The following is a 253075-nucleotide window of genomic DNA, read 5'->3' as shown; positions in this document are numbered from 1 at the left end:
TTGAAGAACAAGGCAGAATGAGCCTGCTCAACAGCCCAGTCCACTGGAGGAGAGAAGGAAGCCACAAGTCAGGAGATCTGGAAAGCAATTATCTTCACCACCAACAGCATTAAGAATTACCAACACATCACCCCAGCTAAGATATGTTGCATGAATCCACCGTGGTGTGGCCCTGTTCTGTGGTGCATGTGTAATAATAGGTCAGAATATTTCAGGAGACTGCAGCCATTGTTAACCAGGTTATTTTTCTTGTCCCTTCTCTCGTTATCTCCTGAAAACAATAATGGCTTCATTTACAAAGACTCTTGTAACTGATACACACTACTTGGCTAAAAAAAGGGACGCGGGTGGCGCAGTGGGTTAAACCACAGAGCCTAGGGCTTGCCGATCAGAAGGTCGGTGGTTCGAATCCCTGCGACGGGGTGAGCTCCCATTGCTCAGTTCCTGCTCCTGCCAACCTAGCAGTTCGAAAGCACGTCAAAGTGCAAGAAGATAAATAGGTACCGCTCCGGTGGGAAGGTAAACGGCATTTCCGTGCGCTGCTCTGGTTTGCCAGAAGCGGCTTAGTCATGCTGGCCACATGACCCAAAAGCTGTCTGCAGACAAACACCGGCTCCCTCGGCCTATAGAGCGAGATGAGCGCGCAACCCCAGAGTCGTCCACAACTGGACCTAATGGTCAGAGGTCCCTTTACCTTTACCTTACTTGGCTAAAGCTAACCCCATCAGTGGAAGTCCTCTATGAAGTTCTCATTGCAGGGATGGTGGTTCAAAATCTGGCCTCTTGCGCTAGCTGAAAATATGCGTAACGAGGCGTGGAAGTAGGTGGCCATTTAGAGATGAGAAGTACAATCACCACTTCTCCAGAAAACTTTCTGATTAGAGTCATTATTGAGATACTTCCCAGGCTAAGCATTTCCTGGTGCCTAGCGGACACATTTTGTGTCTTTCGGAAATTTAGCTTTTAGTTTGTTCTAAATCGTTGCGTGCTGTATTGTCACGTTAAAGTTCTTTTGTGAGCTATGTAATGTATTATGTTGTGATGTCATGGATTTATAAATAAATGGGGGATGCGGGTGGCACTGCGCCTGCCAACCTAGCAGTTTGAAAGCACCCCCGGGTGCAAGTAGATAAATAGGGACCGCTTACTAGCGGGAAGGTAAACGGCGTTCCGTGTGCGGCTCTGGCTCGCCAGAGCAGCGATGTCACGCTGGCCACGTGACCCGGAAGTGTCTTCGGACAGCGCTGTCCCCTGGCCTCTTTGAGTGAGATGGGCGCACAACCCTAGAGTCTGTCAAGACTGGCCCGTACGGGCAGGGGTACCTTTACCTTTTTATATCTTAAACACTAAAGAATTACTAAGAGTTGCACTTCTGGTGAAGGCAGGCCCAGGGTATCACCAGTCAATCCCACCCTCCGCAGGGGCAAACCAACTCCTGTCAAGAGGGAAATGTCTCTTACTCTCAGCATCGGACATGATGATGTTTGGGCTCTTTCCACCAAGCTCAAGGGTCACCCTCTTCAGATTACTCTCTGCTGCAGCCTTCTGGATCAGGTGCCCAACCTAGAAATTGAAAGATGGGCAAGCTTGTTGTTTGGTATAAAAATAGGCTTGGCTTAAGGAACCACCAGTGTGACAGGCTTAGCTCTAGATTGGAGGGCCGGGGAATGGGTGGGGTGTCTCCTCCGGTGGACCTCCTCCATCGGTGTCAGAGACCAGGCTGGGGAGTACAACTCTGATGAGGAATGGCGGGAGCCTGCCCCTCCCCCTGCTCATGGCCAGGATCCTGAAACTCCACAGGAGCAGTGGAGTAGTGTTGATTTGGAACAATGGTTTGCCGAGGGGCACAGTTTGGAAGACAATAGCTGGGCAAAACTGGGAGGTGAACAGCAAGAATAAGAAGAATGGGAAGAGAGTGAGCTAGCAGATGTGAAGCCTCTCAGTCCCAAGGCTAAAAGATCAGTTAAGGTGGCTTCACAAAAGGCTCAATAATAATAATAATAATTTATTATTTATACCCTGCCCATATGGCTGGGTTTCCCTAGCCACTCTGGGCGGCATCCAGCAAAATATTAAAATACAATAGTCCTTCAGATATTAAAAGCTTCCCTAAACAGGGCTGCCTTCAGGTGTCTTCCAAAAGTCTGGTAGTTGTTTTTCCCTTTGACATCTGGTGGGAGGGCATTCCACAGGGCGGGCCCCACTACCAAGAAGGCCCTCTGCCTGGTTCCCTGTAACCTCGCTTCTCACAGTGAGGGAATCACCAGAAGGCCCTTGGTGCTGGACCTCAGTGTCCGGGTAGAACAATGGGGATGGAGACGCTCCTTCAGGTATACTGGGCCGAGGCCATTTAGGGCTCTAAATGTCAGCACCAACACTTTTTTGAATTGTGTTCAGAAACGTACTGGGAGCCAATGTAGGTCTTTCAAGAACAGTGTTATGTGGTCTTGGCAGCGCCCCCCCCCCCAAAAAAAAAGCTCAACAACTTTGGCTCATCTTCCCCAATGGGTAGATCACTGCCAGTTTATTTATAGTGGGAGTAGGTTGCAATCTCTTGGAAGTTGGACGTGACTGTATTATTGCAACATAGCCTCCAACGTAGCCTCCAAGTGGTGTTAAGATCGCAAAAATACAAGGGAGATAAAATCAGTTTAAATGCACCATAAAAATAAGAAAATGTAATAAAAGCACAGAAACAAAAATATATTCACCATTTATGGATCCTTTCTGGGCCCGCCTTCCTCTGGTTTCTCCCCCCCTTGAGGAGAGTTCAATCCAAACTCCTTAGAGGCCTCCTACAAGTCCCCAGATGCGTTTCAAACGCATGGGTTGGACTGGAAACGGGGATGATGAGAGTGGAGGCTTACATCCACCTAACAGCAATCTATAAATGGCTGACACTGAATCTGCTCCCCCAAGGAATAGCCCCACTGATCCTCTGCGACCAGTTCCAGTCAGGCTGGCAGACTGCAGTTCTGAACACCCTCCAGAAACTGGGTTTTGCCCCTCAAGCCCTTCTAAGTCTGGGCTTGGGCCAGACAAAAGCTGCGGTCAGGCAAAGAATCATAGACACCGACAGACAACAGGACTGCTCAAGGTGCCCTGACTATAAAGTTGGAGAAATCGAGAGAGAGATAGCCGCACCGGCAGCATATCTCTTCTTTCTCGTATCCAAAAATGCAAGAAGGGCTTTTACACTCGCCAGAAGCTCGGCTCTGCCCTCGCCGGTCCTGGAAGGATCCTTTAAAAAAATCCCATATGCTCAGAGACTCTGCGCCTGTTCATTGGGGGAGATAGGAAGCCCAGAGCACTTGTTCTTTAGATGTCCCTTTTATGAAGAGGCACATAGTGAGACCATTGATCCCCTGTTGGTGAGGCTCGCTGACCTCCCGGAAAAGCAAAAAAATTACCTTTTCCTGTTAGGAAAAGATCATAAGACGACCCGGATGGTCGCCAGATTCTGTGTACAGATCTGTAGGCACAGACCACCCCTCGACCAAAACTAGTTTGTTAAGAAAATCCCCAAATTTGGTTCCATGGGTGACTCTAGGTCATCTCTCTGCGGGAGCTTATCTTAAAGTTTTAAGTGTCTATATGCTTATCGCATTTATAAATTTTAAATTTATTGTTGTACATTGTTTTAAATGTTTGTTTTCCTTCTGGGAGTGTGTTTTATAAGCTGGTCTCCAACCGTAATAAATTATTTATCTATCACCATAATTTTCAGGGTATGCGTTTTTTATTTGCAATTCTTTTTCTTATCAGCAGCTTGGTTATTAAATGCAATCTGCTACTATGCCTACGTAAACCAACTGATCTGTGAAATTCTAAAATCATAGGAACACAGGATTGTTCTTGGCTACACTGCACTACAAAAGAGGCTGTGGCAGCTTGTAGCAGCCTTTCTGTGTTATGATTATGTATTGTACCAATGGTTTAATTGTATGTTGCTAGGTTAATATTAAGGGATGCAGGTGGCTCTGTGGGTTAAACCACAGAGCCTAGGGCTTGCCGATCAGAAGGTCGGCGGTTTGAATCCCCTTGATGGGCTGAGCTCCCATTGCTCGGTCCCTGCTCCTGCCAACCTAGCAGTTCGAAAGCACATCAAAGTGCAAGTAGATCAATAGGTACCACTCCAGCGGGAAGGTAAATGGTGTTTCTGTGCACTGCTCTGGTTCGCCAGAAGCGGCTTAGTCATGCTGGCCACATGACCCAGAAGCTGTACGCCGGCTCCCTCGGCCAATAAAGCGAGATGAGCGCCGCAACCCCAGAGTCAGCCACGACTGGACCTAATGGTCAGGGGTCCCTTTACCTTTACCTTAGGTTAATATTGCACTGGATATAACTGTATCTCATGGTTTCATTTGCACAAACTGTTCTGTGATTTTCAACAAAATAACAGTTTAGAAGAAGATCAGAACAGCCTGCTGGATGGCCCATCTAGTCCAACATCCTTTTGTCAAGGTGGCCACGCAGATGCCCCACTGGGAATGGCAGATGCCCATAAGCAGGAGCTGAGCACAAGAGCACCCTCCTTCTCCTGTGGTTTCTTACAATGCAAATTTCGGAACTATCAGACTTGAAGGTGATTTTACCTACATCAAGTATGATTTGGGCATATTTCAAAGTACAGTGGTGCCTCGCAAGACGAAAAGAATCCGTTCCGCGAGTCTCTTCGTCTTGCGGTTTTTTTCGTCTTGCGAAGCAAGCCCATTAGCGGATTAGCGCTATTAGCGGTTTAGCGGCTATTAAAGGCTTAAGGGATTAGCGGATTAGCTGCTAAAAGGCTATTAGCGGTTTAGCGGCTTAGAAAAAGGGGGTGGGGAGCGGAAAAAAATCTCAAAACTCGCAAGACATTTTCGTCTTGCGAAGCAAGCCCATAGGGAAATTCGTCCTGCGAAGCGCATTGAAAAACGGAAAACCCTCTGTCTAGCGGGTTTTCCGTCTTGCGAGGCATTCGTCTTGCGGGGCACCACTGTATAATACAGTTATACCTTGATTCTTAAACAGAATGCGTTCTGGGAGTCCGTTTGACTCCCAGAACCGTTTGAAAACCAAGGTGCGGCTTCCAATTGGATGTAGGAGCGTCCTGCAGCCAATCAGAAGCCGCGCCGGACATCCGGCTTCCGAAAATCATTCAAAAACTGGAACATTCACTTCCAGGCTTCGATAGGGAGCCGATCTGTTCGGGAGGCCAAGGCGTTTGAGATCCAAGGTACGATTGTAATTTTTTTTTTAAATAAAGAAAGAAATCAGTAAAAGTCAGAAGTCCAAAACAAGTTGAAAATATGCACTTCAAAATGAAACTGCACATTAAAATAATTGTCTACTTTACAGATCTGGCACAGGGTGTGACCTATCCTACACCTTTCAGAAGGGAGGGAGAAAAGGGGAAGATTCATACGTGCAGATAGTCCTCACCTCCGTGGAGCCAGTGAAGGCGACTTTATCCACTTCCATGTGGGAAGAAATGGCTGCCCCTGCAGTGTGCCCGTAGCCAGTTATCACATTCACAACGCCTGGCGGGAATCCAGCCTGCAGGTTTATAAAGACAAGTGAAAATCATCACAATAGTCTTGTCCGTTCCAAAAATCAAGAGTTTGCCAGGGTGCTCAGAACTCAGCACCTCCATGTCTTAGAATCATAGAGTTGGAAGAGACCACAAGGGCCATCGAGTCCAACCCCCTGCCAAGCAGGAAACACCATCAGAGCACTCCTGACATATGGTTGTCAAGCCTCTGCTTAAAGACCTCCAAAGAAGGAGACTCCACCACACTCCTTGGCAGCAAATTCCACTGTCGAACAGCTCTTACTGTCAGGAAGTTCTTCCTAATGTTTAGGTGGAATCTTCTTTCTTGTAGTTTGGATCCATTGCTCCGTGTCCGCTTCTCTGGAGCAGCAGAAAACAACCTTTCTCCCTCCTCTAGGTGACATCCTTTTATATATTTGAACATGGCTATCATATCACCCCTTAACCTCCTCTTCTCCAGGCTAAACATGCCCAGCTCCCTTAGCGTTCCTCATAAGGCATCGTTTCCAGGCCTCTGACCATTTGGGTTGCCCTCCTCTGGACACGTTCCAGTTTGTCAGTGTCCTTCTTGAACTGTGGTGCCCAGAACTGGACACAGTACTCCAGGTAAGGTCTGACCAGTACTCTTCTGAGCACCCAGGCAAGGAGAAGAAGAGGAAAGGGTTTGTTTGGAGCTCAGGCGTCGTCCGAGTCAGCGAGCAGGACAAGGAAGGCTGAAGAAAGAAGCAGCGAGTGGCAGCCCCAGAAACCTCTCCCTTAACATTTAAATTTTTATTTATTAAATTTTCATACTACATGAAAGGGTGAGATACCATTCCAATACAAAAGAAAAAACACACTGTCATAAACATATATAAACCTATATCCTTCCCCCCCTCGTGAATTCCCATCACCCCACCCTATCACTCCCCTCCACCACACCTCGACCTCCTTAACTTTTAAATTTTTTAAAATGATATTTATTAAAAGTTTTATAATTACAGGAAAAAAAGGGAAAAAAGAAGAAACACAGTATATATAGAGAGAGAAACTAAGAAAAAAATTAGAAATACAACAAAAATAAAAGCAAAAAAGAAAACAATACCTCCACCCAACTAGAGAAAAAACAAAAACATTTTAAAACACATCCATTTTTCATATCCCTATCCTTCAGTGACTTATTTCCTCGACCTCCTCCCACCTCCCCTTTTTATATTCCAGTTAATAATTATGTCAGCAAATCCTTTCCATCTTTCACTGCTTACGATCGTTTAATTATCTTAATCTATTTTAACCTTATCTTCCCATCAAAATCTTAAAATTTATCTATTCTTCAATCTAAAAAAAACCTTAAATCTTAAATCCTAAAATCTTAAAACCTTATCATATTTCTACTAAAGTCATATAAGTTCATTCCACCATCTCCCAACATTCCTTAATTATGCTATATTACTCTAAATAATATTTTAACTTTTAATTTCAGTACTCTCATTGCGTTATTGAATTTTAATCTCCTTACCGCATCCTAATTGGTTTGATCCTTTCCACTTCACTCCTTTAGTCTAAGCATATCCACATGTTCTGTTTTGAGCAGTGTTTATTCCTATAGTCACCCCAGAGACCTCTCTCACCTCTTTGACCAGGCTGGCCATGTAGAGGCCAGTCAGAGGAGTTTGCTCAGCCAATTTCATCACCACCACGTTCCCTGTGGCCAAGGCAGGCCCCAGCTTCCAAGCCTGCATCAGCAGCGGGAAGTTCCACTGCAATAAAGAGAAAGGGACCCGATCAACATCGAGGAAACACAGGAAGAGGAGGGAATCTGGGAGGGGACGGACGGACACACGTTTTATTTATGTACAGTGAGAAAGAGTGAGTAGGTGGCGCAAGGGATCTGAGGGTGCCGCCCGAGAAACACAGAGCTAAGTGGGTAAAGTCCCTGAGAGTACAGTCATACCTCGCGTTACAGCTGCTTCAGGCTGCGTTTTTTCGGGTTGTGGACCACTGAAACCCGGAAGCAGTGGCGTAGCGTGGGGGGTGCAGGGGGGGCCAGCCGCACCTGGCGCAACATCTGGGGGTTAGGGTTAGGGGGCGCAAATCCACGGGTTAGGGGGCGCAAATTACTTGCCTTGCCCCGGGTGCTGACAACCCACGCTACGCCACTGCCCAGAAGTACAGGAACGGGTTACTTCCGGGTTTCAGCGCATGCATAGGAGCGCTAAATCACGCTTTGTGTATGCACACCGAATCACAACTCGCGCGTGCGAGGTTGAGATCGCTGCGGGTTGTGAACGTGCATCCCGCATGGATCACATTCGCAGCCCGAGTGTCCCACTGTACATGCCTGCAGACATCGTTTTATTTATTATGCCTCCTTTCCATGGTTAAAACCATGCTCAAGGTGGCTTACAGCATGGAAAAAATACAGCATAAAATAATAATGACAAACCTAACAAAGAACAGTGGTACCCCAGTTTTCAAGCGTCTCGGAAGCCAAACGTTTCAGTTTTCGAATGCCGAGAACCCAGAAGTAATTGCTTCTGTTTTCGAATGTGCCTCGCTTCCGCTGCGTGTTTATCTGTTTTTACAATCGAACTTGCAGCCAGCCCTCTGCGCCTCGGTTTTCGAACGTTTCGGAAGTCAAACGGTCTCCCGGAACGGATTACGTTCGAGAACCGAGGTACCCCTGTAGTTACATCTGGGGCAAACACTGAAGGAGAAAAGTGTTTTTTTTTTAAGTCTTCTAAAAACTCCTCCTTCCTCTTTTCCCACTGACAGGAGCTTGTGTGTGGGAGGAGAGTGGCATGACAGGCAGTGGTGTAGCGTGGGGGGTGCACGGGGGGCCGTCCGCACCGGGCGCAACATCTTGGGGGGGGCGCACTCGCACTCGCAGCTCTCTGCCCCTACCTGGCTCACTCACTCTCTCTCACTGCAGTGCTGGCTGTGCGAATCCGATCCGAGCCGCCGGGTCGCCGCCCACTGTGGAGGGGAGGGTGCCAGGCGTGCGGTGCAGTGCGGAGAGAGAGCGAGGGACTATCTGGGGGAGGGACAGTGCAGCGGGGGGGGCGCAAATTACTTGCCTTGCCCCGGGTTAGGGGGCGCAAATTACTTGCCTTGCCCCGGGTGCTGACAACCCACGCTACGCCACTGATGACAGGGTGGGCATGCTGGGCATGGTGCCCAAACCTAGAGGCGGCAGCGAGCAGAACATAAAAAGCTTCTGGCTTCCCTGGCTCTGGGGACAGACCTGCTTCCATCTTCCAGCAGCGCCCTTACTTACCGGAATGATCTGTCCGCAGATCCCCACTGGCTCATGACGGGTATAGGTGAAGAAGTCCCCATCGAGAGGAATGGTCTTCCCTTGGATTTTGTCAGCCCAGCCGGCATAGTACCTGACAATTAATAATAATAATAAATTTTATTTATACCCCACCCTCCCCAGCCAAGACCGGGCTCAGAGCGGCTAACACCCGATATAAAAACAAATTGATTGAAATGCAGCTTAAAAACAAGATTAAAAGACAACATTAAAACATCAAAATATAAAAATACAGCCTCATTTCAATGGAAACTCAAATCCAAAACTTTTTATGGGGGGATGAAAACGTCAAGTCTTCACCAAGGCTAACCTTCCAGACTGGTCCTACATGGGCCAGAAAAAAGCCAGGGAAGTCCCCAAACAGGAGTTCCATCACAGGAGGAGAAAGGAAAAAGGAAAGAGGGGGAGGGAATCAAGTTGATTCCAAGCCAAAGGCCTGGCGGAACAACTCTGTCTTACAGGCCCTGCGGAAAGAAATCAGATCCTGCAGCGCCCTGGTCTCATGAGACAGAGCATTCCACCAGGCTGGAGCCAGTGTTGAAAAGGCCCTGGCTCTAGCTGAGGCTAATCTAACTTCCTTTGGGCCCGGGACCACTAGGGTGTTGCTATTTATGGACCTTAAGGTCCTCCGTGGGGTATCACATCAGTTTGACACACACACATTCCATAGACATCAGTGCAGGACATAGTTAAACAATGGAACGCCCTTCTTCTGCAGGAGGAAGTGATGGCGACCAACTTGGAGGGCTTTGAAAGAGGATTGGGTCAACCCATGAAGGAAAAGAAAGCTATCGATGGCTACTAGCCCAGTTGGCTAAGCTCTGCCTCCACAGTCAGAGGCAGCAAGGGTTGCTAGAAATTGCAAGAGGGAGAGCACTCTTGTGTTCGGGTCCTGCTTGCCCACAGCTGTCAACTTTTCCCTTTTCTTGCAAGGAATCCTATTCGGAATAAGGGAATTTCCCTTAAAAAAGGGGAAAGTTGACAGCTATGTGCTTGCAAGTTTCCCACTGGGGCATCTGGTTGGACACAGCTCTTCACAAGTTCTTATGAAACTGACAGGCCTATATTTTAATTCTTCATGTAATGTTCTTATACCCCACCCAGGTAACCATACTAAAGCACAGTAAAATTGCATGAAGCAATGTATAATTCAAAAACAGGGACGCGGGTAGCGCTGTGGGTTAAACCACAGAGCCTAGGACCTGCCGATCAGAAGGTCGGCGGTTCGAATTGCCGGTGAGCTCCCGTTGCTCAGTCCCTGCTCCTGCCAACCCAGCAGTTCGAAAGCACGTCAAAGTGCAAGTAGATAAATAGGTACCACTCTGGCGGGAAGGTAAAAGGTGTTTCCATGCGCTGCTCTGGTTCGCCAGAAGCGGCTTAGTCATGTGGCCACATGACCCGGAAGCTGTACGCCGGCTCCCTCGGCCAATAAAGCGAGATGAGCGCCGCAACCCCAGAGTCGTCTGCGACTGGACCTAATGGTCAGGGGTCCCTTGACCTTTACCTTTATAATTCAATAACAATTCCCAAAGACAATGCCATTCCTGTAAAAGTGTTCAGATAACTACCAAAGGCTTGGCAAAATAAATAACCTTTAACATCAACCTTTAACATCAAACATCAACCGCATGGAAGACCATCGAATCTCGGTCAGGAGAAGTTCCTATGTGGAGAGGCACCACGGAGAAGACCCTGCATGTGCCCCAGTGCCCCCTCCCCGTTCCTCGCTCATTTATGGCACCGCTAGCAGAGCCTCCCTGACGATCTTAAAACTCATTGGGGGAGCACTGACAATTCCCGAAGAATAGCTGAACGAAAAAGAGCAACAGCAAATAAATTAAGACTGAAGTGAGTGAAATCATTGGGCTTTAAAAAAAAAAAAAATAAAGTGCACGTGTGTGCGTGCGCGCGCGCGCGCGCACACACACACACACACACACACACAGTTTCAGATGATTTTGGTAAAGCCTGGAGATTATTCATTGGATTTTATAATACAGAACAAAATAAATACAGCTGTTTGGTTCCATATTGCCTTATTAATTTTCTTTTCTTCTGATCTGTGAATAGGCATCTGCGCTTACACTGTTTTTTCCCATAGCACAGTTATTGACTTTTATTGCTCTTATCTGTCAACTTTGTTTTCAATGAGCCGGTATAAATGCATAAAGATCAGACTCATCCCATGTGAGTGACTGTTTGCAACCAAGAGTCTGCTGAAATTAAGGGTTGAGCTGGTCTATAGCACCGGTTCTTAGGGAAAGCACTAAGGAATAACAGCTATTCACAGCTACACCAGGCGTCTATCTCTTCGCTAACCTCCAGACTATCTCCAGAACCTATATAAAACTGTGAGCAATGCAGCTGAGCGCACACACCACACCAGGAACGGCTCCTGTGAGATTCCTCTTTACTTCCATGAGGTTTGTGCAGGACAGACACGCCAAACTCCAATGCTCTCATGTTCCTCCCATGCCTGTTTAACGGTCAGGGCTACATAGAATCACATAATGGTATAGCTCAGGGGTCTGCAACCTTTAAGACAAAAAGAGCCACTTGGACCCGTTTCCGAAGAAAAAAAAACTGGGAGCTGCAAAAACTCGTCATTATAAAAATAACTTTTTTGTCACTTTTTAATTATTTCTTTGTTTGACCCCTCAGAATTACTCCTCCTCATAGAAATAAACGTTAAATTAACAAGTTACCTTTTTGTGTGTGTGTGTTCTTCACTCCCCTTCAAAACAGTGACCAGCGTACATGCCCCCTTTCAATGCAGTGACCAGCGTACATGCCCCTTACAATGTAATGGGCGGGCGGGAAGGTGACGTCGGGACGGTGCGTGACTAACGCCCCCATGCGACGTCACAGCCAGTACAGCGCCCGCCACAGTGGGGAGTGTCGGGGCGCACAATGCGCCTCCTCCCCTCGCTAGTATCCGCCCCGGAGCCGCGGCAAAGGTGTAAAAGAGCCACATGCGGCTCCGGAGCCGCGGGTTGCAGACCCCTGGTATAGCTGAAAGAGGCCCCAAAGTGCCATATAATACCAGCCCCTGCATGATTACGCCTCCTTACCGCAGGTGTTTGACAACCATATCTAAATCCACCAGATAGGCGATCGAGTAGGGCTTGCCGTTGTCCAAAGTTTCCAGGGCCTGCGAACAAACGAAAATCAGCGTTACAACTTTGATAGCTTTCAAGGAGGGTACAGATAATGTTGGGGAGGGTAAGGCTATCGACGGCGACTAGTCATGATGGTGTCAGTTTGCATTTCTTAGTACAGACAGTATTGGTCGGATGTCTAGAGATCTTTCATATTCTACTTAATTCCAGAGGGTTCTGGAAGCTTCTCTGTGTGAAAGAAACAAGCAGAAACTTCATGATGTTTGGGTTATTCTTTCAGAGAAGCTGAGTACAGCTGGTTTAAATTGGTTCTGTTATCCCTTCCTGTCAATGTCATGCTGACTATAATAGTAGGGCCAAAAGGAGCCTGGGTTTTACACTTTCTCGTTCTATCTCTTTTCTGTCTGGTGCGGTGTTCTGAACATAGCGTTAAGGTTTAGTCTTATTATAAATTATTGTGAGCTTTAAGTTAAGTCTGCTGCAACTGGATTTCTTATTGGACAGTGCCAATCCTGAATGTACTGTATTTTTCGCCCTACAGGACGCACTTTTCCCCCTCCAAAAATGAAGGGGAAATGTGTGTGCGTCCTATGGGGCGAATGCAGGCTTTCGCTGAAGCCTGGAGAGCGAGAGGCGTCGGTGCGCACCGACCCCTCTCGCTCTCCAGGCTTCAGGCAGCTATCCGCAAGCCTCGCATGCCCGGCGGGAGGTCCCGCTAGACGCGCGAGGCTTGGGGCGGCAGCCTGCAGCCCGAAGCAGGGGGCGAGCTGCGGAGCCCGCCCCCTGCTTCAGGCAGATATCGGCAAGCCTCGTGCGCCCTGCAGGAGGTCCCGCCGGGCGTGCAAGGCTTGGGGCGGCAGCCTGTTCTGGGGGCTGGGGTCGGGGGAAGCTCAGGCTTCCCCCGCACCAGCCCCTGCGCCTGGGGGGGGGGGGAAATAATTTTTCTCCCTTTATTCCCCCCCCCAAAAAAAACCTAGGTGCGTCCTATGGGGCGGTGCGTCCTATGGGGCGAAAAATACGGTATTGGATTTGTGACCATTATGCTCATTTGCCTTCAGTAGCAGTAAAGCTCTGCTGGATGAAATATAATTGCCTCTGGTCTGTTTTATGGGAATCCTGCAACGCGTTTAAGTTGTTACTCTGCTAAATATACATTGGAATCTACTCTGGATCAATATTGAGTAGAATTTCAGTGTCAGATGGCTACAACCTACTTTGAGGATTGGAAGCAACAGACCTCTAAATACCAATTTCTGGGGCACGCGGATGAGGGGAGAGTGTTCTTGCACTCAGGCACCTCGTGGGTCATTGTGAGAGTTGCTGAAATAGATTGACCTCTTGTCTGATTCTTCCCACCCCACTGCCTGTTCCTCTGTTGAGGAACCAGGTGCTGCTAGACACTTCCAAAAGTGAGACCTGCGGGTATAGGTCAGTATATAAACTCAATGAAGAAGAAGAAGAAGGAGGAGGAGGAGGAGGAGGAAGGAAGGATCCAAAAGAGGAAAAGAGGAGAATGTGTCTGGAAAAAATAGTTCAAAACATACCGCCAGGTATGCACGGTCCCTCTCAACCAGATCAGCAAGGCGGTGCAAGAGTTTGCCCCGGTGGGCGGCGTCCATCCGCCTCCATGGAGATCCAAACTTGAATGCCTCTTTGGCTGCCTGAACAGCTTTGTCTACGTCGGCCTGGAAGAGAATCAAGGTGGGACACAATGAGCAGGCAAATCCGCAAGCAGATCCGAGACTCTGGAGAACAGCTCATTCAGACACCAAGCTAGTCTACAGCATCTTCCCATTCTTCCATGGTGAGGGCATCAAGTCTAGGTCTCAGGAAAGCAAGAGATCCGCCGAGGCAGTGTCTCTGTGAGAGGAACAGGGAACCCGTGGTTCTCCAGATGTTGCCGGACTACAACTCCCATCACCCCTGACTCCTGCACACCATAGCTGTCAACTTACAGATTTGAAAATAAGGGATCAGCAGCCAAAATAATAATAATAATAATAATAAATTTTATTTATACCCCGCCCTCCCCAGCCAAAGCTGGGCTCAGGGCGGCTAACAACAGTCAACACAATCCAACATTCTAAAAACCTTTCATTATAAAAATTAATTAAAATCAATTTGATGGCAACCATTAAGCAAGATTCTGTGCAGATTGCCAAAGGAGGGGGTCAGGCTGCGCCCTGACCAAAGGCCTGGTGGAACAGCTGTCTTACAGGCCCTGCGGAAAGATGTCAGGTCCCGCAGGGCCCTAGTCTCTTGTGACAGAGCCTTCCACCAGATTGGAGCCACAGCCGAGAAAGCCCTGGCTCTAGTTGAGGCCAGTCTAACCTCTCTGAGGCCTGGGACCTTCAGGATGTTTTTATTTGCAGACCGTAGGTTTCTCTGTGGGGCATACCAGGAGAGGCGGTCCCATAGGTACGAGGGCCCTAGGCCGTATAGGGCTTTAAAGGTTAAAACCAGCACCTTAAACCTGATCCTGTACTCCACCGGGAGCCCAAAATAAGGGATTTTAGTCAACCAGCTGAAATACGAGGTTAAAAGGGACCAGATAATTTGGGAGAGCCGCGCCGGTTTTTAGCCCTTTGTTTCCAGAGGTTGCTGCTCAAGACACCAGCTGATGAAACACTGCAATTAAATAACTACAAGCAGCAACCACTTTTCGCACAAAACGAAGTCCAAGCTACGAAGATGCTGCTGCAGTTCTGTATCTTTTCCTCTCTCTGATTGCCCTTGCTCTCCTCTCAAGGCTCCTCAGCAATTCATAGGCTGTCCATCTCATCTGGGTCCTTCGGTGGTACAGCCGCAGTATGGCCTAGTGGGAGTGGCGGCGACGGGCAGAGGGGAGGCCCCAGGCAGAGACACTTAGTTCAGCGGCCGCTAGGAGGATGGTGGCGGAAGGGCCAGAGGCTCCCGGCGGGGAGGGGCTCCTGGGGGCCGAGGCTGGTGAGAGGAGGCTGGAGGGGGGCGGACCGGGCAGCCAAGCAACACAGTTGGAGCCTGCCTCCTCCCTGGCCGGCAGGGAGGGAGCGAGAGGAGCTGCTTCCTTTGAAACTCGGGAAATTTAAGGGACATCATCAATAAGGGGCAGCAGCGGGACACGGTGCTGGGATAAGGGAGTTTCCCACCAAATAAGGGACGGTTGACAGCTATGGTGCACACACTGCCTAGCGGTAATGGGAGGTGGAGTCCAACAGCCTCTCAGGTTCCCCATCCCTGCTCTTTGGTATCGAACAACAGAACCATTACGCCTCTCATCAGAATGTTTCCTACCACCTTATCTTCAAGATCCAACAACTCTAAAATGCAAGAGAGCTTTTTTTTAATACATTGGTACCTCTGGTTACGAACTTAATTTGTCCCAGAGGTCCGTTCTTAATCTGAAACCGTTCTTAACCTGAGGTACCACTTTAGCTAATGGGGCCTCCCACTGCCACCGCTACACGATTTCTGTTCTCATCCTGAAGCAAAGTTCTTAACCCGAGGTACTATTTCTGGGTTAGCGGAGTCTGTAACCTGAAGCGTATGTAACCCGAGGTACCACTGTACATACATAATTTTTTTTTTGCATGCCCCCTTTCCTTAGTTCAAACCATGCTCAAGGCAGCTTGCAGCATGAAAAAAAAACATAACTACAACGTGACAAAAGTAGTCATAAACAATAAACAGAGCATTAAAAACACAAAAACAAACTGAGCTATTTCCACATAAATCACAAAAAGTAGAGATGCAAAAAAAGTAGATGGGTGGTGTGCGATTTTTGTTCTCATCCTGAGGTAAAGTCTTTAACCCGAGGGATTACTTCCGGGTTGGCGGAGTCTGTAACCCAAAGTGTTTGTAACCTGAGGTGTTTGTAACCCGAGGTACCATTGTAACAATTTTTCACCCAGTGAGCTTCACAGCCCAACAGCGACTTGAACCCTGGTCTCCCAGGTCCTAGTCCAACACCAACCAGTACTATATGGACTTGTCAGGACTGACATAGTGGTTCTTGCATTGGTCTTCTACAGTGGTGCCTCGCAAGACGAAAAGAATCCGTTCCGCGAGTCTCTTCGTCATGCGGTTTTTTTCGTCTTGCGAAGCAAGCCCATTAGCGGATTAGCGCTATTAGCGGTTTAGCGGCTATTAGCGGCTATTAAAGGCTTAAGGGATTAGCGGATTAGCTGCTAAAAGGCTATTAGCGGCTATTAAAGGCTTAAGGGATTAGCGGATTAGCTGCTAAAAGGCTATTAGCGGCTTAGATCAGCTGATAAGCGGCTTAGATCAGCTGTTAAGCGGCTTAGCGAACAGCTGTTAAGCGGCTTAGGGGCTTGGGGAAAAGGGGGGAGGGGGAAAAAACCCCAGGAATCGCAAGGCATTTTCGTCTTGCGAAGCAAGCCCATAGCAAATTTGTTTTGCGAAGTACCTCCAAAACGGAAAACCCTTTCGTCTAGCGGGTTTTCCGTCTTGCGAGGCATTCGTCTTGCGGGGCACCACTGTACTTTGTTATCATCTCAGCAAATTTTCCTCCCAGTGGACTGAAACAACCTGATGACAGAAAAGTCCACCGAACCTGTAGCAGCTGCCATTAAACTGAGGACCTCTGAGCCTTGTTTTAAGTGGATTTGTTGCTTTTGTGTTTTAAACCGTTTTTAATCATTTCATGTGCAAATTTCCTAGAAATGGTAGTTTAGAAGGTGAGATAATAAATAATAATAATAATAATAATAATAATAATAATAATAATAATAATAGAATTGCCTGCAAATAAGATGTGTGGGCAAGATTGCAGACAAAAATGTGTGTGTTAGGAGAAATGCAAACTAAAACACTGACAAACTTTCACAAGACCTTTTCCTTTTTTAACTGAGGCTGGTGCAGATATGTGGTTCATGGCACCTAAGTTTAGGAAAACGAGAATCTGAGAGAAACCCAGACTGACAGATCTCCCCACTCTTCCTGGCCAGATACTACGCAGTTAATTATTCCTCCTTGGGTGCTGCCTGCAGGGAACAAGCTCCTGGGTGCTGTACAGTTTTTGCTGTGTCATTCCTGTTTGCTAACCCAGCTTCTGCCCAGATATAATATTACCATGTGAAAAGGAACAGCCACATATTTGCTGCCAAAACGCAGCCGTATAAAGGCCGGTGCTCTGGTAAAACAAGGAAATGTTTACTCTGTGTGTGGCCGTCTGCCAGGAGCAGCCTGTTTGTTTCGCAATCTCTGATTAAGGCCAGACAATCAGACGATTTCTATGTTGCTGGAAAGTTATGTTGGGTGTAATCAAGAGGCAGAGATGCAGAACCTGTAGAAAGTGGCAAGCCCTAAGGTGGTAAATTACTGCTCTACCTGTTCCTATAGGCTCACGGAAGCTTAAAATACAGGAATAGACATACTGATACGAAGCCAAATGCCACTGTAGGCTCGTATCTTTATTAAGGACACACACCCCTTCCAAAAAGAAGGGCCACCAAGTTGCAACAAGCTCCTGAATCTGCCAGAACTTGCCAAGGCTCCATTAAAGCAAAAGCAAGCAGAGGACTACATCAAAGCCCCTAAAAGTACCAAGAACCATAAAACTTAAAGGTGCCATGTGACTCTTTGAGTCTAAGCTACCTGGGAGATTGTATCTCCTCATAAAAACCTGCCTGAGGGCTAAGATCTTCTAGTGAGCGTCAACATCAGAGGAACGGTTGGTGGTGGCAGGAGAGACTTTCCTGTGGCTGCTCCCAGATTGTGGGATTTCTTCCCAAGAGGCGTCAGCCTGGCAGGCTGAGACATTCCTGCCCAGACAGGTCCTTGGAAACCGAGGCACAGGTGCTGCTAACCACTGCTGTCAGGGAAAATTGGGTTTTAATTGCTGGTCCTAAATGTGTTTTGATTTATTTTAACTACTGTTTTTAACTACTTGGTATTTTACAATGATGTTCTTAACTGTGGGAAGCCGCTTTGAATCCCAGCTTGGGAGAAAGGCAGGATCTAAATAATAAAGGTAAAGGTACCCCTGCTCGTACGGGCCAGTCGTGTCCGACTCTAGGGTTGTGCACCCATCTCACTTAAGAGGCCGGGGGCCAGCGCTGTCCGGAGACACTGGCCAGCGTGACGAAGCTGCTCTGGAACCAGCGCAGCACACGGAAACGCCGTTTACCTTCCCGCTATAAAGCGGTACCTATTTATCTACTTGCAGTTAGGGGTGCTTTCGAACTGCTAGGTGGGCAGGAGCTGGGACCGAACGATGGGAGCTCACCCCGCCGCGGGGATTCGAACTGCCAACCATGCGATCGGCAAGTCCTAGGCACTGAGGTTTTACCCACAGCGCCACCCGCGTTAGTAAATACCTTAACAGTCAGTTTTGCAACAAAACTTGTGATATTATTCTTACCACGTGCCAGGGGCGAGGCTGAAATGCAGAGTTACAATCCAGTACTACAGGGATGTCCAACAGATCGATCACGATCTACTGATAGATCCCCATGAGGTTTTGGTAGATCCCTGGCTCCCTTTCCATAGCATCGCTAAAACTGACTCCTGCCCTGCCCCCCATGGTTGTATCATCTCTGGAAGATTGAGCTTTCTCTGTGCGATCTTTTTGTGAGTGACTTTACCCCTTTCCCCCACGCCTTTAACCCGCCCCCAAATGGAAATCCTCCCAAAAGCTTATTTTTTAACCTCCCCAAAAACGGGGCTCTTCTTCTCCCCTAAAAAAGCTCAGCAACTTTGAGCTGAACCCCCCAAATGGGTCTTTCATTCCCAAAAAAAGCTCAAGAACTTTGAGCTGAACCCCCCCAAAATGGGGGTAGATCACTGCCAGTTTATAATTCTGAAAGTAGATCGCAGTCTCTTGAGAGTTGGCCACCCCTGAGTGTACTAGATGGTCTTATTCCATTTAAAAGCAGCTGCTATTGTTCCAACTTGCTAATCTTTGCTTTTCAAAATATCTGGAGGAGACTGGGTTGGCAAAGGCTGCACGAAGCAATGCCAGGCATTAACAAACTGGGACAGGCGTTTCCCCTGAGCCCACTGATATGGTACCTTGTCTCCTTCTGCAACCTGGCAGATAACCTCCCCTGTGGACGGGTTGACGGTCGGGAAGGTCTTCTTGCTGGCTGCATCATGCCATTCATTGTTGATGAAGATCTGCAATTGAAAACATGGACTATAAGCTTTTAGGATGCAAACGCTTCACAGCGACGGCTGATGGCGAAGAGATTGATGCTTCAGGAGCCAACACACAGCTAGGCGGAACCTTAGTGTTGAGAGGCAGATTTGGGAGTGCCATTCCCTTCCAGAAGTAATCCCATAAAAGGTAAAGGGACCCCTGACCATTAGGTCCAGGACTCTGGGGTTGCGGCGCTCATCTCACTTTATTGGCCGAGGGAGCTGGCGTTTGCCTGCAGACAGCTTCCGTGTCATGTGGCCAGCATGACTAAGCCACTTCTGGCGAACCAGAGCAGCGCACGGAAACGCCGTTTACCTTCCTGCTGGAGCAGTACCTATTTCTCTACTTGCACTTTGACGTGCTTTCGAACTGCTAGGTTGGCAGGAGCTGGGACCGAACAACAGGAGCTCACCCGGTCACAGGGATTCGAACCACCGACCTTCTGATCGGCAAGCCCTAGGCTCTGTGGTTTAACCCACAGCACCACCCGCATCCCCATTGTAAATGAAGACCCATAGATGCTCAAGTACCGAACTGGACCCTCAAGCACTATCCTAAATGAAATAAATTTCAAGAAGTGGCCTGAACAGCATCTTAAGCATTACAATAAAGCAAGAGAGCAAGAAATATTGGCCTATTCAAAACAGCTACTGCCCTAGGTGTTCATATTCTTTAGCCATTTATGAAAAACCTTTGATACATATAGCAACCGTTGATTCAGAAACTGCCGCCCAGCTCATTTACCCAGCACAAATAGAGATAAGCACTTATCGGAGTGTAGCAAAAGGGACAATGCCCTCTTCCAAAACAAGTAACTGATTCTAGAAGAAATAAGAAGTGGCCCAAGCCTGCCGGACAGCTTGCAACACAAAAAATGCCTAAGATGTTTGCCAATAAAAATATGTAAATACAACCCACCATTTACAGCAAGGATAATTGCTGCCCCGATCTTCCCGCTTGCTTGGGGGAGAGAATGCACCCACAGGCAGTTTTTGTGGCCGCTTTTCAAATGCCAGCACCTGTCCCATAGTGCTAGTTATAATACAATTTGGCCCAGATATTGTAGTAGTAATAATTATTTTATTCATTTGTTTATTTGTTTGTTTGTTTGTTTGTTTATACATAACCCGTCCTCCCTGGCCAGAGCCGGGCTCAGGGTGGCTAACATAATAAGGGGGGGACAAACAAACAAACACCCAGTTTATTAAAATATGGTTAAAATAAAATTTAAAATGCAGCCTCATTTTAACAGTAGCCCATAAATCAAAACCATATGGGGAGGGAAACATAAGGGTCAGACTGAGTCCAAACCAAAGGCCAGGAGGAACAGCTCTGTCTTGCAGGCCCTGTGGAAAGATGTCAAGTCCCGCAGGGCCCTTGTCTCTTGTGACAGAGAGTTCCGCCAAGTCGGGGCCAGTACTGAAAAGGCCCTGGCACTAGTTGAGACCAATCTAACCCCCTTGTGGCTCCGAAGTGTTGTTATTTGTGGACCTTAAGGTCCTCCGCGGGGCATACCAGGAGAGGCGGTCCCGTATTGTGTGTCCTCGGTTCATTTTGACAGCAGCTCCGAACAGCTGACAAAATTATACACATACAGGAAGCATCTGTTTGCAATAATAAGAGACATCTGTTTGGTCTGCATTCTTAACTAAACCAACTCGATTTGCACTTCGTGTATTAATACACGGACCTCATAAGCTTTTATACTTTGCATTTCTCTGAATTGGGCAATAAATTCCAGTTTCAAAATGCATTCAAAATGTGCATTTCATGATAAAATACAATCAGAACTGCATGCTTTGAATAATATGCATATTAAATATGGATTATGTGATGAAATACATATTTAAGGACACATCTGAAGAAAACTGTGCGTATGAATTTTCATACAGATTTAAAAAGAAATCTCAGATGAATGCAGAAACTAGACCAAATGTCCTAGTGAACAAACACAGAGCTACAATTTCCAGAGTGGTTTAACAAGCAATCCTTCCTCCCAGGGAACTCTGGGAATTGAAACACTGGAAGAGGAATCAGGGCCTCCTGATAACTCTCAGCACCCTTTACAACCAAAGAAAGGTTGTTTTCTGCTGCTCCAGAGAAGCGGACACGGAGCAATGGATCCAAACTACAAGAAAGAAGATTCCACCTAAACATTAGGAAGAACTTCCTGACAGTCAGAGCTGTTCGACGGTGGAATTTGCTGCCAAGGAGTGTGGTGGAGTCTCCTTCTTTGGAGGTCTTTAAGCAGAGGCTTGACAACCATATGTCAGGAGTGCTCTGATGGTGTTTCCTGCTTGGCAGGGGGTTGGACTCGATGGCCCTTGTGGTCTCTTCCAACTCTATGATTCCATGATTCTAACTACCTGACATTTAGAAAACATCTGAAGGCAGCCCTGTTTAGGGAAGTTTTAAATGTGTGACATTTTAATGTATTTTTAATCTTTGTTGGAAGCCGCCCAGAGTGGCTGGGGAAATCCAGCTGGATGGGCGGGGTACAAATAAATTATTATTATTATTATTATTAGGCTATGCCCTTTGAGGCTCAGGTTCAAATCCCTGCTCAGCTACGACGCTTGAACTTCAGTCAGTCTCTGCCTCCCTCTCCCTGTCTAGCCTACAGATTGTTATGAGGTTCAAGGTGTGGAAGGGACAACAAACGCTGCTTTGAGCATCTTGAAGGAAAAGTGAAATACAGTGGTACCTCGGGTTACATACGCTTCAGGTTACAGACTCCGCTAACCCAGAAATAATGCTTCAGGTTAAGAACTTTGCTTCAGGATAAGAACAGAAATCTGTTAGCATATGTCAGGAGTGCTCTGATCCATATGTCAGGAGTGCTCTGATGGTGTTTCCTGCTTGGCAGGGGGTTGGACTCGGTGGCCCTTGTGGTCTCTTCCAACTCTATGATTCTATGAAACTACAGCTACCAGGATTGGGGGGAAACTGTGACTGTTTAAAGTGGCATCACAGTGCTTTAAAGGTACCGTGCAGATAGGGCCTGAGTTAATGCAGCCCAAATGCAGAAGTGGGGAGATGGCAACCAGCGTTTTCCAAAACGGTTTGTCAGCTGCTTGGTTTCAAAAGTGAGACGAAAAGGAAGGTGGAAGTTTCGGGGAGAAGCTAGCTCCTGCTCCCAGCCGCAGAAGAGTTCAAAAGCCAAACTTTTACAATCTGGGGCTGTAAACTGAGAGGTCAGGGTATCTTGCCAAGTGCTGCGTAACTCACACAAACAAAATCCAGATCAACATTTTCTCTACAATGAACAAGGACGAAGTCTGATTGTTTGTTTCGTAGAAGGCAGATTACGGAGGAGGCATGATAAGAGTGCATATCAATTTACCCAACCTTCCCAATCTGGGTACTGAAGAACTGAACCTATGCTGCCAATTCTTGTAGTAAACCAGTATAAAGCAAGCAGTACATAACAAAACGCTACCAAATCATTCTATGTTCTAAATCTTATATTAATAATCCAAAAATTGAGAGAACTACGTACAAGATCTACTCTTGACTTGAGCATTTATTCATTTACTTAGCATATGAAGTTGAATGTATGTAAATACACCAAAATCTTGAGAGAGAATTTCCTGAAGAAATAAATTACCGTATTTTTTGCTCTATAAGACTCACTTTTTCCCTCCTAAAAAGTAAGGGGAAATGTGTGTGCGTCTTATGGAGCGAATGCAGGCTGCGCAGCTATCCCAGAAGCCATAACAGCAAGAGGGATTACTGCTTTCACTGTGCAGCGATCCCTCTTGTTGTTCTGGCTTCTGAGATTCAGAATATTTTTTTTTTCTTGTTTTCCTCCTCCAAAAACTAGGTGCGTCTTGTGGTCTGGTGCGTCTTATAGAGCAAAAAATACGGTAAATATTGTAGCTCAATCTAAGAGGAAATGTAACATTTGGACTTGAATGTTTATTAATATATCAGAACCGTGAGAGAGAACTTACTAAAGAAGCCCAATACTCTTCATGGGCGAAACAGGTGACAAATGCCAGCACCCTGTCTAACTCTTGCGCGTAACATCACCGACACTTCATTTGATCAAACTTATCCTTGTTGATATCTAACCCTTAAGTGCAACATCCCTGACACTTCGTTTGATCAAACTTACTTTTGTTGATATCTACAGAAGCCTGGCTAAAGGAACTTTAAAGAATGAATCTTCCTTTTGGACACAATTTGTGGTTTTTTTTATTATTAATATTTATTAGAGGTTTAATAATTACAGGGGGGGAAAGGAAAAAAAGAACAATAAAAAAATTAACAAACAATACATCAAAAATAGAAAGAAAAAACAGTACAACAAAACAACAAGAAAAAACAAAAACATTTAAAAACACATCCAAATTTCATATCTTTATCTTTCATTTGCTTGTTTCCTCGACTTCCTCACACCTCCCTTTTTTGTATTCTAGTTCAAATTAGCTAATTCAGCAAATCCTTTCCCTCTTTCTCAATTTTTGTTCTATAATTTATCTTAACATGATCTAATTTTAAATTTTCCACTTTAGCCCATTAGCAATCAGTTTTTGCATAATTCTTAATAACATTTCTGCTAAAACCATATAGCTTCATTCCAATATTCTTCTAACATCCTTTTGGACACAATTTGAAGGAGTTTTCTGCTTGTGGCTTCAGTAGTAGATCTTGCACATATCTCTCTCAATTTTTGGATTATTAATATAAGACTTAGAACGTAGAATGGTTTGGTAGCGTTTCGTGTGCCGCTCATGTGCTGCTTACTTTATACTAGACCCAGAAGGAAGGCACATGCGCCAGTCTACTGGGCCCACACTACTTTGAATATTATATGTCTCCACCATGTTTTCCCCAAAGTCTTTTTGGGCTGATGGCCTTGGGCACCATGGAGACCAGATAAATTAATTTAGAGTAAGAGGGTGAGAGGATAGAAGTTTATAAAAACATGCATGCAGAAAGCAGAGAAAAGTTTTCTTATACAGTATTCCCATCTCAGATCTCAGCCCTCAAGCATTTCTCTTCTATTTCTAACTTATTCATAGCAATCTTCTGAGTCTGTTACTGGAAACCATAGGACAGGCATCCCCAACCTGCGGCCCTCCAGATGTTTTGGGACTACAACTCCCATCATCCCTAGCTAGCAGGACCAGTGGTCAGGGATGATGGGAATTGTAGTCCCAAAACATCTGGAGGGCCGAGTTTGGGGGTGCCTGACATAGGAGAACGGAGTGTTCTGGTGCTCAGGTCCTGCTTGTGGGTTTCCTGCTGGTCTCAGTGGCCTGATCCAGCAGGTAATAATAATAATAATAAATTTATTATTTATACCCAGCCCATCTGGCTGGGCTTCCCCAGCCACTCTGGGCAGCTTCCAACAAAATATTAAAACACAGTAATGCATCAAACATTAAAAGCTTCCCTAAACAGGGCTGCCTTCAGATGTCTTCTAAAAGTCTGATAGTTGTTGTTCTCTTTGACATCTGGTGGGAGGGCATTTCACAGGGAGGGCGCCACCACCGAGAAGGCCCTCTGCTTGGTTCCCTGTAGCCTCACTTCTCGCAGTGAGGGAACTGCCAGAAGGCCCTCGGAGCTGGACCTCAGTGTCCGGGCAGAATGATGGGGGTGGAGATGCTCCTTCAGGTATACAGGACCGAGACCATTTAGGGCTTTAAAGGTCAGCACCAACACTTTGAATTGTGCTTGGAATTGAATTATGTTCTTACAGCCTCCCATCAACCTCTAGAACAGAGGTGAGAACCTCAGGTCTGGGAGACAAATGCGATGTCCTCTATCACAACACTCAGAAAGAGTAAAATATACACTGGTTGATATTCAGAACTGCCCACTGAGAGCTGATTTCTTTCCCTTTTTCTGCCCCCACAGTCACCAGTCTGCCAGGCACACTCCGTTCCTGAACAGATGCAAGAATTACAACGACCAGCCCTCCGCCAGCAAAAGTAACAAGCTTGCACTGCTGTGGGTTTTTTCCCCTTTATCAGGGAAGAGTTGGTCAAGGATCAGAGTGGACACAACTTTCTCTAAAGCACCCCGTCAGCAATCCCTAAGGCAACACACGAAAGTCACCGCGCAGGAAAATCTGGCTGCCTTTCTCGTTCTCCCTGGCTAACGGCATGGCACGCCACCAAGAACTGTTAACAAAAATCCGATTAGAATAAAATGGTCAAAGAAGTTGAGACCACACCCTCAACAGTCCACCAGCAGCTCAAAAAAGAAAGGGGCGGGGAGAAAGGGAAGAAAAGGAGGATTATTTGTAGATAATAAATCATGTTATATAAGTAGTACACACATTCAAAGTCTTAACTAGCTTGTCTTACATCTCCTCTGAGATGCTCTAAGCTAAAAACTACACCATCCAGATAGAGGAGAGGAGGACCGGCAGGCTTGCAGAAGTGCAGACCTTTTGGGGAGGACAAGCGATGTTAATGGGACACCGGTGGCGCTGTGGGTTAAACCACAGAGCCTAGGACCTGCCGATCAGAAGGTCGGCAGTTCGAATCCCCGCGACGGGGTGAGCTCCCTGCTCCTGCCAACCTAGCAGTTTGAAAGCCCGTCAAAGTGCAAGTAGATAAATAGGTACCACTCTGGCGGGAAGGTAAACGGCGTTTCCGTGCGCTGCTCTGGTTCACCAGAAGCGGCTTAGTCATGCTGGCCACATGACCCGGAAGCTGTATGCCGGCTCCCTCGGCCAATGAAGCGAGATGAGCGCCGCAACTCCAGAGTCGGTCACGACTGGACCTAATGGTCAGGGGTCCCTTTACCTTTACTAAGTGATATTAAAGGGGGGGTGGAACCGGAAGCAGCCAAACGAGGAGTGAGCATGGACCTCAAGGCTGGCTGACTGTTGTGGGGGCAATGCAAAAATCAGAAAAGGGGATGTCAGGGTGTGTCGCTTGGAAAGGGGTGTGGCTGCCGCACTCCATACTGCAACGTGTTGTTGCAGGCAGTGGCGTAGCGTGGGATGGCAGCACCCGGGGCAAGGCAAGTAATTTGCGCCCCCCCTCCCGCTGCACTGTCCCTCCCCCAGATAGTTCCTCGCTCTCTCTCCGCACCGCACCGCACGCCTGGCACCCTCCCCTCCACAGTGGGCGGCGACCCGGCGGCTCACATCGGATTCGCACAGCCAGCACTGCAGTGAGAGAGAGTGAGTGAGCCAGGTAGGGGCAGAGAGCTGTGAGTACGAGCGCCCCCCCCCCCCGATGTTGCGCCCGGTGCGGCCGGCCCCCCCTGCACCCCCCACGCTACGCCACTTTAAAAATGGGTGTGTTTCCAGAGCCACTCAGGACAAGAGGCTGGCGTTGCATGTGCAAAATTGCAGTTCAGGGAGTTCTGTGCATGCTCCTTTTTCATGATTTCAGCATTCCTGAGGAGGGAGTGCGGGTGTGTGGTCAGTAGAAATCAGGAACCTCCACCGTTATTTCCACCTGCAGCCAACCTTAAAAAAAAGTGGCAAGAGTTTCCAGGAGACAAACTATGGATTGCCAAACCATAATTTTCCTCTTTTTAAATTACTGCCTAATTTTTAAATTACTACCTAATTAAGAGGGAATGAGAGACAGGGGCGTTCCTTCCTTTTTTTTCTTTCTTCCCTGCAAATGCTACATTTTATGTTTCTTAATACAGTATCTAGCAAAAGAGGAAAAGGCCAGGGCAAAAAGAGAGAAACTTCTCAACTGGCTAGAAATCAGGGCTTTTCACACTAAGGAGATCTCGGAGGGGGAGGCCAGAATTTGATCCGAAATCCAAACCTCCGGGGCCATTTCCTTTGCAACTTGAACACTTTCTCCTCCCAGATATATCCCGGAGTCATGGAGGCTGCAGAGTTCAGTGGTTAAGCCCTCTCTCTCCAATAGAAGAATGGCAGATGAAGATGATGGATTTTTCGGAGCTAGCCATTAAATTTAATGATTACTTAGTTAAATATGTTAAGTTAAATTAATTGAAAACAGCTTGCAGATACTTAATTGGCTTAGGATTTTATTTATGTTAAGTGACGAATTAATATGTTTAATTTCATAATGCGAAGATCTAAGGATGTTCAGGTTTAAGTTAAATGCAATTTGGAAAACCGTTAAAAGGACATGCAATGAAATTCAACCAAGGGGAAGCGAGGAAGTCACTTAACAATGTTAATAAGTGTAATTTTCAATAAGGCTATGATTTATGTTGGTTTGTCTTATGTGTTTGTTTGTTTGTTTATAATGTGAACACCAATAAAGAAAATTTTTTTTTGGGGGGGGGGAAGATAAGCCCTCTCTGCAAGTGCGGAAGATCCGGATGAAGACCCCCTCCTCCTTTTCCCCCCCAGTTGGGGGAGGGTCCGGGGGGTCCGGGTCGGAGAAACGGGTTGCTTGCGGGTAGCGAGGGAGAGCCTGCCCTCTGCACGCGCTCCAGAAACCTCTTGCCCGGCCGAGGAAGCAAGGCTGGGGGGCGGGCAGGAGGCGCGGCTGCTTCCCCCGCGAAGAAGCAGAGGCAGCTCCGGCCTGCTCCTTACCTGCGTGTAGGCGATCTCCGGGCGCGGGTTGGGCGCGGGGACGGCGGCGGCGGCGGACCAGGCTCTGGCGGCGAGGCGCAAGGGGGCCGCCCGAAGGCGCAGCGGGCCGGAGCGGAGCGCCAGCGTTTGCAACATGCTCGCCTCTTCCTCCTCCTGCCAAACGGAGCGCGCGCTCCCGCCGCCTGGGCTGCTGCACCCCGATGCTCCGCCTGGCCGGGGGAGGGACGGCCAGTCGGCCAACGGCCCCTCTCCCGCCTCCAGGCAGCCAATGGCAAGCGGTTTGGCCAGGGCCCGCCCCCGCGGCGCTCAGCTGCGCCCTGCGTGTCGGAGTCGGGAGGATTCACACGTTACGCGTGTCACGAACGGAAACGGCGTCCGCGGGCGCCTGGCCGGGAGAGGGACGGCGAGTCGGCCAACGGCCCCTCTCCCGCCTCCAGGCAGCCAATGGCAAGCGGTTGGGCCAGGGCCCGCCCCCGCGGCGCTCAGCTGCGCCCTGCGTGTCGGAGTCGGGAGGATTCACACGTTACGCGTGCCACGAACGGAAACGGCGTCCGCGGGCGCCTGGCCGGAGGTGGGACGGCGAGTCGGCCCACGGCCCCTCTCCCTCCTCCAGGCAGCCAATGGCAAGCGGTTTGGCCAGGGCCCGCCCCCGCGGCGCTCAGCTGCGCCCTGCGTGTCGGAGTCGGGAGGATTCACACGTTACGCGTGCCACGAACGGAAACGGCGTCCGCGGGTGACACGCGCGCGGCCTTGCTTTCTCCACGGGACAGATGAGGGCAGGGCCGCCCTCGTGGCTCGTTCGCACGCGCGAAAAATAACAACCAAACCCTGTAGACTGCGGGCTTCAAAGCACGTGTGAAGGAGCCTGGGTTGCGGGCAGGGCAGGAGCTCGGCTAGGTCATTGCTTGCTAAAGTTGCCAAAGTGACTACACGCCCGGGTGAAGCCGCCCCAGGCCCCACACGTTCTTCCTCGAGGCACATTTCTTCAGGTTTTCGTTTTGTCTGCAGCCTAAAGCAGCTGCAAAAGCAAGTCCTGTAAAAAAAAATGCTTTGTGGGCATGTCCAACTCCTGTGCCAAGCATGGGAGCCTGGGGCCTTCCAGACACTGCTGTACTCCAATCAGTGGCGTAGCGTGGGTTGTCAGCACCCGGGGCAAGGCAAGTAATTTGTGCCCCCCCCCCCCCGCTGCACTGTCCCTCCCCCAGATAGTCCCTCGCTCTCTCTCCGCACTGCACCGCACGCCTGGCACCCTCCCCTCCACAGTGGGCGGCGACCCGGCGGCTCGGATGAGATTCGCACAGCCAGCACTGCAGTGAGAGTGAGTGAGCCAGGTAGGGGCAGAGAGCTGCGAGTGCGAGCGCCCCCCCCAGATGTTGCGCCCGGTGCGGCCGGCCCCCCTGCACCCCCCACGCTACGCCACTGACTCCAATTAATCTCAGCCCCCTCTGACTGGCCCAAGGTCAACCAAATGAGCGCCATTGCTATAGCTGACTTTCCTGGAATGCAGGGGGTTGGACTAGATGATCCCTGGGGGTTCCTTCCAACTCTACAATTCTATGGCCAAATGGGGATTTGAACCCTGGTGTCTCCCAGGTTCTATTCCAGCACTCTACACCAATCTGAAATACTGCTCAAAGTATTTATACACTGTCAAGGAAAAGATAGAGTAGGTCTGGGGAACCTTCTATTGTTGTTTAGGCCTGCTAGACCTTCGGATTTCCCCAGACATTACTGGGATTTCAAAGGCGGAAGTGACGTCTGGGAGGAATTTCTGGAAGACAGTGGTTTGTCCTAGATCTTTGGCAAGTAAACAGAAAAATCACATTTTTCTGGTGTGTTTTTTTTTGGGGGGGGGGGAGCTCAAGAACGTTGGAGTTTGTCTAAGCTCAACAATTTTGGGGTCTTCCTAAAAAAATGCTCCTGGTTTTTACTTTTTGAAATATGGCAATACTCATTTGGGACTCCAGATCCCATCAGCCCAGACCCAATGGCGGAAGAGGTGCTGCATAGTACAGTGGTGCCTCGCAAGACGAAAAGAATCCGTTCCAGGAGTCTTTTCGTCTTGCGGTTTTTTCGTCTTGCGAAGCAAGCCCATTGACGGAGTAGCGCTATTAGCGCTATTGGCTAAAAAAGGGCTAAAAACGGCTTTTTAAGGGGGGGGGATTAGCGGTTTTGCTGCTAAAATGCTTTTAGCAGCTTAGCGATTCAGAATAAGGGGTTTTGGAGCAAAAAAAAAATTCAAATTTTTTCGTCAATTTTCGTCTTGCGAAGCAAGCCCATAGGGAAATTCGTCTTGTGAAGCCCCTCTGCAGACGGAAAACCCTTTCGTCTTGCGGGTTTTCCGTCTTGCGAGGCATTCGTCTTGCGGGGCACCACTGTACTTGTCCCACCCTTTTAAAGGTAAAGGTAAAGGGACCCCTGACCATTAGGTCCAGTCATGACCAACTCTGGGGTTGTGACGCTCATCTCGCTTTATTGGCCGAGGGAGCCGGCGTACAGCTTCTGGGTGTGGCCAGCATGACTAAGCCGCTTCTGGCAAACCAGAGCAATGCACAGAAATCCCATTTACCTTTCTGCCAGAGTGGTACCTATTTATCTACTTGCACTTTGATGTGCTTTCGAGCTGCTAGGTGGGCAGGAGCAGGGACCGAACAAGAGGAGCTCACCCTGTCACGGGGATTCAAACCACCAACCTTCTGATCGGCCAGTCCTAGTCTCTGTGGTTTAACCCACAGCGCCACCCGCGTCCCTAATCCCACCCTTTTATGTTATCCATATTTCAGTGTGGCAGCACCTACACTTTGGAATTCCCTGCCTATTGACCTTGTGTTCCTCATCCGAGACCCTTTTTCATGTGCCTTTTCGACATGAGGTCTGGAGGACGGCAACAACCAGCTTCTGCCTAGAAGCACCCCATAAGCACCTCGTTTGCACCCGTTCCCACCCAAGTACGTCTTTCGTTTACCGAGTTTCAGCTTTAGTTCCATTTCGTTTGAAATTTCGTTTCATTCCCATGCTTACCAGCCAAGGAGAATACAGTGGTGCCTCGCAAGACGAAATTAATTCGTTCCGCGAGTTTTTTCGTTATGCGAGTTTTTTCGTCTTGCGAAGCACCACTGCATTTAAACAATGACAACGGCGGGGAGAAGCAGGACAGCTGCCGCAGCCGGTACCTCGGACTCACCCGCGCCTTGTGGCCACCGTGCGACACGGCTGCTGGAGGGCGGCGGGGCTCAGGAGCGCGACTCCAGGGAGAGAGAGGCGCTGGCGGCAACGGCTCTCTGAGGGGAGCGCGCAAGGGGGGTGGGCAGCGGCGTGAGGCACTAACCGTCAGCCGGAAGGTGGGAGGGAGCCGGAGGAACGGGGAAGCGAGCGTGCGTGCGTGCAGTGACCGTCGCCATGACACGAGAGGCAGGGCCGTTTCGTCTAGCGAAGCAAGCCCTTAGGGAAATCCGTCTTGCGAAGCACCTCAGAAAACGAAAAACCCTTTTGTCTTGCGAGTTTTTCGTCTTCCGAGGCATTCGTCTTGCGGGGTACCGCTGTACAGGCAAGCAGTACGAAAAGGCAAGGCCAGCCCCTCCCAGCCGTAAGAATCCTGGCGCAAAACTTAGGTTTCGTAACTGCATTCTGGAAAAGAAAACGGCAGAGTCGGTGTGTTCATTCTGCTTTTAATGCAACCGTTCCCTGGGACACTTGCAGAATCCCTATTTCTCCTGTGATTTCAATCTTCCCCACGATTCCCTCACTGAATTACAGTAAGTATATAATCAAAGTGCATATCCTCACCGCCTGCCAAGGCACAGAAAACTCTGAAAGGCAGCTGGTTAGGGGCTCCTCTGCTAGAATCCACAAAGGGACGCCCATATTTTTTCCACCATACTACTAAATATCCTGCGGTGGATCCGAGGCAGCGTTTTCCTATACACGAGCGAGCTGAGATTCTTCAGAAGGGACGGGTAGCTTTCCAATATCCATTGCCTATCACATTTCGCCCACCATATGAAGGAAGTTCATCGCTGTTGTGGATCGCTGAAAGAACCCATGTAGATTCTTCAAGCAAAGACCCCAAGAGGTCACAGCTAGGAATCTGCGTCGCCTTCTCAGCCCATAGCTGAGTCCTTCGCTAGCTGCCAGCCGGCCCCTGTGATTCTTTGTGCGTTCTGTAATCAGCTCAATAATTATTGCAGTGGCCCAAGGAAGCCAGCACAGACACGGGATTTCCAATAAACAAGCCACATCCATACAGCCTCCCCATCACCACACCAGAGCTGCAGACCGAGTGCCCTTTTCCCAACTCTGGCTTGCTGGGGGTTCGTGCGGCCGCCTGGACGGGGCTCTGTTAGCGCTTGAGCTCCATTTTAGCGATGGCTGCCCGGTGGACTTCGTCGGGTCCATCGGCGAGGCGGAGAGCCCGTGCCCAGGCAAAGAACTGCGCCAGTGGTTGGTCGTTGCTAAGTCCAGCTGCCCCAAAAGCCTGTGAGTAAGCCAGGTGAGGGGAAGGAGAAAGAAGCAAGACAGGAGAGGAAACACAGTGTAATTATTATTTTTTAATGTGCAGGATGCACCATATTGCAAGTATCTGCACAATGCATTAGATTTCAAAGAGGCTTGGCCAAGTAACAAGGGACGAAGGAGTATATTCACTGAACCCCTTTTTTTACTGAGAACAACCTGCTGGTCATTGCCTGAGTGGGTGAGGCTCATTTGACCACGAGAAACTGAGCCTTTACTGTCATTGGCCCAATCCTGTGGAACTCTCTGCCACTGGAGATTCAGTGGGTGCCTTCTATGCGCCTGCACTTTTCTAGTCCGCCAGGCCTATGCAGGCAATCAAGAAGACATCCTTTCGCAATGGTTTACTGATGCTTGGGTTTTTTTACTGAGTTTTTAACTTTTTAACATTGGGGGAAAAAATGCTTCTGCTGTATGATTTTATTGGTTTAAGCTACTTTGATATATTTTTAATGAAACAGTGGTATCCAAATATTTTTTAAAAAAATAATTAAATAATCCAGACAGAAATGGTGATGGAGGTAGCAGCCTAGCCTGAACCTCCCGCCCTCAATTCAACTTTTAATTAGGTTTTAGCCATTTTCTGGCCCTATGTTTATATTTTTAGTTGTCATTTTGTTTTCTTTGCTTTTAGCCTACTGGTTTATTTTATTGTTTTATTACCTATTGTTTTATGGGTGCTTATTTATTGCATTTCCACCCCACCCTTTCCTCCAAGTTGCTCAAGGTGGGGTACACAATTCTCCCTCTCCACATTCTCCCCTTCCACATTTGATCCCAACAACCCTGGGTGGTAGCTTAGGCTGACAGTGAGCCCAAGGTGAGCTTCACGACTGAAGGCCGATTCTTGAACCTTGGTCTCCCAGCTCCTAGTCTGATACTCTAACCACTACACCACGCTGCCTCTCAACAGAGTTGGAGCCTTGCAACATCTGGAGGATGCCTGTTAGCTAGGCCTGGCTCAATACAGTGCAAATTATCTTGCCTTTGAATTGTGATGAGACCCTTGTACCCATCAATATACTGTTTGAGTTCAACTCCCATCAGCCCCAGACAATGGTCAAGGCATCCGAAAATGCCTGAAGTCCCACAGCTTCCCTGCCCCTCCCCTAGCGTGAGAAACACTCGCCTGGATCGCTCGGTCGACAACGCGCAGAGCCATCCTTGGGGCCACCACCTTGATCATGGCGATCTCAAGAGCCGCTTCCTAGGAGGTGAGACAAAATGTCGGTAAGCTCTTCCTCAGGACTGCCCCCACATACATAACCTGCCTTCACCTCTTGTAAACTGACCAGAAGCAGAGCACAGGATGGGGAGAGCCTCTACTCCTACCTTCACAGGGCCCAATCCGGCCACTGGGCAGAGCCATGAACACAGTGCCAAAGGGAGAAATGAGTGGCAGGTGAAGGGGAGAAAAAGCGAGCCCAGAACTTTCTCAAATTCAGCAACAGTGTAGATCAGGGGTCTGCAACCTTTAAGACAAAAAGAGCCACTTGGACCCGTTTCCGAAGAAAAAAACACCTGGGAGCCGCAAAACCATTGCGACATTTAAAGCACGCGCGCCGCTGCCCTCCTATCTGACAGCGGGCGGGAAGGTGACATCGGGACGGTGCGTGACTAACGCACGCACTGCCCCCATGCAACGTCACAGCCAGTACAGCGCCCGCCACAGTGGGGAGTGTCGGGGCACACAATGCGCCTCCTCCCCTCGCTAGTATCCGCCCCGGAGCCGCGGCAAAGGTGTAAAAGAGCCACATGCGGCTCCGGAGCCGCGGGTTGCAGACCCCTGGTGTAGATCAAGGGAGAGGAACGTGGGGCCTTCTAGATGTTGCTGGACTTCAATTCCCATCATCCCTGACCATTGGCCGTGCTGGCCAGGGCTGATTTAAGGGGGGGGGGGAAATGGGGGTGGGGCGGAAACAAGGATGATATGTTTTTGGATAATATGTCTTGTTATAATTTTGAATAAAAAGCAAAAAGAAAACTTCCCTTCCCCCACAGCCACAGTTCTCCCTGGTTCGCAGACCCCTGAAAGTCTTTGAGTACGTACCTTATTCCCAACAGTGTCCATCAAGTGCGCTGCCTTGAGGACTAGGAGACGGGCCTGCTCAATCTCAACACGGGACTCGGCGATTTCTGCCCTGATGGTGCCCTGCTCTGCCAAGGGCTTCCCAAAGGCCACACGAGATGCCACCTGCAGAGGAAGGTACACCTGGCTGAGGGTTTCGCTCTGACCTAGCCAAAGACTGTTTGGCTGCTGTAGCAACGTCAGTTGGTTCACAGGACTTCAGGCAGACTACTGACCAGGGCCAGTTCTAGGGGGTATCCTTACTCCCAATTTAAAGACAGCTTCACGGAAGAAAACCATCCATGAAGATGGATTAAAAATAGATAAATGTCCAGTTGCGAACGACTCTGGGGTTGCGGCGCTCATCTTGCTTTACTGGCCGAGGGAGCCGGCATTTGTCTGCAGACAGCTTCTGGGTCATGTGGTCAGCATGACTAAGCCGCTTCTGGCAAACCAGAGCAGTGCACGGAAACGCCGTTTACCTTTCCGCTGGAGTGGTACCTATTTATCTACTTGCACTTTGTGCTTTCGAACTGCTAGGTTGGCAGGAGCAGGGACCAAGCAACGGGAGCTCACCCCGTCGCGGGGATTTGAACCGCCGACCTTCCGATCTGCAAGCCCAGAGGCTCAGTGGTTTACACCACAGCGCCACTCATGTCCCTATGCACCTGCTGCAATGCAAAGGTCTCCCCAAACCGCCTAGTGCTTGGGGAAGATGGAGCGAATGAATGAGATTGTGCTGGATAAAGGAGCCCAGTGACAGGCGGACGTGACCCAAAGTGCGGAGGAGAGCTGCTCCACGAGAACCCTCAAGCCCAGGCGCCATGCTGTGTCGCTTACCCTCTCCTTCATGAGGGCCAGCGCCCTTTCCGCAAAGCCGATCAGCCTCATGCAGTGGTGTATCCTTCCTGGGCCCAGCCTCCCCTGGGCTATCTCAAAGCCTCGGCCAGGGCCCAGCAAGAGATTCTCTTGGGGCACACGCACGTTGTCAAAGACCATCTCTCCATGGCCAGCTGGAAAGAGAAGGAAGTGAGAATTTCTTGGCAGAGGGAACCCCCTGCCACTCCCCGGCTGCTGTTACACAACACCCCCATCACAACTTGGGGGGTAACTCTGCCTAAGTAACTTGGGTTAATATTGAAGCCTTATTAACACTAACTCCTAAGTGCAGACGCGGATCACAAATGTTCGAGCGCTGATTCCTCCCTTGCAGGGGGACAGTGGCGTAGCGTGGGTTGTCAGCACCCGGGGCAAGGCAAGTACTTTGCGCCCCCTAACCCGGGGCAAGGCAAGTAATTTGCGCCCCCCCCCCCCGCTGCACTGTCCCTCCCCCAGATAGTCCCTCGCTCTCTCTCCGCACCGCACCGCACCGCACCGCACCGCACGCCTGGCACCCTCCCCTCCACAGTGGGCGGCGACCCGGCGGCTCGGATCGGATTCGCACAGCCAGCACTGCAGTGAGAGAGAGTGAGTGAGCCAGGTAGGGGCAGAGAGCTGCGAGTGCGAGCGCCCCCCCCCAGATGTTGCGGCCGGTGCGGCCGGCCCCCCCTGCACCCCCAACGCTACGCCACTGCAGGGGGATGACCCTTTGGTTCCCTCCCAGCTCTACAATTTCTGTGAGTCTATGATAATTGAAATTAGCAAGAGCGCAACACTTGATCTGTGGAGGTTCTTCCCCAGGTACCGCCAGAAGCAGTTGGTAAGCCAGGAGAAAGCCAGTGTGGTGTAGTGGTTAAGAGCGGTGGACTCGTAATCTGGTGAACCGGGTTCGCTTCCCCGCTCCTCCACATGCAGCTGCTGGGTGACCTTGGGCCAGTCACACTTCTTTGAAGTCTCTCAGCCCCACTCACCTCACAGAGCGTTTGTTGTGGGGGAGGAAGGGAAAGGAGAATGTTAGCCGCTTTGAGACTCCTTCGGGTAGTGAGAAAGCGGAACATCAAATCCAAACTACTACTACTACTACTACAACAACTGGGAACAGGGCCTTTCCAGTGGTGGTGCCCTATCTGCGGAAGACCCTAAAGGCAAGAGAGGCCCAGCGGATGCCAGCCCTCCTTCCCTGGAAGCCCTTCAGGGAAAACCCTGAATAAAAATGCTTTGCCTGACCTGGAGCGTCGTCCAGGCCGTAAACACTGAGTGGCCTCAGGATGGTGATTCCAGGCGTGTCCATAGGGACCAGCAACATGGACTGTTGCTTGTGCCTTTGGGTGGTGGGGTCCGTCTTGCCCATAAAGATGCAGAGCTGGCAACGAGGGTCCAAGGAACCTGCCGGGAAGAGAGGTTTGGGTGAGGGGTGCCTGTGTTGGAAATCGGTACTACCCACCATGCTGGCTGGCTGTTTGCCAACCCCGCTGCCCCAAATGCCCTTCCTTTTCGACTTGCACCAATGCATTGGAAACAGAAGAAGCCGCCACCCCAGGAAGTTTCCACTCCTCGTCTCTGTCTTGGAGCTGATTTCACCCAGTCACAGAAACCAGAGGCCTTTCTCCTGGGCATGGTCGGCCATTTGGTGTTAAAAAAGAACAGAATTTTCTTTATGTATGCTACAACAGCAGCAAGAATACTTAGCAAAGTATTGGAAGACACAAGATCTACCCACCCTGGAAGAATGGTGATGGACTATATGGAATTGGCGGAAATGACCGGCAGAATCCGAGACCAGGGAGAAGAGTTGGTGGAAGAAGATTGGAAGAAATTTAAAGACTATCTACAGAAATATTGCAAAATTAATGAATATTAGAATGATGTTGGATTGAGGTTAAGGGGTTTTTAGTAATAATGTCATGAAGGAATATGCAAAAACGGATTGTTAACAGGTGAAAATTTAAAGGTATTATATATTAAGATCAAAGAAAAGGATAAAGGTAAAGAGGGAAAGGATTTGCTGAATAAATAAATTGAACTGGAATACAAAGAGGGGAGGTGTGGGGAGGTCCGGGAAACAAGCAAATGCAAGATAAGTTATGAAAGATGGAACTGTTTTTAATTGTTTTTTATTTTTGTATTTTTCTTTTTTCTCTTTTTCTCTTTGTAATGTTTTGAAAAATCTTAATAAAATATTATATGATTGCACCCAGTCACAGCGCCTTCTGTCATCTGGAAAATGCCCACAAGGCAATTCTTTGAAGAGCAGAGCATAGTTCCCAAGCTCACAGCACCCTTCGAGTTGCTTTGCTCCATACTTCCTGTTGAGAAGTGCTTCCAGGGTGTCTTACAGGCAAGTAATGAAATCTGAAACAAGGAAATTTCCCAGAAGCCCTCTAGGAAGACGCCCACCATCACTCTCTGGAAGCCGCAATAAAACCTTAAATTGTAGGGCAAGGAAAAGGCTGAGCCCCACTCCACACCTCAGCATCTCAGCTGCAGAATGATGAGACCTGATACCAAAAACTGGGCAGACGGTGCAATGTACCTGATATCCACCATTTGCGCCCGTTCAGGACATAGGTGTCCTTTTCCTTGACAATGGAAGCTTCAATGTTGGTGGCATCGGAGGAAGCAACCTAAGAAAAAAAGATGCTTTGTTTTAGAGGGAATGTAGAAGCAAGGCTCATTTATTCATCTGCTGTTTTTATGTTCCACTGCTTCCTCAAACTGAAGCTAACAACATGGCTTGAATAAAACAGCGCAGACCCCAGGACCTTACCCAAGACTTTCTGTTTCAGCTGCCGTCTTAAGGAAGTCGTGCTGTGCCTATTTATGAGGACGATGATTTTACCTGGGGTTTTTTTTAACACTTTGATTGCTGTGGCTGCTTCGATTTATATCAGTGTGTCACCATTCCTTTCTCTTATTATTTATTGTTTGTTTGCTTTGTATACGGCATGATGTAAATACTCTACTACAGGGGTAAGCAAAGTTTTTCAGCAGGGTCCCTCATACCTCGTGGCACGCCAGACTATATTTTGAAAAAATAAATAAAAATGAATGAATTCCTATGCCCCACAAATAACCCAGAGATGCATTTTCAATAAAAGCACACATTCTACTCATGTAAAAACACCAGGCAGGCCCCACAAATAACCCAGAGATGCATTTTAAATAAAAGGACACATTCTACTCATGTCAAAACACGCTGATTTCCGGACCGTCCACGGGCCGGATTTAGAAGGCGATTGGGCCAGATCCGGCCCCCGGGCCTTAGTTTGGCTACTCATGCTCTACTACCAAAATAAAGATTTTAATTAGTAAGAATAATTAAGAATCCCAATACTTCCTTCCCTAGTGTTCAAGAACCAAGAGGAAGGGCAGCCCTGACCTGTGGCTCTGTCATAGCAAAGCAAGACCGGATTTTCCCATCCAGCAACGGCTGCAGCCAGCGCTCCTTCTGTGCTTCTGTCCCATAGCGCAGAAGCACCTCCATATTGCCTGTGTCTGGGGCAGAGCAGTTGAATACCTGGATAAGAGAGACAGGAGGTCAAACAGCATGTTGCCATCATTCAGCCATGAGATGGAAGATGAACACAGGCCCATCTGTCATAGCAAAGCCGATCTATAAAGCCGACCCAACTAATTTGTCCAACGCAGCTCCCTGGGGTTTTGGGGTGGTCAGACGTAGCAATGCAAGCTGCTGGAAACCACTGGAGGGGGCTCTAGTGTTCAGATCCTGCTTTCCCACAGACATCTGAGTGGCCACAGTGATGCTCTTAACGTTTCTGCATCCAACAACAGGCACCAAGAACAAGCCTCTGTCCCCTCCTCCTCCTCAGCTGCCTGTCCTCCGTCTGCAGTGCTTTCTGCCTTTGGTTCCTCTCTCTTACTCCAGCCTGTTGCTTGTTCAGCATCGAGCCATTCTGTCCCCTCCCCTTCATCCTCTGGCCTGTTTTCCACCACCACTCCCCTGGCTCTGAGCCTTCCTCCTCTGGCTGGAGCCCCGCACCGCTCTCCTTCAGGGCTGGAATATGTCCTTGGATAGTGATAAGGGCTAACATGTGCCTGGATGAAGGGTGGAAGACCCCCATTGTTCTGCCTGGATGCTGAGGTCCAGAGCTGACGGTCTTCTGGTGGTTCCCTCACTGTAAGAAGCAAAGCTACAGGGAACCAGGCAGAGGGCCTTCTCAGTGGTGGCACCCGCCCTGTGGAACGTCCTCCCATCAGATGTCAAAGAGATAAACAACTACCTGACATTTAGAAGACATCTGAAGGCAGCCCTGTTCAGGGAAGTTTTTAACGTGTGACATTTTAATGTATTTTTAATCTTTGTTGGAAGCCGCCCAGAGTGGCTGGGGAAACCCAGCCAGATGGGCGGGGTACAAATAATAAATTATTATTATGACTTTGCATGTGTGTGTGCGCAAAAATCTCCAATGTGAGCGGCTTGATTGCTCTCCCCACTCTTCCCTCAGGCTCCAACCATGCCTGGTGTGTGGCCCCTGGAAGGTTCTCCAGGAAGGAAGGTGGCCCTTGGGCTGAAAAGGGCTCCCTGCCTGTTTTAGGCCAACCTCACTGAGTTAGGCGGGTACCTCAGGCGCATGAAGCGAAGTCCCCATCAGCTCGCACAAGTGGCTGTACTCCACGTTGGTCAGGCCTGCTCCGTACTTCATGTCTGGGTCACTCTCCAGCGGCAGGAAAAGGTTCCAGAGCCCCTCAGACTTGGCCTTCTCCTGAAGGAGGAGAGAACAGCTGCAGACTGAGACAGAGGCACCTGCCTCCAGGGAACATCCGTGGATCCAAGAAGCAAGCTCGGACCGGGCTGGGCAAACTGGATTTGTGGTGTTTACAGTGGCGTAGCGTGGGGGGTGCAGGGGGGGGCGGCCGCACCGGGCGCAACATCTGGGGGGGGGCGCGCTCGCACTCGCAGCTCTCTGCCCCTACCTGGCTCACTCACTCTCTCTCACTGCAGTGCTGGCTGTGCGAATCCGATCCGAGGCGCCGGGTCGCCGCCCACTGTGGAGGGGAGGGTGCCAGGCCTGCGGTGCGGTGCGGAAAAAGAGCGAGGGACTATCTGGGGGAGGGACAATGCAGTGGGGGGGGCACAAATTACTTGCCTTGCCCCAGATTAGGGGGCGCAAATTACTTGCCTTGCCCCGGGTGCTGACAACCCACGCTACGCCACTGGGTGTTTATTTGCTTTTCAAAGGAGGACTACCAGAAACAGAAACCCTGAAGAATTTGCACTTGGGAATGATGCAGGGAAAAACCCCTCTCTCAGAATCAGATCAAGGCTTTTGGGGACACAGAAGGGTGTATAACGAGCCTGCACGTATTCTTCTTTTTAAAAATCAGGTTCCTAGTCGTTATTATGACTACGGAGAGAAATCCAAAATCATTTGGCTTGTGATTGATGAAACATATTTCAGCAGAAGCTGGGAAATGATATCTCCAGTGCAGTGGGGCAGTGGAAAAAATTGGGGCGGGGGCCAAAGGGCAAAGTATATTTCTAGGTGAGCAAGTTGTGTCCCACATGTAAAGATCTCTGAAAGAAAAATAACACTGTATGTTAATCATGGCGTGTGTGTGTGTGTCTGTCTCGGGGCTTATCTCTTATCTCTTCCCATAACTATTGGGAACAGAACAGGTTACACCAAATGGCCAGTTAAGATGTGAAGATATAATAACCAGACTGTGGAATCTGAGGTTGTTTGACAGTGTCCTATAGAAAGACTCCTTCTCTTGGAGATATTTTAGGCAACGAAGACCGGAGCAGGGCCTTTTTGCTCATGGCACCCAGCGTGGGGGATGCTCTCTCCCAGGAGCCACCTGCCTGGCCCCAACTAGGGTGCTGCCCCGTGCGACGCCAGGAGGAAGGGGACTTGCCTTGAGTTCTTCCATCAAGGGATGAGGAGTCCATCGGCTCGAGGAAGCCTGGTGGTCTCGCAGAAGCTGTTCGGCCGGATAAATGTGGGCCTCCATGAACTTCTTGACTTTGTGGTGCAGCTGCTGGACGCGGCTGGGCAGGCCGTCCGGAGAGATGATGAGGTGGAACCTGGAAGCAGGAGCCAGCGTGGAGTAGCTGCTCCGTGGGAATGGCCTTGGGCCAGCCCAGGTACTGAACGCCCTGGTGGGGGCCATGGGAGTTGGAAGTCCCTTGAAGACCCGGAAGCCTTCTTTTGTAGCAAAATCCCAGGCGAGGTCTGCGATGAACTCGGCCTGCTTCCCGCTGCTCCCTGCAGTTGCTGAGCTGGCCTGGCCTGTGCGGAATGAGCAGAGGCAACATCTTTAGGGAAATTCCTCGCCCTTGAGTTCAAATGCCACTCTTTCTGCCTGGAAATAAATATCTAATGTTTATTGGATGGATTTCCCCCCTAAATTGATTTTTTATTTTATTGTTTTTCACGTTTTATACCATATTTTATGCTGTTTTTTGTAGCATCAATTAAGTGCTTTAAATTTGTTGTTAGCCACCCTGAGCCCGGTTTTCTGAACCGGGAAGGGCAGGGTATAAATAAAAAAGTATTATTATTATTCCTTAACTTTTGAGAACAGGATGCTGGACAAGAAAGGGCCACTGACTCTCCTGATGTCCTTGTCCTCTCACCTGTGAGTGAGCGTTTGTACACTCCCTGTAGGATAGCAGCCACTCGGAAAAAGGAAAAGGCCATGTAGAAGTTCCAGCTCTCGACTCCTGGGGTGCCCATGTGCTTGCAATACATCTGGAAATAGGCCTCTGCCGTGGGGATGCCTAGCCGGCTCAGGTCGCAGTCCCTCAAACCTGCAAGGAGGAAAACCAAAGCTAGTCACAGAAAGCAGGATCAGGGCTTGGTGCTGGGGCCAAAAGGTTGACAGTGGCGTAGCGTGGGGGGTGCAGGGGGGGCCGGCCGCACCGGGCGCAACATCTGGGGGGGGGGCAAGCTCGCACTCACAGCTCTCTGCCCCTTCCTGGCTCACTCACTCTCTCTCACTGCAGTGCTGGCTGTGCGAATCCGATCCGAGCCGCCGGGTCGCCGCCCACTGTGGAGGGGAGGGTGCCAGGCGTGCGGTGCGGTGCGGAGAGAGAGCGAGGGACTATCTGGGGGAGGGACAGTGCAGCGGGGGGGGGGGGGCGCAAATTACTTGCCTTGCCCTGGGTTAGGGGGCGCAAATTACTTGCCTTGCCCCGGGTGCTGACAACCCACGCTACGCCACTGAAGGTTGATACTAGTGAAAAGCAGGGGGGAGGAAGAATCTGTGGCTCTTCATGTGTTGCTGGATTCCTGCTCCCAGCAGCCCTTTATTAAGCTACCATGGGCAATGATCAGGGATGGCAGGAGCTAGGTGCATGGCAACATCTGGAGGGCCACAGGTTGCCCTAAAAAAACCAAGCCTTTTCGCTCCCAGGCTCCATGCCTTGATGCTGAAACGGTGTCAGGTGGGCCAGGGTCTTGTTCTCAATGTTCGCCTTTCTGGCTTGGTTGCCCCTTGTCTTTTCTCCACAAACAAAGGGTTGTTTGTTGTTGTTGTTGTTTAGTCGTTTCCGGCTCTTTGTGACCCCATGGACCAGAGCATGCCAGGCACTTCTGTCTTCCACTGCTTCCCGCAGTTTGGTCAAACTCATGTTCGTAGCTTTGAGAACCCTATCCAACCATCTCATCCTCTGTCGTCCCCTTCTCCTTGTGCCCACCATCTTTCCCAGCATCAGGGTCTTTTCCAGGGAGTTTTCTCTTCTCATGAGGTGGCCAAAGTATTGGGGCCTCAGCTTCAGGATCTGTCCTTCCAGTGAGCACTCAGGACTGATTTCCTTCAGAATGGAGAGGTTTGATCTTCTTGCAGTCCATGGGACTCTCAAGAGTCTCCTCCAGCACCAGAATTCAAAAGCATCAATTCTCCTGTGATCAGCCTTCTTTATGGTCCAACTCTCACTTCCATACATCACTACTGGGAAAACTATAGCTTTCACTACACGGACCTTTGTTGGCAAGGTGATGTCTCTGCTTTTTAAGATGCTGTCTAGGTTTGTCATTGCTTTTCTCCCAAGAAGCAGGCGTCTTTTAATTTCATGGCTGCTGTCACCATCTGCAGTGATCATCGAGCCCAAGAAAGTAAAATCTCTCACTGCCTCCATTTCTTCCCCTTCTATTTGCCAGGAGGTGAAATTGGGGAAACCATGGTGGCGCAGGGGGGAAGAACCAGGCCTGCTCTGATGTTCTGAGTTCTCCCACGCAAGAGTACTCTGGGATGCTGCTGCCTGCACCACAGACTGCAAGGAGTGCGAGCGTGTGAGGGGGGCCTTTTTCAGTCAAAGGGCTACATTCCCCTATGGGCAACTTTCTGGAGGTGGGGCCAGAAGCAAAACTAGGTGGAGCGATGGATGTGACTCTTAATTTCATTTCATTTCACTTTTAATTTGTATACCACCTTTCTATATTACTACAGCGGATGCTGCAGTGTTCACAACACGCAGCGCTGCATGTGCGAACGTGTGGGTCACAATTTGGTACTTCTGCGCATGCGCAAAGCGCGATTTCGCACTTCTGCACATGCGCTGAAACCCGGAAGTAACCATTTCCGGTACTTCCAGGTTCGGCGCGGTGCGCAACCCGAAATTGCACAACCCGAAGCGTCTGTAACCCAAGTTATGACTGTATATACAAGGCAGTTTACAAGCTGAAGAAACAACAAATTAGACAGCAAAGATCACACATGTGACAACAATCTGATCCAATTACTAAAAAGTCTCATCTGTGTATTATCTGTGCATAAATTGTACAAGCCTTTCCTGTTTTCTGACACTTTTGTGGAAGGATTTTAACTGGAATATGTAAATTTTGTGGCGCAAAGTATTTCAGATTATACTGTGTTTTGTGGTCTTACAAGGCTGGCAGCTGTTTAAATGTGCTGGCTATGACATTTTAAAAATTACAACAGGCTACACTGAAGTCATGGGGATGTCAAGAGGGGTTTCTACATGATGTCTCCCTCTAGGCCAAGCAAGAGGTATTGACACCATTCAGGGGAACATTCCAAGTAAGCAAAAGCAATCAAGGAAGGCATGGAAAAGGCCCTGGGGGGAACCTCGAGGACCAGGCAGAGTCACCCTTATTCAATTTCATAGAATCATAGAATCAGAATCATAGAGTTGGAAGAGACCACAAGGGCCATCGAGTCCACCCCCCTGCCAAGCAGGAAACACCATCAGAGCACTCCTGACATACGGTTGTCAAGCCTCTGCTTAAAGACCTCCAAAGAAGGAGACTCCACCACACTCCTTGGCAGCAAATTCCACTGTCAAACAGCTCTTACTGTCAGGAAGTTCTTCCTAATGTTTAGGTGGAATCTTCTTTCTTGTAGTTTGGATCCATTGCTCCGTGTCCGCTTCTCTGGAGCAGCAGAGATGTGGCTTATGCAGGAGAAGGAGCCATGACCTAGCCCTGACCTCTCTTGCCCTGACCTAGCCACTGTGATCCATGCGACAGTCACCTCCAGACTGGATTATTGTAACTCGCTCTACGTGGAGCTGCCCTTGAGACTGACCCAGAAACTCCTTACGGGGTCCTTGCTGCAGGATCACATTCACCCAGTGCTATACCTGCTGCACTGGCTCCCGGTGGAGTACAGGATCAGGTTTAAGGTTTAACCTTTAAAGCCCTATACGACCTAGGACCCTCGTACCCACGGGACCGCCTTTCCTGGTATGTCCCACAGAGGACCTTACGGTCTTCAAACAAAAACATCTTGGAGGTCCCGGGCCACAGAGAGGTTAGGCTGGCCTCAACCAGAGCCAAGACTTTTTCGGCTGTGGCTCCGATCTGGTGGAACGCTCTGTCACAAAAGGGCCCTGCGAGACAGAGCTGTTCCATCAGACCTTTGGCCAAGGCACAGCCTGACCCCCTCCTTTGGTAATCCTCACAGAACTCTAGCCCAATGGTTGCCATTAATTTGATTTGAACTGATTTTATAATGAATTGATTTTAGAATGCTGTATTATTTTACTGTTGTTAGCCGCTCTGACCCCGGCTTTGGCTGCGGAGGGTGGGATATAAATAAATTATTATTATTATTGTTATTATTATGAGTTCCACCAGAACTTCTAGCAATAGTCATGCTTCCAGTTCTACGTGGGGCCAGAGACCATTTTATCTGTGGGATTGAGTGTAGGTATGTTGTAGGTATGTTGTATGTATGTAGGTATGTTGTATGAAATGTATGTTTGTATGTTTGTATGTATGTGTATTAATGTTGAATTATTTCAACAATAAAAAATTATATTAAAAATATTATTATTATTATTATTATTATTATTATTATGAGTTCCACCAGAACTTCTAGCAATAGTCATGCTTCCAGTTCTACGTGGGGCCAGAGACCATTTTATCTGTGGGATTGAGTGTAGGTATGTTGTAGGTATGTTGTATGTATGTAGGTATGTTGTATGAAATGTATGTTTGTATGTGTATTAATGTTGAATTATTTTAACAATAAAAAATTATATTTTTAAAAAAATTATTATTATTATTATGAGTTCCACCAGAACTTCTAGCAATAGTCATGCTTCCAGTTCTACGTGGGGCCAGAGACCATTTTCCACCAAGCATTCCCACCTCCTCCTCAGTTTTGTGTTATTCAAACCCACATGGATGTTTCTCCGATGACTTGATAATAAGCGCGTACCTTTCAGGATACTGAAGCTGGAAGGCAGATAATACGCCAGGCAGTTGTAGGCCACATCAGAAAGAGGGTTGCCCAAGGTAGAGAGTTCCCAGTCAAGGACAGAGACCACCTCAGGCTTCTCTGGGTGGAAGATCAGGTTGTCCAGCCTATCAAAGGAAAAGGGGAGGAGATGCAGAGGAATTCTGGCAGGTGCCACCTGAAAAGCGGAGGTGTGTGGGCTCCTTCTTGGAACCAGCTTCCTCTAAAGCAGCCTTTCCCTATCTGGCAAAAAGTTGTGGACTCTAACTCCCCTCAGCCAGCATGGCCAGTGGTCAGGGATTATGGGACCTAGAATCATAGAGTTGGAAGAGACCACAAGGGCCATTGAGTCCAACCCCCTGCCAAGCAGGAAACACCATCAGAGCACTCCTGACATATGGTTGTCAAGCCTCTGCTGAAAGACCTCCAAAGAAGGAGACTCCACCACACTCCTTGGCAGCAAACTCCACTGTCGAACAGCTCTTACTGTCAGGAAGTTCTTCCTAATGTTTAGGTGGAATCTTCTTTCTTGTAGTTTGGATCCATTGCTCCGTGTCCGCTTCTCTGGAGCAGCAGAAAACAACCTTTCTCCCTCCTCTATGTGACATCCTTTTATATATTTGAACATGGCTATCATATCACCCCTTAACCTCCTCTTCTCCAGGCTAAACATGCCCAGCTCCCTTAGCCGTTCCTCATAAGGCATCGTTTCCAGGCCTTTGACCATTTTGGTTGCCCTCCTCTGGACACGTTCCAGTTTATCAGTGTCCTTCTTGAACTGTGGTGCCCAGAACTGGACACAGTACTCCAGGTGAGGTCTGACCAGAGCAGAATACAGTGGCACTATTACTTCCCTTGATCTAGATGCTAGGGACCTGTCGTCTAATAATACGTGGAGAAGAAAAACCAAGATGAGAAAGGTTTTCAGGGGTGCCACAAAGCATTATTTAAAAACCCAATGCATTTAAAATAAAATAATAATAAATAATAAATATAATAATAAGTGCCCCCCAGCTTCTCCATAACCTTCAGGGGCCACCCTATTGGCTCCCTTGCTCTAAACAATCATGAGAAGAGACAGTCACAGAGGGAGTTGTGAATCATGTCACAGAACTTCCGGCCCTAACCTTTCTCCAGATTCTGAGAGAAATTGTGAACTGAACACACCTTTGCCATTTGTAACATGCCCAACCGATGGAAATGGCGGAAATGACTGGTAGAATCCGAGGCCAGGGAGAAGAGTCGATGGAAGAAGATTGGAAATATTTACAGAAATATTGCAAAATTAATGAATGTTAGAAGTATATTGGAATGAAGTTATATGGTTTTAGCAGAAGGGTTATTTAAGAATTTGAATATTAAGTGCTAATGTGTTAAATTGGAAAATTGAAAGTTAAATTGTGTTAAGATAAATTATAGAACAAAAATTGAAGAAGAGGGAAAGGATTTGTCGAATTAGATAATTAGAACTAGAATACAAAAAAGGGAGGTGCGAGGAAGTCGAGGAAATAAGCTAATGAAAGATTTGGATATAAAAATTTGGATGTGTGTTTTTGTTTTTGTTTTTTCTTATGTTGTATTGTTTTCTTTTTTCTTTTTGTTGTCAATGTACTGTTTGTTGAATTTATGTACTGTTTTCTTTTTTTCTCATTGTTTTTTCCCCCTTTATAATTATAAAATACCTAATAAAAATTTTATTTTAAAAAAAAATGTAACATGCCCAACTGGCACCACTACAGGTGCCACATAATATACTTGTTCCACATGTGTAAGAAATCAATTTTTTAGTGTGGCAGCACCTACACTATGGAATTCCCTGCCTGTTGACATCAGGTAGGTGCCTTCACTGCATTCTTATTGGTGCCTACCAAAAAAACACTTTTTGTTTAGACCAGCCTACCCAGATATACGGAATGCCGACATGTGTTTTAGTCTGTTTTTAGCTTATCACTGATTTTAATTATTTTTGAATGTTTTAAGAAGCTGTTTTTAACTGATAATTTTATTGTTTGATTTTTTGGGGTAAACCGCTTCAAGGGATTTCCCCCCTCCTTTTCTTTACAACCAAGCGGTACGTATTATGTATTTATTTAATTTCATAAAATGTAAAGCAGTGGTTTGCAACCAGTGTGCCGCGGCACCGTAGGGTGTCTTGGATGATGGTCAGCGAAGCCGCAGGCAACACCGGCCTCCATCCCTTTTTCCTTCCCTTCCTCCTCTAATGCCCTCTTGCATCTCTGCCTCCTAAAGGCTGGCATAGCTGTTTGTTGCAGCAGCCCTGGCTACAAGCTCCGCAGGCAAATGGTCCTCTGGCCAGGGGGTGCTTCCCAGGCACCTGTGGGGCAGTGTGAGAAGGCACATCTATCTGGGGCAGGGGATGTTGAGAGCAGTGAAGGGTTAACCTTCTGTGCCTCGGAGCTGAGGGGAAGGGCTTACCAGCCAGGATGTGACGTGCTGGAACGCAGTCTGTGTTCAGTGGGAACTGAAAGCAGTTGTTGAACTGCGCAGCTCCGGAGAAAGGAGCAGAGAAAATGGAATTGCATTCAGATGGGTTCTGATCTGTGTAAATATGTGTTTTTCGGAAGAATAAAGAACTTTAAGGAACAGAAGCTGATGCTTTGGAGTTCTTCCCTTATCACACGCACGCTGCGTAATTCTGCTGATGATTTTACGACCTACAGAGGCCCGCACAGAGGGAGTGTGCTGGACAGCCATAAAGCAATAAATCAATCCGAAGAGATTTATTGGAAAGAGGTCGAGTTTAATTACACAACAGGAGAGGCAGCTCAGAGACCAGGGGTGGCGGCAGCAGCAGCTGCCCAGAGGGGAGGGCAGGAGGCTGAGGGAACAGTCCACAAGGGAGGGTGTTTAAAAAACGGCGAAATAACTGGGCTCCTGAATCTCACAGGAGTACCACAGGAAGAATGGAGTTGGTCAAGGGAGCCATGGACTGAAAAAGGTTGAAAACATATGGTTTAAAAGCAGGCATAGGCAACCTCGGCCCTCCAGATGTTTTGAGACTACAATTCCCATCATCCCTGACCTGTTAGTTAGGGATCATGGGAGTTGTAGTCCCAAAACATCTGGAGGGCCGAGGTTGCCTGTGCCTGCTTTAAAGGGACTCCTGAAAACAGTGTTTCGAGGGGGAGAGAAGGCCATTATTTGACACCTGAAATCTCCGTGGACGACAGAGAGGCCCTCGCTGGCCGGCAGGTGGGAAGGGAACCAGGCAATGAGCCTCTCCATGGCTGGGATGGTATGCGTCTCTGTGGCACGATACTGTTTGCTCCACGTCTGGACTTGCCGCTGAACGTAGTTACCTGCGGCAGAAAGGTGTCGTTAAAGATGGCAGGTGAAATTCTCGGCACTAAAAATCAACTGAGAAAAAACCAAGTTCTATAAGATATAAAGATCAATTGGAACGGAAAACACCCAGATGGCTTTCACCAGTGGAAACAAAGGCACAGAAAAAGCTGAACATGGAGAGTAAATGGTTGAAATATGCTGATTTACTAGTGGAAGAGAATGAGGAATTTAAATTAAGATCATTTGATCAAATCAAAGATAAATTGGATAGATGGTTACAACATTATCAGATTAACGAATTGTATAAACTTGATGAGAAAAATGGTTTTGCAACAGAAAAATCCAAATTGGAAACGGAATTGTTAGACGCTAATGTTAAAAATCTCTCCAAAATGTCTAATTTGTTGTTAGAATGGCATGCAAAGGACGAACAAGTTAAATCTGTGATGATTAATTGGGCAAGAGATATTGGAGACAATATAATGTTGGAAGATTGGGAAAGGCTGTGGAAGAAAGGGGTTAAGTTTACTGCATGCACTGTATTAAACAAGTTCTGCATGTACTGGAAAAATCAAGTTCTGCAGAACCGAGCACAGAAATCACAGGTCTGTAAAATTGTAGAGTTGGAAGTGACTCTGAGGATCATCTAATCTGACCCCCCTACAATGCAGGAATATGCAGCTGTCCCATATGGGGATCGAACCTGCAACCTTGGTCACACCAGCACCATGCTCTATGAAATGGGGATCCTGTGGCCCTTCAGATGTTATCTATTACTATTGCTGTCATTCTTATTTAAACTCATTAGTTAGTATTTTTTTAATGAAAGCAACTCAATGTGCCTTACAATAAACACATACAGTGGTACCTCAGGTTACATACGCTTCAGGTTACATACGCTTCAGGTTACAGACTCCGCTAACCCAGAAATAGTACCTTGGGTTGAGAACAGAAATTGTTCTCCGGTGGCGTGGCGGCAGCAAGAGGCCCCATTAGCTAAAGTGGTGCTTCAGGTTAAGAACAGTTTCAGGTTAAGAACGGCCCTCCGGAACGAATTAAGTACTTAACCCGAGGTACCACTGTACATTAAAACAGAAAAAAACCCTCTAAAAGACAATAATGTTTTTAAAGGCAGGCTTAAAATATCCACCCACTCCAGGAGGATAACTAAAAGCCAAAGGCCTGGAGGAAAATGAACGCTTTTTATTTGGGCCTGAAGATGGTGGCACCAGGCGAGCATCCCTGAGGAAAGCAGCAGGGAGCCACTGTTGAAAAGGTGTGTTCTTGTGTTGCTGCCCTTGGGACTTCTCATGGAGGGGCTACATGGAGAAGGGCGTCAAATGATGGTCAGGGGGTTTTGGTAGGTTCATATGGGGAGAGGCAGTCCTTGAGGAATTGGGGTCCTGAGTCGCCTGAGGCTTTTCAGTGGTAAAGGTAAAGGTACCCCTGCCCGTACGGGCTAGTCTTGACAGACTCTAGGGTTGTGCGCCCATCTCACTCAAGAGACCGGGGGCCAGCGCTGTCCGGAGACACTTCCGGGTCACGTGGCCAGCGTGCCAAGCTGCATCTGGCGAGCCAGAGCCGCACACGGAAACGCCGATTACCATCCCGCTAGTAAGCGGTCCCTATTTGTCTACTTGCACCCGGGAGTGCTTTCGAACTGCTAGGTTGGCAGGCGCTGGGACCGAGCAACGGGAGCGCACCCCGCCGCGGGGATTCGAACCGCCGACCTTTCGATCGGCAAGCCCTGAGGCTTTTACCCACAGCGCCACCCGCATCCCCACAGCACCACCCAGGTTAAGTACTTAATTCATTCCGAAAGTCCGTACTTAACCTGAAACTGTTCTTAACCTGAAGCACCACTTTAGCTAATGGGGCCTCCTGCTGCCACTGCGCCGCCGGAACATGATTTCTGTTCTTATCCTGAAGCAAAGTTCTTAACCTGTAGCACTGTTTCTGGGTTAGCGGAGTCTGTAACCTGAAGCGTATGTAACCTGAAGTGTATGTAACCTGAGGTACCACTGTATAGGTCAAATCTGGGGATAAGTTATCAGTCTCCAGCTCCCACCGTCCTTGACCACTAGCACTGATGGGATCTGGGAGCCTAACTACCATCTTGAGGGCTATCACAGTTCCATACCCTCACAATGTGAGAAAAGCAATGCCATTTACGCACCATGTTTCCCATAATCCTCCAGGCCAGCCGCCTTGATGTCCACACTGTGGATCTTACAGAGGACTCTGTTCATGGCGGTGTAAATCTCTGTCCGTTGGCTGGGCTCCAGTCCTGGGAGGGAGGGGTCCTTGAAGATCCGTCCGGTGCAGTAGTCCATGAGGTAAAATGGGGTGCCAATGATACTGGGGCGACACAAGGATGTTAGTGCAAGGACATCAGCAAAACTGCAGGTCTGTGACCACAATAAACTGATTGCTTTGAGCAGCAGTAGAAAGGGCTTTGAGAGGCGAATCTTCAGGAAGACACAAGAATTACCCACTTTGGAAGAATGGCAGATGAAGGTGATGGACTATATGGAATTGGCGGAAATGACCGGCAGAATCAGAGACCAGGGAGAAGAGACGGTGGAGGAAGATTGGAAGAAATTTAAAGACTATTTACAGAAATATTATAAAATTAATGAATGTTAGAATGATGTTGGATTGAGGCTAAGGGGTTTTTAGTAACAATGGCACGAACATGGAAAAATGGAATGTTAACAGATGAAAACTTAAAGGCATAAGATATTAAGACCAAGATAAGGATAGGATAGAGGGAAAGGATTTGCTGAATAAATAAATTGAACTGGAATACAAAGAGGGGAGGGGAGGGGAGGGGAGGTCCGGGAAGTAAGCAAATGCAGGATATATTATGAAAATTGAATTGTTTTTAATTGTTTTTCTTTATTACTTTTGTATTTTTCTTTTTTCTTATGTGAAAATCTTAATAAAATATTATATATATAAAAAAAGAGAGAGGTGAATCTTCAATAGTGGGTGACTGCAATGCACTCTATGTGGGGCTTCCTTTGTGCTTGATTCAGAAGCTGCAGTTAGTGCAGAATGCTGCAGCACAATTGCTGGCAAGAGCAAGACCCTTTCAGCATATAACACCTGCGCTCAGACACCTGTACTGGTTACCAACTCGTTACTGGGCCAAGTTGAAGGTGTCACATAAAGCCGTTAACAACTTGGGACAAGTTTACCTGCAAGATCGCCTCACCCCAAATATGCCCACACAACCACTTCAATTTGCGGAATGGGCACCGTTACAAGTGCCACATAATACCCATTCTGAATTTGTAATAAATCAATCTAATAATAATAATAATAATAGTAATAGTAATAGTAATAATAATTTTTATTTATACCCTGCCCTCCCCAGCCAAGACCGGGCTCAGGGCTGCTAACATACAATAATAAAAACAAGTTGAATGAATACAACTTAAAAACAATATTAAAATATTAAAATATTAAAATGCAGCCTCATCACAGGAGGAGAAAGGAAAAAGAAAGAGGGGGAGGGAATCAAATTGATTCCAAGCCAAAGGCCAGGCGGAACAACTCTGTCTTACAGGCCCTGCGGAAAGAAATCAGATCCTGCAGGGCCCTGGTCTCATGAGGCAGAGCGTTCCACCAGGCCGGAGCCAGTGCTGAAAAGGCCCTGGCTCTGGGTGAGGCTAATCTGACTTCCTTAGGGCCCGGGACCTCTAGGGTGTTGCTATATATGGACCTTGAGGCTCTCCGTGGGGCATACCGGGAGAGGCGGTCCCGTAGGTACGAGGGTCCTAGGCAGCATACTGTGGAACTCCCTTCCTATTGACATCAGGCACTTCACTGCACTCTTTTCGGCGCTTGCTAAAAACCTTTCTGCTGCCACAAGTCAACTCAGATAAGTGGAATGTGGACATGTATTTCCATCTTGTCTTTAGCCCATCGTTGATGTTCATTATTGCTTGAATGTTTTAAATAAGGGTTCTTACTGATAATTTTATTGTTTTCTCTCTTTTTTTAAGCTGCTTTGGGAGGTTTTTTATTTGTTTGTTTTTTACAATCAGCAACGTACAGAGTTTATGAGATGACTGAAAATTACACAGGCCCAGGCAGAATCCGAGACCAGGGAGAAGAGTCGGTGGAAGAAGATTGGAAGAAATTTAAAGACTATTTACAGAAATACTGCAAAATTAATGAATGTTAGAATGATGTTGGATTGAAGTTAAGTGGGGGTTTTTTAGCAACAACGTTATAAAGGAATATGTAAAAATGGGTTGTTAACAGGTGATAATCTAAAGCTATAGTATATTAAGATAAAAGATTAAGATAAAATCAAAGAGGGAAAGGATTTGCTGAATTAACTAATTGAACTGGAATACAAGAAAGGAAGGTGTGAGGAGGTCAGGGAAACAAGCAAATGAAAGATAAGATATGGAAAGACTGATCTGTTTTTTAACTGTTTTTACTTTGTATTTTTTTTTTCTTTTTATTCATTTTTTATTTTTGTAATATGTTGAAATTTCAATAAATATCTTTTAAAAGAAAATTACACAGGCCCAGTGATACATTCTCAAATACACACACACACACACACACACACACACAGACCATAAATGCACCTTGAATCTTCACATAAGGCAAGGACTTTAGGAACCGGAACACCAGCCTCCGCAACAGCCTTCAAAACCCTGCCAGGGTAAAGGAGGCCAGAATTAACGCTGGAAGAATTTGTTAGAGTGTGCTTACATTTCTTTTAAAAACCTGACTGTGAGAAGCTATACAAGAGACATTAAAAATAACATTGTACCACTGCATAAAAAAATTAATTACCATAAGGACTGCCTGTCCCAATTCAGAAACTGCCTATAATCCAATATCCTTGCCTGACATCTTGCTTGTGGGTCGAGCTTGTGAAATCTGTTAGCTTGACCAGCACACAAGGCAAGGCCTTTGCAGGTGGTGGCCTCGTGGATGTGGAACTCTCCTACAGTTAACAGTTGCTTGCCTCCCTTGAAATCCTGGCATCCAAGAAGGCCTTAAACTTTTACTTTTTTTACTGCTGCCTTTCCTCATGAAAGCTTAGGACGGTGGTCTAATTCTGTACCTCTCACACTCCGCCTGAGCTTCTGATGCTTTTATTTCTCTTTGTGCTTCATTTTGTGAGGGCTTAGCCTCGAAAAGCAACTAATATACAAAGGGAATGAATAAACAAACAGTTAGCATTTCTGCCTCTCCCTGTCCTTTTTTTGAAAAGGGTGATTCATAAGCTGCTGCTTGAAAACTCAAGTGTTCAAGAATGACTGAATGGAGACCCCAAGCAGCAAAACACAAGGGGAAAACAAACCCCCAAAATTGGACATTTAAATCTGTGCAACTTATGTTAAGTGAAAGACTGCACACTTTCCAATAACACAGAACTCCTTCTGCCTGATAAATAATACAGTGGTGCCCCGCAAGACGAATGCCTCGCAAGACGGAAAACCCGCTAGACGAAAGGGTTTTCCGTTTTGGAGGTGCTTCACAGGACGAATTTGCTATGGGCTTGCTTCGCAAGACGAAAATGTCTTGCGATTCCTGGGTTTTTTCCCCCGCTCCCCACCCCCTTTTTCTAAGGCACTAAGCTGCTAATAGCCTTTTAGCAGCTAATCCGCTAATCCCTTAAGCCTTTAATAGCCGCTAATAGCCGCTAAACCGCTAATAGCGCTAATCCGCTAATGGGCTTGCTTCGCAAGACGAAAAAACTGCTAGACGGAACGGATTCTTTTCGTCTTGCGAGGCACCACTGTACTATGAAACTCAAAGGCTTGCATACTCCTGCTTCCACCAAGTTATATGTAGCTAATCCGATACGTCAGTTTACCACTATTTTGAGCTAGAATGGAGGCAGTTGCTAGACTTTTCACCTGTATTCTCTCTCCACAGCATGAGCAGAGGGAAGGAGGGGGCCTGGCGGCTTCTTCCTCAGAACGAACTGGCGATCCCCAAACCTGAGGTAGTAGGTAGGATTGGACTGCCCGTGGCTGAACTGCCGTAGCACCAGAGGCCCTGAAAATGGGAGCGTGAGCCATTAGCGAACGAAACTGGGTTTACTCCAAGGAGCTCACAAAGGTGTCTGTGGTCTTGCCCCCATCCGTTTTATTCTCATAACAACCTACTGTCAGGTAGGCCAGGTGGAGAGAGTGGGAAAAGAGAGGTGACAGACTCGATGCATCTCAGGGAGCTTTGAGGCTGAGTGAAGGTTGCCTGGATGATAAAGGTACCCCTGCCCGTACGGGCCAGTCTTGACAGACTCTAGGGTTGTGCGCCCATCTCACTCAAGAGGCCGGGGGCCAGCGCTGTCTGGAGACACTTCCGGGTCACGTGGCCAGCGTGACATCGCTGCTCTGGTGAGCCAGAGCCGCACACGGAAACGCCGTTTACCTTCCCGCTAGTAAGCGGTCCCTATTTATCTACTTGCACCCGGGAGTGCTTTCGAACTGCTAGGTTGGCAGGCACTGGGACCGAACAGCGGGAGCGCACCCCGCCGCGGGGATTCGAACCGCCGACCTTTCGATCGGCAAGCCCTAGGCGCTGAGGCTTTAACCCACAGCACCACCCGCGTCCCTCTGCCTGGATGGTAGGTGTCCCTGAAATGTGATAATGCTTCTTCCTTTACCTGGATGAGGGATTGATATATTTTGGGGGGGGGGTGTACAGAAACCTCTGGCTTTGGCATGTACCCTGCTCTACAAACATAAATGTGGCCTCTGGACCTCCTCACTGCTGGGATTTGGCCCCTGGAAGCTTCCACACAAAGGTTTCTGGCTCATGGGCTGAAAAAGGGTCCCCTACCCTGCTCTATGGACGCGGGGGGCGCTGTGGGTTAAACCGCAGAGCCCTGGGCTTGCCGATCAGAAGGTCGGTGGTTCGAATCCCATTGCGACCCATTGCTCGGTCCCTGCTCCTGCCAACCTAGCAGTTCAAAAGCACGTCAAAGTGCAAGTAGATAAATAGGTACCACTCCGGGGGGAAGGTAAATTGAGTTTCCGTGCGCTGCTCTGGTTCGCCAGAAGCGGCTTAGTGATGCTGGACACATGACCCGGAAGCTGTATGCCGGCTCCCTTGGCCTGTAAAGCAAGATGAGCGCCGCAACCCCAGAGTCGTCTGTGACTGGACCTAATGGTCAGGGGTCCCTTTACCTTTACCCTGCTCTAACCACTACACAATGCTGTGTCTCTATAGAACACAAAGTCATCTGCTGACAGAAGAGTAGCAAAGAATGTCCTGGCACTTTCAAGATCTGAATCTTTTATAGCTGGGAAGGGCAACCAAAGCGGGAATGTGCAAAATGCCATAATATTGGAGGGCAGGTGTCAGGCTTCGGGGCCTCGGCTGCCTCCCCCCCTTTGGCCGTAGATAAGCAGGACAAAGCGAAAAGAGCCGCTTACCATTTAAAGAGTTTTTAATGATCACAGCAAAAGAACAAATCAGCCATTCTCGGAATGAAGGTGCTCCCAATTAAGGTTTCCACCTACTTCCCCCCTAGTCACTTCCACACCTTGCAACCTGATCTCACAACCACCGTTCTTTTTGTGTAGCCACCTTATCTGCCCTACGTGACCTTGGACTGCTAGGCTGGACACTTTGCAGTGAGAGAGAGCCTGTTACCTCTTTCTCTTCTAGTTCTTCTTCACTTTGCTGTTCATCCCCCCCAGTTCGTCCCAACTTTTGTCTTCAGAACTATGCCCCTCTGCAAACCACCGCTCCAAATCTATACTGCTCCAATGCTCCTGGGAAGCTTCAGGATCCTGGTCATGAGCAGGGGGAGGGGGAGGCTCCCACCATTGCTCATCAGAACAGTACTCCTCATCCTGGTATCTGTCAGTAGGGGAGGGGGGAAAGATTCTATACCTGGAGCCCCCAGGATGCCTTCAATGTACTTCTGGAGAGGGGCTGTGGGGATCTGCATTGCCGACCTCACGGAACATGTGTAAGGAACCAACGATCTCAGGGCAAAGCCCAGGTGGCTCTCCAGCTCTTGAAGTGCTGAGTCTGGGTCGTCAACCTGAGACAAAGAGGTGGATGAAGTAGCTAGCATGGGCTCCAGGAAGGAAGGGGAGCAGGTGAGTCAGGCAGGCTGGTTTACAAGTCTGGCGGTGACGGTCTTTGACCTGGCCGCACCTCTGCTCACCTTGAGGGTCTTCATGCCCAGCTGGGCAGCTGCTTTCAGGTTCTGCCCAAGGTCATCCAGAAAGATGGACTCTTTGGCCTGAACGCCCAGTCTCTCCAAGCACAATTCATAGATACGAAGGTCCGGCTTGCACACCCCTTCCCGGCAAGACTCAATTATCTAGAAGACAAAAGGCAATAAAATATAGTGGTACCTTGGTTCCCGAACGGCTTGGCTCCCGAACAAACAGGCTTCCAAACACCACAAATCCAGAAGTACCGTATTTTTCGCCCTATAGGACGCACTTTTCCCCCTCCAAAAATGAAGGGGAAATGTGTGTGCGTCCTATGGGGCGAGTGCAGGCTTTCGCTGAAGCCTGGAGAGCGAGAGGGGTCGGTGCGCACCGACCCCTCTCGCTCTCCAAGCTTCGCGCAGCTCTCCGCAAGGCGCGGGAGCCCGGCGCCGGGCTCCCATGGCTTGCGGAGAGTTGCCTGTTCTGGGGGCTGGGGTCAGGGGAAGCTCGGGCCCACGCCTGGGGGGGAAATAATTCCCCCCCCTTTATTTCCCCCCAAAAAAACTAGGTGCGCCTTATGGGACGGTGCGCCCTATAGGGCGAAAAATACGGTAAGTGTTCCTGTTTGTGAACTTTTTTGGAAACCAAACGTCCGTTTCGGCTGTCGGCATTGTTTCCGGGGCCAATCAGCCAATCAGAAGCTGCGCCTTGGTTTGCGAACGTTTTGGAAGTCGAACAGACTTCCAGAATGGATTGAGTTCAGGAAGCAAGGTACCACTGTAAAGGAAAAATTAGATTGGGTGCACACAAGGAAGCCAGAGATTTCTTGTTTCGGGGTGTTTCTTAAATTCATTAGTCACAATGAATGGATGGTAACTGCAAATGCAGAATGGGCAGTTTCAAGCTTTTTAGCTTTCTTTACTAAATGCAAGTAAGATATACCAATGTTCTAATTGGATCACTGTCTATGATAGGGATGGAGAGCTCGCCCACTGCAAGCCAAGTGTGGCAGCTGGGTGGAGCTGCTCACCCGTCAGTCTTCTGATTACCGTATTTTTTGCTCTATAGGACGCACCTGACCATAGGACGCACCTTGTTTTAGAGGGGGAGAACAAGAAAAAAAATTCTCCCCCTCTCTGCTCAGCGCCCCTTCAGTGAAGCGGCAGGAGAAACGGAGCCCCTTCCATTTCTCCTCCCGCTTAGCTGAAAGGGCACCTACCCTTTAGCGAAAGGAACGCGAAGCCTCCGAAGTGCAGTGGGAGCGCTCCCACCACGCTCCGGAGGCTTCAGGCGGCTATCTTTGAAGCCTGGAGAGCAAGAGGGGTCGGTGTGCACCAACCCCTCTCGCTCGTCAGGCTTCAGTAAAAGCAACCCGAAGCCTCTGGAGCGCGGAGGGAGTGCTCCCTCTGTGCTTCGGAGGCTTCGTGTTGCTATCGCTGAAGCCAAGGAGCCTGCATTCACTCCATAGGATGCACACACATTTCCCCTTAATTTTTGGAGGGGGGGAGTGTGTAGTGTGTATTCCGGATCCTATGTGACCAGTGGGGATGTGTTTCTTCCTGTCCTTCCTGTGTTCCTGCTGCATATCTCTCAGAGGCGCTGCGTAGGTGAAAGTTCTCGCTTTGTGCTTTCAGTACGGTACCCTGGTACGGAAAGCTCTAACTCTCTAAGCTGATGTCATGACCCTGTAATCTAACTATAAACTTCCCCTGTTTATTACCACAACTAGAAGAATGTTAAGTGCTTCTATATAATCCCTGCGTAACATCCCCTATATATCATAGATAGCATGTCCCTGTACTGTTTCTAGTAGTAAGATGTAATGCCTGCGTGTAACTCTATCATACTGTGTGTAACCCTATCATACGTGTGTATACGTATTCCACGTTTATCCAATCAGCACCAAGCGCATATGCTGCAATGGGGGTAATATACAATAAAAGGGACTCTCTTAGCCTCGAGCTGGGAGATGCCTCCCACATGGACACCTTCAACTCGTCTGCCAATTATTTCCAACCCAACAGGAGTGCGTCTTATAGAGCGAAAAATACAGTGTTATTATTGTCACTACTATTACTCACTTTGGAGGATTCGCGTTGCTATCACTGAAGCCAAGGAGCCTGCATTGGCTCCATAAGATGCACACACATTTCCCCTTACTTTTTGGAGGGGGAAATGTGTGTCTTATAGAGCGAAAAATACAGTACACTATTTATTTAGTGGAATTATATCTCACCTTTGCCTCCAAGGAGCTCAATGACCCTGTGAGGTAGGTTAGGCAATGACTGGGCCAAGATCACCCAGTGAACTTCATTGCCAAGAGGGGATTTCAGCCTTGGTTTCCCAGGTCCTAGCCTGACACTCAAATCACTGAGCCACACAAAACTCTCGCAGCATAATAAGATTTCTCTAATGAGAAGAGAGCCTTAAAAAAAACTGGAATCTCTGTTGCACGCTGTGAACTCACCACATCAAACTGCTGCCGGTCAAGGGGCAGAAAACTTTCTCCACTGTGCAAATAGAAATTGTTACTCAGGACGGCTGTCTTCAGGCCTTCTGCTCGGATGCACTTTATTGCTTCAGTCATAACGGGAAGCTGCTCTGACATTCCAACGCTGGTCAAATCTGCGAGGAAAGAGTCCACTGGGACAGAAGAGTTTGCCTTGTGGGAAGAGGTCAAAAGAGAAAGGAAAACGGTGGCTGAAACATCTTTGGGTGGAAAAGATCACGCCAAATGTTCCACACAACCCAATAATACCAAGCCATATTCTACACACTGAATCATTTTTTATAGCGTGAAAGTTGAACCGAATGGTTGGAAACGGCTAAAGAAGAGATGGAAGAAAGAGCAGAGGGCTCCCTCCCTCTTAAAACTTCTCTGGGTGGGCTTGAACTGAGCATGCCTGGGTGTCCTTTTTTAAAATAATAATAATAATATTTATTCCAGTTTTCACAAATACAGAAAAAAGTTAAAAAAGACAAAATACAATAGAGTAAGGAGAGAAAACAAAAATATTTTTTTTTAAAATACATAAAAACACCACCCCTCCACCCCACCAACAAAAAACAACAACAAAAAAACATTTAAAAAACTTCACTTTTTCAGAGTTCTATCTTTCAATAACTTATTTCCTTGACCTCCTCCCACCTCCCTTTTTGTATTCCAATTATTAATTAAGTCAGCAAATTCTTTCCATCTTTCACTGCTTACTCACTTATTTATCTTAATCCATTTAAGCCTTATCCTCCCATCAACATCTAGAAAATTATCCAAACTCCAATCTAATAAACAGAGAAAAGAGAAAAACCTTAAATCTTATACCCTTAAATCCTACTATGCCTGGGTATCCTGTCCCTTCACTTTCTCAGCCTGGCCTACCCAACAGGGTTGTGGTGAAAGGTTTGAATTGCAAATGTGCTAAGACACTTGGGCAGTTCATGGTGGAGATGTCTCCCAATTTCTGCCTATGGATGTTTCCGTTATTGTTTCCGACCCTAAATACCAAACAACCCCGTCCCTACAGTCTTCTTTCCTGGGTGCCAATGTCACTAGAGGCAACCCACTGTCCTCAGAAGCTTGGGGTGGTGGCAGCGGCCCAGGAAAGGGCATTCTCTGTGGCAGTTCCTAAGCTGGGAAATTCTCTCCCCACAGAGGTACGTCTGGCACATTCATGGCAAAGCTTCTAGCAAATGCTGAAGACACAGCTGGCTTTTGACATATGCATATTTTTAGGACGCATCTTCTTTCTGCAATTATAAGTGGCTTTAAACTATTTTTAATGTTGTAGGTTAGGGTGATGGGCAGAATAATAATATAAATAGCAATATAGGAGTGGAGAACCTTTCAGCCTTCTAGGCGTTTCTGGACACTTCATACCACAATCCCTGATCACATACTTCCTTTTCCCAGTATGTGTGGGATTGAGTGTGGGTATGTATGAATATTTTTAAGGACTATATTCAATGTATGTTTGTCTGTATATTCGTAATATGTACAGTGGTGCCCCGCAAGACGAATGCCTCGCAAGACGGAAAACCCGCTAGACGAAAGGGTTTTCCGTTTTGGAGGTGCTTCGCAAAACGAATTTGCTATGGACTTGCTTCGCAAGACGAAAATGTCTTGCGATTCCTGGGGGTTTTTTTTTCGCTCCTCACCCCCTTTTTCTAAGGCACTAAACTGCTAATAGCCTTTTAGCAGCTAATCCGCTAATCCCTTAAGCCTTTAATAGCCGCTAATAGCCGCTAAACCACTAATAGCGCTAATCCGCTAATCCACTAATGGGCTTGCTTCGCAAGACGAAAAAACCGCTAGACGAAGAGACTCACAGAACGGATTCTTTTCGTCTTGCGAGGCACCACTGTATGTATTAATGTTAAATTATTTTAATACAATTTTAAAAATTAAATTATTTTTTTTTAAATCCCTGATCACTAGCCATGTTAGCTGAACAGAGGCAGAGGCAGAGTTTCTCCAGCCCCTGCATGTGAGCCCTTCTACTTGGCCCCTATTCAGGTGACAGAAAACAAGCAGAAAAGCTGGCTTACGATCTCGGAGCACTGCTTTCCAAATTCATGCAGAAACTCTGCTGGCTGTAGCTCCCCTCTCATGTACCTCAGCCAAGGTCCGTCCTGCCCTCCCGATCTCAAGGCCTGCTTGATGGTGCCAGGGGGCACACGGTGCCGAACCTCCCAGTCTACATAAAGGAAGGCAGATGGGTGAGGAGCCAACATTAATAATTGGGGCGGGGACATGAAAGGTTTCCTACCAGTCACCAGTGTTTCCTATAGAAAGGAATGTTGTTCCCTAATATCGGGTATACCTGTCACATCAAGGATGATGCAGCCTGGGGAAGTCTGGAATAGAATCGTAGAATTGTGTGTGAGAGTTTGGGCTGATGTTGGAAGCTGGTGACGTAGAAATGTGTCTGAAACCAAGTTGTGGCTGGTTTCCCTGGAAGTCTAATGGGTGTCAGGGAAAGGCAAGTGTCTGGAAGAGTCACCAGACGAGGCAGGAGAATGTTCCAGGGGAATGGGTGGGGATCTGTGCCACCTGTGAGGCAGGGGAAAGAGGAAGAGTACGGGAAGTCAGAAGCAGGGAAAGAGGTGCAGGGAGTCACAGAAGTGGAAGAGAGGGTCTCAGAGAGAGTTGGGCCATTAAAATCTGTCCCCTCTCCCACTGTCTCCAAGGATGAGAAGGGGCTTAAAGTGACAGGAGCAGCTGGAGATCCCACACAGAAGTCACCGGTGCTTGTGTCAAAAGAGGTGGTTTAAACGTGCTGAAAAAGGCATGTCCGTCCTGTTCTTCCAACTGTCCTGACTGCATACCCTCCAACATTTCTCCAATGAAAATAGGGACAATAATTTTACCATTTATACCCCACACATCTTACTCGGTTGCTCCAGCCACACGCGGTGGCTTCCAACACATATAAAAACATAATAAAACATTAAACAAAAAAACCTTTCCTATAAAGGATTGCCTTCAGACAACTTGGCGGCTGGATAACTCCATACCCTCCAACATTTCTCCAATAGCGATGTCCTAAAAAGCGGGACATTCCCAGATCAAATCAGAAACTGGAATGGCTTCATTAAATCAGGGACATTCCTGGAAAATAAGGACACCTGGAGGGTCTGGGATCGGACCACAAGTCTGAAGAAAAAGTTGCCTAGCAAACTACTTAGCATGAGCAGTGCATGTGATTATTGCACCTTAGCAGCTTGTGAAATTGAGTGCTTTGCCAATAATGAACTAAACTTCCAATTGTGTGTCCTCATTGGGGGCTGGTGTGCTTGGGACAATGAAGAAACAAGTTCTGTTGTGAGTGTTAATGCTGTGAGCCCCTCCATCCTATGCTCAGATGGAAATCAAAACAATTTATCTTCAGAACACCACAGTCTCCAGTGATGTTCATTCCAAGGCAACTGAACCCTGGGAAAGCGCAGGCACCCCTGGCTTGGGGTTGGGCAAAATAATACAAGACACATTTTACATAGCAGAGAAAAGACTTGGAATATTCCACTTTACATTCCATATTAAAAGGTAAAGGTACCCCTGCCCGTACGGGCCAGTCTTGACAGACTCTAGGGTTGTGCGCCATCTCACTCAAAGAGGCCGGGGGCCAGCGCTGTCCGAAGACACTTCCGGGTCACGTGGCCAGCGTGACAATGCTGCTCTGGCGAGCCAGAGCCGCACACGGAAACGCCGTTTACCTTCCCGCTAGTAAGCGGTCCCTATGTATCTACTTGCACCCGGGAGTGCTTTCGAACTGCTAGGTTGGCAGGCGCTGGGACCGAACAGCGGGAGTGCACCCCGCCACGGGGATTCGAACCGCCAACCTTTCGATCGGCAAGCCCTAGGCGCTGAGGCTTTAACCCACAGCGCCACCCGCATCCCTATAACATTCCATATTAAGGCAGCTCAATCAGCAAATATCAGTCTGGATGGGAATGCCACTGATACAGACACTCACCTGCTGCCAGTTTGATTGGGGAAGGAAGGAGAACACCACCCATATCAAAGATCACAGCTTTATAGGGACAGGTTGAAGAATTTCTCCATAGTGAGTGTGGAGGTCTGTACCAGAACCGTTGTAGGATGTGTGATCTCCTGACATGGTGGTTACAGAAGGCTTGGAAGAACCGCCCAGCACACATTTTCTGGAACTGTGTATATAAAGGGGAAAGTAAACGCTTTAGAGATTTCTTGCAAGTTAGTACAGTGGTGCCTCGCAAGACGAAAAGAATCCGTTCCATGAGTCTCTTCGTCTAGCGGTTTTTTCGTCTTGCGAAGCAAGCCCATTAGCGGTTTGCGCTATTAGCAGTTTAGCGGCTATTAGCGGCTATTAGCGGCTTAAGGGATTAGCGGATTAGCTGCTAAAAGGCTATTAGCAGCTTTGTGCCTTAGAAAAAGGGGGTGGGGAGCGAGAAAAAAACCCCAGGAATCGCAAGACATTTTCGTCTTGCAAAGCAAGCCCATAGAGAAATTTGTTTTGCGAAGCACCTCCAAAACGGAAAACCCTTTCGTCTAGCGGGTTTTCCGTCTTGCGAGGCATTTGTCTTGCGGGGCACCACTGTAGTTTCCAGATCTTGGGATACTTCTTGTCTGCACAGGTTTCTCTTACAATGGTAGCTTTTGCATCTTTCAGGTTACTAAGCACATCTGATGTTTTGGCTCTGTGTGGTGATCTAGTATCCAGAAGCCTCCAGAGGGCCACAAGTTCCATATTCCTGTGGTAAGCTATAAATAAAAATTTATCATGACTATGTAGGTGGCTCCTTCCCTAGGGCTAGGTTGCGCACCTCTTATCAGAAACCTGTGGCCCTCCAAATTTTACTGAACAAGCATGTTTTCAAACACAGCTTTAAAACTTGTAGAATGAGTCTTGTCTGATCTTATAATTGGATCAGGTTTCCACAAATGTGGAGTTGCCATTGAAAATAATACCCACCACATGCCCAACAACCTGGTTGTGGGCATACTGGCACGTAAGGTATGAACAGTCTAGGATAAGGGAAGGTGGTATAAGGCTTTGAAGATTATCCCTATCACTTTGTGCCTTTAAATCTGCACAGTATCAGTGCACTCTTTCTGTCTGGCGTCAGTTGTTCACAACTCCCACCAACCCCAGCCAGCATAGTCAATACTCAGGCAGAATTGCAGGGGGTGTAGTTTTCTGCTGATTTCCAGGGAGAATGTTAATTGGGCTACAGAAATTCTAGCAGTGGCAGTGCTGCTTACAAGTTTTAAACTGCGTTTAGCCACGTGCCCTTTACGTGTGTGGCTTTGTAAAGCTATCTCCTGAAAAGCAGGGTTAATAAATATACAGTGGTACCTTGGGTTAAGTACTTAATTCGTTCCAGAGGTCTGTTCTTAACCTGAAGCACCAATTTAGCTAATGGGGCCTCCTGCTGCTACTAGAATCATAGAATCATAGAATTGGAAGAGACCACAAGGGCCATCGAGTCCAACCCCCTGCCAAGCAGGAAACACCATCAGACCACTCCTGACATATGCTGGAGCACGATTTCTGTTCTCATCATGAAGCAAAGTTCTTAACCCAAGGTACTATTTCTGCATTAGCGGAGTCTGTAAACTGAAGCATATGTAACCTGAAGCGTATGTTAATCCGAGGTACCACTGTATATTAAATAGGAAATGGATAAATAATAGTGGTGCCTCGCAAGACGAAAAGAATCCGTTCCGCGAGTCTTTTCGTCTTGCGGTTTTTTCGTCTTGCGAAGCAAGCCCATTGACGGAGTAGCGCTATTAGCGCTATTGACATTTTAAGGGCTAAAAATGGCTTTTTAAGGCTTAAGGGATTAGCGGTTTTGCTGCTAAAATGCTTTTAGCAGCTTAGCGATTCAGAAAAAGGGGTTTTGGAGCGGAAAAAACCCCCGAAAATTTTCGTCAATTTTCATCTTGCGAAGCAAGCCCATAGGGAAATTCGTCTTGTGAAGCGCCTCTGCAAACGGAAAACCCTTTCGTCTTGCGGGTTTTCCATCTTGCGAGGCATTCGTCTTGCGGGGCACCACTGTATTTGAACAGATTTGTTCTTTTAACTTACAACAGTTTGATTTCAGCATCTATTTGTGTATTGCTTTTAGTTTGCTGAATTATTTGCATGTTACTGTTATTATTATATGGTTGGGCAACCTAAGAACAAAAGACCTACCCTGAAAATGGGGGACATGAGATCACAAAAAAGTAGACAAACACCAGCAGTGACTCAAATCCCACCGCGCAAAGGACCATTTTCAAGGTCCCTGACACCCCCTTCCCTAAAGCTGAGGCCACAACCTCCATCACCCCGCATTTTGCCCTTCTCTCCTTTGTCCCCCACCCTCACTTCCGCCCTCTCCCCAGAAAGCAGCTGTGGTGACCTCTGACCCGAGACGAGCCTTGCGTCGAGTCCCTCGCAGCAGCTTCTGCCTCTCGGCGGTTCTCGCGAGAACACGGGCAGGAGGGACGAGCGACGTCCTCACGACAGCCCCGCCCACTTAAGCAGCAACCTTCGCCCCGCCCCCTTCCGCCGCTCCCTCTCTGCGCCTGCGCGCGCGCGGGTCAAGGGTCAGGGAGCCAGGGGGCGGAAGTGGCTCATAATCCTAGGGAGCTGCGGAGGCGAAGGCGGCGGAACAACAGCAGCAGGAGCCACAGCTGGCGCCTCAGGGGCGGTTTGGGCCTCTTTTCCCCTTTCCCTGCCCCGCTCGGGCCCCGCGGGCTCGGGAGCCCCTCCAGGGCGGGCCCTATGAGTGTGTCGCTGGTGGTCCTTCGCTTGGAGCTGGCCGAGACTTCGCCCGTGCCGGGCGGCTTTCCTTACAGCGCGGCCGGTGAGGGGGCTCGGGGGAGAATGAGGGGGGGGGGACAAGCCGGGGGGGTGGAGAGAAAGAGAAGGAAGTCTCTCAGAGAGGGATTCCAACATAAATATTTTTAAAATTCTACTACAGTGACCCCCAGTGTGTTTTACAAGAAAAAAGTACACAACTTTTAAAGCACAGCAGTTATTATTTTATCCCCAAAGGTAGAAAGCCTAACCGAATTGTATCCTCTAGTTAAAAGGCGCTTATGTAAGAGCAGATGCCTCGGTAGGTGAGATCACACAGAGATGATTTCGGTTGAAGTAGATCATGTTGAGCAAGGTGCTCCCAAGTTAATGACAAACTTCATATTGTTGCTATTTGCTATGAAGAGTTACTGGTATCGATCTACGTAGAGCGTTATAATGTTTCAAATGAAAAAGGGCTCCCCCTCCAACAACAGTTATATATGAAAGTTGGTGTGCTTGGTTTACTAATAAGCCCTCTGGCAGAAACCTATGTCACAGAAGCTAATGCAAAGTATGTGTGCACAACACAGGGCAAATCCCTTCCAGAATGTGTGATATGTTTGGGAATGCAGGATGTACACTCGAGGCAATAATTTTACGTCAAAATAGGCAGTCACTGGTATAGAAGTGTGCCCTTGTCTTCATCTGTGACATCTTAGAAAATGTAAGAAAATGTTTAATTTCCCCCCTGGGTAATGCTACACAGACTCCTGGTTCCTGCATATATGTCTGTCATTGTACGTGACAAATTGTTAATTACTTAATACAACGGCAAGAAGGAGATAGGGTCTCTGTCTTATGCTTCCCCTATCAAACAGGGCCCTTTCATAATAATAATGTGATGGAAGTTGTATAATTAAGCATCCTATCAATTGCTCTAACAGGAAAACCCGGATACCTGTGTTACACTGCGTGTGTGTGTGTGTTTGTGTGTGTGTAATGTTTTCCTCATGACCTGATTTGTATCTACAAGTGCCTCTGAGATCAGCTAAATGATGTCACAGGTGTGTTGTAGCCCAAATGCTGAACCAATAGGAGGCCGGAAACATTTAATTATTTGTACTCCACCCATCTGACTGGGTTGCCCCAGCCACTCTGGATAGTTTCCAACAAGTTTAAAGAAGAATGAATTAATAGGCTAGTTCAACTGCAATAGATATAATCATTTAGATTTGAAAGGGCGTGTTTGCTTTTGTTGTTTTTGTTCTAGCTTGTGGATAGCTATTATAATAATACACATCACTGTTTTTGTTTAGCCACTGAAATGTCTGATGAGGAAATCCAGGAGAAATCACTAGCAGCTGCCACAGCCTCCTTAGACGGAAAGGAGCCTGTCGAGAAAGCAGCTATCATTCACCAGCACATTGGCCGCAGGGAGATGACTGATATGATCATTGAAACTATAAAGCCTGATGCAGGTACTGGTATGGTGCTTCCATGTGCTTCTGGGAAGAATGCAGGTGCAAGTTTATGCTTCAAGAAAATGTACAACTATCAGTGGGTGTCAGGCAGAGCCATGCATATGATAGTGTGAGCTTTTTCCTTTCTACTTAGCTATACAACAGGACCACTACTAAATCAGACTTGTTAAGTGCCAGAATGAACTAATTGACCAAACAGGAACAGACTTGGCTCTCGGCCCTTGTTTCTTAGAGACGAGGACATGCCCCAAGCAGTGAATGGTTATGAGCATGCAACTTCTGTAGATTTGTTTGCAAGATTGTTTTAAAGTATTCTCAGAACTGATGCCTATTGAAGGGGTAGTGAACAGGATGCCTTCCAGGTGTTTTAAACTACAGCTCCCAGCATCTTTGACCATTGTCCATGTTGGCTTTGGTTGATGGGACTTAGTAGTCTAGAGCGAGTCAGATAGGGAAAGCCCATTCTAATAATTCTACAACAATATGAAGGAGTAATGAGTGATCAGGGATTAACTTTCCTGCCTTACCATGCTTTGAACTGCATGAAAGGACTTGCATGAGCATAACAGACCTTTCCCTCCCTGTCCTCCCCACCCCTTTGAGGCACTCAAATGTGTTCTGGATTTTCCTGCAATCCTCTGGAGCAGGTTTTGGTTATGGGGGTAGGGAAAAAAGAGGGAGGGGAAGTTCTGTTGGACATACAGAGGTCCTTGTGCAAATGGAACACCTTCATTGGATGCAACCTTTTGTGATCAAACATAACGTGAGAAATGTTTTTAGTTGCTAGGGGCTGCTTTGCGGTCTTTACATTTTGGCTGCTAGGTTAGAGCTGTAATCCTAAACACACTTATTCAGAAGGAATCCCCATTGGCACACTGGAGCTTGCTTTGGAATCAGTGTGCATGGAATTGAGCTGTCAGTGGCCTCTTGATCCTTTCTATGACTAAATAGTCTGGAGGACCAGTTTGCAAGTCACCTACTCGAAACAAAACCCTCAAATTGGCTTCACTGACTCTGTTGGACATGCTCCTGGGTTGGTAAATAGTGAACTGCGGCTTGGAAGTAGTCATTGATGTACACAATTTACAAAGGGCCCTTTCTGAGTAGATTCCCTTTATAATGTATGGAAATAGTGTTTTAGAAGACCAGTTGAATTTTTAACGCAGGCAGTGTCTCACCTATACTTTCCTTGATTCATGGAAAAAGAAGCGTTGAAAGCAGTGATGGAGGAAGGCAAAGCGTCTGAGGCATCCTCCCCGGATGACCGGAGTAAACATAATGGCCAAAGTGGGGGTGTTGGGACAGCACCGGATTCCCCCTCGAAGCAGCTTCCAGACCAGATTTCCTTTTTCAGTGGAAACCCGTCGGTTGAAATAGCTCATGGCATCATGCATCTCTACAAGACAAAGTAAGGAAGTGCTTCTCTTATGTGGCTTGTGCGAAGCGGGTCACAGATCCAAGCCATGTATGGTTATTGTGACACTCCTGCTCCCTTAGGGGAAGGGCTTAAGTGGAAGAGCACACGTATTGCTTGCTGAAGGTCTCAGATGGGCGCTCTGAGCCTAACCTACCTCACAGGGTTGTTGTGAGAGTAAAACGGGGAAAGGGGGAACAATGGGTACCACCTTGAGCTCCTTAGAGGAAAAATGTGATATACAGTGGTGCCTCGCAAGACGAAAAGAATCCGTTCCGTGAGTCTCTTCGTCTAGCGGTTTTTTCGTCTTGCGAAGCAAGCCCATTAGCGCTATTAGCGGTTTAGTGGCTATTAAAGATTTAAGGGATTAGCGGATTAGCTGCTAAAAGGCTATTAGCAGCTTAGTGCCTTAGAAAAAGGGGGTGGGGAGCGGAAAAAACCCCCAGGAATCGCAAGACATTTTCGTCTTGCGAAGCAAGCCCATAGCAAATTCGTCCTGCGAAGCACCTCGAAAACGGAAAACCCTTTCGTCTAGCGGGTTTTCCGTCTTGCGAGGCATTCGTCTTGCGGGGCACCACTGTAAGTCTAAGAAATAAATGAATGAATCAGTAGTGGGTGCTGGGATAGGTTCCTCTTTTCCTGGAATGCTGGAGAACTATTGCCAGCCAGAATAGACAATACTAGCCCAAACTGAACCTAATTTAAGGCAAATCCCTAGGTACTCTTTTAAATGTGATAAATCCAGTTCCTGGATTTTTATTTTTATTTATTTTGGAAGAGGTAACTCTGGTTTAGTCATTTTTTTAAAAAGTGCAATTAAAGAAAGTAGTTGCATGATAAAGTCCAGGGAGGCAGGTTAAAATTGCCTTAACTGATGCTTTAAAGGGTCTGGGAATGTGTTTGGGGGGAAATTATTGGTTTGAAATATTTACTTACACTTTGGTTCAACATCTGTTACGTTTGACAGCACCATCTTGCACTAGTTTCTTTACAGTGGTGGTTCTCTACCATTTAGGAAACTCCTGTTACCTGTTTAGGAACGCTGTGCATTGCTATGCAGCCCCTGTATGTTGAAGAAGGTTCTGGGATATTTCAGGGTGCAAATCGGTTGCTCATATTTTGAACACTGCCCTGAGTCTTGGGCCTCTTTGTGGTCTTGCACAAATCAAGGGTGTACTGTAGCTATTCTTTCAGCTGCTGCATATTGTAGGGCGGGGGGGGGGGGCATGGGTGGTCCACAGCTAAGGGATGCACACAGCAGATAGTTAAGTATTTATTGTTAAAGATAACATCTACGGTCGCTTCTGCAGCTCTGAATACCTACGCACACCAGTGTAGAATCTAGGCAGCTATTCCCAGGTCTGAGCTCTGTGGACTATGCAGCAGGTGAAAGAGCCCCCCCCCCTTTTCTTCACCCCAGTTTATGTATCCTTCCCTAATGGGCTGTGTGCACACAGCCAGAGAGCGCTCCTACATAGAAACTTTCTCTCTGCATCCCTTTGCAATTCCCTCCTGGTTCTGGGAGACAGTGGCCTGCCTGTTCCTGACATCAGGTGGGGGGAATACTTTTGGCTCCATACGTCAGGTACTTATTAGGATCTGTCTAGGGGACCAAATTTGACCACCTGTCAAAGTACCTTTCATGCCAATCTTAAAGGGGAAGTAAGGTAAAGGTACCCCTGACCATTATGTCCAGTCGCGGACGACTCTGGGGTTGTGGCGCTCATCTCGCTCTATAGGCCAAGGGAGCCGGCGTTTGTCCTCAGACAGCTTCCAGGTCATGTGGCCAGCATGACTAAGCCGCTTCTGGCGAACTAGAGCAGTGCACGGAAACGCCATTTACCTTCCCGCTGGAGCAGTACCTGTTTATCTACTTGCACTTTCGAACTCCTAGATGGGCAGGAGCAGGCACCGAGCAACGGGAGCTCACCCCGTCGTAGGGATTCGAACCGCTGACCTTCTGATTGGCAAGCCCAAGAGGCTCTGTGGTTTAGACCACAGCGCCACCCGCCTTACATAAACTTTTGTGAGTTTCTTCCCCCATCCCTTTCCTTCTAAGTTCTCATTCTCATGCTACTCTAGCACAAATATTTGTGCATCAGACACATGTAGCCAGTGGTACATTAAACCATGAAGCCCGCTGATGGGCATGGTTTAGGGGAAATGTCTTGGTGGGCCAGGATTGGCCCGCAGGCTGGCAGTTGCTCACCTCCATTGTAAAAGATCCACAGTAGCTCGCAGCTGCCTACCAAGGAAGTCCGTCTTCCTTTGCTAATCATCTTCTTGATGAACTTGAGATGAGCCTTTCTGCTGTACTGTTTGTTATCACAGCAGTGATTTTCAATAATAGGTAACCAGGTTCAGTGAGGTTGAGAAACCTATAATGAAACAAAGTTACAGATTAATCCAGAAGTAGCCAGCATGATGCCAGATGTGTTGGACTCCAACTCCCATCAGCCCCAGCCAACATGGCCAATGGCCGGGATGATGGGAGTTGGAGTTCAAAACCTCTGGAGGGTCACTACATTGGCTGCCCTTGGGTTAATTAGTGCAATTTTGCAGGAAAGTGACAGAGGTAGTGCATTTCCTGTTATACAAATTATCTGTACTGTGGGAGCCTTTGAATGAAGTAGATCCGTTATACATCTGTACTTTTTAATTAAGGCTTTCACTGGTGGGTTGAGGCTTTCAAAATGCCAGTGAACGTACTGACCGTTCTAATTCCCATCTCATGCAGCAAGATGACCTCCTTGAAAGAAGACGTGCGGCGCAGTGCCATGCTGTGTATTCTCACGGTGCCTTCCACGATGACCAGCCACGACCTCATGAAGTTTGTGGCTTCCTTTTATGACGTCATCGAGCACATGAAGATCATACGAGACTCCACCCCAAACCAGTACATGGTCCTGATCAAATTTAGTACACAGGTAAAAAACCCAAGAGGTGAAATGTTACTTTGGCCAAAGGGGGGGGGGCAGTTTTCTCCAAGTACACAGTGCTTTCAAAAAATGCTTTAGGAACACCCAGCTGTTTCTTCTTCCCAGGATGCCAGAAGTAGTGAACAAGATTCGCAAGCACACTTTTACCCCAGAAAAAATGAAACAAATTTTAAACCCAAGTAACCACTGAACAGGTTTAACCGTTCACTGAGGCACATTCAGCAGTAAAACCTATGCTCTTCTGCATGTACCTTCCTAAAACTGCTGTTGTGGTGAACCTGGATGCAGCCCAGTGCTACTGGAGGCCATTTTAGGTTCATAAAGGTCTGTGAGACCCACCACCAGCTCATATGCCCAATATACCATCTTAAATGGTTTAACTGGTTATGCTGTCCATGTGTGATTGTTCTGAGGGCTGGAGAACCGTTCCTCAACTGGGTGCCCTCCATTTGTTTCGACTGCAACTTCCATCAATCTGAAACATCTGGAAGGCACCAGATTGGGGAAGGCTGTGTTAGAGTGTTAAGACTTTTGGAGGGGAGAGAGTTAAGTTCAGGTCTCTGCTGTTCGGTTCTTTGGTGGGGGAGACTTGGCTTTTACGGGAAAGTACAACGAAATTAAAAGACGCCCGCTTCTTGGGAGAAAAGCAATGACAAACCTAGACAGCATCTTAAAAAGCAGGGACATCACCTTGCCAACAAAGGTCCATATAGTTAAAGCCATGGTTTTCCCAGTAGTGATGTATGGAAGTGAAAGCTGGACCATAAAGAAGGCTGATCGCCGAAGAATTGATGCTTTTGAATTATGGTGCTGGAGGAGACTCTTGAGAGTCCCATGGACTGCAAGAAGATCAAACCTATCCATTCTTAAGAAAATCAGCCCTGAAGCTGAGACTCCAATACTTTGGCCACCTCATGAGAAGAAAAGACTCCCTGGAAAAGAATCTGATGTTGGGATGTTGAGGGCAGAAGGAGAATGGGACGAAAGAGGATGAGATGGTTGGACAGTGTTCTTGAAGCTACCAGCATGAGTTTGACCAAACTGCGGGAGGCAGTGGAAGACAGGAGTGCCTGGCGTGCTCTGGTTCATGGGGTCATGAAGAGTTGGACACAACTAAACGGCTAAATGACAACAAGCAACCTTTTTTTGCCAGCTTTACTTCTTTGGAGACACTCGGGGCTTTGAATCCAGTTGCTGATTTGAAACCATTTGCAATTCAGATCTGTTTGGAGTCAGGAGTCAGTTACTGGACACAGCACAAGCAGTTTGCAGTTGTCTAAAATGATTCAGTTTGCATGTTTGACTTGAAGCACTGACTCAGGCGGGCTTGGGGGATTCTGACTGAGCATTAAAGTGGCAAGAAGCAGGGGAGCAGGGGTGCCAATAAAACCTGATTCTTTGACCAGAAAACGCATAAAAGTCTTCCATGTGCATTTGTGAAATTAGGATTTAATCTATTGGAATATAGCAGTATCTATATATGGAAAATCCCAGGCATCTTAAAACTTGAATCTGGGTTTTTAATTTGATTTTGGCACATATAAATTTTATAACTTATCTTTTCCTTGCTTTATTTTGGTGTTGTACAGCTCCAGGTGCTTTCAAAATATACATTTGGATTTGCAGCATTATCTGAGCTTTCAGCAGAGTTAGGATGTGTGCATTATAAATTCCTTTTCCTTTTTTAAAAAGTGTTCTAGATGCTGTGGGGACTGTGTGAGCACCACCGGCCTGGGAAGTAATCTTAGTTTGTCTCCTATTGGCACAGATACCTCTGTGCCGCTTTTCACTGTGGTGGGCTGTGCTCTCTCCATCCAAACAGCTCGGTCTCTTCTCCTTTGCTTTAATTGTAGGCAGATGCCGACAGCTTCTACATGACTTGCAATGGCCGGCAGTTCAATTCCATAGAAGAGGATGTTTGCCAGCTGGTCTACGTGGAGAGGGCAGAGGTCTTCAAGTCAGAAGATGTAAGTTCCATCACGTTTTTCCAACTCTGGCATCCTCTCAGGTTCCCAGGTCCCTTCAGCCAGCTGGATGCAGCACCTCAAGGTTCTAGCAGGAATTGTGAATGTCTACAAAAGAGCTTGTCTCTGTTTGTGTGCATTTTTAAACACCAATCGGCCCCTTGATTCTTTTGCCCAGTGGCTTCCAAACTGTGTTCTGAGGAAGTCTGGGGAGAAGATCAGTACAGTGGTACATTGGTTCTTGATCTTAATCAGTACTCAGAGTCTGTTCGACTCCTGAAACCGTTTGAAAACCAAGGCATGGCTTCCAGTTGGCCGCAGGAGCTTCCTTCACCCAAGTAGAAACCGTGTTGGATGTTTGGCTTCCGAAAAACGTTTGCAAACCGGAACACTTACTTCCAGGTTTGTTGATCATTGTTCACTGCCCAGGACTCTGTTTAGAGGAAGGAAAGCCGATTTGTTCGACAACTAAGCCATTCGAGAACCAAGGTACCACTGTAATTAGAGGGGGTGGATTGGCATATTGAATGACAGCCGCTCCACCATTAGTGATCTTCCTGTGCTTTATTCAGTCGGTGGAAAGCATTGAGCGTGTTCCAGGCATTTTGTACCATCTAAAAGGTGCAATAAAGAGTTAACAATGACAGCAAAGCCAATGCAGGGCTCTTGTGATTTATTCCCATAAGCTAATACATGCATAGCGAAGACAAATAAGGAATAGAAAATAAAGACAGAATCATGTTCGTTTATTAAATCTCTTTAGAAATCTGCATCCCATGTAAGGCTGATGATTTAGCACCTACAAATGAGGAATAAATAAGTACAGTGGTACTTCAGGTTACATACGCTTCAGGTTACAGACTCCGCTAACCCAGAAATATTACCTCGGGTTAAGAACTTTGCTTCAGGATGAGAACAGAAATCGTGCAGCGGCAGCAGGAGGCCCCATTAGCTTAAGTGGTGCTTCAGGTTAAGAACAGTTTCAGGTTAAGAACAGACCTCCAGAACAAATTAAGTTCTTAACCCGAGGTACCACTGTATAAGAAATGGAAGCCATATATGCGCCAGGTTTAGCCTGAACTTTAGCTTATCTGACACTGGCTTAATTTTTTCTATCAAAGCTATATCTCCAAATATGATCTTCCTGTTTTGTTTTGTCAGACGGGCTTTTGTTTCTAGCTTGGGCTCTGTTTTTGGGCACTACAGCTCTGTGTGCTGCCATGGATGAGCACTGCTGTTCTGTATAACAGCAGTTATACAACAGCCCAGTGGCGTAGCGTGGGGGGTGCAGGGGGGGGCCCGGCCGCACCGGGCGCAACATTGGGGGGGGGGGGCGCTCGCAGCTCTCTGCCCCTACCTGGCTCACTCATACTCTCTCACTGCAGTGCTGGCTGTGCGAATCCGATCCGAGCCGCCGGGTCGCCGCCCACTGTCGAGGGGGGGGGTGCCAGGCGTGCGGTGCGGTGCGGAGAGAGAGCGAGGGACTATCTGGGGGAGGGACAGTGCAGCGGGGGGGCGCAAATTACTTGCCTTGCCCCGGGTGCTGACAACCCACGCTACGCCACTGCAACAGCCTCTGTATAAAGTGGCTGGTGGACTTAGAATCCCCTTTCACTATTGAGAAGGCGAAAAGAAGAATGGGGGGGGGGGGGGGATGAACACATTGCCAGTGTAAATATGTGTTTGGTTGCATGTGCCTTCAAGCAGCACCCTGACAAATCTGGATGTGCCTTTTTTCTTCCTCCCTCCTCCTCCTCTGCAGGGGGCCAGTCTTCCTGTCATGGACCTGACTGAGCTCCCCAAGTGCACTGTCTGCCTAGAGAGAATGGACGAGTCCGTCAACGGGATTCTCACAACGCTTTGCAACCACAGCTTCCACAGCCAGTGTCTGCAGCGGTGGGAGGACACCACGTAAGAAGCGCTCTTCATTCTGGAGTATTGCCAGGGAGGGGGGGGGGAGAGAGAGCTGTTTGCGTGCCTTTCCCAATTTTGTTGCCCTTCCAACATGTAGCAGTGGGCCTAAATGTCAGGGTTCCAGAAAACCTGCCAGTGCCCTGAATCAGGGGTGGCTAACTTGAAGAAGAAGAAGAAGAGTTTGGATTTGATATCCCGCTTTATCACTACCCGAAGGAGTCTCAAAGCGGCTAACATTCTCCTTTCCCTTCCTCCCCCACAACAAACACTCTGTGAGGTGAGTGGGGCTGAGAGATTTCAGAGAAGTGTGACTGGCCCAAGGTCACCCAGCAGCTGAATGTGGAGGAGTGGAGACACGAACCCAGTTCCCTAGATTACGAGTCTATCGCTCTAAACCACTACACCACACAGGTCCTCCATAAGCTGAAACGGCCATCATCCATGAACCATGGCCCTGCTGGCTGGGGTGGACGAGATCAACAAGTCCTGGAGGGCTGTAGGTTAAATAACCCTCCCCCAAACTGGACTTGGTTTGATCTAGTGTGTTCACTTGACTTTTTAAACAAATCATGTTACTTTTATATATAAACACCACTATTTTTAGTCTGCACAGTAGGGCAGGTCCCCATCTCAAATCATAGAATCATAGAGTTGGAAGAGACCACAAGGGCCATCGAGTCCAACCCCCTGCCAAGCAGGAAACACCATCAGAGCACTCCTGACATATGGTTGTCAAGCCTCTGCTTAAAGACCTCCAAAGAAGGAGACTCCACCACACTCCTTGGCAGCAAATTCCACTGTCCAACAGCTCTTACTGTCAGGAAGTTCTTCCTAATGTTTAGGTGGAATCTTCTTTCTTGTAGTTTGGATCCATTGCTCCGTGTCCGCTTCTCTGGAGCAGCAGAAAACGACCTTTCTCCCTCCTCTATGTGACATCCTTTTAAAATAGCCAACAGTTCATAACCCGACACTGCCACCAGTGTTTGAGGCATGGTGCCTGCCTATAGATCAGTTGCTGGGGAGAGTGTTGATGTGCCCGGGTCCTGCTTGTCGGCTTCTGAGAGGCCGCTGTGAGAACAAGGTGCTGGGACTAGATAGGCCTCTGGTCTGATAAGGGCTGCTCTTACGTTTTTTTGTGGGGGAAAAGGAAGAGGAAAAGCACTTGGGCTTAACAGCAGTGGAGGTACAGAATGATGTGGTCTTGCTCATGGCTTCACGGAAGAAGCCTTCACTTATGCACATACACTTGGTGATGGGATGGATGGAGGGCAGGTCTGGGTTTCAAACCCTTCAGTTGTGCCACTCGCTGGATGACCTTAGGCCAGCCAGCCATTCTTTCTAACCTATTTTACAAGGCTAGCTTTTGGCATACGTGCTTTACCCTCCTTCTCAGGTTGTAAGAGTTGCTATAATAATAAAAGAAAATTAAAAGTAGGGACACCGCTTATGTGATTCCCTGACCTAGGATATAGGGCAAGATAAAATTACTGGAACAGTGAAAGATGATGGCGTACCCTTTTGGCCAAGGTGGACCCGATTTTCCAAAGCTCTTTTTGACCATGCTGTTTCTACTTTTTATTCCCTCTGCTTCTGTCTGACTCTTCAGCAGCAGCAGCAGTGAGGGTTGCTTAGTCTAACCCATGGGTAGGCAAACTTAAGGCCCAGGGCCCGGATCTGGCCTAATCGCCTTCTAAATCCGACCCACGGACGGTCCGGGAATCAGCATGTTTTTACATGAGTAGAATGTGCCCTTTCATTTAAAATGCATCTCTGGGTTATTTGTGGGGGCTGCCTGGTGTTTTTACATGAGTAGAATGTGTGCCTTTATTTAAAATGCATCTCTGGGTTATTTGTGGGGCATAGGAATTTGTTCATCCCCCCCCAAAAAAATATAGTCCGGCCCCCCACAAGGTCTGAGGGACAGTGGACCGGCCCCCTGCTGAAAAGGTTTGCTGACCCCTGGTCTAACCCATCCCATATTCTTAGCAGATTTCTTATATTCCTGTCCTGGCTTTCTCTTTTAAGTTACTGAGTTATCTAGGAAGTGCTTAAAATGGCTAGAACAGGGATAGCCAACGCAGTGCCCTCTGCAGGTTGCTGGACTCCGAACCCCTATTGGTGCCATCCAGCATGGCCAGTGGTCATGGATGCTGGCAGTCGTACTTCAGCAGCAGCCGGATTTGCCCTGCACCTCCCACTAGTTAATCGGCCTGGATTGTAACCACATCTCTCTCCCCTGCCTCTTCCAGGTGTCCTGTGTGCAGGTACTGCCAGACGCCGGAACCTGTGGAGGAGAACAAGTGCTTTGAGTGTGGAGTCCAAGAAGTGAGTGGGCACAGAACAGGGGCAATTTTTATGCTGGTACAGTGGTGCCTCGCAAGACGAAAAGAATCCGTTCCGCGAGTCTCTTCGTCTTGCGGTTTTTTTCGTCTTGCGAAGCAAGCCCATTAGCGGCTTAGCGGATTAGCGCTATTAGCGGCTATTAAAGGCTTAAGGGATTAGCGGCTTAGCTGCTAAAAGGCTATTAGCGGCTTAGCGGGCTTAGTGGATCAGCTGTTAAGCGGCTTAGCGATCAGCTGTTAAGCGGCTTAGCGGCTTGGGGAAAAGGGGGGGAGGGGGAAAAACCCCGCAGGAACTCGCAAGACATTTTCGTCTTGCGAAGCAAGCCCATAGCTAATTCGTTTTGCGAAGCACCTCTAAAACGGAAAACCCTTTCGTCTAGCGGGTTTTCCGTCTTGCGAGGCATTCGTCTTGCGGGGCACCACTGTACTTGTATCGTCTGCAGCGGGGGCTGTTTACAGAGGGAACCATTTTCTCTAGGCTAACCAACCCTGAATGCACTTTTAAATCTCACTGGGGTAGGGGTTGCAGTAAGGAGGGATCAGAAGATGCAGAGGGTGTCCCCACCCAACTGCAAATGGTCCATGCAGTTGCTTGAAGAAAAGTTAAGCTAAGAAACTAATTTCCCATTTGCTAAGGCAAACTTGCACATCAGTAAAGTCTTCGGTGCACTGGCTCCCGGTGGAGTACAGGATCAGGTTTAAGGTGCTGGTTTTAACCTTTAAAGCCCTATACCGCAATAGGACCCTTGTACCTACGGGACTGCCTCTCCTGGTATGTCTCACGGAGGAACTTGCGGTCTTCAAATAAAGACATCTTGGAGATCCCGGGCCACAGGGTGGTTAGGCTGGCCTCGACCAGAGCCAGGGCTTTTTCGGCTGTGGCCCCGATCTGGTGGAACGCTCTGTCACAAGAGACCAGGGCCCTGCAGGACTTGACATCTTTCCTCAGGGCCTGCAAGATGGAGCTGTTCCGCCAGGCCTTTGGCCAAGGCACAGTCTGACCCCCTCTCTCCTCACCCGATGGTTGCCATTAATTTGGTTCTGAATTGATTCTAGAATGCATTTTAATTAATTGATTGTGCAATTTTATGTACACTGTGCTATTTTTACTTGTTCTTAGCCGCTCTGAGTCTGGCTTTGGCCAGGGAGGGCAGGATACAAGTAAAAAATTATTATTATTATTATTATTATTATTAGGCACCTGATAGGCAAGCAGGGCCTGCCCCCTGTCCCAGTGTGCCCCAGCCCACCTTTGAGTGTCCCTCTCGGTGCCTGACGATGGGATCCTTTGCATGTTTACTCAAAACTCGCTATTCCACTGTTCATTGGGACTTTGCAGCAAGGGTAAGGATCGCGGCCTGTCTGTCTGTCTGTCTGCCTTTTCTGAGCTTCAGTACAATCCTTCTTTTCATTGCAGAACCTGTGGATATGTCTGATTTGCGGGCACATTGGATGCGGGCGCTACGTTAGCCGGCACGCCTACAAGCACTTTGAGGAGACGCAGCACACCTACGCCATGCAGCTGACCAATCACAGAGTCTGGGACTACGCTGGAGGTATTTCCTCTACCTGACACTGCTTGAGGAGCAGCCGTTGCTGAGCCTTAAATCTGTGCTTCGGTATTTAGCTGGCGAGCCAAACCTGCCTCGTACCATGTCAGGCTCTTGGTCCTTCTAGGGAAAATGGACCATCTACTTTGCGTGTGGGAAGTCTCAGGTTCAGTTCAAAAGGGGGCTGGTAATGTCATCAGTCTGCACCTGAAACCCTGGAGAGCCACAACAAGCCAGTGTAGGCAGTACTGAGCCGGACAGAACACCGTTCTTTGTTGTCGTTAGAAGATTTTTATTAAAGTTTTTCACAATACAGTAAGATAATTACAGTGGTGCCCCACAAGACGAATGCCTCGCAAGACGGAAAACCCGCCAGACGAAAGGGTTTTCCGTTTTTCAATGCGCTTCGCAGGATGAATTTCCCTATGGGCTTGCTTCGCAAGACGAAAATGACTTGCGAGCCTTGAGATTTTTTTTCGCTCCCCACCCCCTTTTTCTAAGCTGCTAAACCGCTAATAGCCTTTTAGCAGCTAATCCGCTAACCCCTTAAGTCTTTAATAGCCGCTAATAGCGCTAATCTGCTAATAGGGTTGCTTCGCAAGACGAATAAACCGCTAGACGAAGAGACTCGCGGAACGGATTAATTTCGTCTTGCGAGGCACCACTGTACTGCGAAAATAGAGTCCAGAGTCCTTTCCTAAAGGCAGTTCTCAGCCCCCACCACCCACAGAAGGTGGGCACCCCTCCCAGCTCTCACCTGGGATCCTTCTTTCCTGCTCCCAGCCTCTCACCCAGGTAGACCAACATTGCCCTGTCTCCCACCCAGGGACCTCCATCAGCCATGAACCACCCCCATAAGTACACAATCCCTGGACATTAGCAAAAGCCCCATACATATGACTCGAAAGAAAAAGAGAGATGCAAAAACGGAAAAGGAAAAAAACAAGAAGAGAGGAAAGAGACAGAAAGCAACAGACAAATGGAGAAGTAACATTACAGAAAAGTAAAAAGGACATTTGATTTTCCATCTGCCAGTTACAGAAAAATAAGAAAAGATTAAGACATTCAGTCCATGATAACATCCATCTTTTCTACTTTCTGTTAAACAGTATTTCTTTTAAGAGAAAGTGTCTCAGAATCATTCCTTTCTTTTTCTCACAAAAAGTCCAAGAGGGGTTCCTGAACTATTATTATTACTGGTAAAAGTCAACCATGTTCTTATGAGGAACGGCTAAGGGAGCTGGGCATGTTTAGCCTGGAGAAGAGGAGGTTAAGGGGTGATATGATAGCCATGTTCAAATATATAAAAGGATGTCACATAGAGGAGGGAGAAAGGTTGTTTTCTGCTGCTCCAGAGAAGCGGACACGGAGCAATGGATCCAAACTACAAGAAAGAAGATTCCACCTAAACATTAGGAAGAACTTCCTGACAGTAAGAGCTGTTTGACAGTGGAATTTGCTGCCAAGGAGTGTGGTGGAGTCTCCTTCTTTGGAGGTCTTTAAGCAAAGGCTTGACAACCATATGTCAGGAGTGCTCTGATGGTGTTTCCTGCTTGGCAGGGGGTTGGACTCGATGGCCCTTGTGGTCTCTTCCAACTCTATGATTCTATGATTCTTTCTTTAATATTAACTTTACCTCTGTTAATTCTCACCACTCTTCCTCCATATAGGATAATAGTAAATCCTTCCATCCATGGCTGTGTTATAAAATCTCCACTGCAAACAAATATTGGGAGAGTATTCCATAATTTCCCCCCTTGTTATATATCCTTTAATTCATGCCCAGTTCCATATGTTCAAATTACATTTCCTGTTTATGATAGTATCGCAATCTTCTCCTCTAGAATCTTCCATTTCCTTTTCCCCCCAGAGACAGTATCATAAATTCAGTAATATTGTCCTCTGAATTCTCTGCAAATCGTATGTAGAATACTTCCTCTGGTGGAACTAAAGAAAGGCCAAGACTGAGGTTTCCCCAGAGTTCAGTAGCAGAGCTTTGCTTGCAGAAGGTCTCTGGTTCATTCCCTGGCATTTTCACATTGGGTGGGAATATCCCCTGTCTAAAACCCTGGAGAGCCAGTACCAATCAGTATAGACCAGCCTTTCTCAGCCTTGAGCCTCCAGATGTTCTTGAACAACAACTCCATAAGCCTTGACCACTGGACATGCTGGCTAGGAATGATGGGAGTTGTAGTCCAACAACATCCATGGACCCAAGGTTGTGAATGGCTGGTATGCTATAGACAATACTGAGTTAGATGGAACTTTAATGAAGAAGGGTCCTGGGTCCTGTGGGACAATTGCAGGAAGCAGGTTGGCTGAGCTTGTGCTTGCTAGAAGCTCAGCATCTTCATTACCAGGGCCCAACTCCTCCTGTAGGGTGAGACTGGAAGTAGCGGAGTGCTCCGCCTACGAGATTCCCAGCAGGGTGGGCTTGTTGTATGGTGAGCGTGGGTAGAATTGGTAACTGAATTTTACTCTTGCTTTCTGTATCTATTTGTATCTATAATGCATGCCAGCCAAATACATTGTTAAAACCTTCCAAATCCAGAACATCAGTGTTTTCAAGAAGCATCCATTCTTTCAGCCAGCAAAAAGCGGCTGATTCATAATAAAGGTCTGGCAGGGCAAATCCACCTCTAGCATCTGTTAGTATCTTAAATTTTATTCGAGGTTTCTTGCCCTGCCAGACAAATTTAGATATATCTCTCTGCCACTTCTTGAAACAATCCATTTTGTCCACTATTTGTAATTCCAAACAGGAAATTGGAGCTGGTCAGTCAGGGTTGTTGCATTTCTCTCTCTCTATCTCTCTCTAGATAATTATGTCCACCGGCTAGTGGCCAGCAAAACAGACGGGAAGCTAGTTCAGTATGAGTGCGAGGGGGACATATGCCAAGAAGAGAAGATTGACGCATTACAACTAGAGGCAAGTCTGCATTGGTTTTCTTCCCCTCTTGCTTTTGCACATTCTCTCTGGCTTCCTTAAGGGTTGGTGCAAGTTGGGTGGGTAATGCAAAGTAACCCAAACGAGTGGAGTCAACAGGCAGCCCTCTGTTTACATGTGAGCTTGAATGGCACTCGGACAACTGAGGCCGCAGGTCCTTTCCAGTTGCAAGCTAGCTGTTGAGTTTGTGGGGGTGTCAGGGCAGAATCCTAGACCCATGTCAAATGCCGGAACGGCTCTCCCTGTGGAATATTGCCTTCTCATTGCCTCTTCTTTCCTTCTGAACACAGTACTCTTACTTGCTGACAAGTCAGTTGGAGTCCCAGCGTATATACTGGGAGAACAAGATAGTCCGAATAGAAAAGGACACGGCCGAAGAGGTGAGTCTCTTATGGGCGCTAGCGGCACGTTCAGCTCTTCTGAGGACGGCAGGCTGAAGGAAATGCTGGTAGCGGGCTGGTAGTGGAGGGAGGTTGGGCAAATTGGCGATACTGCTCTTCCCTCTAAAGTTGGTGTGGCGTTTGCCTCCTAGGTGGGTCATAAGGAAAGGGTTAAAATGAGTGTGATGTGATTGGCCACTGGAAACTGACAGGAGGAGTTAGGGTTAGAGGGGGTGTTGTGTGAAAGTCAGTTGAGTGTTGGGAGTTGGAGAAGGGAGAGGGAGGATAAGTGGGGTCGGTAGAGTTGTGTGGTGAGAGAGTGAGAGGAACTGTTAGTGGAGTCAGATAGTTAGTTGGGATAATCAGTTTGGAGTTGTTAGGAACGAATAGGACAGTTAAGGAACTAAGATTAAGAAACTGCCAAGAGAAATTAACTGAAACCATAAGCTTGTTCATGCCTATGAAATAAACTTGATTATTTGTTAATGTTAACAACTGTCTGGACTCCGTGTGTACCCGTAAGAAACGGGGTTGGTGGCAGCGAAAAGCAATTACAGTGGTGGCACAGGGTCAATAGACCGTCAAACGTCTGGGGACCCTGTGTGATCGCCACAGTTGGTCAAACAAATTGGCATCTTCTCTGATGGTCCTGAGTTCGGGGGTGGGAGGATTTTGGACGGAATCCTAGACCTTTTTACCCAGGCATTTGGGGGGCAGAGGATGAACATGGCATGAGTGTTCCACCCCCTCTTGCCACTTCTTCCACTGGCTAGCCATGGTTTCAGACGGGGTTCTCTCCCAGCCCTGCCCGGGGATTGAACCTGGGACCTTCTGCAAGTAAAGCGGGTGCTCTGCCACTGAACTGTGGCCCTTTGCATAATGCACATTAGAAAAGGCTCCCCCAAAAAGACCACCCTTGTTCTCAGGCTTACAATCTGAAAACATACAACCCAAAAGGAAAATGGAGAGGGAGGGAGGAAGGAAGCTCCAGTTCAAATTCTTAGGGTTTTTTTAAACGTAGTTCTTGGTTATCTCTCTTCTTGAAATTTCTTCACTGACTCCCCCAGGAAATGGCCAGAGTCTAGGAATCACTCCAGAACACTCAACCCTTATGGAGAGAACACCCAGTTAGACTCTGGCCTGCTTGAAAAGTGCCATTTTCTCCTTTTTCTAAAAACAGATTAACAACATGAAGACTAAATTTAAAGAGACGATTGAGAAATGCGACTCGCTCGAGCACAGACTGAATGACTTGGTCAAAGAGAAGCAATCTGTCGAAAGGAAGTAGGTGCTTTGTGTTGTGTTTATCCTTAAGAGGCCAAAATCATGTGCAGTCAAACCACACTGGGTTCAATGGCAGGTGGGATTACCAAAGTCTTTTTTCCTGGACGCCTGCCCCTTTTTAAATGTTTTAAAATTGTTTTGCCAAGCACATGAAAAGCCGAATGCGCATGTGTTGCTGGCCTGCTGCATTCATAATGAAGTACTGTATTTTTTGCTCTATAAGACTCACCTTTTCCATCCTAAAATGTAAGGGGAAATGTGTGTGCGTCTTATGGAGTGAATGCAGGCTGTGCAGCTATCCCAGAAACCAGAACAGCAAGAGGGATTGCTGCTTTCACTGCGCAGTGATCCCTCTTGCTGTTCTGGCTTCTGAGATTCAGAATTTTTTTTTCTTGTTTTCCTCCTCCAAAAACTAGGTGCGTCTTGTGGTCTGGTGTGTCTTGTAGAGCGAAAAACACGGTAATTACCTTGGCAGGGCCTCTGAGACCTACTGTTTGATACCCACAACCTACGGAGTAGACCCTGAATATAACATAGTTCCCTCTCCTCTCCTTTTCTGCCCTTCAGGTGCACCCAACTAAACACCAAAGTGTCCAAGCTGACCACGGAGCTGAAGGAGGAGCAGGAAATGAACAAGTGCCTGCGAGCCAACCAGATCTTGCTCCAGAACAAGCTGAAGGAGGAGGAGAAGCTTCTGAAGGAGACATGTGAGCAGAAGGACCTGCAGATCACGGAGGTCCAGGAGCAACTGCGGGACGTCATGTTCTACCTGGAGACACAGCAGAAGATCAATCACCTCCCCGCTGAGGCTAGGCAGGAAATCCAAGATGGACAGATCAATATCGCCATGGCGTCGTCAGCCGGCTCATCGGCGGGGGGTCCCGGGAAGCCTTCATCCCGGAAGGGTAGAGGCAAGAGGGGCAAATGAGAGATGAGGTGGCCGCAGCTGACCTTACTGAAACTGGCCACAGAGGGGTGGCCGGGGGGGCTGAAGGAGAGTCGCCTGTCAGTTGAAGCAGGCGCAAGAGTCTAGCAAGGGATGAGTGACCAGTTTGCAGAGCCTTTCCTACCCCAGTGCACTAGCCAACAGCCATCGGCAGCTCTTAAAATGCTCTTTCCCTCTGCTGGCTATCTAGCTACTCATAGGCACTATGTAGTGACTCCTTGGCTGTCTGGCCGTATTTAGCCTCCCCTTCTCTGCTGCATAACCTGAGAACACTGTGTTCAAGTTTTAGATGTTTGCTTGAAATCATACTTTAAACTAAGTACAAAAAAAACCAAAATGACAAGAGCCTTAGATTTCTTTTTCCCCAGGGGGGCGCCGGAAGAGACGTTGTGGCCTTGCGCCTTCTTTTTTTTGTAAGCTAGGAGTACACCCGGACCCAGGCTCCCTTTCCTGATTTCGAGGCACCTGGCTGAAAGCACATGCAGGCAGTCTCTCCTCTTGGTAGGTGTGCGCTGCAAAGTGGCAGAATTTCCAGTCGAGTGGGAAATTTCTGCTCGGCTGGAAAGTTTTGTGCCAGGAGCCACGCTGAACGTTGGCGTTGAGTAGCTCCGAGGCGTTGGGCGCAAGAACTGAATCTCTGTGAGATGCATCCTTTTTGAGGCCTTTGTCCTAAGCCTGTCCCCCGGGTTGTAAAACTTCTGGGAGGCCTTGGCTGGCGAATCACAGGTGGAGGACTGAGTTAATGAAGAGCATTGTCCAGACTTTGAAGGGCTGTCCAGAAAGCGAGGGAGAAATCTGCTTAAGGGATGGGAAATGCACTGAAGGTTTGCCTTGTTGAAATCTCAGGTGCCTAGGGCTTAGTAGAAAGGTTGATGCTTGCAGCAAAGCGAGGACCACGCTGGCTAGGGAGCTTTCTGGGAAATTGCAAAACTACCACTCTGGGTGTCCCCGAGTTCATTCACAATTCCCCGGTTCCTTGTGCTGCACTGGACCGGCATCCTCTCCCTGTCTTCTTCCAAACGCTCCTCCCCTTGACAACCAGTGTTTTCTGCCTTGATACCTGACTATGCACTGTATGTGAACACATGTGACCCTGAAACCTGCCTTGAGAGAGTGATTTTGAGTGGAAAAGCTGTGTGCATGTACCTAACCTGTCCCCTGCCGCTGCTTCTTCACTTCCTAACCGCTCCCCATGTCCCAAGTGTGTGTTTCCGCTGTGGGGTTCCACACATGTGGTTTTCCTTGCAACTACCTTGGGAGTTGGTTATGTGTGTTTGTGTGTCAATTCTATTTTAGTTAGCCCTTAGCAGGAAATAGCAGGATTTCATCAGTCTGTGCAGAATGAGCTGCTCAGCAGGTATTTAAGAAGCCAACCCTCCTCCACACAAAAGAACCCTGCTCAGGGGGTTGTAAGGACAAAAACCAAGCGGAGGTGGTCAGAAAGGGGCTGGAAGACCCTCTGCCCCCTTCAGACGCCTGCATTTTAAGCAAACCTCGTCTCTTCTGTTTGCTAACGTGTGTGGCTGCCCTAATGCCCTCTCGGCATCTTAAGAGAGCTGTGAATAGGCAGGTTCTGCCTGCAACCTGAGCACTGCTTTGGGTCTTTCCCCCACCCCTCCAAACGGCACATTTCCTCAAGTGAAGACTTTTTGCCATGCCAAATGTTGCTCTTTTTGCCTTGTCCGCGGCAACTTTACACTCAGTAGCAAGCGTTGCGCACACCTCAAGGGCTACGACAAGTTAAGGCCCTGGTGGTTTTTTTGTACAAGTGTACGCTTTGGAGGTATAACGGAGGTAAAATGAGTGCTGGCCCTCGCTGAACAAACTAGAGCCACAGGGCGAGATACTGGCATTGGTAGTATTCTACTGGCTGGATTGAAAATTGTAGTTTTTTAAAAATCAAGCCTACAAGTTTCTGCTAACATGCTTATGTTTTGCTTTGAAAAGGGGGGGGGGGAATGCATCCACCCCACCACCAACTTAACATAAGCCTATCAACCTCACTTGATGCAGTTTGCCACCTGCAGTTCCAGATTTTTATCAGCTTTAGCTGACTAGTAGTTTTCTGAGCTCCTTGCTGCTGACTCTTTTTGATCAAATTTTGTAGCACAAATGTATCTGTTAAAAAAAAATAAGTTCTGTGCACATGCATTGTACAGTCTTGATACGATAATGTTAAAAGCTAAATGGTCAGTGTAACCGTCTTCTATAGAAACTACTCTGCTTATTTTTGAAACAATCCTATTTTTGCACTTGGTTACTCTTGCTTCGTGATCTCCTCTGTCCTCCTGGGTCCCCTGAAGTTAGGATGAGGCTTGTGCAATATTGGTGTGCTAGGGAAGGGAATTCTTCATCTGGGGAGAAAAGTTCAGACGGAAAGAGAGGACGCAGTTTAAAAACCACTAAGTCCATGTCATAGAAAGATGAACCTGGGCACCAAGAGTAATTGTTTGAAATGTGTTACTTATCAGGGAATCTTTTGGAAAGATCAGCGTATTCTCAGACTTGCCTTGGCATCATTACTTTCCTAATTTCAGGGCTTGGAGCAAGATCTGCATTCTTCCCTGAGAAGCCTTTCATTTCCTCTGAAATGTTTTTCTTCTTCTTAGTTTCTAGTCCTAACCTCTTAGAAATTGAGGATAATTGCTTGACGTTTTTAAGATGCCACCTGTGCTGTGTTTGAACACTGTTAAATCTGCCAAGCTTTTTGCCCTGCTGAGCTAAGAGCAGTCAGGTTTATTCAGAGGATAGACTGGAGTTTGGCTGACACTAGCAACACCCATAGATTAATATGGGTGTCTGTTGTAATATTATAAACTGTAACATCTGCAATGGGACTTTATTAAACTGGATTAAAATATGCACAGTGGCATTTGTGTATGTGCTTCCCTTGGATAGCAGATTTACTAATATCTACGATGATTTGGAAGAAGGTACATTGAAGTAGCAAGCTTGCGGGCGAAGAGTTCTGCTTTTTCCACACTAGGGATGCTGATTGTCACGAGGAGAGGCAAATCTGCCTTTTGCTGAGTCAGACCATCTAATTCGCTGCTGGCTAAAACAAGGGCCAAAGATCCCCCAGCCTGTAGGCATGCGCCCTGGGGAAAAGGGGTACAGGTATCTTTTTTTAACATGTTGGTCAAGGCTGTTCCGGAGCAAGCGAAGCAGTTCTGGAATGCCTCCTGTCGAAAAGTCGTACGTTCTAATGCCTGCTCTAGTGGATAAAAGCCTTCCCACATGGCTTCATCGATCTTCTGTTCATAGGTGGCTTTTGAGAGACGACCGGTGTCAGTTGCCTCTAGACCAGGGTTAGAAACTCATATAAGCCCATTGTCAAAATGGCACCTTAAACCTAGGTTACAATTAGCACAACAACATGTCTAGGCACCATTTCCCCCCCAATGGGATTTACAGTGGTACCTCAGGTTACATACGCTTCAGGTTACAGACTCTGCTAACCCAGAAATAGTGCTTCAGGTAAAGAACTTTGCTTCAGGATGAGAACAGAAATCGTGCTCCGGCGGCACAGCAGCAGCAGCAGGAGACCCCATTAGCTAAAGTGGTGCTTCAGGTTAAGAACAGTTTCTGGTTAAGAACAGACCTCCGGAACGAATTAAGTACTTAACCAGAGGTACCATAGAATCATAGAGTTGGAAGAGACCACAAGGGCCATTGAGTCCAACCCCCTGCCAAGCAGGAAACACCATCAGAGCACTCCTGACATATGGTTGTCAAGCCTCTGCTTAAAGACCTCCAAAGAAGGAGACTCCACCACACTCCTTGGCAGCAAATTCCACTGTCAAACAGCTCTTACTGTCAGGAAGTTCTTCCTAATGTTTAGGTGGAATCTTCTTTCTTGTAGTTTGGATCCATTGCTCCGTGTCCGCTTCTCTGGAGCAGCAGAAAACAACCTTTCTCCCTCCTCTATGTGACATCCTTTTATAGATTTGAACATGGCTATCATATCACCCCTTAACCTCCTCTTCTCCAGGCTAAACATGCCCAGCTTCCTTAGCCGTTCCTCATAAGGCATCGTTTCCAGGCCAATAATACCACTGTATACTGCTTTATGTTTTAAAGAGGAAAAGAATCTCAAAGTGGTTTACAACACATTAAAACATCAAACAAAACAATCCAGAATAAAGCAAATTCAGGCTTCAAGGAAAGTATTTTAGATCCTTCTCTTGAGTGACTTTTTGCTTTCCCCATAATTATGTACCTATTTAATCTATATATATGCCCCATAGCAGAAATACTCCAGGAAGCTAGTATGGTGATGTGGTTAGAGTGTTAGACAAGGACCTGGGAGATCAGGGTTCAAATCCCCACTCAATCATAAAGCTCACTGGGTGACCTTGGGCCAGTCACAGCCTCTGAACCTACCTCAACAGGTCACTGTAGGGATTAACTGAGGAGGGGGGGGGGGAAACCATGTACTCCTTGGAGAAAAGGGTGGGATATAAATGCAGTGAAGAAGCTCTTCTGCTTACGTGCTTAAGAAATCCGGAGGGTCAGCCAGATGGAGATGTCAGTCGCCAACCTAGCATCCAGAAATCTCCATGTGGACATGTGCCTAGGTTTAGAACTTGCTCCATTCAATGTGAGCAGATCTGTGGATATAGGAAGAGTTGGTGGGTAGACATTGCTTATTTCCCTGCCTTAAAAAGTCTGTGGGTGCAAAGCTATACATATTTAGCAGAGAAAATCCCATTGAACTCAGTGCAGCTGGTTACACCACAATTCACAGAGCAAAGATCGCTCTTCCAGACTCCCCTGAATGCTTCATTGAAGTGACTGTTCGGCCATTTATTTGACATTTGTTCCCTTGGTGGCTTACAATAAATAAGTTAGAAGCAAAGCAAACCATAAAAGGGAAAAACTATAGACACACAACAAAATGGAACTCTCTGTGCTGCCCCACTTTTTGAAAACTACCTAAGCTATTTAAAAGGGCTGGGTGAAGAAAATACAAATATGCTTTCTGGCATGACGAAAAGGTCTGCCATTTGCAGACTACTAAATCACATCTCACATCCTCTTCAAACTTTGGTGCCTTCAAGACTCCTGCTCACCATTCCAGAACAAGGATTTATTTATTTTTTCACCCACTACAGTGGTACCTTGGTTTAAAAACAGCTTAGTTTATGAACAACTTGGATTAAGAACACTGCAAACCCAGAAGTAGGCATTTTGGTTTGTGAATTTCGCCTTGGGAAAAGAACATGTTTCGCTTCCTGTTGAGTGTGTTCCACTTGTAAATTGAGTCCCCCGCTGCTATGGGAAAGCACGCTTTGGTTTAAGAACGGAGTTCCAGAACGGATTAAGTTCATAAATCAAGGTACCATTGTACATGTCTTAATTAGCTTATCAATGCCAGGATATCTGTGCCATCAACAGTTGTTTTGTGCTTATGGCTCCCTGCCCACTACAGGTGATAATGCAATCATCCTGGCAGTGCTTAGGGAATTATCACCAACCTGTGAAAAGGGTGTGCCCTCTTTAAGCTTTTAAGCTGATTGTCAAGGACTAGTTTGCTCCAACCCCTTACAATTTTCTTCTTTATAGAGCTGCCAATTAAGATTTTACTCCATGCATCTTACATGTATGGTACATGAAAGCTTAGGCCATTGGTTCCCAAACCCATGGACCCCTTGACAATTGCAGAGGATCTTGATAGACCACTTAATGGGTTTCTTGCCTGTTGTAGCAATTGCTGTGCTTGATGTTGTATGATTTGTAATCTTACGTTTACAGGCATGCTTGCTCATTCATTACTTGTAGGCTGCTTTTCCACCCAAAAATACGCTCAAAGCGGCATACAACAAAGAAAAGAGGAATGTACAATAAAAAAGAGCTCAATAGCAAATATGACAGCATACAAAAAACAAACCAACAGTATTTCAGTATATAAAACAAGATTACATTAACAACATTCAAAAGCAAAAATGAGAGAGCTTGACTTTCGCCTTGGTCCTAGAAACCTTGTGATGTTGCTTACTGTCCCTGGGGTACCTGGAAACACCCCTCCCATGATGTTACACCTCTTCCAAGATGCTGTAGATGCTGTGGACTAGTTTGGGAACCGCTGGGCTGAGCTATTTAAGATTCCCTAAGCAAGAGCATTTGTTTTAGCTGTAACAGACTAATACAGCTGCTCCTCTGTACACTCTTGACCAGGGGTCAGCAAACTTTTTCAGCAGTGGGACGGTCCACTGTCCTTCAGACCTTGTGGGGGGCCGGACTATATTTTGAAGAAGAAAAAAATGAACAAATTTCTGTGCCCCACAAATAACCCAGAGATGCATTTTAAATAAAAGGACCACATTCTACTCATGTAAAAACACGCTGATTCCCGGACCATCCGCGGGCCGGATGCGGCCCCTTGGCCATAGTTTGCCTCCCCATGGTCTTGACGCTTTAACCCAGTGTTTGCCATCCTGCCCTTGAGATGTTTTGGACTACATTAACTAGAACTGTTTGGCAAGGTGGTTTTTTAAAGCTTCTCCTAATAAAGCAATGATCCTATAGCAGCTGCTTGGGTTTTGTCCCCTCTAACATTTCCCCTCTTACTAAAAAGATTACCTCTTTGAGAAGCAGAGAAAATGTCCTGAGGCCTGCCACACCCACACAATGAAAGCTAAAGAGTGCAACACAAAGACTACATTGAAATGAAGAAGCCAGCGAAACAATCGTGCAACCCTTTGTCACTGTGAGAGAGGCGGTCGCGGAGTCTGCTTTGCCACTGAGCAAATGCAGAGACGACAGAACCTGGCATGGATGGGAAGGGGAGACCTGGGTGTGATTGCAGTGATGCTCCCCTCCCAAAGTCCAAACCACTTTACAACCTCATCCAGTTAGTCCACTGTGTATGTTGGAAGAGATGATAGACAGCTATATACTAAAGGTAAAGGGACCCCTGACAGTTAAGTCCAGTCGCGGACGACTCTGGGGTTGTGGCGCTCATCTCGCTTTACAGGCAGAGGGAGCCAGCGTTTGTCCACAGACAGTTTTTCCGGGTCATGTGGCCAGCATGACTAAGCCGCTTCTGGCGAAACCAGAGCAGCGCATGGACACGCCTTTTACCTTCCTGCCAGAACGGTGCCTATTTATCTACTTGCACTTGACATGCTTTTGAACTGCTAGGTTGGCAGGAGCAGGGACCGAGCAACGGGAGCTCACCCCGTGGCGGGGATTCGAACCGCCAACCTTCCGATCGGCAAGCCCTAGGCTCAGTGGTTTAGACCACAGCGCCACCCTCTATATTCTAGTTGCAGGTAATCACAAGTGCAGGGAGTGTGGTGCTGGCAAGGACTGATGGGAGTTGTAGTCCGGCAGTATCTGGAGGGCACCATTTTGGTTATCCCTGCTCTGTGCCATGGTGACAAGTGGTTGCATAATGCTTTCATTGGCCTCTTCCATTTCAATGCCTTTGCACACCTTTAAAATTGATACACACATATAATGGTACTTTGGTTCTCGAACGTAATTCTTTCCGGAAGACCGTTCGACTTCCGAAATGTTTGAAAACCGAAGCGCAGAGGGCTGGCTGCAAGTTCGGTTGAGAAAACTGAGAAAAATGAGGCATGTTTGAAAATGGAAACATTCATTCTGGGTTTTTGGCATTCAAAAACCAGAACGTTTGGCTTCCGAGACGCTTGTAAACCGAGGTACCACTGTATTAAAAACTGGATACAACAGTACAAAATGGGTGCTGTGAGTTGATCCAGCACATTGGCTGCGGCAGAAACCCTGGGTGGAATCTACACACATATAAAAAATGTTATGAAAAGTGTTTTTAAGAATACATTGAATTTTCCATAAGGCTCACCATTGCCATCTAGTCTCATATTAAACACTTAAAACACACTTAAAACATTTTATCTGCAGCTGTATAGCTGAATCTCTGGTATGTCAGTAAATGGCATTGAGGATGGGATGGGGGCAGAAGGTAGGTATGGATCTCCCCTCGGAGCTTTGGGGAATTTGCAGTAAATGCAAGGATTTCAGGCATCCAATTGTTCCACAGTAGGAGCAGCACAATGGCTGCTTCTTATCCCAAGAACAGAAACGGTGGTGGCTTGGGGGGTGAGCAGAATTAGATTTGTGTGTGAAAGACTGTGAGGTCAGGTTCATTCTGGTACAGTAGAACAAATTCCTGGTTTCAGAATTCATTCATCAGAAGTGCATGTCATGTGCACCTGCTTCTGGTTGGTGGATCTCAGCGTTCTAGTAATAACAATGGAGATCCTGCAAGCCTGAAGTCTGCCAATCGTCGCACAAAAGCCCTTTCTATTGAAATGAAAGAAAGGATTGCTAAGAGCTGGAGACTAGCTGAAATGGCAAAACTGAACATGTGCCTTTAAGAACAAAAAGCAAATCCAACATTACTATACCACAACCAATACCCCCACAGCAAAGCCCAGCAACTAACTTAGCTTTGGGGTCAGGGAGAGACCCAGAATAATTTTCATCATTCCTTTTTTTGTATTGAGGTCATTATTTATGTTTATTTACTGGGCCTATCACCTCCTGGCAAATAGAAGGGGAAGAAATGGAGGCAGTGAGATATTTTACTTTCTTGGGCTCCATGATCACTGCAGATGGTGACAGCAGTCACGAGATTAAAAGACACCTGCTCCTTGGGAGAAAAGCAATGACAAACCTAGACAGCATCTTAAAAAGTAGAGACATCATCTTGCCAACAAAGGTCCATATAGTTAAAGCTATGGTTTTCCCAGTAGTGATGTATGGAAGTGAGAGCTGGACCATAAAGAAGGCTGATCGCCGAAGAATTGATGCTTTTGAATTATGGTGCTGGAGGAGACTCTTGAGAGTCCCATGGACTGCAAGAAGATCAAACCTCTCCATTCTTAAGGAAATTAGCCCTGAGTGCTCACTGGAAGGACAGATCGTGAAGCTGAGGCTCCAATACTTTGGCCACCTCATGAGAAGAGAAGACTCCCTGGAAAAGACCCTGATGTTGGGAAAGATGGAGGACACAAGGAGAAGGGGATGACAGAGGACGAGATGGTTGGATAGTGTTCGCAAAGCTACCAGCATGAGTTTGACCAAACTGCGGGAGGCAGTGGAAGACAGGGGTGCCTGGTGTGCTCTGGTCCAGGGGGTCATGAAGAGTTGGACATGACTAAACGACTAAACAACACAACATTATTTATGTATTTATTTGATATGTATTCTTCCCTTCATCCGGATATCTCAGGGTGGTTCATAGCACTACATTATTAATGGAAATATTTTGTTTAAAGATTAGAATGGGGACAAAAGCATGCAACAAACCTCTACCAAAAGTGTCTCAGATACAAGTTGCACATGAAATTTCACATAGAGGATATTACTACTGCCTGCGTGAAGTACCATATTGGCCTGAATATAAATCTCACTTTCCCCCCCAAATTCTGACCGTGAAAAGTTAAAGTGCGGCTTAAATTTGCCACCTTACAAAAATTGGCTTTTATGATATTGCTGCTGAAACAGACATACGGTAAAACGGAACGGGTGTGAGTGCCTGTGGAATTTTAAGGGAGCGGCTTTTATTTGGGTATAGTCTTTTTTTTTTTTTTCCCCCCTGAAATTTTAAAGGTGCAGCTTATATTAGGGCCAATATGGTACATTGCAGAGTCTAAACTGCTATATAAATATTTTGCCTTGGAAGACTGTACTTCACAGCAATTTGCATTAGAAATAACTTTGGCAAGCCATTTCAATAAATAATAAACACAGAAATAATAAGTACTGCAGAATTTCCTGGACCGAATGTTTTATAACGGCTTTTAACTGGCCACGAAACTACAAGTAGGGTAGAAAAGTCGTGAAGCTTTTCATGTCCCTGGTTTCACTCTGCATGTGAACATACCCCAAATGAAGAGAAAATTTTCTTTCTTTTTGGGCTCATTTCAGTAGGCATCTTCTTTAGTTACCTAGCCAACACGTTAAGTCAGGGCCAGTTTAAGATCTTTAGAGGCCACAAGCACGGAATATTGTGGTGCCCATCCACAATTCAAAATAAAAACAATGCTAAACTGCAATTATATTTTTTTCCAAAATGACACAAAGCTCACATGCATGCTAAAATATACAAGCATGTATGTCATGTGGAACACATGATAGCATCTGATTCCCTCACATTATTTCAATCTACCGGTACATTAGTAGGATGTCCCTCCCCCTGGTTTAGGTGGGGAAAGGCACAGCAATAAATAGAGAACAGAAAAATGTACTTTAAATATATACAAAATAAACAGAGTTGACCACAGCAGCAGTAATGAGTGAGAACAGAAAAATGGGGAAAGGATGTGAAGTAAATAAGGAAGATTTTTCTCATGAAGATGATTAAAAATAAATAAATGTCAAATTCCTTTAAGAAAAATCTCATATATTTTTTCTGGGTACCCCTGCTTTGCTGGTGCCTTAAGCACCCTACTGGGTGATTCAACACTGTGTCAACTCATCGTTCTTCAGGATGAGGAGGGAGAACAAAACCAGGAAAAAGTACCCTAAGCGCACAGGAAATGCAAATGGAAAAAGTTATGAAACGTTGTAATGTTAGTTGCACTGGAATCCTTGCTTCTCATTCTTCGAAGCCATGAGTATCCTCCTTTGCAGAATGTAACGAAGTCAGTTGCGCTGGAAATAGATATATGGATATTATTTTCCAGGAAACCTTTCTTTTAATGGATGAATCTCGAAGAATTTTTGAGTAACCATGACTACACCTCCTCCACCTTGCTTGTGTGTAAACGCTGCATTGTGTTCTCTTTCATGAATGTGCATGGAATGACCTTGCTTTAAATAGTCGCACGTTCGGTACAAATCCTAAAAGGCGTGTGAGCTTTAAAAAGCAAGCAGGGAAACAGGTAATAGGGCTTTAGAGGGGGCTTTCCACACCACCACTAATTAAAAACAAGAACATAATGGAGAGATGTGCTGAATCAGACCAAAGGGGACCCATCTAGCCAGGAATTCTATCCCATGAAGGGCGCCATAGCACGATCTATCTTGGGACAGTCCTAGAAGACCTGTTCCTTGGCTTGCAGGCCTTTTCCCACCTGGCCAGGGACCCTGAGACAAAAGCTGATGTTGCTGAACAGATGCTTGGGTTGGGATACTGTTTAGAGGATGTTGCTGCTGTTTTCGATATTAATATTTTACATCTTTATTTCAAATTTTGTTATGATTTATGTGGAAATTGTTTACTTTGATTGTGTGCTTTTTAATGTTTTATTTCTTGCTTGTGACTACTTTTGCTGTGTTTGTACCGTATTTTTTTGCTCTATAAGACTTACTTTTTCCCTCCTAAAAAGTAAGGGGAAATGTGTGTGCGTCTTATGGAGCAAATGCAGGCTGCGCAGCTATCCCAGAAGCCAGAACAGCAAGAGGGATTGCTGCTTTCGCTGCGCAGCGATCCCTCTTTGCTGTTCTGGCTTCTGAGATTCAGAATATTTTTTTTCTTGTTTTCCTCCTCCAAAAACTAGGTGCATCTTGTGGTCTGGTGCGTCTTATAGAGCGAAAAATACGGTAATTATGTATTTCCCCCCCATGTTGTAAGTCTCCTTGAGCATGGTTCTAACTATGGAAAGAGGGCATACAAGTCAAATTACGTATATAATATATGCATGTTCCCCAGCAACTGGTATTCCCTGACCACTGGTCCTGTTAGCTAGGAATGATGGGAATTGTAGTCCCAAACATCTGGAGGGCCGGAGTTTGCCTATGCCTGCTCTAATGCATGTTGGCTGGGAAGCAAGTCCCAGGTAAATGTGCATAGGATTGCAGCTGTTATTATACATTTTTACCCCACTTTTCTTCCACGACTGAAATAAAGGTGGTGTCTATCTGTGAGTTTCCTGGTCGTGTGTGGACTATAACCAACGCTGCTTAGCTTCATCTGATTTTTGATGATGTCTTGGGGCCTAAGTGGTGCTTGGCTGTGGGGAAAGAAGTACCGTATTTTTTGCTCTATAAGACGCACCAGACCACAAGACGCACCTAGTTTTTGGAGGAGGAAAACAAGAAAAATAATATTCTGAATCTCAGAAGCCAGAACAGCAAGAGGGATCGCTGTGCAGTGAAAGCAGCAATCCCTCTTGCTGTTCTGGCTTCTGGCTTCGCTGCGCAGCCTGCATTTGCTCCATAAGACACACACACATTTCCCCATACTTTTTAGGAGGGAAAAAGTGAGTCTTATAGAGCAAAAAATACAGTATATAACTCTGGCTTGCACTTGCAGGGGGGTTGGCTGGTTTTGTTTTAATAACTGAAGAGGGAAGTAGGCAAGGCTGTGATTCCCAAACTATTTCCTGTGAGGCACAGAGTGGTGGTTCAGTTGCCACATCAATTGTTTTTCCTTTTAATATTAAAAAGGGCGAAGACTCTGCTGTAATTGTCTCATATGTAACAACCCTCAAGGAATTATCCCTCAGTTCTTTTGCTCATCCCATACAAAATGGCACGAGTTCCTTTAGGTGAGGATTTGCAATAGAATTGTAGAGTTGAAAGGAACAAGGACCATTTACTTTAGCCTCCTGCAACGCGGAAATCACAACTTATGCATCCCTGGCAGATGGCCATCCAACTTCAGTTAAAAAACCTCTGATGTTGCTTTGGGTTGAAATGAATATAGTGGTACCTCAGGTTACATACGCTTCAGGTTACAGACTCCGCTAACCCAGAAATACAGTGGTGCCTTGGGTTACATACGCTTCAAGTTACAGACTCCGCTAACCCAGAAATAGTACCTCGGGTTAAGAACTTTGCTTCGGGGATGAGAACAGAAATCGTGCTCCAGCAGCACAGTAAAGCAGGAGGCTCCATTAGCTAAAGTGGTGCTTCAGGTTAAGAACAGTTTCAGGTTAAGAACGGACCTCCGGAACAAATTGAGTACTTAACCCGAGGTACCACTGTACGTTTATTTGGTACAGTGGTGCCTCGCAAGACGAAAAGAATCCGTTCCGTGAGTCTCTTCGTCTAGCGGTTTTTTCGTCTTGCGAAGCAACCCCATTAGCGGATTAGCGCTATTAGCGGCTATTAAAGGCTTAAGGGATTAGCGGATTAGCTGCTAAAAGGCTATTAGCAGCTTAGTGCCTTAGAAAAAGGGGGTGGGGAGCGGAAAAAAACCCCCAGGAATCGCAAGACATTTTCGTCTTGCGAAGCAAGCCCATAGAGAAATTCGTCCTGCGAAGCACCTCCAAAATGGAAAACCCTTTCGTCTAGCGGGTTTTCCGTCTTGTGAGGCATTCGTCTTGCGGGGCACCACTGTATTTGTGGGAGGCTGGCCACCTGTGCCTTTCACAGCTGCAGTGACAGGCAGAAATCCAACAAGTGAAGCTCTTCCCCTCCAGTGCTGTAATTTGTCAAACGGTTTCAGACAGGGAGCTCTAATGAGAATTTCTCTACACTCGCAATGGTCAAGACAGAATAATTATTCCATTAATCTAGGGAGAAATGCCTGCCCTTGCATGTGGATTCCACAGGCTGGAGTTTCCTTAGCACAGTGTTTCTCAACCTTGGGTCCCCAAATGTTGTTGGACTACAACTCCCATCATCCCTGAGCTCTGGCCTTGCTAGCTAGGGATGATGGGAGTTGTAGTTCAACAATATCTGGGGACCCAAGGTTGAGAAAGGCTGCAAGTTAGCATGTTTTAGTTGTGTTGGTGAGTGTGTAAGATGAACATTGAAGAGTTAGCAAGGAGTAGCATTTCTTCCAGATGAGATTCTCTAGTTATTCTGGTTTTTAAAACACAAATGAAATTTTAACACGGAACCTGACTTAAACATGTCTTTGCTTTTTAAACAGTTGAGGCATAGGTGGTGGAGAAGAAGAGAATATATAAATATATAATATATAATAATTTGAATATATAAATATTCAAAAATATAAAAGGATGTCATATAGAGGAGGGAGAAAGGTTGTTTTCTGCTGCTCCAGAGAAGCGGACATGGAGCAATGGATCCAAACTACAAGAAAGAAGATTCCACCTAAACATTAGGAAGAACTTCCTGACAGTAAGAGCTGTTCGACAGTGGAATTTGCTGCCAAGGAGTGTGGTGGAGTCTCCTTCTTTGAAGGTCTTTAAGCAGAGGCTTGACAACCATATGTCAGGAGTGCTCTGATGGTGTTTCCTGCTTGGCAGGGGATTGGACTCGATGGCCCTTGTGGTCTCTTCCAACTCTATGATTCTATAAGACACTATCATCTAGGATGTCGGATCGAACAAAGGAAAATTGGCATTTCATTTACAATCACTGTGCTTATTACCTATGCTTTTTATCACCCTACTGGACTTGTTTATGAATAAAAACCCATGTATTTTATAGCATTAGTGTAACATTACAAGTTCTGATACATTTATGGTTTGAATACTGCATTTTTAATCTGCAAAAAAGAAGGAAAATAGCAGATAAAATATGATCCCCAAATATTATATTGAATACATTTCAATATATTCAAATATTGTAGTATTTTCAAAAACATAAAGCTTGAGACCTTCAATTCACATATATATCTAGTAGTCACTGTCATGGTCATGATTGTGTGGGTTCTGACATCAATCCACACAGTTGCCGAAGCTGCTGCGCACCTCAATTTCAGTCTGTTGAACAAACAATCCTCTGTAGTACACTGGCATCCATTTCTTCTACATCCCAGTTTGTGATGACCAACCTCTCAGCTGAAAGGCTTTTCGTTGCCATCAATACAGGCAACACCATTTTCTCTGGGACTTAATCTGCAGGTTGGGGTCAGCATTGCATTTTAATACATTAAGGCAGAGCTTTCCAAACTTTTCATGTTGGCGACACACTTTTTAGACATGCATCATGACACAGTAATTCAGTTTTACTAGCAAGCCGGAGGTTAAACTAACCCCTTTCAAGCCCTGGGAGCAGCTTAGAGAGCATTCATGTGACACACCTACACACTGCAGCCGACACACTAATGTGTCACGACAGAGTTTGGAAAGCTCTGAATTAAGGCTTGATAGTAGGCTTAACCAGTGTGCTGAACTAGTGCTGGGAGACTCCTGGGAACTTGGTGCAGAACAGTTATTTATTTATTTACTCTTGCATTTATATCTCATTGTTCATCCAAGGAGCTCAAGGTAGTGTACACGGCTCTGCTCTAAACCGCAACAACCATGTGAAGCAGGCTAGGCGGAGACTGCTCCAAAGTCATCCAAAGGACCTTCACGGCTGAATCTGCCAGGTCCTAGTCCAACACTGCACTACAATGGTTCTCTTGGAGGCAGCTGATGGTTCAACAGCTCCTGCACTGGTCTATCCTTATAGATGCCTTATGAGGAATGGCTAAGGGAACTGGGCATGTTTAGCCTGGAGAAGAGGAGGTTAAGGGGTGATATGATAGCCATGTTCAAATCTATAAAAGGATGTCACATAGAGGAGGGAGAAAGGTTGTTTTCTGCTGCTCCAGAGAAGCGGACACAGAGCAATGGATCCAAACTACAAGAAAGAAGATTCCACCTAAACATTAGGAAGAACTTCCTGACAGTAAGAGCTGTTTGACAGTGGAATTTGCTGCCAAGGAGTGTGGTGGAGTCTCCTTCTTTGGAGGTCTTTAAGCAGAGGCTTGACAACCATATGTCAGGAGTGCTCTGATGGTGTTTCCTGCTTGGCAGGGGGTTGGACTCGATGGCCTTTGTGGTCTCTTCCAACTCTAGGATTCTATGATCCTATACTACCTTTTAAATCTACATTTGCAAAGTATACATGAAGGTGATGTAGTGATCAGAGTGTATGACAAGGACAGGGAAGACCCAAGTTCAAATCCTCATTCAGCTGTGAAGCTCAATAGGTGATCTTGGACCAGTCACCAATCCTTGGCCTAACCTACTTCACAAGGATAAAATGGGGAGGGAATTCACATATTCTTCTGTTGCTTTGACACGCTTTCTCCCCTACCACCTTTGCCAGACTCCTCTTGGCCTATAAACTATTTGTGCCAATCAGTTTCTCCTCCTCTTTCCCTTCAGCCATGCAAGGCAGCCACTTGCTCCATCACCAACCTGAAAATATATTGGATGGGTGTGAGATCAGATTTCAACAGAGAGAGATGTATTTTCTAACATTTTTTTTATAAAAAAAGAACAATATCTGCAGAAAATTATTAATTAATGTTGAAAGCACAGAGACTGCTGTCATTCACCTACAAATCATTTCCTACAGTGGAAAGATGGATTTCGTGGGTGACGAAATGCTGCTTTTAAAAAAGAACTGTCCACGCTGTAACAAAAACTGCAAATTTCGCTGCTGAGAGGTTTTATTGCTATCAAGCAGAATATGGAATTTGTCAAATAAAATGAGAAATTACCGTATTTTTTGCTCTATAAGACGCACCAGACCATAAGACGCACCTAGTTTTTGGAGGAGGAAAACAAGAAAAAAATATTCTGAATCCCAAAAACCAGAACAGCAATAGGGATCACTGCTCAGAGAAAGCAGCGATCCCTCTTGCTGTTCTGGCTTCTGGGATAGCTGCGAAGCCTGCATTCGCTCCATAAGACGTACACACATTTCCCCTTACTTTTCAGGAGGGAAAAAGTGAGTCTTATAGAGCAAAAAATACAGTAATTAAAACAACAACAACACTGTTCTTATCATCCCCCTGCCAGCATGACCAACAGTTAGGGCTGAAGGGAGCTGGAGTCCAGCAACGCTGTTGCAATGGTAAAACAGGAGGGGAAGAATTCCAAATGCAATGGTACATAAATATTTGTGTGTCTGTGTAAATTTATGTTTATGTGCACGCACACACAGAGTACGGTAAGCGACATGCGGTTAAATATTAGAAGGGCTGCTTCAAAAGCCTGGCTGCAAGAGTGACAGATGAAAATGATAGGCTTTGCGGAACTGGTGAAGCTGACGGGAAAAATCCGAAACCAGCACGATCAAATATTCCAAAAAGACTGGAGTAAATTTATTCATTATCTGAAAGTTCATTGTAAGCAATTCACAACACTAGTAAGGTTATCTGAAGACTTGTAATGATTTTTGATTTTTTTTACCTTTCTATATTTACTTAAATTTTGAGACATTTAGTAAAGAGTTATCGTAGAACTGGAAAAATATAAAATGCTTTAATATAAAGGTTAGTTTTGAAGGGAGGTGGGAGGGAAGGAAGTTGATAAGCTCTAAGGAGCCAAAGAAGCAAAGTGGATAATAATGATGTGATTATACATGTTTAAATGGGAAAGTAATAAAAATTATTTTAGAAAATAAGAAGCACGGCTCTTTTGGGTGGGTGGGTGTGCGCGCGTGGAAGAGGGGCCACGCGCGTCTCCTCCCTTTCCGACAATCCGCGAGGAGAGGAGAAAGCGCCACTCTGCGCGTGGTCAGGGACCCCCTTTCCTTTGGGGGCGGAAAGATCCCGGGGGCTAATCCAGAGCTCCCCCCCCCCTCAGGGCCTTTCCCTCCGCGAAAGACGCCCGCTTGCCTGAGGGGAGACGAGCCCCTCCGTCGCCGCTGCGGCTGCTCGTCGTCCTCCGGCCGAGGCCTCCGCCGGGCGCCGCTTCTCCCCACCCCGCCGAGCTGGGCCCCGCCCTGCCGCCTCCCCGGTGCTGCCGCTTCCCTCAGGCGCGGGCGGGCGGCCTTCACCCTCAGCCGAGCGCGGGGTCGGTGGGCCGGCCGGCTTGTCTCCTCCTCCTCCTCCTTCCCCACCTCCTGAGGAGGCGGCCTCAGCCGCCGCCGCCGTCGTCGTGAGGGGCGGAAGGAGCCTCCGCAGCGAGCACGGACGAGCGTGCGCGCGCTCCGCCCGTCCCTCCCCCTCTCCCTCCTTTCGCCTGCCTCCCTCGGCTCAGCCATGTCCCTCAAGCCATCGCCTCAGCCTTCGCCCGCCGCCGCCGCCGCCGCCGTAACAGCAGCAGCCGTGGGAGCGCCGCCACCGCCGCCGCCTCTGCAGCCGCCGTCCCCGCAGCCGCCTCAGCAGCAGACGACGGCCTCCACGACGACGACGGCGGCCACGACGACGAGCCAGCCGGCGGCACAGCCGCCGCCGCTGCCGCCACCGCCCCAGGGGCCGGCCCAGTCGGCCGGCAGCAGCAGCAGCCGCAAGCCCCTCGGTAGCGGAGGTGGGAATAGCAGCAGCGGCGGAGCAGGCCCCGGCCCCAGCGGGATCCCGGCTGGAGGAAGCGTCAGGCAGAATCTGGGCAGGTGAGGCGAGGGGCGAGAGGGACCGGGGCGGGGGTCGTCTCCCCCGGCGCCAGGCCTAGCGGGTTTGACGGGCGGGCCTCGCCTGCTTCCCTGCCGGGCTCTTCCGCGGCTACCTGGGCGCTGCAGGGTGGGGAATAGGGTGGCCAGGCCCGGTCGCGGCGGGTGGAAGGCCTCGGGTGGCAAGGCGCCTGACGGGACCAACCCGGTCCCGGGTAATATTTATTTTTGGGTGTGTGTGGTGGTGGGGGGGTCCTCCGCTTTAGGCCTCTCTCCCCCCACCCCCGTTTCATCCCAGTAGATTCGGCGCCGGGCCTCGTGCATAAATGAGCCCATATGCACATGAGCCCCTAATTAACAGCGATCGTAATAAGGAGCGCTTTCCTCGGACGTGGGGTGGATGCGGCCGGCCGGCCGGCCTCGGAAGGGCTGCGATCCTGCGGCCGCTCGCTTTGGGGAGGGAAGCGGGAGGCAGGCTTGCTTCGGAGTAAGGAAAGGGGAAAGGAAAAGGGGTCACGCGGTGGGATTCCTCTGCCGGGCGCTTTGGTTTCTCCTTGAGGAGGGCAGAGGAGTATGCGGACCCAGGATCAGCCATGGGGGCATATGCTGTGCAAACATTGGGTAAGGAGGAATATTGCCGCCTTTTGTGTGGGTCTGTGTGCCGCGGAGAGGCCTATCGAGATGGTTGTGATTGCGGCGTTGATACCATTCTGATTAACCTGCCTTCTTCCCGTAAAAGGACCCAAGGCAAATAAATGTTATGGGGAGAGATTTGGGGCTGTGGCTGTGGAGAGTAGGTGAAATGTAAAGGCGCCGCGTTGCCTTGAAATAAAGAGAAGATTTCCCCTTCCCACCGCTGGTCGTTGTAGAAATAATGGCTAAAGAGTGTCTCTTTTCCTCCCAAGTTCTCTATAAAAAAACTGCATAATTGCATAACAGGGTTTGGGGGGGGCATGCGAAGGGTGGCATTGTTTGAAGGGAGCACTTGTCATAGGGGAGGGGGCAATGGAGGTTGCCCGCTTTGGAGGTGGGGGGGGGAATGGGAAGGTTTTGGTGAGTGGCATCACTTTCCCTTGCATTGTATTGAGGGGGAGGTGTTACCTGGAATCTTAAGAATGGGGAGGGGGGGGGTAGGTAATCATTCTGTGGCTGACTTTGACCTGGAAGAAATTGTATTTTAGGGGTGGGAGGAGAAAAAGGGATTCCATGTTCCGCATCCCCTCAGGAAAGGAAATGGGGGACCTCCCCCTCCCCACTTCAGCTGGCCCAATGTTGTGTGTGTGATGGGAGTTACCAGGCGCAGCAACTGGCATTGCCCTGGGAAGGGGGGGGGGGCATAATGCCTTTCGTGTTGGGTGACAGGGGCAGGAAAGGCAGCTTGGCCTCCATGTTGGGAAGAGGCTTGAGGAGAGAGAATACCGCATAATACTATTTTGGAGAGGGGGGGTGAAGGAGGAGAAGCAAGCTGGGATAGATCTTCTGCTCACACTGCCATGGGGAGGCAGAAGGCATTTCCAAGCCTTGGGCATTGCTGTGGGGGGGGGGTGGAGAATAGGGAAGGACAACCCTGGTAGGACCCCTCCTGATTTTGCGGGAAAGCATTTTTTGGCAAAGGGAGGGAGGGAGCAAGAATTGCCGGGGAAGGCATGAATACACAGGCGCTGCAACCAGCGAGCTGTGACGGTAGAAGGCCTCTCCTCCCCTCCCCAAGGCCGAGGCTGCAGCAAAGGCTGGCCGGGCCTGGAAAGGACGTTGGTGCTGTCGTAAGTGTCACTCCAGGGTCTAGGCCTTTGGAGTTGATCGCGCCCTTGTGTATGTGTAAGAGGGGAGATGATTAGCATGTGTTGGGGTGCCTGCCCTTCAAGACTTGCAGGCAGGAAACTCAGCCTGGGCAGAGGGCACCTGGCTTGCTGCGAGGCAGGCCCCTGCCAGCCGGCCTTACCCGTTACTGCAGCCTTTGAGTGCAGAGAGTGACCATTTTATATCGCTGTTGAGGTTCTCCCCCAGCTCCACCCCCCAAATGATCCTGCCAAGCCTCATTGCCCAAACCAGGGGGTCCTTCCCTTTAAAACAGGCCTCTTGGAAAGGGAAGAGAAAGGTGATTCAGGAATGTGTGGGACTAGATTTCCCCTCCAGCTGCGATAAGAAGTATTTTTCTGTTATGATTTTCAATACCATTGCTAATCTGTTCAGAGCAGCAGAGTTTTTATACAAACTGATCCAAAACACTGATGATTCTTACAGTATTAAAATTATGCAATATAAGGTGCATAGACGGTAATGTGCATTTGTCATATTGAATCGTGTGCCTGCAGGAAGCAATATAACTTCGGGCTAAGCAACTTGCTGTGTTGTCTGTGGAACAATGTATAAACAGAATTTGTGTTGTTGCCAAGATGTGTTCAATACCCTTAAAAGTACTGGCTTCCCCACTTCTTTTTGCATGTTTTATTTACCCAACTACAACTATCTGATATCAAAAGAACAGTCACTTAGAAGTAAGACCAACAGAAGTCGCTCAGACTTGCTTCCAAGTAAAGGTGCTGAGAGTTCTAATCAGTGGGTTATTTATTTATTAAATTTCTATATCGCCCTTAACCCACAGGTCTCAGGGTGGTTCGCAATATAAAAAGCACAAAATACATGATAACAACAAGAATGTAGATCAAACCAACAAACCAATAACGCCCTTCCCGCTCTTTCTATCCTCTTGCAATTTGGACATTTCTTTGAATACTTGCTTCTATATTCATGAAAGCCAGAGCCTTCAGTTGTGCAGAAGTACATCAGATACTTAGATCAATAGCAAGAAGGCTGAACTGTGAACCAGGAAGTCCCCAGTTCAAATGTTGCTTCTGGTGGCCTTTGGCGAACTTCTTTCTCTTTCTCTCACTCCACCCTGTCAGTAATAGGAGGATAATAATATTGGTTGTAAGTATTCCCGAGATATTGACAAGTACTTTAGAGAGTTCAAAGTACTTTAGAGAGTTCATGTTTTAGATCAGGGGCATGAGGGGTGTCTGTTATCCAGGACTGCATTTTGCCACAAACTTTTTGCAGACTATATAAACCTGATATAACCAGCATATCAGCATATCTTGTACAGCTGGTGCATAACATACGAAACTCACAGAGATGTAGTATTGAAATGTACAGTGCCTCCATTTCTCTTTTCTGTATGAGTGAAAAATTACTGCACATAGTGGATATCAATAGTGCAATCCTCCAGAACTTACTCTACTTCTTAGATGGGAGACTTGGGGGGGGGGGGGATAAATAGGAATATTCTTGGAAAGGGCATAAGGCAGGACCTGTTTGATGTTGTCACCCACTAGTGCTTGAAACCCCCTCAGCGCATTATGCGACTGGTGTGGGTCCAGTTGTGAGGACATGGAGATCTCTAGATACCAGGTTGGTGACTGACATCTCCATTTGGCTGACCCTCCAGATTTCTTAAGCAGGTAAGCCCAAGAGCTTCTTCACTGCATTTATATCCCACCCTTTTCTCCAAGGAGTACATGGTTCCCCCCCCCCCTCAGTTAATCCCTACAGTGACCCTTGAGGTAGGTTCAGAGGCTGTGACTGGCCCAAGGTCACCCAGTGAGCTTTATGATTGAGTGGGGATTTCAACCCTGATTTCGCAGGTACTAGTCTAACACTCTAACCGCATCAGTACACTGGCTTCCTGGAGTATTTCTTCTATGGGGCAAATATATAGATTAAGTAGGTACATAAATATGGGGAAAGCAAAATGTAACGTAGGGAAGGATCTGAAATATTTTGAATTATGTTTTATTCTAGATTGCTTTATTTGAAGTTTTACTGTGTTGTAAACCTCTTTGATATTTTTTCTTTCAAAATATAAAGCAGTATAAAAGAGAAATGAATCATAACAACAACAAAATTTCATTAAAATGTGCCTACACATTCTGTTGTGGTGAGTATAGGCCAGTTTTAAGGTGCCATTTGGCTATTAGCTTACATATCTGAGTTTCTAACACTGGTCACCCCTTTTGAAATGTGATATGTGTGAGTATAGCATTTAATTCTAATATTAAGTGAGATTTCAACAGAAATAGCTTATTTTTCTTTCACTTCTACTTACCTCTTCAGTGTGCTGAAATTATTTTTAATAATTTGAATTTTCAGTGGTTGTGATCTGTCTCAGGATAATGCTTTTATGTGGAAAAGCAAAATCTACAGATTGAAAGAGTTGTTTATGAGTCAGTTGGAAATGTTGCATGTACTGAGGATTAAAGCACCTGTTTAGAATCTAATTTGGGTTTCTAAAATGGGCTTGTGTTCTTGTACCTCTGTGTGGAGACCTTACTGGATGCTGATAATTCTGGCATGCCCCTATTTTGATACTATGTTTCTTTTAAATATGTAGAGCATTTGAGAATAGTGACTACTGGTCTTAAGTTCTTGAATGCCTTTTATTACTCTTTATGCTACAATACTAGTTTATTGTACAATAGAATCCTGCTGAAGTGAAATGTCCTGCTGCTGTCTGTTTTGAAGTTGTTTTTTGTATTCAAAATGTGAATGAATATTCCATTTTTATCCAGTGGAGATAAATTCTGAAGGAAATAGGTATGTGCATCTGCTTTTTTGGCAGAGAACAGGAATGCCTGCTGTGTTCAACCAAAAAGGTTGAACACAGCCAAAAAGGAGAAAATATTGTAGAGGATTAGAGGATTTCCTGGTATCAGTATTAATCATTTTGGATATGTGTATTAATATTAGCAGACGGACCCTGAGAACTGCTATAGACACACCCAAGCATTTGTGTGTGACTGTTGCTGTTGCTGCTGTTGTTGTTATATTAAATTTCTATTAATGCCCTTCCTTTGAGGATCACAGGCTGGTTTACAATATAAAAACACAGTAATACACAACACAGTTACAAACACAAAAAATACCAAACCCCCTCAGTTTAAAAGGTCGTATATTCTTTAATTAGCCAAAAGCCTGGGGCGAGAGGGATGCATTTGCCTGACACCTAAATATACCGTATTTTTTGCTCTATAAGACGCACCTAGTTTTTGGAGGAGGAAAACATTCTGAATCTCAGAAGCCAGAACAGCAAGAGGGATCGCTACGCAGTGAAAACAGCAATCCCTCTTGCTGTTCTGGCTTCTGGGATGGCTGCGCAGCCTGCATTCGCTCCATAAGACGCACACACATTTCCCCTTACTTTTTAGGAGGGGAAAAGTGAGTCTTATAGAGCAAAAAAATACGGTATGTAATAAAGGTGAGCCTCCCTGGGGAGAGCAGTCCACGAGTGAGGAACCATCGCAGAAAATTGCCCTCCAGACCCCTCATGGAGGAGGCGCATGAAGAAGGGCCTCAGATGATGATCACAGGCTCCGTGACAGTTCATGTGGGGAGAGGTGGCCCTTGAGGTATTGTAGTCCTGAGCCATTTAAGGCTTTATAGGTCAAAACTAGCACTTCGAATTGGGCCAGGAAACTAATTGTCAGCCAGGGTAGTTGGGCCAGGATTGGAATTATATACTCTAGCCGTCAAACCATAGCTCTTTCCCTGTCCCTGGTTATGCAGCAAGTCCTTGCACTGTTTCACAAACTGCTTTTGAACGGCCACCGCCAATCAGTTGCAAAAGAGGTTGGACATAAGTACATTGGGTATGTGGATGTCAATCAACTATGGTTTACCAAGACTGAGCAGCATGCTAGTGCATACTGCTTCATCATTCCTGCTCGACTTCTCTCCTTAGGCTGGTGGGGGACAACAAACCATGAGCCTTGGTTTGTTGCCATATCTGAACTAGGAACATGGTTTATCTCTGACAAATCACAATCAGCAACAAACTATAGGAGTATAGGAAGCTGTCTTAAATGAAGTCAAATGACTGGTCCATCTAGCTCAGTATTGGCCACAGCTCTCTCAAGATTTCAGACACAGGGTCTTTCCCAAACCTACCTTTGGCAAGCAGAGCATATGGTCTTGCAGTGGCGTCCAAACTTTTTTCAAAGAGCGCCAGCTTTGATGAAGTGAAGGGCCATGAGGGCCGACCAAAGTTGTTAACCTTTTTTTTAGGATTGAAGTTGTTGAGTTTTGTGGTTTTACCCCAAAGTTGTTGAGCTTTTTAAGGGTTGAAGTTGCTGAGGGTATTTTTAGGATTTTACCCCAGGAAATAAACTACCATAGCTACCATAGGGGCCGGATTAAACTGACCGGTGGGCTGGATTAGGCCCCCGATATGGACTTTGGACATGTCTGGTCTAAGGTGATTCTGAAATACATAGACCTTGTTCACAAATAAAAAAAAGAGACGGTCAATGGCTTATTTGGAGCAAGCAGCATTCTAGTGTTCACTGCCCAATTGTTCCCACTCTGCTGCTTCCCCCTTATGTGCGTAGGAACAATATACAATATACGGGTTAAGTACTTAATTTGTTCTGGAAGTCCGTTCTTAACCTGAAACTGTTCTTAACCTGAAGCACCACTTTAGCTAATGGGGCCTCCTGCTGCCGCCGCGCCACCGGAGCATGATTTCTGTTCTTATCCTGAAGCAAAGTTCTTAACCTGAAGCACTATTTCTGGGTTAGCAGAGTCTGTAACCTGAAGTGTATGTAACCTGAAGTGTATGTAACCCGAGGTACCACTGTACCATGAAGCTTGGTGTCTATTGGTTCTTTAATAGCCTTTATGAATTTTTAATACACCAACCTAAAGTTGTGTTTGGTTTGAAATTCTAAGAGCCCAGCCCAGGGGTGGGAGGAGGAGTCCAGTTACCTGGAATTGCCCCATCCTTTCAAATATCATTTGAATAAATATATTTGCTTTCTCTCTGGATCCATAACCTTCATGAGGGTATATTGTGTCTTTTGTATTGGGGCTGTTTGCTTGACTGAACTGTTTAGAGGCTTGATTGTGCATTTGTGAGTGTGGCCATGTGGTGTGCTAGAGGAAGTGATTTGGGGAGAGGTGTTAGCAGTCAGCAGCAGTTCCAGAATCATAGGCTTGGAAGGTACCCTCATGGATAATCTAGGGCTAGGCCAACCCGCCCTGCAATGCAGGAATCACAGTCAAATTGAACAATACATGTAAACAGGAGTGTTTAGCAGGGGAGTTTGAGCTGGAGGCCCAGAGTGCTGTCTTATGGTGTGTGTAGGACCAAGAGATATGGAAGCAAAGGAGCTGCTGCAGGGACCTGTGACACCTGTCCCGTGTTTGTTTCCTGCTTGAGAAAGTGCAAAACTTTTTTTTTTTGAAAATAATATTTATTACTTTTCCAACAATTTAAACACTACAAAACAAAGACAAAAAACAAAAACAAAAACAAAAAAACCAAAAAACCACAATACAATACAAAAACACTACATATCACTAACACATTAAACTAACAAAACCAAACAAGAACAGTTTAAAACACCTCAAACAATTTCAATATCTTATCTTTCATTCACTTATTTCACCGACCTCCTCACACCTCCCTTTTTGTATTCCACTTCTGTTAATTGTTTCAGCAATTCCTTTCCATCTTCCTCTGTTTTCTATCCTATAATTATCTTAACACATTATAACCTTATTTTTTCCTTTAATATTCTATTAATCTATTTATACTTAAATCCTTATAACATTTCTACTAAAGCCATATAACTTCATTCCAACATTCTTCTAACATTCATTAATTTTACAGTATTTCTGTAGATAGTCTTTAAACTTTTTCCAGTCTTCTTCCACCGACTCTTCTCTCTGGTCCTGGATTCTGCCAGTCATTTCCGCCAGTTCCATAGAGAAAGTGCAAAACTACACCTGCAGCACAGTGATCGAAATTAACTGGTTGCCAGTCGGGTTTTTTTGAGACTCAGCACCAGCTACCTAGTGAACAAATTGAGATTTCCAGTTCTATGATTTGCGACTGAGAGCCTTCCTTTTTTGCCGGCTTCTCATGAAGACTTTTGATGTGTTAGCAAACTGAAGAAGCTCTTTCACACATTTAAATGGATTGCTTTTCTCTTGTGGTTGCAAACAAATGGATTGCAGGACATGGGGCAGCAGGGGAGAGCTAGCTGTTTTGCTTCTGATCACACAGAAGATAGTCGCTTTGGAGAAACAGAACTGCTGTGTGGGAAACACTCTTTAAAGTTGACCATATTCTATAAAATAGATTTTTTTTAGAAACAGAAGAAAGCTGGAGTGGAATTGTATGATCTTTTAAGTGCAAGGGATGCCAGTAAGACCTATCAACATTTTATAATTCAAAGCACAAGTGTTCGAAATTAACCAGGCTCATTTTGCACCTGACTGTTGGCTACTTGAGACCAAGTGAAGATGCCTGGGCACCCCTAATACCTCCAGGAGGTGTATGCCTGGGGATCATTAGACCTTGACTGTTTTCACACACGAATACCTCATCCTGTAGAATTCTATCAATTATATTTAATCTGCGCAATCGGAATGAATTTCTGGAACCAAAATGCTTTTTCTGTGCAGCCTGAGCAGGAGCAGTGAACAACATTATAATTGTTGTAGCTTGTTTTCACTTACCCTACCCCCACTGCTGCCTCGTGGAAGATAGAGCAAGCTTGTTTTCTCCTGCTCGGGAGGTTAGGACCCAAACCCATGGATTCAAGTTACTAGAAAGGAGTGTCCAACTCAACATCAGGAAGGACTTTCTGAGCTGTTTGACAGTGGAGCAGACTCCCTCAGAACGTGGTGGTCTCTCCTTCATTCATTAAGCAGAGGTTGGATGGCCATCAGTCTTGGATTCTTTAGTTGAGATTCTAGCATTGCAGGGGGTTACGCTAGATGATGCTTTGAGTCTCTTCCAACTCCACAATTCTGTGATTATCCTATATATTTGAAATCAAAGATGGAGTTGGTGTTTCTCTTCTTGCAATCATTAACTAAGCTTGATATCTTTTGGAAAGTCAGGGAAATGTGCTCTTTCTAACTGTTTCTGAAATGATGAAGTGACCTTGAGAATCTCTTCCTGCCCCAGCCAGTTGCTAATTAGTATCTTTACAGCAACGTCTTGAGACTGATACATGCGGAGTACAAATGAGCTATTGCCTACAAGGTGGTAGAATCCCCCCACCCCACTGCCCCAGTAAGGGGCATGGGAAGCCAGTGAGTTCGTTCTGAGTAGAGTGGAAAGTCCAACTGTTCATTATTTTTGTACAGTGGTACTTCTGGTTAAGAACTTAATTCGTTCTGGAGGTCCGTTCTTAACCCGAAACTGTTCTTAACCTGTGGCAGCAGCAGGAGGCCCCATTAGCTAAAGTGGTGCTTCAGGTTAAGAACAATTTCAGGTTAAGAACGGACCTCCTGAACGAATTAAGTTCTTAACCCGAGGTACCACTGTACAGAAACAATTGTGTTAATGCAATATAGAGGACTGCTTAACTCTAGAAGAATACTTAACTGAAAACATAACCAAAAAAAAGATTGCAGAAGGGTAGTCATGTGTTTACTAAAAGAAATCATTAAGGAACTTGTGGCATCTTAAAAGACTTAGGGATTTACCAAAGCATACATTTTTGTAGATGGGATTTCATTTCATTATATGCATGAAGTTTATCTTCAGTTGAAATGTAAATATACATATGGGCGGCAGTGGTAAACATTGAGGGGAAATGTCATGAACTGCAAAAGATTCAGTCTGTGACAATTCAGTTGTACTTTAAATATATACAAAATAAACAGAGTTGACCACAGCAGCAGTAATGAGTGATAACGTAATCACCAAACAAACAAAAACCTGGGACCTTTGCATTTATTTATTTATTTATTTATTTATAAGAGGGAAATTGCATTCTGCTTTTTACAGAAGAAACACAAACAGATTACAAAAACTTAATAAAATACATAACAATAAAAGCAGTTCATATCAAGGTAAAAACATATCAAGAAAGTTAAAATACCTTTCATACAATAAAAACAGGATGTAAACAGAATTCAAGCTTTAAGAAGCTCACCTGAAACCAATCAAAACCTCTCTAGGAAAGAAGTTCTGCAACTACTGCAGAAAACACCCCCTTGTTGTGCCCCAGCTAATTGTGCTTCTGAAAGTGATGAGATGCATTGCAGGGTCACTGATACTTAATGCATCGGGTAGAAAGAGTTGTGTGGCAGGAGATACTCCACCAGAACTCCTTGACAGTATGGAGCTTCATAGGTGAGTAATTGATAACAGCTATAGCAATCCTTGATCATTAGTGTTTCCCAAGTGTCTTTGTAATCTTATTTAGGAATTGATAGCCCTTTTTAAAAAGGACCCACGTCAGGCCAGCAAACTGCTTTGTTGCAAAATACACTTTAGAAAACATCTGAAGGCAACATCTGAAGTTCAGGAAAGTTTTTAATGTCTAACGGTTTATTGTTTTTTATATTTTGCTGGAAGCCTCCCAGAGTGGCTGGGGAAGCCCAGCCAGATGGGTGGGGTATAAACAATAATATTAATATTTATCTGATGTTGGTCCTTTATTCTTTTCAGTCCCTATTTGAACATAAAAAGCCAGTCACTTTGTACCTGCCTGCTGAACTCAATAGGATGTGCAAACCAAGTTTAATGAAGGAAGTAATGATTGACAGTCATGGAAACGTTTGCTAGGACCATTTTGAGGAAAACTCTGGTTGTTGGAGCATAGAGCCATTTATCAGGAGAGCTTCACCGTTTATAGAGTTTTTGCTTTCTGTTCACTTGTATGTTTGGCATTAGCTGCATTCAGGCAGTCATAAGCCAAGATAAACTAGGAAATTTCTAATTAATAAGTGAATATATGAACAAGCTTTTTACTCACTCAAATATGTTTGTTTAGAACTAGGAAACGATAGATTTGGAACAAGACAGGATCCTAAACCATGGTATGTTGCCTTTGTATGTCTTGGCTGATGTAGTGTGTTGATTGATGTGGTGTTTGGATATGGGAAAATCCCCACTCAAGATTTTGGAGAGCTGTGGATAAGTCATCTATGGAGGGAGGACTTTAGCTCAGTGGTAGAGCATCTGCTTTGCATGCGGGAGGATCCATGTTGAATCCTGCGCATCTCCAGGTAGAGCTGGGAATGTCCCTTGCCTTGAGAGATGCTGCTAGTCAGTGTATACAATACAGTGGTACCTCTGTTTAAGAACTGTCCAGTTTAAGAACGATATGATAGCCATGTTCAAATATATAAAAGGATGTCACATAGAGGAGGGAGAAAGGATCCAAACTACAAGAAAGAAGATTCCACCGAAACATTAGGAAGAACTTCCTGACAGTAAGAGCTGTCCGACAGTGGAATTTGCTGCCAAGGAGTGTGGTGGAGTCTCCTTCTTTGAAGGTCTTTAAGCAGAGGCTTGACAACCATATGTCAGGAGTGCTCTGATGGTGTTTCCTGCTTGGCAGGGGGTTGGACTCGATGACCCTTGTGGTCTCTTCCAACTCTATGATTCTATGATTCTATGAAAACTGGAAATACAGTAGTATATTGGTTTGAGAACTTTACTTCGGTCTAAGAACGGAAGCCACATGGTGGAAGGGCACTGGTGGTGGGAGGCCTCATTAGGGAAAGCATGCCTCGGTTTTGGTTTAAGAACGGACTTCCGGAACGGATTAGGTTCGTAAACCGAGGTACCACTGTATTGAGCTAGATAATGTCCCACCACCTTTCACCCTTGCAGAATTGTCATAATGGTGGTGATCCTCAGAGCTCCTTGAAAGAAGGGGTTGTGCATGAGACTATTGATTTGACCCCATGTTCTACATAAATATTACACAAACACTTTAAAGTATGATAATCAGAACTGATTCCAAAATGAGTTTGAGGCTTTTCATTAAAGATTACTGCCTTACACTGTATTTGATTTGTTCTTTCTATATTTGGGTTTTTTTGTGCTAGAAATACCAGAAAGCAAGATCCTAGTTGCTTCTCTGTTTACACAGGAATAAGTTTATTTTGAGCTCAGGCCTGAGCTCATTACTGTAAGTAGCCTGAACCCCCATGTACATAAGAGGCCTTGGATGTGCCACACTATTTCACCCCACTTTTTTTTTGCCAAAGCTTTCATGCCTCTGTAAATGTAGAGCAGAGGAGGTACATCTGAGTCTCCTCCAACATGAGGCATAGTTGTCAGTGCTATGTGAAAGCACAAAGGTAATTGAAGAACAGGCCTGAATGCACCAATTTGTCTTGTATGCCAAACTGGTTGGGAGTAATACAAGCTTATTCATCAGGGCAGAAGGTTTTGAGTCTTGGTTGCAACTAAGGGAATCCATTGACAGACTTTTTAAAGAACCGCCTCTGCAACAGCTCCTGGGTGTGAACTGAAGCCCTTCTAAGCTTACACACTGTGTTGTGTCTAATGACTTCGACTGAGAGCTTGGCAACTCAGCCACTAAGGTTCTCACTATTTAGTATTGCTGTCATAAGGGTTGATGTGCCCCTGTGGGTTTAAAGGGGATTGTGATTGCTGCCGTTTCTGGTGTTTTCTGTGGTGGCAGTGAATATACAGTGGTACCTCGGTTTAAGAACAGCCCTGTTTAAGAACTATTCCGTTTATGAACTCCGCAAAACCAGAAGTAGTGTCCCGGTTTGTGAACTTTACTTCGGTCTAAGACCAGAATCCGAACGGTGGAAGGGCACCGGTGGCAGGAGGCCTCATTGGGGAAAGCGCACCTTGGTTTAAGAACGGTTTTGGTTTAAGAACGGACTTCCGGAACAGATTAAGTTCGTAAACCGAGGTACCACTGTCGTTGCCTTTCATATTCTTGTTCCCACTTTTCTTCTGCACTCTAGTGCAGGCATGTCCAACTCCTAAGAGACTGTGATCTACTCACAGTATAAAAATACTGGCTGTGATCTACCCATTGTTATTGACAGCCAAAGTTGTTGAGCTTCGTGATCTACCACAGACGTCCAGTGATCTACCGGTAGATCACGATCTACCTGTTGCACATGCCTGCTCTAGTGTGACCAGCGAACATAGCTGAGAATGGGGCAGTGCAGAGAGCAGCAGTCTGGATTCTTAGCAGCTGAGGGAGGTGACGTCTCCAGGGTAGAGAGATAGCTTGGACCTTGCCTCAGTGGTCTGGTCTTGTTAACTTTCAAATGTGTTGTCATTCAGTCCTGTAGGAAAATGCCTGGCAGTGGGTTGCCTTGAGGACAAAGCTGGCCCCAATCCTGATGCTGGGTGTCCTGGCCCACACTGACAACAATCTTGTGCATAAGAGGCGTGATACATTTTCCAGAGGGCTTTGCTGTGCTGTACAAGCCACACACACTGTATATAGGAATGAGAAGTGTCAACTTACATTGAAGTGTTGCATCATGTTCAGGGTTTCAGTCACTTAATTCCATCCTTTTGGTTCCATCCCCCCAACCAAAAGTATTTTGTGCCCATTACGGATGCTCAGGTGTCTTTTGGGAATTTCTGGGTTCCCTCCTTCCATAGGGCTTTCCCTCAATTCTGTTTTTTTTTGGGGGGGGGGTGCAGTGAACACACTTGCACCCAGTCCCAGCTATATTAAATTCTTGAATTTTTCTACTGTTGTCTATAAGCAGCTTTTTCTCTCGCTTGAAAATGCTGTGGACCAGGAAGCGACCTATCCAGACAATGATTTTTTTCTGTTTGCCAGTGCTTTCCCCCCAAGAAAAATAGGTGCTGGAACTCACCATGAAGTTGTTACACTAAGTCACCAGGCAACTCAAGGCAGCCCTGAACAGATGCCGGTTTGACAACACCTAGAGAGGCCATAAGGGATGCGGGTGGCGCTGTGGGTTAAAGCCTCAGTGCCTAGGGCTTGCCGATCGAAAGGTCGGCGGTTCGAATCCCCGCGGCGGTGTGCGCTCCCGCTGTTCGGTCCCAGCGCCTGCCAACCTAGCAGTTCGAAAGCACCCCCGGGTGCAACTAGATAAATAGGGACCGCTTACTAGCGGGAAGGTAAACGGCGTTTCCGTGTGCGGCTCTGGCTCGCCAGAACAGCAATGTCACGCTGGCCACGTGACCCGGAAGTGTCTTCGGACAGCGCCGGCCCTTGGCCTCCTTGAGTGAGATGGGCACACAACCCTAGAGTCTGTCAAGACTGGCCCGTACGGGCAGGGGTACCTTTACCTTTTTAGAGAGGCCATAAAAACTGCGGCAATCTGTCTCCCATGTCCAATCAATGTGCCTCTGCCTTCCTCGTTCTCTTAGATTCAGGCGGATGGCTAGGGCAGCTCAGAAGGGCACACTGCGTAAATGTGCAAGTGTGCAACAGTAGATGGCTGGCTGGAAAGCTTAAAGCCCACCACTGCAACCTGGGAGACAGATTGAAGAAAAGGAAATGCGAATTTGCCCTGCCCTGTAGCGTGGCTAGGAGCTAGGTGAAGTCATAGATCTAAAAGAAAGTGTAGACTTGCACACACTGACCAGCTTCTGTTTTGACTTGCAATGTTTGTTTTGGGGTTCTCAGAAGTATGTAAAGGCAAGAAGTAGGCAGGGGGAGTGCTGATCGCAATGGCACCCACCTGAGAGGTGCCACAACTGTGCTCTGGCATGCACCAGCTGAAAAAAGCACTGCTTTCTGCCATATACACACGTACTGTGTATTTTTTTTTAAAAAAAAATTATTAAAGTTTTCTTGGTTTACAAAGGTATGTGCAATGTCTCTTTTTTCAAGTTACAGTTTCCATAGGTCAGTTTCATTAGTTGAGACATTAGGGTTACATTAGGAAGAAAAGGGGGGTGCTTGTGTTCCTTTGGTGGTGAGAGAATTTGGGGTTGGCCTAGGGTGTGGTTGCTTGTTTGTGATTGGTTGGTTAATAAGTGCAAGCATGAGATGACTCAAATTGGTGCTTATGTACAGATGCTCTGGATTCACTTATTGAGGCCTGTTATTTCAATACCCCCCCCCCCCCGTTACTTTAGCAGCTGTTTTTGTGGGTGTTGTGGCCCTTAAGCACAAGAAAGGCTTTTAGCAGGGCTGTCGGCCTGCCCTCAGGAATTTCACTTAACCACTCAATGATTTAACAACACCAGACATAGCTAATTGAGAGCTCTTCGAAGTCCACTGTGTTGCTGCTTGTGTAAAGCGCTTGAAGATGCTTGAGCAGAAGGAACTAATTTGTAGGTACACTGTGGTAAGAGCAGAAGAGAATTTTTCTGGTAGCTTCACTGCATTACTGTATCAGCTCCTAGGAAGCCATAGTATGCAAGTTTGTAACTGCTATATGTAGCCTTTCACCTAGCTGGCAGTAAAAACTAATGTTCACAAGATCTCTAAATAATCCAGAATAGCTGGAATGTAGTAATGTTAGGCAAATGAGCCAAGTGACTTATATGTCTTTGCAGTGCTTGATTTATGCAACTATTGTCACTTGTCGGTACAGTGTTGGCCATTAAAAAAAAAATTAGAAAAAGGGACCAGTGTAAAGAAGCGGTGGCTTGCAACAAGTGTATAAATGTGCCTTTGAAAACGGGACAGGGTGGAATGGGGCAGAGTGGGCTTATGCGCATCCCGGCAGCATGTGTAGGTACCTCGGAACACAACTCCCACCCATGCAAATGGGGAGTTGCATATATGTACACTGTTGATTGTTACCAATCTAAGGTAAAGGTAAAGGGACTCCTGACCATTAGGTCCAGTTCATCTCGCTTTATTGGCTGAGGGAGCCGACGTACAGCTTCTGGGTCATGTGGCCAGCATGACTAAGCCACTTCTGGCTAACTAGAGCAGCGCACAGAAACGCCATTTACCTTCCCACTGAAGCGGTACCTATTTATCTACTTGTACTTTGAAGTGCTTTCGAACTGCTAGGTTGGCAGGAGCAGGGACCGAGCAACGGGAGCTCACCCCATCACAGGGATTCGAACCGCTGACCTTCAGATTGGCAAGTCCTAGGCTCTGTGGTTTAACCCACAGCACCACCCGCGTCCCTTTGTTACCAATCTAGAACATTTTTAAAGAGCCTTAGACAAACTCATGGAGGAGATAGTTATTGATGGCTTCAAGCCATGATGGCTATGCTTTGCCTCCACTATTGGAGGCAGCAATGCTTCTGAATACCAGTTGCCGGAAACCATACGAGGAGAAAGTGCTGTTGTGCATGGCTCCTGCCTGCAGGTTTCCCACAGGCATCCAGTTGGCCACTGAGAAAGTGATGCTGGACTACATGGGCCATTAGTCTGATCCACCAAGCTCATGTTCGTATGTACACACATAAAAGGTAAAGGTACCCCTGCCCGTACGGGCCAGTCTTGCCAGACTCTAGGGTTGTGCGCCCATCTCACTCAAAGAGGCCGGGGGCCAGCGCTGTCCGAAGACACTTCCGGGTCATGTGGCCAGCGTGACATCGCTGCTCTGGTGAGCCAGAGCCACACACGGAAACGCCGTTTACCTTCCCGCTAGTAAGCGGTCCCTATTTATCTACTTGCACCCAGGGGTGCTTTCGAACTGCTAGGTTGGCAGGCGCTGGGACCGAACAGCGGGAGCGCACCCCGCCACGATGATTCGAACCGCCGACCTTTCGATCGGCAAGCCCTAGGCACTGAGGCTTTAACCCACAGCGCCACCCGCGTCCCCATGTACACACATACTTGATTCATTAATAGGTGAAGCAAGAATTTAAAACACTCCGAGCTTGCTGAATCAGATCCCAATCTGTTTAGAATATATTTATTTTATTGGAAAAACCTACACCACTAATTACTAACATATGCACATATTTAGGTGGCTCTTCAACCAAAGTTCACAGGGCAACATACAAAAATTACAATAAAACCATTGAACATAGTAGCAAAGATATCAGATATATTGTGTTCCATATGCAAGGCATTTTATTGGTTAGATAAACAAACTATACTAATGAGCAGCTACCAGAAATGCACATCTAGGTCTCAAAGAAATCGCATGCAACTTACAAGTAGGGGAGAACTCTTTGTTCATCTTTGAAAAGTTTAAAAACACGCATAATTGGGGGGGGGGCGCAGTTCACAAAATAGCTGAGCATTTTTTTCACATGTGTAACAATCATAATACTTTCTTTGTTACTGCTCAGAACTAAAATGCAGCTAATTAAATCTTTTAGCTTTATACATTTATGCATTTTGACCTGGTTTTGGTTTTTTTTTTTTTTTTTTGAAGCAGGAGCTGCTTTGTATTGAGGCTAGTGTGCTTTTTGAGGTGATGGGACCTCAGGGGAGAATGAGCTACTCTAATTCAAATATCTGAGAGTTTTGCAATAGGAGAGGTAGTCAGAGCTTGAATTAAGATAGAAAGTGCTGTGTTAATTACCAAGCTTTATATATTGCCCTGGTTATCAAATAACATCAGATGTGTGCGAGCAGAATTATGCTTACGTACTTAATTTCTCAGAAAACAATTTTGAAAAGTACTCAAGTATGTAATTTCTGTTCTGTATATCATAAGTACCTTTATTAAATGAATTTGTTGTAATTTGAACTGTTTGACATTGTCTGGTTACCATCATAGGATTGCAGTGTTGGAAGGGATCACAAGGCTCATCTAGTCTAACCCTCTGCAATGCAGGAATGTTTTACTCAACATGGGGCTTGAACCCACAACCCTGAAGATAGTGTCACATCAAGTTAGCTATTTTTTCTTGGTATGATTTTTCTGAGTCCCCGTCCCCCCCACTTGTTGAAAGTCAGAGTCATATATCCCAGATCACATGCGGAAATGTAATGACTTTAGGGAATTCTAGAACTGCCATTAAAATCAATCATGTTACTGTTTTTCTGCTGTTATGTCAGTGGGAGAACTGATCTAATAGTTTTAGGTTACTAAAATATCAAGATGTCTCTTCTGTAGGCATTGTGCTCTGCTGTGCCATAAGACTGCTGCCTGTCAGACTTATGATGACCTGTGTTGAGTGAGTTAGTCCAATGAGTAGATGGCTCTGACTTGCAGTGAGGGGTTAAGATTACTTGGCTTTTTGGTATTCCGGCTCTGCTTTTCTTTGATGAGGAAATTTTTGAATTTCAACATGTTGGCAATGAGCTGTTTGAGTGCTTTCCAGTTTATTTCCCCTCCTAATAGACTGGGGGGTTGGGGGCGGGGAGAGTTGCTTTGAGTCATATGTTTAGGTTATAATTTATTCCCCTCCTCCGCTTGTCTATTTAGGAAGTTAAATTTTCTGCCACCATTTTAAAGGTTGCTTATTTTTGTGACCTTTTTTAAAAATGAAAAACGAAATACTCTGATGTGTTGAGAAGCACACTAGGCAAATCTGTTTCTTAGGGAAATCATCGATAGCTGTAAACCCTAGAGTACATTTAAATAACACTTGATTTATATGTGGTAATGTTCTGGACAATAACAGAGAAGAATGACTGCAAAAGTAGGGTTTTTCATACTATAGTGAGGCTTTCGATTCTTTTTGGAAAGTTAAATTTCAGCCGCCTAAACAAGCATCTTTTGTTTTATTTAGTCTCATAACTGTCTTTATTAATTGCAGAGGTCGCAGCAGTGGCAAAAGTCTGCCTCAGCCTTCGGTAAGTACATATTTTAATATTTTATATTGTGGTTCTTTGTTGCATACCTGATAATGAGATATATTGAGTGTGAAAGTCAGAACGCAAATCTGTTTTACTGTTTGGAATGGTTCAAACTACCTTTTATACTAAATATGTTAGCTTCATTGCTATTGGGTTTTCCTTTGGGCCGGATCAGATAATAACCTCTCCTTGATCCAATCCAGTATCATTTGGGTTGGATCGGATAATGACCTCTCCTTCATCCAGTCCATATGGAAAAGAGAGTGAAGACTGAACTGACATGCCAGTCCCGCCCACAGATGTTCACATGTGGCAATTTCCTAGTTGGATAGGGAGGGCAGACATGCTCTTGCTTCTTTCAACATATATCTTGTGTGGGCTGGATCAGAGAGAGGTGTTGTCCAGCCAAGCCATTTGTCACACTCTGGTGGAATGCAACCTGACATTTTCAGACAAAATTATACTTGGGAGTATAAAGCACTAAACTGACAAGTTTTCTAGATATTTTTGGCAACTAGGCAGCACACAAGCAGAATAATTTAAAGCTGTTGCTGGTGACAGCACCTAAATATTTTCATTCTTGCTTGAGACTTGAAGCACCAACCTATCCCTCCTACACTGATATAATATTTTATTTATCAGTTCCTTTATTGCATTTGTAATGTGTTAGGTTTGTTTCTGGGCTCTCTTGGGCACCATATGCAGAAAGGTGGGGCTCAGGTTTAGTTTATTTTATTTTTTAATAACAGATATTTTAGAGCATTAAGAAGTCTGTCGAGTATAAGAAAATGCTGATAAAATCAACAAACTTTGAAAATAAGAAATCATATTAAAATTAACAAAATATAGATACAATCAACAGAGTTTAAAAACAAGTTTTCTTAAATTAACTTAACCCATATTGATAACTGCAGTAGGGAGATGTGCAGAATTGGGTCCATATATTATATCTCTGTTCTGTTGTTTTCCCTTACTGGTGAGAAATCAAACTTCATTCTTGACCATGGCTTTGACTACCTCCACTCAGTTTCTCCTAATTTGAGAAACTTTGGGAAATCTATGACATTAAAAAGTAGTAGAAAACTGACATAAATATGTAGTCATATTGATGATAAAAAATTGATGTTAGAAACCTTTTTCCCTTGTTGTATTTTCACAAAATATGTTGTCTAGGAAGCTCAAGGTAATCCAGCTGATGACCTTAATACACTTTTACTGAGTTACCTCCTAAAATGCTTTCTTAGGTAAAAGGGTGATGTCACAAACCTAATGTGCTTCAATATAGAGAGGGCTACATGACACCCAGGCAGTAGGAAACAGCCCAAAGTCAGCTGGTCAATCAAAAAGATTACAATGGAGCTTTCGTCATTCTTGTTCTCTGGTTCACAAGAGTAAAATTGATGGAAGAATGGAGACAGCTTCCAATCTAGAAGCTCTGCCATCGCTGCACATGTGTATGTGCAGACCCACGAAAGGCAGCTGCCTGTGTGACATTTCACATTTGGTAGGATCAGAAGCATGCCATGTATGTTCTTTTGTAATGAACAGTGTGCGGTCATATATGAAGAACCAAAGTGTAAAAGAAAATTGGTCTTGGAATCTATTTTGAATTGACTTTAACATAGCTTTTTTAGACATGTCCCTGTGAATCTGTACTTATTGTAGAAGTGCTAGCTTTTAAACCAGCCTTACCATTTCCTGGTGCTGCCCTCCAGATGTTTTGGGCTACATCTCCAGCCAATTCCATGTGCCATTACCATGCTGAATTGTTGGGGGAAATCTGCCTTTAACTCAAGTACAAATTGCAGTGCTTATTCTTGTCTTTCCAGGATTTCAAAGCATTTTAATTTAATCTATCTTGCTGGAGCACAAAACAATAGGGAGGTTAAAATAAGCCTGGCAATGATTAACATACAGGCGGCCAGTGTGTTGGAGGCAATTTAGAGGGTTCTGTGTGTACTCTGTGAATTTACAATAGCAGCCCTATGGTTGTTTCCAACCAAGTCCTCATGTGAGGAGCACAATTTCAGTTTGCATAACAGAACCGCCCTCCTTCTTTCCATGCACCTTCCAAAATCTGCTTTGGAGGTCTTCTCGCCTCCTCCCCCCCCCCTTAGTGATTTGTAAGTCTGCTAGTGGGAGCCTCTTTTGGCTGAAGAGCAGGCTTTTAAAATGTCCCTAAATCCCCTAAAAAAATAGCACTAATTTGTTGCACTGTTTTAAATATCACATTGTTTTTCAATAGCAGCATGTATTACTGTGGTTTTTTTTAATTATTTTATATATCAAACCTGTTCTATAAAGTACTGAGCAGTCAAACAATCAAATCTTTTTTGATTGGTCAGACATCCAACCCCTCTTCAGCATTTGGCAATTGGTTTGTCAAATGAATGGGGTGTGAACAAACGTCAGTACTGTTTTGATTCCCTTTGACTAGTAAAGGTAAAGGTACCCCTGCCCATACGGGCCAGTCTTGACAGACTCTAGGGTTGTGCGCCCATCTCACTCAAGAGGCCGGGGGCCAGCGCTGTCCGGAGACACTTCCGGGTCACGTGGCCAGCGTGACATCGCTGCTCTGGCGAGCCAGAGCCGCACACGGAACGCCGTTTACCTTCCCGCCAGTAAGCGGTCCCTATTTATCTACTTGCACCCGAGGGTGCTTTCGAACTGCTAGGTTGGCAGGCGCTGGGACCGAGCAACGGGAGCGCACCCCGCCATGGGGATTCGAACCGCCGACCTTTCGATCGGCAAGCCCTAGGCGCTGAGGCTTTTACCCAACAGCGCCACCCGCGTCCCATTCCCTTTGACTAACCCAGTTATAATTATTCCAATGGCTTCCTGGCTCTTCTCCCCTCAGCCCGCCTTGCCTGGCCCACCAACAGTCTGAATTTTTGTGAGTTGCAGCTGTGCTTTGATGCCTAATGAGTTTCCCCCCCCTCTTGTTTCAGGTTTCTTTCCCTGGTATATATGCGAACATGCGGATGGTTCACATTCTCACATCAGTTGTCGTAAGTTATAACCAAACATTTCCCTGGGGATTCTTCACTTGTAACAACAATGTTAGAGGAGATCTTAATGGCTTATTTTTTATATAACTATTAATTTACATTTCTAAGTGGGGTGCATAAAACCAACCCACAGAAAATAGATCAACAAAAGCATAAAACTAAACACTACCTTAAAATAAGTAAAATTTACCATTTCTAGTCAGGACATTTGTACACTGCTTCTTTAATATGAGGTTGGCAGAGTATATTTCTCCCTACTCCCTCTACCCCCCAGTGATCCTTCCTGAAACCTGGTTCCATAATGGAGGCTCTTAGTCTGCCACCTGAGAATAGACAAGTAGTCACACAGGGGAGGGCTTTCTGGGTTGTGATATCCGGGATAGGGAACTGACCTCTCTGGAGAGGTATGCCTGACTTCCTCCCTTTTGTCTTTTAGGTTTCATTGAAGCAGACCTTTAAAAAATCTTTTTTTATATATATGTTGCCGTGACTTTTAAACTGCTGTTGGTTTGCTTTATTACTGGGTTGTTTTGCATTAACTTATATTTATTTCTTGTCTTACTTTGCATTGTATTCATTTTATTTAAATAGCCTCCATACGTCAGCAAAGAGTAAGGGGCTCCTATTGTGTTGGAACTTGATTTACTTTTGCTGTTGGAATGGTCTTTTTGTAATATTGCCTGCACCAAGCTTTGAAGGGAGTGCGCTATAAACCTTAGTTGATTGAGGGCTAGGGTGAGAGGGATAGAGAATCACCTTAAATGTGTAGTGAGATTTTGTGTAGTTAAGTAAACTACTTGATGTTTCATTCCCCTTGTGTGCAATCTTTTGTTTTCTAACTCCTACATTAAAAAGGGAATTTCTCTTAATGAGTCTTTTTTTCTATCTAGGGATCAAAATGTGAAGTCCAAGTGAAAAATGGAAATATATATGAAGGAGTTTTTAAAACTTACAGCTCTAAAGTAAGTGTGATTAGCTTTTTGTTCTGATTCTGTTGCCTATCCTCATTTGGTATAGGTCGGAAGTTTGCATTGGGATCTAGCCTTTCTGGTTTTCACTTGATGCCCCAGTATAGAATTAATTATTTTCGAGTTCACGGTATTAAGAATTCAGTGGTTTTATTTGAATAGTTCTAAAAACTCGCAAGCAGATGAAAAAAGTGAGTCTTGGGTTCAGTGGTGAAGTCCATGCATTCGTGCACTCAATTTTGGAAAGACCATGTAGGAGGTAAGCTGTTATATTTTTGATAACGTAGGAATGTCATCTGGATTCTGTTAACTGGCACCATGTAATTTTTCTTTTCTTAAACTTTGTGTTTGCATTGCCTTTTGAGATGTATGTAAAATTTGCTGGAGCAGTTGTTCCCAAAGGGGCTGGCAGGAGAGGGTGGCAAGTGTAGCAGGGAGATAAAAGGACAATCAAATGAGAGTTTGTCTCAAATTGGACCTAATATAAATGAGATTTCCAGGCAAAAGTAAGCTCACACCTCTCATCAAGTTTGCATATATACTTAAGGTATACAGTCATAAAAAGGTAAAGGTACCCCTGCCCATACGAGCCAGTCTTGACAGACTCTAGGGTTGTGCGCTCATCTCACTCTAAAGGCCGGGAGCCAGCGCTGTCCGCAGACACTTCCGGGTCACGTGGCCAGTGTGACGAAGCTGCTCCGGCGAGCCGGCACCAGCGCAGCACACGGAAACGCCGTTTACCTTCCCGCTATAAAGCAGTACCTATTTATCTACTTGCACTTAAGAGTGCTTTCGAACTGCTAGGTGGGCAGGAGCTGGGACCAAACGACGGGAGCTCACCCCGCCGCGGGGATTCGAACCGCCGACCATGCGATCGGCAAGTCCTAGGCGCTGAGGTTTTACCCACAGCGCCACCCGCGTCCCTTTATACAGTCATACCTCAGGATAAATATGCTTCAGGATAAGTATTTTCGGGTTGCGCTCCGCAGCAATCCGAAATGCATTACTTCCGGGTTGCGCCGCTCGCACATGTGCAGACGGTCAAAATGACGTCGCATGCATGCGGGAAGCGGCAAAATGCGACCCGCAGACGTGCAGTCGCATCTTACATTATGTTCAGGATGCAAACAGGGCTCCGGAACGGATCCCGTTCGCGTCCCTAGGTACCAATGTATACGTACGAGGCTTGTTTATAATTCTATTTTGGGAATGATTCATGCCCATATGTAGCTGCTTTGTTTTATACTTTTTGGATGCCCCATGAACATATTATAAAGCAGTTGTGTTCTGGTTCAAATCAAGCACTGCTAGGAGTTGCTTCTTTTTGTTTTCCTATGTATTTCTTATCAATAAAAGTTTTGGTGTGGCGTGAGCAAAATTTTATCCTGAAAGTGTGGCCCAGAGGGAAAAAAAGTTTTAAGAACCACTGCACTAGAGGGAAAGAGGGAGGCTATTGTACATTAAAAAGGTAAAGGTACCCCTGACCGTTAGGTTCAGTCGCGGACAACTCTGGGGTTGTGTGCTCATCTCGCTCTATAGGCCGAGGGAGTTGGTGTTTGTCTGCAGACAGCTTCCGGGTCATGTAGATTAGGAAGATTAAAAAAGCCTTCTCTTTTGGGCAGCCTTTTGAGCAAGGTAAAAATACCTCACTGTCTATTGATGTGCTTTAATCTGAGCTGATCAGCAGGTTGTGTGAGTAGTAACATACCTCCACGTTTGCTTGTCACATTATGACCACATGCCCGTTGGTTCATTTTTACATTTGTGCAGGCTAAATATCTGGAAACCCCACACTTATTTAGAAGATTTGAATTATGTGCATAGCTTCCACTCTCTTCAGACAATGGTTTGCAAATTAAAAGCTACCTCCATTAGCATAGCCTCGCTTCCCTGTTTCTCTCCAGGGCAATTTCCTCAATCTCTCTACCGGTAATCTTGGTTTTGTGCTATCTGTGCACTGGTTCAATTGTGGTTAATGCAAACCCTTAATATTTTTTTTTAATAAACCGGAGACTGAAGCCATTGCTGGGTTTATAAACCCACTGAAGCCAAATTGCAAGAGAGCCTGATATGAGTTCTCCATGGTTTGTGTTGGCATTCATGAAACAAATATTAATGCTAAAAGGCATGAAAATATTACCCATGATTGGAAGAAGGGAAAGGAAAGTGGCATGCCTTCTGAGGCGTGCAGAGAGCTATAGTTATGTCTGCACTAGTTGTAAGGATATCAACAGCGCAAACCCAAGTCTTTGAGAAAACCTTCTAACCCCCCCCCCCTTCCTGGGGCCTTTCAAATGTTTTGAATTGCAACTCACATCAACCCTGGCCAGCATGGGAGGGCACCAGGTTCTGGAAGGCTGTTCCAGACCATCTGCTGAAACTTAAGTTCTTTCACATTAAGCTTGGTCAGTTCACGTTTCCCTTGCCTTTCAGTGTGATTTAGTGCTTGATGCAGCTCATCGAAAGACTGCAGAATCCAGCCCGGGTCCAAAACGAGAAGACATAATAGAGAGTATCTTGTTCAAGTCTTCGGATTTTGTGATGGTGCAGTTTAAAGACATGGATTCCAGTTATGCACGGAAAGGTACCTGTTTCTATATGTTAGAATGGTTTATGAAACTGGCTTCTCTTTTTAAAAAATGTTCCTAAAGGCTTAGCTTTTCGTGTGTTTCTTTGTGGGAGGAAGGGTTTAGGATATAAGGAGCTGCCTTCTGTGGCAAGTCTTAGTCCACATAGCTTCATACTGTCTACTGACTAGCAACTCCTCTTCTGGGGTTTTGAGGAAAGTTATTTTCCAGCTTTCTTACTCTGGAGCTGCCAGAGATTCGCCACAAGGCGATGTACACGTGGAGCATATGCTTTCCCACTATTGAATCCTCCAGAGGTTTGGCGCACCCAGACTTTGCAACTACTTGGAAGGATTCAACCTCTTGCACCGTTTATTGCTCCCTGCTACAACACTTGACAAAAGCACCTTGCCCCTTGTAATCTGCCAGACAGAGAAGGACAACTGTGGTAGCTGCATTGTTACAGCAGAACAGCTACACCTCTCCCCATGTTATGGAGTCACACAGTGGGGGTGGCTGATATTTCCAATTTAATCCAAGCATTCGGATTCTGGTGGCAGCTGTCTTCGATATTGTTTTCGAAACCCAGTGGGGAAGAAAATAAGGCTGTTTGGGCTCTTCTTTGGAGGATGTCTTTAGAAAAGTAGTGATAGTAACTTATTGACAGGAGGACTCAGCTGGAGATCAAAGCCAGACTGGATTTATAAGGACAAAAGCAGCAGGCACCCGAACAGGTGAATAAATGTGGTGAAGTCTTAAATGTCCCAGAATTGTGAGCAATAGTTAATGTGGTGAAGTCTTAAATGTCCCAGAATTGTGAGCAATAGTTTAAAAGCAGGGCTGGGGAACCTTATTCCTGTCAAGGGCTGCATTCCCTCAGGGGTAATCTTTCAAGTGTTGCATGCCAGACGTGGGCAGGGCAAGAGCCGAAAGCAGGCAGAGTTTGCAGTACTGCTGGATTGCTTAGCCTTCTCTCTGTCTCTCTGCTACTCCATCATGCTTGTGGTGTCTGCCTTTCAGCTTTCTCTGTCCACCTCCCCTTCCATTAGTACAGGTTAAAACTGATTGCTTGCAGAGGACTTTTCTTTGCTCCTTCCCTCACTCCACCCATCTCCAGTTTTTCCCTTTGTCTCTCCCTCAGAGATCCCCCCCAGCCTGTGGCTCACTGTGAAGCTTTTCCCTCCAGGCTCACCATGTAACAACAGCCACGCCTCCCACTCCACCTGTCTCTCATTGTCACACCATGGAAGACAAAGCAATTCTCAGGGGGTGGCCCCAGAGAGCAAGAGTGGGCCAACAATGTCTAGAATGCTGCAGGAAATTGGGGCGGAGGCACAGGTTCCCCATCAAGGTTTAAAATGACCTTTTGCAATCTTCATTTGTTGTGTTAGCATATTAAGTATTTGGGAAAAATACCGTATTTTTCGCCCTATAGGATGCACTTTTTCCCCTCCCAAAATGAAGGGGAAATCTGGGTTCGTCCTATGGGGCGAATGCAGGCTTTCGCTGAAGCTTGGAGAGCGAGAGGGGTCGGTGCGCACCAACCCCTCTCGCTCTCCAGGCTTCAGGAAGACATCCGCAGCCTAGGCAGCCCTGCGGGAGTTCCTGCAGGGCTGGCTAGGCTGCGGATAGCAGCTTGATTCCCGGAGCGCCGGGCGCGCTGAAAGCAGAGTGCCCGGCTCTTCGGGAACACATCCGCAGCCTAGGCAGCCCTGCGGGAGGTCCCGCAGGGCTGTCTGGGCTGCGGATAGCAGCCTGCTTCCCGGAGCGCCCGGCGCACTGAAAGAGCGCCCAGCGCTTCGGGAACACATCCTTTATTTCTCCCCAAAAAAACTAGGTGCGTCCTATGGGATGGAGCGTCCTATGGGACGAAAAATACGGTAATACTTCTAGTTCTCCTAGTACTGTATATTGCAACAGATAGCAAACTTACTTGATATACTCTGGGTTGACTGGCAATAACCTTCAAAAAAACCCAAACAGATAAAGAGATCAAAAGTGCACGTGCTAAATTAGTTTAACTAGTGAGTTCCCAAGTGCTATAGGGAAAACAGATGAATCTTGCCAAGGTTAAATATTGGAAGTATGAGAGATCTGTGTCTGCTAGGTAACCTGAGTTTTTTCTGACTGGTTTAACAGGAAGCTCCATTGTAGAACAAAGGAATTCCTGAGGATCCAGTAGCATGTGTGTTTATAACTGAGGGAGCGGAGACAGAGGGTGAGGAGGGAGTAACTAAATTCTGGCAGTCTTGACTAAGTGAGATTTGAAGGATTCCATGAGCTTAGTTTGCATCCCTGAAAGAAGTCATGGCACTCAATTTCTTTTCTCTGGAGTGGGGTATGTGCGTTGAGAGTACAGTAATATCACAAGGGGGTCTTGTTGAGCTTTTGACTGTTAATCATTTATAGATGCACTTTTCTCTGCTATGACTAACTCACTTCTGATAACAGGAAATGCAGGACAGCTGACTGTTCTGTTCAGAGAGTAGCTAAACAGTGTCCAGAACAGGGAATGAGGAAGAAGCTTTATTTTGCTACTGCATCAAAAACCAGCCACCCCGTGACTCTAAATTCCTTCTACCATAGTGGATCAGATTTGACAAAGGGAGGAGGGAGCAAGAGAGGGTGTATGTATGTATGTATGTATGTGTTTGTATGTATGTATGTATGTATGTGATTTGGGGACCCACCAGGTAAACTAATTTTAGCACTGCACTTTAGCGCTTATCATATTTTTCTGTTCGGGTTTTATTTTGGAAGATGGCACTACCAGTCAACCCAGAGTATATCAAGTACTGCAGGCTCCCTGTTATGAAATGGTAGGAGAACAAGGAACACTCTTTTTTCCGGGTTCTGTTCCAAATTCATCATTTTAAAGCCTTCGCCTCTATTCAGACAATCTTCTAAACCATGGACTTGGATATGTCCCCCTCCTTCCCTAAACAGCAGCAAGAAGAATTATTCCAGTTGTAGTTCATTGCAGTTTCCCTGAACTGGGAAAACGATGGTCTCCAAGCCATGGTTTTGAATTGGTCCTTTGGTTTAGAGGTAGTTCTAAGCGTCATTTCTCAAAACTAGGAAGCTGAGGACAGAATCGGCATGTGAGGCTGCTGCTTGTTCCCAAGTCCTCCGTACCACAGTGTGGAAGATTACCTGAACTGAGTCGTAATACTCAGTGGCCTGGCATGGACCCTCAAAATGTCACTGCTGCCCTAATCTTAATAAGGTCCTTTGCTTTAATAACTTACATGGTTCCTGCATTGTTGCTTATGTTTTTCAAGCAAACTTTGGAAAACTTGTCACATTTTCAGCTACTGCCTCCCTGTTGTGAGATAAAATGTTGTTAGCTTTCTTGGCCCACTGTGATATTAGATATTTGAATGGTTGTTGGGCAGCAGTGCATGTACAGCAGTTTTCAAGCTGTGCTGCAGAACTCTGGGCTCCCTCGGGAAAACATCTCTTTTTTAAAAAGCCTAATCCGAGACTGAAAAAAAAATCCTCAAATTTTAGTCACCGACCCCTTACAGGGATTGAGGGGATGAGATGGGGGAAATAAGTGCCTGCCATCAAACTAATAGGCTCTTTCAGATTCTGGAGTATCTGGTGGGTTTGCTGGAATATGCCTTGTGACACAGTCATCATTCATGTTCCTGACTAAGTTGGCTAGGGCACGGCAGTTACCTTACCTGCTGCTTTTATTTGTGATATTTAATCATGGTGTGCTTGATTTTCCAAACTTCTAACCAAACAAAAAAGCTAATAGCCTTTGCTGCAGCTGTTAACTTTCTGGACCAGAATTCAAACCCTGAAGCTGGCCAAGCCATGTTTGTATTTACAGTATATTTAAGGAGTATTAGGATGTGTGTCTAGGAATAAACAACTTACCCAGATTTTTGAGGCCATGGCGGTCAGTTTTCAAAGCACAAATGACACAATAAATGTTTGTGAAGGGATAGATAAGAGAATGCAAAATACGTGAATTTGCATCTGTGCTACTCTCTGACTGATTTTTATTTTCTTTCTTTTCCCATGTCTGTCGTAACTCCTTCAGAAGCAGGTAATATATTTGGCAGTCTTTTATTTCCATACTTTGAATTTGCATATTTCTCTTTTAAAAAGTAGTATGTAATCCGTGTGTTTTATATTTGCTTACAGCTTCATGGCCGTAGAAATCATGCAGGCTGCAAATTATTGAAATTGGTTACAAGATTATCTTTGTATACAGGCAACTCCCAATTTACATGGGGATTACGTCCAAGGCACCACATGCTTAAGTGAAATTGTATATATTTAAACACCATTGAAAAAGCCTGCAAACATCCTGCCCCTTTCTTGTGACATTTTTGGGTAACTTCCGGGTTTGGTGCAATGTGTGTGGTCACAGTTCTAGCTGTGTGTAATTTACATTTATTTAAAAATATAAATATTGCCTCTTGCTACACCCAGTATGCAGCCTAAAGCAATTGCATGGGAATTGTTTGTAGCCGTGTGTTGATAAAGCAGTTTGTTTTTGTTTTTTAAGTAACCAGGTTGCCAGGAATATCCCTTGGGGTGTGTGTCCCTACCTTTTTTTTGTTGTAACTTGGGGGGGCTTCAGGTGCCTGGCCTCATTCTCCTTGCCATGTGTGATATACAGAGAGTTGTAGACCGTGAAATCAGGTGGTGCAGCCCTCAGTGGAGGAGCCATGCTAGTGTAACTTGTACTTACCGTATTTTTCACCCTATAGGACGCACTTTCCCCCCTCCAAAAATGAAGGGGAAATCTGGGTGCGTCCTATGGGGCGAATGCAGGCTTTCGCTGAAGCTTGGAGAGCGAGAGGGGTCGGTGCGCACCGACCCCTCTCGCTCTCCAGGCTTCGGGAACACATCCGCAGCCTAGGCAGCCCTGTGGGAGGTCCCGCAGGGATGTCTAGGCTGTGAATAGCAGCCTGCTTCCCAGAGCGTTGGGCGCCCTGAAAGCAGAGCGCCCGGCGCTTCGGGAACACATTTGCAGCGTGGGGAGCCCTGTGAGGAACTCCTGGAGGGCTCCCCACGCTGTGGATAGCAGCCTGGCGCGAGGGGCGCCCTGAAGCAGAGCGCCCCTCGCGCTGGGCAGACATCCGCAGCGTGGGGAGCCCTCCAGGAGTTCCCCACAGGGCTCCCCATGCTGTGGATAGCTGCCTGGCGTGCAGGGCACCATGAAGCAGAGCACCCTGTGCGCCGGACAGACATCGGGCAGCCCCACAAGCTCGGGGGACAGCAGGGAGGCGCAGCGCTGCCATCCCGCTGTTCCTCGACCTGGTTCGGTTTTCCCGACCTGCTTTTGGGGGGGAAATAGAGGAAAAAAATTTGTCCTTTATTTCCCCCCCAAAAAACTAGGTGCGTCCTATGGGACGGAGCGTCCTATGGGACGAAAAATACAGTAATAGGACTTATTTCTGAGTAGACATGCATAAGATTTGTACAGCTTTCCCAAGTGTTGCCACTGATGCTTCTGCCCAACGCCAGGGGTGCAGAGTTGGCTCTAAATTGGAAGTAAAATAAAGCAAACTTAAGGTGATGAGCTCCAGATTCATACTTCTTTCCTGGTCATAGGCACAGTCTTATGTAACTGAAGCAGTTCCAAAGTTTGTTTTTCAAGCCATAAGGTTGGTTACGTAAGCAATTTCTACAGAATTGTTAAGGGGTACTGATTGTTGAAGTTTTGTCCTAATCTTGTTCAATTATTCCTTCATTCTATGGAATCAAATGATTTTGGAATTTGAAGGTATATAGAATATTAACTAACTTGAACTGATGTTAGCATTGCGTTGATTTTATTTTTTCAATTTCAGATGCTTTTACAGATTCTGCCATCAGTGCTAAAGTTAACGGTGAACACAAAGAAAAGGATCTTGAGCCTTGGGATGGTGGAGAAGGCACTACTACAGATGAGCTTGAAGCTTTGGAAACCGATGTTGTGAGCACATCTTTGTCTTGGGTTGACATTTGAGGGAGGGCATGTAGTTTGAAGGAAAATCATCCAAGCAATATGGCATTTTTTGTTTTTTGCACAAACCGTTCCAAAAAGAGCTGCCTTACTAGGGCAAGGCAGTGTTGTAACTGGGAATTTACCGTATTTTTTGCTCTATAAGACTCACTTTTTCCCTCTTAAAAAGTAAGGGGAAATGTGTGTGCGTCTTAGGGAGCGAATGCAGGCTGCGCAGCTATCCCAGAAGCCAGAACAGCAAGAGGGATTGCTGCTTTCACTGCGCAGCGATCCCTCTTGCTGTTCTGGCTTCTGAGATTCAGAATATTTTTTTTCTTGTTTTCCTCCTCCAAAAACTAGGTGCGTCTTGTGGTCTGGTGCGTCTTATAGAGCGAAAAATACGGTATTTATAAAGAGAACATTAAGGATAGTGGGAACCAGGGTGGATTTGATTTAAATCACTAGTCAGTAAGACTTGATTTAAATCTTTTTTTTCTCAGAAAGACATTCCTGCTGGTATAATCTTAATATTTACAATCAGATGAAAGTTTCGTTTTTGGAATAATAAATTTTCAGAGTAGTTTTTACAGTTGTATCAAAAATTACTGTGTTGGTTATGCTATTAGAAATACATAGATAATTATGAAATTATTGTGAGGTTCAATAAGTATATTTGGACAACTTTTCTGCTGTACTTTAATGAAGGAGAAAAATAATCATAACAATTAATAACAATTTCCTTAAAAACCAACTTAAACGGAGTTTCAGCACGCATGAAAAACTTAAAACAAATCCTTATTTCCTGATAGCCTTTGGACTATAACTACGTAGTTAAAACAGGATTTTGTTGAACCCCTGTACCTTAAAGTTGAAGGAACTTAATTTAAATTAAATTTTGTAGATTTAGTGCTAAATTGTCGGCTAACTTCTGGAAGTGTTTGAAGTTTTTGTGTCGGGAGACAGGTTCTGTAAGACCTCAACTTTTCATACAGAAATAATTCATATATGTCATAGATGTCATATGATAAAAATTCTGGATGCTTGTGCAGCCTTGCATTAGTGTGATTGTTCCTTGATTGGTGTGATTTCCTATTCTGCAAAATACCATGTCCTGCAGTCTCTAATCAAGCAGCTGCTCCAGTAGTTGTCTGTAAGATTTAATGAAGATGATTTTGTACAGCAGTTTGCTGAGAGATAGCCTTCACGCCCTAGCTCTGTGGGCTTGACTCCAATCACCTTCCCAAATATGTTGTGTCTATAATAGTAATGCTTCATTTTGACACATACAGGACTAGTCAAAGCAAGGCAGACTATTGGTGTGTTTCATGCAGTGAATAATCTACCTGTTTTACTAAAGATAATTTACGCAGCAGCTCTTGGGTAAAACATAGCTCAGCAGTTCAAAACATTCCAAGCTTTATGATTCATATCTGTTAAATGCAAAGATACTGTCAGATGTCAGTGATGGTTGCTCATGAGTAACCAGGCAGGACTCCGACCTGTCTTTTACAGGTTTTATTGGTGCAAACTCTGTACAGTTCAGAACCACAAAGTTCATGTCCGTCTTAGTCACTTTCAGATTCTGGGAGTGGCCCCTTCCGGTTTCTCCCCCAACGTAAGAACTTAAGACACCCCAAATCTCCGCCTCCCCTCCTTACGTTTCACCCCTCTGCGCAAGCTGGGCAACAGAAACGGCTTGTCTGTTTCCTGGCCAGTCAGATACTTACGCAAGAATAGGGATGGGGAACCTGTGGTCGCCCAGCGGTTGTTCAATTCCAGTTCTCTGCATAGCCAGTGCTCAGGGATGATGGGAGTTGTAGTCCGGCAATGTTTGGAGGGACACAAGATTCCCCCCCCCCCCCCGCGCTTTAGATGACTTTTGAACTGTTGTGAATCCCAAGCTTCTTTTCCTTCTAGTCTAATGGATGGGATCCTAATGACATGTTTCGATACAATGAAGAAAACTATGGCGTAGTGTCAACTTACGACAGCAGTTTGTCTTCATATACGTAAGTTACAATAGGTGGTGTGATTTTTATATTTATTGTTCCTGTTTCATTTAGTCGGCAACATTAAGAATATTCCTCCAGGGTCTTTGCCTAGGAAGAGGCTGGGCGGGGGGGGGGAGGACTTTAAATTTTCTCTTCCCCCCTGCATGTGTAAGCGTGGATACAGGTTTCTGACGCATGTCAAACTTCATTCTTTTCTGGAGATCGTAGTCAAAAAAGAATTCTAAAGTTGAAACAGTTGCCAACATTCACTTGATATTAACCAGTATAAACATAAAAAAACTCAACAGATAGGGGAGGGAATTATTTGGAATAAGGTCAGTTTTGCCGTTTGAATCCTATTTTACTGTAATCAGCATATCACAAATTTGACTGCTTAACGGGAAGCTTTGGGCAGTGCTCTGTGTACTCTGGATTGTATCCCAATACAGTGGTGCCTCGCAAGACGAAATTAATTCGCTCTGCAAGTTTTTTCGTTATGCGAGCTTTTTTGTCTTGCGAAGCACCACTGTGTATTGACGGTTTCCCATAGGAATGCATTGGCGTTTTTTTAAAAAAGGCGCAAGACGTTTCGTCTTGCGAAGCAAGCCCATAGGGAAATCTGTCTTGCGAAGCAACTCAGAAAATGAAAAACTCTTTCGTCTTGCGAGTTTTTCGTCTTCCGAGGCATTCGTCTTGCGAGGTACCACTGTACTTCATTAATTGGCTTGACAGCAAATCAACAGGATCAGGGTGAAGATTCATTACCCCAAATGGTACAAATCCCAAATTCAACTTGCTCTTAATCAGGTAGTTGCCTTAAGAAAGAAAAGCAAAATACTGGGGTTCTGTGGCAGAGGAGTTTCATTGCAGAGAAGTTGACGGTGTGGACAGTATTTCCTGAAGGAAGCTGGTTGGGAAGTCACTGGCAGGTGTGCTATTAAACCGTCATGCCACCATCAGAGGGCTCCTCCGATGCTGCAATCTTAACTCTGTCACCTATGGAAATTTTTTTGCTTATATCTAGAGTTTAAAACCAATCTCCTTTTTTTTTTACATCTCCTTCTCCCCTTTGTTTTAGGGTACCCCTTGAGAGGGATAACTCCGAAGAATTTTTAAAAAGGGAAGCCAGAGCAACCCAGTTAGCAGAAGAAATTGAATCTAGCGCTCAGTACAAAGCTCGAGCTGCTTTGGAAAATGACGACCGGTCGGAAGAGGAAAAATACACAGCTGTTCAGAGAAGTGCTAGCGAGCGAGAAGGCCATGGCGTGACCCCCAGGTATCTGGCGGGGCAGCAGGGGGGAAGTGGGGAATCATTACATTTTCATATAATTTTAGAAATAGGTATTGCATGGTTTTTACAGGCCAAGTAGTTTGGCGTTCATCTGTTGAGTTTCTGGATGACAGCACAGCTTCTCTGTAATCTTTGTACAGTTTATGGGGAGAAGGGATTGCTACATCTTACAAGGTTATTTTCCTGCATAAGGAGTGTTCTTCCTCTGAACTTGTATAAGATTCCTCAGTCTTCTGTGTGTGCAGTGGAATCTGCATGAGGGTCCAGCTAAAATGGTTCAGTTGTAAGACTGGACTGTTTCTCTGTATTTTAAATTAGTGGAGATATTTGTATGTGTACACAGTGCTGCTTTTCTAGAAAAAGGTGCCAGAACTCACCATGAATGCCTCCCTTGTTCTCTTATCGTGGCAATGGCACCCACCTGAGAGGTGCTGGAACCGAGTTTCAGCTCTACCTAGCACCTAGCCGTGATTGGTCAAGCTACTGTTTAGGGCCAATTCTTATTTCCTTTTCTTCAATCCATCTCTCATGTAGCAGTGGTGGGCTTTAAGCCTTCTAGCCAGGCCTCTACCATTGCATGTACACGCATTTGTGCGAGGACCCTTCCGAGCTGCCCTAAATCTAAGAAAACGATGGACGCACTTTTTCCCCTCCAAAAATTAAGGGGAAATGTGTGTGCGTCCTATAGAGCGAATGCAGGCTGCGCCGCTAAGCCCAAAGCCAGAACAGGGAGACAGAGCACTGCGGAGCGCTCCGTCTCGCTGTTCTAGCTTGGGGATGGCTGCGCGCACAGCCTCTCCAGGGCAGCGGGGTGCCTTCACCCCGCTATCCTGCGGAAGCTAGCAAGACTGTTCCCAAGCCAGAACAGTGAGACGGGGGGCTCCGTCTCGCTGTTCCAGCTTGGGGACGGCTGCGCGCAAAGCCTCTCCAGGGCAGCGGGCGCTGCGCTCCAAAGGCTTCAGGGATCTTTGAGGCTGGCAGTGGGGGAAAGCAGCGCTTCACCCCCCCCACCAGCCCCACAAGCCTGGGTGAATGTACCTTGAACGCACCTTGTTTTAGAGGGGGAGAACAAGGGAAAAAATTTTTCCCTGTTCTCCCCCTCCTATAGTCCGGTGCATCCAATGGAGCGAAAAATACGGTATTTGACCTGTACTAGGGGCGACCCCCAAAGCAGCTAGGGAGACAGCTTGCTGTAGTTTTTTAGCACCTCCACAAGGGTGGGTGGGTGTGTACACACACACACACACACACACACACACACACACATGTACACTTTGTTTGCATCTCATTCCTTTGTTCATCTTTCTATGTACCGATAACATTTTATTGTTTATGATGTCTGTATTTATTGGACATGTGTTAGTGGATTCATATGACAATGATGTCAGCAATACTGAGATGATCCCAAGTATTATTTTCAGAACCTGGCATTAAATGTCTCAATGTCCAGTATTGCTGGTGGCTCTGGGCTGTAATTTGTTGTCATTGTTGCATAGAAATAATGACCACGCTCCCAATTTGAAGCTAATGTGAATTGCTAATATCAAACATGTCCTGCTCCCTTTTATTCCTGAATATTTAATCATTTCCCTGCCCTTAAGAACAAAGCAACATGTGATTTTAAGCCAAGAGCTGAAGTCCCATCTTACGTCTCTCTTCCTCCCCCCTTTTTTCCTCAGGGAGAATAAGTACATTCCACCTGGACAGCGGAATAGAGATGTTCTTTCCTGGGGAACTGGAAGGCAGAATTCACCAAGGATGGGCCAGTCCAGTTCAGGCCCACCAATTTCAAGATCTGGGTCTCACTCATCGGACTACAGTTCTAACTCTGGAGCAGACCAAAGAGTAGTTAATGGAGGCAAGTGTTCATCATGACTGAAATAAGAAAGCTTTTCTAGAGAGAGCTCTCCATCGCTGGATCCCTGGGGTAGTAGCCCTTTGAAATAATGTCTCCTGTTGCATCCCGCCACTAAAACAGAAAGAAACTAAAGCTGTGTCCCTGGATATATAGTGAATTCCCTTTTGAAAAGATCAAGCAAGTCGCATTAAAAAGGGCAGTTCTCTGACTCCCTTCATTGCTGTAGTCCCAGTGTGGTCAGTAGGTCTGCACCGGCCGAACTAGCCAACAAATGCTTCTGTTTAGTCCTCACTAAGTGTTGAAATGGAGATGGATCTGGTGGATGGGAAGATAGGCAATCCAGCAGTCTTCTCTGGTGTAGCTCCATAGGAACACTTTACACCAAGCACACTTGCTACCAGATTCTTCTTACAATAACCTTGGCGATACCAGCAACCAGTTACTTTATGCATACATCAATAACAGCTGCAGCTTTTTTGTGCTCTTAAAATTTAACTTCCAAAATTGGCATAAAGTAATCAAAATACATAGGGGGCACGGGTGGTGCTGTGGGTTAAAGCCTCAGCGCCTAGGACTTGCCGATCGAAAGGTCGGCGGTTCGAATCCCCGTGGCGGGGTGCGCTCCCGTCGTTCGGTCCCAGCGCCTGCCAACCTAGCAGTTCGAAAGCACCTTCGGATGCAATTAGATAAATAGGGACCGCTTACTAGCGGGAAGGTAAACGGCGTTCCGTGTGCTGCGCTGGCTCGCCAGATGCAGCTTGTCACGCTGGCCATGTGACCCGGAAGTGTCTTCGGACAGCGCTGGCCCCCGGCCTCTTTGAGTGAGATGGGCGCACAACCCTAGAGTCTGGCAAGACTGGCCCGAATGGGCAAGGGTACCTTTACCTTTTTACTAATCAAAATACATAGTCCAGTTAAAAACAAAACTGTAATTCTTTTTTTTTTTTTTTTTGCGTTGTAAGCTGCCCTAGGGGTCTTTGGCGCCATGTGCGGCAAGGTATATATTTTGCTAAAGAAATACAGCACGTTTTTCTTAAGTGTGGGGGTTGGGGGAAGAAAAGGTCTGGACTGTACATTGATTTCAGGTAAGTGGCATTAACAAGACTTTGAACTGCAGCTGGTAAAAAAACAAATAATAGCTGTGTGGTACCTGCAAGATAAAATGAGGCTGAAGCCCACCAAGCACTCCTCCTCCTGCTGCTTCTCCTCTCTACATCGGGGGTCCCACGAGAGGCCCCTGTTCAGATGAGCAAATAAGTCCATGCCTTGGACTTGTGTCTTTCTGTTGCTTCCTATATATTCCATGGAAGATCATCAAAGGGCTTGTGTTTTTGAAGTGCAGCAGGTTTGAATTTGGAAGCAGCGCCCTCTAGAGGAACCTCCTGCTGTAGCCCAGAGGCAGAGATCTATGTGGATCTATTGTGGCCCAGTTTCCTCTTTCACAAAAATTCTGAATGGCTTCATTATTGAAAGGGCACAATAGAAGTAAATGTCAGCAGCTGAACACAGCTCTCTTTGTAACGTGATTTCTGTAGTTTTCACATGTCTTAGCGTTTGAAAGTGGTACATCCAGCGGTCAGTGTGCTTCACCCGCTTAATGAAATTCCCTGGAAGCCTCTTGTAGCTCCGTTTCTGAAAAGCTGCTGTGCCAAGTGATGCATTCAGCGCATTCCTTTTACCCTGGGCAAGTTGATGCAGGCATGTTTTCCTTGATACATGGGGGATTAGCTACACATTTAGATTTTCCTCACCGCTCATGGAACCATGCACAGATATCCGTGATTAAGCACAAGCCATATAAGTGTGATATGCAAATAGTTTTAACTGATTTACACGCCATTGTTTTTTCCATGGTAGTGTTCATAGATCCTGAATTTAACCCATTGGGGGGAAACTCTGGTTGGTGATTGCAAACTGATCTGTCCTAGATTGAGGGTGGAATAACTGCTGATTTTTATTTTTATTTTGTACGAACCTGTAGAAATCCCCAATGGGTTAAAAAACAAGGTATGAGAAATCATTTTTGTCATTTTTACTTTCCCCTCCCTCTGTTTCCCCCCCATAATTTTATTTTCTTTAGTTTTTATACTTTCCTTCATATCATTTGTTCTGTCAGGTGTTCCCTGGCCATCGCCTTGCCCATCTCCTTCCTCTCGCCCACCTTCTCGCTACCAGTCAGGTCCCAACTCTCTTCCACCTCGGGCAGCCACCCCTACAAGGCCGCCCTCCAGGCCCCCTTCGCGGCCCTCCAGGCCCCCGTCTCACCCCTCTGCTCATGGCTCTCCGGCACCTGCCTCTACTATGCCTAAACGCATGTCTTCAGAAGGTACAAAGACCACCGTTTTGTTTGTTCATGAATTTTCGTTTGTCTTTGTGTTCTCCCTCTCCTCTTGTGAGTTACAGTTAAAAGAATTGTTCTCTTCATTACTAAACCTTTTATTTGTGCACTTCCAAAAAATTAAAGTTTTTGTTTTGTTTCTGTTAACCTTTTTTTTTGTTTAAAAAAGGGAATTTCACAGAAAACCAAACCATTTCCTGAAAGTGAGAAATTCTGCTTCCTAGTGCTACTTTAGTGCATTGCAGAGTACATGTGGATGTATCATCTGCAGTCAGTTAGCCATGGTTGCAGGATCACACCATGTCCCCTACCGGTCACTGGCCGTAACATGGTTAAAGGTTATATCTCCATTGCCGTTAACTGTGTTCAGTGCTAACTATGTTTTGTTTGGATTCAGTTGCCTAGTTAAAAACAAACTGGTTAGCATTAGCCATGGTTAAGATGAATGTCACCTTCAGCCTTTATTAAGGCCAGTCCGGGGAATTGCTGTGCTAGATGGGAAGATCAGGTAGAGGGACAGGTATATGAACCTGAGACCCAGTCCTGATCCCATAACCTAGTTAAGGAGCTGAGAGGGCTGCATCTACATATTTCCTGAAGTGGCTGGTGGTGGAGGGTTTTGCTCAGAATGATGCTTTATGACATAAATCTGTTAAAAATGCATGATTCACATTGTGCCCACTGCAGAATCCGCCTTACTGGCAATTGCGGTGAGGGAGACTGGTTAGAAGTGGATGGAAATTAATTGTGTATTTAAATTCAGTTTGAGTTCCTCTTGACTTTGCTGAAACTGCTCAGTGGAATTGAATAATTTTAATTCTGTCTTGAGAGGATGAGACTTGTTCTGCAATAAGGAATCATAGATTGAACCTATTCTCAGCTGCAGCTAATTTCCATACTTTAATTGCATTCAACTCATATACTGTCTAGGAATTTTGAAGATGCTGAACCATTTGCAGGGAGCACGCTGACTTGTTTCTCAAATTCTAAGGCAATTCTTTGAAATGTTTCTGTGATATGCAGGGACATAAAAACGATGAGAGCTGAAAAACTATTAAATGTGGGCTGCTTAATTTGCTGTTAAATTTTCTTAGTTCTCTGCTGCCAGGAGGGCTAGAGCATTCAAAGTGGTCAGGTTTGGGTTTTCTTAGCAAGAGTTAACTGATGAAATCCACTTGAATTCTCTCTGCTGTGCTTTTGCACACCTCCTATTTTTGTTTTATGGGGCATGTGAATATAAGGGACATGTCCAGTGGATTGTGTCCTAACCTAGCATCTGTCTGGCTTCATATTTTTCCTCCCCAGTTTTGTCACGAACTATATTGAGAGGAGTGCTGATTTTTAAATGTCCTGAGACCGTGTATGATGATGGCAGCCCAGGCATGGGGAACCTTTGTGCCTCCAGATGTTTTGGAGTACAGCCTCCCATCAGCCCCAGCCAGCATGGTTAGGGATGATGGAATTTGTAGGGTCTATGGTTCCCCATCCCTTATGTAGCAAAAATTAATAGAATTTGGGGGTGAAAACGGAGATTTCACGTTGTGTTCATAGTTTAGGGTGTCTTTTCATGCTTTCTTCAGGACCTCCACGGATGTCTCCAAAGGCACAGCGGCACCCTCGAGGCCACAGAGTCTCCACTGGGAGGGGCACAATTTCAAGTGGCTTAGAATTTGTCTCTCACCCCGTGCCAGGAGAAGCCACCACACCTTCATCGGCCCGAGGCAGCCCTTCAGGTGGGACATGGTCATCGGTGGTCAGTGGTGGTAAGTCAAGCTCAGCTTCCTACAGAAAGCCCTGTTTGGGGATTTTACAGTTAAAAGAATCCTGTTTCTTAAGCCAGACATTTGAGAACCCAACAGGCCTGCTGCTGATGATGGTTGGCGAATCCTGATTCTTTATTTTGCCTGGCTAGAAACCAAATGTTACAACTGAGGCTGGCAAAACTGGATTGGCATGGAAAGCAGCAGATGTGCTGTTTCTCCCTTCCACTTTGATAGACTGTTTTTATCAGCTGATTACATTCCTTTCCAGAGACAAGCTGGTAGATCAGTTGATTGGAGCTCTCAGCCTTTATTAGGTGATTTGACTTTTCTTTTCCCTCTTCTGTGTGTTCATCATCCTCTGGAGTGATGATCAGGTTGTTTTCCTTGTGCTCCTGTGAGCCTCAGTATTCTTAGCCCTAAACCCCATTCCTGGTTGCCCATTTTCCTTCTTTCTGTCCTGTTTTGAGGGTGACTCAGAAGACACTGAAAGCCACAGCGAGAAACTAGGTGGACTTTCACAGGGCAGCGAGTTTAGGATTGTGCCGCAGATCCATTTCTGGGACTACAAGCAGAAATTGGTTCTTACCATGAATTTCTGTTTGAAGAGTGGACTGGGTCATTAGGCGATGGAAGCTGTTTCTCAGATTCTTTTCCATGTTAGTGAGGGCTGGTAATAGGAAGCGACCTGACTCTGCTTAAAGTCTCCCTTGACAGACCTTTGCTTCAGTGCAATCAATTATCAAGCATTGTTTCACAGTAGAAGGATTCTTAGTACTGTATTCTACAAGAATCGTTTAAAAGAAGCACTTACTGCTTGGGGGAGAGAAGCGACATCACAGAAATCTGGGGACTTTCCTAAGAAGGCAAAATGGGTTTTGGTGACAATTTTATCAGCTCATGCAAGCCTGGCATTAGGTTGCACTCCTTTTAGTACAAAACAGCTGTGCAGTGTTTCAACAGCGTCTCTTTTATTTTGTTTCTAGTCCCTAGGTTGTCCCCTAAAGCACACAGACCCCGTTCTCCAAGGCAGAGCAGCGTTGGCAGTGTGCCTTCTGGGCCAGCTCTGTCTTCTCCTCAAGCTGGCTCTACTCCAGCAGAGCCTGTAGCCGCACCTGTTCTAGCTGCATCTCCTACCCCAGCCAGCCCTGCGTCCATTAGAGCAGGTACACCATCAGCTGAAGGTAAGAAGCCCTTTTATCTCCCCCTGTGCTGAGTCTGAGTAGAAATGCAAAGACATAGGATGATCTAAAAATTGCTTCTGTGTTTTAAGTGGTTGGAGAGCAGTTCTCACACACGTTTATTTTTATGCATTAGGTTTGCTAATCATATGCAGTCAATTTTCTCTCTGTGTGGGAATCTTTATGCAGAGGGAGAAAACTGGCGGCTCCAGGCAACTACATAATTTTCTGAATGGCTGTTGAAAATTACAAAAATGAGTAGGAAAAGGTTGCGCTCTGTTTTTCCTAAGACATCCTGCTGACTTTCTTTCAACTCAGCCGATTAGGGCAGCCTTCCCCAGTATGGTGCCCTTCAGCTGTTCTAGAATTAAAAGGTAAAGGTAAAGGGACCCCTGACCATTAGGTCCAGTCATGACCGACTCTGGGGTTGCGGCGCTCATCTCGCTTTATTGGCCGAGGGAGCCGGCGTACAGCTTCCGGGTCATGTGGCCAGCATGACTAAGCCACTTCTGGCGAACCAGAGCAACGCACGGAAACGCCGTTTACCTTCCCACCAGAGCGGTACCTATTGATCTACTTGCACTTTGACGTGCTTTCGAACTGCTGGGTTGGCAGGAGCAGGGACTGAGCAACGGAAGCTCACCCTGTCGCAGGGATTCGAACCGCCGACCTTCTGATTGGCAAGTCCTAGGCTCTGTCGTTTAACCCACAGCACCACCCGTGTTCTAGAATTAAACTTCCGCAAATCCCATCTGGTATGTCTATGCCATCTGTGGCTTATGGGAGTTGAAGTCCAAAACAACTGGAGGGCACCAGGTTGAAAAAGGCTGGATTAGGGTTTCATACAGTAAAACAGTAATATTTAAAAAGTAATATTGCCCTTCCATGTATTATTATTTTGGAAGAAATACATTTAATTTGATTTGCAGAGCTGTTGTTGTTCTTATTGTTGTTTCTAACCCACCTTTTCCCAAGTCCAAAACTCAAGACTGCCTACATAGACAAAATAGAAAAAAGTAAAAGCCATAGAAAGACAAACATTAAAATGTAATTAAAAACTAATAGAATTAAAATATTAAAAAGTGGCTCTTTGAAAGTCTCTCTTTAGTCATCTTCATCGTTTTATTTGTACGCCACCTTTCCAAAATCAAGATGGCTTACAACATGAAACGATCTACATAATTACAAACATAGCAAAAGTAGTCATAAACAATAAATAAAACACAGCAGAAGGTACACAACCAAACTGAATAATTTCCGCATAAATCATAATATTTAAAAATAAAGATGCAAAAATAATATTAATAACAGCAACAATACCCAGTACAAGAGTTTTTCCAGCAACCTCAGCTTTTGTAGCTGTTGTCAGTCAGAGTCCTGTTCTCCCAGGCTGGCTAGAGAGAGGCCAGCAAGAGAATAAGTAGGTCTTCCACGACTCACAGCCAAGATTATGTTGGTTCCCCAAATAAACAGAGACACAATCAGGATAATACCTTGTATGGGACAAATTGTTTTGGTGCTGAGCTTTGGTGCTGAGCTTCAACAACTTGTCCCTCTTTCCTTCTCCACCCACTGCTATCTAGAGTTATTAAGAGTGCTGTGTATGTGAAATCTCAAACACGACTGATTTTCCTTCCTAGCTAAAGATTCAAGGCTTCAGGACCAGAGGCAGAGTTCTTCTCCTGCTAGCACCAAGGAACCCCTGAAGCCAAGTGAAATGTCTCCCAGCTTTAGCAAACCTGAAAACAAAGGTAGGAGTTTTCTGAAGTTGTGTTCAACTCCCATCATTTGCAGCCAAATTAGACAATGGTCAGGGAATAATGGGAGTTGGAGCCCATTACACCTGGAGGCGCCTTGTTGGTTATTCCTGTACTGCAGGCTTAGTTACATTGCTGTTTGGATTGTTGTAGAGATTTCGGAAACACAACATGGCACGCAGCCCTCAAATATATCTCTGCACACAATGAAAAAGGAGTTCTGCAAACTAAGATCACTCTAGTTTCTCTGCTGCTCCAGCTTCTTGATTCCCACCCCACAACCTCCTGGGTTGTAACTGGATTGCAATTTCCGCGGAATTCTTTGGGGGCGTTTTCTTTTCTCACCCCCCCCCCCCGAGCTGAGACAGCATTTCAGATTTGGGTCACTCTATTGGGACTTCCTTTAGAAAGTTTCAATTGGCCCAAATATATGCTGGATCCATGTCATCCATGTTTATAACCAGTAAAGTTATATACCTTGGTTTACAACCATAATCCATTCCAGAGGTCCGGTTGTAAACCAAAACAGGTTGTAACCCAGGGCGTGCTTTCGCCATTGGGGCCTCCCCCCCCCCCCGCCCAAAAAGGGTTGTAATCCAAAACAGTTGCAAACCAAGATACCACTCTATATGCGTATATTCTCTTAACAGGTGTGTCTCCAGCTGTCCTAGAACATAGAAAACAGATCGATGATTTAAAGAAGTTCAAGAATGATTTTAGGGTAAGTGCTTTTGCTGTTAACGACAGCTGTCTGAATAGACAAGGCAGTACCAGATCAAACTACATGCAGGTAGGAACGGTGGCTTCAGGAATAAGCATGTATGTCCTCTGCCTGGTTCCCTGTAGCTTTGCTTTTCGCAGTGAGGGAACCGCCAGAAGGCTCTCAGAGCTGGACCTCAATGTCCAGGCAGAACGATGGGGGTGGAGACACTCCTTCGGGTATACTGGGCCGAGGCCATTTAGGGCTTTAAAGGTCAGCACCAACACTTTGAACTGTGCTCAGAAACGTTCTCAGAAACATATTTCAGGACTGGTGTTATGTGGTCTTGGCGGCCACTCCCAGTCACTGTATAGCTGTGCATTCTGGATTAGTTGTAGTTTCCAGGTCACCTTCAAAGGTAGCCCCACGTAGAGCGCATTGCAGTAGTCCAAGCGGGAGATAACCAGAGCATGCACCACTCTGGCGAGACAGTCCGCGGGCAGGTAGGGTCTCAGCCTGCGTACCAAATCCTTGTCTATTCTTTCCCTCGACTAAAAGAACATTGCCTAGGGCAATGAAGGTCACTATAGAACATTCAAATGGCTGCAAATAAGACACTCCCTGGAGCAACCAGTACAAGTGTGCCTTGCCACCCCTTCATCCAGATATATACTCTTTTTGAAATGTTTTACAGGCGCCCTCTCTGGGGAGGGAGTTCCACAACTTAAGGGCTTACTTCTCCTGGGCTGCCACCCCCTGAGCTTCTCAGTACGGTGGAAGAAGCAAGAGGACTCCCTCTACTGATATTAGAACCCAATACAGTGGTGCCTTGCAAGACGAAATTAATTCGTTCCGCGAGTCTCTTTGTCTAGTGGTTTTTTCGTCTTGCGAAGCAACCCTATTAGCAGATTAGCGCTATTAGCGGTTTAGCGGCTATTAGCGGCTATTAAAGGCTTAGCGGCTTAGCGGATTAGCTGCTAAAAGGCTATTAGCGGTTTAGCGGCTTAGAAAAAGGGGGTGGGGAGTGGAAAAAAATCTCAAGACTCGCAAGACATTTTCGTCTTGCGAAGCAAGCCCATAGAGAAATTCGTCCTGCGAAGCGCATCGAAAAACGGAAAACCCTTTCGTCTAGCAGCTTTTCCATCTTGCGGGGCACCACTGTATATTCCTGGGTTTTCTGTACGCCAGTATGTAGGAAATGAAGCAACTTTTATTTCAAGCTGTAAGAAATAATGTGCAAAACTAAAATCAGTGTAGACTGTGCCTTCTCTCCAAATACCCTCGGTCAGGAAGTACTGCTAAAAGTATAATTTTTCTGTTTCCTCCCACCCCACCCCCCTGCACTCTCCAGTTACAACCCAGTTCCGCCCCAGAAGCAGTGGAACAGCTGCTAACCAAAAACAGAGATGGTGAAAAATCCAGAGAGGTTCCTAAGGAGAAGGGTGACGCCAGCTGTAAGGACTCTGTAACTGAAACTGGCAGCAATGCCACCTCAACCAGTGGCAGTAGCAAATCGAACAGCCCCAGTATTTCACCACCTGGTGGCAGCCTGGAGCAAAAGCGAGGGCCTGAGGTGACCTCGCAAGGAGTGCAGACCTCTGGCCCCGGAGCGAAGCAGGAGAAAGACGAGAAAGAAGACAAAAGGGACACCACCGAGTGAGTAATCATGGCTGCAGCGGCTCCTGCACAGATTTGGCACTGCTTTTGGGGAGGGCCCAGTTGTTGAGATGACTCGACCATGCACAGCATTTTCTTCTCTGCTCCTTATTTAGATTTAACATACAGTGGTGCCTCGCAAGACGAAAAGAATCCGTTCCGTGAGTCTCTTCGTCTAGCGGTTTTTTCGTCTTGCGAAGCAAGCCCATTAGCAGATTAGCGCTATTAGTGGTTTAGCGGCTATTAGCGGTTATTAAAGGCTTAAGGAATTAGCGGCTTAGCTGCTAAAAGGCTATTAGCAGCTTAGTGCCTTAGAAAAAGGGGGTGGGGAGCAAAAAAAACCCCCCAGGAATCGCAAGACATTTTCATCTTGCGAAGCAAGCCCATAGAGAAATTCGTCCTGCGAAGCACCTCCAAAACGGAAAACCCTTTCGTCTAGCGGGTTTTCCGTCTTGCGAGGCATTCGTCTTGCGGGGCACCACTGTATTTTGTACCTCCACTGCTGGAGGCAGTGCTTAGAATGCCAATTTCAGGGAATTACAGGTGGGCGGAGTGCTGTTGCTCCCCCCGGTCTTGCCTGTGGGTTTCCCACAATAGGCATCTGGTTCACCACTGTGCAGACAAGATACTGGGCTAGATGGGCTTTTGGCCTGATCCTGCTGCAGGGCTCTTCTTCATGTTCTTGTGCTCTTCTATTCAGCTTCTGGTGTCAAATTGGAAAATACGCACTATCCAGCGGAAATACAGCACCTGGAGAGAAATGGGTGTTGTGCTTTTAAATGTGTTTGATCAGTGACAGGGGAGAGAATACTATTTTCTGCCCCTGCTGCCTTGCCAGTCTTTCTCCTCCTACTCTGTGAAATTCATCCAGAATTTCATGCTTTTGTTGGAATAATAATAATAATTTATTATTTGTACCCCACCCATCTGGCTGGGTTTCCGCAGCCACTCTGGGCGGCTTCCAACAAAGATGAAAAATACACTAAAATGTCACATATTAAAAACTTCCCTGAACAGGGCTGCCTTCAGATGTCTTCTGAATGTCAGGTAGTTGTTTATCGCTTTGACATCTGATGGGAGGGCGTTCCACAGGGCGGGCGCCACTACCGAGAAGGCCCTCTGCCTGGTTCCCTGTAACTTGGCCTCTTGCAGTGAGGGAACCACCAGAAGGCCCTCGGCGCTGGACCTCAGTGTCCGGGCAAAACGCTGGGGGTGGAGATGCTCCTTCCGGTATACTGGGCCGAGGCTGTTTAGGGCTTTAAAGGTCAGCACCAACACTTTAAATTGTGCTCGGAAACGTACTGGGAGCCAATGTAGGTCTTTCAAGACCGGTGTTATATGGTCTCGGCGGCCGCTCCCAATCACCAGTCTAGCTGCCGCATTCTGGATTAGTTGTAGGCTTGTGTTGCATTTTGAAACAGAAACGAGGCATCAAGTGATGGGCAGTTTTCCTCCACTCCACCAACGGAGGCAGAATCTGTAGAGGCTTCACACTTCCACCAGGCGGCGCAGTTGCCATCTCAGTTTTCAGCCTACCTCCACAGAGGGAGCATGGCTGACAGAATCTCTTACGGAGTTTAGAAGCTGTGAATTATTATTTTTTAAAAGATACTCTTTCCTCTTCTTCCTTAGTTGTTGCTGCTTCTTAATGTATTTACTAAATTTGCATATTGCCTTTCTGCTGATACGTTCAAGGTTTCTCCCAGTTTTAGACAGCAGCTACCTTAGGACTGTGCAGAGTTTGCTGGGCTCCCAGCCAGCATAGCTAATGGTCAGGGGTGATGGGAATTGTAGTAACAATATCCGGATGACCACAGGATAGCAACCTTTGATTTGCAGGCTATTTATTTCATTTATTAATGTTATTTCATAAGAGTCATATACCACTTGATTGTAAAGAAATTTTAATAGACATGAACCAAAAGGGAACATGGAGAGTAGAGGAATATTAGCAAATTCAGGTCCCTCAAGAGGTGTGTTTGTGTGAAAGAGAGAAAGGGAGAGACTGCCTTCTGGGATGGGAGGAGCCTGTTTCCCCCCCTGGATTATTATTTTTGACCGGGAGCCTCAAATATCTTCATGCAGCAAGAGCTGCAGCTTGGGATCCAGGACTTGTCAGCAGAGCTGTCTGGCTGGCAGCTGGGCCTTCTCACACTCTGCAATGGGCTTCTGGGCCTTCTCAATGAGGGTAGGTGCATTTTTAAACCAGCAACAGCTGCTCCTAGAGCTGCTGCTGGCAGGAGGATGTCTTCGCAACTGCTTATCTATGGCCTCTATTGCCACAAGCAGACCTTCCAGTTTTGATTGCTGCAAGGAGACCTTGTGCCTTCTCAGTGGTTCTGTTCTGTCTGCAACCTGTCTGTTCTAGTAGCTAGTAGAAGACCTTGAGCCTGCAAGGAGCTGCAAGCAGCCCAGCCAAAACACTGACTGCTGATAAGCTTTGGTTGCAGGCCCCCAAGTATGTGGGGGGGAAGTCAAGGCATCATGCTAAGAGTTCTTACTACAGTGGTGCCTCGCAAGACGAAATTAATTCGTTCCGCGAGTTTTTTCGTCTTGCGAAGCACCACTGCAGTTAAACACTAACAACGGTGGGGAGGAGCGGGGAGGAGCAGGGCAGCTGCCGCAGCCGGTACCTCGGACTCACCCGCGCCTTGTGGCCACCGCGCGAAGTGGCTGCTGGAGGGTGGCGGGGCTCAGGAGCGCGACTCCAGGGAGAGAGAGGCGCTGGCGGCAACGACTCTCTGAGGGGAGCGCGCGAGGGCGGTGGGCAGCAGCGCGAGGCAGCTGGAAGGTCGGCCGTCAGCCGGAAGGTGGGAGGGAGCCGGAGGAGCAGGGAAGCGAGCGAGCGAGCGTGCGTGCGTGCAGTGACTGTCGCCATGACAGGAGAGGCAGGGCTGTTTCGTCTAGCAAAGCAAGCCCTTAGGAAAATCCGTCTTGTGAAGCACCTCAGAAAACGAAAAACCCTTTCGTCTTGCAAGTTTTTCGTCTTCCGATGCATTCGTCTTGCGGGGTACCACTGTACGTTGTTGATCTGCAGCTGCCCCTCCCCCAGTGGACTAGTTCAGGGATGGCTAACACATTGTCTTCCAGATGTTGTTGGCTCCACCTCCCATCATCCCCAGCTAGCATGGACGATAGTTAGAGATGATGGGGGTTAATAGTCCAGTCTAGAGGGCCAAAGGTTAGCCTCCCCTGCTGCAGCCCTTCAGTCTCTGAAAAAAGGAGCAGCCTAAGGTCAAGGAAATAGTGGTGTTGGAGTGTTTTCTAGTTAAAACCTTGCAATGAACATCTTTTTCCTGTCCTTACTTTCCTCTTTGGTGGCAGCTCCCCCTTCAATAGAACGTGTTACATTTTGATAGATTTTTAGTTGTGTTGTGCATCCTCAGCAATAGAACGTCCTACGCACAGAGGACAACTCCCTGCCACTCATGCCCAATGCACACAGCGCAGGTTTGAAGCCTCTACAAGTCTTCCTCCACTGGTAGATATCCATCCCTGGATATTCAGCTCTTATCTGAGAGAAATGAACTATCATGGTGGGAATATGTGGTGGGAATGCAAGAGAGTGAAAGACTTCTGGGAAATGATATACAATGAGTTGAAAAAGATTTTGAAGTATACTTTTACAAAGAAGCCAGAGGTCTTTCTGTTAGGCATCTTAGGTAAGGAGATTAAGAGAAAGGATTGTAAGTTTCTCCAATATGCAGTGACTGCTGCAAGAGTGCTACTGGCACAAAAATGGAAACAACAGGAAATACCGACAATAGAAGACTGGAGATCTAAGTTGTTAGATTATGCCGAACTGGATAAGATGACTGGAAAGATCAGATACCTAAGAGACCAAAAGTTTACAGAAAACTGGGGGAAATTTGTTAAATATCTGGAGAATATAAGTGAGGGTCAAATAATGCTAGAAGGTTTCAAAAGAGCACTGTGAATATGCGAGAGACATTGCCAAAAGGAATGAGAGGGGAAAAAGATATAACTAATGACAATGGTTAAAAAAGAAATGCAGAAAACAATAATGACTACAAAAGATTTACGGAACAGCTGAAGGAAGTCCAAAAACAAAGATTTGGATTTTGAAATATGAAGTGTGAAAATAATGTATGTTTTGTTTTGTTTTGTTGTAAATTAATAAAAATTATTTATATAAAAAAAAAGAACTATCATGGTGGGAAGTCCAATCTGACATGCATCTTTCTTGTGTCCCCCCCCCCCCCACCTTTCCATAGACAAGTTAGAAAATCAACACTGAACCCTAACGCAAAGGAGTTCAACCCTCGATCATTTGCTCAGGTGAGTCTTAAGAGGCATAGCTGTCCTCATTCTCTGCTTATCCGAAGCTGCATTGCTTTATGTGCCACCCATTAGAAGCAGTCACTGCATAGTTTGTTTTCCTGCTTTAACCAGCCGTAACGAGAAAAAGTCCATGGGGCATGTTGATGCACGCTTGACCAAACTGTTCAGTGCCTACTTACAGCTCAGCTATTCCGTTTTTCCTTCATGTTTTTGGCAGCCCAAGCCTTCCACCACACCAACGTCACCCCGTCCGCAGGCCCAGCCCAGCCCTTCCATGGTGGGCCATCAGCAGCCCACTCCGGTGTACACCCAGTCTGTTTGTTTCGCACCAAATATGATGTACCCTGTTCCCGTGAGTCCAGGTGTTCAGGTAAAGCGGCAAAGGCTTTAATGCGACAAGCTTATACTTGCTGCATTGAGTGTGGATAACAACTTGTCACTGCTTTGGAGTGTGAAAGGCAGAACAGGGCATGAAGCATGTGAGAGTCCTTTGTGTTTACATATGGGATATGGTGTGTGTGTGTGTGGATCGGTGAGTAAGGAAAAGATTAATAAGCCCCTCTCCCATACAAACGCGCCCCCCCCCATTAATGTTACCTGCTCAAATTTGGACTTGGATACCTTTGTTTGCCAAAGTAATGTGCATTTCCACCTGCTGAAAAGAGGCTGGGCCACTTTGTTTTCAGCACTACACAGTACCCTTTCTTGGCACTTAAAAATATTGAGTACCGCTGCTAGCTTGAAAAGGGATGCGGGTGGTGCTGTGGGTTAAACCACAGAGCCTAGGACTTGCTGATCAGAAGGTCGGCGGTTCAGATCCCTGCGACGGGGTGAGCTCCCGTTGCTCAGTCCCTGCTCCTGGCAACCTAGCAGTTTGAAAGCACGTCAAAGTGCAAGTATATGTACCGCTCCAGTGGGAAGGTAAACAGTGTTTCTGTGCGCTGCTCTGGTTCGCCAGAAGCGGCTTAGTCATGCTGGCCACATGACCCGGAAACTGTACGCCGGCTCCCTCGGCCAATAAAGCGAGATGAGCGCCGCAACCCCAGAGTTGGTCATGACTGGACCTAATGGTCATGGGTCCCTTTACCTTTACTAGCTTGAAGGCTACCTTGAAATGTATGCAGGGGCCTACTCATTGTCTTGAAAGAAGATCCCATCGGATCAGTAACTTTGTATGTGCAGAACTCATGTGACTGAGAGCATTTGTCCTTGTGTACTCTATTTGTGAAATGTATACTCTCCCAAGAGGAGAACCTTGTTGGAGGGACTGGCCAATTATTTAGTTAGCCAACTGTTCTTACCCTTCTGTACAACTGAGAGAAGAGGATTTGCTGTGGCCACAAGAAAATAATTACAACAAATGTCAGAAACGACGAGTGTATATGATAAGATGTGCATTTTAAGCATATTGATTCCCTGTACATACCTTGGTTTGTTTATTTATTTTTACTTTGGGTCCAGTTTTATCTGATACTTGATTTTGTCCATGACCTGCAATGATGATGAAATCTTCTAATAGCCTAATTGATTAAACAGTGTGTTTTTCACTTTACTAATAAGAGACAGAGTTCAAAGGACTTTTAGTTCATCTCAGTAGAATGCATTGTGCTCCTTCTGGCTGCCACAGCGTTCCAAAATTATCTCTAGTGGTGCCAATTTGTCTTCAGTGGTTGGTATATGGGGATCACTTTAAAGTAAGGCATTTATTTTTAGTCACGTTTCGAACAAGTATTTTGATCCCGGTCCCTCCCACCCAAGCTATTTTCACCTGCCTCTTGACTTCAACCAAGCTTATACATCGTGGCACTGTTAATGTTCTTTCAAGCCTGGTTCAGATATAAAAGTAGCTGCCTAAAGAGAATGACCATGGTCTCCTGTCTCTCTCTCACTGAAATGGAACAATTCAAGGTTTTGTTACACCATAGTTTCTGGTTAACACTGGAGCATGGAAATTGTAGATAAAACTCTTGACTACAAACCATCTAAATCAAGCCTGAGGGAAGCTATATTAGCATTCAAGGCAAATGTGATGTGCTCCTGTTCAAGATAAGTTCAATCCTCCCACTCAGATGGTTCCCCCTCTTCCCCGCTTCCAACAGTTAACACCCCCACTTAGCTTTTTTGTGTGTGCAACTTTTGGGTTCCCCCAGTACTTCCCTCTTATCTGCTGGTGGTGCTGTTTGGGCTACATAAGGAATGGTGACAGTCAAGAGGTGTTGATGATGCTGCTGCTGCAGATAGCCATGGTTGGTTCCTAAAACTAACCTTTGGAGAGTTCCACCCCAGTATCCTCTGAGCATTGCAAGGAATCCTTTGTGGGCACCTCTTGGGTGGTGAGGTTCAACACAAGACAATAAGCAGACCGTAGCACTTATAATCAAACATTTGTTGGTAATAGTGTGAGGTGCATATCTGCTGGGAACCCAGTGGGGAGCAGGCGGCCACGCGTGACTTGCCCCCAGAGAGGAGAAATATATATATGATGTGTGGTGTGCGCGCGTGTCTTCCTCTAATTGTCAGCCATGTTATTTTTCAGCCTTTGTACCCCATTCCCATGACGCCTATGCCAGTCAACCAGGCCAAGACCTATAGAGCAGGTAAAGGTGAGAATAATACAGTATTGCATGCTCTTGTACGTAGCTTGCATGTAAAATAACTAACATGCCTTGCTCATTGTTCTGTTACATTTACTTTGCTTATGAATTAGCAACCTGCCTTTCTGTGCAACCCACTTACCAAGCTGCCTCCTCTTCTTCTTCCTCCTCCTCCTCCTGCTCATGTGTCCTCTTGTTTCTTGGATTTTGCAGCACTGAACAGGCAAAGTTTATAGCAGCATAGGGCCTGGTGCATGGGTAGGCAAACTAAGGCCCGGGGGGCCGGATCTGGCCCAGTCACCTTCTAAATCCGCCCCACGTACAGTCCGGAAATCAGCGTGTTTTTACATGAGTAGAATGTGTCCTTTTATTTAAAATGCATCTCTGGGTTATTTGTGGGGCCTGCCTGGTGTTTCTCCATGAGTAGAATGTGTTCTTTTATTTGAAATGCATCTCTGGGTTATTTGTGGGACATAGGAATTCGTTCATCTCTCCCCAATATAGTCTGACCCCCCAAAGGTCTGAGGGACAGTGGACCGGCCCCCTGCTGAAAAAGCTTGCTGCCCCCTGGCCTAGTGTCTTGGCTCCAGTTCTAAATACTTGAATGGATTCTTTTAAGCAAATTTAAGGCTGAAAGATCCTGTGCACACTTTCCTAGAAGTACACCCTACTGAACACATTGCACAACTTACCCCTCAGTAACATGCATACGAAGGTACTGAAAGAGTGTTTGATTAGCTCCTGTACCTAACAATGAGCAGAAGCAACATATTGACTTGCCATGCCAGAGGCTTGTTTCTTCTGTTCGGCTTTTACCTAAAGGAAGCTTTTATGCATACAGTTGGGCACAAAGCTACTGATTCTGAAAGCTCCTCCCTGACATCAGAGTGCTGTGCTTTAACAGGATTTGACTGTTGTTATGGGCTCTGTTGGTCTTAGGGAGAAAAAATGTAATCGTAGAAAAAAAAATTATGCCATTCTTCTGTATGGGAGGAATGTGAATCTTGTATGGGTTGTCTCTGCCCATCTCTCCACAGGCAGGAAGTTAAACATTTAAAAAGTAAAACATTTTTGCTGCACCAGAGCAGTGTTCCAGTATATATCGGCTAATGCTTGGATAGTCTTTCTGTGATGCCTTCTTTCTGCCTGAATGATAGCCCAGCCTACTCTGAGCTGACCTCTCTCTCCTGTCGCCTTAAAGCCTGCTCACAGGGTGAGATTCTTGAACCCTACCAGCAGCTGATTCCTCATCTTCATTTGGCTTCCTTGTGGTTGCCATTGTACCTAGCTGTACGTAGAAATGTTGGCATAGGTTTATTTTAGGGGGGAGGTGCTTTCGTAATGTGCCCTTTCCGCCTATTTTTGCAGTATCAAATATGCCCCAGCAGCGGCAAGACCAGCACCATCAAAACACCATGATGCACCCTGCCTCTGCTGCCGGGGCTCCTATTGTTGCTACGCCACCGGCTTATTCAACGCAGTACGTCGCCTACAGCCCCCAGCAGTTCTCCAACCAACCTCTCGTTCAACATGTGCAGCATTACCAGTCTCAGGTATGCCTTCAGCTGAGCTCTGTGCAGCTTGAACGGTGGGGTTAGAATGTGTATTTTGCCACACTGCATAAGTCGTGATGCAGTGCTTGCATAACACTTCAAAAAGAGCTACGTACTGCCTATGGTGATACATCCAGGGCCATTGTCACATGATGCCCTGTGTGCATGTTTGAGGGGTGTGTGTGTGTGTGTGTGTGCAGGCCACCCAGTGGCGTAGCGTGGGGGGTGCAGGGGGGGCCGGCCGCACCGGGCGCAACATCTGGGGGTTAGGGTTAGGGGGCGCAAATCCACAGGTTAGGGGGCGCAAATTACTTGCCTTGCCCCGGGTGCTGACAACCCACGCTACGCCACTGAGGCCACCTTCCATGCAGACAGGATTGACAGCTGAGTGATGGAACAGACTCAGAGACCTGGATGTTTACTGCAGTCTTACCTAGATCTGTTGGCACGTGAAAGCTTTAGGTTATCTAATGGCATAATTTCATCTTAGTGCTATAGTGTTAAGAGGCCTTTGTGCCATAATAGGAGGGGCTGGGAAAACTGCCGCAGAGCAGAATGATGGTGGATCCTGAGTCTTCCTCTAAATCCAGCCAAGTTTGCTAGGCATCTCTGACTAACTTGAAGAAAGGCATTTTGTACCTGTGAAAGTACCTGCAGAGACTTACTCGTTCTCTTTCTCATGCTTAATGCAGCACCCCCACGTCTATAGCCCTGTAATACAGGGCAATGCCCGGATGATGGCACCACCGGCACACCCGCAGCCCGGCTTAGTTTCTTCCACCGCTACGCAGTACGGTGCGCACGAGCAGACCCACACGATGTATGGTAGGACACTTTTGAATGAGTTCTCTTTTGAAACTTTGAAGGATCTCGTTTTTAGCGGCTTGCCGAGAGAACTGGAACGCTCTGTGTTTTGAAATTCACTGAAACCCGTTTGGATACCGGTATAGTAAAGAGAGATTGGGAGAATGAAATGCAATTGTAAAGCATGAACAGCTGACTTTTCTGTCCCAGATACCTCTTATCAAACAGCATATCACAATTTCTCCATATGCTGCCGCCAGCAGCCTTTTAAAGGGCCCTTATTTATCACTGGGGACCGATTCACTTATGTATGTCTCCACTTGCATATGTGACTGAGCCAGTGTGCATCATTAAGCACCGCAGAGTGAATATTTGTAGTGTTGCTGTGCCCATTCAAATGTACTACTATTCCGCAGACATGAACCATTTTGTATTGGTAGGGGATTCTTAGCACCTAACCCTACTCTCAGTTGGCACTCTGAATTTGTGCCAAGGATTTGAGGCATGGCCTCCATTCACCCAGGCACTGTTTGGGACGCGAATTTCCTGTTCTGGGGCAGTGTTTAGGTTATGTGCCTGCAGTTGATTCCTCAGCATGAATTGAGATGTGTCTGTCTTTTGCCTCCCCGATACAAGGCCCCTTCTGGCTTGGGGGTATCACCAAGTGTGGGTTTTGCACACTGATGGCTTCCTGTAAACCAAGGATGACTTCCATGTGGGCTGATGGCATTAAGTGATGCTGAGTGTTAAGAATGCCCCTGTTGCAATGTGGGATTGTGCCCATTTTGCTGCTTTGAGTAGGTAATGGAGGTATTTTTGTGATTCAGAGATTATGCTAATATTCTTTGGGGCAGCCACTAAAGGGCTGTGTTGTTATGCTGGACCACACAGGAGGACTCACAGCTTAATTCTTCTGCCCTTTTTTCTTTGGTGGGGGAAAGGGAAAAGTTGAGGAGAAACCTCCACTGCTGTGTCTAGTCAGCCAGGTCACTCAACTAGTCATAGGAACACCAAGGTTGTCCTTGCTTTGCAGTGAATTTATGGGTTCTCCTTTTCGAGGAAAGGACTGTGGCTTAGTGGCCAAGCATCTGCCTTGTATGTAGAAGGTTCCATTCCTGGTATCTGCAAGCAGAGCAGAGCAGAGGGGGGGGGGGGACCCTAAGACCATCAAGATCTACCAGTCTCTGTAGACAATAGTAAGCTGGAGAAACAGACTCTAAATGTTAATAAAAGTGGGAAGGCCTCCGTAGAACTCTCCAGGCAGCCACTGTGTAGCTATTAAATCTCCAGAATGGGTTCTCCTGTTCTTCCCCTTCATGTGTGAGGCAGGTCTTGAGATTTGTCCCCCAAGAGTAGCTTGGGGGTTTCAGCTGGCTGCTTTGAAGTGCCATGTTATGGATTCTAACACAGAGACGCCCCTGCTGACCACTGGATGCTGTGAGTGAGCTTGCCTAGGCCCAGCTGACCGGCCTTCCCCTCTAACCTGTTTGCTGCAGCTGACCTGGAAGCAAACTGACCCGTTTGGGCTTTTTGCCTTCCTGGACGTATGAGCCCAGGCACACAGCCACTCAGTTTCTCCTTTTTGCATGAGCAAACATACCGAGAAGTCTTCTGCTAAATGTAGTTTCCTATTTCATCCAAACTGGGAAACTCATTTATTTATTTGTCAAGCTTTCTATACTGCTTACTTGACAGAAGATCTCTCAGTGCTTTACATTATTCTCAGCTTTGGGATGCAGCCAGCTTCAACTGATGGGTGTTGGAGGCAGAAGGCTCATTCACATCTTGGCTTATTAAACCGAGATACAATCGTCTGAACACGATCACCGTTTCCAGTTTGTCACCTTGCAGCTACTTTTTTTACCAGGATGAATCCAAATACTTAGTGCTCAGTGGTTTTTGTTAAGAAATTTCCTGATAGTTTTCTTTTAGTATAAGGTGGTGGTCTTTGGAAGCTTAAATCATCAGAAGTGTTAGTGACTGGTTGGATTTTCTTGTCTGGCTTGCACCAACTTAGCTACCTGTAGCAAAGAAAGGAAGTTATTGTAAACCGCTTTGTGATCCTCAGATGAAAGGCAGTATAAATAAACCATCATCATCAAAAGTCTTTGGTTCAAACTTTAGCACAAATGTATTGTATTTTCAATCTCAGCGTCCCTCTCCGTCTGAATCATAGGTATGACAGTACTCTCCTGTCTCACAGGTTTGTTGTAGAGATTACTGAGGGAATGTATGTGAAATACTGAATAAATGTTAAGTGGAGCTATACTGTTCCCTTTGGCCAGTTCTCTAAAGACATAGCAAAACTGTAATCGGAACGCTGCATTGATTTGTAGCACCTCTAGTGCTCTATGAAACTACATCTAGCAAAGAGAATGAATAGGAATTTATTCTATTAACCTTTGTATAAACGTGTGTATATGTCAGCAGTTGCAAATTGCTGGACTTCTGTTAAGATGGAAAGGCTTGTTTCAAAAGTCTGGTAAACCAAGATAATGTTTATTCACCAGCTTGATCCTGATTTTGCTTTGTATTTTATCCAGTATTTTTCTGTGTCTTATTCTCTCTCTAAGCTATCTAGTTTCCTGTCTCTGCTAAAAAATAAATAAATTAGTATTCTGAATTAAGCAATAATTGTGGAACTGGGGCTCTGCATCTTGGGGAAATCCAGTTTTCTGGGATTGTAACTGGTGTTTTTCTCTTCATTGAAAATCAGTCAAAGCACTTTTTATCCTTATTCTTCATGCTGTGGTTAGTTAACGGAATGTAAAATACTTTAAAAGAGTGGACATTTTAAAATTGATGAACACCAGCTGAAGACTGTATGTGTGATTGAATATCTCTTTAACTTTTTTTTTTTAATTGCAAATTGGTTTGTGCATGAAAACAATGATTGACTTAACCTTTCCAGAAGACTGGAAGTGGTGCTCTCATCTTGTGGCACACGGCTAATTTCCCTTTCTATTTCCCAAATTCAGCATGTCCCAAAATACCCTACAGCAAGGAGACAGGTCCTTCTTTCTACTTTGCCAGTGAGTTGGGGTTTTTGTACTAACTTTGATTTGCACAGTAAACAACTTTGAAAGAATCTGTTGGAGAATAGGCTTGTTGAACAGATGTCTTTGCACCAAACCTACTCAGAATTAGGAAAAGCTTTTCTGTCATTGAGAAATCAATGGACTCATGGGACATGTAAAGGATGAAACTGTCTGAGGAAGATTATCATAACGGAATAGGTAAGATGACAGCCAGAACTAGGTGAAAAGAGTAAAAATAAGTCCAGTTATGTAGAGACTTGGTTGACGTGTTTACTTCCTCCTTACATTTCCTTGAAACCAACATGGTCTACTGCCCTGTGAAGGAAGGGTTGTCTACTTTGCAGTGGTCCACAATAAAGGGTACAGAATTGGTTGGTTAGAGATTTGGGAAAGGAAGATTCAGACTTTTAGGGGGTGGGAGAAGAAATCTGAAAGGGCAAGATTGGAATTTACAGGGCAAGACATTCCCCAAAGAGTTGGAATTGTGACCCCTGGAAGGCCTAACCCATCTATGAACCCTTGCAGACAGAATGCTGGAAGTTTGCTTTAAACACAAGAGCTAGAAAACTTCGAAAAAGCCTGGGGTTGAGCTGAATGAAATTCAGTGTTGGATTTTGCAAGGCAGTTGTGGTCACAAAGGCCCCTGGATCTTTTAATCGTAAGCGCTGATTCCCTTTTATGTATTTGAGTGAATGCAAAGATCCATTGTGGCAGAATGACCTACACAGCCCGAGCTGTCAGCTGGAGAAGGAGGGCGCACCTCTTTATTGCACAGCAGAAAGCAGGAACTCTGTGACTTTTGGGAATGGAGTTGTACCAGGAATCTGCTGCTAACCTGTTCCATTTGGTCAGAGGGCTGTAATGCAGCCACATTGGTTTGGTGCACTGAAACTCTTTCAACAAGTCAATTTCCTTTAATAGATCTTCCTTTGCAAAATGGAGCCCGCTGTCTGTCTGTAACATCCGTTTACATTTGCTTCCTCTAATTCAAATGAAGGTCTCTTTTGCCGTCTAATTGTGGTTATGTTTACCTTCAGGCAGTTTTCACACTTAAAGCACTGACTCTTCCCAACATCATCTAAGTGGGTGTTTGATTTGGGTGGCCTTTCCCTCCCCTCCCTGCCTTTCTTCATTTCCTACTGCCTTGATTATCCACCACCCCTCTCCCTTTTAGGATTACAGTTGCAACTTGCAAATTCTACACATTATCCTTCCCTTATCCCAAAGCATTTGCCCTTGTTTCTGTTTCCTCCTTCCACTTGCTGACATATTGCAGTTTGCAAAGAACTAAGTGCCATCTTACCCTGCTGTTCCCATTTATGTCGGGGGCAAGGGAACTAATTATGTAGCTTATCTATCCTGTGAAAAGCAGGTGGTGTTCACACTGGATGTATCTTCCTTTTGCATCTGCTATGGGAGCTGTAAAGGCAGATTTTAAAACTTGGGTGCAGGTTCTGGGTCCCCATCTTGTCTACAGTAAACCTTGGACATGCTTCTCTGAGCTCTGAATGTGACCGCCCTGAGCTAGTTCCTCCAGTCCCTGCCAGCAAGATAATCTATTTTGGACTGAAAAGAGATCGCCAGCAAGTCCCATTTCTTCTCTGTGGGTTTGAAGAGGAAATGAAGAATTTTAAGGCAAGGATGGGGAACCTGTGGCCGTCCAGATGTTGCTGGCTACTAGCCATGCTGGCTGGGCCTGATGGGAGTTGAGTCCTGCAACATCTGGAGGGCCCCACAGGTTTCCCCTCCCTGGTCCATGGCCAGACTTGTATGCTAGGGAACCTAAAGGCTGCATGCAGTATGAAACACAGTTCTGTGACTGGAGCCAGGTGTGTGTGTGTGTGTGTGTGTGTGTGTGCGCGCTTTCCCACCCTGACCCAAATAAATTTGACTTTTGTGACAAGAGCTTAAGGTTAGAGGAAGCCTGGAGCCAAATGGCCGTTTTCAGCAGGAGAGGATTGAAAAGCCTCTTAACTCTCACTGAGCCTGGCTTTTCACTTTTACACAGTCCTCACGCACCCTCAAACTTTCCCCCGCAACCATGTAGGTTTTAAAGAATGTGCTCTGCAGGCTGCAAAAGTGATGTTGAGTCGAGGGCAAGTCTCAGGTGGCTGGCATTTGTATTGTTTCTAAATGAAGGAAAGCAAAGCAGCTATTTAAAAGGGAGACACCCAGAGTTGGGGGAGTCCTATGTGCTGACTCAGCTTGGCATCCGTTCTCAATTTCCTTTCCCCTCTTTTCTTCCTAGTTTCCACTGGTTCCCTTGCTCAGCAGTATGCCCATCCCAGCGCCACCCTGCATCCGCACCCGCAGCACCCACAGCCTTCTGCCACGCCCACAGGGCAGCAGCAGAGTCAACACGGGGGAAACCACCCAGCTCCCAGCCCAGTGCAGGTAAGCGCTACAACTAACAGAGAAGCAGGTTCTTGCTCTGCCATTGTTTGGGCCAGTTGCCTTTGAGACCCTGCATTCATTGCCTGGAGTCTGTACAACCAGAGCTGACGACTGGCCAGCATTCTGTCATGGTAGGAACCATATCACTAATTCATTGCACACTGGAGGCTACTATTTTCCACTGGAAAAGAAGCTAGCAACTGGGATTAGCCATCCTGATGGATGCAAGTTTAATGCAAGTCAGAAAGTTTAGGCAGATAGTTACATTTCTTAGACAGCTATTTCTTAAAAGGTCCCACGGCACTTGTATTTATGAGTAAAATACAAATGTTCTTTCTTTATCCAAGAGTATTTGTACCCTGCTCTTCATTAAAAAAGGCCCTTGGCACAAATTACGTAATAATAATAATAATAATTTATTATTTATACCCCACCCATCTGGCTGGGTTTCCCCAGCCACTCTGGGCGGCTTCCAAAAGAATATTAAAATACTGTGATACATCAAACGTACGGTCCGTTAAAGGAAGCGACAGGGAGGGAAGAGGGCGAAAGCACACTTGGGCCCCAATGTGATCTGCAGGTGTGGAAACTTTTCAGGAGCAGGACGCACAAGATGGAGTTGGCCTTTCACTAGAGCTACTGAAACGAGCTGTGCCTCCCATCTCACCCCTGAGGCAGCCTGTTGGAATAGCTGCTATCAGGTTGACGAAGTCTGACAGAGCTGGCCTTTCAGTGGAATTGAGAGAATAAACCATTGTTTATAAATTCATAAAGTACATGGGCCTTCTGGCTACTGAAAAATACCCATTACAGCATAAAAATGACGATCTGCTTTTAGTTTATTTAACACAAAAAGAAGTAGCAGCTTGGAACATCGAGAACAGAATAGTGATAACCCTTAGCAGGCTTCATTCAGAATGTTCTTCCATAACTTTAGCGGCACCAAAGAGAGCCCAGCCTCTGGATCATTCCTCCTTCTGAGCGTGGCTTGAATCTGTAGCAGAACCTCTGAGCTGCCCTGGTGGATTGTAAAGGGTGAGGCATACACCTGAGGTTCCTCAACCCATAATGCTGAATATGAACATGGATGTCAAGCATGTTTTTTGCTGCTGGGAAATTTGCCTCTTCCCAGCCAGGTTTCCCAGCTTGCCATGAGGTGGAAGGAACCCTGGCAAAGCACTGTATTTTGCATTCCCAGCATAGCCTGAGAGCAGAGCAAGCGTTTTTGAGGGCAATGCTTTTTTTCAGCCGGAACTCGCCGGAGCTCAGTTCCGGCACTTCTCAGGTGGGCGCCATTGCCATTATAAGAGAACAGGGGAGGCGTTCATGGTGAGTTCCGGCACCTCTTTTTCTAGAAAAATAGCACCGTTTGAGTGTAAATATTGCCAAGCCATTGCTATGCTTATGATCTCTTCAGCACCATCAGCACCAGGCCGCCCAGGCTCTCCACTTGACAAACGCCCAGCAGCAGTCAGCCATCTACCACACTGGTCTTGCGCCAACTCCTCCTTCCATGACCCCGGGCTCAAGCACACAGTCTCCTCAGAGCAGCTTCCCTGCAGCTCAACAGACGGTCTTTGCCATTCATCCTTCCCACGTCCAGCCCGCCTACACCAACCAACCGCACATGGCCCATGTCCCCCAGGTAAGACATTGATGTAGGCTGAGGTCCAAAGAGTGCTCTCTGTTCCAGGGAGGAGAAGACTGGGGGCGGGGAGCCATTTCTCATTAACATGGGCTTATAATCTCAGGCTGCTTTGATCCGGGGAAGGCCATGGGTGTGTGTCACACCCTTGTGCACCAAAGAGCTGTTCAGAATGCCTGATGAGTATTTAGTAAAAGGTAAAGGTACCCCTGCCCGTACGGGCCAGTCTTGACAGACTCTAGGGTTGTGCGCCCATCTCACTCTAGAGGCCAAGGGCCAGCGCTGTCCGGAGACACTTCCGGGTCACGTGGCCAGCGTGACATCGCTGCTCTGACGAACCAGAGCCGCACACGGAAACGCCGTTTACCTTCCCGCTGGTAAGCGGTCCCTATTTATCTACTTGCACCCAGGGGGGCCTTCGAACTGCTAGGTTGGCAGGTGCTGGGACCAAACAGCGGGAGCGCACCCCGCCGCGGGGATTCGAACCACCGACCTTTCGATCGGCAAGCCCTAGGCACTGAGGCTTTAACCCACAGCGCCACCCGCGTCCCTGATGAGTATTTATGCACACAGAATAATCTCTGTCCAGCAGGAGGTGCTAGCGAGGGATCCCTGGACTATGGGTTTCTCAAGGTTGCCCATGGTAGACCTGGTCACCTGAGTACTTCCCTCTAGAAGGCAGGCAGAACAGGGCATGACATTGTGCACCTTTTGTGCTAGAGGGTAGACAGTGGTCCTGCTGCAGTTGCTTGGCTAAAGCTGTAAAGGTTGGGCATGGTGGTTGAAGGGTGGTGTGGGTTCTTGGCCTCCTGTTATGGAAGCGGGCTCTGAGTGCCCCAGAGGGTGGTGTCCTTCCTGAGGAAGTTAGGAGTGAGAGAGATCCTTCCTATGGAATTGGTGGTAAGTCAGCGAGCTTTTGGGTCTGAGGCCTGAACACTGAAAAAGGTCCTTTGCAGGGAAGTCTGAAGCCTCCCTCAACTGTACACTTAGATTTTGTGCTCTTCCCCTTAATGTATCCCCCCCAGCTGTGAATGGCAAGCCAAGTGCTGCCTCCCTCCCTCCAAATGGCTACTTAACAACATATTTTGTGCTGTTTCTAGTGGTAAGGCTGCCGTATTCCTCTGAGAGGGTAGCCTGATAATAATAATAAATAATAATTCATTATTATTTATACCCCACCCATCTGGCTGGGTTTTCCCAGCCACTCTGGGCGGCTTCCAACAGAACACTAAAATACAGTAGCCTATTAAACATTAAAAGCTTCCCTAAACAGGGCTGCCTTCAGATGTCTTCTAAAAGTTTGGTAGTTATTTTTCTCTTTGACATCTGGTGGGAGGGCATTCCACAGGGCGGGCGCCACTACCGAGAAGGCCCTCTCTGCCTGGTTCCCTGTAACTTGGCTTATCGTAGCGAGGGAACCGCCACAAGTCCCTCGGCGCTGGACCTCAGCCTTTCAACTATAGCCTGAGTTCGGTGGGGTCCCGGCCTCCCCCCTCCACTGCTGAAACAAACCCGCTTTTAGTGCCATCTCTGGGATTCCTGTGGTGTTGGCTGTGGGCCCCCTCCCCTTTGTGGCCTTGCTACTAAAGAGCTAGTTTGACATCAACTGATAGGAAGTGCCTACAGAGGGTGGTGAATACTGCACATGATATTATGGGCTGTCCCATGAATCCACTGGATGACATCGCAGAAGAACGTTGCCTGTGGAGAGTGAAGAAAATTCTCAGGGATGATTCACACCCTGGCCGGCACTTTCTTGATCTCCTGCCCTCGGGCAGAAGATATAGAAGCAGGATCAGTCGCACCAACAGGGTAAAGAACAGCTTCTATCCGTGGGCTGTTGGGCTGCTGAATGAAAAGATAACAACAGGGCAACTGACTTTTGGGTTTGGTGGGTGTGCGTCAGTAAACGAGGGGAATTAAGACTAAGAGAGCTGAGTGGGGGGTGCTCGTGTAATCTCACTGTATACAAGTTGTACAAGTGACCATAAAGTATTTCAATTTATTTCAGGCCCATGTGCAGTCGGGAATGGCTCCTTCTCACCCAACTGCCCATGCTCCAATGATGCTCATGACAACCCAGCCACCACCCGGCGGGGCCCAAGCCGCCATTGCGCAAAGTGCACTACAGCACATTCCAGTTTCAACAGCGACACACTTCCCCTACATGACGCACCCTTCAGGTGAGCGGAGTGTGCGCTTGGGAGACGCCGCAGGTCCCAAGAGGGGGGATAAGGGAGAGAAGATGAAGGTTGTGTGGTGTCGAGGCTGGGCTTGGGACCGCCGAGAGGGGGAGCCCGGGTGGATTCCCTTGCACAGAACAGGCACAACAAATGCTCTTAAAATGCCCTCTCCCCCCACAACTGAATCTTTACTCCCTTCAGGAGCAGTCTTTATTTCCAGTCATCATCATCAATCTTTATTACGGTCCAGAGACCCAACAAATCGTTACAAAGGAATACACAATTCATACAGCCTACCTCCAGGTTAAACAAGCATTTTGTTCAGAACATAGGGATCATTGGTTCTTGCAACCACCGATAAAAACTTTGCCACTGCTAATGTTCTAGCATATGTCCGGTCTTCCAATAGGAACCTGACATAGTGAGCCTCTGATTTTTCCCGGGAAAGGTACCAGCAAGGGTAGTATCAGTTCAGCCCTGGCGTGCTCATATTTTGCACAGTGCAACAAAATATGTTTTATGGAATCGATGTCTTGAGCACACGAGCAAAGTCTGTCCTGGTAGGGAACTCCTCTCAACCTACCATCCAACACTGCAGAAGGAAATATGTTTAGTCTGGCTTTGGTGAAAAGCCTTCAATAGTTCTATTTCAGAGTGAGGATCCTGTGACCTCCATATGTCATTGGACTCCATCAGCCCCAGCCAGGGTAGCCAGGAATGAGGGGCCAGGGGACTTGTAGTTCAAGGGGCCTCCGGAGGACCACAGGTTCCTTACCCCGGCTTCATGGGTACACCCAGCTCTGTTGTGAGTCCTCCCACCTCCTTTCCTCTCCCAGCACCTTAAATGGCAGCCTTGGTGTTGCTGCCTGCACTTGGCCCTTGGCAGACCAGCCGTCATGCTCCAAAACCCATTCATGCTCATGCTTATTAAGAAAGCCTCCGCTGTGCTCACGCTATGTTTTTTAAAAGCACCCGTCACCTGGTTGTCCACGTGTCATTTTTTCCATTGCTCTTCCCCACTCCTGCCACCCTAGCCCACAGTGGCGTAGCATGGGTTGTCAGCACCCGGGGCAAAGCAATCAATTTGCGCCCCCTAACCCGTGGATTTGCGCCCCCTAACCCCCAGATGTTGCGCCCGGTGCGGCCGGCCCCCCCCCTGCACCCCCACGCTACGCCACTGCTGGCCCAGTGAGCAAGAATATGTGTTGCTGGTGAATAAAGGGCATTGGAGTCTTTGTCTGAGAGAGACATCTCCTGTAGTAACTGAGCCGCTTTTTAAAATGCCCTTGATAGGATCGTATGCCTCGTCTCAACTCATTCTTCTCTCTCTCTCTCTCTCTCTCTCTTTTTTTTTTTTTCCAGTACAAACCCACCATCAACAGCAGTTGTAAAGCTGACCTGGAGTAACTGTGAGGCTGGATCCCTCTTTGTTTGTTTCTTTCTTTCATTTTTTTTAGGCCAAATACCTTCCTTCTCCTGCTTCTACCAACTTGGAAGCACAGAAACAAAAACAGAAATCAAAACAAAATCTAGTATTTCACTTTATTTTTGTTTCTAAGAGGAAAAAAACCAACAACCTTGTAACATCCGATAGGAATGCTAACAGTTCACTTTGCAGTGGGAGAAATTCGGACTGAAACAAAAGGCATGTAGAGCCCTTGTGGGACAATTCCATAATTCCATGTGTTGTGTCAAAAAAGGAAAACAAAAACAAAAAAAAAGCCCTGCCCCATTTCCGCTTGCAGATAAAACTGGAAAAAAACTATTTATTTTTTAAAGCAACCCTTCAAAGTCACAAATTCATCAGCTAGAGAAAGACGTAACGAGAGTGATTCTTGCTGCTATTCTCACTAAAAAAAAAAAAAGAAATTAAATGAACATAAAAAGAAAATCAATACCTTTTACTTCTAACTAAACTTGAAAGAGGTTTGAAAAAAAGCAAGTTCTAATCGTCAAGCCGATATGGATTTATTATTTATAAAATCATGTTTGATGATGGGGGAAAGCCGCCGTCGCAAGGCAGCGGTGTAACTTTTAAGTTAAGAGGAAACTTTTACTTTGTAGATAATATAAAATAAAAACTTTAAAAAAAAATTAAAAATAAAAAAAGTTTTAAAAACTGACCTTTTTCTTCTGGAATCTGTATGGTTCACCTTGTTTCCTTTACCTATTTTCTGGTTTAGCAGTTCACTGGTGCGTAAGATAGGCAGAGAGGCCTTTGGACAGGGGAGCAAAAGAGGAAAAACTGAAAAAACATCTGTCTTAAAGGTGGCTTCTGTATAAATGTGTGAGTTGGGCCAACAAATGTGTTCTGGCAGATGAAGAGATGGTGGTGCTTCAGGCCATTAAAGCATTAAGCCTTCCCCAACCTAGTGCCCTCTGAGTGTTTTGAACTCATTCCCTAGCCAGCATGCTTGGAGACAAATGGGTAGTGTGTTCCCCAACAGCACCTGGTTGGGGAAGACTGCATTGGAAGTACAGTGGTGCCCCGCAAGACGAATGCCTCGCAAGACGGAAAACTCGCTAGACGAAAGGGTTTTCCGTTTTTCAATGCGCTTCGCAGGACGAATTTCCCTATGGGCTTGCTTTGCAAGACGAAAATGTCTTGTGATTCTTGCGATTTTTTCCCGCTCCCCACCCCCTTTTTCTAAGGCACTAAGCTGCTAATAGCCTTTTAGCAGCTAATCCGCTAATCCCTTAAGCCTTTAATAGCCGCTAAACCGCTAATAGCGCTAATCCGCTAATCGGGTTGCTTCGCAAGACGAAAAAACCGCTAGACGAAGAGACTCGCGGAATGGATTCTTTTCGTCTTGCGAGGCACCACTGTAGTTGAGCCAATGCCGATTTTCACAATCTTAACCAGAAACAGGGAAGCTTAGGCATGATGGCCAAATGTGGCCCTCCAGACCTGGTCCTTGGGACTCTCCACACCCCTCACTGGCCCTGCTTCACACACCCCATGTGTTTTGGACTGCCTGGAATGTACCCTTGAACTCTGGTGACGCCTCTTGCTTGTCTGGAAGAAGGATATTGAGGAGTGTGTCTGGAAAGGAGCATAGTCTGCAAATGGGGAAATTTGCATGCTTTGCTTCACCCACCCATGTGGACCTCAGAAGGTTGCCCAGAACGGCATGCGGCCCTCAGGCTGAAAATGTTTCCTCACCCCGATATAAACTTACCGTATTTTTTGCTCTATAAGGCTCACTTTTTCCCTCCTAAAAAGTATGGGGAAATGTGTGTGCGTCTTATGGAGCGAATGCAGGCTGCGCAGCTATCCCAGAAGCCAGAACAGCAAGAGGGATTGCTGCTTTCACTGCGCAGCGATCCCTCTTGCTGTTCTGGCTTCTGAGATTCAGAATATATTATTTCTTCTTTTCCTCCTCCAAAAACTAGGTGCGTCTTGTGGTTTGGTGCATCTTATAGAGCGAAAAATACGGGTACTTTCACTTAGGAGTTGGTACCTGCTGGATTAGCCTGAAGACCTAACTCTACTCTGTCCAGCAGTAACCAGGAGCCCAGGGGCTGAAGGCAACAGTCGCCCATACCCTAAGTTGTTTATTCCTCTATATATCAAAGGGAGATACCTCTGGCATGGAAGCTTCACGGCTGCTTGGGCTCATAGCTTAAGAAAAGCTCATGGTGCATTCTTCCACCAACAGCTTCCTGAGCTAGTGACTCATCATCACAATGTAATTTGGGCTCAGGAATGCCTGAAGTGGGAGGTGTGTGTGATTAATGGAAACTCTTCCTTATGTTCTGTGCTCACAGGATCTAAGACTTGCGTCCTCCAGGCAGTTCTTCCCCGTTCCAAGAAGTGTGACTGATTTCAGCTTGAAAGCAGGAGAAACCATGGTGGTGCCCTTCAAAAATTGATGGGCTCCCAATTCGCAGCAACCCACACGGTTGATCCTGTTATCTGGAGGGCACCACATTGGCTATTCCCATTTTCAAGTACAGTGGTGCCTCGCAAGACGAAAAGAATCCGTTCCGCGGGTCTTTTCGTCTTGCGGTTTTTTCGTCTTGCGAAGCAAGCCCATTGGCGGAGTAGCGCTATTAGCGCTATTGGCGATTTAAGGGCTAAAAACGGCTTTTTAAGGGGTGGGGGATTAGCGGTTTTGCTGCTAAAATGCTTTTAGCAGCTTAGCGATTCAAAATAAGGGGTTTTGGAGCAAAAAAAAAAAAATTCAAATTTTTTCGTCATTTTTCGTCTTGCGAAGCAAGCCCATAGGGAAATTCATCCTGCGAAGCGCCTCTGCAAACGGAAAACCCTTTCGTCTTGCGGGTTTTCCGTCTTGGGAGGCATTCGTCTTGCGGGGCACCACTGTATCTTATCAGGTGATTTAAAAATAAGATTCTGTTAGGATGGCTCCACGGGGGGGGGGGGGGTGGAAGGAAAAAGAAATGACCACGGAACCAACCACTGAAAATTTCTAAAAACAGTTTTATTTTACTGCAGGGGCAGATCTGTATGTATTTTTTAGCTGTATTAAAGAATAAGTTACATGTACAGTACATACAGAAACAATATATAGAAAAATTATACTATACAAGAGTAGAAAGGTGGAGAACAAGAACACTCAGTTTTTTTTCTTTAAATGCCTATTTGGTTTTTTTAAAAAAAATAAATAGCAAGCTGTGGAGCTCATTCATTTGCTGCTGTTGATAGAGACTAATCTGTTAAGATTTTAAAATTTGGAAACCACAGTGCGGGAAGCTTATACCTACAGCTCACAGAGATGACGTCAAGTAAACTGTTCATGGCCGGGTGGTATATTCAGCATTGGGGCTTTGCCATCCTGCCGCCAACCTCCATCTTGAAGGACGACTGGCACAAATGTGAGGATGCAACTGGACCCAGGTAAACTAATTTTACACTGCATGTTGAGCCCCTTTGGAGGATGCCACCTGCAGGGCAATTTTGAGCAGGTTTGCCCCCGGCCTCTGAAAACCCTGCCCTCAATGAACACCTGCACTTGTATCAGAAATTGTAACGTCCCAGAAGGCTTTGAGCCCTGATTGGCGTTCTGAGCGAACAAACAGGATCTCTGATGGTGATGGAGGAAGAAATTTATTTGCATGAGCCGCCAAGCACTGCTGGTGATAGGAAAAAGGCACTTAATATCTAGGCAGGGACCACGCTACTGCTCTACTACCGGTTATGTGATTTGGAGCATTTAGGTTTACTAGGTAGGAAAGATCAGAGCTAGTTCTTTAGAAGAACTCAAGAATGGGCTGAAACCAGGGGGAGGGGGGAGCAACCTGTGGTCCGTCAGATGTTTCTGGACTCCTGCTTTGAACAAACTTTCAGCAAAGGTCATTCCAGCACAAGGCATTGTGTGATGAAATGCTAGCTAATCACAGGCCCTTTTACCATCCAGCGGGCACATGGGTCCCATGCTTAAAGAGGTTAGCTTGTGTGGGCAACAGCTCAAAGAGGGGAAAGCATTTTTAAAAACCCAACAACAAACCTCTAGTATCTTTGGATACACAGCCATCATTTTGAATAACAATTTGCTAGACTGTGGACAATGTTGTTAACTTGACTATACTGTATATGCTTTGCCATTACCCATGTTTGTTTTCTGATACATGCTACCATCCCCATGCCCCCCAAAATCAGAACACCACCTCGGCCAAAGAGAATAATTGTTAGATTTTGCACACACAGCAGGAGAAAGATGGTAATGGCCTCTCCCATATATATATTTTTTAAAAAAATTCCTTCTCTCTGCTGGTTTGGGGTACATTTTTAAAGCTATTTCCATTCTATATCAAGAGCAGATACCCTTGGTGCTAATATGCTGTTAGACCAAGCTTTCTGCTTTTTGGAGAGGTTCCCCCCAACTCTGGCTTTTGTGGCTTTGAGGATGCTGGAAAAGAGCAAATTCAGCGCTGTGTCGTTTTCATTGTACTCCTAAAGTTAATGCATGATAAATGTGTGTCTTAACCTCACTGAGGTTCTTAGACTTCCTCTAAGAATTATGCTGTTAAAATTACTCTCAAAAGCATTTTAAGCATTTTTGAAACTGCTTAAAGGCAGCTGCTGTGGATTTTCTTTTAGAGGGGAAAAAAAATCCCTGTAACCCTCGTAAGGTTGGTGTGACGTTCGCAAAGAAGTCAGATTTGGAAATAGATCAGAAGCTATTGGTTGTTTTGAGTAATTCTGTGCTGCATGGTTGGACTTGAACTAGGGATGTTAAGCAACTACCAGTAGTTTTAAGGCCAGAGTAGCCCTATGGGGCAAGGCAGAGATGCAAAATGACCCCTTTTCCCACTGGAATGGCTGGTTGGAAGGAAGCAGCTATTTGAGGCTAGGTCATCTTAACCTCAAAACGTATAATTTCATAGCTCAGTGATGGAATGTCCCATGTCGTAACAGGGAAAACCTCTCTGCTTGAGTCTTTGGAAGAGCTGGTCCACTGAGATAATTCCAAACCAAGCAGACCAGTCGAGCTGACCAGCTGCTTCCTAGTAGGTTCAGTTCCTTTTGACTTGCTCATGAGCATCCAATCCATTAATTCTAGGCTATTCCCTGACCCTTCTCCTTGCTCTGTCTCTAGCTGATGTTGAAAGGAGATCTGTATTGCCAGGAATGATGGCACTTCTCGTTTAAGGAGGAGGCATAGCCCAGTTGTAGCATGCATGCGGGAGTCCCAAGGCTCAATCTCTGCCATTAGCCAGTTAAAGGACCACAGGTATGGGTGAGGTTCTGAAGAGGCTATGCCAATCTGGAGTACACAATGTTAGGCTAGATAAGGGACAGTGATGGGATTGTTAATAGGAACTTTCATCCACTCCACAAGTGTGGTCTTCCCAGTGGCGTAGCGTGGGTTGTCAGCACCCGGGGCAAGGCTGCACTGTCCCTCCCCCAGATAGTCCCTCACTCTCTCTCCGCACCGCACCGCACGCCTGGCACCCTCCCCTCCACACTGGGCGGCGACCCGGCGGCTCGGCTCGGATTCGCACAGCCAGCACTGCAGTGAGAGAGAGTGAGTGAGCCAGGTAGGGGCAGAGAGCTGCGAGTGCAAGCGCGCCCCCCCCCCCCCGATGTTGCGCCCGGTGCGGCCGGCCCCCCCTGCACCCCCCACACTACGCCACTGGGTCTTCCTCTGCCTACTCAAGACAGGAACACCTTCTGCTTCTTGCTGGGAAGCCACAACAGTTGACTCTGTCTGACTTGTGGTGCATTTGCATCGTTTTAGGCCTGCATGGAGGTTGAGGGATCTGAGTGTTTAGATATTTAAGGCCAAAAATTGTGCACAGGTGTAGTGGTGATGGCCTTCTGCCACGGTTGTTCCTCTTGCCTGCACTTCCAACAACCACCTAGTTCTGTTTGTATTACCCTACTTGGAAAGGAGCTTAAGTTTTAAAAAACAAAACACAGATTTCCTTAGTTCCCAAGGGAGCCAAGAAATTAGCTCAGCTAAAGAGAGCTCAATTGCCTTCATTCAGCAACAAAATGAGAGGCAGGTGATGGAAAGAGGAAATCGGATCAATTACTTGAGTCTAGTTGGATCTGGGGGTTTTCTTCTACTGTCCACACATTTCCCCTTTTCCTTAAGTGGAGGAACATCGTCACAGAGACCAGAAAATATTGTATGTACCGGTAGCAACAAAAATAAGCTTGGAGCCTAAAGCAAAGGAAGAGCCATGTGCAAAACCGATGAGAGGATTGAGTGAAAAAACTTAACAGAGAGGCCATTTAATAAGCCGAATCGAAGGGTCACATCCATAGTGGAGTGAGTTATCAATCTATCTTACAAACCAACACAGCCAAGCAGGCATGTGCAGAGCTTTCCTGAGGCCTGGGGGCAGAGTCTTGTTAGAATAAAGTTATAAACTCAAACAAAAAAGCAGCCGGTCCCTGGTACACCGCCCCCCACTGCCATCTTAGCCCTCCAAGGCTTGGGGCAAGTGTACCCAGCTGCCTTGCCCCAGCACGAGCCTGCAGCCAAGAGGAAGAAGTCTTTTCCGTGGCTTTCTGAAACATTTATCCAGAGTCTTGTGCAAAAGCAGGCTGTTGCCCCGTCCCGCTGTGTCAGAGGGATGTATACTGGTTGTTAACCGCCCGCAGGTGGGACCTGCCTTGTGAGTCCATCTCGTAATCATTGTCCCACTGGCGCGTTGCAGGGGTGGTGGGTGGGCTGGTCAGGTGGCTGCTGGGCCACAGGCCGCTGGCCAGCTCTTCTGGAGGGGGCACCAGGTGGAATATCTGCTCCACTGAGGTGCTCTGTCGGAGGTTGTCGGCCAGGTGGATCCGCGGGCAGCTGGAAGGGGTCAGCTGGACAAGGCTGAATTCTGGGTGGCAGCGGTGGACGGAGGGGGAGAGGGGGACTGTGCTGCTGGAGCCTGCGTTGGGAGGAAGAGAAATGAGGGGGAGTTATACTGAATATCCTAAAAATATGCTGACATAAGGGAATATGACGTTCCGTAGACGGGGCGGCATGGACCGCATGCTGAACAGGCAAGCCAGATTCTGTACAGTGGTGCCTCGCAAGACGAAAAGAATCCATTCCGCGAGTCTTTTCGTCTTGCGGTTTTTTCGTCTTGCGAAGCAAGCCCATTAGCGGATTAGCGCTTATTAGCGCTATTGACAGTTTAAGGGCTATTAACGCCTATTAAATGCTTAAGGGATTAGCGGTTTTGCTCCTAAAATGCTTTTAGCAGCTTAGCGCTTCAGAAAAAGGGGTTTTGGAGCGGGGAAAAAACCTCAAGAATTTTCATCAATTTTCGTCTTGCGAAGCAAGCCCATAGGGAAATTTGTCTTGCAAAGCGCCTCTGCAAACGGAAAACCCTTTCGTCTTGCGGGTTTTCCGTCTTGCGAGGCATTCGTCTTGCGGGGCACCACTGTACTCTGTAGAGATTATGCAAACAAGAGCATCACAAGAGTCTGATCTGGCCAATGGCCCATCTAGTCCAGCATTTTGGTTTTACAGTGGCTAACCAGATGCCTCAGCCCACAAGCAGGACCCGAGCACCCGAGCCCTTTCCCTTCCTATGGCTTTACTGTCGCCAACTGTGGAGGCAGAGCATAGCCATCATGGCAAGGAGCCATTGACAGCCCTCCATGAAATGGTCCAGTCCTTTTAAAGGCATCCAATATCGTGGCCATCACTGCTTCCTGTGGGAGAGAGTTCCATAGTTTATTCTGTATGACAAAGTCCTTCCTTTTCCTTGTCATGAATCTTCCAACATACAGCTTCACTGGATGTCCGTAAGTTCTAGTGCTAAAACTACTAATTTTATCACTTCTATCATGCCGCCTGTTATGCCCTTTCTCTAAACTAAAAAGGCGAGTAAGATGGGACTTGGCAGATGTTTATAGAACTACAGTGGTACCTCGGGTTACATATGCTTCAGGTTACAGACTCCGTTAACCCAGAAATATTGCTTCAGGTTAAGAACTTTGCTTCAGGATAAGAACAGAAATCATGCTCCGGCGGCGCGGAAGCACCAGGAGGCCCCATTAGCTAAAGTAGTGCTTCAGGTTAAGAACAGTTTCAGGTTAAGAACGGACCTCCGAAACGAATTAAGTACTTAACCCAAGGTACCACTGTATATGCACTTTTTTTTACAGTCTTGCTAGGGCAAGTTTCTAATATGGGACCCCTGACCACATCTTCAGCCATTGAAAATGTAAGGCAGTGTCAATTCATTTCTGATATTTGAGGAGGCACGACCCACCGACTCTTTAAAAAGTACCGTTAGCTGTAAGGACTAGAATCTTGTGTTTACTTTAAAGGTAAAGGTACTGCTGACCGTTAGGTCCGGTCGCGGACGTCTCTGGGGTTGCGTGTTCATCTTGCTCTATAGGCCGAGGGAGCCGGCGTACAGCTTCCGGGTCATGTGGCCAGCATGACTAAGCCGCTTCTGGCGAACCAGAGCAGCTCATGGAAACGCCGTTTACCTTCCCGCCAGAGCAGTACCTATTTATCTACTTGCACTTTGATGTGAACTGCTAGGTGGGCAGGAGCTGGGACCGAACAATGGGAGCTCACCCCGTCGTGGTGATTTGAACTGCCAACCTTCCGATTGGCAAGCCCTAGGCTCTGTGGTTTAGACCACAGTGCCACCCATGTCCCTTTGGTGCTTACAGAACACCAAATATGACATTCCATAACACTCCATAGTGGTCATAGGCACAATGGCCTGGTTCCATATTTCCAAGAACCATGATAAGCTGCAATGCCTCCACACTGCAAGGGCAGCACAGAAAGCAGCCAAATAGCAGGTGAGGCACTCTGCTCCCTTCTCGACAAGACTCTGAAAGTTACTAGCCCTGAATGGACCTACAGTAGTCATTGCTGGCATGACTAGAAAGGAAACCAAGAACTAGCTAACTTTTACACTACTGCACCTGATTGCTTTGAGGTCATCCATGTCTGCAACTAGCTAGGTGTTCCTTGGTGGTGCTAAGAGCTTAAGAGCTTCCTTCGTCTTTTCTGTTTCCAATTCCTGTGTCAGCAATGCAGGAGTAGGCTATGTCACCCCTAAGCAACACACATTCCTGCTTTGCACCTAAGCAGAAGCATCATATGTTGGTGATGTGATTTGGGTGGCTATTTTTTAATACAAAGCACACACACTTCTCCAACTCAGTTCAGCAGGCAGAGGCTTCCACCTTCCAGCTGAGTGATCGAAAGCGGAGGAGAGCGGAGGATATGGCAAGGGATTTCCCCCACCAAATTACAGTGGAAGGAAACCACAAGCGCTGGTGTCCAAAGCCAGCTTGCCTTCCTTATTCTAGAAGGACAGAGCCTCAGAATTCTCCAAGGCCTGCTGAAGCTGTCCCAGCAGGAATTCTAGAAAACAGCACTTTCCACCTTGATAGATGTTGGCAGAAAACAGAGGGTGGTGTAAAAATCTTAACAAACTGTAAGTGTTCAGTGATCGCAGCCTTAGCATGATGAAGAGAGGAAAGTTCCCCAGTTCAGTCCCCAGCCATCTGTGCATCTGTCTGCCTCTGCTCCTTAAAAGGTAAAGGTAAAGGTACCCCTGCCCATACGGGCCAGTCTTGACAGACTCTAGGGTTGTGCGCCCATCTCACTCAAGAGGCCGGGGGCCAGCGCTGTCCAGATACACTTCCGGGTCACGTGGCCAGCGTGACATCGCTGCTCTGCCGAGCCAGAGCCGCACACGGAAACGCCGTTTACCTTCCCGCTGGTAAGCGGTCCCTATTTATCTACTTGCACCCGGGAGTGCTTTCGAACTGCTAGGTTGGCAGGCGCTGGGACTGAACAATGGGAGCGCACCCCGCTGCGGGGATTCGAACCGCCGACCTTTTGATCGGCAAGCCCTAGGCGCTGAGGCTTTTACCCACCCACGTCCCCCTCTGCTCCTTATTTCCTGCTTAAAGCCAAGTGTGGTTGGAAAAGGCCCTATGCACAGAAGAGACTAAATGGCAGCCATAGCTGCCTCCTACCTTGTGCATGTGGAAGAACCACTACGTAGCTGGACAGCTGCACGTTGCAGGCCGTTCCGCACTCCAGGGGGATGGGGAAGCGCTGGAAGTGGTGCAACATGTCCAAAATGGAGGCAAAGTGCAGGTGCTGGACACGACACTGGCCTCTCTCGGTCAGGGAGAGCCGTAGGTGCTGCCAAGGTAAAGGAAACAGGAAGATGCATGTCAGCGACAGCAGCCATGGAAAAGGTCATGGAAAAGTTTCAGCAAGGATCAGAAGGGCATGTGCAAATCCCATCACCTGAGCCGGGGGACACCCCACAGCCTAACCTTCTCCAACCTGATGTCTTGGACTACAAATCCCATGAGCGCAAGTCAGCATGGCCATGGCCATGAGAGTTGTAGTCCAACTCATTTTTCTCTCTCTTTTTTAATTGCATTCTCCTCTCTTGCACTGAACATAATAAAAGTATACCAATCCACTAAAAGACTGTCTTTTCATTTCATTCCTCTTGTTATTTTTTGTTTAGTAATTAATTTTTCCATCAGCACTAAATGCCAGACATCTCGACCATGTGTTCAATGCCCCATCCTCTAAGAATTTCCAGAAGCTGGCTTAAAATTCAGATTTATATTGTCCTCTGGGTAAAGATTAAGTAAAGCTAACTCTGCGCCTTTGAATATTTTTGGTCCACTTAGCTAATTCGTTTGAATACATCCTCCCAGAATGTGGCTGCCCTATTGCAAGTCTCCTGGACATTAAAAAAAAAAAGCTATTTAGATATGAAGTACAAGTGGGATTTCAACAGTGCTCCAGTTTTGGGCCATGAAAGCCCGCCTGCTAACATACTGACTGGTGTCAGAGGAGGTCCCCTCCGCAAGAGACGCTATACCTTTGCTCTTCCTTGGAAGTTGAACGTGAGGACGTAGTCTCCCCTGCGGGTTTCACTCTGTCGGATGAGGAAAACCCCATGTCCGTCAAGGCCCTGGTGTTGAACCAGCTGAGCGGCTTTGACTCGAGAAATGGGGCCGTGGAACCAGGGGAAGGATGTCAGGTAGTGGTCTGTCTTCTGGCTGTTCTGGTCTGGGAGGCTGGGTGGCATTGCCCCTAGGGGAGAAGGAAGGACTCGTTTTAAACCATTTCTCCCCCCAGAAAAGCTCAAGGCAGCTATGGTAAAAACATGTTGCACCACACACAAGTGCTTACAGTTTGCAGAGCTAGAGAATTAGCAACACAAAACAAAAAATAGACCGCTTTGTTATTATCGGGGAACTCCCTTCTGCTGATTCCCCCGAGTCCAGGAGCCTGAACTGCTCAACCAGATGTTTCTTGGTACTTTTTCTTGAAAGGCATAGGAGAGGATCCCCCTCCAACCACAGGTGAGCCCCAAATACCTTGGTTCAGGGAGTCCGTGCTGCTGTTGGTGGGGCTTGCGGTCACACCCTCCGAGTGAGAGTCCGAGATCAGCTCAACATCGGCGCCTTCTGACCTGAAAGAGGAGGGAATGTTTCTGATTGTGAGAGACCAGCAGGACAGACAAAGTCCCTGCCCCCAAGGCCAGCAACAAAAGATAAGGCAAAGAAAAGCAAAAAAGCAAAAGAAAGAGCTCCCTGATGGGGGTGAGGACTGGAAAACTTGAAATTCCAGGAAAATACCCATATTGTTTTCTCTCAGCATAAGGCAGTGGTGAGTCTGCTGGCACTATAAAGGTAAAGGGACCGTTGACCATTAAGTCCAGTCGTGGCCGACTCTGGGGTTGCGGCGCTCATCTCGCTTTATTGGCCGAGGGAGCTGGCGTACAGCTTCTGGGTCATATGGCCAGCAGGACTAAGCCACTTCTGGCGAACCAAAGCAGCGCACGGAAACGCCATTTACCTTCCCGCCGGAGCAGTACCTGTCTATCTACTGGCACTTTGAAGTGCTTTTGAACTGCTAGGTTGGCAGGAGCAGGGACTGAGCAACAGGAGCTCACCCCTTCACAGGGATTCGAACCACCGACCTTCTGATCAGCAAGTCCTAGGCTCTGTAGTTTAACCCACAGCGCCACCCGCATCCCTTTGCTGGCACTATACTTAAAAGGAAAGAGACTTTTTTGAATGCCTTTGTAAGCAAGCCTATAAGATGAAGGAAAACACATTGGTCAGAAGGGTTGGAATGGAAATGGGTTTTGCAATATGAGGTTCCACATGTGAGATCACATCCATCCTTGCTACTGTCGAATCGTAATACTTTTATTATGGTTAGCAAATACATGGAACACCCAGGCCATGTGGCAAAAGCCATCACTACACGGCCTCAGAATTGGTGCTCCTGTTAGGCCTGAGGTGCAAGGCCAGCAAAGAGGCCAGATTTAGTGGCCCTGCTCACTCCGCAAAGGATGCCATGAACTTGGGGCTAGCCACAGACTTGAGGAGGGGTTGGGACCACATCGCTAAGCCGCCTCCTGAGTCCAAGGCAGGGGCCATTCACAGGGTTCCCCCTTGCCAACGACTTGCCTCAAAAACTAGCCTTAATCCTCCCAACCAACACCTGGAGTTGGTTACAAAACTCTTTCTTCCTATACAAATCACTTGGAAATTGCTGACCACCTATTGATTTCTCTGCTTGTCGTAGCAATCATGATATGCTGTTGTAGACATTGTAGGATTATTATTATTATTATTATTTAAAAAATAATATTTATTACTTTTCCAACAATTTAAACACTACACAAAAAAGAAAAAAGAAACAATACAAAAAGCAAAAAATAAAAAAGAATGCAATACAATACAAAGACACTACATAACACTAACACATTAAACTAACAAAACCAAACAAAGGCAATTTAAAACACCTCAAACATTTTCAATATCTTATCTTTCATTCACTTATTTCAACGACCTCCTCACACCTCCCTTTTTGTATTCCACTTCTGTTAATTGTTTCAGCAATTCCTTTCCATCTTCCTCTGTTTTCTATCCTATAATTATCTTAACACATTCTAACCTTATTTTTTCCCCTTTAATATTCTATTAATCTATTTATACTTAATTCCTTATAACATTTCTACTAAAGCCATATAACTTCATTCCAACATTTTTCTAACATTCATTAATTTTACAGTATTTCTGTAAATAATCTTTAAACTTTTTCCAGTTTTCTTCCACCGACTCTTCTCCCTGGTCTCGGATTCTGCCAGTCATTTCCGCCAGTTCCATATAGTCCATCAACTTCATCTGCCATTCTTCCCGGGTGGGTAAATCTTGTAGGATTATTATTATTGCTATCATCATTGCTCCTGTTATTTATTACTTTGTATTTTATTGCATTCCCATTTTGGTTCCGTAGAACTCAATGGAAAATACTGTGATAAATAACAAAATGCAAGGCAAGAAATAGAAGCAGCAATAAAAATGCAATCAAAACGACTATTTCATGCACAGCTCCCACCATTCTTCAAATACGCTGTGCAGCTTGCGGGCCACCGGTGGTCCCCAGACCAGAATTTGGGAACTCCTGCCTTGGAAATTAACCTTTGCAGGAGGAAGAAAACTGTTGGCATTACAGGCTTATTCACACGTTGCACTGAACACAGGTCCAGGTTGCCTGGCGCATGAACAGGTGTTTGTGTGAAAGAGATTTGTGCAGCACAATTATTTGGGCACACACAGATTACCGTATTTTTCGCCCTATAGGATGCACCTAGATGGGGGGGGGAATAATGGGAAAAAAATTATTTCCCTCCCCCAGGTGCGGGGCTGGGGCGGGCGAAGCCCGAGCTTCCCCCTCCCCCAGCCCCCAAAACGGGACCCAGAGCTTGCGGGGCTGGGGGAGGGGGAAGCCCTCCGCCAGCCTCCAAACCAGGTCGGGAGACAGCGGGATGGCGCGCTGTGCCTCCCCGCTGTCCCCCGAGTTTGCGGGGCTGGCGACGGGGAGGAGCAGGCTTCTCCCCTCCGCCAGCCTTCTAACAAAGTCGGGGACAGCGGGATGGCAGCGTTCCGCCTCCCCGCTGTCCCCCAAGCTTGTGGGGCTGGCGGTGGGGCTCTCCTGAAGCCTACGCACCGACCCCTCTCGCTCTCCAGGCTTCAACGAAAGCGTGCATTCGCCCCATAGGACGCACACACATTTCCCCTTCATTTTTGGAGGGGAAAAAGTGCGTCCTATAGGGCGAAAAATACGGTACATGCTCAGATGTCCCCCAGGTTGTCTTCACCCCCCCCCCACCAAGTGGCCTGGCACTAGTGACAAGTTTGGGACCTGATTTCCTGGCACATTTATGCTACTCCTGATCAAACACCCAGTGTTAATGTAGCCATTTTATACTCCGAAAAAGGGGCACAGAACCTTGGAGAAAAGCAGGCAGGTTGGTTTTGGACACAGGCAGTTCAGTTGCCACCCAGCACTGCTGCTACAAGGAGGTCAAAAAGGAGTCTGAAATTCGGTGAAGGGTATGTGTGTGTGAATGAAAGGAATCACAGTATGGCTCTCTGCAAATCACAATACCACTTCTGGCAGATTTCAGTAAGAGGAAGCCCCAAGAGGAAGTGGGAGGTCTTTAAAAGAATGGCACGAGAAACAGGTAGTACATTTTCCAAGAGGCTGAGAGAGAGACTGGCCTTGCATCCACCTGGGCATCCCACACTCTGACTTGGGAAGGACTTTAAACCCCCAGATAAACGAGAGGAAGTTCTTGCTTCCTATGGACTCCAGGGCTTAAAACAAATTTCCCAAGCCAAGCAGAAGACAAGGTGCAGAAAGGACATGGATTCTGCAGTCCAAGTAGTAATAATAATAATAATAATAATAATAATAATAATAATAATTTATTACTTATACCCCGCCCATTCGGCTGAGTTTCCCCAGCCACTCTGGGCGGCTTCCAACAAGAGATTAAAACATCAGTCACTAAAAACTTCCCTAAATAGGGCTGCCTTCAGATGTCTTCTAAATGTCAGATACCGTATTTTTCGCCCCATAGGACGCACTTTTCCCCCTCCAAAAATGAAGGGGAAATGTGTGTGCGTCCTATGGGGTGAATGCAGGCTTTCGCTGAAGCCTGGAGAGTGAGAGGAGTTGGTGCGCACCGATGCCTCTAGCTCTCCAGGTTTCAGGAAGCTATCCGCAAGCCTTGCAAGCCCGTCGGGAGTTCCCGCCGGGCGTGCAAGGCTTGGGGCGGCAGCCTGCAGCCCAAAGCACATGGCGCCCACCGGAGGGCGCCCCGTGCTTCGGGCAGGTGTGCACAAGGCTTGGGGCTGCAGCCGCGGCTGGGGGGGGAAATAATTTTATTCATCCCCCCCCCCAAAAAAAACGAGGTGCGTCCTATGGGCCGGTGCGCCCTATAGGACGAAAAATACGGTTATTATTTATTTCTTTGACATCTGGTGGGAGGGAGTTCCACAGGGCAGGCGCCACTGCTGAGAAGACCCTCTGCCTGGTTCCTTGTAACCTCACTTCTCACAGTGAGGGAACCGCCAGAAGGCCCTCGGTGATGGATCTCAGTGTCCGGGCAGAACGATGGGGGTGGAGACGCTCCTTCAGGTATACTGGACCGAGGCCATTTAGGGCTTTTCAGCACCAACACTTTGAATTGTGCTCGGAAACGTACTGGGAGCCAATGTAGGTCTTTATTTTTTATTTTTTTTAAAATAATATTTATTGAGATTTTCCAACAACATAACACCAAAACAAAACATATCCACAAAAAACAGAGAAAAAAAAGACATTAAATAAAAAAAAGAGAGGAAAAAGAACAGAGAAAAAAAAAAGGAAAAAAACAAAGAACCCTCTTCCCCATCCCCCAACACAAAAATCCCAAAAAACAAAACACAAAAATACCCCACACAACACAAAGTCTCACATTCCCTTTTTTCCTTTAACTTGTTTCCATGACTTCCTCCCACCTCCCTCTTTATATTCCTGATTTTAATCTAATCGGCAAATTCCATCCAACTTTTGATACTTTTTCCCTTATTTACCTTTACCTCTTTTAAAAAGAACGATAATAATAGAAAAAGAGAATTTATCTTAAAACTTCTAATCTTAAATTCTATAATTATATACCCTTATATCTTAGTTTTTCATTTTCCTTATCTTACTCCCTGGAACCAGTTAACTTCCTTCCGTCCTCCCCTCAAAATGCTTATTAAAACCATATTTTGTCAAATTTTACTTAATAATCTCCAATTTTTCCCCCCATCTCATCCCCCCGGTTTCGGGTGCTGCCAATCCTTTTTACAAATTTTTAAAGTCTTTCCAATCCATAAATTCAGTCCATCAGCCAGGTTGCCTGGTGTCCGAGGCCTTTAAATCATCTTTCTGGCCTGTCTGGAGAGTCTTTTTCGAGCCTAAAATTATGTCCCAAACCACATTCCCCTCAACATCTCCTTTAACCTTTGTGAACAAGCTTGCCCGAACTGTGTAATTCCTCTTGTAGACCAAAGAATTGTCCAAAGCTTGCTCCACACTCTCTTTAAGGTTGCTAAAATTCACTTCTTCAAGCTTTCTCAGAGTGCCAATTTCCAAGATATATCTTATCAAACCTGTATCTCTTAGTCCATACATGGCACTCCTTTTCCAGATCTGTCCTTTAAACTCTTTACTCTCATAGTCCACTTTTTGTCCATCAACTTGAGGCTCTATTACTGTATTTTCCACCAGAGATTCCTCTTGTAAAGACGGAACCTGTTCTGTTTGATCCATATTCTTCTCAGTTGTCCTTCCTTGTTGGTTTAATTCCAGTCCTTGGGCCGAGTTTAATAATTTTTTTCCTTCTTGAGCCAGGCTGTGCACATTTTCCTTCAGATCAGAGATGCCAAATTCCAAAATAGACAGTTTTTTTTGAAATTGCTCAAACAGAGCTGCTATTCTTCCCTCCATGTTCCCAAGTCTGTTCTTTCAATGTTATCTTACTGTCAAGGTCAGATGCTTATATTTAGTCTGTAAAGTTGCAGCCTGTGTGAAAGTTTCTATCCAAAAGTGTAACAATTGTAACAATCCAACATGAGTTTCTGTAACTTTCCACAGCCGCCTGATTACAGTTTCCTTTAGTTATTTTTCATCCACCTTTCAAAAACAGTTGTCATTTAACTCCTTTTTTCCTTTCCCAAACAGTAAGCAAAAGATTCAGTTCTCTCTTAATCCTTTTCTTCTTAATAATTCTTAGTAATTTATTTCTTGTTATAAAGATTCTTTTTCTTGTTTTGGCCGCCCGGTCCCGGGCTCGAGATGGTAAAGAATAAGTTCAAAGTACCCTGCTCTGCAGGACTATAAACTGTTGAAGCAATCTCCCCCTCTTCCCTGCTTCCGAGGGGGGGTTTAAAGGGCTTAGGTGGCAGATTTGTTTCCTTGTAAAGTACTTTTTAAAGGCTCCAGTTCTCACACTTTTGCCTTGATCTTTCTACAAAGTGGAAGGTGGGCTTCCTGTTTTAACCTTCCATCTGATGCCGAATTTCAGTAATTTGTAATCCAATTTCCATTTACTTACGAGAGTTTCTTTAGTCCAAATGTCCACAGGAAAAGTTAGCGCTTCCTGACAGCAGCTGTGCGGCTTCACTCCCCGAAAACAGCGATCGATCCAAAGTGCCGCGCCACTCACCCCACGTCGCTCCGGAGCCCGTAACCGGGTCTCCCCGCGAGTAAGGGAGGCGCTACTGGCACCAGCCGGATCCCAGGTCCACGGTCTTCCTCCGACCGTGGTTTTTAACGGGTCTCCGCCTCGCCGTAGGCGGTCAGACCCTTCTTTTCGGAGAGCAGTCTCCTCCGAGACGAAGGAGGTCCGCCATTGCCAGGCGCGCCAACCCGGAAGCCCCGCCAATGTAGGTCTTTAAAGACCGGTGTTATGTGGTCTCGGTGGCCGCTCCCAGTCACCAGTCTAGCTGCCGCATTCTGGATTAGTTGTAATTTCCAGGTCACCTTCAAAGGTTGCCCCACGTAGAGCGCATTGCAGTAGTCCAAGCGGGATATAACTAGAGCATGCATCTAGTTTAGACTTGATAGAATACACCTGATAGAAGTGTATTCTATCAGGACTTTTTACTGAATTAACATTCTATGGCCTATATTGTATTTGTTATGATGGTACGTATTTTTGTGTTTTTATACCCTGTCGCTGGCAGTCTCATTCGGCCCCTCTCCCAGCTTTAGAAATTTAAGTACTTATCAGTCACACACTTCAAAGCCAGTATTTGGAGGCATAAGGCCAAGAAACTTTAAAAAGAAAAGGTTCAGAAATAAAGATTGAATTCCTCAACCGATACGTCAATCTTCAGCTTTCCTGCATTGTCCCACACGGCTTTCTTTCAGGTGTGGCTATTTTCATCGCAGAAGCCATCCTTACTCTTGGCATTTTCACCCCTAGGTTAGTCTAGGCTATAGAGTACATGAAATACCCAGTAAAGGATAGTGTGGAGTTGGGAAAAGATAAAAAAGGGCAGTAAAAATGATACCGAGGATAGTATGAATCCCCCATAAGGAAAGCCTGCTGTGTTTGGAGCTTTAGAGAAAAGGTACCGTATTTTTCGCCCTATAGGACGCACCGGCCCATAGGACGCACCTAGTTTTTTGGGGGGGAAATCAAGGAAAATTTTTTTATTTCCCCCCCAGGTTTGCGCAGCCATCCCCAAGCTAGAAGAGGGAGACGGAGCGCTCCGTCTCCCTCTTCTGCCTTCAGGGACAGCCTCTCTAGCCTCTGTGGGGCAGCGGCTTGCCCCGCTGTCCCCCGGGCTTGTGGGGCTGGCGGGGAGGAGAAGCAAGCTTGCTTCTCCCCCCCGCCAGCCTCCAGATCAGGTCGGGGAATAACGGGCTGGCGGCGCTTCGCCTCCCCGCTGTCCCTCGAGCTTTTGGGCTGCAAGCTGCTGCCCGCAAGCCTTGCGAGCCCGCGGGACCTCCCGCCGGGCTTGCAAGGCTTGCGGATAGCTGCCTGAAGCCTGGAGAACGAGAGGGGTCGGTGCGCACCGACCCCTCTCGCTCTCCAGGCTTCAGCGAAAGCCTGCATTCGCCCCATAGGACGCACACACATTTCCCCTTCATTTTTGGAGGGGAAAATGTGCGTCGTACAGGGCGAAAAATACGGTAAGTAACAAGAGAAAGTGTAGACGTTTATAAAATTATGCCTGGCATGGGGAAAGTGGATAGGCTAAAGTTTTTCTCAGTCATAACTCTAGAATTTGAGGGCAACCCATCAGGCTGAATATTGGAAGTTTCAGGACAGGCTTTTGTTTATGTAAAGAAGCAGGTTTCTAACCCTCATGAGGTGCTGGGGGTGGGGGAACATTCCTACGCACTTCCCTGTCTTCCAATCCCTTCTGTCCAGAGCTCGCTTTGTACCAACCAAGGACCAGCCGCAGAACCAGATTTTAGGGCCTAGATTACGGCCTGAAATACATGAAGCGAAAGTCAACGCGAGAGACTCTGAGCATGCAAACCTGGATCTGCACCGCGCAATAAGAGAGAAAGAAAATCTGTGCCAGGAAAAGTTGGACCCCATCTTAGTCTGCATTTTAAAAGATAATCTTGTCTAATTCGTTCTGCATCTGCTAATCAAGGCAGCCCAGTGCCTCCCTCGCTTCAGATAAAATTCCGCAAAAAATCGCTGTACACATTCAAGCTTATCTTCCAGCCATGGGGACTAGAAATCCTCTTTTTTTAAAAAAAACACACAAAAAAACACCTGCATCACACAGCCCTGGCACAGAGAGTAGTGGGGCAATAACTCACCCTCGATGGAGACATTCTTTAATTTCACACATCCAGGAACGCAGTTGCTGGTCATCTCCAGCCTCAAATACAAGATCCATGGAGGTGTTTACCTGTGGCAGGGGAAGAGAAAAAGAAGATAAACACTGGGAGTTCTTCATGATGCTGAGGCAATGCTGTCTAGGTTCAGATCGTCTTTAAAACCCTATGGGATATCCACACCCTTTAATTAATTTCATAAAATGTATGTCAGTATGCATATATACTAACAGTAACAGCTTGGCCTAGTAGCAAACTGGCATCCAGTGAAGATCTCAGAGCACAGGAGTTATATACTGCCCAGGAATAATAATAAATTATTATTATTATTATTATTATTATTATTATTATTATTATTTACTTATACCCCGCCCATCTGGCTGGGTTTCCCAAGCCACTCTGGGCAGCTTCCAACAGGAGATTAAAAATACATTAAAACATCAGTCATTAAGAACCTCCCTGAAGGGCTGCCTTTAGATGTCTTCTAAATGTTAGATAATAGTTTTTTTTCTTTGACATCTGATGGGAGGGCGTTCCACAGGGCGGGTGCCACTACCGAGAAGGCCCTCTATCTGGTTCCCTGTAACTTCACTTCTTTGCAGGGAGGAAACCGCCAGAAGGCCCTCGGTGATGGACCTCAGTGTCCGGGCAGAATGATGGGGGTGGAGACATTCCTTCAGGTATACTGGGCCGAGGCTGTTGAGGGCTTTAAAGGTCAGCACCAACACTTTGAATTGTGCTCGGAAACGTACTGGGAGCCAATGTAGGTCTTTCAAGACCAGTGTTATGTGCTCTTGGCAGCCACTCCCAGTCACTGTATAGCTGTGCATTCTGGATTAGTTGTAGTTTCCAGGTCACCTTCAAAGGTAGCCCCACGTAGAGCGCATTGCAATAGTCCAAGCGGGAGATAACTAGAGCATGCACCACTCTGGTGAGACAGTCTGCAGGCAGGTAGGGTCTCAGCCTGCATACCAGATGGAGCTGGTAGACAGCTGCCCTGGACACAGAATTGACCTGCACCTCCATGGACAGCTGCGAGTCCAAAATGACTCCCAGGCTGCACACCTGGTCCTTCAGGGGCACAGTTACCCCATTCAGGACCAGGTAGTCCTCCACACCTGCCTGCTCCCTGTCTCCCCAAAACAGTACTCCTGTCTTGTCAGGATTGAACCTCAATCTGTTAGCCGCCATCCATCCTCCAGCTGCCCCTGAAGTGTCGCTCCCTCCCATAAGTGCAGCGGCTGCATAAGGATACCTTCAGCATCTTGAGGACAAAGGTGTCTGCGTGGTCCGGCATCTCCAGGCGAGTGCAGGGACGGATTTCTTGGATCTCGGAGCACGTGGTCTGCAGCTTTGGCTTCGAACTCTGCGGAGAGAGGCAGGAGAAGCAGCTGCGGTGAGCCAAGTCAAGAAATGTACATTTCTTTACAAGAAATGTAAAGTATTGCACTTGGGCAAAAAAAAATGAGAGGCACAAATACAAGATGGGTGACACCTGGCTTGAGAGCAGTACATGTGAAAAGGATCTAGGAGTCTTGGTTGACCACAAACTTGACATGAGCCAACAGTGTGACGCGGCAGCTAAAAAAGCCAATGCAATTCTGGGCTGCATCAATAGGAGTATAGCATCTAGATCAAGGGAAGTAATAGTGCCACTGTATTCTGCTCTGGTCAGACCTCACCTGGAGTACTGTGTCCAGTTCTGGGCACCACAGTTCAAGAAGGACACTGACAAACTGGAACGTGTCCAGAGGAGGGCAACCAAAATGGTCAAAGGCCTGGAAACGATGCCTTATGAGGAACGGCTAAGGGAGCTGGGCATGTTTAGCCTGGAGAAGAGGAGGTTAAGGGGTGATATGATAGCCATGTTCAAATATATAAAAGGATGTCACATAGAGGAGGGAGAAAGGTTGTTTTCTGCTGCTCCAGAGAAGCGGACAAGGAGCAATGGATCCAAACTACAAGAAAGAAGATTCCACCTAAACATTAGGAAGAACTTCCTGACAGTAAGAGCTGTTCGACAGTGGAATTTGCTGCCAAGGAGTGTGGTGGAGTCTCCTTCTTTGGAGGTCTTTAAGCAGAGGCTTGACAACCATATGTCAGGAGTGCCCTGATGGTGTTTCCTGCTTGGCAGGGGGTTGGACTCGATGGCCCTTCTGGTCTCTTCCAACTCTAGGATTCTATGATTCTAAGTCCACGCATCCCTCAGAGCATCTGGACTACAGGTAGAGCCGAACCGTACATTGAAAGGCACATCAAATGCACATTCAAAACACGTATCTTGCCCCCAAAGAATCCTGGGAACTGTAGGGTGCGGGGAATTGGTCTGCGAGGGGGAAATTGCAGTTCCCAGGATTCTTTTTTGGGGGGGTTGTGTCATGTGCTTTGGAAGTGCACTGTGGATCAGCCCTGTACCTCCTGCCTGGTGAAAGCTATAGTCCAAAACATCTGGAGCATTTCCAGGTTGGAGAAGTCCTAGGACTCCTGAATGAGCAAAAAATCCCAGACCTAACATTTAGGGTTTATTATTTGATTTGTTAAAGTATTTGTTTGCTTCTGGTTATGTGGGCATCTCAATGAAAATCACTAGAGGAGTCAGGCAGACTCATCAAAAGCATCCTTAAAGGTACCCCTGCCCGTACAGGCCAGTCTTGACAGACTCTAGGGTTGTGCGCCCATCTCACTCAAGAGGCCGGGGGCCAGCGCTGTCCGGAGACACTTCCGGGTCACGTGGCCAGCGTGACAACGCTGCTCTGGCGAGCCAGAGCCGCACACGGAAACGCCGTTTACCTTCCCGCTAGTAAGCGGTCCCTATTTATCTACTTGCACCCGGGAGTGCTTTCGAACTGCTAGGTTGGCAGGCGCTGGGACCGAGCAACGGGAGCGCACCCCTGCGGGGATTCGAACCGCCAACCTTTCGATCGGCAAGCCCTAGGCGCTGAGGCTTTAACCCACAGCGCCACCCGCGTCCTTAGAATCTCATAAAAGGCTGGCGGCGGCTGCCAGGAGATAAAAAAACATTTCCAGCAGGTATGGGAAGTGCTTCACCATTTGCACACGCCTTATTTTGGATGGGGAGTTAAGGAAATAAGGCTCACACACACTACCCACCTTGATCCTGCTAGATTGGATCACAATGTCTAGCTTTCTGTCTCTGAGAGATGCCAACAGAATGCCTCTGGCAGGACAAAAGAAAGGCAGAAATCTGGCAGCCTTGTTGCAACTCCCCCTTCCTGTGGTTTCCAATAACTGGTTGGAATTCAGAAGCATTGCTGCCTCCTGCCTGAACCTCTGCAATCCTCTTAAAACCATCAGAGTTGGCAGCTCCTCCACCTTCTCCTGTCAATGGTTCTCCAAGTGAGCAAGGAGAAATGAATCCACAGCAGTTTCCACTCCCTTCCTCTGACACACGGCAGAGGAACAAAGCTCCGGCTGCAACCTGTCGTTGAGATTCCCACATTGCAGGGGGTTGGAATAGATGACCTTTGGGGTCCTTTTCCCATGATTCTACAATTCTATGAAATACAAAACTAGAGCCTAGAGGGGGAAAACAGCAAGGCATGGGAAGGGCGAAAGGAAGCAGCTCTGATTTTTGGATTTCTGGACCAGCCACCTCCGCCCCAACGACAAGTTCCGCACACCAGATTTTCCCTGGCCAGGATCCTGGTGAATGCAGAGTACAGTGATACCTCGGGTTACATACGCTTCAGGTTACATATGCTTCAGGTTACAGACTCCGCTAACCCAGAAATAGTACCTCGGGTTAAGAACTTTGCTTCAGGATGAGAACAGAAACCGTGCTCTGGTGGCGCAGCGGCAGCAAGAGGCCCCATTAGCTAAAGTGGGGCTTCAGGTTAATAACAGTTTCAGGTTAAGAACGGACCTCTGAAACGAATTAAGTACTTAACCTGAGGTACCACTGTACACGCGGGACACGGGTGGCGCTGTGGGTTAAACCACAGAGCCTAGGGCTTGCGGATCAGAAGGTCAGCGGTTCGAATCCTCGCCACGGGGTGAGCTCCCGTTGCTCGGTCCCTGCTCCTGCCAACCTAGCAGTTCGAAAGCACATCAAAGTGCAAGTAGATAAATAGGTACCGCTCCGGCGGGAAGGTAAACGGCGTTTCCGTGCGCTGCTCTGGTTCGCCAGAAGCGGCTTAGTCATGCTGGCCACATGACCCGGAAGCTCCCTTGGCCAATAAAGCAAGATGAGCGTCTCAACCCCAGAGTCGACCACGACTGGACCTAATGGCCAGGGGTCCCTTTCCCTTTACCACTGTACACAGATTCCATCCGTCATTCCATCCTCTGTTTAAAAGCTACCCCAGAATTCAGCTGCTTCTGTGGTTCAGCCTTTCCGGGGCCATGTATCTCTCACTGTAAAAAGTTGAAGGACCACAGTTTCTGGCCTGTTCAGACCCCAAGGGGATTTGACAGTGGCCAGATGGGTGGAGAAGCCCCCTGGGGAGGAAGGCAGAGATCAAGACATCCCTCCTTCCACCTGATTTCTGACAACACCACTGTGAGATACTCTGGGTGGAGAATCATGGTGAATTTGCATTCGCCCAAACAGCTGAAAGCGGCCAGGTATTTGACCAAATATAACATGCTAAGGGTGTTTCCTTAGTGGGAGCAAATGGTTGGGAGGTGGGCAGGAATAGGAATGTCTGGAGGGGAAACTTTTGATGAAGACGGAGAGGAAAAGAGAGCCAGGGTGGCACAGTAGTTAGAGTGTCGGACCTGGACTGGGAGAGACCAGGGTTCGAATCACTCACTGCCTCTCTCAGCCAAAGCTATGACATAAATGCAATAAATGATAATAAATAAATAAAGCAGCAGTTTAAGAACAGAGAGACAGAACCACAGAGAGAATTAGAGCTTAAAGCAGCAAGTGAGGATCCTGTGACCTTCTAGGTCATGGGTAGGCAAACTAAGGCCTGGGGGCCGGATCTGGCCCAATTGCCTTCTAAATCTGGCCCGCGGACAGTGCAGGAATCACGAGTGTTTTTACATGAGTAGAATGTGTGCTTTAATTGAAAATGCATCTCTGGGTTGTTTGTGGGGCATAGGAATTCGTTCATTTTTCTCCTCCAAAATATAGTTTGGCCCCCTCACAAGGTCTGAGGGACAGTGGACCAGCCCCCCGCTGAAAAAGTTTGCTGACCCCTGTTCTAGTTAGTGGTGTACTCCAACTCCCATCAGCCCTGCTCAGAGCTGCCAAGGATGATGGTCCAGCAATCCCTGAAAAGCCACAGGTTCCCCATGCTTGAGCCACAGATTGAAGAAAACAAAATGTCCTGGGTGACTTCATGGTCATAGAATCATAGAGTTGGAAGAGACCACAAGGGCCATCGAGTCCAACCCCCTGCCAAGCAGGAAACACCATCAGAGCACTCCTGACATCTGGTTGTCAAGCCTCTGCTTAAAGACCTCCAAAGAAGGAGACTCCACCACACTCCTTGGCAGCAAATTCCACTGTCGAACAGCTCTTACTGTCAGGAAGTTCTTCCTAATGTCTAGGTGGAATCTTCTTTCTTGTAGTTTGGATCCATTGCTCCGTGTCCGCTTCTCTGGAGCAGCAGAAAACAACCTTTCTCCCTCCTCTATGTGACATCCTTTTATATATTTGAACATGGCTATCATATCACCCCTTAACCTCCTCTTCTCCAGGCTAAACATGCCCAGCTCCCTTAGCCGTTCCTCATAAGGCATCGTTTCCAGGCCTTTGACCATTTTGGTTGCCCTCCTCTGGACACGTTCCAGTTTGTCAGTGTCCTTCTTGAACTGTGGTGCCCAGAACTGGACACAGTACTCCAGGTGAGGTCTGACCAGAGCAGAATACAGTGGCACTATTACTTCCCTTGATCTAGATGCTATACTCCAGCTTTGAGATTACACCTAGTAACCCAGATTGCTTTAAAGCTCACCCTTCTCCGCTGTCAAGAGGACTAGAACCTTGGAACTTAAACAGATATATTTTCGGCAGAGAACCTCACTGTATTCAGACACCATTTCCACTTCCCGTTCTCCCTTGACGTGACGGAGGAGCACAGAAAGCTCCTGACGGGTGGAAACGATTCCATGCGGTGCCTGTTATGTCCGTATGGGTCTCTGAACCGCAGGGTGTGTGCATTCTTGCCCCTCCCACCCTGCTACCGAAATACCACCTTCCTTGATAATTATGCCGCCCCAAGAAACCAGGAGACAACAGCTGGGACCAGTTCCCCCAACTGATGCAGAAGGACTGGCACAAAAAGGGTCGGATTCTGAGAGCTGGCGTGAGGCGCGGGAATGCTGAGCCAATGCAGGAAGCCTGATGACGCAATCGGTTTACCAGACAGGCCGTTTCCATCCCCAGCTGATGGGCTGCTTGGATTTTTCCACAGAGCCTCAGAAATCCTCTTGGCCGAGAGGGGCGGCCAGCGTGACTCACTGGCATTAAGGAGCCATAAGCCACTCGGGGTCAGCGGTGTTAGCAGAGGGGCAGCAGGGTGGCCAAGAGGGACCCAACCAGCCAAACCCCAGGCCTGCTGGATGCTGGCAAAGCACCACGCTGCAAGGCTGTGGGGGGAAACAGGGGACGGCCGGCTCTGCTGGAGGTTACACAAAGCAGCAACAAACTGAAAGAAAAACAACCCCACAGCTGCTGGAGATTCCAGCGTCTGTGAAACCGCTTGCAGATCGAGGGCTGCAGAAGTCATCCAGGAAATGGGAGGAAGACAGAGAGATGCCTCTTTCCCCAGGCGGAAGGGAACAGGAGGGGAGGCCAGCTTAAAAGGAGGGGGCCCCAGCAGGCACCCCCCAAAAAACAAACGCCCCATTCACGTGTCCTGGAGTCAGTGCTGGGCCATCAGCTTGGCCCCAAATGATATTCCCAAGGATGGTGAACACATGCATTAATCAACACACAAGAACAGATCATTTAGAATCACAGAATCTTAAGAGTTGGGAGGGACCCAAGGGTCATCTAGTCCAACCCCCTGAAAAGCATTCATGGCAGATGGCCATCCAACCTCTGCTTAAAAACCTCCAAGGAAGGAGAGTCCACAACCTTCTGAATTAGTGGTACCTCAGGTTAAGAACAGTATCAGGTTAAGAACGGACCTCCAGAACGAATTAATTACAGTGGTACCTCGGGTTACATACGCTTCAGGTTACATACGCTTCAGGTTACAGACTCTGCTAACCCAGAAATATTGCTTCAGGTTAAGAACTTTGCTTCAGGATGAGAACAGAAATTGTGCTTTGGCAGTGCGGCGGCAGCAGGAGGCCCCATTAGCTAAAGTGGTGTTTCACGTTAAGAACAGTTTCAGGTTAAGTATGGATCTCCGGAACGAATTAAGTACTTAACCTGAGGGACCCCTGACCATTAGGTCCAGTCATGGCCGACTCTGGGTTTGCAGCACTCATCTCGCTTTATTGGCCAAGGGAGCCGGCGTACAGCTTCCGGGTCATGTGGCCAGCATGACTAAGCCGCTTCTGGCGAACCAGAGCAGCGCACGGAAGCACCGTTTACCTTCCCGCCAGAGTGGTACCTATTTATCTACTTGCACTTTGACGTGCTTTCGAACTGCTAGGTTGGCAGGAGCAGGGACCGAGCGATGGGAGCTCACCCCCTCGCGGGATTCGAACCACCGACCTTCTGATCAGCAAGTCCAAGGCTCTGTGGTTTAACCCACAGTGCCACCCACGTCCCGTAACCTGAGGTACCACAATAATAATAATAATAATAATAATAATAATAATAATAATAATAATCACTATTCATCATTAATAGCAGCAACAAGACCACCTTCCAGGTACTGGGCAAGTTAGCGGCAGTGCTGGGGGGGAGGGGGGGAGGAGGCCAATCGGATTTCCTTGTTGCCATGGAAGGGGATGTGGCCGAGACTCCCAAAATATCTCTGCTATCTCGGCTATCTGGGGGGGGGGGCAGGGACTCCGCTTCTGCTTTCCATCTATGTCATGCTGTTTTTGTTCCCAGTTTTGCAGCCTTCTGAGGTTTGTGGGTTGGTGAGTCACGGCCCCTTTTGTAATCCGGAGCCAAATGCAGCAGCAGCAGCTGGGAAGGGGCTCCGAATGGTCAGCTCGCTTTTGTCAGGAAGGTGGGGTAGGCATCGCTCAACAGCATTGCCCCTTATAATATATGCCATTTAACATCTACATGAAACCACTGAGTGGGCTCGTTCGGAGCTCTGTAGTACGTTGTCAGCAATATGCCTACGACACTCAGCTCTGCTTCTCGTTTTCATCTGCAGGTGAGGCAGTGGAAGTGCTGGACTGTTGTCTTGCCTCGGTAGTGGACTGGATGAGAGCCAACAAACTGAAGCTCAATCCAGATAAGACAGAAATATATTTAAAAATAAAATTAAAAAAATGTCCAGTAGCACCTTAAAGGTAAAGGGACCCCTGACCATTAGGTCCAGTCGTGACTGACTCTGGGGTTGCGGCGCTCATCTCGCTTTATTGGCTGAGGGAGCCGGCGTACAGCTTCCAAGTCATGTGGCCAGCATGACTAAGCCGCTTCTGGCGAACCAGAGCAGCGCACGGAAATGCCGTTTACCCTTCTGCCAGAGCAGTACCTATTTATCTACTTGCACTTTGACGTGCTTTCGAACTGCTAGGTTGGCAGGAGCAGGGACCGAGCAACGGGAGCTCACCCCGTCACGGGGATTTGAACCACTGACCTTGTGATCGGCAAGTCCTAGGCTCTGTGGTTTAACCCACAGCGCCACCCGCGTCCCAAATAGCACCTTAGAGACCAACTAAGTTCGTTCTTGGTATGAGCTTTCGTGTGCATGCCTTATCTGAAGAAGTGTGCATACACACAAAAACTCATACCAATAACAAACTTAGTTGGTATCTAAGGTGCTACTGGGCAATTTTTTCATTTTATTTTTTAATATATTTCTACTGTTATCAAGGCTCTGATAACTTCTAGGCTGGATTACTGCAAGGCATTATACACAGGGCTGCCTCTGGAGACGGTTCAGAAACTTGCAACGGGTACAGAATACAGTGGCTAGGTTGGTAACTGGGCCATACAGTTTGAACATATGGCACCACTCCTGGCCCAACTGCACTGACTGTCAAATAGCTTCCAGGCCCAATTCAAAGTGCTGGTTTTGACCTATAAAGCCTTAAACGGGTCAGGACTGCAATCCCTCAAGGTACCGTCTCTCCTCATATAAACCACCCCAGACTCTCCATTCATCATCTGAGGCCCTTCTTTGTGTACCTCCTCCATGAGAGGTCCAGAGGGCGGGAACATGAGGCCGGGCCTTCTCTGTGGTGGCTCCCCATCTGTGAAATGCTCTCTTTAGGAAGGTTCGCCTGGTGCTTTCATTATATATCTTCAGGCGCCAGGCAGAGACGTTCCTCTTCAGCCAGGCCTTGGGCTGATTAAGATTCTACAGCCCTTTACATGTGTTTTTGTGAATGCGTGTTACTGTTTTGATGCTTTCTGTGTTGACTATTTACCCATCGCTAATAATGATAAATAATAATAATAATAATAATAATAATAATAATAATAATAATAATATTTATTATTTAATACCCCACCCATCTGGCTGGGTTTCCCCAGCAACTCTGGGCAGCTTCCAACAAAATATTAAAATACAATAACCTATTAAACATTAAAAGCGTCTCTAAACAGGGCTGCCTACCTTATGTTTTTAATCTTGTGAACCACCCCGAGACCTTTTGATGAAGGGCAGTATATGAATCAAATCAATAATCAAGTCAATAAATTCCACCACTTCCTCCGATGCTTGTGGACAGCAGCACCACCATCCAGCCCCTCCTGGGACCAGCCAGGTGTCAGAAGGCTCTCCGCACACCTTGGCCTTTTTCTTTGCCATGCCCAATAAAAACACTTTGGAACTCCCTGCCTAGTGACACAAGGCAGGCACCTGCTAAAAACATTTTGAGTGGACAAGCTGCCCGGATATGTAGAATGCTGATACACATCTAATCTGTTTTTAGTTTATCGTTGCATTTAATCAGGACAGCGAATGTTTTATGCGGATGCTCGTAACTGTTTTCCCTGATAATTTTATTGTTTTATTCTTTTCGTAAACTGCTTTGATGTTTTGCTTCGTACTGAAATTCTAGGACATAAGCAGATAACAGAAACTACAGTTTGTACGATTGCACGAGGGTCGTTTTGACGCCAACACATCACTACAAAAACAGAAAGAAACAAAAAACAAAACCTCTGTCTCTCTCCCCCGCCCCCAACATGCCCATCAGCTTCGCCCAAATTTGCTCTGCGGTTCCTCAGAATGCAACACCAGGAACAGACAAAAGGCAGAGAAGCAGGGAGTGTTAGGAGACATTTGGTGGGGAGAGATAAAGAGGCCGGCAAGTCACCAGGCTCTGCGGCGAAATAGAACAGGGTGTCCTTTCAACACGTAAAACACAAACACCACGCTCTTCTAAGGTCCCCCACCTCTGCAGGATCCAACCAGGTTTTTTAAAAAAGATAATTCTCAGCTTGCAGATGCTGAAATGCATTTGCCATTGTGAAAGGAATTTTGAGGTCTTAGATATATGCTAAATGTTCAGAAGCGTACCAACCAAGCACGTACATAGATCAGCACAGGAAGACCGACCTGGAACCATTTTGATTCCTAAACTGAGCAAATGTTTTCTCTGCAAGGTCAGGAAAATGGAAAAGCCTCCCCATTGTCTTTTCCTTCACAAATCCTGTCTTAAGGGTATGTCTCTGTTTGAATAGAGTGTGGGCCTGTGACATGGCCCAGGAACTAATTATTTATCACTACAAAAGACTGGCCAGGCTCCCCAGGCAATCCAATCAAGTAACCTGTCAGACAGGAGAAAAACAACATTCAAATTTCTGTTTAGACCACCTTTTCTGTGATGTAGGTATGATGTACCTGAGGGGTGGTCTTAGGTTACACCCCTTCTGTGATGTATGTATGATGTTTCTGGGGGTGGTCTTGATCTACAGGGTGGCAATTTCAAAAGTCTATATAAGGGCTTGCGAACCATTGTTCTGGGTCCTCCTCCTTTCCTGAGTGTGAGGGGAGCACCCTGTTGCAACAGATCAATAAAGATCAAGCTTACTAGCTGCTTTGCTTCTCAATATTCTCTGGTTGGCCTCTGTTATTCTCTCCTACCAATAGGGAACCTATATAAGGACTCTATATGGGCTCTTGGATACCCCATAAGGGAAATGGGCAAATTTTTGTTTACAACACCATAGATAACTGATGGAAAAAATTCTCCCCCCCCTCAACCCTTTGCAAAGACGGACTGTGGGGCGGCCGGGGCGGCGGCGGGAGAGATAAAAACAACAAGGAGAAATAATTATAAATTCCAAAAGCACAGAGAACAGTAAAGCACACAGAAGCTTCTGGGCAAATAAAAGTTATTAATTATACCCTGCCTGCTAATTTAGCAGGGTGGGAGTGGGGCAAATGGTGGCTATTCCAGCGGCGGACTTTGAAGTTAACAGAGTCTCCCAGATGGGATGCAATTATCTTCGTGACAATGCATTGCGAGACCCAGAGCAACTGCAGGAAGCCTGGATAATAGAAAACGTAATGAAATTTAACCTGCCAGACATCAGGGAAGGGCCTTTAGCTTCTGCGTTGCAAGCAAAGATCCCAACAGCATCTCCTGCGAGGGCTGGGAGAGACTCGCTGCCTGGAATCGTGGAGAGCCTCTGCCAGCCAGAGTAGGCAATATTGACCTAGGTGGGAGCATAAATTGGGAGCATACAGTGCTGACCACTGGGCTGCTGTCGAGGCAAAGTGTACTTTAATGCCAGCAGCGCTCGATTACAGGGGCCCAGGCCCTTATCCAGGGTTTGTGTTTCCTGGGTTTTTGCCTAATTTCAGGATAGGCAGAAAACACCCTCTGTGGCATATTAAATGGCAGAGACAGGAGAGGATTTCAGGTGGAGGGTTGGCTTGAGGAAGAGTGGACACCATGACCTGTGTCCTTTTATAAATCAGTCAGCTAAAGGTTTAGCTGATGGAGAAGTAAATTATTTCTTAGGGGTCCAAGTTGCTGATATTTCAGAAAGCTCTTCTGAGGCCCTTATGTTACTGCCTTTCCTTCTGAGAGCGAGTGTCAACACGTAAAACTGCAAATCCGACCTTCGTTTCCGTTCTGAGCTTTTTGGCAAAGAAAGCAAACCTTATTTATACCGAAACCCAATTAGCAAGCAATTCATGTAGTAAGTGTACATGATTCATGTACTAAAAATTCTCCCAGTTGGTTAGGAGCCCTAAAAATAAGGAAACCTGCCAGATCGGAGTTTGGAGCACAGGACAGAGGCCGGAATCGAGTGCAGAAAGCAGAGTTGGTTCCATTATTTATGACAAAAAAGGGGTATAAAACCCCAAGCAGACACTTCCACAAAACGCCACCAGCTTCCACGGCACAAAACTTTCATTTCCTCTGCTCCACAAGAGAAGTGGTTCAGTGAGGTTGAAGCGTTACTCAAAAGAGGATTCGCTTTGAGGCAGGGCCCATTCTGCTGCCTCCGGGACGCTGGCACCCTCTTCCTTTATCTGAAGGGTATCCCCCTCCCCAGCCAAGTAAACTGCCCGGGCTCCAGTGGGTGGCGCTCAAGAGTCTTTAAAAAATGCTGCTTTAACTCAAGTCAGGATTAAATGGGTGGCACTGGGTTCTCACTGCAAGGCTATACGTCAGCTCGGTTGCACATGCTGCCACGTGCACAGCAAATTCTGAGAATTCTGCCCTCGTTTGTTGCATGGTTAAAATAAACTGTTAAAAGTTCAATGCATTCCAGAATGAGCAGGTAACAGCAAAGGTTGCTAGGTTCATAGCTGGGGCAATCAGAATAAGGGCCACTAACTGACTGCTGATTCAGGACTTTAAATTGTGCTCTTATATCAAATGTCTTTTTCTTCATATTCAGCAGTACCTCGGGTTGAGAACCTAATTCGTTCTGGAGGTCTGTTCTTAACCTGAAACTGTTCTTAACCTGAAGCACCACTTTAGCTAATGGGGCCTCCCACTGCCGCCACTACACGATTTCTGTTCTCATCCTGAAGCAAAGTTCTTAACCTGAGGTAATATTTCTGAGTTAGCGGAGTCTGTAACCTGAAGCATATGTAACCCAAGGTACCACTGTACTGTAATGTTTTACTGTTGCTATGGCCATTGGCTAATGCAAATAAAGTTTTATCTTATCAGCTATGTATGCATCCACCGCACCTTTCCTCCAGGGAAAGAAGAGCAAGGGTTCTTCCATTTATATCTTAACGACAAGGTAGGTTAGGCTGGCTCAAGATTACCTGGTGAGCTTCTATGGCCAAGTGGGCAACTTGGGTTGCCCCAGTCCTAGCCTAACACTCTAAACACTGATGGCTTTTCTGTGGCTCCCGAGTCACATAGAGGAGGGAGAAAGGTTGTTTTCTGCTGCTCCAGAGAAGCGGACACGGAGCAATGGATCCAAACTACAAGAAAGAAGATTCCACCTAAATATTAGGAAGAACTTCCTGGCAGTAAGAGCTGTTCGACAGTGGAATTTGCTGCCAAGGAGTGTGGTGGAGTCTCCTTCTTTGGAGGTCTTTAAGCAGAGGCTTGACAACCATATGTCAGGAGTGCCCTGATGGTGTTTCCTGCTTGGCAGGGGGTTGGACTCGATGGCCCTTGTGGTCTCTTCCAACTCTATGATTCTATGATTCTACCGTTCACAACTCTGCTTCTTCATCTAGGGCAGACCCAAAATTCTACACCCCACTCTTCTCCTCCGCCTGCCGCTGGGAACTAGGACTGGGTTGCGTTAAGAATAGCTGCTGTGGTTAAGAAGAGCACAGCCGCTTCAGTTGCCTGTACGGATTGCTCAGAGGAAGGGCAGTTTAGCGGTTCGTGCCTTGCACGTAGAAGGGTCCCAGGAGCCCAAGCAGGCAAGCAGGAGACCTCTTCAGCCATGGGGCCCCATGGTGATTCAAACCACAGCCCCTGGCTTGTGGGAGTAGTTGGGTGCAGGGATACCAAAGGTGTCAGAACGGCCAGTTCTAATGCTTGTAGGCTTGCAGCAACCAGGCTGCCAGGCCTAGCCTCCTCTTGCAGAGATGCACTACGGACACCACAGCAAGGAAGCAAAATTGCACATATTCTTTGTACATCCGTCACACTGCCCAGGACCTCCCATCGCTCCACCTGCCCAAAGGAGGGCATAGGTGGCAAATACCCAATTATTACAGATAGCTCCCCTTTCTGGGCTTAGAGCCCAGCATCCTGAGCCCACAGATAAGGACAACATCAAAGCAAGCCAGTTAGCTTATATCCAAGCAACTGAATGTAAGCAGGCCTGAGCTCATTGCAGCTACAACAACTACCAATTCGTTGTAAGGTTATCTTCGCTGCCAAGATGGTGTGAGTGGAATTTCTGGGACAGTTCACCTTTGGTTCAACACACACAGAGCCCAGCTGGGGACACAGAAGAACCTGCCTGATGTTCTAGTCTTGCCCGTACCCCCAACAAACTCCACCCCCAACCATCACATCTCAAACCCTGCCCCAAACCCAGATTCCCCTCCTTTGCCTCCGAGACTTTTCTGGAACAAAGGCAGTGGCTCTCAAGGGTCTCTTGCAGAAACAGAGGCCTTTGGCTTACAGTGGTACCTCGGGTTACATAGGCTTCAGGTTACAGACTCCGCTAACCCAGAAATAGTACTTCAGGTTAAGAACTTTGCTTCAGGATGAGAATAGAAATCGTGCCTCCGGCAGGAGGCCCCATTAGCTAAAGTGGTGCATCAGGTTAAGTACAGTTTCAGGTTAAGAACGGACCTCCGGAACGAATTAAGTACTTAACCCGAGGTACCACTGTAAGCCAGAGCATGAGCATGAATGGGTTTTGGAGCATGACGGCTGGTCTGCCAAGGGCCAAGTGTAGGCTGCAACAGAAATCGTGCTCCGGCGGCGCAGCGGCAGCAGCAGGAGGCCCCATTGGCTAAAGTGGTGCTTCAGGTTAAGAACAGTTTCAGGTTAAATACGGACCTCCGGAACGAATTAAGTACTTAACCCGAGGTACCACTGTACCTGCTAACTGGAGATAACAACAGCAACAACAACAACATATCCTGCCCATCTGACTGGGTTGTCCCAGCCACTCTGCGCAGCTTCCAACATAATATAAAAACACAGCAAAACATCAAACATTAAAAAGTTCCCGATACAGGGCTGCCTTCAGATGTTCTACCCATGAGCATTTATCAGTCCTTCTCATCTCAGGAGGAAGCAGACCTCGTGGCCACGAACGACAAAAAGAAACTCTTTATCAGGCAGAACGACAAAAAGAAACTCTTTATCAGGCAGCTCTTAGAAGTCTCACGCGGAAGAGTCTGCGTGAAAGCAACCCTGAGAGGACACTGGGAATGATATGCCAGCAAGGAAATCTAGAAGGAAACATGAATATGACTGAGCTCGGGACCTTTTGCATGCAAAGGCCTTGCCAGAAATGGCTTCCGCTCCAGTTTACAGGGCGACTATAATATGGTATACTGGTTTAAACATCTATGTGAACATCCAATGACATTAAAAACAAAAAATTGGGGGTGCAGAGAGGGAGAGAGAATCATGGCCATGTGAATCCCAACGCATGTCCCCACCCACTAGGGAGCATCGCCCTTCCATCTCAGAAGCCACTGTTCCGCCACGTGCCCTCTGGGGAGCACAGAAAAGGAAGAAGTTCTAAGAAGCAGCAATTCAGAGAAAAAGCAACCTCAGAGCTGCCTAGAACTGAGAACACAGAGGGGCGGGGGAGAGACCAGGGCATAAATTAAGAGAAAGAAAGAAAATGAAGAAACTAAAAGAGGAAGTGATACATTCCTGCGATAAGGAGGCCAGCAAAGTCTGGTCTTCGAAGAAGCCTCCACCAGCCACTGCAAAAGGCATGCAGGGGACAGGAAGCAGAGAATGGGCTCCCCCTGTTCTGAAGAGACTTGGGTGAGATTTGGAGCCACAGCAAGAAAGGGACATTTCCAAATACAGTGGTACCTCGGGTTAAGTACTTAATTCGTTCCGGAGGTCCGTTCTTAACTTGAAACTGTTCTTAACCTGAAGCACCACTTTAGTTTAATGGGGCCTCCCGCCGCCGCTGCACGATTTCTGTTCTCATCCTGAAGCAAAGTTCTTAACCCGAGGTAAATTTATGGGTTAGTGGAGTCTGTAACCTGAAGCGTATGTAACCCGAGGTACCACTGTAATGTGCCCCCACTCAAGGACTTTTCAGGAAGATGAAAGAGGCTGATATGTCCAAGCCTCAAAAACCCAGGAGTGGCACAAGCTGCCCTCACATGCCAGTCTCCAAGGCCGTTCTTTCCAATTACAATGGTACCTCGGGTTACAAACACTTCGGGTTACAGACTCCGCTAACCCGGAAGTAGTAACTCGGGTTAAGAACTTTACCTCAGGATGAGAACAGAAAATCGTGCGGCGGCAGTTAGCTAAAGTGGTACCTCAGGTTAAGAACGGACCTCCGGAACAAATTAAGTACTTAACCTGAGGTACCACTGTACAGACAAAACATCAAAAGAAACAAACTGGCATGAAACGGTAAAAACATCCCTAAGATCACGTTGAGTGGCGGGGAATATGTAAGTGAATTATGCACCTTCATTACACACTTTGGAAAGTATGTACAGTACCTATAAATGCCAAACATAATGGGATGGCTACAACAACAGCAGGCCTGCAAAGTTAGCAACAACCTTGGAGTCAGTGGCATACTATCTAAATAAAGAAGATCAGAATACCCAGTGCCGGATTTATGTATAAGCTAAACAAGCTATAGCTTAGGGCCCCAGTCTCCTACCCCCCCACCAAAACAGCGTTTCCCTGCGCTGGTCTGGTTCGCCAGAAGCGGCTTAGTCATGCTGGCCACATGACCCGGAAGCTGTACACCGGCTCCCTCGGCCTATAAAGCGAGATGAGCACCGCAACCCCAGAGTCGGTCACGACTGGACCTAATGCTCAGGGGTCCCTTTACCTTTTTAGGTCCATAAATGACCATATAGCATATATTCAACACAAAAAAACAGTGACATTTTGTTGTTGACAAAGGACAGCTGGACATATAAAGGGCCCATTACCTTCAGTAGCTTAGGGCCTCATCAAACCTAAATCAGGCCCTGGGAATATTGATAAAAAGTTCAGGATAGCACACCTCTCGAAAAAGAAAAGTGGGCAGAAAGTAGTCTAGGCTCTTCTGGTGATGAACTAATGAAAGAAATGAAGGGAGAATACTTATTGCAAAGTATTGGAAGACACAAGATCTACCCACCCAGGAAGAATGGCAGATGAAGTTGATGGACTACATGGAACTGGCGGAAATGACTGGCAGAATCCGAGACCAGGGAGAAGAGTCGGTGGGAGAAGATTGGAAAAAGTTTAAAGATTATTTACAGAAATATTGTAAAATTAATGAATGTTAAAAGAATGGTGGAATGAAGTTATATGGCTTTAGTAGAAATGTTATAAGGATTTAAGTATAAATAGATTAATAGAATATTATAGGTAAAATATGGTTAGAATGTGTTAAGATAATTATAGGACAGAAAACAGAGGAAGATGGAAAGGAATTGCTGAAGTAATTGATAGAAGTGGAATACAAAAAGGGAGGTGCGAGGAGGTCGGCGAAATAAGTGAATGAAAGACAAGATATTGAAACTGAGTGTTTTAAACTGTTTTTGTTTGGTTTCGTTAGTTTAATGTGTTAGTGTTATATAGTGTCTTTGTATTGTATTGTACTGTATTGTATTGTTCTTTTTTGTTTTTGTTTTGTTTTTGCTTTGTTTTGTAGTGTTTTAAATTGTTCAAAAAGTAATAAATATTAAAAAGAAAGAAAGAAATGAAGGGAGACCAGTTTAGTTACCATAAAATTCACTGTGATAATGTCGCCTCTGACTACTCTGGAAGTGCTTCTAAGATGTGGCATGCTGCACAATTAATAAAGCTGCGCCAAGCTTTTAGTCCTCTTCATCTGTGGCTTAATTCGCCCTGGAACATCACAACGAAGATGACCAGCGTTTTTAGAGTGTGCCAGGAGAGGTTGACTGGAATGTAAGGGGGATCCATCTACATTATCTTGAGATTCTTGGAGGAAAAGGTGAGATTTAAATGTTTTAAATAAAAAAAAAATGGGTTTGATACAGCTACTGTGGATTGCTCCAGGAGAAGTTTGCTCAACCTGACGTATTTATATAAGAAGAAGAAAAAGATTACCATGAAATGTTTTCAGTTTAGGGAAGACTTGGACAGCTCAGAGGTCATTTGCAAGCGAATAGATATTACTATCTGCTTCTTGCCATTACATTTCTAACTCACCTTTCCTCCCAAGGAGCTAAAGTGGTTCTCTACATGATGGACTACATGGAACTGGCGGAAATGACTGGCAGAGTCCGAGACCAGGGAGAGGAGTCGGTGGAAGAAGACTGGAAAAAGTTTAAAGATTATTTACAGAAATACTGCAAAATTAATGAATGTTAAAAGATTGTTGGGATGAAACTATATGGCTTTAGTAGAAATGTTATAAGGATTTAAGTATAAATAGATGAATGGAATTTTAAAGGTAAAATAAGGTTAGAATGTGTTAGGATAATTATAGGACAGATAACAGAGGAAGATGGAAAGGAATTGCTGAAACATTTGACAGAAGTGGAACACAAAAAGGGAGGTGTGAGGAGGTCGGTGAAATAAGTGAATGAAAGATAAGATATTGAAATTGAGTGTTTTCAATTGTTTTTGTTTGGTTTTGTTAGTTTAATGTGTTCAGTGTTACGTAGTGTTTTTATATGGTATTGTATTGTTTCTTTTTTCTGTTTTTATTTGGTTTTGTAGTGTTTAAATTGTTCAAAATGCAATAAACATTATTTTTTAAAAAATAAAATAAAGGTGGTTCTCTACACTTTCGATCTCATCCTCACAACAACCCTGTGAGGTAATTTAGGGCTGAGAGGCTGTGAAGGGTCACTCAACGGACATCATGGCTGAGTGGTGATTACTGGAGAGTTAATGATGTAACAATGCTTCCACAGTTTTTTCGAACCATGGAGGCAGAGAGCATAGCCCTTGTGGCTAGAAGCCATCAATTGGCCTCTCCTCCATGAATTTGTGAATATGCTGTGACCAATTGCCCAACGTGAAAAAGAGGGTTGTCCGGAGGCCTCCCTCCCCCCCCCCATTCCATGATTATGATTAAATATTATTATTTATATTTATTACCTGCCTCTCGCCTTAAGGTTCCAGGGTAGGTCAGAACAATTAAATGTTACAAACAGCGAAAAACAACTTACATGGTACATTACTGCCTTGAAATATTTGGCTGAAGGGTGGCTTAAAAGCATTTCAGAATATTAAATAAATGTGGGTTCAGAGGCAGCACAGAATAGGTGGATGATGTGGGATCCAGCTTCCTCAGCACCTCATTTTGAACCAAAGTAAGTTCCCAGTCCTCATGGATGCAGTTTTGTACCCAGCAAGCAGTAGATGGTAGTCAAAGCTAAGAAACACTGAGAGACTTTGACTACTACATCTTCCCCTGCCTTTCCCCTCAGCTGGCACAGAGTATGTTCTGTGTATTCACTGCGAATGAATCACGCGAGTTTCTGCTCAGCATGATTTCGTACACATCTCAGAATTCAGTTCATCCTACTACAGAATACTATTCATTTACAGTGGTACCTTGGTACTTGAACGGCTTGGCTCCCGAACAAATCGGCTCCTGAACGCCGCAAACCCAGAAGCGAGTGTTTTGGTTTGCGAACATTTTTCGGAAGCTGAACATCCGGCGCGGCTTCCAATTGGCTGCAGGAAGCTTCTGCGGCCAATAGGAAGCCGCGCCTTGGTTTTCGAACCGTTTCAGGAGTCGAATGGACTCCCGGATTAAGTTCAAGAACCAAGTTACCACTGTATTTAGGTACAGATTTTTTTTTTTAAATAACAAACAAGAGCACAGCACTTCTTTTTGTGCTTTGAATATCTGTCACGAGGTTTTCTCAGGGGGGTGGGAAGCATATGGTAGCAGGTTTGGCTGACATTACTCCTCTTATTATTATGGTTATTACATAGGGATCCATTCTGGTCAGGATCAAGGGGAAGCTACGGGTCTCAATAGAAAAAAAACCCAGCAACTACTGCCTTCCAAAACCACACGTAGCCCAAGAGAGCTAGCAAAGTCAGGCTTTGACCAAGTGGCAGATCTACACTTGCAACGGGAAGCGAGATTGCAAGGTCAGATTAAACCAGGCCCTCCAAGTGTCCTTATTTCCTAGGGACAGTCCCGGATTGACAGAAGCCGTCCCGGTTTCTAATTTGATCCCAGATTGTCCCCCTTTTTCTCACGACGCCCCTATTTTCATCGGAGGAATGTTGGAGGGTATGCGGTCGCAGCTGGAAGCGAGATTGCAAGGCCGCAGGAAAGTCACAGCCGCCATCTTTTCCTCTCAAAAGCTTGGAATAGCTACCACGAATCTGGTGCCCTCCGGACTACAACTCCCATCAGCCTCAGCCAGCACGACCATACGGTGCTGGGGCTGGCAAGACCGTGAGAGCAGCCTTCCGGATCAGGCCAGTGGCCCACCTAGTGTGGCTTCCTGTTTTCAACAATGTCCAACCAGACGCCTGTGAGAAACCCACAAGAGCCCTCACCCTTTTTGTGGTTTACAGGAACTGATATTCAGAAGCACGGCTGCCTCTAGCCATGAAGGTAGAGCAGAGGCATCATAGCCAGTAGCCACTGATAAGCTTCTTGTTGCCCCCTGCTAACCCCCCACCCAAAAAACACAACCCTCTAGTAGCCTTGAGCTCTTTGGAGAAAAGATGGGATAGGCAGAATGGCTGCCAAGGAACTCTGGGGCTACCATAAATATAATAAATAAATGAATTTTATTTGTATCCCGCTCTCCCCAGCCAAAGCCAGGCTCTGAGCAGCTAACATCATATAAATAAGACAATATGCATAATACAATACAGTGGTACCCCGCAAGACGAATGCCTCGCAAGATGAAAAACTCGCTAGACGAAAGGGTTTTTCATTTTTTGAGTTGCTTCGCAAGACGAATTTCCCTATGGGCTTGTTTCGCAAGACGAAAACGTCTTGTGCCTTTTTTTTTTTTAACCGCCAATGCATTCCTATGGGAAACCATCAATACACATTGGTGCTTCGCAAGACGAAAAAACTCGTAGAATGAAAAAACTTGCAGAACGAATTAATTTCATCTTGCGGGGCACCACTGTATACAATATGCAAATAAAATAACATTCAACATTCATTAAAATATAGAATAATATTAAATATCAGCATTTCAAAATTAAACAGAAATCCACAGTTACAATAAGTAATTTCTAAACTCCAGTCAATAAAACAACAGCAAACCACAGTGCACAACATAATACAATACAAAATGAGAAGCAGAGACTGGACTCTCTCAGCAACCTTCCTCCGAAATCCGAAATGTGACCAGTGCTGGTTTTGAGGGGCACCTGGACAAGGTGGCTTCTTGTGGGTCCCCTCCTTGCTGCTGAGTCCAGCAGCCAGCAGTGGCGTAGCGTGGGGGGTGCAGGGGGGGCCGGCCGCACCGGGCGCAACATCTGGGGGGGGGGCGCGCTCGCACTGCTAAAATCAGTGCTAAAATCCACGGGTTAGGGGGCGCAAATTACTTGCTTTGCCCCGGGTGCTGACAACCCACGCTACGCCACTGGCAGCCAGCATTTTAGATATTGTACAATGCCACAATTGTCACTCCCAATTTAAATGGCAGATCCCAGACTCTTTTCAAAACACAGAGGCAGGCTCCATTAGAGTATGGAGGGGTTGGGAATTGCACTGACTTCAGGCCTTAACAACAACAACAACAACAACAACAACAACAACACCAACAACAACAATAATCTCTTTTAAGTTAAGCTCTTGTTGTTATTATTATCAGTATAACAAACATGAAGTGCATAGCTGTCAACGTTCCCCTTTTTTTAAGGGAAATTCCCTTATTCCGAATAGGATTCCTCACAAGAAAAGGGAAAAGTTGACAGCTATGATGAATTGCCTTGAACACAATGATCTGCTACGTTTTTCCTTTCTAGTTTTGAAAAAAACATTTACAGTTTAGACTTTTCCAATGCTTAAATGGAACTATTTTTGCTGGGTTAATTTTAAAATGCGCAAAACGACAACAAAGCTCTGGTTACGTGAAACATATTACATCTTGTGTGTTTATTGAATGGGTTAATTTTAAAAGGCAATGAAAAATGAAGGGTCCCCTGATTTATCAGGCTGATCTGCAAATTGTTGTGTGAAGTGACCTAGTAACCACTAGGCTACCTTCCTCCACCGCCCCTCCACCCCCTCAAAAAAATTGCAAGGGGGACTTCTTGACACAGTTTTGAGATGCTTTTTTTTGCGCTGGAAGGAAACAAAATCCCCAGGAAGACCCAAACGCTGGCAGGAAATCTGTGTGCAGGCAGGAAGGGGGTCTCTTGGATCGTGGCCACGGGCTTTCCCTCAGTGGATAAAAAACACTGGCCTCAGATGAGGCTCCGTCCAGTCACAAAAGCTTCCTTGTTGAAATAGCAAACAGCTGTTTAGCAACAAAATAGAAGTAATTTTTGGTGGGGAGGCAGCCTCCCTTCTCCCTCCCCCCCCCCCCCGGGCCACTAAACATGCATTTCTTATGAAGACGAACACATTGAAGGAAAGAAGCCGATTGGAGGCATTAAAAATATGTTGGCAAAAGCCAGGGAGAAGCTGAGAAACCCCCATCATTGCTCTGATAAGAAAACAGAACAAATAACTTAAAGGATGTGTACGGTTTGCATGGAGGGAGGGGGGGGCTGTTCCTGCTTTCAAGCTGGATTGAACGACAAGAGAAGTATTTCGTTACTAAAAAGCCTTGAATGAAAAGAAGAAGAAGGTGCCTAACCACACGTTTTCATTTTGATTGAGGACCGAGGGGCTGGCCCCTGTCAGGCGGAATCTGGTGCCGCGATTCACTCTCGGTTCCTTCAAAACAAAACTGGTTTTGGGGAGAAGGTTTGACAGAAAGAGACACGGCAAAATCCGCCCCGAGAGTTAACCTCAAGGGCAGGAATTGAAGAAATAACTCATCGTGTGTGAGGGTAGAAGGGGAAAGCGGGGGGGGGAGCAACCACAATATTGACAAGGTTTGTTGTTGTTTGCAGTCGAAGAAGCCCACTTTTAGGAGTCGGCAGCTGGCGGCCTTAGGGCCAAACCCAGCCCAGAAGGGCTTCCCTATTTGTGTGCTCCCAAAGCAGAGCCCTTAGTCCCAAAGGCCCCTTCCACACACAGCCGCAATATCATGCCCAGTATACCTGAAGGAACGTCTCCACCCCCATCATTCTGCCTGGACGCTGAGGTCCAGCGCCGAAGGCCTTCTGGCGTTTCCCTCATTGTGAGAAGCAAAGCTACAGGGAACCAGGCAGAGGGCCTTCTCGGTAGTGGCGCCCGCCCTGTGGAACATCCTCCCATCAGATGTCAAAGCGATAAACAACTACCTGACATTCAGAAGACATCTGAAGGCAGCCCTGTTCAGGGAAGTTTTTAATGTGTGATATTATAGTGTATTTTTAGTCTCTGTGGAAGCCGCCCAGAGTGGCTGGGGAAACCCAGCCAGATGGGCGGGGTACAAATAAATTATTATTATTATCATTATTATTATTATGCGGGGATAAGACTACCAGAAGAGACTTGACACTGGATCTGACCAAAGGGGGCCCATCGACCCCAAAACCCATTGGCCACCAGTCTTTGGGATGACTGCAAGAAGGACCTGAAGATGGCAACAGCCCTGTCCGCATTTGTGATTCCCAGCAAATGGTATTCAAAGTGTCTCTGAAACTGGATGCGGCAGCTAAAAAAGCCAATGCAATTCTGGGCTGCATCAATAGGAGTATAGCATCTAGATCAAGGGAAGTAATAGTGCCACTGTATTCTGCTCTGGTCAGACCTCACCTGGAGTATTGTGTCCAGTTCTGGGCACCACAGTTCAAGAAGGACACTGACAAACTGGAACGTGTCCAGAGGAGGGCAACCAAAATGGTCAAAGGCCTGGAAACGATGCCTTATGAGGAACGGCTAAGGGAGCTGGGCATGTTTAGCCTGGAGAAGAGGAGGTTAAGGGGTGATATGATAGCCATGTTCAAATATATAAAAGGATGTCACATAGAGGAGGGAGAAAGGTTGTTTTCTGCTGCTCCAGAGAAGCGGACACGGAGCCATGGATCCAAACTACAAGAAAGAAGATTCCACCTAAACATTAGGAAGAACTTCCTGACAGTAAGAGCTGTTCGAGAGTGGAATTTGCTGCCAAGGAGTGTGGTGGAGTCTCCTTCTTTGGAGGTCTTTAAGCAGAGGCTTGACAACCATATGTCAGGAGTGGTCTGATGGTGTTTGCTGCTTGGCAGGGGGTTGGACTCGATGGCCCTTGTGGTCTCTTCCAACTCTATGATTCTATGACACACCCCTTGACCAAAAGGAAAGGGCTCTTTAATCCCCTTGTCCCTGGTGCAAAGGGCAAGCAAGGCTCTGCCAGGTTCTCCTAGCTGTTACTTGGGTGCCTTGCATGAGCCAAAAGTCATATTGGCACAGGCACATGGGTGTGCAAGTAGACAACCCCGAGACCGAAGGCTTCAGGAGGTGTTTTGCCTATGTGTTGGGCTCAGGAGGAGGCGGTAAATGTGGTTAGAAATGCTGTTTGCAGGCATGTTGTGGTGCTGCAATAAAAGCCCTTTACAGGGAGCTGTTTTTTATTTAGTGCAAGGACGCACACAGCCCTATGAGCGCCAGGCACAAGCGCCACATGCTCCTCACAGAAGTCACGCTGCTGACTTAAGGGCACAAGTGATTAGGAATCCTACCAGTATATTGTACAAGGAAATACAAAAAAGAAAAAGAAAAAGAAAAAGAGGAAATTTGGATTACATAACATATTAGCTCATCAAATAGAACTTACGCTCACTTGTGTAAGACAGAGATACTGGGAGAATGGTGAAAGACCAGGAAAGATTTTGGCTAATCATCTAAAAAAAGACAAGTCAACAATCCCACTTACTAGAGGAGATAGAGGTGACGTTTACAAAACTTCAAAAATCATTTTTTAAAAATTCTACTTGGAATTATATATTAACCCAGAAGAGGTTCCCTATGAAGATGTAGAGGCCTTCTTTAATAAAAATAAAATAACCATATTTAGATGATTCACAAAAGCAAAATTTATTAGCATTCCATTGCTGAGCTCTCCCCACTTTCATAGTTCCAATGCCTGGCTGTACCATCCTAAGCACAGGCCACAGATGCATGCAAAAAGCAGATACTTTGCAGGAGTGTGTGTTTGTGTGTGTGTGTGTGTGAAGTTCAAACTGTAAATAACCAATTGCCTATTTATTTATTTTCGTATCATATATCTACTGCTTAATTACAAAAAAAATCCCTCGAAGCATTTTACAAAACTAATAAAACAATAAAAGTTTCAGTAAAAACAGCTATTTAAATATTCAAACAGACTTTTTAAAATAACCAATAAGCTAAATACGTATCAACATTCTACATACTTGGGTAGGCTTGTCTAAAGAAACATGTTTTTAGCAGGCACTGAAAACAGTACATCAAAGTCCTGGTGTCAATAGGCAGGGAGTTCCAAAAGTACCGTATTTTTTGCTCTATAAGACTCACTTTTTCCCTCCTAAAAAGTAAGGGGGAATGTGTGTGCGTCTTATGGAGCGAATGCAGGCTGCGCAGCTATCCCAGAAGCCAGAACAGCAAGAGGGATTGCTGCTTTCACTGCGTAGCGATCCCTCTTGCTGTTCTGGCTTCTGAGATTTAGAATGTTTTTTTTCTTGTTTTCCTTCTCCAAAAACTAGGTGCGTCTTGTGGTCTGGTGCGTCTTATAGAGCAAAAAATACGGTAGTTGCTGCAACAATAAAATATCTGTTTCTTAACAAATGTGCAACAGGGCCAGATTCACAGGTCGAAGCAGTCAAGTGGACAAACATAGGGTCAAGCTATCTTGCAAGTTAACTGGTCCCAAGGTGTTAAGGCCTTTTCATATACCTTGAACTTGGCCTGGTACCAAACGGGAAACCATAGCACATCTCTGAGCACAGGTGTTCTATGCGCACCTGTCAGCAATCGTGCTGCAGCGTTCTGCAACTTCTGAAGCCCCACACAGAGCGCGAACTTTGCCTCCAGGTGACCAGATCTGCCTCCGCAAAAGAGAGCAAGACTAACCATTATTGGCTTGATAGGATTTACTATTGTGAGTGCGGATTTTATTTGTTAGCAGGGACCTCCCTGGGCACGGACCCCCCCACTCCCTTCCTGTCCTCCTCCCCCCCACACCTCACTTCCCCTTGACGTCCTTGCCAAATGCGCGGCTGGCACAGAGCACGAGAAGGCAGGAAACAGACGGGAGCACATTCATGCGCTCTCCGGCCCAAACGAACAAAGACATGCAAGCCCTGCAGGAAGTCAAAGAGGAAGATCTCAAGAGAGCTCGTTCCCCAAATTAGACTGCGTTAGCAGCCCATCGCGCAAGCGGAAGAGAAACTCTCTGCATTAGCCAGATGAGAAAACCTGCTGAGGCGGCAAAAAAACCCAATAACTCCAAAAAAGGGGGGCGGGTGGAGAGAGAGAGAGAGAGAGAAATTTAGAGGGAGACAGGGGATTTGAAACTTCTTTCTGCTAACAGATTCAGGTTTTTGCAGACTGGAGAAACAGGTCTCTCTATGTGTAATCTATTCTTCACCAAAGTGAACAGACACATAAGATTGGGTGCAGTCCCCATTCCTTCGCTGGCAGGTCCCGGGGGTGGGCGGGGCATGTGACAGCAACTCAAAATTCAGAATTAAAAACAGTTAGAGCATATGACATTCACAGGAACGGGGATGGGCCCTGAAAACTCACATCTCGGATGGAAAAAGGCCTGCATTCACAGAAAGCTTTACAGTGAAGAAGACCAACGCACCTGAGTTCCACAGCTTAGGGGCTGCCACAGACAAGGCCCTGCAGACAGTAATCAAGGTACAGGGCTTTTCTCCGGTGTGAGAGAGGGCGAGGGAGGTGGCCTCTTCTAAAGCGATCCAAAACAAAACATAGGTCTGCCTTTTCCCTTTAGACCATTTGTTGCTTTCCCATATGCAGATATGCATGCAATTAATTGACTAAGATTTTTCTCTTTATATAGCAGGCCTGCTAAATGGTCACTAATAGACCTTTGTTCTGCTTTCAGATTTCTTCTGAAACCCTTCATTCACAGTCATGCGGACTAGAATCTTACTTTACTGGCGGGTTCCGGGCCCAAGTGAGATTCAGGTTGCGGAGGGGCGTGTCCCCCATTTTATAGCTCAGCTCCTTTGCTGCTAGAAGAATGTTTATAACCAGAGTCCAAATACGTTTTCCCAAGTCTTAAATTGTTGGAGAGTGTAAACACCCTCAGGAAGGAACTACATCTCTTCCGAATGAGCTGATTGAGGGCTTTCATTCTACCTCAGCAGAGACAGCCCAATGTTTTTTGGCGCCTGACGCAAACCACAAAATAGTGCCCCCACTTCCCACCAGGGAAGAAAAGGTGAGTGAGGATGTACATCTGGAAAAGGGGGAGGGGATAAAGATCTACATTGGGATCAGCTGACCCTGTGGATCCTGCCACCTGAGGCGGTTGCCTTACCTTGCCTCATGGTAGGGCCGGCCCTGTAGCTCAGTATACCCAAAAGGAGAAAATTCAGTGTCAACAGAGACAAGCTGGGAGGTGGGGGTCAATCCACAGCAAGGCCTTCTGCACAGTAGTCCGTCCTGGGTGGAGAACAGTTCCCCCCAAGAGAGGGAAAATTCCCCCCTCTACACACAACCGCACACACAGGCGGTGAATGTGGTTCATTAAAATGGGCCCTTTTGGAATCACAAATACGATACAATACAATACAGTGGTGCCTCGCAAGACGAAAAGAATCCGTTCCGCGAGTCTTTTCGTCTTGCGGGTTTTTCGTCTTGCGAAGCAAGCCCATTGACGGAGTAGCGCTATTAGCGCTATTGACATTTTAAGGGCTAAAAACGGCTTTTTAAGGCTTGGGGGATTAGCGGTTTTGCTGCTAAAATGCTTTTAGCAGCTTAGCGATTCAGAAAAAGGGGTTTTGGAGCGGGGGAAAAACCAGAAAATTTTCGTCAATTTTCGTCTTGCGAAGCAAGCCCATAGGGAAATTCGTCTTGCGAAGCGTCTCTGCAGATGGAAAACCCTTTCGTCTTGCGGGTTTTTCGTCTTGCGAGGCATTCGTCTTGCGGGGCACCACTGTATGATAATCTTTATTGACATTGTCCCATACAGAACAACACAATTGAAAAAATCTACACCAGACATTCAAAAACCCACAAGCCTGCTATCCCAGCTATCCCAGCCTGGTTAGCCCCTAAAAACTCTGATACCCCATAATTGAATACAAGATAAGACTACCTTACACTGCGTTTAAAACCAAAATCGCATTTGGGTACAAACTGTTTCTCAGGTGGCTAGTCCTAGTCTTTATAACCCTGTACCTTCTTCCAGAAGGCTGAAGCTGAAAGAGATCATTTCCGGGGTGCGCACTATCCTGCGCTATCTCTGCAGCTTTCTTATGGCACCTGGAAGCATAGATTTGATCCAAGGTGGGAAGAGTGCACCCAATTATTCTCTCCGCAGTCTTTACAACCTTGGACAGCATTGTTTTTCCCCTGACCGTGCAGCTCCCAAACCACACACAGAGACTATAGTTAATGCACTCTCCACAGTACAGTGGTAAAATGCCATCAACAAGTCCTTTAAGAGATTGTTTTTCTGGAGGATTCTCAGAAAATATAACCTTTGCTGTGCTCTCTTCATTAGGTCTTTGCTGTTTTCTCCCCAGCTTAGGTCATCTCTCAACTCCATTCCCAGAAATCAAAACACCGAGACCTGTTCCACACACTTCCCCTCAATAATAAGTGGCTGAATATTCAATTTACATTTCCTAAAGTCCACAATAATCTCTTTATTTAACTTAAGGAGTAAGTTGAAACTGGTTCTATTTGATTTTGTTGTTTGGAGGCTACATACTGTTGACTTTTTAACATAAGAATCCCCATGTGTTGTTTTTTTGCAAAAAGGATGATGAATAATAACAATAAATTCATAGCAATAACAACGTATTTATTCCAGGAAACCTTGCTAGCAACAGACAGCCTTCCCTGCTCTCTGCCAAGGCTAAACAAAAGGAGTCAGGGAGTTCGTTCTCTTTCCTTTCTTTCTGTATTGCATCTTATCTAAAAATAGGACTAGATGTCCTCCGGTAGAAATTGCTGCAGAACAAGAGATGTTTGTGAAACAGATTTGTCTTTGTAAGCAAGTGTACAAGGCTGTAATCCCATGTGCTGGTTGTTGTTCCCCAACAGCGCCAGCTCCAATCTGGATCGGGCCCTCACAGCTGATTTCTTCCCTGGAATCAGCCCACCTGAGAAGCGCTGGAACTGCTGACACACACACCCTGCCACCAAAACCCCTGGGTCTCCCCTAATGAATGAACACCGCAGTGATTTGCAATTTACTCCTACCCACATTTACCTTTACCTAAGTCTTCCAGCCCCTTCATGGATTACTGCCTTGCCATGGCGAAGGGGCTTGAATAACTAAGAGAAGCTATGAGCTATGCCGTGCAGGGCTACCCAAGATGGACAGGTCATAGTGGAGAGTTTTGACCAAACGTGATCCGCCTGGAGCAGGAACCAGCAAGCCACTCCAGTATCCCTGCCAAGAAAACTCCATGGACAAAGAAAATCAGATCCTGAAGCTGAGGCTCCAATGCTTTGGCCACCTCATGAGAAGAGAAGACTCCCTGGAAAAGATCCCGATGTTGGGAAAGATGGAGGGCACAAGGAGAAGGGGACGACAGAGGACAAGATGGTGGGACAGTATTCTTTAAGCTACCAGCATGAGTTTGACCAAGCTGCGGGAGGCAGTGGAAGACAGGAGTGCCTGGCGTACTCTGGTCCATGGGGTCACGAAGAGTCGGACATGACTAAACAACTAAACAACAACAACAAGTCTTCCAGTTCAATCAGAAATTGAAAGGTTTGGAATAATTTCCAACCTTGAAGGCTACTGATGAGGCCCAGCACTCATAGATTGTTCCTGTTCAGAAGCGGCCTTGCGAGCAAAACATAACCCTGTCGGCTGCTGCTACCTTGCACTGTTGACGTCATCTTCCCCCCGGCAGCACCAGTGTTCGATGTTGTGTTAGGCCGCAAGTCCAGTGCAACAGCAGAACCTTCATCCTGGCATGCTGCCCTCCCTAAACCTCTGAGCAATCTGGCACCAGGCCTTCCTGCCTGCCATTTTGGAAACATGCTAAGAAAAAACCCGAGCCCATACTGAAAACAAGAACTTTCCATAACTTCATGTTATTAAACTAACTGTCAATAGATTACACAACCTTTTAATGCGCATTTGCGCTCCAGGGTGGGATGTTCAAAAAATAAGATCGCCACAGCAACACGCAGTACTAGCAGCTTTTTATATAACTTGGAAATCTGTATTTTAATGAGGAAGGGGAGGGGGGTTGCTCCTTGCACTGTGGTCTTCTCTTCAAAGAGCCCATCTCCTTTTGCACACCCTGACTGTCCCAGCAACAGAGTTTTCAAAATGAGAAACACTTCATGCTTTAGTGATTAATGCCAAAACGCGTAGCTGAGCTGCTCTGAAGTCTTAGCCGGAAATGACCAATGATGGAAAAAAGCTGTGGTTTAATAAATGACAAACAAAGATTTTGACACATCTTGTCTCCTCTTGCAAAACTTGGAGAGGAAAATGCTCCTCAGCGGGGGGCGGGGGGGGGCGTGGAGAGAGAAACCAGCACGAAACCCCAACACTTGCCTGCTAGACAGCCTTCGAAGAAAAATTTAAAAAACCTCAGAGTTTCCGAATTTAAAGAGCGGGGAGGGAGGCTTCATCAGGGCTGTGACTCAACTGGGGCCTAGCCCAGAAAACCTCAGTGTTGGTACTCAAGAGCAGTTTCACACATTTCACACAAATTACAGAGGAATAAAATATTGGGGTGGGAGGCCAGGTAAACTCCACCTCCACATAATCGATTGCAATATGTGGTTACATGCACACCATTTGAATATTTTAGGGGGGGCGGCAGAGGGACCTCAGCTACTAGAAGTTGGCTCCTAAGACACAAAAACAGTAACAAAAGCCCAGTTTTGCAGAGAATGCCTATCTGGCAACAAGCAGGACTGCCGACACACATCTTTTTAGATAACATGACACTCAATGAAATAAATTCCGGGGGGTCGGGAATTAAAAAATTCTGAAAAGTACTCTTAGAAATACAACGTGCTAAGAAGCCCTGGCTTTAGTGTATTAATACAGTGTGCCCAGTCTATTATTAACTATTAGCATTTACTGTATTTTCCGGCGTATAAGACGACTGGGCGTATAAGACGACCCCCCCAACTTTCCAGTTAAAATATAGAGTTTGGGATATACTTGTCGTATAAGACCACCCCTCTTCCAACGCACACCAAATAAAAAGTAAAAAACCAGTCTCCAGTCCGGCTTGGAAATCCGCTCCACTTCCCAGTGGCCAGGGACTTCTGGGGCCAATTTTCAAGCGTATTTCTGCTTCATCTAGAGAGCTTAGTGTCCTCTGATTTAATTTGCTGTCGTTTTGTCCTTTGGTGGGGAGTTGCTGCAGGAGCTGATGCTGTAGCCGGCGTATAAGATTTGAGAAGATTTTCCTGGGTTAAAATAGTCTTATACGCCAGAAAATACAGTAATTATTCATTTTATTATTAATCTCTAGTTATTACACTGACACCCAACCTTTCCGTAAGGAGCTCGGCAGCCCCTTTTAACCCTCACTCACAGCAACCCTGCGGGGTAGGTTAGAAAGCTGGGGGTGCAGAGTACGACCAGGTCACACAATGAGCTCCTTGTCTGAATGAGGGTATGAACCAGCTTTGGCCCAATGTTCATCTACACCACCCCTTCTCTGCCAAGTGCTCTTTGCCAACCTCTTCCTACAGAGAAAATGTTTAATTTGAAATCAGTTTACAGATTCAAAGGCAAGGCACAGACTTTCAAAGGCGTACCGCAGAACCAGGGATGCTCTGGAGCATGATAAGAGTGCTTTTCTATTGCTTCAACCTGCCTCCTCAATATACACCAAGCTTTCTACGCAAGAAATCTTGGATTCAGCCCCTGCCTCAGAGACAAAGACTGAACCGACAAGAATTGTTTCTCTTGTGCTTTTGAGGCCTCCAGAAGCTGTTTGATGGATAGGCGTACCTGTCAATTTCAGGCTCTTTCAGTCTCTCGTTTCTTGCTTGCTCTCAAAGGCAAATTGCGAACAAAGCAACTTTCCCCAACACACTCCTTTTTATACGTTATTTTCACTAACATATGCCTCTTATGCCCATTACACTTTGTGTGCCTTATTTGTTTGGAGAAACCACAAAATCTGGAGAGGTGCGACAGCCGAGTTTCAGTTTACGGACTCCTTCGGAAAATGCAAATCAGGCAGGTTCGCATTAAAATCTGAACCGTGCTTCTCTCCATCCCTGTTGGACTCCAACTCCCATCAGTCCCAGTCAACACAACCCCTGGTCAGGGATGATGGGAACAGGAGTCCAACAGCAGCTGCAAGGGACAGCTTGGCCGCCAAAAGGCAAGCAAGATATAAAAATTTTAATAAACAGAAGTCAGGAATAAATAAATAGCGAAATGCGGGTGAGTATTTGCACAAGAGCTTTTTCAGAGCATAGCTGTCAACGTTTCCACTTTTTTAAGGGAAATTCCCTTATTCCGAATAGGATTCCTCGCAAGAAAAGGGAAAAGTTGACAGCTATGTTTCGAATCCCCGCGACAGGGTGAGCTCCCGTTGCTCAGTCCCTGCTCTTGCCAACCTAGCAGTTCGAAAGCACCTCAAAGTGCAAGTAGATAAATAGGTAACGCTCTGGCGGGAAGGTAAACGGCGTTTCCATGTGCTGCTCTGGTTCACCAGAAGCGGCTTAGTCATGCTGGCCACATGACCCGGAAGCTGTACGCCGGCTCCCTCGGCCAATAAAGCGAGATGAGCGCCGCAACCCCAGAGTCGGCCACGACTGGACCTAATGGTCAGGGGTCCCTTTACCTTTATGTTTCAGAGCCTCGTCAAAAAGCCAAGTTTGACCATCTCCACTTCAACCAACTCCCCAGCCCACTCCCACCCACCCCCATATCAAAACAGTTTCGGTGCCGTAACTGAAAAGGTGCTCAGGGCTGCTGCCCCTTCCAAAGAGGAAGCTGTGCGGCAAAGCAGCTCTTTGCAAGCAGGGCCCCCCGCCCTCCCTATGAATGAAAGGCGGCTTTGCAAAAGACTTCTGCTCCATTCACAAAGGCGCCAGCCAGCCCAGGGACTTCCGAGCCGGGCCTGCGGTTAGGCCTGCCGTGGCTGAGGGCTGCAAGGTTCTCCTGCCGTGCCTCCAGAGAAATCAAGCATAAGAAACTGAAGAGCAGAGCAGATGTATCTGGAACGAGTGGGCTGGGGGTCCCCACACTGGCGGCCCACCCCCATCCACCCCACGGGTTTTGCAAGTATGGAAAGGAGAGGCAAAAAGACATTGCTGTGCTAAGTCTCCAGGTTTCAGAGTGGGAAATGGAACAAGCGGCTGCGTCACAGCCGGATGGCGGTTTCAAAACGTTTTGCTGGCAGGAAACCCTCTGCAGGTTGAGTCCTTTGCTCTGGGGATTCCTGCACCTTGCAAAGGATTGTGGGTCGTGTTTTGCAAGGTGTGCGCTTCGTAGTTTCTGGAGGAGGCCCAGGCCTCACCCTCTCCACCATGCAAACCAAGGAGCCCCAGTGAACAGCCACTTCAAAGTGAGGATACCTGGAACACACAACTTGGGCCAACAACCCATTCCATCCTTTGCAATGTGGTGTAGTGGTTAAGAGCGGTGGACTCGTAAGCTGGTGAACCGGGTTCGATTCCCCGCTCCTCCACATGCAGCTGCTGGGTGACCTTGGGCTAGTCACACTTTTCTGAAGTCTCTCAGCCCCACTCACCTCACAGAGCGTTTGTTGTGGGGGAGGAAGGGAAAGGAGATTGTTAGCCGCTTTGAGACTCCTTAGGTAAAGGGACCCCTGACCATTAGGTCCAGTCGTGACCAACTCTGGGTTTGCGGCGCTCATCTCGCTTTATTGGCCAAGGGAGCTGGCGTACATCATGTGGCTAGCATGCGCACGAACCAGAGCAGCGCACGGAACCGCCGTTTACCTTCCCGCCAGAGCGGTACCTATTGATCTACTTGCACTTTGACCTGCTTTCGAACTGCTAGGTTGGCAGGAGCAGGGACCCAGCAACGGGAGCTCACCCCATCACGGGGATTCGAACCGTCGACCTTCTGATTGGCAAGTCCTAGGCTCTGTGGTTTAACCCACAGCGCCACCCGTGTCCCTTTGAGACTCCTTAGGGTAGTGATAAAGCGGGATATCAAATCCAAACTCGTCTTCTCCTCCTCCCCTGGCTGGCCAGTTTACCTAGCACAAACCATAGTTTTGCACATCTGCACATCCCCATCCCAGTTCAGCTTTGGCCCAGAAGAAAAGAACACAAGAGAGATCGGGGCACCACCTGCTGAACTGAGCACTCATTCTGATTCGTTTGCAGGGAGATTAGACAACGCTGGCTATTTAATTCACTCTGATTTCTTTGTAGGGAGGTTAGATGACATTATAACAAAACAAGTGTCATCCCACACTTTCTTTCTCCCAAACAGCAAACTTTAGACTGGAAGCTCCAAGGGGCAGAGGCCTGACTAATCTTTGCCCGTGTCAATTAATAAAAACCAAATAAAATAGCAGCATATTCTGTTATCAACATTCCAAATTGGTCCCAATTTAGTCCCAAATTAGTGGGACCAAGCAAAGGGGCTCAGAGGGAAGGAAGCAAGTGTGATTAAGTGAGGGGAGCCACTGGAGAAATTTATGGGAACTGAGAGAGCCACAAGGACAATCATAGAATCATAGAATCATAGAGTTGGAATAGACCACAAGGGCCATCGAGTCCAACCCCCTGCCAAGCAGGAAACACCATCAGAGCACTCCTGACATATGGTTGTCAAGCCTCTGCTTGACAATGGGGCCTTGGAAATTGCAAAACATTTCCACGTTCAGTTCTAACCAAATTCCACCTTCTGATTTGCTGGAGATGCTAGGAATCTCGCTTTGCAACAAAAATGATGTATTTATTCCAGGGAATTATTCTTATTTCAAATTTTTATCCATTCCATCCTCATACCAGACTAACTGTCCATGAAGCCTAGTGTGGGGGGAATTGCCTGTTCAAATCTAGCTCAGATTACTCATATATACTGAACACTGGCACAAGCCCTCTCTATAAATGTCCAAGTGTTTGTGTGATGGAGTGTACTGTTGTTGTTGTTTCAATTTATATACTGCCCTTTATCAAAAGATCTCAGGGTGGTGTACAGCAATAGAACACATTACAAAACTTCCATGATAAAAAAACTTAATTAAAAACATAGGCCTGGGTAAAGAGGAATGTTTTCCCCTGCCGTCTAAAGATGTGTAATGACGGTGCCAGGCGAGCCTTTCTGGGGAGAGCATTCCACAGTTGGGGAGCCACCACCGAAAAGGCGTGTTCTCTTGTTGCCACCCTGCGAACCTCTCTAGGAGTGGGGAGACATAGAGAAAGGCCTCAGATGACAAGTGCAGGGTCCGGGTCGGTTCATACGGGGAGAGGTGGCCCTTAAGATATTGAGGTATTGTTGACATGTACACAGATTGCATGTTTGCTGCATGTAACATGCAAACACCCCTATTACCTTCCAGGATCTCAGGTAGAGAAAGGCTTCCTGGGCTGGAGTCTAGCCTGGACATCTCTGGGCCACACCTGCTCAAGCAAGATGCTTTATTGCCATTCAGCTGACAGAGTTAAGTACAGTGGTGCCCCGCAAGACGAATGCCTCGCAAGACGGAAAACCCGCTAGACGAAAGGGTTTTCCGTTTTGGAGGTGCTTCGCAAAACAAATTTGCTATGGGCTTGCTTCGCAAGACGAAAATGTCTTGCGATTCCTGGGTTTTTTCCCCTCCCCCCCTTTTTCCCAAGCCCCTAAGCCGCCTAACAGCTGATCGCTAAGCCGCTTAACAGCTGATCTAAGCCGCTAACAGCCTTTTAGCAGCTAATCCGCTAATCCCTTAAGCCTTTAATAGCCGCTAATCGCCTTTTAGCAGCTAATCCACTAATCCCTTAAGCCTTTAATAGCCGCTAAACCGCTAATAGCGCTAATCTGCTAATGGGCTTGCTTCGCAAGACGAAAAAAACCGCAAGACGAAGAGACTCGCAGAACGGATTCTTTTCGTCTTGCGAGGCACCACTGTAGCAGCAAGGACTGGGGAGAGTCCTGAGGGCCGGAGAGTGTTGCCTCAAGGGCCACATATTAGCCCAAGTTGCCAGGAGCTCCCCATCCCTGCAACAGCTATAGTGATAGGGGGGTAAAGAAGTTCCTTCCTGACCCCCCCACAGCACATGGTGCTAAACACAGCACAAAGAGCACATCCTCTCTTCCCCGAAGCCTTCTCCTGCCGTAACATCTGGTTGAAATAAAATGACTACAGATGCTTCCGTTGGAAGTACCAATTTTCATGGGATTTTTCAGCTTGGCTGTAAATAGTGTATTGCTCTGGGCTGGAACCTGGCAGAATAGTCGAGTCAGCTCTCCAAGGGGAAAACAGCCCCCACCCACCCCGAAAAATGCTTTCCTGGAATTATTGATTCCCGTATCCTTTCAGCTGGCCATCCATCACCTGTGGCCGGGGGTGCCCAAGGGAGAAGCTCGATGGCACAGAATCTGCCAATTCTTCTCCTTCCGAGGCACCCAATTTTTAGGCCAAGTCCCCCTCCTGCGTTGAAATCTGGGCTTTAGCCTCTATATTTCTGGAATCTCCCCCAACACCATGTCCAAAACCATTTCGTGAGCATCGTGTTCCAAGAGCTGGATTTGCTAGATGAAAGCAAACATTGCTTTGCATGGCACGTTAAATTAAGAGGGGAAAGGAAAAAGAAAAAGTTTGCCGAACCTCAACTGTGAGACAAACTGAGTGCTAAAAGTTCTGCCAAGAGTCAGAGTATCTGCTCCTTGAGCTCAACACACACACACTGCAAACAGAAAAGCACACCATATAAACATAAAAATGCGTGCCATTCTTGACACTTGCTCCTTTGCCCAGTGGCCAGCTGGCACCTCAAATGCCCTGAAGGACCTGGCAGGAGAGACAAGGTGTGAAAATCTCCAAGTGACGCTGCGGAAGTGGATAAAACCATCAGAAAGAATAAATCAACACATCCTTTTACCGGTAAGAAACATGTTGCAATCTGGAATACAGTATTTGCGTGTGTGCACAAGAAGTATTGAACCAATAGCAGGATGGCAGCCAATAAGGCGACGCTCGATCCTAGCAAGACAGAAGCTCAGTGGGTGGATCACCTCCTGGCTCTGTTTAATACTCTGCTCTGGAGAGATCCACATTCCCCCAGTCTGGGGTTGAAGTGCCTTTCACCAGCTGCAAAGTCTCTGGGACATTGCTATCTTGGCCGCAGTGATATGAACTCTGGTTCTCTTTTGGCAATACATTCTATGCTGAGCTTCCCTTGAAGACAATTTGGAAACTATTAGAATCCTAGAACTGCAGAGCTGGAAGGGACCACAAAGGTCATCCAATCCAACCCCCAAAATGCAGGAATCTTTTGCTCAATGCGGGGCTCAAACCCACAACCCTGAGATTAAGAGTAAGGGATATCTCTACCGACTGAGCTATCCCCCTCTGCTACACCTAGTAGAGACTGCAGGTGCAAGGTTTCTGGGCACTAAAAGTACTTACCGTATTTTTTGTTCTATAAGACACATTTTTTTCTTCCTAAAAAGTAAGGGGAAATGTCTGTGCATCTTATGGAGCAAATGCGTGGTCCCTGGAGCCGAATTGCCCAGAGGCAAAAAGCAGATCGTGCTTTTTTAAAAAAGAGGTAATTGAGTGTTGAAACAAAGCCGCTGATCGGCAAGCGATCGGGAGGGAGATAAGGGACGCTAGCAATAAAGGAGGCTGTCTGGGAGGGGGGAGGTAAAGACAGCGAACTTGCAAGGAGAGGAGACAGGAATACTAAAGCAATGAGGAGAGAAATTAGAAGAAAAGGAGGAGCAAAAAACTGCTCCAGCTAAGGGAAAGACACTAAGGCAAACAAGAGGGAAGGGGGTGCTGAAAGGAAGCAGCTGATCGGTAAGCGATCAGGAGGGAGATAAGGGACGCTAGAGATAAAGGAGGCTGCTTGGGAGGGGGGAGATAAAAGCCCATGGATCCTCAGGATTTTTGCATTAGGTACCTAATGGAACACCTGCCGAGATTCAGAGGTCATCTGATGATGCCATTCATCAGGTCCTTTCACTAGCAGCGATGATGCATTTTTAGCTGGGATTCCCTCCCCAAAGAGGACTGCCCAGAGTCCATTCTGCCGTCCTTTCATGACCAGGCAAAATTGTTCTCATTCTCTCAGGCCTCTTAAGGGATTTTAGAACTATTTGAAGTTTTAACTGGGGTTTTCTTCTAATTACTTTTCACATTAATTGCCTTTTGCTTTTCAAACGTGACATTTCTTTGTGAAGAACCCTGGGACCTTTGTTGCTGCTGCTGCTGCTGTTGAGTGAACAGTGGTATATAAATCTCCTAAATGAAATAAAAATAAAGGTGGAATCTACATACATATAAAAAAAAGTTCTGAAAATGCTTCTTCTTCTTCTTTTTTTTTATTTAAAGTTTTTAAGAATACAGTGGTATACCTTGCTTTACAACCATAATCCGCTCCGGAGGTCCGTTTGTAAACCAAAACAGGTTGTAACCCAAGGTGCGCTTTCGCCAATGGGGCCTCCCCCCCAAAATTCTTCATAATCCCCAAAAAAAGGCTGCAAACCAGGACACGCACTTCTGGGTTTGACGTGTTTATAATCCAAAACGTATGCGAACCAAGACGTATGCAAACCAAGGTACCACTGTACCTTGAATTTTCCATAAGGCTCACCATCGCTATCTAGGGTCCCATTGTATATTGTACTTGAAACACACTTAAAACATTTTATTTGCAGCTCAGTCCAAAGACAGGTCTTGATGTGACCGAGAGACAGAACCCAGGGAAAGCATCTAGATCAGAGCCCATTTAGGAATAGCAAAACTAGCATCACTTGCAGGCTTGGGTCTTTATCTAGATAGTAGGAACTGCAGATGCAACAGTTTTTTCTAACACCCCTGCCCGCTTTATAATTTCTGTGGGGCAAAGTTAACATGCACAGTTGGGAGTCTGGGGGTGGGGGGTGGAAGGAGGAATCTGCCCCCATTCCCTGCACTAGCTAGTCTGAAATATACCTCTGCTCCATCCAGAGACCAGGCTTGCTCTTAAAGATTACCAAAGGATGAAAGTGGATTGATTTTTTTTTTTTGGGGGGGGGGGGGAGAACCTTAGCATGTTATCAAGTCACCTATACTCCTTGCTGCAATCCAAGCCGCGCAATCCAAGGTGTAGGTGGATCTCCTTCAAAAGCAGGCTCCTCCGTTCTCCCTTGGAAGAGACGGGGCCTTCTCAGTGGTGGCTCCACCCCTTTGGAATTCCCTCCCCAGCGAGGAACATGGAAGGTCCTTGTCACGGCCTGCTTTTAGGAGAACTCTTAAAACCTTTAAAAATAAAATCCCAGGCCTATGTTAAAGGGAGGGGAAAAGGTTTTCGCTGCTGCTGCAGCTGCTCTGTTTGTGGTTTTTGAAAATGGCAAATTTGCTGGATTTAACTTGAGATCTTCTGATGCTTCTAAGCTTCTTTTTTAAAACACCCCCCCCCCGGAAGCTGCCTGGGCATGGGAAATGTACCCTGAGGGGAGAGCACAGAAATCCGTTTAACAAATAAACGTATACTAAAAGCTCTTAATTAATAAATAGCAGCTCTTGTTTAATAAGAATTAAATAAGTAATGCTAATTAAGAGCCGGTGCGGTGCAGCGCCAGACCAGGGACCTGGGAGACCAGGGTTCAAATTCTACCACCTGGGCTCTCTGGGTGACCTTGGGGCCTCTTGCAGCATCTTCGCCTAGCCTACCTCAAAGGGTTGTTGTGGGAATTAAACGAAGAGGTTTAAAACGTGCTCGTCGCCTTCAGCTCCTTGGAGGACAAGGTGGAATATAAATGCAATAATAAACTAATGAATTCGATGCAGACAAAGCAACATTTATGCACTGGGGGTTTCAGGAAGAATCTCTTCAAATGCAACGGAGCCCCCAGAACAAGAAATCACTGGATTTGTGGCAAATCTAAGAAGTGACCCCTATGCCCTCTTTTTTAAAAACAACAGCACTTATTCCCTCACAGATTTGTAACTTAAGGGCAAGCGCAGACTGCCTTCCCCTTTCTTGCAGGGGCTGTGGGGGAGCTGCGGTGTGCAGAAAATATTCTCTCATTAAAGGAAGGCCCAAGCTGCATGAGGAGAATGTTATGTTGTTGAGTCCTCCGGAAGACACTCACATCCGACATGGCCCCACGGAGCTATATTTAGTTCCTTGAAGGGCTGGGGGGTTGGGGAGAGAGGAGAGTGAACGCCAAACACCAAATCCTTTGGCGAGCCTACGTGAGTTTAAATTCAATCCCCGTCCTCGGCTCTCTATTAATTGCCGGCCTCTGTGCGCCGGATGAATAGATTCCTGTTTTAACATGGGGGGGGGGGGCGCTTTGAAGGCATGGAAGAGAGGAGGAGGAGGAAAGCAAATTTCTCCTCTGCAAAAAAAAAGAGAAGACAATTCTTATTACTGATGGCCTTTCCTACCTTCATTGCAACCTGCGCTTACAAAACCTTCCAGTGCTAAAGGCGAAAAGGCTTTCGAACCTTCCTTTGGGGCAGCAGCCAGGATCGAGTGCGCAAACATGCGTGCGCACACACACACATCCCAAAAGAGATGGAAAGAGCATTTACTCTCGGCCGGCTCATCCACGGACGCTGGCTTCCAGCCCTCAGCTCCGATGAGATATGCAGGGGCCAAATTTTTGCAGCTTTGCTTGCCAAAGGAGGGGAGCGTCTATCTATTGATTCCATCCCAACAAGGCAACCGAACTGTCAGAGGGCTGCCCCCCCCCCCACCGCAACTTGCCCCCATCTCTATTGTATTTTAATATTCTGTTGAAAGCCGCCCAGAGTGGCTAGGGAAACCCAGCCAGATGGGCGGGGTATAAATAATAAATTATTATTATTACAGTGGTACCTCGGCTTAAAGCTATGGCTTTCCCAGTAGTGATGTATGGAAGTGAGAGCTGGACCATAAAGAAGGCTGATCAGCGAAGAATTGATGCTTTTGAATTATAGTGCTGGAGGAGACTCTTGAGAGTCCCATGGACTGCAAGAAGATCAAACCTCTCCGTTCTGAAAGAAATCAGCCCTGAGCGCTCACTGGAAGGACAGGTCCTGAAGCTGAGGCTCCAATACTTTGGCCACCTCATGAGAAGAGAAGACTCCCTGGAAAGGACCCTGATGTTGGGAAAGATGGAGGGCACAAGGAGAAGGGGACAACAGAGGACGAGATGGTTGGACAGTGTTCTCGAAGCTACGAACATGAGTTTGACCAAACTGCAGGAGGCAGTGGAAGACAGGAGTGCCTGGCATGCTCTGGTCCATGGGGTCATGAAGAGTTGGACACGACTAAACGACTAAAGAACAGCACCTCGGGTTAAGTACTTAATTCGTTCTGGAGGTCCGTTCTTAACCTGAAGCACCACTTTAGCCGCCACCATGCGATTTCTGTTCTCATCCTGAAGCAAAGTTCTTAACCTGAAGCACTATTTCTGGGTTAGCGGATTCTGTAACCTGAAACGTATGTAACCTGAAGCGTATGTAACCCGAGGTACCACTGTATCATCATCATCATCATCATCATCATCATCATCTCTGGGTTAAATCAAGAAATCTCTCAAAGGGAAAAGGGATGGAAGGGCCTGTCAGTTTCAGGTTATCTTAGTTTCTCATTTCCCCCAGTTTTAAAGAATTGTAGAGTTGGAAGGGACATTCCAGGGTCATCTAGCCCAACCCCCTACAATGCAGGAACCTCAGCTAAAGCATCCACGACAGACGGCCGTCCAACCTCTGTTTAAAAACCTCCAAGGAAGGAGAGTCCACAACCTCCCAACTGAGTCCGTCCCACCGTCCAACAGCTCTTATATCCAGTTCTTCACATTTCTGTGGCAATTCTGCAATTTGTTTATCTTAGATAATCCTGAAAATCAGTACGCATTTTAGTGAGCAGCACATGGAAACACCATTTACCTTCCCGCCAGAGTGGTACCTATTTATCTACTTGCACTTTGATGTGCTTTCGAACTGCTAGGTGGGCAGGAGCTGGGACCGAACGATGGGAGCTCACCCCGTCATGGGGATTTGAACCGTTGACCTTCTGATCGGCAAGCCCTAGGCTCTGTGGTTTAACCCACAGCGCCACCCGCGTCCCCTTGAGACTCTTTAGGGTAGTGATAAAGAGGAATATCAAATCGAAACTCTTCTTCTTCTTCCTTCTCAAAGCCCAACACCTCATTTACCTGGCTTTGGGAAGGCAGGACAAGGGCTGGGGGGGGGGGGCATCGTATGTTGCAGAGGGCCATGCATTGGACCACCCTTGTCTAAAGTCTTTAATGAAATACGGCTAACCTACCTGTGTGCCCATCTCTCTATCCCTTGCGCTGGTGCTGCTAGGGGCACAGGGAAATCCTGGCCAGAGATTCGCCAATAAAGGCCAGCTACACCTTCTGCTACCTGCAGCCCGGCTGGAAGTTGCGAGGTGCTAGGGATTTGGCAAATACTGAATCTTGGTATACAGTCGTACCCTGGAAGTCGAACGAAATCCATTCCGGAAGTCCGTTTGACTTCCAAAAAGTTCAGAAACCAAAGCGCGGCTTCTGATTGGCTGCAAAAAGCTCCTGCAGCCAATCAGAAGCTGCAGAAGTCCTGTCGGACGTTCAGCTTCCAAAAATAGTTCACAAACCAGAACAGTCACTTCCGGGTTTGCGGCATTTGGGAGCCAAAATGTTCAAGAACATTTTGAAAACTTCAAAATTTCAGTTTGAAAACGAAGCTACGACTGTACTTGATTCTGTATGCATTGGCAGAAAAACTGACATATGAGCAGCACAGTGAAAATCTGATCGTTTATCACTCTGTAGCTCCTGGTAGCCGTTGACAGGCTATAAGAGACGAAGATCATGGAAGAAAACCACCAAACACACATGGAAAGATGTGGGAGACCCTTTGGAATAAGCTGATGGACTCTGATTCTAGCATGCATTGCCAAGATTGTATGTTTGCCAAGCCAAATATTACATTATGTTGATCTTTATGCTTTTTTGCAATTTTGAAAATAAATAAAAACATTTATAAACAACAACAACTGTGGGCTGTGTAAATAACAAATTCCTTTTATCTGGCTCCTCCAACATTCGGCATCACCGGATGTCAACAAATTCCTGTGTTACGACAGGATGAAAACTCTCCTCGGCCCGTTTTCTCCATAAACCTCTGTAATGGCGGCTCATATTTTCATCTTCTCGAAACGAAAACGTCTCCAAGTCTGCGACCTTTCTTTATAGGGGAGTCACACCACCCCCTTGCTCATTTTTGGTTTGGCGAGACACATGCCAATTAAAATCAAAGCACCCCCAAACTTTCTTGCAGTTGCAAAACTGCACCGAAAGTGGGATTGCATTTTGCAGCCTCAAAACCACCATGAACGCACAACTGGAAAAGGGCCTGGTGGGGGAGGCGAAGTCTACCCCACATCTAAGCTTAGACCTAGAGACAAAACATCTCCCCACCAACATCCCCAGCTCAGTTTCACTTTCAGTAAACCCACCTCCCTTGGGAAAATGATGATCACTACTTTCACTAGGGCAAGCACCAGTCTAGAAAACGTAAACAACAACAACACCATTCTAGTAGAAGATTCACACAAAAATGGGTCTCCTTTTCCACACGCACGACAACAAACCATTTAGACAGATACCTCCCCATGCCAAGCCGTGACAAAGGCCCGGCTGATGATAAGCTGCCCTGTGAATTTCTCTAAGCACAGAGTCATCTAAAGCAGGCATAGGCAAACTCCGGCCCTCCAGATGTCTGGGACTACAAATCCCATCATCCCTAGCTAACAGGACCAGTGGTCAGGGATGATGGGAATTGTAGTCCCAAACATCTGGAGGGCCGGAGTTTGTCTATGCCTAATGTAAAGCAAGCCCTTGCCCTCTACTAGCAGTAGGACTCTGGAAATATAATTCTGCGCCGCAGGAAACAGACAAAGCCTCTGGGCAAAATGGCCCACCTCAGTGGTTCTTGCCACGAGGATGAATGAAAATGCAGGAAGAGACAAGTTCTGCTTACTGGAAACAAGGCACAGTTGTGCTTCAGGGCAGCAAACAGCTTCCCCAAGGCAACCCAAACCGCAACAAGCCATTGAGACACAGAGACAGGCCTCCGGGAGCAGCTCCCTTCACTCACCTTGGGGGGATCAAACACCTCCAGGATGTAATCGTCGTTGTCCAAAGCCCCCGCTCTCCGCAAAACCAGCCGGCACCTCTGCCAGCAAGCCCCGCTGTCCATTGTAGCCTCGGTCACCATCCAGTATTTCAGACTGCCCTCTTTCTGGATCTGAGAAGAGGGGTCTTGCGAAATGGCCCACGGGAAGAACTTCCGGGCAAGGCCAGGCTTTGAAACAGAGTCCAATATCTCCCCTCCTCCAGGGGCCGGCTCCAAGGACCTCCTGCGGAAAAAGCTCCGCCAACTCCTCCTCAGGCGGTCCAGGGAAAAGGGTCTCCTCGCGGCCAAGGGGGAAGCCGTTCCTGCAAGGTCCTCCGAGCTCCAGGCCTTGGTCAGGCCTCGGGGGTGGGCCTCGGGGCCCCTGGCGGCCTGGTCAGCCAGCTCCACTTCGGCTTTGGCCACGACCCCCCCGAGGGAGCCCCCCGGCTGCTTCCGGCCAGTCTCCCGGTAATCCCGCACCCTGCTGAAGGGGAGAATGCGGAACCGGTTCATGGCAAAGCCATCCTTCACCTCGTTGCGGAAGTACTGCTGGAAAAGGTCGGCGAACTGGAGGGAGAAGTTCTCGGCCGCCAGGACTTCGTGCTGGGGGTTCTCGCTGACAAAGAGGAGGTACTTGCGGGCCAGCTCTCTGGCGGTGGAGATGGCATGGTGCTCGCAAAACTCATTCCAGCCGCCGGGGTGCGCGGGGTCGCCTGGCGGGGCAGGGAGCCCGTTCATCACAGGGGCCGGAAACATTTGGGGGCACTGCGGAAAAACGAGAACACAACCGCAATAGGAATGAATGGCAAAAGTAGTAATCAGAGTAATAATGCCACAGGAGCAACAATGGACTTGAATTCATAGATACTGCCGGTTCGGACTATAGTGGTACCTTGGATTACGTACTTAGTTCGTTCCGGAGGTCCGTTCTTAACCTGAAACTGTTTTTAACCTGAGACACCACTTTAGCTAATGGGGCCTCCCGCCGCCGCTGCGCGATTTCTGTTCTCATCCTGAAGCAAAGTTCTTAACCCGAGGTACTATTTCTGGGTTAGCGGAGTCTGAAACCTGAAGCGTCTGGAACCTGAAGCATATGTAACCTGAGGTACCACTGTATATGGGTCAATTTCAAGAGAGTTCCCCTCAGGAGAGTTTCCATTTATTTTATTTATTTCGTAAGATTCACACACTGTCTGATTGCAAAAAGAAGAAGAAAGGAAACTCAAAAGTGGTTTACCAAAAGCAAGCTGGTTGGTTTCTTGCGCCCCCCAAGAACAAGAACATCCCTGCATTGTCTTTCAATGACATTTTAAACCCCAAACCTCTTATTTAGTTAGTGAAACTGAGTGGAAAGGGTGTCTGGTTAGGATTCGAAGAGATCCAGGTTCCAAGGTCAGCTTAAGGTCAACCTTCAGCAGTGGCGTAGCGTGGGGGGTGCAGGGGGGGCCGGCCGCACCGGGCGCAACATCTGGGGGGGCGCGCTCGCACTCGCAGCTCTCTGCCCCTACCAGGTTAGGGGGCACAAATTACTTGCCTTGCCCCGGGTGCTGACAACCCACGCTACGCCACTGACCTTCAGTTGCTATGGCTCAGCTTGACTATGGCTCGCAGGGTTGTTTATGAGGAGAGGGTTAGGGAAGAGACAACACAGCAATATTAAAATGCAATAAATGCATGTGGTTGTGAATGTATAGCCTTAAAAACTGCAATATAGATCTCCTGATCTATAGGAGAAGGTTGTTCTTGGCTATCAGACTCCACATTTATCCCCCACAGCAGCCCCCTGACCACCCCCCCCCACCCCGGTTTTGCACACAGACCAGGTTCTTCCAAGGAATAGGAATGGGCATGCTACGTTTCCAGGGATCTGCTCCACCACCCATATGGGAAGGGTGGGGAACCTTGCACACAGGGCCACAGGTGGCCCTGCAAGCCTCTGGATCTGACCCTCAGGGCTTCTCCCCAGGCAAGACACTCTCCCAAGCAACACATGCTTGGTTTGCATTCTCCTTGAGGGCTTGTATCTGGCTGGGATGCGTCCCTGAACTCTGAAACTGGAACTGTGACTGAGGGATTTATGATCAGTTTCAACCAATTCCTCTGTTGTTCTAGTGCTCTGAATGAATGCTGTGAGCATGGTCTTAGTTCCATGCTTTGCAATGGGATGATATCCTGTACTGCAGTGCACTTGAGGGTGCCAGGCTAGCTTAGCGGGGCAGGCATGCTGTGAGGCATAGAAGCACCCCTCCAGCGCCTTATTCGAAGCCTCTAAGCACCTGCTGCCTGAGGCAGGCAACTTTGTCTCTACCTAATGGGAGGGCCGGCCCTGGCCCAAGCCTCTCAGGTTTGTGCAAGGAAGTCCAGCGCTCTCTCAAAGGCTTCTCTCTACACAAAGGCATGGGATTCCGCAGCCCGCTTGGCCCTAGAGCGTGACGCCCTCCCAGCAAGCCCCTCTCCTCATCCTGCAAAAGTGTTTTTATCGTTGCAGCGCACGCCACTCCAAGCAGGAAGCGCGTTCGTTGCCTGCCCCAGTCAGCGGCACATTGGCAGCCTCTCTTCGCTGGCAGGCTCGAGACTTCCTCGAGAAAACCCATGCTTGCAATTTAAAGGCAAACGGACGGGAACGCCTCTCTAGGAAAGTTTGCTGGCACAGAGAGGGTCCTTTAAATAATAACGATCACAATCCAAGTCTGCGTTCTGCCCACTGCAGAAGTAGCTATGCCAACTTCTGAATCTAGCTCCATCAACCACTGCCAGACAGGGCCCCCCTGGCACCCACACTTTCCCCAGGAGGCTGAAAAAGGTTCCCCGCTTCTGATTCACAGCTCGCCCAGATTGCAAGCTTTCTTTAACAATCACACGCTCGCAATGGGCTGCTGCTGCACTGAGCACCCAGCGGCTGCACGGGTTGCGATTTCAGATCGGCCGGGAACTTTCTGAGGGGGAAAGGGTCAGTCACAAAACGCTGAGCCGTGGCGACATTTTGGAAGCACGCCCGGGAAGAGGAAAGCCGCCGGGGTCTGGCATGTGTCAAGAGCAGGCCTGAGTGGCAAGACATCCCAGGGGTCAGAGCGAGTGGGGGACAGGAAGACATAGCAGGCAGCGATCTGAGAAGCAGGGGGTCTCGATAATGGCCAAAGCGAGGAGAGAGTTAGCTGCAGCAGGCCGGGAGCTGGAGCGAAGGAGATAGCAGGACGAGGAGAATCCTTTCTTACGCTGCTGGTGACTTCACATGGTCAGAAGGAACGCAAGGAAGAAGCAGGGGCACCACGTGGCTGAGAGGACCCCCACAGATACCACGCCACCACGATTCTGGGCGGCCGAACCCCGGGTGGGGCGAGCCACCTGGCCCAGAAGAGCCGGCAGAACTTGGAAGCCGACGCCAGAAGCCTCCAATCCGCTCTGGATCCGGAACCCAGAAAAGCACGCAAATGTGCTCCGCTGCTGCTGGTCGGGCGCATGAGCTCTTTGCCCCCAGCCGGGCCCCCGCCTGCTGGGTCTATCAGCGAGACCAGCCTGTGGATGACTCAGCAACTGCTCTCGCTTCCACACACCAGGCGCCGTGCTTCACCTCAAGCCTTCCAGTGGTCACTGGGAAACGGGTGGGGGTAGGGGAGAGAGCGTGGGTACGTGGGATCCAGTTAAACAGGAGAAACCCCCAAGCACCACAATACCCCTTGCCCTGCAAAACAACAACAACAACAATTGGTCCTCCCTCTTCCAAAGGAGAGGTGCCATATTTGGGTTTTCCTTCCCATCGGACAACTACGTGTCCACGCACCTGGATAGGGCAGCTTTGTGGAAACTCCTATTTTAAAGCCCGGATTGTCTTAACAACACACTGTAAATAGCCCACCTGGCGGTGGAAACCCCCCCCCCCCTTAGTGACACAGCCAAAAATTGCAAAACAGCAAGCGCACCTTCAGGAAGGGGCTTCCACCCCCCCCGACTCCAGCGCAGCAGAGAAAGTAAAGGAAGGCCCCCGCCCCAAATCGACACAAGATGTGCACCGTTACCTTGCAGGTGGCAGACTGGCACCTGTGGACGCGCTGGCCGGAGGGGGAGGCCCACCCATTTGGGAAGGAAAGCTCCTGGCGCGAAAGGGGGGAGCCCTCCCCCACACTTGTGTGCGCAGAGTTCCCGGTCACGCACTAGGAAGGGCAGCGTTGACGTGCGGCAACGGCAGCCGTGCAACACCGAAATAGAAGCGCTTGGAAGTTTCCCCCTACTGCCAACCGAATAAAATAAAAAAACACACAATGGCTTTTTCTAGCAAGCACTATAGGAGGAAGTCCACTCCCAACTTCTCCTCTTTTTAGACTGGGGAAGTTGACGCGTTGCTCAGAGGGAGGCAGGGGGGAGCATATTTCATGCTCCTGAAGAGCAGGGAGGTCTGAAGTTCTGGGGCAGTTGGGCTCTCAATGAGAACCCCTCCCTTGGCACACAGAGGCAACACCAGAGTGCATGAAGCAGCAAACATATATACAAAACACACACACACTGTACAGCTGTAGGGCTGCCTGTTCCCCTGGCCAACCACCCTTCTATCCCCCCCCCCCATTAACCTCCCCTAGAGCCTCCCCTTCTTGCCCCATGCAATTAGAAATCCTTTGACGGGGGCTGTGTGATGACAGCATTACATTTTAATGTATATAGGAAGATATTCAGTAGCTCACTAGTCTTCAGTGAGAGATGTTCAAGCCGTGAGGTCTGACCTAGAATGGGTTGCATCTGCAGCACCTCTTTGGGAGTGGAAAAGATTTTGAAAGAGCGATGGCAGGAGAAAGATGAGAGGGAAAGGAGGAGGACAAGCAGAACCAGAAAAGAGAACTGACAGAAGAGGAGTGTACAGAAGGAAAGAAATTGGCTGCCTGCCTGTACTAACCCCTTGTTTCCACGCTGAGGGAACCCTTTCCACAGAGCATCTTGGCATCGTGGACGGTGATGGGAAGCCACAAAGTGCGCACTGGCCAGGCCTGCTATGTGTTGCCATTGCTCTGCATGCAGCAGCTCCCCAACCCAACCTCTGGCTGAGCACAAAACCTGAAACACAAGATGCCCACCGTCCCTGATCTACTCGGAGAACCGCCAACAAGCTTCTGAGAAACACCAACCGGTCCCCAGAATGCAGCCAACCTGGGCACTGCAAACAACCACATCCAGGAGTCTGTCGTCCGCACACTTAGCTGGCTTTCAGCCAACAGGTTGTAAAAATAAATGCTGACCCTGCAAGGAAAAGTAGGGAAAGGTGTATCGTCGAAGTTCACGACAGGACACTGAAAGTTTTCTCCAAAGTGCAAAATGTGCGTATGTTCATGCACACACACATTTTCATAAAAGGCCCCTCACTACTAACAAAAAGAATCACTACAGTCGTACCTTGGTTTTCAAACAGCTTAGCTCTCGAACGTTTTGGCTCCTGAATGCCGCAAACCCGGAAGTAACTGTTCTGGTTTGCGAACTATTTTTTGAAGCCGAATTTTCGACGGGGCTTCCGATTGGCTGCAGGAGGATTCCGTTCAACTTCCAAGGTACAACTGTATTTGTATTGAATTTCAAGAACAGGCAATACCACTGTTGATTGGTGAAGTATGCCTGTTTCCAGCCTCTCAATCTGCAGGCATTCTACAATATTTTTAACACTGGCCTGTTAATTTTGGTAGCACTAAGCTGCCTTCCAAACCCCTGCCCTTGCTGTTTCTTCTCAGCATTTGATAGTCAGAGGTACATTGCCCTGGGCTATGGAGGTTCCATTTAGCTGACATGGTTAGCATATCGGACGTGGACACAGGAACCCTGGCTCTGGACTTCTTACAGTCCTCCGGAATTGCGAGCCACGGCCCTCTGTATCCATCCTTAATCTTCCCGGCATACGATACCAGCAAGTCACAACAAGAGGCTCTGAGACTTCAAAAAGGCCGAGGCAAATCCCTCACAGATGATCCTCCTGGATGTTATCCAGATATGGCATCAGCTCCCAGGGGGATGGGCGGAGAAAAGGGAGACGATCTTTCATTTTAACCTGCAACCCACTGAGGACATTCCAGACAAACAAGCCTTTGAGAAACCCAGTCCGCTCTGCTCTCATATGACCAGAATGAGGGGGGAAAGTGTGTTGCGTGGGGGAAGGCACCAAAATCACAAACCTAACTGCAGAGATTATCCAAAGACCGCTCTTCTTACCCACAAACCTAGTCAATAATAATAAAAACATTTTTTTTAAGTTTAAAAGTGTTGAGCCATAAATAAACTAGCAACGAGCGCAAGTTAAATGAGTTCTAGCATTGTCCCAACCCACTTATAATATTTTTTTTGCATTTATGCACCACAATCCCCACCCACATATGAAGTTTGAACCAATGATTACCAATGATCTGGAATGCATAATCCCAGAGGGAAGCACACACGGTCCCATCCTGACCCGCTCTGCCCACAGTGACTTTTCCAGCAGGCAGAAAACAGGAGGGTGAGACAATTCACTTGATATATTCCACAGTTCACAGAGGGTAAGGCTGTCCGTAGCTATGAGTTGCGATGGTTGTTTCACAACCACCAACATTTCTGCTGTGCTGTGAGATGCAGTGGTAGCCCTTAGCTCAGAGGGCTTTACAAGGAAAGGAGGCTAATATGATTGGGGGGGGGGGGTCTATTGACCACAGCTCCCATCAGCACTAGGTAAAGGTAAAGGGACCCCTGACCATTAGGTCCAGTCGTGGCCGACTCTGGGGTTGCGGCGCTCATCTCACTTTATTGGCCAAGTTAGCTGGCATACAGCTTCCGGGTCATGTGGCCAGCATGACTAAGCCGCTTCTGGCGAACCAGAGCAGAGCACGGAAACGCCGTTTACCTTCCCACCAGAGCGGTGCCTATTTATCTACTTGCACTTTGACGTCTTTCGAACTGCTAGGTGGGCAGGAGCTGGGACTGAACAACGGGAGCTCACTCCATCACAGGGATTCGAACTGCCGACATCAGCCCTAGCTGGTAATAAATGGGCTAACTAATAATTTGCTGCCCTTTGGGAATACCCCAGATCAGCTACCCGAGGCAGCTGCCTCACTCGGCTTAATGGTAGGGGCCAGCTTAGCCCAAGAGACATTGTTGTTACGACTGTGTACCTGGACTCCCAGGTACGCAGCCAGCACTCAGGTGTATATTCACATGCACACTGCTGAGAGATTTAAGATCTTTTGCTGGAGTTATGATGTGTGCTTGTTTATGGGTGTGTATGTCAACAATCTTATGCCCACAAGAAGCTCTCACACAAAGAAATAAAAAAGGCTTGGTTTATTACAAAAAATAGGAGGGACACAATATATAAAAATGCTGCTTTAGACAGCAAAGCTACAGTCTAAGCAGGTAGCATATAACAATATCTAACACACTTTGATTAAGGAGTGAAAGATTCCCTAACTAGTCTAAAAGCCTACAGAAGAATGGACATGACAATTTTGCTATAAACCCACACTATGAGGAGGAGAAAAGAAAGTACAGTGGTGCCCCGCAAGACGAATGCCTCACAAGACGGAAAACCCACTAGACGAAAGGGTTTTCCGTTTTTCAATGCGCTTCGCAGGACGAATTTCCCTATGGGCTTGCTTCGCAAGACGAAAATGTCTTGAGATTTTTTTTCGCTCCCCACCCCCTTTTTCTAAGCCGCTAAGCCGCTAATAGGCTTTAAGCAGCTAATCCGCTAATCCTTTAAGCCTTTAATAGCCTTTAATAGCCGCTAATAGCCGCTAAACCGCTAATAGCGCTAATCCGCTAATAGGGTTGCTTCGCAAGACGAAAAAACCGCTAGACGAAGAGACTCACAGAACGAATTAATTTCGTCTTGCGAGGCACCACTGTACTGTGTATACCTGTCCTTAAAGCAAACCAGAGGAGCACTGAATAAGTTCTGTCCTGTTGGAGCTAGGAGAGCCCAATTAATATTTGCATCTATTTATTTTTTAATACCCTTTTTGCCAAGGCATGCCAGTGGAGAGGGGAGCGGGTTTTGAAATTTCTATGATTTCCATAGATACTTCTGGAATTTCATGCCCTGGTTCTCACCTTGCCCATCTTAGTGAAGAATGGCTGATAGTGAGCGATTACCTGAAACTAGGCGTCTTTGTTTGACATCCTTTATATCACCTTACCATGGTGTGGATGGATGAGGAGCTGAGTACAGTCGTACCTTGAGAGTCGAATGGAATCCTTTCCGGAAGTCCGTTCGACTTCCAAAATGTTTGGAAACCAAAGCGCAGCTTCTGATTGGCTGCAGGAAGCTCCTGCAACCAATCGGAAGCCACAGAAGCCCTGTTGGACGTTTGGGTTCCGAAGAACGTTCGCAAACCGGAACACTCACTTCTGGGTTTGCGGCGTTCAGGAGCCAAAATGTCCGAGCAGATTTAGGTTTGATGAGGCCCTAAGCTACTGAACGTAATGGGGCCCTTTATATGTCCAGCTGTCCTTTGTCAACAACAAATTGTTGCTGTTTTTTGTATTGTAAAAGGTAAAGGGACCCCTGACCATTAGGTCCAGCCGTGACCGACTCTGGGGTTGCGGCGCTCATCTCGCTTTATTGGCCGAAGGAGCTGGCGTACAGCTTCCGGGTCATGTGGCCAGCATGACTAAGCCACTTCTGGCGAACCAGAGCAGCGCACGGAAACGCCGTTTACCTTCCCGCCGGAGCGGTACCTATTTATCTACTCACACTTTGACGTGCTTTCGAACTGCTAGGTTGGCAGGAGCAGGGACCGAGCAACGGGAGCTCACCCCGTGGCGGGGATTCGAACCGCCGACCTCCTGATTGGCAAGTCCTAGGCTCTGTGGTTTAACCCACGGTGCCGCCCGCGTCCCCTTTTTGTGTTGAATGTATGCTATATGGTAATTTATGGACCTAATATGTATCTAAAGCCATCTGCCACTGTTGCTGTATGTAGGTTTTATTTTATTTGTTTTTTATTGTATATTTTGGAAATATACATGCAGGTTTTTTCCCCTTTAACTTTTTTGGGGGGGCCCAAGAGAGTGGGCCCCTAAGCTATAGCTTGTTTAGCTTATACGTAAATCTAGAACCGTGTCCGAGTACCAAGGCTTTCGGGATCCAAGGTACGACTGCATTTACTTGACAGCTAAATTTGCACGTGTTAATTCTTAAATCAGATGTGTGTGGCTATTCAGCAGGGGGCTGGAATCTGGCTGGTTCCATAGTCACCAAAGCTCATCCTTGGAGGGTCTCATGTCGTATTTAGAGTTATTCCAATCTTATGCCATGCCCTACAAACCATATCATAAATTCAGATTCACGCACACCTCCTTACACTTCTTGCTCTATAATGAGACGCTGCTTTCTGGGACCAGGCCGGGGGACAGCTGGTTTGGACAACTGCTCCCATCGGTCCCAGCCAGGATAGCATGTCAGACTGCTTCAAATCATTTCTCTTTTCTCCCTTCCTGCACCCTCGCACTTCCCTCCCTCCGTAGGAGCATTCAATGCCTCTTCTCCAGTTTCCTTGACAGCTAATCCTGGCCTCAGGTTGCTGCAATCCCTTGGCACCTGTAGAGGCCAGTCACCTGTACAGGTGGTATCATCTTAATATGAATATTGTGGGGTGAGGGGTAGGATAAATGCTCCAAGATGGGGCAGAAATCCTAACTTCAGTGGTCTAATGAAGCTTCAGCTCCACCTTTTGCTTATTGAGAAGTGTTTTTCTCACAGACATGGCCAAAGCTGGTGTTAAGTGGTTAAGAGTGTTGGTCTAGGACCACAAGGGTCCAGGTTAAAATTCCTACTCAGCCACAATGGCCCAGAAAATTGCCTTCCAGCCCTAACCCGCCTCACAGGGTTCTTGATAGGGTGTGTGTGGGGGGGAACGAACAACACTCCCTATATCTTGGGCCCTAAATTAACTGCAAATTAAAAGAAAAAGTCCCTGCCCTCCAGGAGCTTCCAAATTTCAGTGGCAGGAACAGAGTGAGATGAGTCAATGCGGCCAAAGATCTGAGAATGAAGAGGTTAAATGAACAGCTTTGTGACTGATACTACTACCACTATTATTATGAAGAGCCAGATTCACTGACCATCAAGAGTATGGTTCCACGTTCTGATTTAATTCTTCTCTTTCTTCGCAGCCACTAGGATTATAAAACTTACAGCCTTAGCTCAGCAGTAAAGAACCCTCTTTGCATGCAGAAACGCCTAGGTTCAATCCATGGTATCACTCGGTAGAGCTGGGAACGTCCCCTGCCTGAAACCCTGGAGAGCTGCTGCCAGTCAGTGTTTGCAATACTAAGATAGATGGACCAGTGGTTTCACCACCGATTCTCATGTTCCTAGGGAGCTACAGATTCTAGCAAGTGATCCGGAAAACCAAAAAACAAGCCAAACTTGGGGGTGGGTGGGTGTTTACACACACACGGAAGATACGTCATTTCAGCAAAATAACCACCAAACCCTTAATCTTAATTAATCTGGTTTCTGACAGACACCTAAATATATATAATGATGGGGCTCATCGGCTCTCAACTAGCAGACTGTTCTCCAAAGCAGAGGGCATCCTCTGCCCCTTAAACGGGCCTTGCATATTGTTGCCTCTTAGATAAAAACCATGGGTAGGCAAACTAAGGCCGGGGGCCGGATACGGCCCAATCGCCTTCTAAATCCGGCCCATGGACGGTCCGGGAATCGGCATGTTTTTACATGAGTAGAATGTGCCCTTTCATTTAAAATGCATCTCTGGGTTATTTGTGGGGCCTGCCTGATGTTTTTACATGAGTAGAATGTGTGCTTTTATTAAAAATGCATCTCTGGGTTATTTGTGGGACATAGGAATTTGTTCATTTTTTTCTTCAAAATATAGTCCGGCCCCCCCACAAGGTCTGAGGGACGCTGGCTGAAAAGGGTTGCTGACCCCTGGTCCAAACGAATTGTTTGTTTAAAGTCCAGACCGGGGTAGGCAAACTAAGGCCCAGGGGCCGGATCCAGCCCAATCGCCTTCTAAATCTGGTCCAGGAATCAGGATGTTTTACATGAGTAGAATGTGTGCTTTTATTGAAAATGCATCTCTGGGTTATTTGTGGGGCATAGGAATTTGTTCATATTTTTTTTCAAAATATAGTCCGGCCCCCCACAAGGTCTGAGGGACAGTGGACCAGCCCATGGATGAAAAAGGTTGCTGGCCCCTGAATTCCAAACCATACAGTTAAAGCACATTGTGTTTGTTGGGTTGGAGAGGGTTACAAGGTGACTTAAAAGAGCCTTAACAAGAGTAGCATTGGGTGTAAGAGGAATAGTCATAATGGGGGAGGAATTTGGATCACCCTGAACCAGAAAACACAGCCATCCTTCCAAATCTGCACTTCTCAGAATTTTGTGGTCCAGTTCTCTGGCCAAATATATATATAGTAAGGGGAAGATTGCCTAACACCATCCATAGCAATGAAATAACACCCAAATGCATTATGCTAGGCGGGGCGAAATTATATTTTAAAATGCTGGTTATTACAATTCACAATAAATGGCTGGGGAATTTTCAGGACAACTTCTAAAGAGAAAAATCGCGACAACAAAAAAGAACAGTTGGAAATCAAAATTGACGGATTTGCCACCTGTGGCTGGAGAATTTCAGTACATGCAGCTTATTGTGGGGAGTGGGGAGATAAATTCATGCTCTGTCCTGCAGCCCTGAAAGCCATAGCAAGGCCACTGTCCATCTTTTGCACCGGGGCAGCCTAGCAAAGGCCAAAGGCACCAACCAATTCTTCTTTTTCCCACGTACACTCAGAACACAGACTTTCAAGAATCTCTCAGTGGATTCAAGGGGAGACACAGGAAATGACTGACAACTAAAGCACTTTTTTTGTTTCTGTTTTTCAGAGAAGGGTCAAATGCAAACTAATGGCTGGACTAATTCCACAAAAGCATATACATTAGCATTGCACGTAGAAAAGAGAAGCCTGACATTCTCAGCTTTAATTTACGTAGTTTGTGGGTTTTTTGGTGTGTGTTTTTCAAGTTTCTAGTCATTGAAGAGGAAGGGTTGCTGCAACCTTATTTGGCAGTGGGGCAGGGAAGACTTGAGGGGGGGTGGGGTGTTCATGATTGTGTCTAGGACCAAAGGGCCCCAGTGGGGAGGGGGAGCTACATGAAGGAACTGGGAACACCCATTTAAGAGGCTGCAATTTTGCTGACATTGCACGTGTAATGTATTGGTTGTATTTATTTTTTCTGCCCATTTATATAGCCTGACTTTTAAAAACATTGCTTTTGTCCAAATGTGTGCCATCTCCACCACACCTCGCATCTCAGTTCTTCACAACTATCACGACTGCACACCTGTAAGATTTCTCCTGCCACATATGCGGTTAAGAGTTGCCAACTTTTCGCCTTTTATACATGCAGAAATCTAGCAGACAAAAGGTTTTCCAGGCACGGAGAGAAAAAGTTCAGAGAGGAAAGTGTCTCCGTGTTTTGTGTTCTATTTTAGCTGCCCAATCAAAAAGGCACAGGTTCCCTGGCCCAAACTGGCAACCCTCAAAGCAGCAGCACATTTTGCATCGAGGTGCGTGGAGGCCACCCCATGCCAGGTAGCAGTGAGAGAGGACCCCCCCCCCAACTTAGGGGTGGCAGGTTCAAATACCAACCAGCTTGTTAAATCAAATTACCTAGTCAGGCGGAGGTGAGTCTTCGATATTTCACGTTTGGATTTTCAATTAAAACCCTTCCCTGGAAAGGCTAATGTCTGAATGACAACTGGTCTGGGAAAAGTATTGGGCGGATGCCCTGATCGGATTTTATCTGGACTGAACGAACTGGGCATCTGCATGCAGTGGGAAGATTTTTGGACTGATTTGGCAGAAACATCAGACTGCGAAGACATGCTGCGAACCTACGGAGGGGAATCTTGGACTTAAAAATCACACAGAAACACACTGTTTTGAGCTATCTCACTTGCCGGAACAACTCAGAGGCTGCGGAAAATACAGCGGCACCTCGGGTTAAGTACTTAATTCGTTCCAGAGGTCCGTTCTTAACCAGAAACTATTCTTAACCTGAAGCACCACTTTAGCTAATAGGGCCTCCCGCCAGTGGCGTAGCGTGGGTTGTCAGCACCCGGGGCAAGGCAAGTAATTTGTGCCCCCTAACCCGTGGATTTGCGCCCCCTAACCCATGGATTTGCGCCCCCTAACCCTAACCCCCAGATGTTGCGCCCGGTGCAGCCGGCCCCCCCTGCACCCCCCACGCTACGCCACTGCCTCCCGCTGCTGCCGCGCCGCCGGAGCACGATTTCTGTTCTCATCCTGAAGCAAAGTTCTTAACCTGAGGAACTATTTCTGGGTTAGCGGATTCTGTAAACTGAAGTGTATGTAACCTGAAGCGTATGTAACCCAAGGTACCACTGTAATGAGGATTAACATCAGAATGGCTTATGGGAACCATCGGGAATGATTATGAAAAGCAGTAGAAGTATGAGGTGTTCAGACCCGCCACCCCCAACCTCGGAGCATGGTGAAGTCCCCCCGAAATTTTTTATAATTTGGCATAATATTTGGCCTGTTGGGTTATTGAATAATATGCATAATTCGGAATATATGATGTGGTTTGATTGGATTGGATTGGATTGTTAAAATGAACAATTTAATAAATATTATTTAAAAATAATAATAATAGGGGTGGCAGGTTCATATATTTAAAAGGGGTGGGGGTCTGGGGAAGGTCTCCCACGTGTGAGATCGTACATTCAATTGGTCCAAAATGCAGCGGCCAGATTCCTGGCTGGGTTGCTTTCACATCTCATATACCATATTTTTCACCCTATAGGACGCACATTTTCCCCTCCAAAAATGAAGGGGAAATGTGTGTGCGTCCTATGGGGCGAATACAGGCTTTCGCTGAAGCTTGGAGAGCGAGAGGGTTCGGTGCGCACCGACCCCTCTTGCTCTCCAGGCTTCAGGAAGCTATCAGCAAGCGTGGGGAGCCCTGCAGGAGTTCCTGCAGGGCTCCCTAGGCTGCGGATAGCAGCCTGCTGCACGGAGCGCGGGGCACGCTGAAGCAGAGCGCCCCGCGCTTCGGGCAAACATCAGCCAGCCCCACAAGCTCAGGGGACAGCGGGGAAGCACAGCGCCACCATCCCGCTATTCCCCGACCTGGTTTGGTTTCCCCGACCTGGTTCTGGGCGGGAAATAAAGGGGGGGAAATTTCCTTTATTTCCCCCCCCCAAAAAAAAACTAGGTACATCCTATGGGATGGAGCATCCTATGGGACGAAAAATACGGTAACTTTCCTTGTGAAATAGCTGCACTGATTGCACTGATTTCCTGGCCCAATTCAAGGTGCTCACATTGGTTTTTAAAGCCCTCAATGACTCAGGCCCCAAACACCTGAAAGACCACCTACGGTTACCAGATGTCCACGTTTCCCGGGGACAGTCCCCGGATTTACAAACCAGCCCTCCTACAAAATCCATTGAAGTTGAAAAGTGTCCCCATATTCATTGAAAAATAATCTGGTAACCTTGCTACAGGCCCTCTCAGGTACCAAGATAAACCACCCTTTTGGGTAGTTCCATCGCCCTCAGAATTTCAGGGTTGCTGGGGACGCCCAGGGGCAGAGGGCATTCCGCGTGGCAGCCCCTAAAGTGTGGGGCTACCTCCCCACAGAGATGCGCCTGTCTGGCACCTGCATTGTACAGCATTCATTTTGGTGAATGCTGACGATTCACTTCTCAACCCCGGCTTTTGGCGCTTGAGATGTGGTTATTTCTAAAACCCACCTTATTTCTGCGATTTTAAGTTCCTTCAAACGGTTATGCCTTGCGACTTGCAGTTATTCTTACAGATCATGGTTTGGTAATTATTAAGCGTGAATTTCTGTTTATCATTTGCTGATGTTTTTCGAGAGTTAATTTTATTGTGCGCTATTATATTCCAATAGATTATTGACTATTACAGTGGTACCTCGGGTTAAGTACTTAATTCGTTCCGGAGGTCCGTTCTTAACCTGAAACTGTTCTTAACCTGAAACACCACTTTAGTTAATGGGGCCTCCCGCTGCCGCCGGGGCCCGATTTCTGTTCTTATCCTGAAGCAAAGTTCTTAACCCAAGGTACTATTTCTAGGTTAGCGGAGTGTGTAACTTGAAGCGTATGTAACCTGAAGCGTCTGTAACCCGAGGTACCACTGTATTCTATTTAATATAAGTTGTCCCACTTTAAAGTTACGTTTTATTACAACTTTTATTCTAAGGTGTGTGTTCTTTGTTGTATATTTTGTTGCTTGTGCATAGCAATACAGAAAGGCGGTATACAAATGAAAAGTGAAATGAAATGTTCTAACTGCTGTAACCACCCCAAAATCTTGGGGTGAATTGGGGGGGGGGTAATAAATGCCCGTAAACTAATGATAACAATAATAAGCATTGAGGGAGGCAAGATGGCAGATCACAGCCATTCCCCAATGTATTCAGGAGAGAAGGGAAATGTAGTTGCAAAAATCCTGCACTCTTCACATCTAAACCCAGCTGTCAGAAATCCAACAGGGGCAGCTTTCCCATCAGGACTAATTTCCATGCTGCCTGCTGGCTAAAACGGCACCTCAGCTCAGCCTGCCCACCCCTTAATATCCTGAGCTAACAGCTCCTGAGTACTAAGGAATGGGCACTCTGCCCATGCTCAGGGGCACTCTTTTTCTGTACTACAGCACAGGGGGAAATCCCATGTTTTGGGGGGGGCGGGCTCGTGTTTTGCCCCCGAGCAATCAACTTTGAACAAAATACACGAAGATGCCCTTTTTATTGGAAGGAGGGGAGAGAGATAGACCTCAAACAAGTAAACCCAAACTCGAAGTATTTCCCGGAGCAGAGGCGCGCTAGGTGAGCGAGGGAAGAGAAAGGGGGAGCGGGAGAAAGTGGGGGTCCCCTTACCTGTAGGAGAAGCCGGCGCTCGTCCCGTGGCCCATGGTGCGCCTTGCCCGGCGCCCGTCCGCCCACAGCCCTCGCCGGGGCGGCAGCAGCAGCAGCGAGGAGAGTCCGCCTCGTCGAGAGATACAAGGCGGTGGCGAAGGGACCGAGCTCGCCTCGCCCCCTCCAGGCGCCCGGGCGGCGGTGGCGACGCCTTTTTCGGGCGGTTATGTAAAAGGCAGCCCGGGTCCGGGAAGGAAGGAGGAGCCGCCCCTCGGGGGCCGCGGGAGAGCCGGGCGGGCCGCGCGCTCTGGCGGCCAAAGGCTCCTCGGGGCGCGGCGTCGGAGGGAGAAGTTGGCGCGCTCGGGCGCGCTCGGAGAAGCGCCCGGGCGCGCAGGGAAACTTTCTAGCGCCGGGTTTCGGTCCTCGAAAGGCGGCCGGGGTTGTGTAAGCGGGAGGGCCGCCGCCGAGCCGCCGCTCCGCCGCCCCGCATCTTTCCCACCCTCGGAGGCGGCTCTTCGCCTCGCCAGGAAACGGCGCGCAGGGGCGGAGGAGAAAGCGCGGAGAGGCAGCCGAGAGCGCACAGGAGTTGGAGAGGTCGCAGGGCTCCCCACGCGCCCCTGCTCGCCAGCTCCGTAGGGGAAGAGGGCTGCTCTCTGCCTACACAAGGCTCCGGGTTCAAGTGTCTGCCGGCCCGTGTCGGTAATACTAGTCTGGATGGGCTCTGGATGAGGCAGCGCCTTCTTGGAGGAAGGGCGCAGTGGCAGAGCAGCAGCAGAAGGCTCGGGTTCCCTCGTCAGCATCTGAAAACCCGGAGTGCTGCTGCCCATCCGTGCCGGCAATACCAGTCTGGGTGGACTTCGTATAAAGCAGCTTCTTGTTAGCATCTGAAAACCCGAAGTGCTGCTGCCCATCCGTGTCGGCAATACCAGTCTGGGTGGACTTCGTATAAAGCAGCTTCTTGTTAGGGAAAGGGCCGAGCAGCTGTTTTGCTTGCAGAAAGCTCGGATCCAGTCCCCTCCAAAGTACGGCTGCCAGCCTGTGTTGACAAAACTGCCCTGTATGGGCTCTGTATGAGGCAGCTTGTTGTTAGGGGAAGGGCTGTGTGGCGCAGTGGCAGGGCAGCAGCTTTGCTTGCAGAAGGCTCTGGGTTCCATCCTTGGCACCTGAAATCCTGCAGAATGCTGCCAGTCAGTGTCAGCAATACTAGTCTGGGCGGACCAGCAGCTTGAAGCAGGATAAGGCAGCTGCTTCTTTTCCATTCAGAATATTTTAACTGAAATTTTAACAGGCATAAAAGAGATGTGCAACATACAACGTGAATAAAAACCTTTTGTCACATCAACAAAGGGAAGAGTTATTTGCCAGCGACCTTTATTTTTTTCTGGCTGGGAGTCCAAGAGAGAGGGTAAAATAAGGAGATAGAGAAGGGAAATTCCGTCCAGTTCTACCACATTAAGAATTCATCCTCTCCAGAATGAAGCATCACCTCTAGGACAGCGTAAACTTTGCTGTTTTGTTTATAAAGTTGATGAAAAGTTGCCAGATTACTAAAAACTGGCCTTTTTTGGTTGTGCCTCACATCAGCCGAGCCAGTTTTGCGTACAGGGTGGCGTGCCAAACTCTATGAAGCCACTTGTCGGAAGCCACCCAGTGTGGCAACCTAGTCAGATGGGCAGGATAAAACTATTATTATTATTATTATTATTAATTGTTACTTGTGGTATGACAATGTGGTTTGCATCTTTCCAATGATTTGCTAATTCTGATCTAGCAGCTGCCTGCAGCAACACTGATTGAGTTTTTGTGTTAATAATTGCCAATAATGTAAGGTCACCAGATTTTTTTTCAATGAATCCGGGGACACTTTTCAACTTCAATGGATTTTGTATGGGGACTGATTTGTAAATCCGGAGACTGTCCCTGGGAAACGGGGATGTCTGGCAACGTTACAATAATGCTATCATGGGACCTGAAATCATCACCCATCATCATCATCATCACTTTTAATTTGTATACTGCCTTTCTATCTTACGATACTCAATGCGGTTTACATGCTGAAGAAACAAAGAATGTACACCTTATAACAATCTAATGCAATACAAAAAGGTGAGAATAAAACGGCTTTAAAATAAGCAATCTACATAAAATATAGTAACATTCAACAATCATTAGAATAGTATAGAATAATAATGTTGTTGTTGTTTAGTCGTGTCCGCCTCTTCGTGACCCCCTGGACCAGAGCACGCCAGGCACTCCTGTCTTCCACTGCCTCCCGCAGTTTGGTCAAACTCATGCTGGTAGCTTCGAGAACACTGTCCCACCATCTCGTCCTCTGTCGTCCCCTTCTCCTTGTGCCCTCCATCTTTCCCAGCATCAGGGTCTTTTCCAGGGAGTCTTCTCATGAGGTGGCCAAAGTATTGGAGCCTCAGCTTCAGGATCTGTCCTTTCAGTGAGCACTCAGGGCTGATTTCCTTAAGAATGGATGTGTTTGATCTTCTTGCAGTCCATGGGACTCTCAAGAGTCTCCTCCAGCACCAGAATTCAAAAGCATCAATTCTTCGGTGATCAGCCTTCGTTTGGTCCAGCTCTCACTTCCATACATCACTACTGGGAAAACCATAGCTTTAACTATACGGACCTTTGTTGGCAGGGTGAAGAATAATAATATCAGCATATAAAAATTAAACAGAACCCCACTCTTAACAATTACAATAAATAATTTTGAAACTACAATCAATAAAACATGCAAGCCACAGTGCATAAAATAATGCAATACAAATTGAGAAGCAGAGACTGGAGGGTGAGGCAAGGCAGGTGGAAGAAGGCCTTGCCTGATGGAGTCCACCTTGGAGTCCAAGACCACCCCCAGAAACATCATATCTACATCACAGAAGGGGTGTAGCCCAAGCCCACCCCCCAGGTACATCATACCTACAGAAAGGGCTGTCTACAGCAGAAATCTGAGTGCATTGTTTACCTCCCTGACTGCCAGGTTATCTGTTAATGCTTATTTGATTGGATACCCTGGCCAGTCTTTTGTAATGATAAATACTTAGTTCCTGAGCCAGGTCACAGGCTCACACCCTATTCATATCTTAAATGTGCCCTTAAGACAGGATTTGTGAGGAAAAAGACAATGGGGAGGTATCCCACTTTGACCTTGCAGAGAAATATTTGAGGTCAATTTGTTCAGGACTTTTTTTCTGTGGGGTTTCAGACATGTGGTTTATATATTTATGTATGTGTTTGCTTGGTACATTAATGAACATTTATTACATATCTAAGACCTTAAAATTCTTATAACACAGATATACTCATGAGAAAGGTTTCAGGAGCAAACCCCAAGGAAAAATCTGTACCTGCTGCCTTGTGGACATCTTTGGGAGAAGAAAGAGAAAAACATTTCTCTATCTGCTTTCTCCAGGCCAGGGAGCATCGTTATCCCCCTCGATCTCGACACCTGGAAGAGATTATCCACACTTACCTTTCCAGGGACACGTTGTAAAGGCCTGTGTCCGAATCAGAGAATTGTAGAGTTGGAAGGGCCCGCAAGGGTCATCTAGTCCAACCCCCTGCAGTGCAAACAGTGAGTGGTGGGTGTGGTTTTTTTGGTCCAGAGCTTTCACCACCAAAACTCACTCTTTAGCGTTCAACCAGGCAGAGGGCCTTCTCGGGAGTGGCACCCGCCCTGGAACGGCCTCCCGTCAGATGTCAAGGAAATAAACAACCACCTGA

General features: G+C 46.9%; 5 protein-coding genes and 1 long non-coding RNA gene across 18 annotated transcripts in view; 2 read left to right on the top strand and 4 right to left on the bottom strand.

The window, feature by feature from the left end:
- ALDH2 (aldehyde dehydrogenase 2 family member) overlaps positions 1–27762 on the bottom strand; it is a 32778-nt gene extending 5016 nt beyond the window's left edge. The window contains exons 1-9 of the mRNA XM_083453446.1: positions 27577–27762; positions 18956–19060; positions 13489–13629; positions 11897–11976; positions 8787–8898; positions 7141–7269; positions 5422–5535; positions 1461–1563; positions 6–43 (exon numbers count right to left, since the gene is read on the bottom strand). Coding sequence (XP_083309572.1) covers positions 6–43; positions 1461–1563; positions 5422–5535; positions 7141–7269; positions 8787–8898; positions 11897–11976; positions 13489–13629; positions 18956–19060; positions 27577–27711 — 957 coding nt within the window. The 5' untranslated portion in view covers positions 27712–27762. The remainder of the gene's footprint in view (positions 1–5; positions 44–1460; positions 1564–5421; positions 5536–7140; positions 7270–8786; positions 8899–11896; positions 11977–13488; positions 13630–18955; positions 19061–27576) is intronic.
- Positions 27763–31227: 3465 nt separating this feature from the next.
- ACAD10 (acyl-CoA dehydrogenase family member 10) lies at positions 31228–66150 on the bottom strand. Of its 3 annotated transcripts, none has more exons than XM_083453779.1 (21): positions 66058–66150; positions 63630–63822; positions 61702–61850; positions 59624–59818; positions 57165–57323; positions 56885–57038; positions 54898–55039; positions 53614–53682; positions 51183–51364; positions 48870–49020; positions 45683–45828; positions 41634–41807; positions 40913–41286; positions 39619–39759; positions 38415–38552; positions 37569–37659; positions 36263–36421; positions 34997–35169; positions 34139–34282; positions 33218–33295; positions 31228–32050 (listed from the first exon to the last, which is right to left on the bottom strand). In XM_083453779.1, the coding sequence occupies exons 2-21, from the start codon at positions 63811–63813 to the stop codon at positions 31916–31918; spliced, it is 3138 nt and encodes a 1045-aa protein (XP_083309905.1). In that variant the 5' UTR covers positions 63814–63822; positions 66058–66150; the 3' UTR covers positions 31228–31915. The 3 variants fall into 3 exon arrangements, with proteins under 3 accessions (XP_083309905.1, XP_083309906.1, XP_083309904.1); XM_083453780.1 differs by lacking the exon at positions 66058–66150 and adding an exon at positions 65724–66013; XM_083453778.1 differs by lacking the exon at positions 66058–66150 and adding an exon at positions 65832–65963.
- A 45-nt stretch (positions 66151–66195) lies between these two features.
- Positions 66196–88445, top strand: BRAP (BRCA1 associated protein). 3 transcript variants are annotated; one of them, XM_083454007.1, is made up of 13 exons: positions 66247–66486; positions 66709–66795; positions 67739–67900; positions 69110–69311; positions 72055–72244; positions 74110–74223; positions 75983–76131; positions 78384–78459; positions 79894–80032; positions 82846–82955; positions 83264–83353; positions 84534–84637; positions 85205–88445. In XM_083454007.1, the coding sequence occupies exons 2-13, from the start codon at positions 66762–66764 to the stop codon at positions 85563–85565; spliced, it is 1731 nt and encodes a 576-aa protein (XP_083310133.1). In that variant the 5' UTR covers positions 66247–66486; positions 66709–66761; the 3' UTR covers positions 85566–88445. The 3 variants fall into 3 exon arrangements, with proteins under 3 accessions (XP_083310131.1, XP_083310132.1, XP_083310133.1); XM_083454005.1 differs by lacking the exon at positions 66709–66795 and having other exon boundaries at positions 66196–66486; XM_083454006.1 differs by lacking the exon at positions 66709–66795 and having other exon boundaries at positions 66228–66486; positions 69113–69311.
- An 11502-nt stretch (positions 88446–99947) lies between these two features.
- Positions 99948–135080, bottom strand: LOC310684000. The gene is made up of 2 exons (XR_014514640.1): positions 134834–135080; positions 99948–100315 (listed from the first exon to the last, which is right to left on the bottom strand). It is a non-coding gene; the product is annotated as an uncharacterized lncRNA (long non-coding RNA).
- On the top strand, positions 102888–169866 carry ATXN2 (ataxin 2). 8 transcript variants are annotated; one of them, XM_083453756.1, is made up of 25 exons: positions 102967–103763; positions 122169–122205; positions 125157–125216; positions 126107–126178; positions 128618–128768; positions 134565–134689; positions 136616–136707; positions 137768–137965; positions 139660–139838; positions 141955–142164; positions 143757–143939; positions 144923–145120; positions 146758–146868; positions 147525–147595; positions 148926–149230; positions 153466–153529; positions 153750–153902; positions 156069–156129; positions 157495–157679; positions 158372–158504; positions 161462–161515; positions 163770–163915; positions 165333–165560; positions 167572–167743; positions 169106–169866. In XM_083453756.1, the coding sequence occupies exons 1-25, from the start codon at positions 103414–103416 to the stop codon at positions 169132–169134; spliced, it is 3567 nt and encodes a 1188-aa protein (XP_083309882.1). In that variant the 5' UTR covers positions 102967–103413; the 3' UTR covers positions 169135–169866. The 8 variants fall into 8 exon arrangements, with proteins under 8 accessions (XP_083309885.1, XP_083309882.1, XP_083309880.1 ...); XM_083453754.1 differs by having other exon boundaries at positions 102972–103763; positions 156069–156135; XM_083453755.1 differs by having other exon boundaries at positions 103182–103763; positions 128618–128774.
- A 2298-nt stretch (positions 169867–172164) lies between these two features.
- Positions 172165–250215, bottom strand: SH2B3 (SH2B adaptor protein 3). Of its 2 annotated transcripts, none has more exons than XM_083454015.1 (9): positions 249362–250215; positions 233437–234219; positions 190112–190222; positions 188839–188930; positions 180540–180634; positions 180038–180252; positions 179166–179337; positions 174842–176092; positions 172165–174552 (listed from the first exon to the last, which is right to left on the bottom strand). In XM_083454015.1, exons 2-8 carry the CDS (start codon positions 234208–234210, stop codon positions 175782–175784), a joined length of 1770 nt encoding a protein of 589 aa, XP_083310141.1. In that variant the 5' UTR covers positions 234211–234219; positions 249362–250215; the 3' UTR covers positions 172165–174552; positions 174842–175781. The 2 variants fall into 2 exon arrangements, with proteins under 2 accessions (XP_083310141.1, XP_083310142.1); XM_083454016.1 differs by lacking the exon at positions 249362–250215 and adding an exon at positions 237471–237705.
- Between the last annotated feature and the right edge of the window lie 2860 nt (positions 250216–253075).

Source organism: Podarcis tiliguerta (genome assembly GCF_965153285.1).
Source record: "Podarcis tiliguerta genome assembly, chromosome: 8".
In the NCBI taxonomy this organism is placed as follows: domain Eukaryota; kingdom Metazoa; phylum Chordata; class Lepidosauria; order Squamata; family Lacertidae; genus Podarcis; species Podarcis tiliguerta.
This window is presented reverse-complemented; position numbering and strand designations above follow the sequence as displayed.

Coding starts and splice junctions, on each gene's coding strand:
- ATXN2 (XM_083453753.1), top strand. CDS start 103,414: ATGTCCCTCAAGCCATCGCCTCAGCCTTCGCCCGCCGCCGCCGCCGCC. Junction 145,121..146,757: donor AGGTACACCATCAGCTGAAG/GTAAGAAGCCCT, acceptor TTTCCTTCCTAG/CTAAAGATTCAAGGCTTCAG. Junction 167,744..169,105: donor CTACATGACGCACCCTTCAG/GTGAGCGGAGTG, acceptor TTTTTTTTCCAG/TACAAACCCACCATCAACAG.
- SH2B3 (XM_083454015.1), bottom strand. CDS start 234,210: ATGTTTCCGGCCCCTGTGATGAACGGGCTCCCTGCCCCGCCAGGCGAC. Junction 188,931..190,111: donor TTGTCCTCAAGATGCTGAAG/GTATCCTTATGC, acceptor CCCCTGCCACAG/GTAAACACCTCCATGGATCT. Junction 180,635..188,838: donor AAAGAATGTCTCCATCGAGG/GTGAGTTATTGC, acceptor CTCCTCTTTCAG/GTCAGAAGGCGCCGATGTTG.
- BRAP (XM_083454005.1), top strand. CDS start 66,405: ATGAGTGTGTCGCTGGTGGTCCTTCGCTTGGAGCTGGCCGAGACTTCG. Junction 67,901..69,109: donor AACTATAAAGCCTGATGCAG/GTACTGGTATGG, acceptor TCATGGAAAAAG/AAGCGTTGAAAGCAGTGATG. Junction 78,460..79,893: donor TTGAGTGTGGAGTCCAAGAA/GTGAGTGGGCAC, acceptor TTTTCATTGCAG/AACCTGTGGATATGTCTGAT.
- ACAD10 (XM_083453778.1), bottom strand. Junction 45,829..48,869: donor GTCGTCCACGGAGATTTCAG/GTGTCAAATAAT, acceptor TTCCTTTGATAG/GCTGGACAACCTGATCTTCC. Junction 35,170..36,262: donor CGGCCTGGACGACGCTCCAG/GTCAGGCAAAGC, acceptor TTCTCTTTCCAG/CTGGCCATGGAGAGATGGTC.